This window comes from Budorcas taxicolor, chromosome 10 (genome assembly GCF_023091745.1).
Source record: "Budorcas taxicolor isolate Tak-1 chromosome 10, Takin1.1, whole genome shotgun sequence".
In the NCBI taxonomy this organism is placed as follows: domain Eukaryota; kingdom Metazoa; phylum Chordata; class Mammalia; order Artiodactyla; family Bovidae; genus Budorcas; species Budorcas taxicolor.
The window spans coordinates 19,882,999-20,131,311 of NC_068919.1; the positions used below are offsets into that span (position 1 = coordinate 19,882,999).

At 39.7% G+C, this 248,313-nt stretch overlaps 1 protein-coding gene and 1 pseudogene across 1 annotated transcript; both read left to right on the forward strand.

Moving 5' to 3' along the window:
• Positions 1–8,018: 8,018 nt before the first annotated feature.
• Positions 8,019–242,448, forward strand: NEO1 (neogenin 1). Its single transcript, XM_052646281.1, has 29 exons — positions 8,019–8,148; positions 75,251–75,568; positions 85,416–85,691; positions 89,303–89,456; positions 102,496–102,632; positions 138,086–138,240; positions 139,944–140,064; positions 172,947–173,166; positions 179,744–179,898; positions 184,042–184,190; positions 184,603–184,741; positions 187,602–187,651; positions 188,606–188,753; positions 198,687–198,797; positions 199,868–200,062; positions 207,125–207,220; positions 210,062–210,285; positions 210,368–210,506; positions 212,537–212,644; positions 217,559–217,753; positions 218,431–218,463; positions 221,545–221,613; positions 225,884–226,031; positions 229,694–229,932; positions 230,481–230,573; positions 234,598–234,756; positions 238,513–238,776; positions 240,801–240,937; positions 241,621–242,448. The coding sequence occupies exons 1-29, from the start codon at positions 8,019–8,021 to the stop codon at positions 241,702–241,704; spliced, it is 4,446 nt and encodes a 1,481-aa protein (XP_052502241.1). The 3' UTR covers positions 241,705–242,448.
• Positions 201,807–201,888, forward strand: LOC128054916 (uncharacterized; annotated as a pseudogene).
• Positions 242,449–248,313: the final 5,865 nt, after the last annotated feature.

Below are 248,313 nucleotides of genomic sequence, written 5' to 3' on the forward strand. Positions count from 1 at the left end.
CTAAAAATTTTACGGTTTCCTTGACTCTCCTGAAACAGTGAACTTCTAGTCTTGAACACATATCTTCTCTTTTGTGCTCCTGATCCCTTACTCACACATGGCACCTTCACTCTTTGGTTTTCTTGAGTGCTCCAATTCTTTGACACTATCCTTTTATCTTAGTCATTCTGTGCACTCTGGATTTATTTCCTTCCCTATATAGACTAAATGATTTACCACCTCAATAAATTCACTTTCAGAATCCTTGAGTGCCTCAGTTCCTTGTCCTTTTACTTCTGCACCTACACCTGGAAACTCTAGGTCAGTGGAACTATCTACCGTCTCTCTTCCTACCGTGCATTGCCTGGTGGAGAAGAATCACCAATGTATCATTACTAATTTCAGCTGCCTCTGCCTGCTTCTCTTCCCCATCTATAGTTCTTTCTCATAAACCCTTCTGTGATGCAAACCTTTACTACCCTCCTTAAATACCCTACCATATCCCCTCTTTTCTTATAGTGATGGCCATGTTGCCTACATCATGCAGAATATCAAGATGCTCTGGGGGAGCATCTCACAATGTATCCTCTCACAATCCTATTTGCCTGTACCCATCAGCCTTGGTGTTTCAGATGGTAAAGAATCTGCCTGCAATGCAGAAGACCCAGGTTCGATCCCTGGGTTGGGAAGATCCACTGGAGAAGGGCATGGCAACCCACTCCAGTATTCCTGCCTGTGAATTCCATGTATAGAGGAGCCTGGTGGGCTTCAGTCCATGGGGTCACAAAGAGTCAGACATGACTGAGTGACTAACACACACACACATCTTTGCCTCCTTTTCTGGCTCTTCCCATCCAGGCAAAACGCTTGACTTACATCTAAATTCCCTCCCATAATTTAAAAATCTTTGTATCAACATTAAATACGTATTCCTTACACAAATGATTATTAAACACCAGGTAGCAGGCTGGGCAATTGAGATACAACAACAAACAGAACACAGCTGCAATGCCTATTGAATTGTTTGGCACCTCTTCTCTATGAATTGCACATTCCTCCTTTATTTATTTGGTTACAGTGGGAGCTGTCATATTATTCCCTGGATGGTTTGGAGTGGGCATCTAAATCGAGGCTGGCAATCAGTCCTTTCACTGGGAAATTTGTAATTGGGACTGACAGAATCACAAGGAAACAGAGTAACTAGGAAGCTGATAGGAGTGGCCATTTTCTGTGATATGGACCAAGACACACAGAAAGCCATTCTGCGACAAGGGTGAAGCTGAGGTGGATTCAGAGAAATGTACAGAGACAAGACACTTTCCAAAAGAGGGTTTTTTGAATTTTTTAAGGTGCTCTAGCCTCTGGTTCTATTCCTGAGGTCAGGTTGCATCTTTGTTCTAAGATTCCAGGGTTCTTCCATTAAAATTTCTTTCTGCGTATGATAGTATTTTGTTTTAGGTTTTTGTTACTTGCAATCAAAAAGCAAGATTCTGTCATTCTTACTGAAAAGCTGGACTGCCTTGTTTCGTGAGTGCTGTCTGTTGGCACCCATTCATGTGCCTTTTGAGGATAAAATTTTAGAGGACTGCTGGGCAGCAAATGTCAGAATACTGCCTCTTACTTTCCATCTTCATTAAGGCGTCACAAGAACGGAACATGCTCAAATACAGCTGAAAGTTGCCTGGAAACCACAAGGCCAGGGTGTAACTTTTCTGTGAAGTCCTTTTCGCCTGTTGCCAGTTGCCTGAGACTACTGAGGTCAGATAATCATGGGCTTTACTGAATTACAGCTGCCAAATTATCTACTACGCTGTTTCTACAGCTATCAATTATGCCCTTTTTCTCTTGAATCTTCAACACGTCCCTCTATATTTGCTCCTCTTATCAGCATTTAAGTCCACTCCCCTCTCAACAAAATCCGTTCGAGATTTCCCAACTCTTTCTTCCTTCTTCTTCTTCCTTGAAAAAGCTGTTCAGACTCAGTGACAAGCCTTAGCCCTCAGGTGGCCTTACTCTCTGCTATAAATGCACTTACTAAGGTTGTAATGACCACCTTATCACCAGATTCAACGGATGTTTTTCAGGTCTTACCTTACCTGAACTTTCAGGAGCACAGGACACTACTGATCACTCCTATAGTCCTGAAACTCTTTCCTTGGCTTCTGTGGTACCATATGCCTCTGGTTTTCTCTCACAAGTCTGCTTGTTTCTTTGCAAATTCCTCTTTCTGTTCTATACTTTAAACATACTGGTGTTCCTTGGCTTTTCACCTAGTCCTCAACCTTCCTTTCTGTCCTCAGCTTTCCTGGGACAATTGAAATGCTTTCTTGGCATTACCATATATGCCCGAGTATAAGACAAACACCCTACCTCTTTCAGCATACAGTAATCTCTCAGAAAAAAGGGAGTCACTTTATATTCATCCTGACCCTTAAAATGTCCTTGAACAACAAAATGCTCTTTGGGGGAATACACATTAGTACACAATGATCTCATTCAATGTTCATCTCGGAGAAGGCAATGGCACCCCGCTCCAGTACTCTTGCTTGGAAAATCCCATGGACGGAGGAGCCTGGAAGGCTGCAGTCCATGGGGTCGCTGAGGGTCGGACACGACTGAGCGACTTCACTTTCACTTTTCACTTTCCTGCATTGGAGAAGGAAATGGCAACCCACTCCAGTGTTCTTGCCTGGAGAATCCCAGGGACGGGGGAGCCTGATGGGCTGCCGTCTATGGGGTCGCACAGACTCAGACACGACTGAAGTGACTTAGCAGTAGCAGTAGCAATGTTCATCTAGAAGCCACCTGACAGAATTGGTAGGAAAGGAAACAAGGAAATTTAACACAGATTTAGAAATTACTTCTAAAAAATTTCTTCATGTTTGCAAATATTGGATGTCCTTGTAAATAAGTCTTTGAAAGATGATATAGAAGAGGATATGATAGTGAATATGATTACAGGATGAATGACATAATGTGATTAGATATTGTGGTCTGGAATAAAATCCCCAGTGACAGTATCATCTATAGGGTCAAAAACTTAGGTGGAAGGGGAGATGAGTGTCTTTTAAAACTATGTCAGAGGGACTTCCGTAGTGGCACAGTGGATAAGAATCTGCCTGCCAATGCAGGGGACATGGGTTCCGTCCCTGGTCTGGGAAGATTCCACATGCCACGAGCAACTAAGCTGATGCACCACAACTACTGAGCCTGTGCTCTAGAGCCTGGGAGCTGCAGTGACTGAGCCTGTGTGCAGCAACTACTGAAGCCCATGCACCCTAGCACCCCTGTCCTGCAAGAAGAAAGTCACCACAATGAGAAGGCTGTGCCCTGCAACAAAGAGTAGCCCTCACTAGCTGCAACTAGAGAAAGCCCAGGCAAAGGAATGAAGTCCTGGTGCAGCCAAAAAAACTGAATAAATAAATAATTTTTAAAAACCTGCCTGCATCTGAAAAAAAAGTACTTTTTTTTTTTTTAGTGCTATCACAGATTCAAAATGTGATTTTGGTGATCATAAATCTGTATCAGGAGTTTCAATAAAATTATTTTTAAAATTACATTTTATAGAAATAAAATGTTTTATTTTAAAAATTACATTTTACATTTTACTTTAAATATGTAATTTCAAGTAAGTATAATTCAATTAATACATTGAGCATTATAAGTGGATTCTTGATTATTTCACCTATATCTCTAACAATTTATACATTCATGTTGACCACAATTTTATTAAGTGGATGGATTTTAATTGGGAAAATGGGGCCTCACTCTGTATTCAGAGGCACCTTACATTTGGGTATATATGGTTTAGTTGATGACTCACCTCTCTCTGGCCCAGGTCTCCCTGTGAAACTCTAGAGGTAAATAACAAACAGTTTGCTGTTTCTACGCAAATGTCACAGACACTTTAAATTAAACTTGTCCAAAGTTAAACTCACACTGTCTCCCATTACTCCTCTTCCTTGATCCCTTCTCAGTGAATGTCACCACCTTCATTCAGTGGCCCAAGCTGAAATCTGTCATCCGTGTCTCCTCTCCCCCACACACCCCTGTGGTTTCTGTCTCTTAAATCTCTCTCTTATCTATTGCTTCTCTTAATTCCCTTTGCTTTACTCCAGGCCACTGGTATTTCCTTCCCAGACTACTGCTAACAAAAATCTGAACTGGTTTTCTAGGTCTTGTCTCTTTTTAACCTGCACTCCATGAAGCAGCCTGAGTAATCCTTCTAAAATGCAAATCTGATGTCAATTCCCACTGCAGGGGTAGTCAAGTCCTACCCTTCTCCTTCTGTATTCGCCTCAGTTTAGAGACTCATGGTGCTCCTCTAATTCTTCATCCCTCCTCCTCTCTCCTCCCCTGCCCCCACACACAATTTAGTCAGATTAGATGCACTTACTATGTTTTCCCACACTCCTTATCTTTCCTTACCATAACACTCTTCACACTTCTTTGTTATAATTGTTTATCTTTCCTGCTAGGCTGGGAACCTTGTCTATCTGGCTCACCGTTGCATTCTCCTAACACCTGGAAGGACCCGAGACATAGGCATTATAGACATTAAAATGAAAGGACCAATAATTTTATTATTTCAGCACATCTGGCAAATAAGAGGTCCTCAATAATAGTTGTTGAATTCATAGTCTGTTGTTGAACTAAATATATGTGATTAACTAAAGAAATGTGTAAGAAGCAAAATTAATACTATGAAGGCTTTGTCCTTAAGGAGCACATATTCTTCTGAACTGGGTTTAATCAGAGATGGTTCCCTGGAACAGGTGGCTTTTGGAAGAGAAAGGAAGAAATAGAAATTCTTACCTGCTGCTGCTGCTAAGTCGCTTCAGTCGTGTCCGACTCTGTGCGACCCCAGAGACGGCAGCCCACCAGGCTCCCCTGTCCCTGGGATTCTCCAGGCAAGAACACGTGTAAAGTGCAAATGTAAAAATGTCAACATCTACGCAGAAGAAAAGCGATGTTCTTAAGAGATGGATAACTCCTAGTTAAAAAGTGCTGTGACTAGGAAATGTTCTATACTGGGACCTACTTGTCAGGGAGCTAGCTTTGTTTCCTACCTTGGATACTGGTTTTCAGCCAGGGAATCAGCTGTAGCACCTAATTACTGCCAACAATTAAACACTGAACTATATTGCCTCTCTAAAGTTGAAAAGTAATCCTATAGATAATAAGATTCTTACTAAGTTTTATATTCATAGGCTTTATTAATTTTTCATTTAATTTTTCTATCAAAGTACACTTAGATTTCACAGGAATATTTGCTCTAGTTATTTTTGGCCTGTACTTTGATAACTTATGCTAACACAATGGCCAGTCTGTTTTCTTTGCTGTAAAAGTGTCTTTGTGCACTATTCCTTGAACATGGGCCTCACGTTCTAACTTTACTTAGATGAAAAAAAAAAGTGTTAATTTCATGAATGGTTTAATATCACTTCATAGGTTAATATAGACTACATAAAATATGTTCACTACTCATATAAATGCGGATTGAGATATTAGTTGAAAATCTTGTTTGGAGAATGAAAATGATAAGATGCCTAAGAAAATCTTTTCTGAGATGCCTTACTAATGAAAAGAGAGATTAATGACCCCAAGTGATGATTTTTAAAGGGAACCTCTACAAAGTCATTTACATTGAAACAAGGTGAAGGATCTGAATTCAAGTGTGTCTGGCTTACTTTATGATCTTACTCTTGAATAGTTACAAAATTGTAACTTTTAATCTGGGGCTCCATTTATTAGTAATTAGAGTGGATTTTGTTAAAACTGTGATTTAAGCACAATCCAGCAATATACAACTCAGTCACCCTATTTTACACAAAGTGCTTTAAAGTTTTGATTTAACCCTGATACACACAGTGGACTGATCAATTAACTAGACAGTTCACAAAGGTCATACATGAAAATCAATCTGATTACTTTATTAGTCACAAATCATATATTTTTTGAACTTGGGAGATAAATGCAAATTTTGTTTTAGAACCCACATCACGCATTTTATATTTACAACGAAAATTTCCCAGACTTAGAAATAATGTCTGAATATTAACATTTGCCAGGCAATTTATAGTTTCCAAAGAGCTTTCTCATTAATTATCTCAGAAAACTGAATAATGATGTGATTATTAAAGGTTAATTAAGCAAATACTTGGGAAGTAATTGGGAAGTAATGTATTTCTAATTCAACAGGTCAATCAGGAGTATTTAGGAAATATTTTTGCTGGTTAACAAGTCTAACCAAAACAGAAAGATATTTAGATTGTTTCCCTAGTGGAAAACAATAAGCCTGTGTTTGCTCTTTTAAGAGTCAATTGTTTCGAAGGGTTTCTGATTCCACTGTTTTGATGATTTGAGAGGTTTTACGAGGATTCTGAGCTTATCCCTCCCAATGTTACCGCAAAGCTTACACTGCTTTGTCACTTCAGAATAAAAGAAAATAAAGGGAGAAAGTAATTACGAGATGGCACAGAGGGCTATGGAAAGCAGAGAACTAGCCATCCACTTGTGGAAAGCAACACATTTTGATTACTGAGTATACCGTATACAGAATAATTGTTAACTCATATTAACAATCAAACATGACTCTCCAAGTGCATAACCACACAAAATTTTTTTTTCTCAAAATATTTTCCATGGGTGCACCCTGTACGATTTTCAGTAATCTCATCAGCCGTGTAAGGACAAACTGCTTTCTCCTAACTTTGGGTGGCCTGGTTCTACCTCACGATTACTAAGTGGTTTAAAATCACAACGCTCCAGCTCCCGGTTCACCAGCGAAGAGATGTGATTTCCTGGTACGAAAACGCGAGGTGGCCCGCAAAGGTAGAGGTAAAAGGTCTCAGGTACAGCCCGCGGATCTGCCCAAAGGGGGTCATGGGGTTCCGCCCAGGCCCCCGCACCGGCTGGTGGAGCGGACACCGGCACCTTTGTTTGCGCTCCGCTTCCCTGGACCCCGGCCGAGAGCCGCGGGTGGGGGCGCGGGCCCCGCGGTCCGGGCGGACCTGGCACTGTCCCGGGGAAGCTCGCGGCGAGGGCAGCCCGGCCGGGAAGCAGGAGGTCAGCGGCGGCGCGGTGGGCCCCCTCCCACGGGAGCCGCGCCAGGTCCCAGCAAGAGCCGGGCGGGATCGCTATTGTTTTTGGCTGGCACATAAATCCCCGCGCCGACCCTCTGCGCACCCAGGTTTCCTCCCGGAGGCCATTTGGTTTCCTCTGAGGCCCTATATAGAGGCGCCGGGCCCAGGCTGAAAGAGGTGCGCACCCGCTCCGGCCTCCTGGACAAGCCCGGGCTCGGAGCGCCTCTCATCCTCTGGTCTCCGCAGGCAGAGGCGTCTGGGGAGGTGAGGCGGGCGGCGAGAAGAGAAGGGGTGTGTTTCTCCCGGGTGCGAGGAGGCCAAGTGGAGGAGGAGGTGGAGCAGCAGGAGGAGGAGGAGGATGATCCGCTTCTCCGGGGTTTCCCTGACGCCAGCCGCAGCTCTCGGCGCGCGCTCCCCGCGCCCGTCCGCGGCTCCGGGGAGAAGGGGGAGGGGAACGGGCCTGTCGCCGCGGCCGCGAGGCGGCAGCCGGGATTGCAGCGGGGGCGGGCCGCGCGCGGAGCCGAGAGGGTACGGGCGAGGGAGACGCGCGCCTGCGCGTGCGCGGGGGTGCGCGCCCGGGGTCCCCGCCCCCCACCCCTGCCGCCCGCGGTCTCCGCCCCCCTCGCGCTGGTGTGTGTGGAGCCGGAGTCGGCGGCGGGTGGCGGCGCCTGGAACCTAGAGACGGACCCAGCCCCCCCACCCCCCAGCCCCGGAATGTACTGACTCCCCCCTCTCCGCTCTCCTCCCCTCTCCGCCTCCCTGCAGGAGGGAGGCGCCCCCGAGTCTCCCCTCCCGCGAGAGGGGCCGCGCGGGCCGGGCCGGGTCGGGCTGGAGCAGCGGCGGCGGCCGCCGCGGGAGCCAAGCCTGCAGCGAGGGACCGGCTGAGGCGCGCGGGAGGGAAGGAGGCGAGGGCTCCGCGGTGCTGCCGCCGCCGCTGCCGCTTGCCGGGAAGAGATGGCGGCGGAGCCGGGAGCCTGGCGACTCCTCAGCACCTCCTTCTTCTGGCTCTGCTGCCTGCTGCTGCTCGGGCGCCGGGCGCCAGGCGTCGCGGCCGCCAGGAGCGGCTCCCCGCCGCAGTCCTCAGGTAAGCGGCGGCCGCGGGGCGCCGACCCGGGAGGCTCGGGGTGGGGGCGGGGGCGCGGTACCGGCACCGGCGGCGGCTGCGGTGTTTTTGTTTAGGATCCAGGAGGAAACGTGCAGGAACTTCTCTGTCTCGTCTCGGGTTGCGGAGGAGAAAGGGGATCGCGCAGGGTGGAGAGTGAAGTGGGCAGCCTGGGGCGCCGCCAGGAGAGGGGCGGCGGTGGGGGCGCATCGGGGGCTCCTGGGTCTAGTTGTGCGCTTTGTACCCGGAGGCAGGTTCACCCCTCGCCTCCCTCCCCTCCCCCATGGCTCATCCCACTTGTAAGAGTGGGACATTCTTGTGCTCACACAAGCACCAGTAGAGGCCACTACACACCTCATTAAATAAACAATCGTATGGCCAATTCATTAATTTCAGGAAAGGGGGGGGGTGGCTGAACTCCGCATTCCCTGGCCAGGGATTTCCCAGCTGAAGCCCCAGGGAAGCGCTGGTTGATCTCCAGGGACTCCTCGTGCGGGATTTGCACCCCCGAGGCAGCGGAAGAGCCAGGGTGTCCGAGGGATACGACTCACCCCCCGTAACTGGTGGTGTTGACTTAACGATGAGAGCGCCTTGGAGAACAGCTCCAAGTGATTATATCTGTTAGTGTTTCCGTTATGAAAATACCTCGTCTTTCCTGGGGATTACAACAATATTTATAGCCTGTTATCGGGCTGTTAACCTAGGGAATTGTTGAAGTATCCGATTTTAAGTATATGCACGTTGTTTTCAAGTGGCAATATTTAAATATAGTTATCCACAAAAGCTATTTTCAGGCTTTGTAGATCATAGAGTATTGAAATCACCTGCATCCCTATTTATTTAAGGGGACCAATGAACAAAATGCCAAACCTGCCCGTAAGGACCTTACTGTATAATTGAGGAGCGGGACACACTCACCAGAAGGGCAGATTAGCATGTAATCTGTTTAAATTGTTTGACCAAGGCGGTGTATCATAAAACTTGACAACTTTCACCTAGTTGCATGAGAGCTGAAATTTTTATATTTGAAAGTCATTTTATCAGGCACAGTGGCAGCTTCTATTCAACTAAACTATTACTTATTTTCCCCTGGTTTATATTTAAAATCACACTGCAATGTAACTTGTCTGATAAAAGCTTTCCTTTTTGATTTCCTCAGAGTATATGTAGCACATAGGTTTTACTAGTGTTAAAAAGTTTTAAACCCAAAGTACTATCAAATCAGCTACATAAACAATAGGTTTTTAGTATCAAGCTTACACTTGTACATTCAACCTGGAGTATACATGTTGGTCCTGAAATGTAAGTACCTGATCCACCCCTTTCTATTCTTGTGGATAAGCAAGAAAAATATAGCTATCATAGTTTTTAAATATAGTTCATCATGTTTGTGGTAGGAGTTTCTGTTAAAAATTTTGTCAGTAATTTTGTAAGTAAAGTGCTAGTAATTTTAGATTAATAAAAACAAGAAGTCTCTAAGGAAGTCATGACAACTATTTCACCATTTATTCATTTGATGGACTTTTATTTTGTGCTGATAAGAGGTGAGAAGCATGGCTGAAATGTGCACTTTGCCTTCATGGAGTTTGCAGTCCTGCGTGTTTAGGAAAGACAGCCATTTAAATACTAATTATATAGTAATTAAGTTGTTCTGATAAGCACTACTGAGAAGACTAGGTTTTGAGAAAGCTTAGACTGCAGGGGCCTAACCTAGACTGGGTGTCAGCATGTCAGCAGTGAGATCTGAGTAGGAGCAGAGATGAGGAGACGCACAGATAATTAGTGGTATAGTTGGGTCTAGAGCCTGAATCTTCTGATTCTCTGCGGAGTGCTTTCCACGATCCATCCAGCCTCACTGCAAAAGGAAAAGGAGTAACTGCAGCTAGGAAGGGTTGGTCAGTTCATTTGCAGGCTGCAAAGACATTAAGGGAATTGAAAAGGGAGTCAGCAGTGACTGAACAAGCTGTTTCAGTAAATCATATGTCTTTTGTCAGTGGCTTAAATTTTTTATTTCCATTAAGGGGTAGACTCAGACACCTTTCTATAGGGGACTATAGCAAATAGGTGGTGGGATATGGAGATACTTGGTAGTAAAAGGAGAACAATAGAGTGTGGGACAGCGGGATAAATGGGGTGTTTTTCCAACATTAGGTAGACGAGAGGTGGTAGAGGAAAGAGGGGAGGACTGATGAGAGAAAATGGTCAGCAGTGGAAGAGGGTTGGAAGTGATTAGGTACATGTTCTTTGGGAAGGAAGGAGAAGCAGATTACTGGAAAGATGTGCAGGGACCAAGAGAAAGAGGACAGGACAGAGCCGCCTGTGCAGTGCGAGTCTTCTCTGACTAGAATGATGAGGAATGGTGTACAGGTGGAATTAGGGGCCAGGATGGAGACTGGTTGGAAAACAATGTGAGAGCTCATTTGAAATCTGAAGTTCCAGTTTCAAGAGACTCGATCAGCTCTGTACACTTTCAATGGCAACTTTTTGTATCCCAAGAGCAGAATTAGTGAGAAGTTTTAATCCAGTATTGATTACTTCTGAGTTACATGAAACGTAGAAATTGTTTTTTTAAAGCTTTTATTAAAATAATCAAATATTCAATTTTCTGATCAAATTGCAGAAGAATATTTGATAAAAGGTCACAATGACACTGAGGCTAGCCTTGACCTAGAGTTCAGAGGTGTACTATAGAGGCCATGTAGCTATACTTCTCATTTAAGGTAAGACTCCTCTTGTTAACATCCTGCATAGGTGATTATCAGCCAGAATCATTAATTTGATGATGTGATTCATTACCTCACAAAGTAGTCTGTTCCTGTTTCAAATAACTTTTGTTAGTTTTTTAAACTAACAGAGCATAACTTTGTTTTATGCAGTACATTTAACTTTAATTTTCACCCTCCCCATCTTTCTTGAATTTTTTTCTCTTTTCTTGCCTTTTTTTGGTATTACCCTATCTCTTGATTCATCTCGTACTCCTGTAATCAGTTCTGCATTTGTTTTCAGGTTTTTCTTTCATCTTCTCACTACATATTGGTGTCTAAGTTCGATCTTATTCTGTACATTTTACTTGTCTTCAGTTGCTGATTTAAGCTAATGACTCTCCTGGTCCCCTCTTCACGTATCACACTCTAGCTTCACTGAAGAGGTACCATACATTACATAAAACCAAAGGTAAACTTATCTTTGCTCCTCTTCTCTCATCTCTTCTCTCCAGACAATAACAAACCAATTTCTGGTCTGGGACTCTTACACTGATTGATTGATTACATGGACTTGTCTTCCTTTGTTACCTGCCTTGGACATCACTGTTCATTACTCAACCAAGTTGAGATTTAGAAGTCACCCTGGACTCTTCCCCTCCCTCTTTCCCCTAGCCGGTTTGTGTGTGCGTGCTCAGTCGTATCTGACTCTTTGCCAGCCCATGGACTGTGGCCCGCCAGGCTCCTCTGTCTATGGAATTCTCCAGGCAAGATGGGTTGCTGGAATGGGTTGTCATTTCCTCCTACAGGGGATCTTCCCAACCCAGGGACTGAACACTCGTCTCCTGTGTCTCTTGCATTGGCAGGGGTTCCCTGGGGAGCAACCCCAACTATAGCCAATAGTTCTTACCACTGCGCCCCTGGGAAGCAACCCCAACTATAGCCAATAGTTCTTGATTTTTACCTCCTAAGTATTTCTTGAATCATCACCACCTCACTGAGAGTAACAACAGTGGCTCTGTAATTAATCTCTTTATCTCCACAGTTAGCCTGCCCAAATGAGCTTTCTTACATATTTTTTCTGAGCATGCCACCGTGCTGCTTATCATCTCATAGTAGTGCTCCATAGCTTGCATGTTCGAGTATAAACTTCTTGGCATGGAAATGGTGAGGCATTTGTGTCTTTTACCACAGGCTCCCGCACTCCCAGTTTAAAGCCTCATTTCTTCTAACGTGTGCCCGGTGGTCCACCTCTCCAGGTTAACTTCAGGTCTCCAGGCCTTTGTTCATGCTGTTCTTTCTTCCTGGTAATGCCGCTTCCCATCTTATCTACTTTTGAAACTCACACTCATCTGTCCAGTGAATTTTTCTCTACTGGCCTGCACCCCCAAGGAGACTTAGAGTCATCACTCTCTGTGTCCCTATGGCTCTTTGAATCCTTTTCATGTAGTGTCACTTATTTCTTATCTTCTCTACTAGTCTGAACCTCTTGAGGGTTTGGATTTTTCTTACCTGGTGTAAAACAAGCATCTGGCGCAGAATTGATTACCGCGAATTGTTTCTTTATTGAATACTGGATCTCTTTTATTTTTAACTCCTGGGCCTTATAGCACAAGTCTGATTCCTTTGTATGATGGTCCTTCACATGTCTGATGACAAAAATTTTGTGTGTGTGTATGGGTTGCTTCTCTTTCTTCTTTCTAAATTAATCATCCTAATTCCTTCAACCACTCTTCATATTGCTTAGTTTTCCACCTTTTGTGAGCTTGGCCATCTTTTTCTGGATATGCTGCAGTTTTAGTATTTAGCAGTTTTGTCATCTTAGGAAAGATCAGTGATCATACTAATTGATCTGTAAACAGAGGCTAATGCCCTGCTTTGCCTGCATAATAGAATGAAGTATAAAAGAGTTCATAGATTTGCAGGGTGAGTGCTCAGAGATTAGAAATGTGACTGCTTTTAGTAAACCATATGAAAATTTATATGTGAATGGTGAAAAAAGACTTACCATATAGAGGCTGAGGATTTGAACATGATGCATGGTTCTATACATTGCCATACATCTGTTGGGGGCTATAGACAGGCAAGAATAATACCTTGCTTATCTGAGTTGTCAGAAGAATACAATTCTTAAGAAAATTCTTGATAAACTGATAAGTACAGTGTCTGTGTAGAAAGAATGGTTTTAATGCTTTTTATGAACTTAAAAACGTAATATAATTCTATTAAATTTTTTGAAAGTGTAGTTTTTTTTTCCAACATTGATCATTGTTGGTTTCTTTATTACTTCTTGCTAATATAAAATATAGATAATATTAATCTTATTATGTGGAAGCTCTATATTTAGTAGTCTTTCTTGCCAAACCCTTCATTTTTTTTTACTTACTTTTGTGTGATTGGGAGATGTTTACCAGGCAGTTGGTGGTGTTTTGGCTTCTGAGTAAAATTGCAGCAACAATAGGAAAGTAGTCAGGGGAAATGACTATAGTTAAGATCTTGTTGATCAGAGAGCTAATGAGGTGAGAAAAAAATCTTACGTTTATGACTTTTTCAAAATTGATCTTTGTCATGGGACACAAGCAGTGAAAGATGATATTAAAATATAGCCCCAATATTGGGATTTGTTCAGAATCAAATGAATTTTTTGACTAAAAATTTTTGGAAATAGAGACAAAAAATTTCATATAGACCTCCTGGTATAATTTTGGTATTTTTCTTTCTAGTCACATAATTTTTATTTGTAATCGTGGTATATGTACAACCTTTTATGTACATTATGCCATTTTTCTTTGTTACCACACTATCTTTAAATCATCAATTAAAAATTTTTAAAATACTTAAATACATGTTTGTTTGAAGGAAAAGAAAAAGTACCTAAAGTAAATCTTCTACCAACAAATTCCTTTTTTTAACCCATAAATAACCACTTCTAATACTTTTCCTTCTGTATTTATATATGTGTATGGTTTTGTTTTTTACACATAAGCAAGATCATGCTACTTACTGTTTTTCAATTTGTTTTTGGTTGACAGTGTGTTGACAATCTTTTCATGCCACTACCTACAGATTTTCCTATAATATTTAAAATGTCTGTATACTATTCCAGTGGATCAGTGCAATATTAATAGTGGCCACTAAAAGTAGTATATATTGAGTACTCACTGAGCTGTAAGTGCTATGCCATGCTCTAATACACGTGTTAAATCCAGTAGACAACCCTGTGAGGAAGATTGTAATATCTCCCCATTCTACAGGTGAGGTAACTGAGTCTGAAATATTAAGTGAATTGTCATAGGCCTCACAGCTCTGATGTGGAAAAGTTGGCATTCACGTGTAGTTCTTTATTGGTCCAAAGACTGATCATTATACTGACCTTTAGTATACTGCATACTGCTGCTAATGATTATTTTCCTTTTATGGATGTTGATGTTGTTTTCAATATTTTGCTCTAATAGGAAATGCTGTAATGAACATATGGTCTTTCCCTCTATATTTTGGATTCCCACATATGGGATTATTGGTGAAAAGGTAATTTTTGTGTGTATGTGGGAATCAGGGTTCCATTAATTTTGAAAGAGTAATGAGATCATTAAGAATAATATCATTGACCTGTACTTTAATGATTCTTCAAGACATTTTCATCTTTAATTGTGAACTTAAGGTCAATATTTTGAAATGCAGGTCTCATAGCTTCTCTGTTTTGACTCGAAACCGAAGAGGTTAATTACTTAATTAATAAGTAATTTCAAAGGTCACTTCTATCTCCAAGTTTTTATAACTCTGAAGTCTATAAAATTAAGTGGTAGGTTTATCTCAGCTAACTGACTTCTGTTCCATTCGTGTGTTTGAACACTGATCAGTTCTGTTCTTTGATTCAAGAATTACCTTTTGTCATTCTTGAAAGCCCAAGTTACTGTACATCGTTTTTCCCCCTAATGTGAAGTTGGATATGATTGGGAGAATCTTTTAAGTTGCCTGTTAATGGTCATATATAATTTTACTTCCTGTGTGTACAGATAGCTTTAGGGCTGATTTCAAGAAATAAAGTTTCAGTGTTAAGCAGTTGTAACATGTTTTAAGTTGCAGTATTACTTGAAATATTAGATAATTTTAGGCTTATAAGGGATGTAAACTAAACTGGCAAGGTTACTGATCTAGTTGAAAAGAGCAGATTTTGATTCTCCCTTTGACTTGCTTATGTAAAGAAAGGGGAGAGAGAGAGGTAGTGGCTTTTTATGTCTTATTTCACTAAAATCAGTACTTGAGTTCTTTTTAAAGAGTTAGCAGTTGGACAGTTTGAGATTCACATTGTGTCTTTGCTTTTCCTATTAAAAAGAATCATGAGAAACAACCTCTTTTTTTGAAAAAAATTTTTTATTGAAGTATAGTTGATTTACAATGCTATTATTAAAAAGAGATTCATTTATATATATATTTTTTCATATTCTTTTCCATTATAGTTTATTATAGGATATTGAATACAAATCCCTGTGCTGTACAGTAGGACCTGGTCATCCATTTTATGTATGATATGATAAGTCACTTCAGTCGTGCCCAACTCTCTGTGACCCCATAGACGGCAGCCCACCAGGCTCCTCTGTCCCTGGGATTCTCCAGGCAAGAACACTGGAGTGGGTTGCCGTTTCCTTCTCCAGTGCATGCATACATGCTAAGTCACCTCAGTCGTGTCTGACACTGTGCGACCCCATAGACGGCAGCCCACCAGGCTCCCCCGTCCCTGGGATTCTCCAGGCAAGAACACTGGAGTGGGTTGCCATTTCCTTCTCCAATGCATGAAAGTGAAAAGTGAAAGTGAAGCCGCTCAGTCGTGTCTGCCTCAGCGACCCCGTGGACTGCAGCCCGCCGGGCTCCTCCATCCGTGGGATTTTCCAGGCGAGAGTACTGGAGTGGGGTGCCATCGCCTTCTCCACCTGTTGCAGATGACATTAAAAAATAACTTCTTTAAACTCGTTTTTTGGCGGGAAATTTTCCGTTTAATTTTGTAGTCAGTTGGATAATTGTTGTATAGCCAAAACTAAAAATCAAGGTAGTTTTGACTAGTTGCAAACATGTTATCTTGGAGGTATAATTATGCCAAAGCCGTGCACTGTGGAGTTACTAAGATTCATTGGACACGTTTTCTATCCTTAGGAAACCTTGGTCTAATAGCGGAGATAATAACTTAATTTGGAGAGAGAAGGTGTAATTACTGCTGTAGGTGGAAAAACAAATTCTAGAATTATTGTGTTACTATTAATCAAAATAATAGTACTGCTTTTCCCATAGTTTTGGTCCTATGTGTTTAGAGTAGTCCCAACTTAGTTTTAACAAGTCAGTAGACTAGAAGTCTCAAAGGGAGTTATTTTTCATTTCCTCTGAGTGAAATGATTACTGGAATGTTTGAATATATGAGAATGCTAATAATGGAACCATCTAGGGGTTCAGCTACTTCCATGTCTTCAGGAAATCCGGAGATTGATCGAACAGGTTTTCAGGATTTATTTATTACTGGTCAGTAATAGCCAATAAAACTTACAGAGGAGCCCTGAGCAGAGTAAATTTTTAAAATGATAACCCCATGGAAACTGAATACAGAATGTTTTGTTTTTCAGCTGCAAAGTGAGTGAGTAAAAAAATTACCAAGATATATCCTTATATTAAGGTCTAATTAAGATGATAATATTATCATATACAAATTCAGGGAATAGAATAACAAATTGCAAGTTTTATTTATAATTTTTTACTCGTAGCATAACTTTTCACGTAAAAACTAAAATTTGAGGATCTTTTTGGTTAATTCTTGAAAGCTTTTGGTTTGAAGGGTGGTGTTAGTTGTTTCAAAGTTACACAATGTTGTATATCCAGGAGATGGTGTGTATTGTGGTGATTAGTGAAGTGAAAGTGAAAGTCGCTCAGTCGTGTCTGACTCTAGGCCAGAGTACTGGAATGGGTAGCCTTTCCCTTCTCCAGGAGATCTTCCCAACCCAGGGATTGAACCCAGGTCTCCCGTACTGCAGGTGGATTGTTTACCAGCTGAGCCACAAGGGAAGCCCCCTTTATTAATGACACCCCAACTACATAGAAGTCAACTGTCTTGAACCCTCACTTCCAAAACACAGCTGAAGACTAGAGGATAAAAGAAATAATCAAAATCTGTATATCGAAGTAAATAAGTTTCTCAGCGTCCCCAAAGTCTTTGTTTAGAGCCTGTTTATCTTTAATTCATGTGTAGTTCTAGCAAACTCTGTTATCTGATTTCTGAGTCCATAGTTGGTCAGAACTGGTTGGAAGACTTATTTTGGAAATGACCTTTAACAACAGCAATTAGTCACCTTTGTAAGGAAGAAGATGTAAAATAAGTATAAGAACACAAAGATCTTCTCTTAAACAGAAGTGGTTGTCTCAGCCAGACTGAGGAGTTTCTTTTCCTTTCCATCTCTGCTAATGGATATTTCCTGCCCTTGGCCATTTCTTTTGCCCCTCCTTCTATAGATACAGTCACTGTCTGGGAAGAGATATCTTCCCTCAGAAATCTCTGGAGTCCCATCTCATTTCAGAGTATTCGTTTGAGTCCAGTTCGGCCCTTGAGGTGGGAGAAAAGGAAATGTGAATAGAAAGGGAGGTGAGGTGACAGGGCAGGGTTTCTTCTCTGCTAGTCCCTGCCCCTCAGGCTGTAGAATTTCTCTATTAGCAGCATTTTAAACCCTGATGGCTCAAATATTTATATAAATTTAAATTTGGGGAGTGACATTAATTGTTGATTTGATTTTAAGAAAATAAAAAATATTTTAAAAATTTCAAACAATATGTAAAATAAAGTGAGATCATGTATTTCAACCCACTCCCCAGAAATGATAATCACTTTTAATAGCTATGGACTTTCTGTTTTATGTATACAATTAAATCTTTATATAATATATACATATACAAGTGAGATTGTGCCATGCATTCTATTTTCCAGCTTGTTTTGGGACATCTTTCCATTGTAAGTACATATAATTTATCACAGCTATTTTGATAGTCGCATGGTATTTTATAGGTGTATCATAATTTATTTAACCAATTCCATTTAATGTTCTCAAATTATTTATTGCAGTCATATGCAGTGAACCCACTTTAACAAATGTCTTTGTGCACATGTTCGAATATACTATAGAATAAGTTTGTAAATGTTGGAATTGTAGGATAAAACTGCGTGTGTTAAAATTTTTGCTAGTTATTTCCAAGTTGTTCTTCAAAACGCTGATTTTTCTCTATCAACAGCCTGTTTATCCACACACTTGCCAAAATATTATTTTCAGACCTCAGGCTTTGTCAGTCTGATAGATGAATAAAATATATCTCTTTAAATTTTATATTTTAAAATTATTAATGGAGTTGAGCATCTTTCAGATTTTTGTTAATGGTTTATATTATTTCTGAGAATTGTCTGTCTTTTGTTCCTATTCCTTTAGTTAGTTAAGTCGCTCAGTCGTGTCCGACTCTTTGCGACCCTGTGGACTGTAGCCCACCAGGCTCCTCCGTCCATGGGATTCTCCAGGCAAGAATACTGGAGTGGGTTACCATTTCCTTCTCCAGGGGATCTTCCTGACTCAGGGATCAAACCCAGGTCTCCCGCATTGCAGGCAGATGCTTTAGCCCCTGAGCCACCTATCCTTTCTCAAATTGATGGTTCATTTATAAATATAAATTAGATAATATACTTAAGAATAGGAACAATTTAAAACTACTGTCAAAACTCCCATGGCTACTTGTGGTTTTCACAAAATGAGAGGCACACAGAGTAGTTGAGTCAGTCTGCTTACCCGACTTCTGCTAGCCACTGCTAATATTTGCTTGATGTGGATTCATAAACTTTCAAACGGTTCTATTTTGAAGGAAAAAAAATCTTAATCATTGATTTGAGTGAAAAATAGGAGTTGAAACATGGTATTACCTCTTTTAAGACAGGGTGACTACTTTTAGTTTAGAATAAGTTCAGTTAATCAAATATTTGAAGGCTGGTTTGTCTCAAGATACCAAGGTGGTTTAAAGTGGAAAGTGGATTAAAGATGCAACAGGAAAGACAGGTTTAAGGGACAGGATCTGATTTCCATTTTTGAATACCCTGAGACAGAGATGCCAGCATAACGTCTCTGTAAAGGTATTACAGAATTGGGAGGTCTGGCTAGAAATGTAGGTTCAAGAGTTGTCTAATAGAGGTGATACTTCAAGCCATGGTGGTGGTGGTTTAGTTGCTAAGTGGTGTCCAACTCTTGCGACCTCATGTACTGTAGCCTGCCAGGATCCTCTGTCCATGGGATTCTCTAGGCAAGAATACTGGAGTGGGCTGCCATTTCCTTCTCCAGGGGATCTTCCTGACTCAGAAATCAAACCCGGGTCTCCTGCATTGCAGGAAGGTTCTTTACCCACTGAGCTACAGAGACTAGATCATTTCCCTGAGGAAGGAAGAAGAAAACCTAGGGCAAAGACTTCAAAGTATACCCTTCATTGGGTGTCCAAAGGAAGGAAGTAGTACTGTGTCTGCAGAAAAAGGTAAGTACCTAGAATCAGAGCTATGCAAAATGATAAAATTCATTTAGCTCCTGGATATCTTATTTAGAAACATTTGTGTGAATAAATGGGATAATGATAAAGTAATCTTTGTTATTTTCCCTTACCTCTACATGCATGTCGTGGCCCTAGGTTAGAGTGCTAGGCAGGGAGAGGGAGGCTTACAAAGACAATTCTGAGTAATTCTTTGCTATAAATAACATATGTAATAATGTACCACTCTACTGAACTGAGGTAGGCAGTAAATGAATTGTGTGTTCATGCTTAGAACAGAACCTGGTTTATCTTAATTACTCATTAAACATAAACTCTTGTTTTTTATTATTTTTATAAACCAAATGGAGAGGCTAGCTAAAGATACATGAAAATTAGATAAAATTTATATAAGTTGGTTTATATTATCTGATGATGGCAACCCACTCCAGTGTTCTTGCCTGGAGAATCCCAGGGACAGCAGGGCCTGGTGGGCTGCCATCTTGGGGTCGCACAGAGTCGGACACGACTGAAGTGACTTAGCACGTATTACTAGATTGTTAAAATGAGTGAATTTATGTAGGGAAGGATAAAAATTTGTTTAGTTTGGAGTGTCTGGTTAAAAAGCTTCTTGGAGGAGGTAAGACTTGAGCTGGTTTTGAAGGCATGAGTAAGGTTTTTATATGGGCAGGCTCCTCTGGCAAGGAGAGTGCAAGGAAGAGCAGTAGGAGTTGAGGCAGAATGTTCTTGGTCAGGAAACGGTTTCTTGAAAAGGCTCACTTCTGTTACGCTGAAGTTTATCGTTTGTTATGAAATGGAGGGGTGATTATTAGATGATGAAATCATAGGCCAGATAATCTTTTAAAGATTCTGATGCTAGAAAGGAAGCTGGAGGTAGTGCTTGTTCCAGTTTTTAATGCCTGAAAATTGACCTTATCATGACATATTTGTTTCCTAAGATCTGCTAGGCATCGTGAGTATCTTTTCTGAAACATTTGATTTCTCTGGATTTTATTCAGAACTGCGGAAATAAGCTTCAGGATGATGTGTATTGGGAAGTATTGAGGAATTCAATTTTTGCTACTTTTATCAAGAGATCCTGTTGATGGGTGGGGTTGTGTTCCCTCCCTGCTATTTGACCTGAGGCCAAACTATGGTGGAGTTAATGAACATAATGGTGACCTCCTTCGAAAGGTCCCAAGCATGCACTGCTGCACTCAGTGCCCCCAACCCTGCAGCAGGCCGCTGCCAACCCTTGCCTCCACCAGAGACTCCTGGACACTCACGGACAAGTCTAGATCAGTTTCTTGTGGGGTCACTGCTCCTTTATCCTGGGTCCTGGTGCACACAAAGTTTTGTTTGTGCCCTCCAAGAGTCTGTTTCCCCAGTCCTGTGTAAGTTCTGGCGGCTCTGTGGTGGGTTAATGGCAACCTCCTCCAAGAGGGCTTATGCCGTACCCAGGTCTACTGCACCCAGAGCCCCTGCCCCTGCAGCAGTCCACTGCTGACCTGTACCCCCGCAGGAGACACTCAAACACAGCTCTGTTTCAGTCTCTGTGGGGTCTCTGGGTTCTGGTGCACCCAAGGTTTGTTTGAGCCTTCTGAGCATCTCTGGCAGGTATGGGATTTGATTCTAAATGTGATTTCATGATTTTACCCCTCCTACCATCTTGCTGGGGCTTCTCCTTTGCCCTTCAACTTGGGGTATCTCCTCAAAGTCACTCCAGTCCAGTTATCTTCATTAACTCCACCATAGTTTGGCCTCAGGTCAAATAACAGGGTGGGAACACAGCCCCACCCATCAACAAAAAGTTGGATTAAAGATTTACTGAGCATGGCCATGCCCATCAGAACAAGACCCAGTTCCCCTTCAGTCAGTCTCTCCCATAAGGAAGCTTTCAGAAGCCTCTTATCCATTTCCATCAGAGGGCAGACAGAATGAAAACCACACAGAAAAGTAACCGATCTGATCACATGGACCATAGCCTTGTCTCACTCAGTGAAACTACGAGCCAGGCATTGTAGGGCCACCCAAGACGGATGGGTCATGGTAGAGAGTTCTGACAAAACGTGGTCCACTGGAGAAGGGAGTGGCAAACCACTTCAGTATTCTTGCCTTGAGAATGCCATGAACAGTATGAAAAGGCAAAAAGATAGGACACTGAAAGATGAACTCCCCAGGTCAGTAGGTGCCCAATATGCTACTGGAGATCAGTGGAGAAATAACTCCAGAAAGAATGAAGAGACGGAACCAAAGCAAAAACAACACCCAGTTGTGGATGTGACTGGTGATGGAAGTAAGGTTCGATGCTGTAAAGAGCAATATTGCATAGGAACCTGGAATGTTAGGTCCATGAATCAAGGCAAATGGGAAGTGGTCAAACAGGAGATGGCAAGAGTGAACATCGACATTTTAGGAATCAGTGAACTAAAACGGGCTGGTGTGGGTGAATTTAACTCAGATGACCATTATATCTACTACTGTGGGCAGGAATCCCTTAGAAGAAATGGAATAGCCATCATAGTCAACAAAAGAGTCCAAAATGCAGTACTTGGGTGCAATCTCAAAAACGACAGAATGATCTCTGTTCGTTTCCAAGGCAAACCATTCAATATCACAGTAATCCCAAGTCTGTGTCCTGATCAGTAATGCTGAAGAAGCTGAAGTTGAACGGTACTATGAAGACCTACAGGCCTTCTAGAACTAACACCCCCAAAAGATGTCTTTTTAAACATTGTAGGGGACTGGAGTGCAAAAGTAGGAAGTCAAGAAATACATGGAGTAATAGGCAAGTTGGGCCTTGGAGTACAGAATGAAGCAAGGCAAAGGCTAATAGAGTTTTGTCAAGAGAACACACTGGTCATAGCAAACACCCTCTTACAACAACACAAGAGAACACTCTACACATGGACATCACCAGATGGTCAGTACTGAAATCAGATTGATTATATTCTTTGCAGCCAAAGATAGAGAAGCTCTATACAGTCAGCAAAAACAAGACTGGGAGCTGACTGGCTCAGATCATGGACTCCTTATTGCCAAATTAAGACTTAAATTGAAGAAAGAGGGAATACCTCTAGACCATTCAGGTATGATGTAAATTAAATTTCATGATTATACAGTAGAAGTGGCAAATAGATTCAAGGGATTAGATATGATAGAGTGCCTGAAGAACTATGGATGGAGGTTCGTGACATTGTACAGGACACAGTGATCAAGAACATCCCCAAGAAAAAGAAATGCAAAAAGGCACAATGGTTGTCTGAGGAGGCCTTACAAATAGCTGTGAAAAGAAGAGAAGCAAAAGGCAAAGGAGAAAAGGAAAGATACACCCATTTGAATGCAGAGTTCCAAAGAATACCAAGGAGAGATAAGAAAGCCTTCCTCAGTGATAAGTACAAAGAAATAGAGGAAAGCAATAGATTAGGAAAGACTAGAGATCTCTTCTGGAAAAGGCAGTGGCAACCCGCTCCAGTACTCTTGCCTGGAAAATCCCATGGGCAGAGGAGCCTGGTAGGCTGCAGTCCGTGGGGTCGCCAAGAGTCAGACACGACTGAGTGACTTCACTTTCACTTTTCACTTTCATGCATTGGAGAAGGAAATGGCAACCCACTCCAGTGTTCTTGCCTGGAGAATCCCAGGGACGGGGGAGCCTGGTGGGCTGTCGTGTATGGGATCGCACGGAGTTGGACACGACTGAAGTGACTTAGCAGCTTAGCAGCAGCAGAGATCTCTTCAAGAAAATTAGAGATACCAAGGAACATTTCATGCAGAGATGGGCACAATAAAGAACTGAAGTGGAATGGACCTAACAGAAGCAGAAGATATTAAGAAGAGGTGGCAAGAATACACAGAAGAACTATACAAAAAAGATCTTCATGACCCAGATAAGCACGGTGGTGATCACTCATCTAGAGCCAGACATCTGGAATGCGAAGTCAAGTGGGCCTTAGAAAGCATCACTATGAACAAAGCTAGTGGAGGTGATGGAATTCCAGTTGAGCTGTTTCAAATTCTAAAAGATGGTGCTGTGAAAGTGCTGCACTCAGTATGCCAGCAAACTTGGAAAACTCAGCAGTGGCCACAGGACTGGAAAAGGTCAGTTTTCATTGCAATCCCAAAGAAAGGCAGTGCCAAAGAATGCTCAAGCTACCACACAGTTGCACTCATCTCACACGCTAGCAAAGTAATGCTCAAAATTCTCCAAGCCAGGCTTCAACAGTACATGAACCATGAACTTCCAAATGTTGCAAGCTGGATTTAGAAATGGCAGAGGAACCAGAGATCAAATTGTCAACATCTGTTGGATCATTGAAAAAGCAAGAGAGTTCCAGAAAAACATTTACTTCTGCTTTATTCACTATGCCAAAGCTTTTGTCTGTGTGGATCACAACAAACTGGAAAATTCTGAAAGAGATGGGTATACCAGACCACCTTACCTGCCTCCCAAGAAATCTGTATGCAGGTCAGGAAGCAACAGTTAGAACTAGACATGGAACAACAGACTGGTTCCAAATCAGGAAAGGAGTACGTCAAGGCTGTGTATTGTCACCCTGCTTATTTAACTTCTATGCAGAGTACATCATGAGAAGTGCTGGGCTGGATGAAGCACAAGCTGGAATCAATATTGCCAGGAGAAATATCGATAACCTCAGATATGCAGATGACACCACCCTTATGGCAGAAAGCAAAGAACTAAAGAGCCTCTTGATGAAAGTGAAAGAGGAGAGTGGAGAAGTTGGCTTAAAACTCAATGTTCAGAAAACGAAGATCATGGCATCTGGTCCCATCACTTCATGGCAAATAATTGGGGATACAGTGGAAACGGTGACAGACTTTATTTTTTGGGCTCCAAAATGACTGCAGATGGTGACTGCAGGCATGAAATTAAAAGACTCTTGCTCCTTGGAAGAAAAGTTATGACTAACCTAGACAGCGTATTAAAAAAAAAAACACATTAGTTTGCCAACAAAGTTCATCTAGTCAAAGCTATGGTTTTTCCAGTAGTCATGTATGGATGTGAGAGTCGGATTGTAAAGAAAGCTGAGCATCAAAGAATTGATGCTTTTGAACTGTTGTGTTGAAGACTCTTGAGAGGTCGTTGCACTGCTAGGAGATCCAACCAGTCCATTCTAAAGGAAATCCGTGCTGAATATTCATTGGAAGGACTTAATGCTGAAATGAAACTCTAATACTGTGGCTACGTGATGCAGAGAACTGACTCATTTGAAAAGACTCTGATGCTGGGAAGGATTGAAGGCTGGAGGAGAAGGGGATGACAGAGGATGAGATGGTTGGATGGCATCACCGACTTAATGGACATGAATTTGAGTAAACTCTGGGAGTTGGTGATGGAGAGGGAAGCCTGGCATGCTGCAGTCCATGGGGTTGCAAAGAGTTGAACACGACTGAGGGACTGAACTGAACTGAAGAGATCCTTATTTTTAAAAAATTTTGTGGAAGCTTTGTAGAATAGTGTGCTTTTTCTTCAGAGTAGGTATATTTATGTAAGAGATTTTGTAGTTTCAGAATCAGTCTTATCTATCAGCAATTAAAATTTGTGGGTAAAAATATCAGATAATGTGGTAATAACTCAATATGTAGTTCCACTTTAAGAGTGTTTTAAATTTGCTTCTGCATATGCATAATATTTTGGCCTTTGATATGAAGTTCTCATGTTATAGTCTTTTTCTTCAGAATTCACTGGACAGCCCCTTGGCCCCTCCAATTCAATATTGTATATAATATTAATGTCTACTAGGTACCCTCATACCCTCATCTTTTTTAAAAACCTCTGTATACTTGTAGAATTCTGTGTGTGAACTTTGAGATTTAGAAATTTCACCAGAATATGATTAGATGGAAGTTTATTCATTGATTTTTTTTTCCTTTTTAGAAAGTAGGTACCTGGAGTTGCATTTTGGTTAGGCATTAGATTTAAATCCAGCCAGCAATATGAAGATTGCATATTATCATTTTCCTGTTTTACATTCCTTAGGAAGCCCTACGTTGTGCTTAGTTGCTCAGTCGTGCCTGACTCTTCTGACTCTTGTGACCCCATAGATTGTAGCCTGGCAGGCTCTTCTGTCCATGGGATTCTCTAGGCAAGAACACTGGAGTGGGTTGCCATTTCCTTCTCCATGGGAGCCCTACTTTGGAGGCTGATATTTCATCTCTCAATAAGTTGGGCTTAGATAGCTTTTCTTCTTAGCATTGAAACAACATTTTTTTGTTGTTGATCACTACATAAAGAGGAAGATTTGCATTGTTCAAAACCATTTTTTAAACTCTAGAATTAAAAGTGGAATGAGATATGCATACTAAGAGAGGCACACTGGAGCTGTGCTCAAGTAGAACAAGTTCATATCTCATATCGTATGCTTATATGGAAGGGCAGGTAGAATGGCTTGTTCTGTTTAAATTATTTCCCATTCTTTCATGTATGGTTGAACTCATTTAACTTAAAATGTGTGTATGATGTGATTTCTCTTATTAGTTTTGTTGTTCTGAACACATTTATCTTTTTCAAGGTAGGAAGATTTCTTCTGTTACTTTACTGCCTATACTCTGTGATCTCTTTCTGGAATTCCAGATAGGTATATTTGCTCTGTCTCTTTTCTCTATGATGCTCTATTTCTCTTTGTTTGGTGTGTTAATTTTTGCTTTATGGTTTTGAGACTGTGTTATTAGATACATACAGATTTAGATTGTTATCTTTCTGGTGATTAAAGTCTACTTTTTCTGATATTAATATAGTAGTATCAGCTGTCTTTTGATTAGTGTTGAAGAATTTTCACCCTTTTATTTTCAGCCTGTTTTGTAGTCTTATGTTTTATATGTAGCAGATGGTTAGGTTTTCTTTTTTATTTACACCGACAGTTTTTGCCTTTTTTCTAGGGCTTTTAGTCTATCTACATGTAATATAATGGCTGATATACTTGGCTTTAAATCTCCCATTTTATTTATTTATTTATTTTCTTTGCCTGTTCTGTGTTCTCTTCTCTCTCTATTTTTCTTGCTTCTTTTTGGTTGCAGTTTTTTCTTTTAGTTTACCAGTTGTATATTCTTTTACTCTTCATCTTGTGCTTCTGAAATATATCTTTGATTCATTACTTTTACCATTTATTGGGTAATAAAAGGCCTTTAGAACACCTTAATTCTATTTTTCCTTTTCTTTTAATTTCTATGTTGCCATTGTTACATATTTTAGTTATGTTTATATTTGATATCCACGAGACAGTATTATTTTATGTCATCATTGGTTTAGATTTACTCATCTTGTTTTTATTTATCAGTTGCTCACTCTTTCTGCATCTCTGAGCTTCTATCTGGGATTATTTCCTTCTGCCTAGAGAATATCCTTTAGTGTTCAGGTCTGCTGGACATGAATTCATCCAGCTTTTGTCTGTTTGAAAACCTTTGTTTCATGTTCAACTTTAATTTTTTTTTGGTGGGGGATGGTGGATGTAGAAGTCTATGTGGACGGTTTTTTCTTTCAGCCCTTTAAGAATGTGATTTCACTGTGCACTGAACTCTATTTCTGGTGGGAGATCAGACATAAGTCTTATTTTTCCTCTTGCGGAGAATGTGCTTCTCTCCTTCTTTGCCCCTTTGGCTGCCACTTTTAAAATCTGCTTTCTATCTATGACTTTCAGAAATCTGACTGTGATGAGCCTCGTTGTCAGTTTCTTTGTGTTTTTCATCCTTACAGAGTTTCTTGTATCTGTGGAATGATTAATCACTTCTGTAAAGTTCTTGGCCATTATCTCTTCAAATATTTCTTCCCCATTGTAGTTTAGTCTAGTTTGGCTTTTTTGAATCTGCATCATTCTGATGGGTTCAGAACAACTGTAATTTTTGTAGCTGGTCTGTCCTATTTTGGCTATTGGGTAAGAGCAAGTCTCTTATGACGTTCTACATTCTAACCAGAGACAGCACTCTATTTATTGATTTAATTTCATTTATTGCATTTTTCAAATCTAGATTGTCTATTTTGTCTTATAGTTTCTAGGGCCCTGCTGAAATTCTTATATTGTATCTTTATTCCTTTAATCCATCCTGTCATACGTGTTCCCATGAGGATTTGCTTTTGTATTTGTTATTTCTTCTGGTTTAAGGATTTTTGTGTGTTTTTATGTGCTTGTTTATTTGTGATTGAGTGTCAGGGATTGTGTATGAAATCCTTCTCCCAGAAAGGATGTACCTTTGCTTCTCTTCTGGTATGTGGTTATATGAAGTCACTGACAATCTCAGATCACTTTAATCCATTCAGGGATTGAGATGATTTAAAATTGGGCTTCAGAATTTATGAGCTGAAATATTTTGGGTTTACCTTTATTTCTTGTATGTAGCCCTTTGAGGTCCTAATTCACAGTTTAAGGAGTTGACCCTCCTCCTTGGCAGGCCCTCACTCCAGTTTTTGTCCCTTCAGGGCTCACATCTGTCAAAAGCTTCACTCATCTTCTCAGTCTCTTCAGCGGTGGTGGCCTTTGGAATCCACAGATACCTCTAGGTGAAAAAAATACAGCGTCAAATACCAGATTTATTTATTTGGATTTTCTCATTTTCTAGATCTTGGTCCCGTAATTCCTTATGACCTTGATTGCCCCCACACAGATCTTTTGTATTTTGTCTAACTTTTTATTTCTTCTCAGTGGAAGGGTTGATGCGAATCATCTACTTTGTCATTCCTGGAAGCTGGAGTCTTGCAATGCCCCTTTCATCATCATTCTTATTTGTGTTCTATGAGGAAATTTCACACTTGTCTCATTTTTCATCATGTGCAGTCTGCATTTATTGCCCCTGTTATATTTTGCTTCAGTTGATAGAACAATTACTTCTTTAGCTCCTAGGTCTCTTGACAAGTTGCTTAGTTGTGTTCGACTCTTTGTGACCCTATGGACTGTAGCCCCGCCAGGCTCCTCTGTCCGTGGGATTTTCCAGGCCAGAGTGCTGGAGTGGGTGTCTGTGTGTGCTCAGTATTGCTGGTTGATACAGACTTTTTTAAACTTCTGTGGGCTTATGTTCTAATGCTTCAGGTCTAGATGAAAGGAGAGAAAAGTTCAGTAATTTTATGTTGCTAGATCATTGGTTTGGTGGTTTGCAGGGATTAAGGGCAAGGTATAGTTAGTCTCTTGTGAAATCGGGAGGTTTATTGCTACAGTGTTTGTTTTCAGTGCTGGAATTAAAAAATTTGCAATATAAATGCTGGCAGTTAGTTGTGGAGATAGCAATAGCAGCCTCTTTTCTTTCTACCCCTTGTCTCGTAACTTTGTTTAGCACATGATCTGTAGTGTGAGTGCTTTGCCAAATGCTTTGCCAGGCTTCTTTCTTGGAGGCAACCCTAGGCCCACATATGGTTGGCACTCTTCTGTGATTTTCACTGGGCTACAGATTTTTCTCCCAGGTGTTTTTTAAAAATGTAATCCTTTGATTATTTCAGTGTATATCGGTGGTGGAGTGTTGGGTAGGCATTGATTACATTTATGAGCCCAGTTTTGCCATCTTGAACTGATAATCCACACTGTGCATGTTTTCTCTTTTTCAGTTGGTTTAGTTTGGTGTCTGATGCAATTAAAAAAGAATAGTTCTTATTATTTTCTTTTTACTTTTATGTACATATAGATTATAATGAAATTTCTGAATGACTCTAATAGGCCAATTAACTCTTGCCTGATAGGAACTCTTACGCATGCATGCTAAGTTGCTTTAGTTGTGTCCGACTCTTTGTGACCCTATGGACTTTTGCCTGCCAGGCTCCTTTGTCCGTGGGATTCTCTAGGCAAGAATACTGGAGTTGGTTGCCCTGTCCTCCAGGCGATCTTCCCGACTCAGGGGTGGAACCTGTGCCTATTACATCTTCTTCATTGGCAGGTGGGTTCGTTATCACCTAGCACCACCTGGGAAACCCAAGAATTGTTATAGAATGGAGTATTTTTTATTCCACAGACATTTTTTGTGAATGTTGGGTATATTTCCAGGGCTGTGCGAGGTTTGGGGATTATAGATTTGAGCAAGTCTCTCAATCCTATGTTATCTATTCTTGAGGTTGAAAGACTTTTCTTTGGGAGGATGAAAGCAATAGTGTTCTTAAAATGTTGATTTGTTTTTTACCTATTGTTAATTATTCATGTGTATAAAGTATTGATAATAGTTCTTTATGTAGAAAATATTCCATTTAAAGCCTTATTTATAATTTTGGTTGTGTTACTCATTTTCCCCCATATATAGTAAATTTCAGTTTGTCATCAACCAGGTGACCATATCAAATAATAAGAGTTCATGTTTTACATATGATTGCATTTACTCATGTATTATGAAAAGTAGGATGGCATGACTTCTTTTTTTAATAAGGAATTCAGAGTTCAGTAAGATGGGTAGGACATGAAACAGAAAAGTAGAAGTATTATATATTCATTATACAACCTTTTACTTACAGGAAGAAAAATTAGGAATCTGCTTTAGCCTTAAATCTAGAGTTTGCCAGTCTGAGAATCATTCTTTGAAAATGGTTTGAATGATCAGGTATAGTAGCAGGAATTAGGGAGTAGATAGCTGAGGCCACAGGGTGGATTGGAAAAGAACATGGCCAGCTTCATTATGCTGTGTCAGAAGAACAAGGTTTTATCTGTTACAGACATAAAATACACTGTAAGGAAATTTGGCTGTCTTACCATCCAGTAAGAATGGTGCAATTTAGGAGACGCTGTTTAAATTGAGTCTTCCTGAGTAATGTTTTATTATGATGTAAGTTGTTTTCCTCATATGTTGTTCTTAGGTTAAATAGATTATTTTATGTATGTTATGTTATGGATTTGATATGACAAAGTATACTTGATGCCAGATCTTCCATTTTTAATGCACTGGCTTTCACACTTAAGTGTTACAGCATCTGAAAGTAGTGGTGTGCTTTGTGAGATATTGTGAAGTACTAATACCTTTAATTACATGGAACAAATGAAGTATTATTCTACAAACTGTAAATATGACATATAAGTGCAGTTCAGTAGTTCAGTTAAAGAAATATTTTTTAAAATAAAATTTATTTTATATGTTTATTTGTATTTGGCTGTGCTGGTCTCCGCTGCCGTGTGAGAGCTTTCTCTCGTTGCAGCGAGCCGGGGCTGCTCTCTAGTTGTGCACAGGCTTCTCGTGGTGATGGCTTCCCTCGGTGTGGAGCACAGGCCCTAGGGCACGTGGGCTTCTGTAGGCACAGCGCAGAGGTTCAGAAGTCATTGCGCACAGGCCTATTTGCTGTGTGGCCTGTGAAATCTTCCTGGATTAGGTATTGAACCTTTTCCCCTGCACTGACAGGTAGATTCCCAACCACTGGACCGCCAGGGAAGTCTTGAGGAAATGTTTAATGAATATTTGTTGTGAACTGTAACACAAGATAATTTCATGATGAAAACGAATTATGGAAGAGGTAGAAAAAAGCAGAAGTAAGATTCTTCCATGCCTCCCCAATGACATCAGTAGTTTACAGTATCTTTTAAGATTAGTTGAGGTCTTCATAGGGGCTGGTTGCTTTAGCCAAGGCCAGCATGCTTAAGTAATTTTTGAAGTATAATCTCTATTTTTCAGAGCATTATTGTACACAAACTAACATAGAATCTATACTCCAGAGGCCTGGAAATCTGCATTTTAAGAAACAGCAAGGTTTCTTATTCGAAAGCTTGAGAAATATTTTCTAAGTGTTGACTGAAAGTCTTATGTATATAAACTTGAAAAATTCTTTCTCCAAAACAGTGAATTTCAGACTGATTCATTCAGTAAACTTTTATTGAATACATGCTGTGTGCTAAACTTTATGTTGGAAGTGTTGAGGATGATTCAGACTTATACCTTGCTTTAGTCAAGTTCACTTTAATGGGAATGAGATAGGAAAGGTGATCTGTGCATGGCCTAACTTTAAAGAACTTGAAATTCCACTAAGAGGTATTTAAATGACCATTATAATACATGCAACAAAAAAGCCCACAGTGTGTATACGTGTGTGGTGGTGCTGGTGTTGCCTCACAGTTCGGTTGTGTGATAGTCTTCACAGTCTACACTAATTTCTTGGATTAGGATGATGGAGGTGAAGAGTTTATGGAGTAGAAGACATTTAGGTGATAAAATAGATTTTGGTGGTAGGTTGGACTTTGTGGTGAGAAATGTGTCCAAGATGACTCCTAAGGTTCTTTAAGATTTGTTTAATAGGATGGGTGGCATTATCTTGTGAGGGGAAAGAAGTAAGTTTATGGGGAACGAGAAGAACCTGAGTTTAATTTCAGACATAATGAATTTTATATGCCTTAGAGTTATCCACGGAGAAGGCAATGGCACCCCACTCCAGTACTCTTGCCTGGCAAATCCCATGGACGGAGGAGCCTAGTGGGCTGCAGTCCACGGGGTCGCTAAGAGTCGAACATGACTGAGCGACTTCCCTTTCACTTTTCACTTTCGTGTATTGGAGAAGGAAATGGCAACCCACTCCAGTGTTCTTGCCGGGAGAATCCCAGGGATGGGGGAGCCTGGTGGGCTGCCATCTATGGGGTTGCACAGAGTCGGACACGGCTGAAGCGACTTAGCAGCAGCAGCAGCAGCAGTAGAGTTATCCAGGGGGGCAGTTTGTTACTGTCCAGAGTACAGTGAAAGGTGTGGACCATGGGTTTGTGCATCATCTGTTTAGAGTATGGTCAAGTGAAGAGGGTGGGCTGTTAGAGGGCAGGAAGTGAGTGGAGGAGTAGGAGGAAAACCAGGAGAGGCTTGTGTCAGAGACATCAAGGAAGGAGCATCAGATTTGCTGACAGATTAAGTATGGTGAGATGCAAAGGATGTCTTTGCATTAGGCTACCCATGAGTCTTTGGTGACTTTACCTAAGAGTTTTAAGTGGAATTTGAAAGCAGGTTGAGGGACAAGTGGGAAGGGAGAAAATGAAGGCTGAAAAGTTCCAGAAATTTAGCTGTGAATGGGGATGACTGAATGTAGTGGTTGAGGTCTAATAAGAATGGTATGTGTGTTTAATGGGCGAGACTCTTGAGCGTGTTTAAAAGGCATTAGAAGACTGTTTGAGAGGGGGTAGTTTGAATATTCAAGGAAAATGAAATAATCAATACTATGTTTCCTGGGAAGGTTGGGAGAATATGGAGTTGGTTCTAAGCACAAGTAGAAAGATTTACAGTAGATCACAGAGAGAGGGCCTTCCCCAGTGGCTCAGCGGTAAAGGATATGCCTGCAATGCAGGAGATGCGGGTTTGATCCTTGGGTCAGGAAGATGCCCTGGAGGAGAAAATGGCAACCCACTCTAGTATTCTTCCCTGGGAAATCCCATGGACAGAGGAGCCTGGCACGCCGCAGTCCGCAGCGTCACAAGAGTTGGACATGACTGAGTGACTAGACAGCAACAACAGAGGAGATAAGGTACTCTCCAACTGGAGGGAAGGAGGGTAGAAGACGTGGTTATTGTTAGTATGGAAGTGAGGTCTTCGCTGTGCCTGTAGAGAGCTGAAAAGCAAGAACCAGTTTTCAGGAGAGTTGGGGAATGAGTTGATCACAGAGTTATTATTATCAATACTTTTTAAAAGTACTGATACAAGAATATACCATACTAGATAAACCATGAATTTGAATTCCGTGGGAATAGCATGGTTTTCTCTGCCTTTTCCCCTCTCATAGGCCAGGGGCCCATGAGGTGGCACCTCAGGGTAGTAGGTTCTCAGTAAATATTTACCCTAAACTAGGCTTTTTAAATGAAAAATGCATCAACAGCAACTACTCTTGGCTGTCTTAAATTTTGTAGACTAATGATAGAATTAATAAATGAAGGAGGTCTCTTCCTCTGTGTTTAATTCACCATTTCATCAAATCTCTCCCTGCAGCCTACTAATAAGCTTTCCTCTTTAGTTAACTATCTGATTTAAGCAGGAGATTTTGCTCATTTGAGGACTCAATCCATGTCAAAACAGATAGAGGTGACAACTGCTCAGGCATAGTTAAGAAACATTGTAAATGCATTTGGAATTTGACCTCAGGGCAATTCGCTTGGACACATCCATCTCTAAAAACCTGTGGTGTCTAAAAATGGAGACTTTTGTAACCTGTCCCCCCTCCCCGCCCCATTTACAGACTAATTATGTAGTTTATTTTTCTCAAGATTAGGCAGCCTCTTCTCCCTTTCTAACCTGTCCCTGGCTTTGACCATTTTGTTACCCATGGGTAAGGTAAGGAGAAGAAAAGCATAGAAAGGAGATAAATTAATGACTAAACTGAAACTCTCTTTCTGGCTAGTTTCTTGCTGCTTCCTTCTTATTTCTGTGGTCCACTGGAATCTGTCAGACGCGTTATAATATTTAGTGTAATAAAATGGGTATTCAGTGTGTGTTGTTTAGATGATAGAGATAATGAACAGTTCCAGGCAGATAGAATTATTTCCGTATGTTTCCATATAGGCATATGGCTTTTAATGGGTGGGGAGTAGCCATTTTCTCTGTGTCTGTCTTCACGCTCCTCCCCACTGTAACTGTCAGTCTTAACCCATAGCCCCAGGCATCCCCAGCCTCCTCCTCCTCCCTGCTTCCATTGATTGCTGTGCCAGAGTATGAAATGCTGTTATTTGGTGACCTGAGCAGAGTGTGACCAAGGTCAGGCAGGGTGCAGAGGCCAAATGGAATTCAGATTATGATCCCTAGACCATGCACTCTCTAAGTAGTGGCCTTAATTTTTATCTCTGTATCCTCAGGGCCTAATCCAGTATCTGGCATATATGATGTCTCCAGAAATGTTTTATTTTTGAATGAAAGACTATTTCAGAATTAAAGTATAGGAGACATTATTTATCTTTCTGATTTTATAGATGAAAAGCATGAGGCTTAGATTCAGTAGTAACTGTTTATGTTCTTCTGATGGAGCTAATTATATTTTAAACCATACAAAGAGGTAAGTGAATATAATATATAACTGCGCCCTTCCAGGAACCCCAAGTTAAGTAGGAGGTCAGTAAGCCATTTATCTAGCAGCTTTCCTCTGTGTGTGTGTGTGTGTGTGTTAGGTGAGGTGGTGGGGTAGCGTTTGATGGTAGTGGTTTTTGTTTTCATTTTTTTTCTGGTGCCGGTATTTTTGGGATACTATGATACTGTGGGTTACAGAAGATGTAGCTTTTGCCCTAAAGGAACTTGTCTAATGTATCATGAGACAACATAAGAATCAGTATGTCTTAAAGCAATATATGATTAAATGCCGGGAGAAATATCAATAACCTCAGATATGCAGATGACACCACCCTTATGGCAGAAAGTGAAGAGGAACTAAAAAGCCTCTTGAAGAAAGTGAAAGAAGAGAGTGAAAAAGTTGGCTTAAAGCTCAACACTCAGCAAACGAAGATCATGGCATCTGGTCCCATCACTTCATGGGAAATAGATGGGGAAACAGTGGAAACAGTGTCAGACTTCAGTTTTGGGGGCTCCAAAATCACTGCAGATGGTGACTGCAGCCATGAAATTTAAAAGATGCTTACTCCTTGGCAGGAAAGTTATGACCAACCTAGATAGCATATTCAAAAGCAGAGATATTACTTTGCCAACATCTAGTCAACAACTTTGTCCATCTAGTCAAGGCTATGATTTTTCCAGTGGTCCTGTATGGATGTGAGAGTTGGACTGTGAAGAAAGCTGAGCACCGAAGAATTGATGTTTTTGAATTGTGTTGGAGAAGACTCTAGAGTCCCTTGGACTGCAAGGAGATCCAACCAGTCCATCCTAAAGGAGATCAGTCCTGGGTGTTCTTTGGAAGGAATGATGCTAAAGCTGAAACTCCAGTACTTTGGCCACCTCATGCGAAGAGTTGACTCATTGGAAAAGACTCTGATGCTGGGGGAGATTGGGGGCAGGAGGAGAAGGGGACGACAGAGGATGAGATGGCTGGATGGCATCACCTACTCGATGGACGTGAGTTTGGGTGAACTCCGGGAGTTGGTGATGGACAGGGAGGCCTGGCGTGCTATCATTCATGGGATCGCGGAGAGACGGACATGACTGAGCGACTGAACTGAACTGAGTGTGGAAAGTGAGGGTAGAAATTTGGGAGGGAAATGGTGAAATGCTGACTTCAGTGAATTTATCAGAAGTACAGAGAACCTGGAACATAGGTGCAGTTCTGGTCTCCCTTCTGGCTTCTTTTGGTTAGTCATGGCATAACTTCACATGCAGACAGTCATGATGAGTATTTTCCTTTTAATCAATAGCAAGATGGGGATCCTGTGACATATAGAGATACAAGAAGCTATGAAAATTATGGCATTTAGTGTATAACATTTACTGTCAAGTGTTTGTAATCTGATTGAGATGTACTACCTTCAAAAAGTTTATGGTCTGATTGAGGGGTAAAGGACCTGAAAAAGTTAAACCACTGTGGCGTTTATCTTGTCCTTTGTGCCAGATGAATGTTCATTACTGTTTTCGCAGGGTCTAGAAAAGTGCCAGGTAGTCGGTTTTCAGTAAGTATTGATCAATGGGGGTCTTCCCTGTAGCTCAGACGGTAAAGAATCTGCCTGCAATGCAAGAGACCTGAGTTTGATTCTTGGGTTGGGAAGATACCCAGGAGAAGGAAATGGCAACCCACTCCAATATTCTGGCCTGGAGTATCCCATGGACAGAGGAACCTGGCGGGCTACAGTCCATGGGGTCGCAAGAGTGTCGGACATAAGCTAACACTACTATTGTTACTACTATCGATTGATGGATAAATAGAAGGTACTGATAGTAAACATGCGAGAGCCTCTGAGGGCTGTGGCAGGTGGAGAAGGCCTGGGATCTCGACCAGTGCAAAGGGGGAGTGACTTTTTTCTGGCTGATTTTGTTTCTGACTGTTGTGACCTCAGCACTCCCACTCCTCCCACCTCTTACCTCTTCCTTCTGATAACTGATTTCTTCTTCTGAAGCAAGCCTGATTCTCTCACTTTGGTTTTGCCACTGCTTTATCTCCCTAACTCTTCCTTCCTTCTTCTCTTCTGAAGTCGTGGCTGTTTATCTCCTTGGAGTTAGAGGGATCATGTTCTGGTTTATAAGGTGACTGTGTTTCCTTAGGTCCTAGTTCCCTCTTCCCCTGAAGGGGAGGTGAGGCATTATCTGGGAAAGACCTGAGTTACCAGAAAAAGTTTCAAAACATCTGTGATTAAGAGGAAAATTCTGTAGGATAGGTGACACATAGCAGTTTTTGAGCCACATTTTCAGGCTGTTGTAACTACGTTTTAATTGGCTGTATTTTTTTGAACACAAATTAAACGAGTTATGCTCTCCACCCTCCTCAGTTTTGGCAGTATAAAGGCCTGTTTCACAGAGAAGAACACGTAAACAAATAAGTACAAGGAAGCTTGTGTGAATGAACTTGTGCTCTATAGCTCAGTGACTTTCTCTGATTTAAGATGTAGCTCTTGGCAAGTTCAGATAGTTTGTGTTCTCTGAGGGAGAAGTCCAGTCTATTTAACTCTGTTTAGTAAAGACTTAATTATGATTTGCGAATGGGAAACAGACTCTCAGACTCATTTAATCATTCAACAAGTGTTTGCATTGCGTAGCTAACACGTGTGAGGCGCTGTGCTAGGTATTGGGAGATGGAAGAAATGTTACCAATCTAATACAGGGCATGGCATGCATAAGAATAGTCATAATGCTGTGTAGAAAGTGATGGATGCTATAAAAAGGGTTCAGAGTGCTTTGGGAGTTCTAAAGATGGAGTGGTTACTTCCAGAAAGTTACTCAATTACCCTGAGTGACTCAGGGTACACTTTATAGGGATGGCAGAATTTGAACTGGATGGGGAAGGGCTGTGTTGGAACAGGCTGTTGGCCCTGGCTGAGTAGAGGATGTGGAGATGGGAAGGGGGACAGGAAATACCATGAGCAAACATCTATGATTAGGAAAGCATTTGTGTATAGGCACAGAAAATACTTTGCCACTTAGAGTGTTAATGTGAAGCACAAGATGGGGCTGGGTGCTTGATCTGGCAATGGAGTGAGCTGTGAATTGAAGTAATAGGTTGTAAGTCTAGGCTGTTTACCAAAAATTGGTGTCTCTTGGACCGTTGTTGCTCTAGTCAAGAAGTTACTGGTTTTATTGCAGGGGGGAAAGGTATTCCCTACTAAACTAAGTTATAGAATTCCTTGGAAGAATTGATGCTGATATCTTAGAATGACTTCTGTGATACACTGTATTCAGTTTTGTTTCTGTGTTAAAAATAGTGGCTGTTCCAGTGTTCTATAGACTTTAGCATTTGAAATTTGTTGCACTGTTTCATGATGATGTCTTCAAGGATGATTGAAGAACAGCAGTGTAGATGATTGGGCTGACCTCACTCTCTTCTCATTCCACCGAAGGTTCTGTGTAATTTAGATAATGGCAGTGCTTGCTACCTTCCTACTCCGTAAGAAGTCCAGTGCACAGTAAAACATTCTTAGAAGGTTTTAGGGGCCCTGTGGAGTAGGGCATGGTGTAGACCGTCGTTGGCTACACAGCTATAGGAGATGCCCTATGCTTCTGCTGTGGAACGTACAGTTAGTTATATTTTCCTTCTGTCTCTGCAAATCTCTTCCTTATGCCTACTCACTAGCAGTGCTGGGTGTTTCTAAGATTTGGGGAACTTTGGACAAGTTGGTTGACCTCTCTGTGCCTCAGTTTTCTTGTGGAAAGCTCTATATGTCAGAGACTTAAGAAGTATGTTCCACCTAACAAGTAATTTACTCTGTGGTTTTATTCCTAGTGACAAGCAGGAATTTGAATTTAGGCAAGACTGTTAACCAGCTGGCTATACTGCAAAATAATGAACAGGGTAGATTTCCCTCCTGAAATGCTGGCTTTTCCCCTGTTTGACATGCACTCATTCCCGTTCCCTTTGTTTAGCTGTACCTACTTCTGCTGTTCTGATGAGAAAGGAAAGAAGTTCTTTTTACATTGTTTGGAAATGTATATGGTGACGATAAGGCCCATTGCAGTATTGGAGTCTTATTGTTACTGGTTATTTACTGACCCAAATCCTTTGCTCCAAATCGCAGAGGTTTTGCTGTAAAAAGTTTGGTATATATTGTATCGTATGCTGTTATGATAGGATCCCGAATTTGGGACCCTAGGAATACAAATTTTGTATTAAAAGTATCCTCATGTTAAGACATACAAGGTAATTTTTAGAAATCATTTCCCCTGAAACCAGAGTTAGTAAAAAATGCCAATAATTTTTCTTGTTAATGGGTGAAATTACCTAATCTTAGTCTTGACCTTTTTTTTTATTTTAATTTTTATTGAGGTATAATTGAAATGTAGATATAGTTGAAAGGTAGATGTCGATTTTAACTGTACTAGTCAGTCAGCTTGAATATATAGTTTTAATTTTTTGCATTTTTCCAGTTGGTTTGTGAAAATATATTGATTTAAATAGTCTCTCTTTGTTTTCTATGTATGTTATGAAATTCATATGTATTTTCAACTCATATCTTTTCTACTCAGGCTTATGTCAAACAGTAATCTGTTAGTGGAGATGATCTTTTATATGAACTTCTGATATACTTGAATAGTTTCCCTTCAAAAACGGACTGTTAGTGTTGGATCTACATAGAGTGAATAAATTTCCTGGGAGGAAACGATAATAAAATATTCAGGAAGTTATTAGGAAATGAGAACTTGTGTTCCTGTTCACTTAGATAAGCTGCTGAAACCTTTGTGTATATTAGAACAGTTTGTATTAGAGGAAGAAATGAGAGGTTTGGCAACTTTCTTCTGATAGTGTTAGGGGCTGCGGACTCTAGAATGCTGGAGTGTATGGTGCAAAGTTGAAAGAAAAATTTCCCAAAGCAAAGTTGTTTGAGAATTGTTTTGTCTCTGCTTGAGCGTTTCTGTCAAGGAAGAAACGTGAGAGCTTTCTGAAGCTGGGTTATGTAAACAAGAGCCCAGGGGGGAAATTGTCCCCTATGCTCCCCTCCTCGGTGCTAACAGTTTTTCTTCCCTGCTTTGTTCTCTTGTCATCATTAGACTGTTTGGCTCTGTCCTTAATTTTAGCCTTTTTGTTCCAAAGTAACTAAGAACACTCACTCTCTAAGCAGTATTTTTCCTTTTATTGACTGGAATTTATGTATCAGCTGTTGTATTTTGCAAACTGGATTTAGGGGCTTGTTTTTCTTTAGCATGTGTTCATGGCAGGGCGATTTACCCTTAAGTTTATGAGTTCTGGATCTCCTCACTTTCAGGGACCCCTTTTAGGGTCTGGAGAGTCTCTGACAATGTGTTCAGTGCTTATATATATATTTTTGTAAAGTCTGCAAAATTGAGACTTTCTTCCCTATTCTTTTTCTTACAAAAGACCCCCATATTATAATATATTTTTCAAACCCTGCAAAGTTCAGATCGGCCCTGGTTCATCAGGCAGCTTGAGTATTGATTTCTAATTGTGGCTGAGGTAGATTTGAAGGAGGATACCAGGAAGGAAATATTAGTGAGGAAGCTGAGCTATTTCCTGAAATTTGCAGTGGCCAGGGGTTTATTTCTGAGTGTCGGGAGCTATCTGCTTCTGCAAACATGGGTCAGGAGGAGGCAGGAGAAGTTGAATTAGGGCTGGAGAAGAGGTGGAAGGGACAGTATGCCACAGCCTGGGTGGTGACCAGGTGTGGATGTTCTCCTTAGACAGAAAAATAAGCGTTTGCAAGAAGTGCTTCTAATAGCATCTTGTAACTGAGAATCCATTCCAAGATAACATACTTCATCTTGAAATCTAATGTATTTTTAGAATTTAAGAATCACTTTTTTGAAAAATTTTGAGAAGTCAATTTCTTAGTTAACTGATTCACTTGAGATTAGTCTTTATTGATTTGAGTGTTTCTGAAAACACTGAAAGGTCACTGGTTTTTCTTTTTTTCCGGGTTGCTATAACTTGAGTTTTGATAGCTTCTTGGTTTTTGGTAGGTGTTCTTCTCTTTGTCCTTTCTTCTTTACTCTTCATTTCTTTTCCCACAACTTCTTTTCATCTCTTGCTTTCCTTATGTTTGGATTCAAAGCTCTTTCTTACACTTCTGAGGATTTTGAATGACTGGACTGTGGGTAACCACAGTTTAAAATTGTATTTTAGTATTCTGCTTTCTTTAAAGATAATTGTGTGCTCTGCATAGCCTGGAGACAAATTTACAGTTAAATAGAATGTAATGTTCTAAGGAGCAATTGTATCTAGCCTGTGGTTAACTGACTCAGGTTCAGATATGCTTAAAATTATTTCACTTTTCCAGGACTTCCCTGGCAGTTCATTGGTTAAGACTTTGCCTTCCAATGCAAGGAGCACGGGTTCAGTCCTTAGTTGGGAAGCTAAGATCCCACATATGTCGCAGCAAAAAACCAAAGTGTAAAACAGAAGTAATCTTGTGACGAATTCAGTAAAGACTTTATAAATTGTCCACATTAAAAAAAAATCTTTAAAAAAAAGTTATAAAAAAAATTTCACTGTTCCGAAAATTCCTTCCAATTGGACTAACTTCTCGGGACTGATAAAGAGCATTTCTAGAAAGTTGTATGGATCTGCCACCTGGTGGTGAAGTATTACAGCAAGCACTAAATAGTTGATAAGCATTAAGATGTATATAAAGTCTACTTAAGCTCTTTAGATATGACGTTTTCCTCTCCTAATTTTTTTGACTGAGAAAATGTTTATAATAGGGAAATTTCAATTAATGTATTTCTGTTGACTGCATTGTATAGAACTCTTCCTGGCTAATGAAATTTGTATATTACTGAGTTGAATAGTTACTCCAATCAATATGAGAATGTACTCCCCTTAAACTGAAAAAGATGAGCTTTTTGAGAAGTTTGTTAATTATTTTAAAATTTTAATATGAATAGTCATTGACTCAGAAAAAGAAATCATAGGACAATTTTTTGGAGAGAGAAATAAAGCATGCTGTTTATTCACTTTGAAAAACAGCTGCAAGCATTTTAAAGCTTTTTTTTTAGCAAATAGATTAGCAGTATCTTATGGCCTTCAATTAGATTATTAACACAAACAAATATTTATTATATACTGGGAACTGTGTTAAGTATAGAAGAAAAAGCAGTGAATAAAAACCCAAATGTTTTTTAACCCTGTGGAGTTTATAATCTAGCAAGGGAGACATACTTACAGCATACTTATAATTTAGTTTCATTCAGTGTGGCCTCATTGTTTTCCAGAATGTTTGTACTAGTTTATACTCCCACCAGCAATACATGTGAATTACCATCTCGTCTATCCTTGCCAGTATTTGATAGGACTTACCTTTCTAACCTGTCATTTTGTCACAGGTATAATGTTATTTCAGTGTTGGTTAAATTTGCATTTTTCTGATTACTAATGAGTTTTGCGATGATTGCAGCCTTGTAGCTGTCAGCTTCTTTAACTTTCCTATTTACATCCTGTATTCATTTTTATGTCAGGTGTCTAGTCGGTCGTGTTGATCAGCAGTTCTTTGTACATTCCTGATACCTGATGAGTGTTTTGCAGTGATTGCAGCCTTTCAACTCTCTGCTTCTGTAACTTTCCTATTTACATTCTGTATTCATTTTTGTGTCAGGTTATTAGTTTTTATTGTTAATTTGCAGTTCTTTGTACATTCCTGATACCATTTTGATTCTAGACATTACAAATCATTTTTTTGTGTCCTCTGTTTACTTTGCCTGTGGTGTCCTTTGAATAGGAATCATTAATTTTAATGTTAAATCTATTAATTTTTTTAAAAAATTTCACTTTACTCTTTGTGCATTTTTGTATTAGTGACTCTTGGTCTCCTACATTGTCTGCTTTTTTAATAGTTTTAGATTCCTTACTTAGATAACATATCTATTGAGTACCTATGATATTCTAGACAATGAGTATAGAATTGTCAACTAGATATACTAAGTACTTAGCGGAAGCATGAAGCTTAAAGAAGTGCATCAGAGCAGCCAGGTGGATGGTGGTATTATTTACTGATTTAGGAAACATAGGTGATGAGAAAGTTTGGGGCAAAAGTAGGGGTTGAGTAAAGATAATTAAATTTTTAAATTAACATAAAATTAACTGTGCAGGTACATGTAGTTATAGGAATTTCATCAGTGTATGGTGGATTCTTTTATTTACCTGATGAAGGGCAACCAGATTGTCTTCAGTTTGTAGGGTTTGTAATAAAGCAGTTTGTAATAAAACTCTTATTAGCACTTATATATGGGTTTTTGTGTTAACATGTTTTCATTTCTTTAGAGTAAATATCCCAGAGTGAGATTGCTGGGCCATGTAGTAGGTGTTTAATTTTATAAGAAGCTGCCAACTTCTTCTCCAGAGTGGTTGTACTTTTTTCTACTCCCTTCAACAATATGTGAGAGTTCTAATTGGTATCCTTACCAGTACTTGTTATTGTCAATTTTTGTTTTGCTTATTGCCATTCTAGGGGTATCTTGAAGTTTAAGTTTGCATTTCTCTAATGACTAATGTTGCTGAGCTATCTACATGGCCCTACTACATGGCCCAGCGATTGGGATATTTACTCTAGAGAAATGAAAACATGTCGACACAAAAACCCATACATAAATGCTAATAACTTTTATTCATAATCCCTATAAACTGAAGACAATCTGGTTGGCCTTCATCAGTTGAATAAAGGACTCCCATGGACAGAGGAGTCCGGCAGGCTACAGTCTGTGGGGTTGCAAGAGTCAGACACGACTTAATGACTGAACTACCACTACTAAAGTTGTTGAGCATCTGTTTCTGTGCTTACTTGCCATTATTGGTGAAATATTCATTTAAACCTTTTGCCCAGATTAGGTTGTTTTCTGATGGCTGAGTATTCAGTTTTTAGTTCTTTATATAATATATACACAATTTTCTCTGTTACTGGTTGCAAAAATTTTCTCCCAGCCTGTCTTTTCACACTCTCAATCTTTCACAGAGCAAAAAAGTTTTAAATTTTAATGAAGTTCGAGTTATTAGTTTTAAAAAATAAAATCCCTGTATCCTCTTTATTTATTTTTGGCTGTGCTATGTCTTCGTGGCTGCATGTGGACTTTCTGTTGTTGCAGTGCATGGCCTTTTCGTAGTGGTGGCTTCTCTTGTTGCTGAGCACGGGCCCTATCCTAGGGCGCTTGGGGTTCAGTAGTTCAGTGGTTGTGGTTCCCAGGCCCTAGAGCACAGGCTAAATAGTTGGTGGCGAGTGGACTTAGTTGTTCCACAGCATGTGGGATCTTCCCAGAGCAGGGACCACACTCACGTCTCCTGCACTGGCAGCAGGCTTCTTTACCACTGAGCCACCGAGGAAGCCCTATCAGGTTTTTTTTCCTTTATGAATTATGATTTTAGTATTAGGTCTAAGAATTTGTCTAACTTAGGTTTATAAAATTTTTTCTCTTCTGATTTTTTTTAGGAATTTTATAGTTTACATTTAATATTTAGATTTATAGTTCATTTTGAGTTATTTTTCATGTAAAGTCACGGTTTTTGCTCCTTTTTTTTTTTTTTGGCGTATGGATGTTCAGTTGTTCCAGCTATATTTGCTAAGAAGATTATCCATTCTCCATTGAATTGTATTTTCATCTGTTTCAGAAATCAGTTGCCATAATTGTGTGAGTGTACTGGATTCTCTTTTTGGTTCCAGTGATCTGTGTGTCTGTCTTTCTGCTAATACCGCAGTGTCTTTATTACTCTATCTCAGTCACTCAGCTGTGTCCAACTCTTTGCAACCCCGTGGACTGCAGTGCGCCAGGCTTCCCTGTCCTTCACTGTCTCCAGGAGTTTGCTCAAATTCACATCCATTGAGTTGGTGAAGCCATCCAACCATTTCATCCTCTGTTGCCCTCTTCTCTTCTTGCCCTCAGTCTTTCCCAGCATCAGGGTCTTTTCCAATGAGTTAGCTGTTCTCATTAGGTAGCCAGAGTATTGGAGCTTCAATGTCAGTCCTTCCAGTGAATCAGGGTTGATGTCCTTAGCTTTGTAGTAAGTCTTAGAGTGACTTGAATTCTCCAACTTTGTTTCTCATTTTTAAAATTCTTTATTCTACTTTGCTTGCTTTTCTACATACGTTTGAGTCATCTTTTCTTTATCTACAAAAAAGACTAGTTGGAATTATGATTAGAATTGTGTTAAATCTATAGAACAGTTTGGGGAAGAATTGACATTTTAACTGTGTGAGACTTTCAGTCCAAAAACAAAATGTCTTTTCATTTATTTAGGTCACCTTTGATTTCTTTCATCAGCATTTTGTAGTTCTCAGATACTTAAGTATTTCTTGTGTGGGGAACTATTGTGAATGGTTTTGTTTTCTAATTTTGATTTCTGATTGTTGATTACCAGTATATAGAAATATGATTGATTTTTTTGGTATGTTGACCTTTTATTAATTTTTCTTGCCTTATTACACTTGGTAGGATTTCCAGTAAAGTGTGATATAGTAGTGATTTAAATGTAGACATCCTTAACTTATTCCTAATCTTAGGAGGTAAGCAGTTCAGTTCTTCACCATTAGTGATGTTAGCTTTAGGACTTTTGTGGATGCCATTTATCAAGTTAAGTTTCTGTCCTAGTTTACTGAGACTTCTTTTATCATGAGTAAGATTTGAATTTTGTCAAGGACTTTTCTGCACCTTGGTGAGATCATTCAGTTTTCCTTTTTAGTTTGGTAGATTACATTTAGTCTGGTGGATTACGTTGTTTAATTTCTGATTATAAAAATACATGTTTAGTTGCTAACACAATTTCCATAATATTATTCTCTTGATTTTATCATTGAGTTTATTTTACACAATATACCTTTAATAAAATTGTTTTTGAAAATATGTTCTTTAAATTTTCTGTAGGAAACGCTTATGTCATTTGTGTCAAATAGATATCTTGATTTATACAGTTAGGGAAACATATTCCTTTGGTATAAAAGTAGATAAGACACCCAAACGTAGTAGTCAGGAATCTGTTTTTCCGTGTATTTTAGCAAGGTTACATGTATACAGTTACCATAAGTCCTGGTTTGCTTGGGGAAGTTTTTACCTGTTGCTCCTGGTATAATTATTTTTGCTGTCCTCTCTTACTCTCAGAAATGTCCTGATTTGGATAATAAATTAATCTAAATCACTCTGTATTTATAATAAATTTGACCTTTTCAGTATATAAACTTATCAGAATCTCTGAACCAAGTTTAACCAACTAAGGAACTTTCAGATTGGTGTTTAGGAAATTATGTGTGCTCAGGAAAAAGAGCATTTTTTGACATCTGGCAATCCTTTGTCAAATATGGTTTCCCAGTGGCAGTTTTGAAAATAACTGATTTTGTATTTGTGTACCAACATTTTAAAATTCACCATTTCAATGTATGTTCAGTTTTATTCAGTTCCCTTTAACAGAGTAACAGGACAACAATTATTGCTTCCTCCCACTATAGACTACATTTTCAGGTCTTTGAGACAGTGTGAAAAACAGAATTTTTTTTCCCCATGTCTTGTTATGTATAGATAGAAGCCTGGACTCAAAAAATAAACTTTATCCATGCTTAATTTGTGACAAGTGTTTTGCCAAGATTCACAAAATGAAAAATGAATCCAAATGCAAAGAATGCTCTATTTCAGGGCAGCTAGAGAAGAAATACAACCTGCAAAGCACAAAACTGTGGGAAGCAGAAAGTTTATTTTATGCATACTATGTTCTGGGTACTATTCTACATTCAGGGGATGAGCACTGAATAAGATAAACAGTTTGTGTCCTTATGGAGCATATAGTTTAGTGGGGAAGACAGTGTTTAAACATATACTTTACTAAAAATAGGCATTAGGTATCCTGAACTTTAAGGTTTCCCTGTCAGCTCAGTCAGTAAAGAATCTGCCTGCAATGTGGGAGACCCAGTTTCAATTCCTGGGTTGGAAAGATTCTCTGGAGAAGGGAATGGCAACCCATTCCAGTATTCTCACCTGGAGAATTCCATGGATAGAGGAGCCTGGCGGGCTACAGTCCATGGGGTGGCAAAGGGTTGGATACGACTGAACAACTAACACACACACACAGTTCTGAACTTTAAAACTGCAGTATCACGGTGTGATGTGTTAGGAATCCACTATTTCCTATATAAATTTACACAACCTACATAGAATGCTGCTGCTGCTAAGTCGCTTCAGTCGTGTCCGACTCTGTGCGACCCCATAGACGGCAGCCCACCAGGCTCTCCCGTCCCTGGGATCCTCCAGGCAAGAACACGGGAGTGGGTTGCCATTTCCTTCTCCAATGCATGAAAGTGAAAAGTGAAAGTGAAGTCGCTCAGTCATGTCCAACTCTTAGCGACCCCATGAATTGCAGCCCACCAGGTTCCACCGTCCATGGGATTTTCCAGGCAAGAGTACTGAATAGATGTGCCCAAATCTTGCTTGGAATTTAATCAAGCTAGGTGCATCTTTTCTGTTGTTCTTGTGTACACATTTTATGTGAGTTTTTATGCAGGCTTAAATTTAATCAAAATCTCAATTAGATTTTATATATATATATATAAGATAGTAAGGACAACGATGTAGTAAGAACTTTTCTTATCAATGACAAATTTAGAAAATGTTCGGTTCTAAGTCTAGTTATATATACACTTTATTCTGGGCCTGCATGAAAGTGAGTTAATCTGGATGCATAAAGCATCCAGTTTAGATTTATGTGAGGTCAAAGTTGTCTTAATAGAATTTAAAAGCTTGAATTATGACGTTAAAGAAAATAGGAGAAGGGGGAAGGAGGGACAAGCAATAAGAGGGTAGTAAGAGTGTTATAGCCAAAGGGCATAAGCCCAGATCAATCAAAATCCAATGAGGAGATAGAAACCATGCCAGTAATTTCAGCAAGGAAATGTTAATAAAAATAACTGTTACTCAGGTCAAAGGCAGGAGTAACTGCCTTTGTAATAGTAACTGCTTTACTACTAACAGCAGTAAAAGAGAACTATTTTAAGACGTAGACATAGGTACATCCCTTCAGCACCCTTGTCTTGGCTGAGCCTGGTATTGGGTCAGTGACAGAGGAAGCATGTTATCTGAAGAATCCAGTTCCAATAGGTAAAAGTAGGGCAATGAAGGTGGATTTAAAGCTGAGAGGCGATGAATTAATAACTGGCTCAAGTATCAGAGGAGAAGGGGTTTTATACAAAACCTCTCATTACTATCATTTCTGAGAGGATTCTTTACTATTCTATCAAATTCATCTTATTGTAAACAACTTCCATCCAGTCTAAATTTTCATAGTTCTCCTGTCCTAACTGACACCTGACTTTCCATGGACAATCCTGGTCATTTCTATATCCCGATAACCAAAGAACAGCAAGTGACTTCAGCACTGTCCTAACATCATTCTACTGATACTTCCAAAGCATTAACCCAGATTTCAGCTGTCATGAAGCCAGAAAATTTGCATAAAGTCACCAAAGGACAAGAACATAGCAAAAGAAAAGAGGACTGATCTTTGTGAAATCCTTTCATTTAGAGAATCATAGAAGGTGGCAGGGAAGTCGAGATAAAAGAAAGAACTTTGAAAGTGCACTTGTGGCAGCAGAGAGCCCGAAGGATGAGGGGGTGGGGTGGTCAGCATGAAACACCTCAAGGCTCTAGAAGCTAAAGGCCTTGATTTTTTGACAAAACAAATTGTTGGTAGTCCTGGAAAAAATTTCAGTACAGCCGACGAGTGCATAAGCCAGGTTGTAAAATGTTAACGAATGAAGAGTGAGGAAGATGAAGGCAGGAGTACAGACTGCTGTTTCAGGAAGTTTGACAGTGGAAGGGAAAGAGTGAGAGAAGAGAGTATCTCAGGGCCTTTGTAAGCATGAGGGAAAGGTAAAGAAGACAGTTGTTGTTGTTTTTTTCATTTGACAAACGGGGCATTTTTTGGGATCAAGGCAGAGATCTAGTAGAAAGAAATTGAACAGGAACAAGGGAGCAAGAGCATTGTTCCAAATGATGAAATAAGATATAGATGTGAGGAAAAAAATGACACCAAGGAGAAAAATGGGAGCAAAGGAATTATGCCTCTTTTAGGGTTAAACTGGGATTCCTTGGTGGCTCAGACTGTAAAGAGTCTCCCTGCAATACGGGAGACCTGGGTTCAATCCCTGGGTTGGGGAGATCCCCCAGAGAAGGGAATGGCAAACCCACTCCAGTACTCTTGCCTGGAAAATCCCATGGATGGAGGAGTCTGGCAGGCTACAGTCCGTGGGGTCACAAAGAGTTGGACGTGACTGAGTGACTTCACTTTCACTTTAGTTAAACCATATGAGATTGCTGATACCTGACCAATTTTTACCTAAAAAGTTTGTAATTTCGAATGGTTTAGCTTGATGTTAGTGACAGAATATAAAAGATGGGAATAAAGAAATTCTGAAGTACAAAGATATTTTTAATTTATATAAAAGTGATTGCATTTTCTCTGTCAAATAGGAGGCAGAGTCACTTATTATAATGGGCTCAGTTCATGAAACAGGGAAAAGGGTTGGGATATATACTGTGTGGAATGTTAGGCTGGGGAGTCCAAGATATCGATAAATCAAGAGGCATGGTCTTAACAAAAAACAGAAGCACTGAGGAATGGAGAGGGTGGGCACACCGGAAAGAGGTCATTCCCAGTTAATCCGGGATGGAATTGGGTGAGATACAGGAGTAAAGAAATGTTTCTTCCCGAGAAGATTTGGAAAGGAGGGAGAGGTGTTAGGTTTTACCTGTTGGGCTTGAGTCGACATGAAGAAATTCAAATTTGTGTACTGTTGTTTCAGCTGAAGGCTGAAATTTGGAAAATGAGTAAAATGAGAAAATAAATACGGAGAAAAGGTTGTTTTATTATTATTATTATTTTTTTGGTTAATAATTCAACAGTGTCCTGAATCTTCAAATGACTTATCTTGCTACATCTGTTTCTTTTTTTGAGATATAATTGACATAACTTTGTATTAGTTTTAGGAGTACGACGTATTTGATATATGTATGTATTATAAAATGATTACCGGAGTAAGTTTACTTAATGTATACATTTATTTTCATTGGATGAGAATTTTTAAGCTTTTCTGTCTTCGCAGCTTTCAAATATACAGCACTATATTGATAACTGTAGTCATTGGGCTTCACTGCTGGCTCAGTGGCAAAGAATCTGCCTGCCAGTACAGGAGATCTCTGGGTCAGGAAGATTCCCTGTAGAAGGAAATGGCTACTTACTGCAGTATTCTTGCCTGGGAAATCCCATGGACAGAGGAGCCTGGCGGGCTGTACAGTCCTTGGCATCACAAAGAGTGAGACGTGTGTTAGCAACTAAACAGCAGCAGCAGCAATTATAGTCATTATGCTGTTTGTTACCCATGACCTGTTTATCTAATACCTGGAAGTTTGTACCTTTTGACCACCTTCATCCATTTCACCTACTCTCCATCTCCACCCTTGTTTCTGTTAACCAGCAGCCTGTTCTCTGTATCTTTGAGTTCAGTTTTGTTGTTGTTTTTTTTTTTTCAAATTCCACGTATAGGTGAAATCCTATAGTATTTTTCTCTAATTTCACTTAGCATAATGCCCTCAAGTCCATCCTTGCAGGATTTCCTTCTTTTTCATGACCAAATACTGTTACATTGTATGTATATCCCACATTTTCTTTATCCATTTATCCATCATTGAACACTTGGATTGTTTCTGTCACTTGGCCTTTGTAAATAGTGCTGAAGTGAAAATGGGGATATAGATATCTTTTTGAGATAGTGCTTTCATTTCCTTCATTTCAATCCAGAAGGAGAATTACTGGGGCATATGTTAGTTCTATTTTTAATTATTTGAGGAAACTTTGTTACTCTTTCCCATAGTTTGTTATACCAGTTTACATTTCCACTAGCAGTGCACAAAGGGTTTTTTTCCCCCCATACCCTCTCTCCCACACTTGTTTGTCTTTTTGATAATCACCATTGCAACAAGTGTGAGCTGATCTCATGATGGTTTTGATATGCTTTTCCCTGTTGATTAGTGATGTTGAGCACCTTTTCATGTACCTGTTGGTTATCTGTATGTCTTTTTTGGAAAATTGTCTATTCAGATCCTCTGCCCATTTTTTTACTGGGTTTGTTTCATTTTTGTTGTTTGTTTCCTGTTGAATTGTATAAGTTACTTGTATATTTTATGTATTAATCCCTTAGCAGATATATGATTTGCAAATATTTTCTCCTCTTCCATGGGTTGCCCTTTCATTCTATTGTACAGAAGCTTTTTAGTGTAATGTAGTCCCACTTCCATATTTTTGCCTTTGCTTTTGGTGTCATTATTTCATTTTCTTCATATGTATTAAAATATTTTTTATTCAAGGTATAGTTGATTTACAATGTTACATTAGTTCCATGTGTACAGCAGTGATTCAGAAGTTTTATAAATTATACTCCATTTAAAATTAATATAAAATATTTATGTTCCCTGTACTATACTATATATCCTCAAAGCTTATTTTATACATAGTAGTTTGTACTTCTTAATTCCCTACCCCTATCTTGCTCCTCCTCTCTTCCCTCTCCTCACTGGTCACCACTAGTTCTTTTATCTGTGAGTCTATTTCTGTTTGGGTATACTTTCCTCTATTTTTTATAGTCCACATAAAATTCTAACAGACAGTGTTTGTTTTTCTCTCTCTGACTTAACTTTACTGAGTATAATACCCTCCAGGTCCATCCATGTTCCTGTGTCATTGTTTCTTGATTATAGTTATGAAACTAAATTTTGTTTCATTACAAGCAAATTTCTTTTGTCCCCTCCTACTCTGTTAAGTAGGAAATTTTGCCTTTTTAAGACTGGGCATATTTATAATAAAAGAAGTGGGAGTACAGATTAGAATTAATTTGCTCAGTTCAGTTCAGCTGCTTAGTCATGTATGGCTCTTTGAAACTCCATGGATCACAGCACGCCAGGCCTCCCTGTCCATCACCAACTGCCGGGGTTTACCCAAACTCGTGTCCATTGAGTCGGTGATGCCATCCAACCATCTCATCCTCTGTCATCCCCTTCTCCTCCCGCTTTCAATCTTTCCCAGCATCAAGGTCTTTTCCAGTGAGTCAGCTTGTTGCATCAGGTGGCCAAAGTATTGGAGTTTTAGCTTCAACATCAGTCCTTCCAGTGAACACCCAGGACTGATCTTCTTTAGGATGGACTGGTTGGATCTCCTTGCAGTCCAAGGGACTCTCAGGAGTCTTCTCCAACACCACAGTTCAAAAGCACCAATTCTTGGCACTCAGCTTTCTTTATAGTCCTGCTCTCACATTCATACATGACCACTGGAAAAACCATAGCCTTGACTAGACAGACCTTTGTTGACAAAGTTCTGCTTTTTAATATGCTCTCTAGGTTGGTCATAGTTTTCTTCCAAGGAGCAATTTAATTTAATGGCTGCAGTCACCATCTGCACTGATTTTGGAACCCCCCAAAATAAAGTCTGTCACTGTTTCCCCATCTATTTGCCATGAAGTGATAGGACTGGATGCCATGATCTTCGTTTTCTGAATATTGAGTTTTAAGCCAACTTTTTCACTCTACTCTTTCACTTCCATCAAAATATGGTATCATATCAACTAATGGACCAGTCACTTGACTTTTTAGACACCTGTGTCACCATACAAAGAATGAGATCTTATATACTATAGATGTTAATTATAAATTGATACATCCTTTTTGTAGGTGATACTTAACAAATTTAAGATAGATATTTTTTACTCAGTAATTCTGCTTCTAGAAATCTCTACTACAGATATCTCTTACATGTGCAAAGAGTTGTAGGTACAAGGATGCTCATCAAGGCATTATTCATAGTAGCAAAAAATTTCTCTTGTGCTACTATTGCTGCTAGCAAAAAATTGGAGATGGCTTAAATGCTAACCAGTAGGTATAAGTCTTCTGTGTAAGGTGGCCCTATGTCCCAGTGAGCTTGGGATGAGTCTTATACCTGCACTGCCAGCATAATTTTAAGAGTGCTCTCTTTCCCTCTCAGTTCAGTTCAGTCGCTTAGTCATGTCCAACCCCGTGAATCGCAGCACGCCAGGCCTCCCTGTCCATCACCAACTCCCGGAGTTCACTCAGACTCATGTCCATCAAGTCGGTGATGCCATCCAGCCATCTCATCCTCTGTCGTCCCCTTCTCCTCCTGCCCCCAGTCCCTCCCAGCATCAGGGTCTTTTCCAGTGAGTCAACTCTTCGCATGAGGTGGCCAAAGTATTGGAGTTTCAGCTTTAGCATCATTCCTTCCAATGAACACCCAGGACTGATCTCCTTTAGGATGGACTGGTTGGATCTCCTTGCAGTCCAAGAGACTCTCAAGAGTCTTCTCCAACACAACATTTCAAAAGCATCAATTCTTCAGCACTCAGCTTCTTCACAGTCCAACTCTCACATCCATACATGACTACTGGAAAAACCATAGCCTTGACTAGATGGACCTTTGTTGGCAAAGTAATATCTCTGCTTTTTAATACGCTATCTAGGTTGGTCATAACTTTCCTTCCAAGGAGTAAGCATCTTTTAATTTCATGGCTGCAGTCACCATCTGCAGTGATTTTGGAGCCCCGAAAACTAAAGTCTGCCACTGTTTCCACTGTTTCCCCATCTATTTCCCATGAAGTGATGGGACCAGATGCCATGATCTTCGTTTTCTGAATGTTGAGTTTTAAGCCAACTTTTTCACTCTCCTCTTTCACTTTCATCAAGAGGCTTTTTAGTTCCTCTTCACTTTCTGCCATAAGGGTGGTGTCATCTGCATATCTGAGGTTATTGATATTTCTCCCAGCAATCTTGATTCCAGTTTGTGCTTCTTCCAGCCCAGCGTTTCTCATGATGTACTCTGCATAGAAGTTAAATAAGCAGGGTGACAATATACAGCGTCGACGTACTCCTTTTCCTGTTTCCCTCTCAATAGTGTCCTAATTTGGAAGGTAATTTAGATGTTACATATGCACACTAGTAGCATGGATTACTATGCATCTGTTCAAGAATGAACTATATGCATTGACATGGAGCTATAGTCAAGATATATTATTAAGTGAGTTGCAAAATAATATGTACTGTCCCTTTGAGCTTTTAAAGTAAAATCCCTAAACTCTGTGTGTGTGTGTGTGTATGTGTGTGTGTGTGTGTGTGAGAGAGAATGAAAGAGACTGAGAGGATTGTTAAAAAGATGTGGAAGGAGTCACACTAATTTGTTAAAAAGTAAACCTCTAGAGACATGCGGAATAAGCAATGGCACCCCACTCCAGTACTCTTGCCTGGAAAATCCCACGGGTGGAGGAACCTGGTAGGCTGCAGTCCATGGGGTCGCTAAGAGTCAGACACGACTGAGCGACTTCACTTTCACTTTTCACTTTCATGCATTGGAGAAGGAAATGGCAACCCACTCCAGTGTTCTTGCCTGGAGAATCCCAGGGACGGGAGAGTCTGATGGGCTGCCATCTGTGGGGTCGCACAGAGTCGGACACGACTGAAGTGACTTAGCAGCAGCAGCAGCAGCAGCAGAGAGACATGGTGACCCCATGAATGGCCATATGTTGATTGATTTTTTTTTTTAATAAAAGCAACGAAACGGAGGGAACTGTTGATTGCCAGCAGATTCTATAATTTTTAACTAGAAATCATTAAAGTAACTATTAACATAAAATTATAGCTATTACACTGTCTTATATTTTAAAAATGTACTGATGGAAATCATAAATTTATCACTATAATTCCACCTTTGCAAATAAATAACGTTTTCATATTACTTCCTTCCTATTCCTTGTCTCTGTATATACATAGTTTTAGATAGTTGTTATCAGAGCTCAGAATTAATTTCATATTTTTTAAACTCACACTCTGTAGTATGTTTTTTGTTAGTCTAGTACTTGGCATTTGTGAATGCTTAGCTGCATATTGTGCTAAATGTTCTCCATGTATTACATGATTTCATTCCAGTACTCTTGCCTGGAAACTCCCATGGACGGAGGAGCCTGGTAGGCTGCAGTCCATGGGGTCGCAAAGAGTCAGACATGACTGAGCGACTTCACTTTCACTTTCCACTTTCATGCATTGGAGAAGGAAATGGCAACTCCAGCGTTCTTGCCTGGAGACTCCCTAGAACGGAGGAGCCTGGTAGGCTGCCGTCTACTGGGTCGCACAGAGTTGGACACGACTAAAGCGACTTAGCAACCCTCTCAACTGCATTATGAGGCAATGACCCCTTTATTTCCATTTTATAGGTGGGTAAACAGAGATTAGATAGTTTGCCTAAGGTCACATAATTAGCAAATGATGGAAATGGGATCTGAATTCATATAGCTTGACTCTTGAACACATACTGTTAACCACTACTCTTGTTCCCTCCTTTCATAATTTTTTTTAGTGACTTTATAATATCAATGTGCTATAATTTATTTAGCCATTCTAGTTATATAGCTGGTTTATAGGCTTTAAAATTTGATCCTCAGAAGTTTTAAATTAAACAATCTGGTGCCTCCTCTTCAGGAACCTTTATGGGTATGGGTATATATAGTTATGGTTTAGTATTATTTGACCTTTACTTATTCATTACATTCCTGAAAAGATACAAGGTGAAAATTTGTTTATATAATCACTTTTTTTTTAATTAGTTTCACTATTCTAAAGAATTAGTTCTCTGGAAAACAGTATTTTCTCTCTCAAATAAAGTATTTAAGAAAAATCAGCAGTGAACTCAGCACTGTGCCTTCACAGATTCTACTTTTGTGTTTTATTATATTCTTTCACATGACACCTGTAAGAAAAGCTATTAAGTAAACACTTAAAATGATTTGTGGTTACTCAATAATAGTGTGTTATGTTGAACTGTCTGTTCCCATGGAGAGATTATATGGTTAATTCCCAAAGCTTTTGTTTGCCTTTAGAATATGTATTTATGCCTGTGTTGAAATAGGGTAAAATTACAGGATTCCTATAGAGAAGTCAGATTTATAATGTAGGAGGGGTTAGATAGCTTTCTGACTCTGTTCCCTGGATCTAGGTTAGTTACTGCTCTTTTATCTTTGGGTGATAATAGAGCATCAGTTTAGTAGAGAACTCTTAAGTGCTAGCTAGGTAAGCGTCAGCTGCTGTCTTTGGTCTGAGGGAGATAATTAAGAGCTTTATTCTAAAGCTTACCTGTTGGAGTTCTAGATACTTGTTAACAGTGTGTTTTGTTCTTATTTTATCTAACAAGTAATTTAGAATCCTCTTTGCTGAATTATGTCATTTGTCAGTATTTTTAATGGCACTTCTGCTAATCTTTCTAAAAAATTTTGCACTCAATATAGCATTTATTTGATGACAGTTTCATTGGAAATGTTCATTAGTCCCTTGATCTTGAATGGTTGCATTATGTAGCTTGTGTACCTGTTCTTATTCCGTTATCTTGTGTTTGTATTTTATGTTAGTCATAAAAATTTTCACACGTGAAACAAGAAAGGTGAAAATAATAGCTATGTTATATAATACCCACTTAATTATATTTCCAGTTGTTTTGTGTGTCATAATTATTACTTTTTAATAAACTTTATTTTTAAAATTAGTTTTAGATTTACAGGACTATTGCAGAGATAGTACCGAGTTGTCATACTCCACACAGTTTCTCCAATTATGAACATCTTATATTAGAATGATACATTTATTATAATTAGTGAGCCTATATTGATACATTATTGTTAAAGTCCGTACTTCATTCAGATTTCTTTAGTTTTTACCTAATGTCTTTTTTTTCTGTTCCAGAATCTTAGCAAGCATACTATACTACATTTAGTTGTCATGTTTCCTTAGTCCCTCTTGACTGTGAGGATTTCTCAGACTTTTTTTTTAATCACATTGGCAATTTTGCGATGTACTGAACAGATATTTTGTAGTGTTCCTGTTAGGGTTTTTCTGGTGTTTTTCTCATGAGTTGACTGGGTTTATGGTTTTTTAATAGGAAGACCTTAGAGGTAAACTGCTAACTGTTGCAATCATATCATTTCCAGGGTATATAATACGACTTGGGCTTCCCTGGTGCCTCAGACAGTAAAGAATCTGCCTGCAATGCAGGAGACCTGGGTTCCATTCCTGGGTTGGGAAGATCCCTTGGAGAAGGAAATGGCTACCCATTCCAATATTCTTGCCTGGAGAATTCTATGGACAGAGGAAGCCTGACAGGCTACATACAGTCTATGGGGTGCCAAAGAGTCAGACACTACTGAGGGACTTTCACTTTCACTTTTCATAATATAGCTTATCACTGTTGATGTTTACCTTGATCACCTGCCTAAGACAGTTAATGTTAAATTTCTCCACTGTAAAGTTAGCACCATCTCCTCATCCTCCGCTGCAATACCATACTCTTTTGGGAAGGAGGTCTTTGCATAGCCTATTGTTAAAGATGGAAGATTATGCTCCTCCTCCTTCAGGGTAGACTATCTGTTTAAATTGTTTGAAATTCTTGTACATGGGAGATTTTTCTTCTCTACTGTTACATGTATTCAACCATTTATTTATATCAGTATGATTCATGGATATTTGTTTTATACTTTGGGTTGGCCTTGGAGTAAAAAAATGAAGCAGAGCAAAGCCTAACAGAGCTTAGGCAAGAGAACACACTGGTCATAGCAAAGATCTTCTTCCAACAACACAAGAGATGACTCTACACGTGGACATCACCAGATGGTCAATACCAAAATTAGATTGATTATATTCTTTGCAGCTGATGATGGAGAAGCTCTATACAGTCAGCAAAAACAAAACTGGGAGTTGACTGTGGCTCAGATCATGAACTCCTTATTGCAAAATTCAGACATCAATTGAAGAAAGTAGGGAAAACCAGTAGACCATTCAGGAATGACCTAAAACAAATCCTTTACAATTATACAGTGGAAATGACAAATAGATTCAAGGAATTGGATCTGATAGAGTACCCGCAGAACTATGGACAGAGGTTCGTAACATTGTATAGGAGGTGGTGATCAAAATCGTTCCACATAAAAGAAAGGCAATAAGGCAAAATGGTTGTCTGGGGAGGCCTTACAAATAGCTGAGAAAAAGAAGCGAAAGGCAAAGGAGAAAAGGAAAGATATACACATCTGAATGCAGAGTTCTAAAGAATAGCAAGGAGAAATAAGAAAGCCTTCCTAAGTGAACTATGCAAAGAAATAGAGGAAAACAATAGAATGGGAAAGACTAGAGATCTCATCAAGAAAATTAGAGATACCACGGGAGCATATCATGCAAAGATGGGCACAATAAAGGACGGAAATGGTATGAACCTAACAGAAGCAGAAGATATTAAGAAGAGGTGGCAAAAATACACAGAAAAGCTATACAAAAAAGGTCTTAATGACATGGATAACCACGATGGTGTGATCACTCACCTAGAGCAAGACATCTTGGAGTGCGAAGTCAAGTGGGCCTTAGGAAGCATCACTATGAACAAAGGTAGTGGAGGGGATAGAATTCCAGCTGAGCTATTTCAAATCCTAAAAGATGATGCTGTGAAAGTGCTGCACTCAGTATGCCAGCAAATTTGGAAAACTCTTAAGTGGCCAAAGGACCGGAAAAGGTCAGTTTTCATTCCAATCCCAAAGAAGCACAATGCCAGAGAAAGTTCAAACTACTGCACAATTGCACTCATCTCACATGCTAGCAAAGTAATGCTTAAAGTTCTCCAAGCTAGGCTTCATCAGTACATGAATCGAGAACTTCCAGATGTTTAAGCTGGATTTAGAAAAGGCAGAGGAACTAGAGATCACATTGCCAACATCTGTTGGATTATGGAGAAAGCTAGAATATTCCAGAAAAACATGTACTTCTGCTTCATTGACTACATTAAAGCCTTTGACTGTGTGGATCACAACAAACTGTAGAAAATTCTTTAAAAAAAATGGGAATACCAGACCACCTCACCTGCCTCCTGAGAAACCTGAATGCAGGTCAAGAAGCAACAGTTAGAACTGGTCATGGAACGATGAACTGGTTCCAGATCAGGAAAGGAGTTCATCAAGGCTGTATATTGTCACCCTGCTTATTTAACTTATATGCAGAGTCAGTTCAGTTCAGTCGCTCAGTCGTGTCCGACTCTTTGCGACCCCATGAATCGCAGCATGCCAGGCCTCCCTGTCCATCACCAACTCCTGGAGTTCACTCAGACATATGCAGAGTACATCATGTGAAATACCAGACAGGATGAAGCCCAAGCTGGAATCAAGATTGCTGGGAGAAATATCAGTAACCTCAGATACTCAGATGGTACCACCCTTATAGCAGAAAGTTAAGAGGAACTAAAGAGCTTCTTGATGAAGGTGAAAGAGGAGAGTGAAAAACCTGGCTTAAAACTTAGCATTCAAAAAACAAAGATCTTGGCATCTGGTCCCATCACTTCATGGCAAATAGATGGGGAAACATGGAAACAGTGACAGACTTTATTTTGGGGGGCTCCAAAACCACTGCAGATGGTGACTGTAGCCATGAAATTAAGAGAAGTTTGCTCCTTGGAAGAAAAGCTGTGACCAACCTAGACTCCGTATTAAAAAGCAGACACATCACTTTGCCAGCAAAGGTCCATATAGTCAAAGCTATGGTTTTTCTGGTAGTTATGTATGGATGTTAGAGTTGGACCATAAAGAAGGCTTACCATTGAAGAATTGATACGTTTGTATTGTGGTTTTGGAGGAGACTCTTGAGAGTCCCTTGGACTGCAAGGAGATCAAACCAGTCAATCCTAAAGGAAATCAGCCCTGAATATTCATTGGAAGGACTGATGCTAAAGATGAACCTCCAATACTTTGGCCACCTCATGCAAAGAGCAAGCTCATCGGAAAATACCCTGATGTTGGGAAAAATTGAAGGCAGGAGGAGAAAGGGACAACAGAGGGCAAGATGGTTAGATGGCTTCACCGACTCAATGGACATCAGTTTGAGCAAGCTCCAGAGGATGAAGAAGGACAGGGAAGCCTGGCGTGCTGCAGTCCTTGGGGTGGCAAGGATTCAGACATGACTGGGCAACTGAACAACAACAAATACTACCACTTCATTTTGCTGCTCAAAGTGTTCTAGCTTTGGAAGACCTTTCATTTGTTCATTTGTCTCTTTGATATAGTGCCATCTTGGCTTTGTTTTGCTTTTATATTTTGTTTAACTTTTTTTTCCTTTTGTACTTTTCATCACTACAAGATGTTCCAGACTTTTCTGCCCTGTTCCTAGAATTAGCCATTTCTCCACTGAGCCCTGATTGCTTTCATAATACATTTTTTTAATAACGGTTTATTGAGATATAATTTGCATATCAATTACCTGTTTAAAATATAAAGTTCAGTGACTTTTTCAGATATTCACAGAAATGTGTAGTTATAACAGTCAATTTTAGAGCATTTTATCCCTGCAAAATGAAGTAGGAAATGGCAACCCATTCCAGTATTCTTGCCTCAAAAATGCCATGGACAGAGGAGCCTCAGTTCAGTTCAGTCACTCAGTCATGTCTGACTCTTGGCGACCCCATGAATCGCAGCACGCCAGGCCTCCCTGTCCATCACCAACTCCCAGAGTTCACTCAAACTCATGTCCATCCAGTCGGTGATGCCATCCAGCCATCTCATCCTCTGTTGTCCCCTTCTCTTCGTGCCCCAAATCCCTCCCAGCATCAGGGTCTTTTCCAGTGAGTCAACTCTTTGCATGAGGTGGCCAGAGTATTGGAGTTTCAGCTTCAGCATGTTCTTCCAGTGAACACCCAGGACTGATCTCCTTTAGGATGGACTGGTTGGATCTCCTTGCAGTCCAAGGGACTCTCAAGAGTCTTCTCCAACACCACAGTTCAAAAGCATCAGTTCTTCGGTGCTCAGCTTCCTTCACAGTCCAACTCTCACGTCCATACATGACCACAGGAAAAACCATAGCCTTGACTAGACGGACCTTTGTTGGCTGAGTAATATATCTGCTTTTCAGTGTGCTATCTAGGTTGGTCATAACTGTCCTTCCAAGGAGTAAGCGTCTTTTAATTTCATGGCTGCAATCACCATCTGCAGTGATTTTGGAGCCCCGAAAACTAAAGTCTGCCACTGTTTCCACTGTTTCCCCATCTATTTCCCATGAAGTGATGGGACCAGATGCCATGATCTTCGTTTTCTGAATGTTGAGTTTTAAGCCAACTTTTTCACTCTCCTCTTTCACTTTCATCAAGAGGCTTTTTAGCTCCTGTTCACTTTCTGCCATAAGGGTGGTGTCATCTGCATATCTGAGGTGATTGATATTTCTCCCGGCAGTCTTGATTCCAGCTTGTGTTTCTTCCAGCCCAGCGTTTCTCATGATGTACTCTGCATAGAAGTTAAATAAGCAGGGTGACAATATACAGCCTTGATGCACTCCTTTACCTATTTGGAACCAGTCTGTTGTTCCATGTCCAGTTCTAACTGTTGCTTCCTGACCTGCATATAGGTTTCTCAAGAGGCAGGTCAGGTGGTCTGGTATTCCCATCTCTTTCAGAATTTTCCACAGTTTATTGTGATCCACACAGTCAAAAGCTTTGGGATAGTCAATAAAGCAGAAATAGATGCTTTTTTGGAACTCTCTTGCTTTTTCCATGATCCATCGGATGTTGGCAATTTGATCTTTGGTTCCTCTGCCTTTTCTAAAACCAGCTTGAAATCTGGAAATTCACGGTTCACATATTGCTGAAGCCTGGCTTCTAGAATTTTGAGCATTACTTTACTAGCATGTGAGATGTGTGCAATTGTCCGGTAGTTTGAGCATTCTTTGGCATTGCCTTTCTTTGGGATTGGAATGAAAACTGACCTTTTCCAGTCCTGTGGCCACTGCTCAGTTTTCCAAATTGGCTGGCATATTGAGTGCAGCACTTTCACAGCATCATCTTCCAGGATTTGAAATAGCTCAACTGGAATTCCATCACCTCCACTAGCTTTGTTCATAGTGATGCTTTCTAAGGCCCACTTGACTTCACATTCCAGGATGTCCAGCTGTAGATGAGTGATCACACCATCATGATTATCTGGGTCATGAAGCTCTTTTTTGTACAGTTCTTCTGTGTATTCTTGCCACCTCTTAATATCTTCTGCTTCTGTTAGGTCCATACCATTTCTGTCCTTTATCGAGCCCATCTTTGCATGAAATGTTCTCTTGATATCTCTAATTTTCTTGAAGAGATCTGTAGTCTTTCCCATTCTATTGTTTTCCTCTATTTCTTTGCATTGATCTCTGAGAAAGGCTTTCTTATCTCTCCTTGCTATTCATTGGAACTCTGCATTCAGATGCTTATATCTTTCTTTTTCTCCTTTGCTTTTTGCTTCTCTTCTTTTCACAGCTATTTGTAAGGCCTCCCCAGACAGCCATTTTGCTTTTTTGCATTTCTTTTCCATGGGGATGGTCTTGATCCCTGTCTCTTGTACAATGTCATGAACCTCCGTCTATAGTTCATCAGGCACTCTGCCTATCAGATCTAGTCCCTTAAATCTATTTCTCACCTCCACTGTATAATCATAAGGGATTTGATTTAGGTCATACCTGAATGGTCTAGTGGTTTTCCCCACTTTCTTCAATTTAAGTCTGAATTTGGCAATAAGAAGTTCATGATCTGAGCCATAGTCAGCTCCTGGTCTTGTTTTTGCTGACTGTATAGAGCTTCTCCATCTTTGGCTGCAAAGAATATAGTCAGTCTGATTTCGGTGTTGACCATCTGGTGATGTTGACGTGTAGAGTCTTCTCTTGTGTTGTTGGAAGAGGGTGTTTGCTATGACCAGTGCCTTCTCTTGGCAAAACTCCTACTAGCCTTTGCCCTGCTTCATTCCACATTCCAAGGGCAAATTTGCCTGTTACTCCAGGTGTTTCTTGACTTCCTACTTTTGCATTCCAGTCCCCTATAATGAAAATGACATCTTTTCGGGGTGTTAGTTCTAAAAGATCTTGTAGGTCTTCATAAAACCATTCAACTTCAGCTTCTTCAGTGTTACTGGTTGGGGCATAGGCTTGGATTACCGTGATATTGAATGGTTTGCCTTGGAAACGAACAGAGATCATTCTGTTGTTTTTGAGATTACATCCAAGTGCTGCATTTTGGACTCTTTAGTTGACCATGATGGCTACTCCATTTCTTCTGAGGGATTCCTGCCCACAGCAGTAGATATAATGGTCATCTGAGTTAAATTCACCCACTCCAGCCCATTTTAGTTCACTGATTCCTAGAATGTTGACATTCACTGTTGCCATCTCCTGTTTGACCACTTCCCATTTACCTTGATTCATGGACCTGACATTCCAGGTTCCTGTGCAGTATTGCTCTTTACAGCATTGGACCTTGCTTCTATCACCAGTCACATCCACAACTGGGTGGTGTTTTTGCTTTGGCTCCATCCCTTCATTCTTTCTGAAGCTATTTCTCCGCTGATCTCCAGTAGCATATTGGGCACCTACTGACCCGGGGAGTTCCCCTTTCAGTATCCTATCATTTTGCCTTTTCATAGTGTTCATGGGGTTCTCAAGGCAAGAATACTGAAGTGGTTTGCCATTCCCTTCTCCAGTGGACCACATTCTGTCAGACCTCTCCACCATGACCTGCCCATCTTGCGTGGCCCCACACGGACTGGCTTAGATTCACTGTATTAGACAAGGCTGTGGTCCATGTGATCAGATTGGCTAGTGTTTTGTGATTATGGTTTCAATGTGTCTGCCCTCTGATGCCCTCTTGCAGCACCTACCGTCTTACTTGGGTTTCTCTTACCTTGGACTCGGGTTCTCTTGACGGCTGCTCCCAGGTCTTTTAATAAAGATACATGATTCCGAGTGGATAGGGGGCCTAGAGGGAGGGCAGTGCGGCCCAGACAACCTGGCCTTGACACCTCAGCTCCTGTTTCCACCCCACCAAACCTGAGCTTGTGCCCCGACCTCTGAGGGCCTGGCAGAGTACAGAGGAGTCGGACACAACTAAGCACACACACACACACACAGGCATCCCCACAAAAAGAAACGCTGTACCCTGTTAGCACTCACTTTGCATTTCCTGTTTTCCCCCAACTCCCCACCAGGATAACACTCTGTTTCTGGATTTCTCTGTTGTGGACATTTCATATAAATGACATCGTACAGTACGTAGCTTTTTGCACATTACTTTTACTTAGCATAATGTTTTCAGGGTTTATCCATGTTGTAGCTTCTATGAGTACTTCATTTACTTTTATCATTGAATAATAATCAATTGTACTGATATATCACATTGTATTTATCCATTTATTGTTTGATGGATATTGTGTTGTTTTCGTGTTTCTACTTTTTGGCTGTGTACATTTGTGTACAAAATTTGTTTGAAGCTTTTCTGTTTGAATCTGAATCAAGATCTACACAATTGGTTCGTATGCATTTTAAGTTTCCTTTAAGCTAAAATTATCCCCCTATAACTCCCTTTATTCCTTGTAACTTATTTGTTGAAAGTAACTGGGTCATTTGTCACCAAGAATTTTCTCTCAATGGGGATGATGTTGATTGCAACCCCATGGGGTCTATTACCATATTACTCTGTCCTTTTAATTTATTTTTTCCTAATTTGTCATTAGATCTAGAGCTTGATTCAGGGTTTTGCTTTTGTTTTGGTGAGACTACCACATAGGTGGTGGCGGTGTATGCTTTCTTCAAGAGGCATATCATGTGTGTTTCCCTGTTGCCATTAGCCACCAGAGTTCAACATACTGTGGCCATGGGTCACATCTGGTTTGTGGCCTGTTTTTGTACATAGTGTATAAAATAAAGTTGGGTTTTATATTTTTAAAGTGTTAAAAAAATGAAAAAGAAAGAAAGAATATGTGACCAAAACTGTATGCAGCCTGCAAATCCTAACATACTATCTCACCCTTTTCAGAAAAAAGTTTGCTGACTCCCGGGTCAATGATGTTTATTTCCCAGAGTGGTTAATTTATTAGGGGTTGCAAAATTGTGATATCATGTCATTCTTTAATTATTAGGTGGACTGCTTCCATAAACAGAAACTTATTTGATCAATTTTGTTGCCATCAGGAACAATTTGATTAGGAAAAACACTGAATTACATGCCACTTTTAAAAATAATGATTTGATTCTGTAATGTTCTCCAAAGTTGACCAATTAGTGTTTTTGTTTGTTGGTATTATTAGTCATTCAGTCATGTCCAACTCTTTTTGACCCCATGGACTGTTCCCCACCAGGCTTCTCAGTCCATGGGATTCTCCAGGCAAGAATACTGGAGTGGGTATCCATTTCCTTCTCCAAGGGATCTTCCTGACCCAGGGATTGAACCCAGGTCTCCTGGGTTGCAGGCAGATTCTTTACCATCTGAGCCATTGGTACCCAGCATATCTGAGTGTTTTCAACGTTTTATGTAATTATAGTGACTGATGCTTAAGTGTCCCATGTTTAGCCAGTCTTGAGTCTTTGGAGATGACCTTGTGTTTTCTGTTGTGACACGATGTTGCAGATTCATCTCATGTTAAAGTTGCAAACCTGGAATTAACCAGTTTTTTTCTTTTTTTAACGTTTTGTGTGAAAAAATGGAATTTAGAGGCCACATCTGGGTGTGGAAAGTATTTATTGCTGCTGAGCTGAGCATTGTCACCAATCCTTTTAATATGAAGTGTTACTAGAAAATAACATATTTTTTAAATAAATAAAACAAAAATTCATGTTGCACACAATAAAACAGAGGAATACATGGCTTTTACTTAATTTTACTGATTTTATATCTGTATTGCTTCCATACTGAGAATCTTGTTTTCTGTAACTCAGTGAATTTACTTATTTGCTTTATTCCAACACACACACACAAACACACACACCACCCAACCCCCAGCCCCGTTCCCAGTCTTAGTATCGATAGTAACTGCATTAAAATGGTTACTAAAACAGTTTAAATTGTGCCCTAAATTCTTGACTAGTTTATTTTTGTGTGGTTAAAAGGATAACTGGATATTTAGGTTTGTTTCACATCTGATTTTAATTTTTAGAGGCTTTGAAATTTTATTTTTTTGTTTTTTAACTGTGTAAAATATTTACATGTCTTAATGTCTAATCGACTTCCCTGGTGGCTCAGACGGTTAAGCATCTGTCTACAATGCAGGAGACCTGAGCTCGATCCCTGGGTCGGGAAGATCCCCTGGAGAAGGAAATGGCAACCCACTCCAGTACTATTGCCTAGAAAATCCCATGGACAGAGGAGCCTAGTAGGCTACATGTAGTCCATGGGGTCGCAAAGAGTCGGACACGACTGAATGACTTCACTTCACTTCAATGTCAAATCTATGAACAAGATCTATTCAGAGACATCCAACTTCAATTCCAGTCTCCTGTAATCATATTATTTTCCTTCCTAGGTGCATTAAAAACTATGTGGATATGTATTAGTATCTCACCTTTCTTAGATAAATATGTCTACTTTCTTCCACCTTGCTTTTTCACTTAATTTATTCTAGAGATCACTCCATGGTAGAATATAAAGTTATTCTGTCCTTTTTCCTATTTGCCACTGCGTAGTATCTCATTGTGTCAGCGTACCATGGTTTGTTCAGTGTGTCCGTTGTTGGTATCAGGATTGTTTCCGTGCTGTTACTGCAAGTAGTGCTACGGTGATGAGTCTTGCTTGTACCTGTTTTCATATTTTGGACAGTCTGTGGAAGGAGTAGATTCAGAGACAGGGGATTGCTAAATCAAAGGGTGCTAGATGTTGCAAACTCCCTTCTCTAGTGGGCATGCCATTTTGCATTCCCATCAGCCTGTTTCATTGCCTGTAGAGTATGTTGAAAACATTTGGGTTTTTGCCATTATGATAGGTGAGAAGTTGTATCTGAGTGTAGTTTTAATTTGCATCCTTCTTATTATGAATGAGGTTAAGCATCTTTTAAAATGATAAAAGGACCATTTCAGTCTAATTCTACATCTGTGTGAAAACGGCATGTAATTATAGTAGTATAGAAAGTCATATTTTACTTCCACAAATGTATTTACAACTAACTACTTGGTTATTATATACATTCATATATGTGGCGTCACTGTGTGTATTTTGGGGCTCATTCTTATCTTTCTGATACTGTTGGCATCTCTCTTAGATTTTAGAAGTCTTTTTCCTCCCCTTGATTATTTCAATCATAAGTATGTCACCAAGAGATTAATAGACCAGTGAATGAAATATGAATTTGTCTATGATGACATTACAGCTTAGTAATGCAAGCTTGAGTCAACAAATCTAAATTCAGTTTACTTTCATCGGTAAATAATACAGTTGAACAGAAGGATTCTGGAACCTGGTCTACAGACCTTGTAAGACTATCACATGAGTTTTCTGAAACATCTGCTTATTTTGCAACAAGAGCTTTACATGCATGAAGTTCTTTGCAGAAAATAGTTTTGATATTGTAAGACTCATTATTAAGGATTTGTAGTCTTAGGTTATCCTCTTTTGTATATATTTAAGTTGTTAGATTGTCCTGTGGGATTTCATAAATATTGCTTTTGTTAGTAAAGCTGCTGACAGCAAAAGCTTTCAATAAATTATTCATATGCTGTTTGTTTTCTGTGTTCAAGAATTAATGCATCTTTATGCAGGACTTTTTTTAGCTGAACTTGATAACAATTTGTAGACATATGGTGTACAGTATACTTGAATACAAATTGTAATGCTTGTTTTCAGTACAAGAAAAGTAGTCTATTAGTGATCCTTAGAGCAACCTCAGCTCTCCAGAACATAGCTGATTACTGAAGAATAATAGAAAAAGCTTTAAAAAATGTGAAATAATTAAATGTCAGAGAAATTTCTGCTCTTTAAAGATGGGGGCCACTGGATTTTATCTGTTTTCTTTTGTTTACTACCACTGTGTACTTACTGTTCTCTTTGGTTCATTGAAAACGTTAGGTCTTGTTTGACCATCTTCCTCTCCATTCCAAGTTCTGGGTAATTTGTGTGTCTGCTTTGCTTCTTATCTTTTTCATGCCATCTCCAGTACTTTCAGTACGTTAACTTCCTCATCTCCAAAGACTTCTCTTTTATGCCCCTTCAAATATCAGCTTCCATCACTGCACCCTACCCCTTGTCATCACTCAGCAGTGCTGAAATATTGAAATTATGTAACAGTCTCAGGATAGTCTCCTGTCTTTCCAGGTTTCTCACATTAAACTGGCACCATTTTTACCCATATGAGTTCACTCCTGTTTATTTCCTTTTCCTATCTTTCTTAGATTCCATTGACAACCAGTTGCTGATACCTTCAACTCTCTATTTCGTTGTCACTTTCTACTCACGTGCCTAGGAAAAAATCACTTTTAAATGTCTAAACTTTCTCTTCCCTTTATTCTCCGCAAAGTCATGTTCTTTGTTCGAACCTCTTTAGATACAGTTACCAACCTTACCTGGGCTCTCAGCACACTGAGTAATCCAGTTTCCCCTCTGTGCTCTCTTCCTGACTGAAGCTACTTCAGGGGTTCACCACTACCTGCAGACACCGTCGTCACGTCTCCAGCCTACGCACACCGTCGACGTTGTTCTCTCCTTATGCTTAAGAGACTGTATGAGCAATTAACAATGACCCCTATAACCTTAAAGTCTTTCCTACCCAGAGTATCAACTAAGGTGTTTTATTCCAAGCATTACAGATTTTAACTAACTTGAGCAAAAAAGAAAGTTTATTAGAATGATGTTGGATAGCTTAAAGGATCAGTGGAAAAACTAAAGAACCAAAGTGTCTGCTATATCATTTAGAAAAAAAGGTTATTTTTCTATAAATTATAATTTGTCTTGGTTATATAGTTAATTCTGTCTGTTTGAATTTTCCTGAGACATTATGCCTAAGGATATATATGTTGCCTGTTGTACAGTGTCTGATATACTGCAATTGCCTGGACAATCAACAGTCCCGTGGAGTGCTTCACTCTCAATGTTTTAACATTGCAAAAGCATCTAGGAGTAAGGACTTTTGTTTTTGTAAGGACATTTTTGTATATAACAGTACCATTAATCCCATCTAAGAAAATTAAGATGACTATTATCTAATATACTAAAAATTTTAATTCACCTGAATATGTCCCAAAATGCTATTTGTAAACCAGGACTCAGTAATAAAAGTTCACTCATTGCATTTTTGTCTCTTTAGTCATTTTTCATACCACTCTTAATACTAAATTTGATCCCTCAGTTAAGGTGGTGATCATTATGTTCGTTATGAAGTACTTTTCGTTCTTTATAGTTAATGAGTAATTTGTGGATGACACTCTGAAATTGTGTGACTATCCTTTTTTCCGGAAACCTTCACCTAGTAGTTTGAGCAATAATCAATAATGAATTAATTATTACTACAATTTTAAATTAAGTTTCTAAAAAGTTTTGTTTTTAAATAGGAGTTTCTGAGTAAGTGTTAAAGAGAAGATGTTGATAGTTTAAATTCCATAATTTTTACTATTTGGATATGGTAGACTGGTTGTTTGTATTTGACAGCCAGAAAGAGCTTTGCTTTGATTCCTCACATCTACTGTCACAATTCATAATCTTTTACTCTTTGCAGAAACAGTGCAGCTTTTTTTTTAAGAAAGAACTTGCTTGTTTGCTAAAAATGAATATTAGTGAAGGGTAGCATAGTCCATTGCAGTACTGACCAGTAGAAATGCAGTGTAAGCCATGTACATAATTAAAATTTTTAATGTGCTAATTTCCATGTACCATACCACATTATAAAACCAAAAAGAAGTGAAATTAATTTTAAGATATTTTATTTAAATATATCCAAAATATTTAAACATGTAATCAGTACAAAGTTATTGAGATATTTTGCGTTCTTTGTGTGTGTGTGCACACTAAGTCTTCTAATTTTGGTGTGTATTTTATGTATTTAGAATGTCACATTTCACATTCCCAATAGCCGCATGTCACTAAGTGACTGCTCTACTGGGCAGTGCCAATATCCAGTTTGGTTATGATCTTGGTCACAGGAAAGCCAGACTAACTTGATTCAAATTTTGCTTTCTCCATAGGTAGCTTCTATAAGCGTTAGTTGCTTGTTTCCAGGCGGCTCAGTGATAAAAAAATCTGCTTGCCAGTGCAGGAGATGGGTTTAATCCCTGGGTTGGGAAGATCCCCTGGAGAAGGAAATGGCAACCCACCCCAGTATTCTTGCCTGAGAAGCCCTTATGGACAGAGGAGCCTGGTGGGCTACAGTCCCTGGGATCGCAAAAGAGTCGAACATAACTGAGCAACTAATTAACAAACAGAATAGGGAGCTTCATGACTTTTGACATTATTCATTCTCTTTGTGGCTCAGTTTTCTGTTTGTAAATGAGAATAATAATTACTAATAACTAGTTTTGGCGAATTGAAAGAATACAAACAAAGCACTAGAGTAATGGCTGGTACATAGTAAGTATTCAGTAAATGTTAACTATTATTATTGTACCTTTAGACTTGGTCCCATAATTACCATTTTTTCATAGAAGTATCATTGTATTTTTTAGAAATAGGACTAGGTCTTGGATCCCTTGACTTCACTTTTGTATCAGGCTGTTTGTTGCCCTTAGTCTCCTTTACCTCCTGTGTGGTGACTTCAATAAGATGAACTAGATTTTCCAGGACACTTTTGCTTTCGAGTATTTAGTCCTCTAGTTACTATAATTCATTGAAATGAGTGGGGAAATCCAACTCTGCAAATCGCAGTGAGTTAATAAAAGACTTATTGTCGTGATTTTTTAAAAACCCACAAAAGATTGACAGCTATAGTAACACTGGGTTGATGTATTTCTCTTTGTAAAATCCAAAAATTCCCCTCTATTACAAAAGCCTATGTAGTTGTAGCAGCGAGATAAAATGTTAACATATGGAGTAGAGGTGATCTTGAATATTCATGATAGTTGTATCCAGTTCAGAGTTATTTAGAATGTGTTTTAGATTACTATCCATTTTTGTATTAGGTCAGAGTAACTGTAGATGATGGCACGGGAAGTAGTTAATGAAATTTACAAAGGCCACATCCTTTTTAAAAATTCTGACAATTTACTGTGATAAAACATTTTACAGTCAGAGTACTAGTAAATTTTTAAATATTAGTCATGGTAGAAAAGTGTGAAACATTTAACAAAGTAGTATAGAATTACAGTGTATTGATAAAACTGTCACCATTCAGATCTTTGGGTTACATCTCAGTGTTAATATTTGCATTATATTATATATCATTGAGCTTATATTTTCTTGTATAATATACAAAAATGGAACTAAAAAATTCTTGTTTAAGAAATTCAGAAGACCTTGGATCAGGTTTTGGGTGAGATGTGTTACTCTAGGACAGTCTTCTGGCCACAAATAACAAAAAGTTGCTTATAAGATGTTTAGATAACTAAACATGAAGATTTATATAGTTAATAAAAGTTCTATTTAGTATAAATATTTTTATATCTTTCTCATCTAGCAGAATGAAAAATTCAGATTTTCCCTTTTGAGCTGAAATACAAGTATTGCTAATATTGTTGGCATGTTAACTATTATTAATATACCTTTCCTAAGAATTAGAGGATTTTCAGGTAGTTGTTCAAAGCGTTGGTGATATTGTTTGCAGATTATCAGATTGTACCTAGTCTTCTTGCTGATCACATAGAAAGTTATGAAATACTAATGTTCTTTATTTATGACACTTTGAAAAGTGATAATAAAACATTTTACAAAGGACAGATTTGAAATCATCTGAATATAAAATTTTTAAGAATGAGGCTGATCTTAAACAGTGGAAATCTGATGTTATGCAAAGTCACTAAGGATCACTAATATTTAATTTCATCTTGGCCCACCCACCCTTCAAACCTGTAGAGTTCTGAAAAGGACACAAACAAAACACAAAACAAACCAAGGTACAAAGGGCAAGAAGCACTGACAAACCAGAGGTCATTTTAATGCTCTTCTGTAGTTTAGCCTTCTAGTTGGGAAGATAGGCCTTAAAAACAAAGTTAATTGCTGAGAAGAGCACATACAGGGCAGGATAAAAGACTTTTTCAGAGAGAGTTGTCAGGGAAGGCCTCTGTAGAAGTGGCAGTTGGGTTGAAACATGAAGAATGAGAAGCTAGACCTGTGATAGGAGTGGTTGTGGAGCAAGTGTTCAGGCAGAGGGGAGAGCAAGTGCAAAGACTTTAGTATGGGAGAGAAAATGGCTTGTTCAGCAAACTAAATTATGTGGCCAGAGTTTACTGAGTTAGAGTGTGATATAAGATTAGGTTGCAGAGAGGCAGGAAGCAGATCCTGTAGACTTTTTGAATGCCTTGGTAATGAATTTGGATTTTATATTAGCTGTAATAGGGAGCTGTTGAAAGATTAGGCAGAGAAGAAAGATGACCAAACTTGAGTTTTAAGATCTCTTCATGTTATTTTATACATAATTGTAAAAATGTGATTAAAAATAAAAAAGTCCATATTTTATGCATAACAATTTCTAAAATGTGACTGGTGAACACAGAGTTGCTAGATGTTAGCAGTTTGGGGGAAAATAGTGTAGGCTTTTGGACTGTGAATAGTTACTATTAATTGAGGACCTGTTACGTGCCAAGCAGAGCATCTCTGATAGCTCAGTTGGTAAAAAATCCGCCTGCAACACAGGAGACCCCAGTTCGATTCCTGAGTAAGGAAGATCTGCTGGAGAAGGGATAGGCTACCCACTCCAGTAGTTTGGGGCTTCCCTTGTGGCTCAGCTGGTAAAGAATCCAGTAAAGAATCTGCCCACAATGTGGGAGACCTGGGTTCAATCCCTGAGTTGGGAAGATTCCCTGGAGAAGGGAAAGACTACCCACTCCAGTATTGTGGTCTGGAGAATTCCATAGACTGTATAGTCCATGGGGCTGCAAAGAGTCGGACATAACTGAGCAACTTTCACTTCACTTCACTTACCTGCCAAGCAGTGAGGTGGATGCTTTTACACTCTTCACAGAAATCTACTTAAAAGGAAGCCATTATTTTATAGGGGAGAAAATTGTTTTGTAGGGGAATCAGTCCTGAATAATCATTGGGAGGACTGATGCTGAAGCTGCAATACTTTGGCTACCAGGCACGAAGAACTGACTTATCAGAAAAGACCCTGATGCTGGGAAGGATTGAAGGCAGGAGAAGGGGACGACAAAGGAGATGGTTGGATGGCATCACCGACTCAATGGACATGAGTTTGAGCAGGCTGCAGGAGTTGATGATGGACAGGGAAGCCTGGTGTGCTGCAGTCCATGGGGTTGCAAAGAGTTGGACACAACTGAGCAACTGAACTGAGGGGAGAAGCAATTATTTTATAAGGGAGAAAGTTTTGAATACAGAAAGAAATTAGCCCCTCAGAGCTAGGATTTGCAACCATGTCTACCTGACTGCGTTTTACCAAAGTTTTTTCCCACTTGGCTATTTTTGCTGGGGGAGGGAGAAGGGAAGAAGGTTTAAGACTGCAGAAAAGGAAAGTGCTCTTACTATAATAAATTTTTATTGAATAAAGTCACATATTTTTCATTTTGAAGCGTGATTGGAAAGGTAGATGCTGTAAATTAGAACAATCAAATTGAATTTCTGTATTAGGATATTATGATCTTGAAAAATAATTTCTGATCCAGCTTTGGTAGTAAGTGGACATTCGTTTTTTAAATGGTATATCTGTACCGTAAAAGTTTTTCAAAACAATGTGTTTATCAGTTAAAATCATCCATGTAATATTAACAACTAGCCACTTATCTAATTTGAAATTCCCAGGAAAGGAGTGCTACGTGCTTAACAGATTCAGTTTTTGGAGGAGTTAGCTGTACAGGGCCAAGAGGGGACATTGATTGCTGTATAGCAAAACGGGATAGAAAACATTTGTTAATGCTTGAGTGTTGCCTGTTCTTAATAGATAACATTAATGAATTTGGTTGAGCCCTTAGAATGTTGAATTACTTGAACTAACTTTTAAATGTTTTAATTATAAATTGAGAACCAGAAGGAAGAGAACCTGAACTGTATGGTGATAGTGAACTCAGAGCTCTTTCATCAGGAAGGGTAAAATATGGGATTAAGGACTGACTAGATGGAATAGGATGATCAAAAGTATTGTTAAAGAGTAAAAGAAATATGAAGTCCATCGACATTAGTCTCTTAGCTTAGAGCGAAGAGATAATTTCCCTAGGGTAACACTGTACAGAGTACTTATATTTGTAGGTGTATAAAAATGTTTGCTTATCCTTCTGTTCCATATTCCTGCTACTATCAATAACTTTGAACCTCTTTAGGCAATAAGACACCTAGATATCTTTTTATTTCTGCCAGTATTCATATCCTATGTGGTTTTGTTTTTTTTTTACTCTGGGTACAATACAATTTAAGAATAATTATTGGTCACATAATTAAAGTGTGCAGTGAGTGTTATGATTTGTTGATATTTGTGGGTAGGGGCATTTCAGCTGAAATGAATTTCTTGTGGATATTTTCCTTTCATAAGATGGAATTCCATCAAGAAGTGTGAAATATTCTATCAAAAAGTGAGGAATAGTCTATCAAGAAGTGAGAGCTATTCCATTAAGAAGTGAGAAATTTGCAGAGACTTGGGAGCATAGAAGAGATCAGATAGGATCATTAAACCTATTTCAGAATAATTTGTATGGTGACTCTGGTTATAGTAAACTAAAATTAAACGAACAAGTGGATAGGGACTCAGAACCCTGGTGAGAAGTATAAGACGGTTTTTTTACAAAGTCAGCTGAGAAGTGGTGTCTGATAACACTCCTGCTGTGACAAAGGAAGAGTGGTTAGAGACAGTGGTGGTGGATCTTTTGGAAAATAATCCTCTGTCCTCAACAAAGGATTAATCACCACCAAGAACAGAAAATTTGTTATTAAAAGGATGACAAGGATGCGTAAGCAATTGTTCATATTTTTAAAAGTAAATAATACAGAAATCCATGAACTGAAAACCCTTCTCCCCATACGCTCTCCATCAGCAGCTCAATCCCACTACTCTCCCCAAGAGAAAACTCTGTTGACTGTTTAGTGTTTATTTTTCCAGACTTCTTCTATATTTATATTTAAATATATGCACATGGACATATATAGTCATGTGTACATATGTTTTAATATAAGTGGGATCATCCTGTATACATTTTAAAACTTGAATGTTTTTTATTTAGCAAATATATGCATTTTGACAATCATTAAATCTCAGTATATGAACATACCCTAGACTTTTCATAATGTCCCCTTCTAGGCACACTATGTATATGGAGATGAAAGCAGCTTTATTTCTGCTTAAAGAAACAATGAAACCACAAAAGTAGTAGCACAAAACAAAGCTAAATTTTTTAAAATAATCTTAGGACAAAGAAAACCTTTTAAAATACAACAGGCTTACTTTTAGGTAGTTAAAATGTATTAACTAAAAATCAAAGTAGAAAAAAGAACATTTATAAAACATGGTTATCTATGTCCAAAGATTGGTTTTAGTCAATAGGATGAATAATCCATTAGAAAAATGGAGACAGTGTCTGTATAGTGAATTTATGAAAGAAATACAGCCAGTAAACATAGAAATACATTATTACCAAAGAATCGTTTCAATTTTCTGCCTCTTTTGCATTCTGTAGAAAATTTCACTTTTTGAATACTAGAATTTTAAATATTTCTAGATCTCATTATAGGGTTTATAATAAAACGTCTCCTAGATATTCATATCATCTAGCAAGGCTGGATTATTTCCCGTAGCAGGGTCTTTTTCCTAAATGGGTCAAGTTTTGATTTCCTAATAAAAAATAGGTTTTATTTATTAGATGTGGATATGAATTTATTGGATATTCATAGTAAAATGACTATTTTTGAAGCCACTTAAAGATAAATTTTGGACATGTTATATTTTCTCACAGAAATAATAGAGAAAAGTTTTGTTTAACTTTGTTCTTTTTCTTTATTATTTTTATAGGATCCAGCATTCGTACATTCACTCCATTTTATTTTTTGGTGGAACCAGTGGATACACTCTCAGTTAGAGGCTCTTCTGTTATATTAAACTGTTCAGCATATTCTGAGCCTTCTCCAAAAATTGAATGGAAAAAAGATGGAACTCTTTTAAACTTAGTGTCAGATGATCGACGCCAGCTTCTCCCAGATGGGTCTTTGTTTATCAGCAGTGTGGTGCATTCCAAACACAATAAACCTGATGAAGGTTATTATCAGTGTGTAGCCACTGTTGAGAGTCTTGGAACTATTGTCAGCAGAACAGCCAAGCTCACAGTAGCAGGTAAGTTTCATTGAATAATTTATTTGTATTTTCAGGTTTTCATAAAGAGTAAATCTTGATAAAAGTGGTATTATCCTAGAGTTTTCATTAAATTGGTTACAGCAAATACACTCATTTAACAAGTATCAATTGAGCATATACTGTGTATAGGATTATGCTTGGATTTGCTCATTCTGTAGGGAGAAAACTGGAGCACTTTTTTACTTTCTAATGGTTTCAGGGTGTTATCAGAAGTACTGAACCAGGTTTTTTAATCTTTTTAACCTGGAAATGACCAAAGTTGTGTAGGAAAGTTGAGCCACTTTGATTACGAACTTTTATCCTACATAATCATTTAGTGTGATTCTGTAAAGCCTGTAGTATAGCCAGAGACTTTGTTCTTTATGCCTTAACCAGGGAAATGATATTTAACTGGATTTTTTTAAATCTGTAGGATGTATATGTGTGCGTATGTGTGTGTGTATGTGTGTGTATATATGTGTGTGTGTATATATATACACATATATATAAACACATATATATATAAAAACACGTATAGGATTCCCAGGTGGCTCGGTGGTAAAGAATCCTCCTGCTATTGCAGGAGATGTAGGTTAGATCCCTGGGTCAGGAAGATCACCTGGAGTAGGAAATAGCAACCTACTGCAGTATTCTTGCCTGTAAAATTCCATGGGCAGAAGAACCTGGTGGTCTACAGTCCTGTAGTCCATGGAGTCGCAGACAATTAGACACGACTAAGCAGGCACGCTCAAGGCTATGGTTTTTCCAGTGGTCATGTATGGATGTGAGAGTTGGACTATAAAGAAAGCTGAGCACAGAAGAATTGATGCTTTTGAACTGTGGTGTTGGAAAAGACTCTTGAGAGTCCCTTGGACTACAAGGAGATCCAACCAGTCCATCCTAAAGGAGATCAGTCCTGGGTGTTCATCAGAAGGACTGATGCTGAAGCTGAAACTCCAATACTTTGGCCACTTGATGTGGCCATTTGGAAAGACCCCAATGCTGGGAAAGATTGAGGGTAGGAGGAGAAGGGGACGACAGAGGATGAGATGGTTGGATGGCCTCACCAACACAACGGACATGGGTTTGGGTGGACTCCGGGAGTTGGTGATGGACAGGGAGGCCTGTTGTACTGCGGTTCATGGGGTCACAAAGAGTCGGACGTGACTGAGCGACTGAACTAAAGCATGCATGCATGCATGCTTGTATGCCTATATATGTGTGTGTGTGTATGAATGAAGAGCAGAAAAGTTATAAAGAGAAAAAGGTCACTCCCTTTTAGAGCATTCCTATTTGAAGAATGTTGGAAAGTGTAACAACAATTAAAGATCAAGAAGAGTAAGCTATGTTTCCTAAAGAGTTGTAGTGGACAAACATTCAGATCATTGTTTCTACACTTGAGAATCAGATGAAATAAGTTCTTGTAAAGGGTCACACTGTACAAAAATTGTTTTATCTTTGGCTTATATTCTCACCTTGGTGAAATGTGAACATGTGAAAAAAGAGTATGTCTGAGACAGTAGTTTCCTGTTTTATTCCCATTCCAGAGTCATGGTCCCCCATCCCCTGTTCACTCCAGGTTGTATTAATATTTGCTCATTCACTCAGTGTATGATGGCTCTTTTCTTCGTTGGAGCCAAATACTCAAAGTTGAATTTGAGTGTGATGTATAGCCACTGTAATTATTTCATAATCACAGATTGAGGATTGGGGGAAAAAAAAGAATCAGGCCTCTTGACAATTTGCCTTTTCCTTTTTTTCTTCTTTCTTTTAAAAATCTTTTTTTGCCAGGCTCTCTCCAACTGTTGATAAATACGTTAGCATTATGACTGACTGCCTCTATAACTCACGTGCTTGAACTGGGCTTTTAACCTTGACTCATTCCTCTCAGCTGTCCCCCACGTCCAGTCACCAAATCCACTGAATTCTGCTTCCTAATTTCTCTGTACTTGATTCACAGGCTCCTTCCTGAGGCTACTCCTGGTCATGCCTCAGCACAGCCTAGTAACTACCTGGCATCTTATTTTTCCCCTTCTCTTACCCCATCTCCACTCTGTGGTCAGAGGACTCTTTCTCACCCTTCAGTGACTCTAATGTAAACTGCATCAAAGTAATGGCTGAACTCTTTAGCAGGCTTCTTGAGTCCTTTCATGAGCTGTCCTCCACTTCTCCAGCTTCATCTCTTAGCACTCCACCCTGCTTCTGTCCCTGCTCCCTACCACCTCACCACCCTCACCACTTTTAGGCTCTAGCGGATTCGCTTCCCTTTCCTCCTCTGCCTCTGGCCTTTGCTTCTGGCTTCCTCACTGCCCATTAATCCTATCCTCTACCTTTTCTTCTCCTCCTTCTCCTCTGGTTCATGCCTCCTTTTAGCTTTCGTATCCTTTAGGAAGCATTTTTTTTTTTAAATTTTATCCCAATCCTGAACCCCACTCCCACCTCACTCCCCATACCATCTCTCTGGGTCATCCCAGTGTACCAGCTCCAAGCATCCTGTATCCTGCATCGAACCTAGGCTGGCATTTTTGACTTAATATTTAAGTAAACAGGTTATTTTAATACAAAACCAAAATTCTTTTGCTGCCAACAGGATTCTGTAGGAGAGTTTAATATGATTTTGGTCTGGATATCAGGAGGAAATAATATCTAAGCTAAGCGATGAATAGAAGTTCTTTTTAATAGTTGCATCGTATCCCTTGTATTTGTATATATTGGGCTTTATCTAAACATTCCTTTTTTGTCGAATACTGTAACATAGTGAACAAACTTTTGTTAATCTTTATGTCTGTAGAATAGACTGTTAGAACTTGTAATTCTACTAATAGCTGGATCATAGGCTATACTTTGTGTGTATATGTCATTTAAAAAGATAGCACTGAACTGTTTGGCAGTTTCTCAGAGTGTTAACTATAGAATTACCATATGACTGAGCAGTTCTGCTCCTGTGCATTAGGAGACATGAAAAGATATGTCCACATAGCAGTTTGTACATGAATGTTCATAGCAGCATTTTTTGTAATAGTCAGAAAGTGGAAACAGCTTACATGTCTATCAAGTGACAAATGGATAACTACAATGTAGTATATTCATACATGGAATATTATTCAGCAATAATGAAGAATGAAGTACTGATATATATATATATATATATATATATTTCAGTTCAGTTCAGTTGCTCAGTCATATCCAACTCTTTGCAACCCCATGAACCACAGCACGCCAGGCCTCCCTGTCTATCACCAACTCCCAGAGTTCACCCAAACCCATGTCCATTGAGTCAGTGATGTCATCTAACCATCTCATCCTCTGTTGTCCCCTTCTCCTCCTGCCCTCAATCTTTCCCAGCATCAGGGTCTTTTCAAATGAGTCAGCTGTTCACATCAGGTGGCCAAATATTGGAGTTTCAGCTTCAACATCAGTCCTTTCAGTGTACACCCAGGACTGATCTCCTTTAGGATGGACTGGTTGGATCTCCTTGCAGTCCAAGGGACTCTCAAGAGTCTTCTCCAACACCACAGTTCAAAAGCATCAATTCTTCTGTGCTCAGCTTTCTTTATAGTCCAACTCTCACATCCATACATGACCACTGGGAAAACCATAGCCTTGACTAGATGGACCTTTGTTTACAAAGTAATGTCTCTGCTTTTTAATATGCTGTCCAGGTTGGTCCTAACTTTCCTTCCAAGGAGCAAGAATCTTTTAATTTCATGGCTGCAATCACCATCTGCAGTGATTTTGGAGCCCCCCAAAATAAAGTCAGCCACTGTATGTAGTAACATGAATAAACCTTAAAAGCAGTGTGATAAGTGAAATAAGTCACTCACAGAAGACCACATATCATATGACTTCATGTATATGAAATGTCCAGAACAGGCAAATACGTAGAACCAAACAAAAGGTAGATTGGTGGTTTTCTAGGACTGAAGATGGGAGGAATAAGGGCATGGAGCGGGTGGGAAAGGGGTGAGTGTAAGAAATGGGAATGACTGCAAGTGAATACAAAGTTTCTTTGGGGATGATGAAAGTATTTTAAAATTAGATTATAGTGATAGTTGCAAAACTGGGCATATACTCAAAACAATTGAATTGTGTACTTTAAATGGTACCTTTTAAGGTATATAAATTGTAGCTCAATTAAACTTTTTTTAGATGCTGCTAAAAAAAAAAAAAAGAATGCTGCTGCATTGCCATTTCAAAAGATTATTGATTAGAGTTCTTTGTTTGCAAGCAATAGAAACTGACTCTGGCCAAGTCAAATAAAGAAGAGGAACTTTTGAAAACCTGCTAAGTCGATAGCTCATAGAATTAAATGTGAGAGGTCATTTTCCCTGGGCTGTCTCATCTCTCCACACCAGAAATTTTTCTTTGACCGTCTGGGCAGTACTCTAGCTGTGGGTATTTTGTGCCCGAAGGTGGGATGACTGGGTAGTCTAAATACAGACACTGTTAATCCCATCGTGTCAACCTCATATCTCACTCCCACTCTCCTTCTGCAGTTCTCCAGAGGCAGTAGGACAAACTGGTCTCCCACTTGTGAGCACAGGAAGCCGCAGCATTTTCTGCCTCGATATGTCAGTTACGAGTTTCTCCATCTGCTTTCCCTATCCAGAAACTTTTTGAAATCTCTTGTCTGCCAACTCCACATATGTTGTTGTGGGTTTGTATTTTTAAAAATTACTCATTTTCATGAGAGCACAGGAGGGAGAATATTTTGACTTTTTAAAAATAGAACTGGTTCTTGGTTTTATTTGATTCCTTTTTCCTGTTTTATTAGTTTCTGTGTTTATCTTTGTTAATTATTCAAATTTTCTAATTTCTGAAAAGTAGATATTTGGCTAATTATATGTTTATTTTTTACTTCAAAAGTCCTCTTGAAATAAAAAGATAAAAAATTGTAGCAGGGTTAGACACCTTTAAGAGTATTCTATCCATATGGAGTAATTGACCATCATAGAACTGGAAAAACTGAAATTATGTTTCTCATAATTTAATTTGTTAGCCTTTAAAGAAACATTTTGTTGCAGCCTGAGCATTTTAAAGTCACTTAATTTTTTTTTTATACAATTTTTTTTTTCCCCCTTGGCAAAAACAAGTTTATTGAAGAAAGAATGGAAAGAACACCTTAAGGAAGAGGTGGACCAAGCCAAGAGAGGCTCAGGCCTCATTTTTATATAATTTTTAGAGGTTACTTTCCCTGATAAGCTGAGTTGGTAAAGAACCCACCTGCAATGCAGGAGACCCCGGTTCAATTCCTGCATCAGGAAGATCTGCTGGAGAAGGGATAGGCTACCCACTCCGGTATTCTTGGGCTTCCCTTGTGGCTCAGCTGTTAAAGAGTCCACCTGCAATGCTGGAGACCTGGGTTCGATCCCTGGGTTGGGAAGATCCCCTGGAGAAGGGAAAGGCTACCCACTCTGGTATTCTGGCCTGGAGAATTCTATGGACTGTAGAGTCCATGGAGTTGCAAAGAGTCAGACCCAACTGAGTGCCTTGCACTTTCACTTCCATTTACAGTTTTTATAAAAATTATTGTCTGTACTCCCGTGTTGTGCAGTACGTCCTTGAGCCTGTCTTACACTCAGTAGTTTGTACCTCCCCCTCCATTGTGTCACCCCCATACTTGCCTCCTATAACCACTAATTTGTTCTCTATATCTGTTCCTAACCATTACATTCTGTGGCATCTACAGAGTATTTATGACTATTTTTTTGATTAATATTTTATTTTGAAATAATTACTAATTTTTGGAATTATTGCAAGAATGAAACCAAGAAATCTCATGTATTCTTCACTCTTATTACCCGATTGTTAACATTTTACCACATTTGCCTTATCATCTAATATGTGCTGCTGCTGCTAAGTCACTTCAGTCGTGTCCGACTCTGTGCGACCCCATAGACGGCAGCCCACCAGGCTCTCCCGTCCCTGGGATTCTCCAGGCAAGAACACTGGAGTGGGTTGCCATCTCCTTCTCCAATGCATGAAAGTGAAAAGTGAAAGTGAAGTCGCTCAGTCGTGTTTGACTCTTAGCAACCCCATGGACTGCTGCCCACCAGGCTCCTCCGACCATGGGATTCTCCAGGCAAGAGTACTGGAGTGGGGTGCTGTTGCCTTCTCCGCTAATATGTGCATACCCACATGATTTTTTTTCTGACTCGTTCAGAGTGATTTGCAAATGTCACCAACCTGAATTCTTTTGTTTATATTTCCTAAAAACAAGAACCTTAGTAAACATCCATCAATATTAGGAAAATAACCTTAATAAAAAATACTATCATTTAATTGATAGGTACAGTTCAGATTTCACTGGTTATCTCAATAATGTTCTTTTTTTATTTTTTATTTTTTATTTTTTTTCTGTTTTTCTGTTTTTATTTTTTATTTTTTTTAGTTTATTTTTTTAATTTTAAAATCTTTAATTCTTACATGTGTTCCCAAACATGAACCCCCCTCCCACCTCCCTCCCCATAACATCTCTGTGGGTCATCCCCATGCACCAGCCCCAAGCATGCTGTATCCTGCGTCAGACATAGACTGGTGATTCAATTCTTACATGATAGTATACATGTTAGAATGCCATTCTCCCAAATCATCCCACCCTCTCCCTCTCCCTCTGAGTCCAAAAGTCCGTTATACACAGCTGTGTCTTTTTTCCTGTCTTGCATACGGGGTCGTCATTGCCATCTTTCTAAATTCCATATATATGTGTTAGTATACTGTATTGGTGTTTTTCTTTCTGGCTTACTTCACTCTGTATAATCGGCTCCAGTTTCATCCATCTCATCAGAACTGATTCAGATGAATTCTTTTTAACGGCTGAGTAATACTCCATTGTGTATATGTACCACAGCTTTCTTATCCATTCATCTGCTGATGGACATCTAGGTTGTTTCCATGTCCTGGCTATTATAAACAGTGCTGCGATGAACATTGGGGTACATGTGTCTCTTTCAATTCTGGTTTCCTCGGTGTGTATGCCCAGCAGTGGGATTGCTGGGTCATACGGTAGTTCTATTTGCAATTTTTTAAGGAATCTCCACACTGTTCTCCATAGTGGCTGTACTAGTTTGCATTCCCACCAACAGTGTAGGAGGGTTCCCTTTTCTCCACACCCTCTCCAGCATTTATTGCTTGCAGATTTTTGGATCGCAGCCATTCTGACTGGTGTGAAGTGGTACCTCATTGTGGTTTTGATTTGCATTTCTCTGATAATGAGTGATGTTGAGCATCTTTCCATGTGTTTGTTAGCCATCCGTATGTCTTCTTTGGAGAAATGTCTATTTAGTTCTTTGGCCCATTTTTTGATTGGGTCGTTTATTTTTCTGGAATTGAGCTGCCTAAGTTGCTTGTATATTTTTGAGATTAGTTGTTTGTCAGTTGCTTCATTTGCTATTATTTTCTCCCATTCAGAAGGCTGTCTTTTCACCTTGCTTATATTTTCCTTTGTTGTGCAGAAGCTTTTAATTTTAATTAGATCCCATTTGTTTATTTTTGCTTTTATTTCCAGAATTCTGGGAGGTGGATCATAGAGGATCCTGCTGTGATTTATGTCGGAGAGTTTTTGCCTATGTTCTTCTCTAGGAGTTTTATAGTTTCTGGTCTTACATTTAGATCTTTAATCCATTTTGAGTTTATTTTTGTGTGCGGTGTTAGAAAGTGATCTAGTTTCATTCTTTTACAAGTGGTTGACCAGTTTTCCCAGCACCACTTGTTAAAGAGATTGTCTTTACTCCATTGTATATTCTTGCCTCCTTTGTCAAAGATAAGGTGTCCATATGTGTGTGGATTTATCTCTGGGCTTTCTATTTTGTTCCATTGATCTATATGTCCGTCTTTGTGCCAGTACCATACTGTCTTGATGACTGTGGCTTTGTAGTAGAGCCTGAAGTCAGGCAAGTTGATTCTTCCAGTTCCATTCTTCTTTCTCAAGATTGCTTTGGCAATTCGAGGTTTTCTGTATTTCCATACAAATCTTGAAATTATTTGTTCTAGTTCTGTGAAAAATATGGCTGGTAGCTTGATAGGGATTGCATTGAATTTGTAAATTGCTTTGGGTAGTATACTCATTTTCACTATATTGATTCTTCCGATCCATGAACATGGTATATTTCTCCATCTATTAGTGTCCTCTTTGATTTCTTTCATCAGTGTTTTATAGTTTTCTATATATAGGTCTTTAGTTTCTTTGGGTAGATATATTCCTAAGTATTTTATTCTTTTCGTTGCAATGATGAATGGAATTGTTTCCTTAATTTCTTTTTCTACTTTCTCATTATTCGTGTACAGGAATGCGAGGGATTTCTGTGTGTTGATTTTATATCCTGCAACTTTACTATATTCATTGATGAGCTCTAGTAATTTTCTGGTGGAGTCTTTAGGGTTTTCCATGTAGAGGATCATGTCATCTGCAAACAGTGAGAGTTTTACTTCTTCTTTTCCAATTTGGATTCCTTTTATTTCTTTTTCTGCTCTGATTGCTGTGGCCAAAACTTCCAGAACTATGTTGAATAGTAGCGGTGAAAGTGGACACCCTTGTCTTGTTCCTGACTTTAGGGGAAATGCTTTCAATTTTTCACCATTGAGGATAATGTTTGCTGTGGGTTTGTCATATATAGCTTTTATTATGTTGAGGTATGTTCCTTCTATCCCTGCTTTCTGGAGAGTTTTTTTTAATCATAAATGGATGTTGAATTTTGTCAAAGGCCTTCTCTGCATCTATTGAGATAATCATATGGTTTTTATTTTTCAATTTGTTAATGTGGTGAATTACATTGATTGATTTGCAGATAGTGAAGAATCCTTGCATCCCTGGGATATCTTAATAGCAGAAAAAACAAAAGTAAAAACTCTGCCCCATCAATCCCTCTTCCTTTCCAGTCCTGGATTTCAAGTTTAGTCCTTAGTCATTCTCTCTTTAGATTTTTACCATCTCAAACCATTATTCAGTTCATCCTTGTCTTATTTTGGATTTTCTAGTTTTCCTCCTCGAATGGATTCAGGTTTTGCATTTTGGGGAGGAATGTCACAGAAGTGATGCTGTATTTTTAGTGCATCGTATCAGAAAGCATGTGGTGTTTTGTTTCGTTACTGGTAGTGTTAACTTTTATTACTTGGTTAAGATTGTCTGTACTATGTCTCTCTACTCTAAAGTTAATAAATATTTTGTACTTTTAAGTATTTGGAGAAGATATAATTTGATACTCTATAAACATCCCTAGTCCTCATCCAACTTTCACTTACTAGTTTTAGCATCCATTCTTCCTTCTTTGCTGCATTAATTATCATTATCCCAGAGTTAGCCAGAGGGAACTCCTTTTGATCTGACTTCTGTGTCCTTCGGCTGTGTCCATTTTAGTCTTTGGGTACTTACTTACTTTCTGTCACAAGATGTTCCAGACTCATATTTCCTAGAATAGTCCTGGAATCAGCCATTTATCCAAGAAGCATTAGTTCCTTGAGGTAGAGAATAGTATTTTAGTAATCATGATCAGGTCACCATATGTATTCATTGTTACTGGAGTAAGATTGATTCTGGGCTCTTTCTGGACAGAGCTAGGATATATGTGTGTGTGTGTGTGTGTGTACATATTTGTAATAACTATAGGTGAAATGTATATATATATTTGTACCTTGTTTCTTCAACTATGAGGAATCTGACTCCAGTTATTCCTAGTACGTTATTTACTTGATCTGTATCCCTGTATGTAGCCAGTTTCCTGACCCACGGACCTTCTTTTTAAACCTGGTTCTGCTATACTTGTGGCCAAACAGGCTAACTTGCTCCTAGTTCCGTGACTAAAGTAATATTTAACTACATTTTATTTTTTTCTTTTTCTTTATTGTCTAGGTCTTCCAAGATTTGCCAGCCAACCAGAGCCTTCTTCAGTTTACATTGGGAACAGTGCAGTTCTGAATTGTGAAGTTAATGCAGATTTGGTCCCATTTGTGAGGTGGGAACAGAACAAACAGCCTCTTCTTCTGGATGATAGAGTAATCAAACTTCCAAGCGGAATGCTAGTTATCAGCAATGCAACTGAAGGAGATGGGGGACTCTATCGATGCATGGTTGAAAGTGGTGGGCCACCAAAGTATAGTGAGGAAGCTGAATTAAAAGTTCTTCCAGGTATTAATTCATTATCAGGATTGATGGTTTTATATTTGTTAATGGGTAAAAATTGTCCTGTTAGAATTTTTTAAAATAAACACGGTTACAGGTGTGGTATGATATATTAATGCCAGCGTAAAGAATTTCAGTTTCTTGCAGGGAGAGAGAAGAAGAAAACATACCAGAAAGATCGTCTCTAGTGAATAGATTGGTCAGTAAATATTTACGAAGCAGTAAAGTACAGTCAGTATCTATGGCATTCTTCTTGGAAAACAAACATTAGTTCTGTGTCTTTTGTCAAACCTCTGTCTTTTTCTTTCTGTCTTTTGTCAAACCTCTTGTCTACCTTTTTCTTTTCTGTCTCCTCCAGTAATATACTTTTTACAGTTCTCATACCTCCTTGTGAAGTTAAGTCTTTTTAGTTATAAGAATCACAGACTTACTAAGGCTAGTTCATATAAGAGATGGGCAGAATAGTAACTGTTAATGTAGCATCTCTAGAGATACTGGTGAGTCAGAGGTCTTCATAATGCTCCCTCATTTTATGTCAGCCTAGCTCTTCTCTCTGTCTTTCCTTCTTTTTCTGGGTTCTCATCCTTGCTGCCCTTACTGGCTTTCCTCATAATCTGTTTTGTGTGTCTTTTCTCAAATGTGTAACTTCTGTTTTCTCATGACGTCCTCTCACTTGTGGCTCATCATAGTCCCTGTAACTTCTTGGTGTTTCATGACCTTTTACCTTCTGTTCTAACTGCTGTATTTCATATTTCTTATATTTCAAATCTAGTTTATGAATATAATTGGACCATTCCTACCTTGTTTGGGCAGTTTATATATATATAATGATTGTATACACTTTTTTTTAGCCCATGGATTGGCTTGCAAAGGGAGGCCAACATTATGAGCAACCACTCTTGAGAGTATTCCTGATGGCCCTTGAACCGATTTTTTTTTTAATGCAGTTTCTTTCTTTGTCATCGTCATTCTTGCCCTTATTGTTCCTCAGTGTATTTTCAGCTCAGCACCCACAGTTCTCTTTTAAGATGTTTATTAGATCATGTCACATGTTTGCTCAAAGCCTCTTAATAGTTTCCCATCTCAGAGTAAATGTTAAAAGCCCTTGGACTGTAAGGTTTTGTGTAATCCTAATGCCGCTTCCCTCCCCATCTGTCTTCTTACATCTCATCCCCATCTCTGCCTCACTGTGTGACTGTTGCCACCTGATGTTTTTAGACAACTGCACACATGCTCTTGCTTTAGGGTCTTTCTGCTTACCATTTTCTCTGCCTGGATCCTCTTCCTTCAGATAGCTCTGCTTGACTCTCTGTCTTACCTCTCTGCTCAGATACCATTTATCAGTGAAGCCTTCCTTGACCACTGTTTAAGACAACAGTCTTCCATTTCTGCCCCAGTGCTTTCTCCCCCTGCATTTTACTTGAGAATATATCACCATCTGACACACTATATCTTTTATTTGTTGTCTCTCTCCCCTTATTAGTATGTAAGCTCAACTAGGGCAGGGAATTTTGTCTGCTGCCAAGAATGGTAATAGGTACACAGAAGCCAATAAATATACAGATTTGTTTGTTTCAATAAAAATTTGAAACTGAAAGTGAAGTCGCTCAGTTGTGTCTGACTCTTTGTGACCCTATGGACTATATGTAGCCTACCAGGCTCCTCCGTCCATGGGATTTTCCAGGCAAGAGTACTGGAATGCGTTGCCATTTCCTTCTCTAGAGGATCTTCCCGACCCAGGGATTGAATCCTGGTCTCCCGCATTATAAGCAGATGCTTTACTGTCTGAGCCACCAGGGAAGTCCTAGTTCAGGGTAGGAAAAGAAAGAACTATTGCTCTATAGCAATGTCTTCCAACCTACTTTCTGACTTGCTTTTATATAGAAGAGGTCTTATTTCATGGCAGAGGTGATATTTTTTTCTCTGAGTCTGTATCACAAATCCTCCAGACCAGGTTGAGGTAAATAAGTAAGATTCTTGGTGTCAAAAGATGAACCACCATGAAATATCTGAAACAAAAAATACAGATTGTTTTGTTTACCTAAGGGAGAACTATGATTGTAAAGCATAGTCATCTTGAATAATGCAGACTGCTAATATCCTGTGAAATTTTTTGAAAGACATTGTTCTTGGTTAGGAGACTGGGTCGGGAAGATCCTGTGGAGAAGGAAATGGCAACCAACTCCAGTATTCTTGCCTGGAGGATCCCATAGGCAGAGGAGCCTGGCAGGCTACAGTCCATGGGGCCACAAGAGTCAGACATGACTTAGTGACTAAACCAACAGTCTCCTGTAAAATTTTTTGAAAGACATTGTTCTTAGTGTGTTGGTTAGGAGACTGGGATGGGTTGATGTCAGTAACAGAAACATGTTTTATCATTGGTTACAGAGATGAGAACAATGTCAGCCTTAGAAGCAAGGGATTCCACCACTGAATGGCTAAGAACTTTTAGAGGCATTGGATAAACTCATTGGTTGGCTTTCAAAGCATGTTCACTGAAGAGAGTTGTGCTGAACTATTATACAGTATTTGTTATCATGACTACAGAACTGTCATCGATTAGTTACACAAGTTTAAAGCCAGCTCTGGTGGTTGTCGCAATTGTTATAGAAAATGTTTTCCTAAGAGTTTGGAGCAAAGAATCTCATCTCTGCCTGAGAACAGTCTTTCTTCTCAAAACTTAACAGTAGAAAGATGGTACTGATGAACCTGTTTTCAGGGCAGCAGTGGAGACGCAGACATAGAGAAGAGACTTGCGGACACAGTAGGGGAAGGAGAGAGTGGGATGAATTCAGACAGTAGCATGGAAACATATACGTTACCATATGTAAAACAGATAGCCAGTGGGAAATTGCTTTCTGATGCTGGGAGCTTAGGCTGGTGCTCTATGATACCTAGAAGGGTGGGAGTTGGGAGGAAGATTCAAGAGGCTGGGGACACGTGTATACCTATGGCTTATTCATGTTAATGTGTGGCAAACACCAACACAATATTATGAAACCATTATCTTCCAATTAAAAAAAACAAACTAGAAATATCACCCCCATCTAATAGATAACTCTATCTTCTACCCCAGGAGTGTGATCTTTTCATATGCCTAGAAGAGGGTGATTCTGTAAAGTGTGAACACACATATAGTGGTAGCTTGATAGTTGCACCATTGTAAAAATTAAAGGAGTAACTATCTCAATAAGCAAATTAAATAGAAGAAGCTCAAAGATTTTTAGAAGTAGCACACAGGTATAGGGAAGGAAAAGAAAGGAAACCTCTTATGATATCTCTGTGAGTGATGAGGATGCTAAGGTCCTGAGCTTGCTCAGTCTTTTTCCTATTTGTACCACTTATGAAGTATTTTCCTTATGTTATCTTTTAAAATGAAGGGAGGTCAAGTCAGATCTCACTCAGGTGACTAGTAAGGACACTGAAAGCAAGAGCTATCACTTAAACATGTTTAAATCTCCCAGAGAGCCTCAGACAAAGTTTTGTACACGGGAATTATTAAGAAATGCTTGCTAATTTAAATGGAATTTTCCTGTCATTTTTGCTTAAACTATTTCGTTGTATAAAGCCACACAGACTCTTAACCATTTTCTTTTGTTTTAATTTTTTTTTCTCAGATCCTGGTGCCACATCAAGCTTGGTGTTTTTGAAACAGCCTTCTTCCTTAGTCAGAGTCATTGGTCAGAGTGCAGTGTTGCCATGTGTTGCTTCAGGACTTCCTACTCCAGCCATTAGATGGATGAAAAATGAGGAGACAGTTGACACAGAAAGGTAACACTGTCTGCCTAAAAGCCTTTTTCAGCCTTGGCTTGTGACTTCGTCTAATCTTATTTGAGACTACTGATTAATTTTAAAAAGGTTATCTCTTTTATTTTTATTTAAACACATCATGATGCTTATTTATCATTCTTGAAATATGTTTATATGCTGTATATGATTAGGATGTTTAAAGAATGCTTTTAAGATATTAAGGGATAATTTTTCCATTGGTTCTTCTTAGCTTAAGGCCCTAGGATTTCCTCCCTTAACTTGTTCCAAGAGTTTCTAATGCTAACTACCTGAGATGTCTACCTTACTCTCATATACATTTTGTCATGATAGTTTTTTCCTTTACACAGTAAAAGAAAATGTATTCCTCATTTTTTTGTTTTTGACTTTTAGAATCGTACCAGCTTCCTTCTATGACCTCAGATTTTTCATCTTACACATAAGCCTTTTCTGTTGACATCGACCACCCTATTTTCCCTCCCAAACAACTGTCATTACTTCCTTTTGTTGCTGTTGTTCAGTTGCTAAGTCATGTCCGACTCTGCAACCCCATGAACTGCAGCATGCCAGGCTCCCCTGTTCTTCACTATCTCCTGGAGTTTGCTTAGATTGTTGTCCATTGAGTTGGTGATGCTATCTAGCCCTCTCATCCTCTCCTGCCCCCGTCTCCTTTTTTCTTCAGTCTTTCCCAGCATCAGGGGTTTTTTCCCCAGTAAGTCGGCTCTTCACATCATGTGGCCAGAGTATTAGAGCTTCATCATCAGTCCTTCCAGTGAACATTCAGGGTTGATATCCTTTAGCATTGAGTGTTTTGATCTCCTTGCTGTCCAAAGAACTCTCAAGAAGCTTCTTCGGCACCACAATTCAAAAGCATCAATTCTTCAACTCTCTGCCTTCTTTATGGTCCAGCTCTCACATTCGTACATGACTACTAGAAAAACCATAATTTTTGACTATACGGACCTTAATCAGCAAAGTGACGTCTCTGCTTTTTAATATGCTATCTAGGGTTGTCATAGATAAATGTCTTCCAGGAAGCAAGTGTCTTCTAATTTCATGGCTACAGTCACCATCAGCAGTGATTTTGGAGCCCAAGGAAATAAAATCTGTCACTACTTCTACTTTTTCCCCTTCTATTTGCCATGAAGTAATGAGACCTGATGCCATGGTCTTAGTTTTCTGAATGTTGAGTTTCAGGCCAGCTTTTTCACTCTCCTCTCTCACCTTTTTCAAGACGCTCTTTAGTTCCTCTTCACTTTCTCCCATTAGGTGGTATCATCTGCATATCTGAGGTTGTTGATATTTCTCCTGGCAGTCTTGATGCCAGCTTGTGATTCATCCAGCCCACCATTTTGCATGATGTACTCAGCAGAGAAGTTGCATAAGGAGGTTGACAATATGCAACCTTAACATACTCTTTTCTCAATTTTCAACCAGTTCATTGTTCCATGTCCAGTTCTAACTATTGCTTCTTGACCTGCATACAGGTTTCTCTGAAGACAGGTATGGTGATATTCCCATCTCTTTAAGAACTTTCCACAGTTTCTTGTGGTCCACACAGTCAAAGGCTTTAGCATAGTCAGTGAAACAGAAGTAGATGTTTTTCTGGAATTCCCTTGCTTTCTCTGTGATCCAACGAATGTTGCCGATTTGATCCTCTGGTTTCTCTGCCTTCTCTAAATCCAGGTTGTATATCTGGAATTTCTCAGTTCATGTATTGCTGAAGCCTAGATTGAAGGATTTAGAGCATAACCTTGCTAGGATGTGAAATAAGCACAATTGTATGGTAGTTTGAACATTCTTTGGCATGGCCTTTCTTTGGGATTGGAGTGAAGAAATCCCAAAGTCCTGTGGCCACTGCTGAGTTTTCCAAATTTGCTGATCTATTGAGTGTAGTACTTTAGATTTTAGATAGCTCAGCTGGAATTCCATCACTTCCACTAGCTGTGTTCATACTAGTGCTTCCTAAGGCCCACTTGACTTCACATTCCAGGATGTCTGGCTCCAGGTGAGTGGCCACACCATCATGTTTATTCAAGTCGTTAAGATCTTTTTTGTACAGTTCTTCTGTGTATTCTTGCCATTTCTTCTTAATCTCTTCTGCTTTTGTTAGATCCTTACCGTTTCTGTCCTTTGCATATTGTTGCATGAAATAGTCCCTTGATATCTCCACTTTTCTTGCAGAGATCTCTAGTCTTTCTCATTCTGTTGTTTTCCTCTATTTCTGTGCATAGTTCATTGAAGAAGGCCTTATCTCTACTTACTATTCTCTGGAACTCTGCATGCAGTTGGATACATCTTTTCTTTTTTCCTTGCCTTTCACCTCTTTTATTTTCTCAGCTATTTGTAAAATCTCCTCAGACAGCCACTTTGCCTTCTTGCATTTTTTCCCCCTTTGGGATAGTTTTGGTCACTGCCTCCTGTACAGTGTTACAACCTTCCATCCATAGTTCTTCTGGCACTCTGTCTACTGGATCTAATCCCTCGAATCTATTCTTCACCTCTGCTGTATAATCATAAGAGAGTTGATTTAGGTCATACCTGAATGGCCTAGTGGTTTTCCCAACCTTCTTCAATTTAAGTCTGAATTTTGCAATAAGGAGCTCATGAGTTGAGCCACAGTCAGTCCGGTCTTGTGTTTGCTGGCTGTATAGAGCTTCTCCATCTTCGGCTGCAAAGAATATAATCAGTCTGAATTTCAGTACTGACTTTCTGGTGATGTCCATGTGTAGAGTCGTCTGTTGTGTTGTTGGATGAGGATGTTTGCCATGACCAGTGTGTTCTCTTAACACAACTCTGTTAGCCTTTGCTCTGCTTCATTTTGTACTCCAAGACCAAACATGCCTATTTCTCTGTGTATCTCTTGACTTCCTACTTCTGCATTCCAGTCCCCTGTGATGAAAAGGACATCTCTTTTGGTGTTAGTTCTAGAAGGCCTTAGATCTAGTAGATCTTCACAGAACTGGTCAGTTTCAGCTTCCTCAGCATTAGTGGTTGGGGCATAGGCTTTGATTACTGTGATGTTGAATGATTTCTGTTGGAAATGAGCTGAGATCATTCTATCATTTTTGAGATTTCAGGCAAGTCCCAGGTGGTGCTAGTGGTAAAGAAACCATCTGCCAATGCAGGAGACATAAGAGACACAGGTTCTATCCCTGAGTCAGGAAGATCCCTTGGAGAAGGAAACGGCAACCCACTCTAGTATTCTTGCCTGGAGAATCCCATGGACAAAGGAGCCTGGTGGATTCTGGTTCATAGTGTCACAAAGAGTTGGACACAACTGAAGTGAATTCCCCATGCACACACTGCATTTTGGACTGTTTTGTTGGCTATGAGAGCCACTCCATTTCTTCTAAGGAACTCTTGCCCAGAGTAGTAGATATAATAGTCTTCTGAATTAAGTTCACACATTCCTGTCCATGTTAGTTCACTGATTTCTAAGATGTTGATGTTCACTCTTAACATGTCCTCCTTGACCATGTCCAGTTTGCCTAGATTTATGGACCTAACGTTCCAAATTCCTATGTAATATTGTTCCTTACAGTATCGTACTTTACTTTCACCACCAAACACATCCACAACTGAGTGTTGTTCCCCTTTGGCCCAGCTGCTTCATTCTTTCTGGAGCTATTAGTAATTGCCCTTGGCTCTTCCCCAGTAGCATACTGGAGGCCTTCTGACCTAGGGGCTTGTCCTCTGGTGTCATGTCATACTGCCTTTTCATACTGTTCATCGGGTTCCTTATCATCCTGTTCATGGGCTTCTTGTGGCTGGAATACTGGAGTGGTTTGTCATTCCCTCCTCCAGTGGACCATGTTTTGTCAGAACTCTTCAACATGACCTGTCCTTCTTGTGTGGCTCTGCGTGGCGTGGCTCATAGCTTCATCGAGTTATGCAAGCCCCTTCACCCCAACAAGGCTGTGATCCATGTAGGGCCATTTACTTCCTTAGGTAATGGGTGTTTTTCTCAGTTGTATTCTGGTAAGAGAACTGGGTGGTGATGATGGAGGTGGTGGTGGTTCTGTATGATTTATTTCCATAACAAAGTCATCTTGTGCATTGTAGAATGTACAATAACAGCCCTGGCCTCTGCCCATGAGATGCAGTAGCGCTCCCAAGTTGTGACAGCCAAGAATGTTTCTAGACATTGCCAGATGTCTGTCAAGAGACAAAATTATGCCCAGTTGAGGACCATTTTCCCAGAGCAGTGCTGTCCAATGGGGACATGATGAAAGCCACATATATAATTAAAAATTTTCTGGAACACATGGCACTGCTAAATACAATAATTTTTACAATGTACTGGTTAAAGTGAAATTTAGTTCTGCCAGAACAATAAAGTTTGTGTTTAGTTCTGCTTCAGATCCTACATTTACGTTCCCTCAGTCAGTCTAGCCACATTTGAAGTGTGAGTGGCTGGTGGCTGTTGTTTGGATAGAGCAAGTGTAGAGCTTCCCAGTTGACTAATTCAGCGTAAGCAGGTAATCTTAATTTGTGTAGTTCAGTAAACAAGATATGGAAAAGAGTATCTGTCTGGTCAGCTTGGTGATCAACGTTTACTGATCAGTGGGGATGCTAGAATACAATCAGATTGTTCCTCACATGTGCCTTTAGCCAGACTGATAGTACCATCTTCAGTGTCACCTGATTTCTTACTGAACACCTGTCCAGTCACCGACTTCTGCCTGTACTTTACTCCCTTTTCCCCCACTCTGTTTTCCAGCTAAATATGATTAAAAGAATTCCTAAGACTTTAAGGGAATCTTTTTAAACCTACACTAACTGAAAACATGAGGAACCTTAAGATAAACTATATAAATTTTAAGCTCTTAGAGTAGAAATTTTGATTGGCTACATGTTAGAACAACGTATCAGGAATAGGAGAGCTGAGATAGGTTATTTTAAAGCTTTTATATTTTATCTTGGTAGAAGTACATTCTGAAGACAAATAATAAGAGTTTGATTTCTTATATAAGAAATAAAAGTGAGAATTTCCATGATTCTCATTTGTTTATTCAATAATTATTCAACAAATATTTATTAAATGCTCTTTATGTTAGGCCCTATTCTAGGTACAGGAAATAGAGTAGTGAACCACATAGATTTTTTGCTCTTAGGGAGATCATATTCTAGTGGACAAGAGTCAGGCAATAATTATATGAACATAAAATTTCAGTTTATAATAAGTGCTTTGAAGAAATTAAGACAAATTTAGTAATTTCCTAGTTACATTACTTCGAATTTTAAGGATAAGGAGGAGAGAGAAGATTGAGTAGACTCTCCCATCTTGAGTTCTGTAGGCATCTCAACACTTCAGTTATGTGGTGGAAGAGTCTGAGAAGCATTGCTTTGCCGTACCACTGTCTCAGGAAGCTTCAGAAGAATATAAGAGCAAGACAGTGTTGGTGTTCTTCACACTGGTGTTTCCAGACGCAGGCACAGTACTTGGCATATAATTGGGTAGGAAGAGTGTGACCAATGTATTTTGGTTGAATATCTGAATGTAGTATAGGAAATGTAAGTAGGTGAATGGAACACAACCGTGCTTCAGGTTAGATACAAGTGATTATTCAAAATATCCTTGTTTCTGCCAGAGTCTTATGAGATGTGTGGATGGACCTTAGTTAATAAATTATATAGACCTCAAATTAGAAATTTAGAAATTGAAAGAAAAATGTGGCTAGAAATCTAGATAGTAACTGGGCTGGCTCTAGTGAAAAAGAAAAACCAAACAAATTATTAGACATCCTTCTCAACTATTAATCTTAGGAACTAGTTAAGAGTATTTCAAAACATTTCCATGACTTTTATAAATGTGTTAAGAATTGATATATTTGGTTAATCTTTTGATCACATTTGTTTGGATCCAAACCAAACATAGCTATTGAAGTGGGGGTGGTGGTAGAAGTGTATCCCATTCATTGAGTAGTTTCATTTGAAAGGGAGAGAATTCAGAAAATACAAATGCTAAAGTGCACAGTGACTGACAGCAAAATGTACTTTAGTAATTAAATAATGTTATGTTTTAGTGGAATGATATAACTCAGCTGTAAAAGAAACAGGTTATGGTTATAAAAATGCTTAATGTTAGATTACAATTGACAATAGTAGAAAAATTAGATTGTTTAAAGGACAAGTGGAGGACTTCCATTTCTGGGAAGATTTGAGTAGTATTTTCCCCTGTTCTTCCTGTTGCATACAGCTGAAAACTCTGGACATTACATGTAGAACAGATGTAAGACTCTGAAAGGTGGAGAGAGGAAGGGACCTTAGACCTAAGAAACAACATGATGTTAAGTTCCCTGGGTTTTGTTTTTACCTTGTATATCCCAGCTTGAGCTGAAGAAGCTGGTAACCTGGAACCACCACTAGGCACAAACAAAAATGCGCTACCAAAGTGTGTTTTCTCTAGCCAAAGGACCAGAAAGGGGCAGCAAGATAAAAACTACTCCAGCTACTCTAATCATTCCTACTCCAGCCAAATACCACATAAAGAACTGTGACCCCGTCCTCTCCCACGCCAGCAAAGGCCCAGAAGGAGGCCTCGACCTCTGCCTTCACCAGATTGTGATGAAGTCTCCCATCCTCCCTGCCCTGTGGTGTCAGAGGCTAAGTAGAGAGCCAAGACGTTCATCCCAACCAAGCAATTTTGAGGCCCCCACCCCTGCTGTGTCAGTGGAGGTGCCGGGGGAGCCTGGACTTTTATCCCACCTGGCGACAGAGACACTCTTTCCCAGCTTCCCTTCTCCACTAGGGTGGTATCAAAGGAGGCCTGTGGAGAGTTAGGACTTGCAGTACCTTGTAAGGGCGAACCCTCTCTCTTCATGGTGTTACTGGGCGCCACGTGGGGAACAGTAACGAGGCACTCTTACTGCACCCAGCCAGAGAGCAGGCTCAGTGGAGGCGTAATGAGGAGCCAGGACTCTCGGTCCTGCTAAGGCATAATGCGGAGTCCCCCTTCCCCCTCAGATTCAGTGAAGACTGAGAGTGGAACCTGGACTTCCACCTCCACCTGACTTCATGAGGTAGCACCTCCCCTTTCCACTGGGTGTCAGAAGAAGCCACCTGCAAGCAAAAGGTTTAGTAAGATCCAGAAACTTATAACATAATGCCCCAAATATCCAGATGTCAATGGAAAATGGCTCACCAAATCAAGAATGAGGAAAATCTCAAATGAGAAAAAACAATTTACGCTAAAACTGAGATTACAGGTCTTTGAATTATGTAAGAAAGATTTTTAAAGCAGTTATTAAAATGCCTCAACAAGGAATTATGAATACATTTGAAATAAACAGAAAAGCAGAATATCTCAAGAGATAGTCTCTTCAGAGGAATAGAAGATTTAAAGAAGAACTAAATGGAAAATTTCGAACTAAGACAATAACAACTACAACAAAAAAAACCCAACTCATTAGATGGGCTAACAAGAGACTGAATGGGATAAAGGAAAGAGTTAGTGAACTGGAAAAAAAGGGAGACGACACAAGATGATCGATATTAGGACTGAACCGGGGTTGCCACTACAGACGTGGCAAACAAACAACTACTAGTCATGTAGTAGAGTAGTCATGTATGGATGTGAGAGCTGGACCACAAAGAAGGCAGAATGCTGAAGAATTGATGCTTTTGATCTGTGATGCTGGAGAAGACTCTTGACAGTCTCTTGGACAACAAGGAGATTAAACCAGTCCATCCTAAAGGAAATCAACCCTGAATACTCATTGGAAGGACTGATGCTGAAGCTGCAATGCTTTGGCCGCCTGATGCCAGGATCTTGTAGAAAATATCCTGATGCTGGGAAGGATTGATGGCAGAAGGAGAAGAGGGTGACAGAGGATGAGAAGGTTGTATGGCATCGCTAATTTAATGGACATGAACTTGGGCAAATTCCAGGAGGTGGTGAAGGACATGGAGGCCTGGCGTGCTGCAGTCCATGAGGTTGCAAAGAGTCAGACACCACTTGGTGACTGAATGACAACATAAACAATTGTACATCACATAAGTTTGACTGAGACAAACCATTTCCTCTAAAACGCAAACCACCATATCTAACCCAATATGAAATAAGTTAAGTAGCCCTCTTAACTCTTAAGGAGATTAAATTTGTAATTTTAAAACTCTCCCCAAAAGTCTGCAAGTCCACATAGCTTCACTGGAGAATTTGATCAGTGTTTAAAGAGTTAGAACCAATTCTACACAGTCTTTCTGGAAAATGGAAAGAATTGGAGCTAATATTATATAGTGAGAATTTTATTATGCCTCACATTTTGGGTGCATGTAAATGCTGTGTTATCTTACCTGGGAAACACTGAACAGAGGAACCTGGAGGGCTACAGTCCATGAGGTCATGAAAGAATAGGACATGACTTAGCAACTTAACAATAAAATTACTAACTTTTGCTCTGTGAAAGACCATGTTAAGAGGATGAAAAGATAAAGCTACAGTTTTCTTGTGGGGACAAAATATTTGCCAACCATATATCAAACAAAGGAGGAGTATCTAAAATGTGTAAAGGTATCTCAAAATTCAGTATTTAAAAAAGTATATAATTCAGTTAGAATGTAGACAGAAGAGTTAGATAGTTCAGTTCAGCCACTCAGTGGTGTCTGACTGTTTGCAACCCTGTGGACTGCAGCACGCCAGGCTTCCCTGTCCATCACCAACTCCCAGAGTTTACTCAAACTCATGTCCTTTGAGTCGGTGATGCCATCCAACCATCTCATCCTCTGTCATCTTAGATAGATGGTTCACCAAAAAAGATGTACAGATGGTAGATAAGCACAGGAAAAATTGTTTAATATCATTAGCCATTAGGAAGTGCAAATTAAAACCATAACATACCACTGCATACTTAGAGAGTGACAATACCAAATGTTGTCAAGTATGTGGAGAAACGAGATCACTCTGGCATTGCTGGTAGGAATGTGAAGTGGTGCAGCCACTCAGAAGAGCTGTTTGACAGTTTCTGAAGAAATTTGTTGCAACTGCCATATCACCTAACATTTACATTCTTGGGCATTTATCCTACTGAAACGTTCAGACAGAAACCTGCAGGTGTATATTTATAGTAGCTTTATTCATAATACCCCCAAACTAGGAACAACCCAGCTGTCTTTCATTGAGTGAAGGATTAAATAAATAATGTCTATTCATACTCTGGAATTACTGTTCAGCAATAAAAGGAATGAACTATTGACAATTGCGACAACCTGGATGAATCTCCAGAGAATTATGCTGAGTGAAAAAAGCCAATCGCCAGAGGTTGCATACCATGTGACTATTTATGTAACATTCTTCATGAAATGCAAAAATTATTGAAGTGGAGAACAGGGTAGTGGTTGCCAGGCAATGAGGAGGTGGGCGAGGGAGGGAGGTGGATATGGCTGTAAAAGATCAGCAGGAGGGATCTTTTTGGTGGTGGGAATGTCAGTCTCCTAGTTATAGTTCCACAAGGTCTTACTGTCGAGGGAAACTAAGTAAAGGGTCCGTGAGATCTCTCTGTATTATTCCTTGGACCTGCATGTGAATCTACAGGTACCTCTAAAAAGTTTAAAGAAAAAAAGCAAATGAGAGTGTATGTGAGATTAGCTTTCTCCTACCCTTCCTCACCTGCTGTTTTAGAGGAAGAGGTGTCTAAGAAGTTCTTTTGTGTTCTGGATATTATTTTCCATTTTCTCCAGTACTTTTGTAAATCCTCTTTTCAGATGTTTTCCTCTCCAGTGGCTACCTGTCTTTTGTCTTTAAAAAAGCTCACCTCTCTCTCACTCAAATAACAACACAGAAAAACCTGAATTAAACAAGTCATTTTCCTTCTGTGTTCCCCTTCACATTTACTGCCCCAACCTTAAAGAGTTTTTTTTGACGTGTTTCTTCCTCAGCTTTTTGGTCCAGTCCATCTGTCATTTTACCTCCTAAATATCTCTGAAATTCATGTGCATTGCTAACACCTTATTCCAAGGTGCTATTGACTGTCACGGCATTTACTTCAGTAGCCTCCTTTTAACCCCACATATACTCTGGCCTCATTCCAAATGCCCTTGCCATAGCAGTCTTTTCAAAGCCCAGGTCTTAACTACATCATTGTCAACTTCCCACCCACTTTTAAAGATGTTTACTGGACTTCCATTTCTTTCAAGTTAAAGATTCAGATTCTTAAAATAGCTTTCAAAGCCTTGTGTGGTCTGGCTCCATCCTCATATTTTTGCTTTTTTAATTCTTACATCTGGCCATGTTTGTGATTTTTGGATCTCCAGATACACTGTGATCCTTTCTTTCACAATCCTTTGCATGTGCTAGACTTTCTTTTTGAAATCTTTTCCTCCCCTTCATTATTAGTTAGTTACTATTCATTCTTCAGATCTCAGCTCAAAGATCATTTTTATCAGTGAAGTCTCTTTCTGATTTTCTGACAGATTCTTTTGGTATACCATTGTGTCGTATACCAAAGTCGCTCAGTAGTGTCCAGCTGTTCATGACCCCATGGGCTATAACCCATCAGGCTCTTCTGTCTATGGAATTCTCCAGGCAGGAGTACTGGAGTGGGTCACCATTTCCTTCTCCAGGGTAACTACCCGAGCCCGGGATCAAACCCAGGTCTCCTGCATTACAGGCAGGTTCTTTACTGTCTGAGCCACCCGGGAAGCCCATAACTCTACCGTTGTGTAGAGTTACCATTTTTTATGTCCGTCTTTCCCTCTGAATTGTATGACAGCACTGATTTTGTTTTTGCTTGCTTCAATATCCCAGCTGTTACCTGACATACATGGAGACACCAGTAAATAATTATTAAATGAATGAATAAATCCCTTTCTTTAACTTCATCATCCAACTTTTCCAAAGAATAGCCATTATTTCATGCCTTCTCTTTAACCCCGGTTGTTACTGCCATGTTTCATCCTTTTCTCTTTAATTCCATTACAGTGACTTTACAACTTCTACTTGTTTCTTCACTGAATCTGACCATGTTATTAATCTACTCAAAAGCCTTTCCCTTTGGCCAAAGAAATAGGTCTTAGCACACCGTGTTCTCCTCAACCGACCCCCGGCTACTCAGAGACACATATGTACATGCACTCCTTATGTCCAGCAGTGCTCAGTTTGGGTCCATTGACCATGAATACTTTTCCACTTACTGTTTCTGTCGACTGCATCTCTGAATTTTGGAGCTCTAAGACCTTGATTTCCTTTGTACTATAAGCCACCATATGTTACGTGAACAACTTAAATCATTTCTGAGAATCTGTTGGACATTCTTCCTCCCAGACTTCTTTTAAGGAAAGTAAAATCAGCTGCATTAAGAAAGACTGACTTCTACTGTTCTTGTACTCATGGCAAATATGAGGCATAGCAAGTATCTGGAATGTTTCTTAGTATAATTATTAGATATAAATTGCTATACCTCAGTTTCAAAAGTACTAACTAATGTTTCAAATTATGTTCCACTCAGCCTGGATATCATGTGTGTAGGGCTGATTTCCCCTTTATGAATATTGTTTTCCATTTATGAAACATAGTAGTGAATTTGACCAGTAGTAAAATATAGGATATTAATTTTTGTAAATTTGCCTTGTTTTGTGAGGTACCCAAACCTTGTTTTATCTGTTTCTTTTATCCTAGTCATTCTTTCTTGCTTTCCTCCATTATATGTTGTCTAGCTTCTCTATCACATGAAGTTGTAATTTGAGGGTGTAATTAAGATAGCTCACATTGGAAGGCCACTTGATAAATTTAGTCATGATCTTTCAGAGTATTTCTTAGAGAAGTCACCACATCTGATTCTGGTTTTCCCTTCTTGGTACAGAAACTTAATCTTGCCTGTTGGATTCAGGAAGACTAATTACTCAAATTCACAGTGTACTAAAACTTAAACCGGTATAGTACTTTACTTACAATGAGAATTGTTTTAAGCGTGGCCCAGACTGAATAGTGATTTCCTCTGATTTTTCTTCCCCATCAGGAATTCATATGAAAAACCAAATTGTAATCAGAACTTTTTTGTTGAGCATAAATACAGGCAGGAACTATAACAATATCAAGATCTATGAGAAAAATCTGCCTGTGAAAGCCAGTTAGTAACAAAACCTTAAAGTAAAAGTGAAATCGTAACTCTCCAAAGTCTCCAAATTTAACTAAACTTATTAACTTTATAAAATTTTCATCAGAATATTGATTTGTGATTTCTTCCTTGATGTTACAGAATGATTCAGCTTTCCTTTTAAATATTCTTTTTGAGAGAGAGAGAAAGGGAGGGAGTGGGACAGGAAATGAGTTTTTCTTGTGGTAGCTATTTCACTTTCCAGGGATTACTTCAAATAATGTATATATAACATACCACAGTGTTACAGATAGCAAAATTCCTTTATAAAAATACTTTACCTGTACAAAAATTAAAAAAATATATATTCTCTTTAAATAGACTCAAGTCATGTAGAGTTGGGTCAGTAATGTTTAGCATCTTTGCTGATAATGATGTGATGGTGGCTAGTTTGTGCCCAGTTGCCACACCCAGGAAATTGCTGTCAACCATTCTTCTCTCTCCCTTCCCTTCCTCTTTTTCTTCCTTTCCTAGCCAAGCTATCATTGGAAACTTTCAGTAGGCACTGTGACCCCATGACTTTCTGTTTCTGATCTGACATGTTGCCCTCTCTGTTAGTCATTTGACTGTGGCATCACTGTGCTGGTGTGACTCTCAGTGTGAAACCAGACTTCAGAATTAAACAGTTTGAAAAAAAAAAACAAACTAGGTGGAGTGGTTAAGCAGGGATGGATTGTGGGGAGTGGAATTGGGTCACAACAGTGGTATCCCTTTGGGAATAATTAGCGTCAGAGATAATTCATTGTAACATTTTGATTTGTATTTATGATACTTATGCATGTAAATATGAGCAAAGTAAATTGGGCTAAATTAAATTCTGATATTTTACATTGGTCTCAGTCCATCTATAGCTGTATAAATAATATAAGTGTTTTATCTGTTTTATGTAGAGAGTTTTTCAGGTGTCATATTTCTCATTCTGAAATATATCAATATTTTTAATGCAGCTCTGCAAGGTTGGTATTGCTGGCAGGTGGTAGTCTGGAGATCAATGATGTCACCGAGGATGATGCTGGGACTTATTTTTGTATAGCTGATAATGGAAATGAGACCATTGAAGCTCATGCAGAGCTTACAGTACAAGGTATGCAAATATTTCTTGTATAAATTTTAAAAATCCTGTTGTACTCTATGGTTTTGCTAATTGTTAAACATTAATATAGAAAAGGCAAATACAGCATAATAGTTAAAAGTCTAAGCTTTAAACCAGGCTGCTTGGGCTCAAATGCTGGGTCTTGTATTTCCTAGCTGCAGAACTATAGGAGATTTACTGCTCTATGATAAGAGTTGTTTTCAGAATCAGAAGAGTAACACTTGTAAAACTCCCAGAATAGTGACTAGAATATGGTATAAGCTCAAAATTAATTGTTCTCTGTAGTATAAGGTAGAGAAGGGTGCAGTCTGTGGCATCTGGAAGGTCACTTTTCTTGTCTCAGAATGCTTTATCTTTCTCTGACCGAGAACCACATATCCTAAGCACTGGTGTTCCCACCTTTCAGGTGAATAGATCACCTAGGAAGGAGTGTGCTGTGGCTTTCAATGTAACACCTGTTTGATTTTATGATATTTTTTTCTTTTCAACTAACGCTGACCATCAGAGCATCTCCCTTATAGGTTCTGTGATTCAGAAGTCAAAGAAAATGACCGTGGCATGTACACACAACCTCCCCATCTTCCCTGCTCTTCCTCCATCTGGAAATGTACTGCCAGAGGAACATTTGCTCTCTCTCCTATGACTTGTCTGCAAATATTTGTTTCAAATAAAAATCTTGAGGACCTCTGTTACTATTAGGGAAATCCAACACTGCTTGGATATGTGGAAGTATACGTTAGCTCATGACATTCAAGTTGTCTCCAAGTGTATTATATTTGATAGAATGCTTCCTGCTGTGTGGTTTAGGGTGGTTTCATGTTTTATATAAAAGTCTTTCTCTTGGTACATTTTGTGGGATTCAGAGTGGGAAGTGGTCACATTCCTACTCTGATTGATAGGAATTGAGCACATTGGGGTTCTATGCTGGCAGAGGCATAGAATGTTTATATTCTCTACTGCTATCTGTGGGTGGACTTATAATCTCTGAAAACCAAAAGAGCAAGTCTTAGAGTTCATATAACTGTTACCTCACTTGACTCAGCTGTTGCTCTAGCTAGATGGAAAGTAGGTTTAGACCAACTGTAGAATGACCGGTTTATTTCTTTGCCTCTATGTTGATGGAACTGGACAAATAAAATATTAGTGAACTCCATCTTATTTGGAACTCCATCTCATTTACTCTACAGACTGTAAAGTTAGTAGAAGAAAGTATAGGAGGATAACTTTGTCACCCAGGAGCAGAAAAAGATTATTTTAAATAAAATTTTGGATGCAGAAATCATGAGGCAAGACATTGATGGCTTGAATCATATCAGATAAAGTGTGTTTTTCTTGAACATTCAGATGATGAAGAAGAAATGAGGAGCAAAGGATGGATGAAATATTTGTGTAAATCTAAGTGGATGTTGACTATGTAGAATGATAATGTTAAATGGGATTTAAAATACAATATACACACGTATAAGTCAGGAGTAAGGATGTGGAGTTAGTCTTCTAAGATTCTTAAAATGTCCAGGAAGTGGTAAAAGTACTATGTTATATTAGAGGTTAATAAGGCAGGGATGTGTCTGTTATCTTTGTGGGAGGCTTTGAAAGAACAATAGAACAATCTAACTATAACAAGATAATAGAAGAAGAAAGTAAAAATAAAAAGTTCTCCAAAAGAAGGTAAGAAAAGAAAGGAAAAGGAACATAGAATAAGGTGGACTAAGAGAAAGCAAATAGTGAAATGGTTGACTTTTCATATTATTAAGAGTTAATATAGAAGGAAAATAAAATGATTCTAAATATGTATTGTTGTTGTTCAGTTGTTCAGTCATGTCCAACTCTTTGTGACCCCACAGACTGCAGCATGCCCAGCTTCTCTGTCCTTCACTATCTCCCAGAGTTTGTTAAAACTCGTGTTCATTGAGTCAATGATGCCATCCAACCATCTCATCCTTTGTCACCCCCTTCTCCTCCTGACCTCAATCTCACAGCATCAGGGTCTTTTTCCAGTGAGTTGGCTCTTTGCATTCGGTGGCCAAAATATTGCAGCTTCAACTTCAGCATCAGCCCTTCCAATGAATATTCAGGGTTGATTTCCTTTAGAATGGACTGATTTGATCTCCTTGCTATCCAAGGAACTCTCAAGAGTCTTCTCTAGCACCACAGTTCAAAAGCATCAATTCTTACTCACCCTTTTTTATGATCCAACTCTGACATCCCGTACATGACTACTGGAAAAACCATAGCTTTGACTAGACGGACCTTTGTTGGCAAAGAGATGTCTCTGCTTTTTAATATGCTGTCTAGGTTTGTCACAGCTTTTCTTCTAAGCAGCAAGTGTCTCTTCATTTCATGGCTGCAGTCACCATCAGCGGTTATTTGGGAGCGCAAGAAAATAAAATCTGTCACTGTGTCCACTTTTTCCGCATCTATTCACTATGAAGTGATGAGACCAGATGCCATGATCTTAATTTTTTAAATGTTGAGTTTTAAGTCAGCTTCTGTCCCCTTTCACCTTCATCAAGAGGCTCTTTAGTTTCTCTTCACTCTCTGCCATTAGGGTCGTGTCCAGGAAAGAATACTGGAGTGGGTTGCCATTTCCTTCTCCAGGGTATCTTCCCAACCCAGGGATTGAAACCAGGTCTCCCGCATTGCAGGCAACTCTTTACTGTCTGCGTCACTAGGGAAGCCCAAATATATATTACCTCATAACATAATCTCAAATAGGAAAGGCAGAAACTGATAGAACTACAAGAAGTAGACTAAACAAACCCACAGTCCCTAGTGGTAGATTTTAATACACTTCAGTAGTAGATAGGATATGTAGAACAAAGCAAGTAAATACAAACAAAATAAAAACTGCAAACCGTCATAATACAAAACTGAACACAATTAACAAAGTTAACTTAATTGACATTTTTAAAATATTGCACCAAACAAATGAATAAACTATTTTTATAAGTGCTTATGAAACTGTTATTAAAATATGCCATATATTGACCATAGAACAAATTTAACAAATTTAATAAAATTGAAATTCTGTGGATCTGACCTCTGTGAAATTAAGATTGAAATTAATTACAGAACTAGGGGCTTCCCTGGTGGCTCAGACAGTAAAGGATTTGCCTGCAATGCGGGAGATCCGGGTTTGAGCCCTAGGTCAATAAGATCCCCTGGAGGAGGGCATGGCAACCCACTCCAGTATTCTTGCCAGGAGAACCCCATGGACTGGCAGGCTACCAACCATAGGGTCGCAAAGTGTTGGACACAACTGAAGCAACTAAGTCTGCAACGCGCAGGGGATGCTTAGAGGAAATGTACAGTCTTGTGTATGTTCGGTTGTGTTCTCTTCTTTACGACCTCGTGGACTGTAGCCAGCCAGCCTCCTCTGTCCATGGAATTTTCCAGGCAAGAATACTAGAACAGGTTGCCATTTCCTACTCCAGGGTATCTTCTGGACCCAGAGATCCAACCCGCATCTCTTGTGTCTCCTGTTTTGGCAGGCAGATTGTTTTACTACTGAGCCACCTATGAAGCTCTTACTTAGTACTATATTAGAAGGGAAGAAAGGCTGAAAGTTTAGTGATTTAAATATTCATCTCAATGAATGGATAAAAAAGATGTGATATGTATATGTATTAATATATACGTGTATATGTATACACACATATTCACACAATGGAATGCTACTCAGCCGTAAAAGAATGAAATAATACCATTTGTAGCTACATGAATGGACCCAGAGGTTATCATACTAAGTGAAATCAGTCGGTCAGAGACAAATATCATATATCACTTATATGTAGAAGCTAAAATGATAAAAATGAACTTACAAAAGACTCAACAGATATAGAAAACAAACTTATGTTTACAAAAGGAGAAAGGAGGGGTGAATGATAAATTAGGAGTTTGGGATTAGCAGATACAAACGTACTATACGTAAAACAACAGGGTCCTACTGTGTAAACAGGGAACTATATTCAATATCTTGTAGTAAACCATAAGGGAAGACAATATGAAAAAGTATATATATATAACTGAATCACTTTGCTGTACAGCAGAAACTAATACAACATTGTAAATCAGCTATATTTTAATAGAACGCATACGTAAATAAATATCTCAAAGAAAGCTAAAAGAGAAAAGAATAGCAAATATAACCCAAAGAAAACAGAAAAAAGAAAGTAATCATAAGAACAAAAATTAATGAAATAGAAAGCAGGCATTCAAAATACGGTGTTTCCACAGAGGCAAAAGTTAGTGCTTGTAAAGAATAACAACGTTGATAAACCCCTGAGAAGACATATATAAATTGACAAGATCTTTATTTAGGCCAAGAGTCAGCAAACTACACACTATGGACCAGATCTGCTAACTCCTTATTTTTAATATAGCCTGTGAACTAAAAACAGTTTATATGGTTTTGAATGGTTGAAAAATATCAGAAGAATAATATTTAATGATACATAAAATTCTATGAAATTCAGATTATACTGTCCATAAATAGAATTTTATTGGCACAAAGTCACACTCATGTATTGACTATGGCTGCTTTCCTGCTGTAGCAGAGGATTTGAGTAGGCCCACAGAGCCAAAGATTCTCACTGTCTGGTCCTTTTCAGAAAAACCTTCAACTTCTGATAAACTCTATAAAGAACTATAGATTAATAGGTAAATAAAGACAGATAAACCAGTAGAAAATGGACAAGACTTGAACCTCACAGATCTCCATGCCTTGCATGCTCAGTCACTCAGTCCTGTGGACTCTTTGTGACCCCATGCGCTGTAGCCCCTGGCTCCTCTGTCCACAGAATTTTCCAGGCAAGAATACTGGATTAGTTTTCCAGCTCCAGGGGATCTTCCCGCCTGGGTCTCTTGCATTAGCAGCAATTCTTCACCACTGTGCCACCTGGGAAGCCCTCACCAGGTGGCTACTAAACATTTGAAAAAGAGGTGGTTGTTTTTAGTAGTCTGCCAAACAGCATTAGAGCTAAAGTGATTAAATCAATGTACAGAGGTTTTCAGAGGAATGTAAACAAAAGCCACAATGAGGTAACACTGTACTTCACCAGAGTGGCTAAAATAAGAGAGACTAACAATACTGGGTATTGGCTAGGATGAGGAACAGTTGGGATGCTAACAGACTCAACTAAAACTGCAGACAAACTTGTTTTATGATACAGTGGTTGTATTCCTAGGAGTATACTCATCAGAAGTATATAAATATATACATCCAGAAACATGCACAATGTTGTTCTCATCAGCTTTATTCACAGTGAATCAAAACCAGAAACAACGCTAGAATAGGAAAATAGTGCTGTAATAATATAATGGCATGTTGCCAGCAATGAAAATTGGGAGTCCAGTACTCAGCAGATTGATAAATCTACAAATATCATTGAAAGAAGAAAATGCCAGGCAAGAAATAATGCATACTTTATGATTCCATTTTTATAAAGTTCAAAAATAGGTAGAACTCATCTGTCATTTTAGAAGTGAAAATAGTGATTATTTTTGGACAGGGGCAGGGTAGTGACTCTTGTACAGTGGAGTTTCTGGTGTGTTAATATTCTATTTCTTAATGTAGGTGGTAGTTACAGTAATTCAGGCTGTAATGTTAATGTGTGTCACATGAGGTCTTTTTTGTTGTTTACAGATAAAAAGTCATGTACAAAAATTTTTTGGAAAATTTAATTTTGAATCTTGTCCCGTAGCTGAAAATATTTGTTTCTTTTTCTGATGGGAAAGCAATTACAAGAAATGGTTTGGGGTTATATATATATAAATAATTTATTTATATAGTTATTTTTGTATTTATAGTCATACCTGTCTGATTTCTGTTGTTTTTTAAAAAGTTATAGTTACAGGAAATGCCATAGTGAGTGTTAATGCAGAAAGGGTTATAAGTTCAGTCTTCATCTGTTAAATACTTCAAATTTATTGTTTTATCGTTAACTCCTGGGATTTCTACACATGCTGTGACGTGAATTAGCCCACCGTGTATTTCCTGTCATCTTAGATTGCTGATAACACTTAAAATGGGTCATGAGTTGTTTTTTTTAAAACAGGAATTTTTCCTTTTCTCTTAAAACATTCATTATAGTCTATGATACACATCTTCCCTCCCCACAAAAGAAGAAAATTTTCCATCTGTATTTTTGTGAGGTAAGTTGATATATTCTAAATTGATTAAAAATTTAGAATTCCACAGTCTGTCTCTGAAGTCATACGGTAGCATCATCTACTTTTCCTGCCCTTCTGCTCTACTCTCTCTGATCTCTGTCCACGTTAAGACACTCATCGCCCCTCTTCTCCTAGTCATCTTCATGATCTCATTTCCCTTTACTTCATGACAATTTACAATAGTCTGCCCTCATTTATTAGAACTCTCGGTTCTCTTGGCTTAGGGTAGAAGCAAACTGCTTATGGCGTAGGTACAGATCACAAGCCGACCCTTCATGTGTTAACGGAGAGACACCACAGAGAAGCAGTTACGAGCAGTCTCTGCACCCAGCATACCTGGGTTCCAGTCTTATATCTATCGCTTCCTAGCTGTGTGAACTTGGCAAAGTTATTTAACTTACCTGTGTCTTAGTTTCTTTTATCAGTTAAGTGAGTTGTTATAAGGCTTAAAGAAACTTCTGGCACTCTTCCACCAGAACCTGGGATGGAAATGGAGCTCATCTTGATCAAACTGTGTTTAGTGTCCTGGACACACTGTGTGATTTGATGGGGCTCTGTTCCCCTGCATCCTCTCATGAGCATGTGCTCAGTCACTCAGTTGTGTCTGACTCTTTGTGACCCCGTGGACTGTAGCCTGCCAGGTTCATCTGTCCATGGAATTGTCTGGGCAAGAATACTGGAGTGGGTTGCCATTTCCTTCTCCAAAGGATCTTCTGGAACCCACATCTCCTGCATTGCAGGCAGATTGTTTACCACTGAGCCAGTTGGGAAGCCCCGTAGCCTCTCACCCTCAGCTAAAATTTCCAAATTCCAGATAGTTCTTTTCCTGATTTCTCTTTGAAGCTTTTCATAATCATCTTCTTACCCTCAGGTAATTATTATGTCTCTTAAAATAACTTTCTTTTTTACCAGTAGTGTTCCTCACTGATTTGTTTATGTGCCTTTCCCCACTGCTACTAGACTGAGGCTCTTATCATCAGGGACTGGTCATAATACTTTTTTGTCATTGTGCTAAGTCACTTCAGTTGTGGCTGACTCTTTGCAACCCTATGGACTGTAGCCCTCCAGGCTCCTCTGTCCATGGGATTTTCCAGGCAAGAATATTGGAATGGTTTGCCATTTCCTCCTCCAGGGGACTTCCCAACCCAGGGATTGAACCGAGTCTCTTAGGTCTCCTGCATTGGAGGCAGGCTCTTTACCACTAGCGCCACCTGGGAAGCCATGGTCGTTGTAGATTGTCAGCAATTAATTATTGAATAAGTGAATAAACCCTTGTGTTGAAATTTTGAAATGTGACAGCTAGAATAATTTCATGTTTGTGGTTTCTTTATTATTCATGTTTTCCTTTGCACCTTGCTTTTAATAGATTTCTGAGTGAGTGTGAGTGATAGTCGCTCAGTCATGTCTGACTCTTCGCAATCCCATAGACTATAGCCTGCCAGACACCTCTGTCCATGGAATTCTCCAGGCAAGAATACTGGAGTGGGTTGCCATTTCCTTCTCCAAATAGATTTTAGTTTTTTTTTTTTTTGGCCTTGCCACACCACATGTAGGATCTTAGTTCCCCAACTGGGGATTGAACTTGGGCCCCCTGCGGTGTTTTAACCACTGGACCGCAGAGTCTTAACCACTGGACCACCAGGGAAGTCTCAAGTTCTAATATTTTTAAAGCAATTGGAATTATTTTCTTTAATTTATTTTTATTTTGTAATTGACATATAGTTGATTTACAATGTTGTATTTCTGGGGTACAGCAAAGTGATTCAATTATACATATGTAATATATATATTCTTTTCCAGTATAAGTTATATATTAAATATAATTCCCCATGCTATACTGTAAGACTTGTTTATCTGTTTTACATATATTAGTTTGCATTCACTAATCCTATCTCCTAATTATCCTCCCTCCATCTTTTCCCTTTGGTAACCATAAGTTTGCTATGTCTCTAAGTCTGTTTTGTAAATACGTTCATTTGTATCATATTTTAGCTTCCACATATAAGTGGTATCATATGATATTTAGCTAATTTACTTCATTTAGGATCACAGTATCTGGGTCCATCCATGTTGCTGCAAATGGCATTATTTCTTTTTATGGCTGAGTAGTATTCCTTTGTATGTATGTATAAACGCACACCAACGCACACCACATCTTCTTTATCCATTTGTCTGTTGATGGACATTTAGGTTCCTTTCATGTCTCGACTATTGTAAATAATGCTATGAACACTGGGGCATATATATCTCTTGGAATTATAATTTTGTCCAGATAGATATATGCACAAGAGGGGGATAGCTGGATCATATGGTAGTTCTACTTTTAGTATTTTGAGGAAAGTCCATGCTGTTTTCCATAGTGGCTGCATCATCCTACCAACAGAATAAGAGGGTTCCCTTTTCTCCACACCCTTTCCAGCATTTATTATTTGTAGACTTTAATGACAGCCATTCTGAGCAGTGTGAGGTGATAGATACCTCATTGTAGTTTTAATTTACATTTCTCTAATAATTAGTGAGGTTGAGCACCTTTTCATGTGCCTGTTAGCCATCTGTATGTCTTTGGAGAAATGTCTATTTAGGTCTTCTGCCCATTTATTTATTGGATTGTTTGCTTTTTATTGTTGAGTGGTATGAGCTATTTGTTTATTTTGGAAAATAAATATTTTTCAGTCACATAACAGAGTATTTCTCCCATTCTGTAGGTTGTCTTTTCATTTTATTTATGGTTTCCCTTGCTATGCGAAAACTCTTAAGTTTGCTTAGATCCCGTTTGTTTATTTTTGCTTTTATTTCAATTGCCTTTGGAGACTGACCTAAGAAAACATTGGTATGATTTATGTTAGTGACCATTTTGCCTATGTTTTCTTCTAGGAGTTTTCTAGTATCATGTCTTATATTTAAGTTGTTAAGCCATTCTGAGTTTATTTTTGTGTATGGCATGAGGGAATGAAAAGCAACTGGAATTTTAAAAAACCACTGAAAAGTTATTCTGGAAGAAGATGAATTACTGCCCTCATTTATATAATTGAAATTATAATTACCACCTTCATATACACCTATGTTTATAAACAGTACTTTATCATCTTTTTACATTCCCATTCTTGACCTTTTGAGGCCTTCAATAAGTCAACATAAAACAAAACAAAATAAAGACCATTAAAAGAGGAACTTTCTTCCAAATGGCTGCTTAAAAATTCTCATAATCCATATTTTCGTCTTGGTCAAGACTGTGCACATTGAATCCCCCCATTTTAATTACACCCTCATGAAATGCTCCACTCCTTTGGCGTCCATATCCTATTTCTCCTTTTATTTCTCTATTTCCTCTCTTTTCCTTTCATGAGCATCATTTCTTGCTCATTAAAATATTAGTATTTTATTAGTTACTAATATTAGTTCCACAAAGTTTTGACTTCAGCTTATTACTCTTCATGCTCATGGTTTTAGATATAACTTACGTAACAATAACTTCCAAATTTCTAGACCAGACCCTCTGCTGAGTTTCAGACTTTTATAATTAGGGGCCCACAGTTACCTCCAACTTCACATGTCCAAAATTGAACTTAACATTTTCCCCTAAATATCTTTCTCCTCTGATTATTCCATATCTCAGTGCTGTCTCTGCCCACCTATTCTCTTGTGGTAGAAACCTGGGAAGCATTCTTGATCATTCTGATCTTTTTTATTTATTCCCATATCCAGTTCTTTAGGGTTTTTTCTCCTTGCTTTTACTCCCCTAGTTCAAGTTCAGTTAATCTGTTTCCTAGGTCCCCTGGAGAAGGGAATGGCAACCCACTCCAGTATTCTTGCCTGGAGAATCCCTTGGACAGAGGAGCCTCACGGGCTATGGGGTCGCAAAGAGTCCAACACTACTGAGCCACTAGCAACTACTACTACTACTAGATAACTGCAGTAGTATAGTAACTTGTCTCTCTTGCTCTAACCTGTTCCCTCTTCAATTCCATTCTTCACAGTGGCTAAAGTGATCAAAATCCTTTCATTAAAAATTTGGAAAAATAATTTCAGCAGATACAAGCGGCAGTTATAAATCAACAGGAACCAGGTGAATGTGTGCAATCATTCAGTCCTGTCTGACTCTTTGTGACCCCCATGTACTATAGCCCACCAGGCTCCTCTGACCATGGAATTTTCCAGACAAGAATACTAGAGCAGGTTGCCATTTCCTACTCCAGGGGATCTTCCTGACCCAGGGATCGAACCCCCATCTCTTGTGTTTCCAGCATTGGCAGGCAGATTCTTTACCACTGCTACCTGGAGAAAGGGGATAGATAAAACAGTCTGTTTACAAAAATGGGTTGAAAATTATCCATTGACCTGAAAAGAGTTCACCCTTGATAGTAGCAGAATAAATGCAGGTTAACGAAGCCCCTTTTTTTGGGCAAAATTACAGTGAAATGGGGATTCTCATACATTGCTGATAAGTGTGAAAGTTTCTGAAAGTGTTAGTTGCCCAATTGTCTCCGACTCTGCAACCCCATGGACTGTAGCCCTCCAGGCTCCTCTGTCCATGGAATTTTGGGAGATATTCCTGACCCAGGGATTGAACTCAGATCTCCTGCATTGCAGGCAGATTCTTTACCATCAGAGTCACCAGGGAACCCCACATTGCTGGTAACAGCAGTGCAAATTTAACCTTTTTTGGAGGGCAGTTTGATGATATAATCAAAACCCTTAAAACTTAGACCTACTTTAACAAGCAATTTTTCCTCTAATAACTTGCTTTAATGAAATAATCCTTGATGTGTTAACAATTTAGGCATAGAAGTTGTGATGATATATATTTATTGGAATTAAAGAAAAATTCTAAACCACCTAAAGGGCCAGTACTACATGATTGATTAAATAAATAATGGTCTACTCACGTGTCGCTTCCCAGGTGACTCAGTGGTAAAGAATAGGCCTGAAATGCAGGAGATGCAGGGTCGATCCCTGGATTGGGAAGATCTCCTGGAGATGGAAACGACAACCCACTCCAGTATTCTTTCCTGGGAAATCCCATGGACAGAGGAGCCTGGCAGGCTGCAATTTATGGAGTTGCAAAAGAGTCGGACACAACTTAGCAACTAAACATGTCAGAATACTATGCATCCAGCAAAAATCATATTTTAGAAGAACTATTAAATGACAAGATGCTTTGAATATTAAAGAAAAATTTCCAAAATAATATGTATGAGATATGATTTATGTCATAAAATTATCATATTCTTTGACTTTCTTTTAAAAATTACTTCAAACTAATTAACAAGAAACCTTAAGTTTCTTCCCTTAAGGTCTCCCTATAATTTTCAGAATGCTAGATATTTACATGTCTTAAAGGGAGTCATTTTTCTTATAAATGCCTAGCGGAGCGAAAACTAGAGCTTAAGTCTGAGCATATTGTTATCGCTTCTCAAGGTATTTTAATTTCAAGGACAACAGCTAGCTGCTTAAACCCTGTTCTGTAGTACTGTCCCTTCTGTGTCGATTTTTTCTCTTTTCACACTCTTCCTGGCTTTCTTCTGAAATCTCTGATACTCTGGGCCCTGCTCACTCCCATCCTTTTTACCCTTTCTCTTCCCACTACCTTCCATTGGGTACTCTTTATAGTTTTCCATTTATGCCTTATACATGTCTTTCTTGCTTTACCTGTCACATTTAAATTTCTTTCCATTTTGTGTATCTTTCTCTCTTACCAGACTTGAGTTCCTTGAGGACAGGACTAGGTTTTGTCAACTGTTAGATCCTTAGCACCTAGCATAGTTCGTGATATTACATATTTGACAACTAATGGATGAGATATTGGGACATTTTTACAGTTTGCTGTCTGTATCCAGATTGTTTGACTATTTTACTTTATAAACTTACATTTTTGATGTTATCTCTATGAATTAAGAATTCTTTACAATTGTTTGATAATCCTACATTGGGAACTAAATCATTTTGAATTGATTTTCATTTATTTTTTTATCATATTAGTGGTCATGTTAACTTTCAGATAAATCTCATATTTTACAAGCTTGAAATAATTTTCTACTAGTTATGTAAATTTATTCTGAACTATGGTAGCCTCATTTCCATGGTAACTAATCACCTTCAGGAGAGAACCTGAAGGTATTTTAGAAAAGACAATGAATATCCAGTGAATTAAATGAAATGTGATGTACAGTTAGAACCTAGATTTATGTGGAATACACAATTTTTGACCATGAAAATGTTACAGAATAGAAGAGCCACTGATATGCCTAAAGATTTTGTTTACTTGCTGTTCATGCATTAGTCAAAATACAGCATGAGAACTCAGCTCTTATGTGCTTTTATGTTAACAAATGACCCTAATCAGGAGGAAGCTTTGTGGAATTAATAAGCTGGAATTGTGGTATAGAAATGGACCCCTGGTTTCTATAAAACCACTAAGAGCACCTCATGGAAGGAATATGGTATGATGAAAAGAGAGGTGTTTTTGGAGGCATGTCCATATGATCTTGGCAAATTAATCAGTTTACTTCATCTTCATTTTTCTTACTTATGAAATGAGAACAGACTTCTTTGTTGTGATGGTATAAAGAAAATGCCTAATATAGCACCTGACTCATTACAGGCATTTAATAAATGTGCCTCAGCTAATGTCCTTGGGATTCAAAGAATCTTTTCTTTCTATTTGAGCCCTCTTCCCGTGATCCTACTTTCTTTGGTTCTTTTTTGCCTATTTACCTAGATCCTGCTCCTTCCCTGGGACATTGAGATTGACATCTCAGATGACTTTCTGTTTTAGTTTTCTCCCATGCCACCAACTGTCACATGACCTTGGCACCATGTTTTGTGGTCTGTGAGCCAGGCCAGCCATACTCACTCTTGTGCCCAGTCTAGCTATGTGTGCCAGACTTTGCTTGTCTAGATGAGAAGATTGAACAAAATATGAGTACGTATTCTTCAGTCTTTACTTAACATAAGAATTGCAATATTAGGGCAAATTCATGTGCCTTCCAACATAGAAATAAGTGAAGAGGTTTGACTGTCATCTTTGGCCTTACTTCCTCTTAGGTTGGTGCATAAGTAATTGTGATTTTGCATTGTTGAACTTTGCCGTTTGATATTGGACTAAATTCCTAAATAAATGTGGTTATGTTGTACATCATTTTAATGTGCATTTCTATCAGTTTTTTTTTTTGATAGTGACTTATTCAGTTCAGTCGCGCAGTCATGTCCAACTCTTTACGACCCCATGAACCACAGCACACCAGGCCTCCCTGTCAGTTATCAACTCCTGGAGTCCACCCAAACCCATGTCCACTGATTTGGTGATGCCATCCAACCATATCATCCTCTGTTGTCCCCTTCTCCTCCTGCCCTCAATCTTTCCCAGCATCAGGGTCTTTTCATATAAGTCAGTTCTTCTCATGAGGTGGCCAGAGTATTGGAGTTTCAGCTTCAACATCGGTCCTTCCAATGAACACCCAGGACTGATCTTCTTTAGGATGGACTGGTTGTATCTTCTTGCAGTCCAAGGGACTCTCAAGAGTCTTCTCCAACACCACAGTTCAAAAGCATCATTCTTCAGCGCTCAGTTTTCTTTATAATCCAACCATGATCTTCATTTTCTGAACCTTGAGCTTAAGCCAACTTTTTCACTCTCCTCTTTCACTTTCATTAGAAGGCTTTTTAGTTCCTCTTCACTTTCTGCCATAAGGGTGGTGTCATCTGCATATCTGAGGTGATTGATATTTCTCCCAGTAATCTTGATTCCAGCTTGTGCTTCCTCCAGCCCAGTGTTTTTCATGATGTACTCTGCATATAAGTTAAATAAGCAGGGTAACAATAAACAGCCTTGACGTACTCCTTTTCCTATTTGGAACCAGTCTGTTGTTCCATGTCCAGTTCTAACTGTTGCTTCCTGACCTGCATACAGATTTCTCACGAGGCAGGTCAGGTGGTCTGGTATTCCCATCTCTTTCAGAATTTTCCACAGTTTATTGTGATCTATACAGTCAAAGGCTTTGGTGTAGTCAATAAAGCAGAAATAGTGAAATCATAATATAGTAACTCTAAAGGAAAAGGAAAGTGAAGTCACTCAGTCGTGTCTGACTCTCTGCAACCCCATGGACTGTAGCCCACCAGGCTTCTCCATCCTTGGGATTTTCCAGGCAAGAATACTGGAGTGGGGTGCCATTGCCTTCTCCGTATCACAATACAGTTACCCTCAACTTATCTGAACTATAACTGCTTTGAGTAGTGATCTACATTGTAGAATAACTGCTGAAAAGCTAAATGAATCTAAGTCTATTCTGCTTTTCCCCAACCTTCACTGTAATGATAATCAACATTTTACTGGTCCTTTTGGTCCAGAAAGATTTCTTAGATTGAGATCACATCAGAGATTTTCAAACTTCTTTGGAGGTTGAGGCAAGGAACTAAAGTAAAATCTCACTTTGAAAGCCAGGAATTTAAAACAGGTAAATGTGGAACTGCTCTGCTGTAGGGCTTCCCAGGTGGTGCTAGTGGTAAAAAATCCGCCTGCCAGTGCAAGTAGACGGAAGAGACATGGGTTTGATCCTTGGGTCAGGAAGTGCCCCTGCAGGAGGGCATGGCTGCCCACTTGAGTATTGTTGCCTGAGAGTCCCATGGACAGAGGAGTCTGGCAGGCTGCAGTCCATGGGGTTGCAAAGAGTAGTACATGAATAAAGTGATAGCATGCATGCACTCTACTGTAAGTTGGGCAGGGTAGGGGTAGAGTTTCCTCACCCCACCCCTCCACTGCTTTTCAGATTTTCTGTCTTGTCTGTGATTACAAATACAGGATTTCAGTAACTATATTAAAGTAGTATCAAAGATATTTTTCAAGCAATATTTATTCAGAATCTACTGTAAATTAGGCAGTAGGCAGAATCCAGTATCACTGGAGATAGAATCAAATTGGGTGAAGTCCTCTTCCTCAAGGATACAGTAGGCAGCACAGAAGTAATTAAGCATTTCTCCTCCACAGTGACAAAAACTGTAGTGTTATGTGTCAGCTGTCTTTGAGATTCATTCTTGCTCAGTTGATCTCAGTGATTCCTATTCAGAAAGTAGAAGGAAAAAAATGACATGATATTTTTAATAGATAAATTTGTTCCCCAAATTCTTGACATCATATTGTAAGTCAGAAAAGGATAATGAATCCAGGCTCTTTTTTCAGTTGTTCTTTGCCGTTTGCCATAACTTGGGTGGACCTCAAGGACATTATACTAAATGAAATGTTAGAGAAAGACAAATACCATTTGATCTCACTGATAGATGGGATCTTAAAGACAACAGAAAACATTGGTGATCATTGGCAGTGGAGGGTGGGTGAAATGAATGAAGGAGATCAGAAGGTACAAGCTTCCTGTTATAAGATAAACAAGCCCTGGGGATATAGTATGTGTAGCATGGTGACTGTAGTAAACAGTACTGGGTGATATATTTGACAGTTGCTCAGAGAGTGAATCTTAAACTCTGTCATCATAAGAAAAATATTTGTAGTGACATTTTTTTATGTTAATTAGACTTATTGTGGTGTTCATTTTGCAGTATTACATATATTGAATCATTACATTGTATACCTGAAAATAGTATAATGTTACATGTGAATTATTTCTCAGTAAAAGTTTAAGAAAGGAATATTTGTGTGAAAGATAAAATTCAGTAATGATCACAGGACTAAATTATTTTCCTCTATAGTTTGAAGAAACAAAATGAACCGCCGTGGCATGTGAACTTTAGAATACTGAGAAATGACTAGGGTCAGTTAGGTGTTCTGTGTCATTGTCAAAACCAGATCATTTGGGAAGATGCTGATCTTTACCATCCATTTCTGCTTCTGTCTCATATGGTAATATTCTCTTTTCTCAACTATTTTTCAAATGGTAGTACTTCCTTGATTTTAAACCCTTAATCATAGTAGTTTTCTAGTAATAAGAATGATGGAGTGCTGAAGAGTAATTTTTTTTGCCTACGGAAAAAAAAATCTTTTATATTTTTTTTCAACACTTCTCTGTGTTGGGAAAATCTCATAATAAAATGTTGAAAGATTTTACAGCAAACACCCACCACCTAGAGTGTGCAATTGACATTTTATTGTAATTGCTCGTATCACATGTATATCACTATATCTAGTTGTCTCAATTTTTTGATACATTTCAGAGTAAGTGGTAGACATCCCTGAATACTTCAGTGTTCATATCATTAGCTAGACATAATATTTTGTTTGTGGGATTTTTATTCTTTTCCAGTAAAGATTTATATACAGTGAAATGCACAGATCTTAAGTGCGTTGTGAATGTGTTTGTTGGGCTACACCATGCAGGTCTGTAAGGGCTGTATTTGCCCAGCTTCAAGACTGAAAAAAGAGCCCAGAGTCAGCAACAGAGATATCAGTGGTTTTATGGATGGGGGGATATTACATGTCTGAAACAAGATCCTGGAGTGACACACCGCTGTGTGCAGCAGATGGTGGGGCAGGATATGGTGGCAGTCTTCATTCCCAGAGCTGGGGGCAATAGGAGGACTACCAGTTTTAGAGGAATTGATGGCTCATCAGTTACCAGGGAAATCACAGAGGGACAGAACCCTCACTGCCCCTTTGATAAGTAGAGAGCTCTGTTCTAAAGCTAGAACATCACTGAACATCATTAGTTGGGGCCTGGGGCATGTCTGTAGGAAGGTCAGTCATGTGAGTAGGGTATAGGAGAAGCAGGCACTGGTCATGCAAGGGATGTACAGAGAGGAAGAGAACAGCCGTCTTGGGTGGCCTGACTATACAATGTTCCAACAGAACGTGTTACTGTACAACCAAAACTGTTATCAAGATACAGACTATTGCCATCACTGCAGAAAGTTCCCTTCCCAGGAAATCCTCTCCTAACTGCCCCAGAGCCATCTACTCTTCTGGTGTTTTCACACTGTCTTATTTTTGCTTCTTCTAAAGTGTCATATGAACATAATCATGTCATGTGTAGTTGTTATATAAGGATTCTTTCACAAAGTATAACATTTTCAGTTCAGCCATGGTGTTGCATGTATTAGCAGTCTATTCCTTTATATCGCTGAGTAGTATTTCTCCATGTATTATAGTAGATCTCCTAAAGTGGTTGTACCAATTTACCTACCTACCAACAATGTATTTTTGGTACCTTTCTACCAACAATGTAGAAAGTTTGTTGGTACCAATGTAACTTTCTGCCAGCTCACAGTTGGTGTTGTCAGTCTCTTTAATTGCAGTCATCCTTGTGAGTATGTAGTAGTATCTCTCCATGGCTTTAATTTGCATTTCCCTGGTGATTAATAATGTTGAATACTTTACCATCTACTTTTTGGTCATTCCTGTATCTTTATGAGGTTATTTTCTAGATTTTCTAAACATAGATTTCCTTATAAAGAGAATGTTAGGCAATTGTCTGTTTATTGGTTCCTGAAAGAAATGGCCAATAGAAAAATTAAAATATTAATATAATTTCAGGCCTTTGGTTTTCATGTCTTTAGAAATAATTGAATCTTAGTTCTCTATCACTTCTACTTTTATTATTTTGGGATTTGAAATTTTTCTCAGGATACCTATCTGAATTTCTCTTGAAGAAGAAAAGGAGTAATGTTAAATGTGCTATGAAATGTCAGTAAGTTACAAATTGATCCCAAATATATTTGCCTCCATATATTGTTCTTTGATAATATCTGTACCTGTAATAAATTAGTCTTCATCTAATTGTGATATAAGTATTTTAAAAATCTGATTATAAAATCTAGTCATTGCATTGGCAGTGGTAAAACACATTTTTGCCAAAACCCCTGGGATTTTATTTTGGCATTTTATGCTTGTAGGTATTTATGATTCATTGGCCGTGATGTCCAGTCGAAAAGAACTAGAGAATCTAGATCAAATCACTAGTGTGTTAAAATGAGAAAATAATACGTAAGCAAACTGTCACATTGGCCAGAGTTGTCATCCTCAGCCCTTTTTAGTGGGAGCATAATGGTTGATTTTCAGTGATTGTGTAGCAGAATTATAGTTTACATATATGTGCTTTACATTTTGAGACTTTAAAGAGATTTAATAAAGTACATGTTACAATACTTGACTCATAGCTGACACTCAATAGATTTTAGTTCCTTTTTCTTTTGTAAAACCCTTAAGAGATGTTGTTACTAATCTACTGATTGATAAAGCTTCTGAAAGCCCCCAAATTATATTTTCCACTTAAACCTTTTTCTCAGTATGCTGAAAATAGTTGGTCAGTACGTTTTTAAAAATTGGAATAGTGCGGACAGTGGAATTATGAACCATTCTGATTTGCCAAGAAATTTTATTATAGTAGAATATTCTCAGGTAACTCTTTTATTTTCTTCATGTAGTGTAATCTGTATACTTTATCATATTTATGTTATATGGATTTACCTGGAAAATTCTTTAAATTATCTTTTGAATTAACAAAGAAGCTGTTTTCACATGTATATTTCTTATATCCTTATAAGGAAAAATAATTCCCCAAGATCACAAAACACATTTGAAGGCAAAACTCAGAACTTCTGATTCCTAGTCTAGTACTCTTTAATCAGTCAGTGTTTACCAGTTCATTAGAGTCTTTATTTTTCCTCAGTGGTTTTAAAACATTTTTATGTACTGTAAATAGTAAGAAATACATTTTAAGCTATAGCCTAATATACATATATATGTCTGTCTCTGAAATAAGTTTTACAAAGTAATATATACCCATACTGTATGAGATAAACTTTGTTTTTTAATCTACCCCATCCTGTCTTTTCCTATTTCATGGTTTAAAAAATTGATTTCAAGAAACATTGATAGGTCAGCTGACAAAGGGGTGGGAATAGTCTGCTCTGATGGAGTATCTAATCACTGATACTGTTGAGAATTGCTGGTACATACTGATTTTTTTTTCATCAGTGTGTAACTTACTTAGTTATCTTTTTATGGTAATTTCTAAGACTACTATTGCTAAAGATATTAATGTTTAAATTTTGAAGTTACTGTTTTTACCTTCTGTGGACAATGTACTTCGTCAGTGCCTGCACCAGAATTGGCTGTGCCCACTGGGTTGCCCTTGGTATACCAGTGGGGGGACGGTTTGGAAAAGTATTCTGCTTTGTACTGAACTGCTCCAGCAGCACATTCAGAGACTTCTTAAACTTCTACTCAGAGCTAACATGCTCATTTTCAGCTGTTGTGTGGAATTTTCAAACATACGTACTTTAATTTGCATTTGGAAAAAGTACATAGAGATTTTTCTCTGCTAGGCCAATTTGGAGAATTTTCATGAGTGGTAAGGAGTGAAAAATAAATATGCCAGTAACAGTTTGATAAATAAAGAACATGTTTAAGAACAAGCTTTTCATCTTTGGAGATGCAGAATTAGTTCAGAAGAAGCTTAATGATTATTTAATCATTTTGATTGAATTATAGTTAAGGGAACTATATTCATTCAAGGTTTTCATAATGAGATTACAAAATTATTTCTCCAGACTGTAGATTGATACTGCATAAATAATTTTATTGTTTTTTTTACATTATAAGAATAATTGATATTTTATATTCCCTCCACAAAAGCAAAAGGAATCTGGAAAGAAGAAAAATTAAGGTCATCTCTAATCTCATCATCCATAAATATCATTGCTGTTAACCTTTTAGTTTATATATTTCAAGCTATTTCATGAACAGATTCATGAGTTTTTCAAATGAAGTAATGCCATTTATTCTAGTTTTGTTTCTGTGGCTTCATTGGGTATAGTGCTCATATCTTGGTATCCCTCCTACCTGCCCGTCACACTCCTTATCTCCAAGTAGCCACAGATGTGTATTCTGTCACTGTAGGTTAGTTTGCGTTTTCTGGAGTTTTATGTACATGCAGTTACACAAGTGTTACATGCGTTCTTTTTTTTTTGTCTTCATTCAACCTATGTGAGGCTTAGCCACACTATTGCATGTAGTTCCTTTTTCTTTTTTTTGCTGAGTAGTAGTCTCGTATATAAATGTACCACAGTTGTTCATTTATCTTTGATGTGTTCTGCCCAAGTCGCAAAATCTCCCAGTGACCACCAGGGAGCCGATATCCAATGCAAAAGCAAGAGAGTTTTTATTACCAAGCTCCAGCTGGGGCTCCCACCGTTACTGACGCAGCGGCTAAGGAGAGGAGCCCGGAACTCTGGGTTATATTGCTTATATAGGGTATTCTCGCGCGAAAAATTCAAAAAATGGGAGTTTCCAGGTTGGGAGACGTCTAATTGGTTACATTCTGTGGAAGGGTTAGGTGTTGGATTCTGATTGGTTTTCATTTCCCGGGCTTAATTCAGATTTCCCAGGCAGGTCATAAGTCCTGAAAGTCAGGAGATCCTGATCTGGGGTCTGATTGGCTCGCAGGTGGTGGGGTGAGGTCAGGGGATTTCCAAAGACTCTTTCCTCAGAACTCTAAAATGGAGTCCTTTTTAACAAAATGGGGTGGGTTAGGTTCTTCAGGTGGAGGTTTTAGTTGTTTCCAAATTTTGTCTACTTAAAGCTACTATGAACATTCTTGTAATCTATCATTTAATTTTAAGGTGTATTTTATCATACAGAAAATTTTCATTTTTATGTATCAACTATGTTGAGATTTTTTTCTCGGAATTAGATCTTGCTTAGGCTACAGATTTCCCTCTCTCCTCAACTGAAAATATTCTTTCCCTTGTTCTTCTAATACTTTCGTAGTTTATTTTTACTTTTTAATCTTTGGTTCATCTAGAGTTTTTTAAGTATATAGTAACAAGTAGAGATCAGACTCTCTATTTTCCCAAATGGATTGTTGCACCAACACTATTCTTGCCCTACAGTTATTTGAAATATCATCACTGGGACTTCCCTGGTGGTTTAGTGGTTAAGACTCCATGCTTCCACTACAGGGGGCGCAGCTTCAATTCCTGTTCAGGGAACTAAGATCTACATGCAGTGTGGTATGGCCAAAATAAATAACAAATTTTTAAAAAAGAAATATCACCCCTATATAATCTCAGTTTCTAAAATTATATGGTCTTATTTCTAGACTCCATTTTGTCATTCAATTTGTCTATTCCTACATCAATACTGTACTGTTTGAGTTAGTTTTGATATTTTTTAAGAATTCCTCATTGTTTTTAATAAAAAATTTGGTCAGAAAATTTTTGAATTGAAATATAGTTGATTTATGTTAGTTTCAGGGTATACAACAAGGTGATTCAGATATATATATATTTTTTCAGATTATTTTCCATTATAAGTTACAAGATAGTGAATATAGTCCCCTGTGCTATCCAGTAAACCCTTGTTGTTTATCTTTTTTGCATGCAGTAGTTTCTGTCTGTTAATCCCAGACTTCTAATTTATCCCTCCCCCTCCCTTTCCCCTTTGGTAACTGTAAGTTTGTTTTCTATGTCTGTGAGTCTGTTTCTGTTTTATATATATAGCTTCCTACATTTCTAAAAATAGACTGGGAAATCAGCATGTCAAGTTCTCTTTAAAATTTTCTTGGAATAGTAAATGACATTTCATTGAATTTATTTTATAGATTAACTTCAAAACATTTTTACAAAATCAAATCTGGCCAGCCAGGTATATATATGTCTCTCCACTTTTATTGTTTTTAGCTAAATGTTTTAAATAGATGACATATCCACAAGATAAAATATATATATAATGAAATATAACTCTGTGTCCCAACCCCCTCCACAGAAGCAACCACTGCCATTAATTTCTTTTTACATCTTTCTAGAGATATTCTGCTGTCCATGGGGTCGCAAAGAGTTGGACACAACTGAGTGACTGAACTGACTCACAGAGAGATATTCTTTGCCTAGTCAAGCAAAAATTTTATGTGTAAAAATCACGTTAGGTATAATCAGCGGTCAGAAATTATTGTCATTACAAGCAGATTCAGCTTTTGTGGGGCTTGGAGTGAAAATTATTTTGGAAGCCTTGTGTAAGAAAATGAATAGTTATTTACAATGAGAAGATTAAACAGAACAAATTATAGTTTGTTTTATTTTAAAAAATAAATGCTGTAAACCATACAAAATTCCAGAAAAATAGCATTACTTTTTGACTATTACACTTATGTCACATTTATTTTGGCTGTATTTTATTTGACTGTCTCCTCTTAGGACAGTGATTTTTCTTTTAAGATCATTTTCTATGAGAATAGAAAGTTAAGTGGGGTTTTTTTGCTCTTTAGGATGTGTAACATGAATATGACTCTGAACCTTTGTGTCTTTGTTGGGTCATGTTAGTATACTGGGCAGAAGGAATATTCTGGAATCCATTCTATACTGAGACAACTTGTGTTTACATGGATGTTTTGGCAAATCACAGAAATACATCATCCCACTAAACCAGCCAAAGGTGTATGTAGTTCAGTTTCCTCTTGGCTTCCCTTGAGTTCAGAAGTGCCATCAGCCACTCCACCATTACCCAGCATGTTTAGTGGTGGTGTTCAGTTGCTCAGTTGTATTCGACTCTTTGCAACCCCATGGACTGCAGCACACCAGGCTTCCCCGTCCTTCACTGTCTCCCGGAGCTTGCTCAAACTCATGTCCATTGAGTCGGGATGCCATCCAGCCATCTCATCCTCTGTCATCCCCTTCTCCTTCCGCTTTCAATCTTTCCCATTATCAAGGTCTTTTCCAAGGAGTCAGCTCTTCACATCACGTGGCCAAAGTATTAGAGCTTCAGCATCAGCATCAGTCCTTCCAATGAATATTCAGGGTTGATTTCTTTTAGAATTAACTGGTTTGATCTCCTTGCTGTCCAAGGGACTCTCAAGAGTCTTCTCCAACACCACAGTTCAAAAGCATCAATTCTTCAGCACTCAGCCGCCTTTGTCGTCCAGCTCTCACATCCATACGTGACTACTGGAAAAACCATAGCCTTTACTAGATGGACCTTTGTTGGCAAAGTAATGTCTCTGCTTTTTAACATGCTGCCTAGGTTGCTCATAGCTTTTCTTTTCTTTTTTTTAAATTTTTAGTTTTACTTTATTTTGCTTTACAATACTGTATTGGTTTTGCCATACATTGACATGAATCAGCCACGGGTGTACATGAGTTCCCAATCCTGAAGCCCCCTCCCACCTCCCACGCCATATCATCTCTCTGGATCATCCCTGTGCACCAGCCCCAAGCATCCTGTATCCTGTATCGAACATAGACTGGCGATTCATTTCTTACATGATGGTATACATGTTTCAGTGCCATTCTCCCAAATCATCCCACCCTCTCCCTCTCCCTCAGAGTCCAAAAGTCTGTTCTAAACATCTGGTTATTGTTACCATCTTTCTAAATTCCATATATATGTGTTAGTATACTGTACTGGTGTTTTTCTTTCTGGCTTACTTCACTCTGTATAATAGGCTTCAGTTTCATCCACCTCATTAGAACTGATTCAAATGTATTCCTTTTAATGGCTGAGTAATACTCCATTGTGTATATGTACCACAGCTTTCTTATCCATTCATCTGCTGATGGACATCTAGGTTGTTTCCATGTCCTGGCTATTATAAACAGTGCTGCGATGAACATTGGGGTATACGTGTCTCTTTCAATTCTGGTTTCCTTGGTGTGTATGCCCAGCAGTGGGATTGCTGGGTCATAAGGCAGTTGTATTTACAATTTTTTAAGGAATCTCCACACTGTTCTCCGTAGTAGCTGTACTAGTTTGCATGGTCATAGCTTTTCTTCCAAGGAGCAAGTGTCTTTTAATTTCATGGCTGCAGTTACCATCTGCAGTGACTTGGGAGCCCAAGAAAATGAAGTATCTCATTGTTTCCACTGTTTCCCCCATCTGTTTGCTATGAAGTGATGGGACCGGATGCCATGTTCTTAAGTTTTATGAATGTTGAGTTTTAAGCCAGCTTTTTTACTCCCCTTTTTTACCTTCATCTGCCATAAGGGTGGTGTCATCTGCATATCTGAGGTTATTGGTATTTCTCCTGACAATCTTGTTTCTAACTTGTGCTACATCCAGCCCAGCGTTTCTCATGATGTACTCTGCATATAACTTAAATAAGCAAGGTGACAATATACAGCCTTGGTACTCCTTTCCCAATTTGGAACCAGTCTGTTTTTCCATGTCCAGTTCTAATTGTTACTTCTTGACCTGCATACGGGTATCTCAGGAGGCAGGTGAGATGGCCTGGTATTCCCATCTCTTTAAGAATTTTCCACAGTTTGTTGTGATCCATACAGTCAAAGGCTTTAATGTAGTCACAGATGTAGAAGTAGATGTTTTTCTGGAATTGTTTTGCTTTTTTATGATCCATTGGATGTTGGCAGTTTGATCTCTGGTTCTAAATCCAGCTTGAACATCTCGAAGTTCTCAGTTCATGTACTGTTGAAGCCTGGCTTGGAGAATTTTGAGCATTAGTTTGCCAGCATGTGAAATGTCTGCATTTGTGAAGTAGTTTAAACATTCTTTGGCATTGCTGTTCTTTGGGACTGGACTGAAAACTCATCTTTTCCAGTCCTGTGATGACTACTGAGTTTTCCAAATTTGCTGGCATATTGAATGCAGCACTTTCACAGCATCATCTATTAGGATTTGAAATAGGTCAGCTGTAATTCCATCGCCTCCACTAACTTTGTTCGTAGTGATGCTTCCTAAGGCCCACTTGACTTGCACTCCAAGATATTTGACTCTAGGTAAGTGATCACACCATCGTGGTTATCTGGGTCATGAAGATCTTTTTTGTGTAGTTCTTCTCTGTATTCTTGCCACCTCTTTCTAGTATCTTCTGCTTCTATTAGGTCCATACCATTTCAGGAGTGTCTTAATGGTTTGTAGTTAAAATAGCTTACTAGTTAATGGTTCCAATCTTTTACTGCTAAAAACAGCCAGCAGAGAATACCCTCATGTCTATGTAAATATGTGAGTCTGTCTGTTAGATGTATCTCCCAAGGTGAAATGCTGGATTTTAAAGAATATAACCAGCTTAGATTTTGCCTTATTATACTTTCTCTCTATGCTTTGTGTCAGTTTGTATTAATTCCAAGATATATGAAAATGTCCATTTCTTCTACTCTTATCAACCTAAGAGGTAAAAAATAGTATCTTGACATTTTTATTTGCTTATTTTTATACACATGAGGTTTAACATCTTTTCATATATTTAGAAATTGTGTATTTCTTTATTGTACACTGTCCATTCATATCCTTTTCTCATTTTTTCACAAGACTGAGAACTTTTTACTTTATTAGAACTTTTATATATTAAAGAAGTTAGACCTTTCTGTGCCCTCTCCCCCATCTTTTAATTTATGATAGTTTCTAATGATGCATATTGAAAAGCAGAGACATTACTTTGCCAACAGAGGTCCGTCTAGTCAAGGCTCTGGTTTTTCCAGTGGTCATGTATGGATGTGAAGAAAGCTGAGCGCCGAAGAATTGATGCTTTTGAACTGTGGTGTTGGAGTAGACTCTTGAGAGTCCTGAGAGTCCCTTGGACTGCAAGGAGATCCAACCGGTCCATTCTGAAGGAGATAAGCCCTGGGATTTCTTTGGAGGGAATGATGCTAAAGCTGAAACTCCAGTACTTTGGCCACCTCATGCGAAGAGTTGACTCATTGGAAAAGACTCTGATGCTGGGAGGGATTAGGGGTAGGAGGAGAAGGGGACGACAGAGGATGAGACGGCTGGATGGCATCACTGACTCGATGGACATGAGTTTGAGTGAACTCTGGGAGTTAGTGATGGACAGGGAGGCCTGGCGTGCTGCGATTCATGGGGTCGCAAAGAGTCGGACATGACTGAGCAACTGAACTGAACTGAACGACGCAGTTTTATGTAGCACAGTATGTTTACCTTTTATGGTTTCTTGGTTTATGTCATACTTAGTCCTCCTTCCAAGATTATTTTTAAAAATCTCATGTTTTCTTTCTAGTCTGTTTATGGGTCTGTTTCTTTTTAACCATTAAATCTTAGATATGGGCTTTATTTTGGTATAAGGAATAAGGCTGGAATGCAGCATTATTCTTTTCTGAAGAGCTGCATCATTTCTAGGGTTATTTACTGAGTTAGGCATCTTTTCCTCCTGATTTAATGTGTCACTTTTATTATGAGAATTTCTTATATGCCTGGGTGTTTATTGGTGGCTCCATGTGTTTGCACTTTCTTTTATGTTGTTTAGTAAAATTTTACAGTTATCTTCTTAAAGGTTTTTTACTTTCCTCATTAGGTGCATACCTATTTAATTGTTTTTGTCATTATTGTGAATTATATTTTAAAATTTATACATATATCTTATTGTATATGAGTGACATAGAAAAGGATGTTAAGCATTTATACTGCTAGGTTAAAATTTTATATTTAGTTCTAACAGCTTTTCAGTTTACTGTTTTGGCTTTAATTTTTCCTTTTTAAATTTTATAAGAAATACAGTACCACTGTTAAAGAGTCAAACCATGTTAACAACATAAATCTTCAATGTCCCATCCTCATTCCCACCCGCTTCCTCAGAAGTAACCTTCATCATCAGTTTAGTGTATATACCTCTAAACTGTCTTTTAAAAGCACTTACAGATGTGTACATCTAGAAATATATAGTTTTTGGTAATAAATAGGACCATTCCATCCATCTGTGTTGCTCTACAAACTGCTTTTTGACATTGCTTTTGACAGTCTTTAGATTATTCCATGTTTGTACATGTCAGACTGCTCAGTGTTTAAATGCTCAAAGCAGTGCTTATTTATTAAACTTTTAACATACAGTTAAAATGTTAGAGATTTTGTAAAAATGCTGATAGTGAATCAGAGGGTTTAGGGTGGAGGACACAAATCCTGTGTTGCTAACAAGCTCCCAGATGATGCCAATGCTGTTGTTGGTCCCACATTTTGAATGGGAAGGCTATAACATATCCTTCAGCTAGGTGTACCATAGTTTAGTTATTATCCAGTTGATTAAATCATTGAAGTTTCCCCTTGACTACAAATAGTATAACAGTACACACTGGCATTTTTCCATGAAAGGTTACTTGAATGTTCTGGTAGTCATTGCCATGGTGTACTTGTTTGGGGGAACAGATTTCTCCAACCTCACCCCTGTATCTATATTTTTCTTTTTTTAAATTGTACTAACTAGGCCCTCTAGTAGAATGTAAATTAGTCTTACTGATAATGGTTCTTTGATGGGAACATAAAACTTGTATAGCCTGTGGTAATATTTATAAAATTTTTAAATATGAAATCACCTTGACTAGCTATTCCTGCTAAGATTCTGTTCTCCTGAAGATCTTACACATGTGTACAAAGATCTGTATACAGAGATGCATATTATCTGTAATGACAAATACCACAAAAAAGACAAATACCATATGAATCCACTTATATGAGGTACTTAGAGTAGTCAAATAATAGAGATGGAAATTAGAATGGTGGTTACCAGGGACTTGTGGGAGGCCGCAGAGTAGGGTGTTACTGTTTAATACGTATGGAGTTTTCAGTTTTACAAAATGAAGAGTTCTTGTGGTAATGGTTGCCCCAACTTATGAATGTGCTTAATACCACTGAATTGTGCACTTAAAAATGATTAGGATAGTAAATTTCATATTTTGCTTATTTTACCATTTTTTTTTTAATTTGAGGGGGAAAGTATGTGGTAACAAGCCACTCTGCTCGTTTCCCAACTTTCCCAGTTATCCTCCTATGCAGTAACCACTGAACCAGTTTTCTGTGTATCCTTCTACGCATCACTGGTAGTTACATCTCTTCCCTTTGAATTCACATCTGTAAAACACTTGGTCGTCTTCTCTTAAAATGTCATACCTTTTTCTTAACAGTTTGTTAAACACGTCTTTATTATCCCACTCACAGCATGCAGTGAAATGTCTTTGTAGCTTAGTAGTTGCTCATTTAAATACCTGTTTAATAATTGAGCAAACAAATGAATTTTGTGGTCCTGGAAGGCAGAAGAATTGGGGAGTTCTCGTGTATATAGAAAGGTGGTGATGTGGACAGTGTTCTCCTTTAGTGACTTCTCATCCAAGGTTCTCACACCTTAGCACGGTAGAGTAATCTGGGAAAACTTGTTAAGATGATGATTCTGTGACTGTTTGGAATTCTCAAGCATGTGTGGCGAAACCCAACAACCAACATTTTTCTGAGAATCTTGGCATTTCTCTGCATGTAGCCTATGATTCTCTCTTGGAGAAACATTGTCCTGAGTCATTTGTACATTTACACAGTCCTGAAAGGAGAGAGCTTACAGATTGAGTTTAGCTGTTTTGGGAGCATGTCTAATGTATGTATAATACAAAGTGAAAATAATCAACCTTGAGGCCTCCATGCCTTCTCTGCGTAAACATGGCACACAGTTAATGTTCCTCATAATAATAGAGGGCTATCATTCAAAGAATGCCTGTTCAGTCTTGTCAGGGAAGAGGAACCTACATTTAATAAAGATTTTTGTGAATTCTTCACACATAAAAAATCATGTTTATAGATGTTCATCCAATTTAAGAGCTTTAAGCACCCTAAGACCCCAAGTTTGAGAAACATTGCACTAGAAATAAATTCTACAAACACATAAGCCAGCTTATAAACATAAATGTGAGCACTGAAGTTATATGAGTATTAAGATTTTATATTATCATAAACATTTAAAAGCACATTTTAAAACGTATGCAGAAAATTCACAGCAAAGAATAGATTTATTCATTTCTATTGGAGAAGCAGTGGTATAAAACATTAAATCCTTGAGAAACTTGAGAATGCTTGAAAAATTCTTATTCTCAACATGTAATTTTTTGATAGTGCTGACTAATGGAATTTTTACAATTCAGGTAACCATTGATGTCAACAACTATTGAACAACAGCATTGAACACCTGTTATGGTTTAGGCCACTGAGGTTTCCGTAGTAAATAAGGCAGTGATGGCCTAGGAATGGGGAAGAAAGGGCAGGGGGTGGGATGCTGTGGATCAAGAAAAGCTTCTTTAAGGGATTGTTTTTAAAAATCTGAAGGATGAGTACCTGTTAGCTAAGTTGAGAAGTAGGGTTAAGGAAATGGAATGCACCTGGCGTGGACGTGCAGGGAGAGGATAGAAATGTAATTTAAAGGCCGTGTGGCAACTCTGTCTTAACGTTGCTTCATAACTGGTTTCACCTGTTTCACCTGGAGATTAAGGGAAACATTTACCTTCCTTGGAACAAGAAGCTTTCTCAAGAAGTATTAAGGGTTCTAATGTATTTTTGTTCCATTAGTTGAGCCAGTACTTATAACATATTTATGATTAGACTGTCAGACAATATCCATGAAGGGATTTCAGGCTGTTAAAAATGCTTGGGCTTTTTTGTTGGGTTTTCTTTAAGGACTTACATGTAATTTTGTGAATTATAGAAAAGAAACTTAAAAACAGCAAGTGTGTGGTTTAACATAAAATGGGCAAAATTGCTTTGTTTCTCTACTTGAAGTACTTTTTTAAGAATTTCAGTACTTAAGCGTTTAAAATCAAACAATAGAAACTCCAACATTTCAGAGCTAATGTAAACGAAAACTGGTACATCTTCTAAATAATCAAGTAACCTTGAAACATTGGTGTTGGCCCTGTATTGTTTTCTGTTTGAATTGAGTGGCAATTTCTAGCATTATATAACACTGATGTGATTCACTGATGTTTCCAGTAAGGGAATTTTGCAAGTATAATATGTTTTAGTATTAGGTTCTACTTGTGCATTTAGCAATTAAAATTATTCGTGTAATGATGATGGCATTAGAAGGGATAGGGAACTGTCAAAGAGAATTTGAAGGTTAATTATCTCGTTGGTAACAAAATGCATAATCTTCCATTACGATGCTTATTTTCTTATGGTAATTGACTCATTTGCTCTCTGGTTATCAATTTAACTTCCCAACCACAAACATCTGCTCTTACATTGTGTTTAATTGGGGTGAATTCTATCTACAGAGAAGTTAAGATCCAGAGAACATTTTAAAGGTATTATTTTATGATTCACGAAAGGGAAAAGTAAATGATGAATGGAACATTGTGTGTGATGATTTTTTCTAATAGTCCTCGAAAGTCTGCTTACTAAAAATGCATACTAAAATTATATTAATTGGATTTTCTTTTGAAGAGAATGTTGCTGTTTTCCAGAATTATGTACTCTGCCTTAAGGGGAGTCTCAGTCCTTTAGACTTAAGGAATATGTCAGTTCCTCAGAAACGGTACCATAGGGGTTAAAGACTGAAGGCTTTGAACGTAGAAAAGATAATTTCGTGTGTAATTATTTAATCCAAAGAAGAGGGATGGATACAAATTGTATGTGACTATTTGCTTATAATTTTTTAAGTGGAAGGGTAAATCGTTTTCTAAAAATGTTCATGGTTACCAATATAGGTGAAGAGAGGGAAAAGGGTAGAGAAAACAGGGTAGAAGCAAGACCTGTTGGAATATACCTTTTTTTTTTTTTGGTATATTTAAAATTGCCAGACAGGAGAAGCAAAATGAAACAAATGACTCTAAATGTGTAACTACTTGGTAGTATAGCCACACAGAGAGTTAAAATTCCAAGTGAAAGTAACTGTTTCAAATAAATGTAACATAGTAAGTGGACAATAAACACCTAGCACAATATGCACAAGGACAAAACTCCCAAAATCCTCAACTTTTTTCTCTTGATGGAAATGTTGGTACTGTTATTCTGAGTCTGCTGGGTGTAAGATAAAGCATATAAGGAATTAAGTTGACATCACTGAGAACAAATTTTTTGCATGAGAGAAAGGAAATAGAGATGTAAAATGAATAGGTTCCAGTTAAAACCTATAGTCCCAAACTTAATTGGAGATAATAAAATGAAATCATAATTTTATATTTAACAAGTACAGATTTCCTGGCTTTATCCGCAAATAGGGCCTAAAATCAGTGACCAGAAGATACTAAAGACCACTCGGGTCATGTCAAAAAGGACTCAGGAAATTCCAGTGGATCTTCTTTTGGTCAAAGATGGGGTAGTATGAAAATGAAAAGAGGGTTAACTTTAGTGGATTGAAACAAACCAAATATATTTTAATTCACAAACCCATAATAATACTTTTAAAAAGCCTTCACTGATCACATTTGGGATGTGATATTAGAGAACCAGATCATTGTTTTGAAAATTGGTAGGCACAGGAAAAGAATCAAGCATTATCCTGTTCTTTCAATAGGTGTTATGCTTAAGGGTAACCAAATAATTGATGAGGAGAATCATAGAAAGGAAGATTCAGCATTGTAAAGGTGTTAAGTTGCTGCAAATTCAGCTCATTCTTTTTGTAGAAGGAATGATAGAATGAGTAGTACTGTTTTGCAACTCCTTTTGTGATTATCAAAGGCTTTTAACATCACGAGAGGCACAGTCACACATTATGAACCCTCCTGATGGAAGGACAGGGCACTGCCTATGAAGTGGTCTCTTACAAAGAAGAATGGATTTGGAGCTGAGAGACCATGAATTGGTAACTGGCATAATGTGAAAAGCTCTTACAAATAGATAAGAAAATTGTGAATACTCTAACTGAAAAAATAGCGGAGTACGTGTGTAGATAATTCACAGAAGGATAAATACAGGTGACTAACCAATGTTTAGAGGTCAACCCTAAATATTCACTGAAAGGACTGATGCTGAAGCTGAATTTTGGTCATCTGATGCGAACACTTGGTCATCTGATGTGAGAAGTTGGCTTAAAACTCAACATTCAAAAAACTAAGATCATGGCATCCAGTCCCGTTACTTCATGGCCAATAGACGGGGAAACAATGGAAACAGTGAGAGACTTTAGTTTGGGGCTCCAAAATCATTGCAGATGGTTACTGCAGCCATGAAATTAAAAGATGCTTGCTCCTTAGGAGAAAAGCTATGACCAGTCTAGACAGCATGTTAAAAAGCAGAGACATTACTTTGCCAACAAAGGTCTGTCTAGTCAAAGCTGTGGTTTTTCCAGCAGTCATATATGGATGTGAGAGTTGGACTATAAAGAAAGCTGAGTGCCAAAGAATTGATGCTTTTGAACTGTGGTGTTGGAGAAGACTCTTGAGAGTCCCTTGGACTGCAAGGAGATCAAACCAGTCAATTGTAAAGGAAATCATTCCTGAATATTCATTGGAAGTTCAGATGCTGAAGCTAAAACTCCAATACTTTGGTCACTTGATGTGAAGAACTGACTCCTTGGAAAAGACCCTGATGCTGGGAAAGATTGAAGGCAGGAAGAGAAGGGGACAACAGAAGATGAGATGGTTGGATGGCATCACCGACTCAATGGACATGAGTTTGAGCAAGCTCCAGGAGTTGGTGATGGACAGGTAAGCCTGGCGTGCTGCCATCCATGGGGTTGTAAAGTGTCGGACATGACTGAGCAACTGAACTGAACGGATGCAAACAGACGACTGACTGGAAAAGTCCCTGATGCTGGGAATTATTGAGGGCAGAAGGAGAAGAGGGTGTCAGAGGATGAGATGGCTGGACAGCATCACTGATGCAATGAAAATGAACTTGGGCAAACTCCGGGAGGTGGTGAAGGACAGGGAGGCCTGGCGTGCTGCAGTCCATGGGGTCACAAACAGTCAGACACCACTGGACTACTGAACAACAACAATAACCAATGTTTGAAAAGAGTTAAATTCACTGTTAATAGGTTTCCCTGACTTCATCTAGTTGTGCAGACTTTATTTTCTTGATTGTGTTACTATGTTACTTCTTAATATTATATACATTCTTACCCTTCTTGGCTTCTGCTGCTTACTTGGGATTCTGCCTGCTCTCTATACTCTTACTCTTCATTTACTCAAATTATAAAGCCAGTCTCGACTTCTTCCCAGGACCTGAACCTGTCTAGTCAGTGTAGTAGATTAAAAAAATGAAAAAAGAGAAAAGAAGATCAGAAAGAAAGAAATAAAACTGTCTCTATTCACAGGCAACATGGCCTATATAGATAATCCCAGAATTATCTATAAAAAGCTGCTGAAACTAATGAATATGTTAGGCATAACCATGGGATAAAAGGTCAATTACGCGTAAATCAATTTCGTCTCTCAATACTAAGTGAACAATTAGAAACTAAAAAAAAAAAGTATGTGCCACTTACAGTGGCATCAGAGTTTTTGAAATACTCAGGGATACACATAACTAAGTGTGAACAAAATTTGTATATTGAAATATGTAAAACATTGACGAGAGAAACCAAAGGTCTAAATAATGGAGTGAGAAACCATGTTCATAGAAAGGAACACTCAGTGTTATTAAGGTGTTAAATTGCTGCAGATTCACCCCAATCACAATCAGAATTCCAGCAGGCTGAGCATATTTTAGCCCAGCTGTTTGTTTGTTTGTTTGTTTTCTTTAATGCTGCTGTTGTCATTATTTGATGTAGGGAATTCCTTGTCATTTGGAACTTCAAACAGAAGTTTGTAAGTTCCACTTGTCATGTGTGTTGTAGGAATAGGAAATTACGGCATTATGTAGGAAGCTGGACTAGATCTACTATTACCCTTTAAATACAAAATCTTACTTGAATCTTGTTCTTTTTAAGCCAATAATTTACAACTTTGGGTTAAGGGGAAAGGGAGATACTGGAGTTATCAAGCTTTTCCAGATGTATCTAACTCGTCCCCAAAGATTCTGTCTCTACCTCCCACCCTTAAAAACCATTTCATGTAATGAAGAGTGTTACTAATGGAAATGTGTGTGTTGCAGTGAGGGAACTATTTAAGGCCTCTAATGTGACATTAGAGGAAAACAGCTACTTCTGCTTTATTGACTACACCAAAGCCTTTGACTGTGTGGATCACAACAAACTGTGGAAAATTCTTAAAGAGATGGGAATACCAGACCACCTTACCTGCCTCCTGAGAAATCTATATGCAGGTCAAGAAGCAACAGTTAGAACCAGACATGGAATAGCAGACTGGTTCCAAATTGGGAAATGAGTACGTCAAGGCTGTATATTGTTACCCTGCTTATTTGACTTATATGCAGAGTACATCATGTGAAATGCCAGGCTGGATGAAGCACAAACTGGAATCAAGATTGCTGGGAGAAATATCAATAACCTCAGATACTCAGATGACACCACTCTTATGGCAGAAAGTGAAGAAGAACTAAGGAACCTCTTGATGAAAGTGAAAGAGGAGAGGGAAAAATCTGGGTTAAAACTCAGCATTCAGAAACTAAGATCACGGCATCTGGTCCCATCACTTCATGGCAAATAGATGAGGAAACAATGGAAACAGTGAGAGACTTTATTTTTGGGGCTCTAAAATCACTGCAGATGGTGACTTCAGCCATGAAATTAAAAGATACTTGCTTCTTGGCAGAGAAGTTTTGACCAACCGAGACAGCATATTAAAAAGCAGAGACATTACTTTGCCAACAAAGGTCCATCTAGTCAAAGCTGTGGTTTTTCCAGCAGTCATATATGGATGTGAGATTTGGACTGTGAAGAAAGCTGAGTGCTGAAGAATTGATGCTTTTGTACTGTGGTGTTGGAGAAGACTCTTGAGAGTCCCTTGGACTGCAAGGAGATCCAACCAGTCCACCCTAAAGGAAATCAGTCCTGGATATTCATTGGAAGGACTGATGCTGAAGCTGAAACTCCAATACTTTGGCCACCTGATGTGAAGAACTGACTCCTTGAAAAAGACCCTAATTCTGGGAAAGATTGAAAGCAGGAGAATAAGGGAACGACAGAGGATGAGATGGTTGGATGGCATCACCGACTCGATGGAAATGAGTTTGAGTAAGCTCCGGGAGTTGGTGATGGACAGGGAGGCCTGGCATACTGCAGTCCATGGGGTTGCAAAGAGTTGGACACAACTGAGCAACTGAACTGAACTGAATGTGACATTTATATTTCTTTGGAGGGTGGGTTACTCATCAATCTGACTGAAAAGGAAGATGATGTCAGTTTTAACAACTCTTTTTGAATTGTAATCGTGGCTCTTCCAAAATGGTTTAAATCTTAAGGAAATAGACTTTCATATTCATTTTTAAAGACAGCTTAGAACTTTCCAGTTTTTCAGTCAACTTAGTAAATATTTCTCAACAGAGAAACTCAGAATTATCATTATAATTATTCTGCCAGTTAAGTAGACCAGAATATCAATTTTTAAACATATGTTCCTAACATATGTTTAGAAATATATGTTACGTTTTTCTAAAACATGTAAAAGTCTCAAATAATTAAAAACTTTATGAATTCTGTGACTTTTTAATTGCTTGAAATACAAATAACTGTTTTTACTTTTATTAATATCTTAATATCCTTTCTATTTTAAAGCCCAACCTGAATTCCTGAAGCAGCCTACTAATATATATGCTCATGAATCTATGGATATCGTGTTTGAATGTGAAGTCACTGGAAAGCCAACTCCAACTGTGAAGTGGGTCAAGAATGGGGATATGGTTATCCCAAGTGATTACTTTAAGATTGTAGTAAGTATCTTTCAAAGAAACTTAGCTCTGAAACCTTTAAGTCTCTTTAAATGTAGTCACCAAGAGATCTGTTATCCACAATACATGAACTGGTATATTATGATGAACATAGAAAAATTCACTTAGAATATAATCTTTTCATTCGCTGATGAGAAACCTAGCCCAGAAATGTTTTGGTAGCTCACATACAATCACAGAGGAAACCAGTGTTCGAACTCAGCCTGCAATTCATGTTCCCTGATCAACAGTCTAGTCCTCCAACTCAGACATACTAGCATTTGTAAATACAGCCTGCACCACCTTCTGGGTAATGATTATCCTGTGTGTGTATTCACATGTCCCAGTTGTCTTAATAGCTCTTTAGTCAAGGAGCAGAAATCTGTCCTTGTTATACTGATGCTCAGGCTCTTCAAAATAAGTATACCCAGTGTTGGGCAGTTGTTGTGAAAATAGACATAAAGATTCTTTTAAAAAGTAAAGCAAAAGTAATTAATTAGCCTTAATCTATTAAGAAGACTCAGCCATTTCTGCTTTTTACTTCATAGATATATAGTAAATGCTGGTGAAGAATCCACTTGCAATGCAGGAGACCTGGGTTCAATCCCTGGGTTGGGAAGATCCCCTGGAGAAGGGACCAGCTACCCACTCCAATATTCTGTCCTAGAGAATTCCATGGACTGTATAGTCCTAGGATCACAAAAAGTCGGACACAACTGAGCGACTTTAACTTTCACTTTAGTAAATATCCACTGTTACTATTATCATTATCTAATATCCTTATAATAGCATTATCTAGGTTTTAAAATGATATATCTTAAGATGCATATATGATATTCATAGACATAATCAGAAGTAATTATAGTTGTTAAAGACTTAATGTTTAATTATAAATTTCTCACATAAGTAATTCATTCTTCATAGGAATACAGTTTCTATTTTTAAAATGCATAATGTTACAAAAAAGTAATTCACAAGTATTTAATCCTAATTAAAAAGCAGTATGTTACAGTTAACTTAGCATTTTACTCTTTATCATTATTTTCATCCTATTATAAAAAATCTTAAACTTATGTTGTATTATATCAATAGCAATAATAATAGCTGACATTCATATGGTACTTGATAGTTTAAGAAAAACCTTTATATCAGTTCAGTTCAGTCACTCAGGCGTGTCCGACTCTTTTCGACCCCATGGCCACAGGACTGGAAAAAGTCAGTTTTCGTTCCAATCCCAAAGAAAGGCAATGCCAGAGAATGCTCAAACTACCACACAGTTGCACTCATCTCACATGCTAGTAAAGTAAAACTTTTATATAGGGGGGGTTCTAATCTGTTATAATGATAGATATTAGAAATAATTTTAAGAAAGTACCTTGAATTCACAAATTCAGACTTTCACTATGGTGACATAGTATTGCATGCCAGATATTCCACCAAGCAAAGGTATAAGTTTGCATACATTGCAGACATGCCTTTCTATAAGGATTGAATTCTTAATTGTTGATGATAGTGCTTCCTTTTCTAGTCAGTTAAGTCAGTACCTTGTCATTAAAATTGAGTCAACATGTTCATAGGTAAATAATATTCAGTATATGAATCATATAATTGTACTTGTTTTTTTTCTCTCCAGAAAGAGCGTATCCTTGAGATCTGAACTAATGTTCATGAGTTGAATCATAAAATTTTATTTTTTTCTTCCTCAGAAGGAACATAATCTTCAAGTTTTGGGTCTGGTGAAATCAGATGAAGGGTTCTATCAATGCATTGCTGAAAATGATGTTGGAAATGCACAAGCTGGAGCCCAGCTGATAATTCTTGAACATGGTAAGAGGGGCTGAATTAGTAAGATGAGAGAGACTGACTGTGTGTGAAGAGCTCATACCTATCACAGGACCTATCACTCCAGGATACCTAGTGATTAATAAACTGTTTATAAAGGCTAATATATGACATAACTAAGAGAGAAAAAATAGCCGTCTAAATTATTTTTTTAAGTGAGAAACACAGTTTTGGATAATGTTGCAAAGAAATTGGTATTAAGAAAAGAAAAACTGAACATTTATAGTCTTACACAATAAATGGATACTCTTCAGATTTAATCTTATTTAATCTTACAAATATATTTCTAATCTATTAAAGTAGAAGAACTTTAATGTTTATTTTGCAGTGAATTTTTCTTTAATTTTTCCAAAGTAAAAATTTACTTGCCTTTTCTGATTTTCACACACCCAAAAAATACTTACTAAAAATTCAGACAACATTGAGAAGTACAAAGGGGAGAAAAAACTCATTTTGTATCAGTCAGGGTCAGTTCTAGGGAAACTGCAAAGTAATTTCACTTAAAACCAATTTAAAAAATTGAATATTGTTTAGTAAAAATCTGTTAACGATAACAGGGGATTGAAGTACCAAGGAATTGGCTAGTAAGAAGTAAAAAGAATTCTAATGAATATAAAAGAATGGCAGACATAGGAGCAGCCACAACCCAAAGGTCTGAGAATGTTCAGGAAGAGGCCTCTCTCCGGGCTGATCCAGACCGTGTTGGAGAGGATGTGGCCATGGTGTAATGGGTGATGGAGAAATAGCCATGCTCCCGTCCCACAGAAGCTTGCTAAAAGCCTGCCGTCTAGTGTGCTGAGGAAAAGTTGTTCACAAGGAGATGTCTCAGTGAAGGCATTCTGCTTAAAAAAAAAAGAATACACCAGCAGAGTTGGAGTACTGAAGGAAGCTACTCACCAGCACTCGGTACTGATAAGGTTTTAACACATGTCAGCTGGCAAAAGGAGAAATAATGTAAAGGGCTCAGCTTCATTTTTGCAGAGCAGGCAATAAAGTATGAATGTGGAGCTTAAATAGTAAATTGATTACAGGCACATGCTTTAATCCCTGCCATCTAGGAGTACTGGGTATAAGCATGCATCGATGTGTATATGGTTTTGTAACCTGTTTTCTTGCAACAGCATGCTTTGGACATGTTTCCATATCATTGAATATAGATCTGCATAAACATTTTTCATTGTTGAATAGTATATATGCACTTTGTTTTATATAAACGATTCCCTGTTGGTTAATATTTAAATTGTTTCCTGTTTTTTACTATGATGAACAAGGCTATGCTAAACTTCCTTATATGATTATTTTCTCATACTAAATTATTAGAAGTTGAATTGTTGGATGACACTTTTATGTGAACTTGATAAGGGTAACTGTTGGGTATACGATTTGTTTTAGCAGGAATAGTATTTTTCATTTTGTACATTTCTCAAGGATGCATAAGGAAGAGCTGCTTTAGACATCTGATTTGATATCTGAGTCAAATTTAAGTCCAGGTTCCATTGTGGTCAGGAAAGCTCGTTGGCAAAGATGGCATCTACTCTGGCTTTTCACTGAAATAGCGTATAGGATTTTTATATACTGTTTTGAGATGGGGACAACAGAGGATGAGATGGTTGGATGGCATCACCAACTCAATAGACATGAGTTTGAGCAAGTTCCAGGAGTTGGTGATGAACAGGGAAGCCTGGCGTGCTGCAGCCCATGGAGTCGCAAAGAGTCAGACATGACTGAGCAGCTGAACTGAACTGACCTCTGTTTTATCCTTTTTGAAACAAGCTTTCAAAAACAGACATTTTGTGAGCCACTGAAAATTTTTAGTGACCTTGTCAGGTATACATTAAGGATGCATGGATTCCAAGAAGGAGAGTAAATGTCTTGTTATTATTTTTGGTATTTTAATTTGTGAGATAAATATTTCTGTGGAAAACGAAAAGAGATTATAACAGTTTATAAAATCTTATTTCTGCCTTTCTGAAGTTTTTTGATGTTGTAAGGGATGTGAGAGATGTGCATGACTTGAATACCCAGTCCATAATAATTCCAATAAGGGAGCATACAGTTTAGGAGCGAGGAATTCTGTGTGAACAGGGAGGGTTTTCATGTAACGTGTTCCCTTTGTAATAGACTTCAGGTGATAGGACCAGATGTTAAAAAGAGGACCTGGCTCAATATGGAAACAGAATAATTAGAGTATCTGTTCCTATAAAAAGGTGGCGTGTTGAGGCAGAACAGGATCAGATTAATTATGGCGTTGGTTATAAACAATCAAAGCAATTCTGTAATAAGAGAGTCTAATGATAAAGTCAGATTTAATTAGAAGACAGTGGCCGAAGAAATATTGTTATAAGGCCATGAGGAAATAATAAGTACTTGTACTAGAGAAATAGAATCCTAATAAAGAGATGGTAGTATCTAATTCAGACTTTATCAACTGATTGGATGTAAAACATTATTATAAAGGAATCAAGTATACTTCTAAGGTTTTATTCGGGCGACTGAAAAAATGATCATGCCTTTACAAAAATAGAAGAAGAAATTTAATCAAAGTGGAAGGAAACTTCTACTCAAGCTGTAAAGAATGTACTTAGAACGTACCACCCTCACCTATGATCAAAAGCTGGATCATCTACAAAACCATAATTTCTGTGAGCCCATCAGAGAGCTGAACTTGCGAAAAAACCAGGTAACCTTAATTGCAAAGAATTAGACAACCCTCCTCTCCCAAAGAATGGGTCATGAATTGTTTCACCCTTGGTAGAACATGAGAGAAAGAGATGGCTGCCATAGAAATGCATAAGAAGAAATTAACTAAAATTTTAACAGAATTTTGAAGACTAAGTATGGCCTAGTTTGGAATCACTGGGGGCCTCAGATAAAAGGGGTGTTCACACTTGCCTGCAAATATATTTCACTGGGGCTTCCGAGGATGTCCAGTGTTAAGACTGGGGACAAGGTAGAGAACTCGGAAAAAGTCATTTTGGTGGAGTACAGGTGAAGGAGGTGATCCGTGGATGCTAGGGGACAGGTACAAAGCCCCTCCCATTTACCCAGACTCCCTTAAGCCTCCAACAAGTAGGGCGGGGGCAGAAAACCTTATTTCATAAATTACTGGGAGGACATTAGAAGCAAAGCTACTCTGCTTCTTGGGGGAGGAACGTCTGGTCTGTAGGACACAGGCAAAGACCCACTGCTGCTGTGGAAGGGTAGAAGAGAAAACCCTTTACCTCTGAAAGAAGTGCATAAAACTACTTTGGGCCCTATGATCCTACACCAATAGCTAGGAGAGGTCTTTACTACTGAAAGAAGAATAGGGAACTATCACTAAAGACCAACACAAATACAAAGCAGATTCTGGCTGCCATGGAAAGAAGAGGCACCAGGCCTATCTAATATTGAGGCTGTATTGTGTGCTCAGTTGCTGAGTTGTCTCTGACTCTCTGTAGCCCACAGGCTCCTCTGTCCATGGGATTCCCCAGGCAAGAACACTGCAGTGAGTTGCATGCCCTCCTCCAGGGGATCTTCCCAACCCAGGGATTGAACCCACGTCTTCTGCTTGGCAGGTGGATTCTTTACCATTTTGCCACCTGAGAAGCACCCATATTATACTTGATCTTAGCCAAAATTGTATTAGAACAACCGAAAATCCCACCTTCCCCAACCATGACCTTATCACCAAGTAACAAATATATATAATGGTCAGGAGCTCATTCTTATTTCTGCCTTAAACCACCACTATTTTCTGTGGACTTACACCTCAATGTCTTATGTTATCTACTTAAAGATAGGATTTATCCCCTTACTGGTTTTTCCTTCTTACCAGTTCCAGTTACTTAAGTTATTTCTAATAGAACCTGCATCTATCCTGCTGATTTTTAAAACACTTCTCTCTAATCTCAACCTTATGTATATCATTTTAAAAATATGGTAGTCTAAAAGAATCTGGGAAAGGGAACTTATATAGAAAAAATAACACTTCACAATTCTTGAATGTATGAAAAAGAGAAATATAAAATCAGTGTAGGTTTAAGGATAATACATTATATGGCATAAACAATTTGTTAGTGATTTGGAAAGAAAGAAACTATACATTTACCTTATATCAATGAAATAGAGTTAAAATTTAAATTAAATCCATTAAAATGTTGAAAGATGATAGAGTCTCACCATTTACAGTACACCAGGATTTGTTAATTCATTCACCAGTTAATAAGCATTTAGATTCTAATCTATCATAATTTAACTTATAAAAGAAATGAAAGAATACAGATGGAAAAATTTGGTGTCTCAGGATATAAAATTTTAAATGTTTTATATGTAAAGTGGCTCAGACCGTAAAGCGTCTGCCTGCAATGCGGCAGACCTGGGTTCGATCCCTGGGTTGGGAAGATCCCCTGGAGAAGGAAGTGGCAACCCACTCCAGTACTCTTGCCTAGAAAATTCCATGGATGGAGGAGCCTGGTGGGCTACAGTCCATGGGGTCACAAAGAGTCGGACGCAACTGAGCGACTTCACTTTAAGAAATGTGAAGCGTACATAAAACTGTAAGCTACATGTAAAGTATGAGAAATACTTTAACTAAAGAGGACAAGCTAGGGAAGAATATAAGAATTACATAAATTTGGGTGGATGGTATCACCGACTGAATGGACATGAGTTTGGGTAAACTCCGAGAGTTGGTGATGGACAGGGAGGCCTGGTGTGCTGCGGTTCATGGGGTTGCAGAGAGTCAGACACGACTGAGCAACTGAACTGAACTGAGTGTTGTGAATGTAACAGGAATGCTCACAAATGGGTATGATTAAGTGACTAGCATAAGCATATAATTCACAATATGGCAAAGAAAGATAGTTTCTAAACATGACAAAGGTTTCACCTCACTTGAAGATATAAAATTAAATCACTTTTGGTGATATGCCATTTTTACCTAATAAAGATTTTATGTATTTTAATGAACATTCACTATAATGTTCATTTATTATGACTGGTTAGGGTGATTATGTTTGTGTCTTTCACCCTCAGTGAAAATGTAAATTGTTACATCATTTACTAAATCCATTTGGACAATTATCTTAAAAATTACTGACTCAACCCTTTAATTGTTGTTTTAGGATTTTTCTCTAAGGAAGGAATCAGAGATTAGGACAAGAACTATTAATATCAGCACTAGTAATTAAAAGAGAAAAAGGTAGGGATACAGAGAAAAGAGTTAGGAAATGACTTGCATATCCCAAAATAGAGGAAATAGTTAAAATAAGTATAGTATACAAACTTATGATGGAAAAGTTATTTGGCCATTAAAAACCATGTCTTTTAACAGTCTTTACTGATACCAGGAAAATCTTGGTTAAATGGTAAAGTACAAAATAATATATATCAAATAATCTAAATTTAGTTGAAAAGATTAATATGTTACACATTTAGACATTCCCACACCAAAATGTTAACAGTGGTTATCTTTAGGTAGTGATATTTTCTCAGTCTTCTAAAATAGCTCTATATTACTTTTATAATTAGTAAGTTTTTTTTTTTTAATTAATAGCAAAGCCATCTTTCAGTCAGTGCTGTGGTTTAGACAAGATACCAAATACATAATTTTGAGAACTTTACCAAAAACATCATGGATAGCAGTTAAATATTGCAAATAATGCCCTTCACAAGAGAGCTGGGCTGTGTGGCAGGAAGTAAACAGCAAATTCTGATAAACCTCATTGGTATCCTTTGATTTAGTGGAACAAGGACCAGAAACTCAAGTAGCCTGCGGGAGAAGGGTAGAGTCTGACCCACTTGGAACTTTTCCCTTTGTGTTCATAGCATTGTGAATCTCCATGAGCATATATGCTGCTGCTGCTAAGTCACTTCAGTCGTGTCCGACTCTGTGCGACAGCCAACCAGGCTCCCCTGTCCCTGGGATTCTCAAGGCAAGAGCACTGGAGTGGGTTGCCATTTCCTTCTCCAGTACAGGTTCAGTTCATATATATAGTATTTCCCAAATCTATTTGGCCATGATTTTTTTTTTTTTAAGTAGACCCATTGATATCTTAAAAGGTGCAATTTGGGAATCATTGTTGTAGAGGTATTCAAAGGAGGATGGACAAGATTAAAGTTGGCAAATAGTGGCCCACAGGCCATATCCAGCCAGCCTCCTGGTTTTGTGTATAAAGTTTTATTGGACACAGCCACAGACATTTGTTCACAGATTGTCTGTCCAGTCTGTAAAAAATTTTGACTCTATAATGGCAGAAGTGAGTAGTTTAGACTGAGACCATATGTCCCACAAAACCTAAAACATAACTCTCTCGCCCTTTAAAAAAAAAAATTTGCCAGGCATTCTACTCTGATAACGTATCTTTTAACCCTGATAGTTTGTGAGGGTCAGTGAAAGTCTGTGTCACTTAAAATTTTTTAAATTTAAAGAAATTTGGGTAGGTAGGGAAAAGCAGAAGAGGGGCAGGAGGTTGAGGATTAAAGGACAAGAGAAAAAAGTCAGACTTGGTATGTAGATAACTAGAAGATGCTCAATGGTGACTAATTCCAAGGAGGACCTGTGATGGAGATCTACGAACTGCAGAGTCTGCTAGCACATCGTCACTGCTACCTCTGAGACACTTAGGCACTAGAAACACCAGGGAGTAAATTATGGAAAGTGGAAACTTGCGATGGTGCTTATCTTCCCATACCTTGTTTAAAAGTAACGTGACCAACCTAGACAGCATATTCAAAAGCAGAGACATTACTTTGCCAGCAAAGGTCCATATCTAGTCAAGGCTATGGTTTTTCCAGTGGTCATGTATGGATGTGAGAATTGGACTATGAAGAAAGCTGAGCGCCGAAGAATTGATGCTTTTGAACTGTGGTGTTGGAGAAGTCTCTTGAGAGTCCCTTCGAATGCAAGAAGATCCAACCAGTCCATTCTAAAGGAGATCAGCCCTCAGTGTTCTTTGGAAGGAATGATGCTAAAGCTGAAACTCCAGTACTTTGGCCACCTCATGCGAAGAGTTGACTCATAGGAAAAGACTCTGATGCTGGGAGGGATTGAGGGCAGGAGGAGAAGAGGACTACAGAGGTTGAGATGGCTGGATGGCATCACCGACTTGATGGATGTGAGTTTGAGTGAACTCTGATAGTTGGTGATGGACAGGGAGGCCTGGCGTGCTGCAATTCATGGGGTTGCAAAGAGTCGGACACGACTGAGCGACTGAACTGAACTGAAAGTATTTGAGTGTCTTTGACACAAAGTCTTATTTTTGTAAAAGGAATTTTCCAATTCTCCTTGGAAGTATGTAGCTGTAAATCCTGACCATCAAGCTGTTGGCTAGTGCTTGGATGCAGGAAGGTACTTTCAAGCACCCAGAGTTGGGCTGTGATATAATTGGATAGCATGATTTTTAAGTAAATTATCACCTATGAACATTAAATGAAATTTCATAATTATAGTTAAAATATATGAAACATCTGTGCAACAACACTAGGAAACAGTTTCTAATCAAATTGGGAAGTATTATTTGAGAATGAGTATGTCTCAAACATACTTCCTTTCCACCGCTGCAGCTTTATTGAGACATAATTAACATATAAAACATTGTGTAAGTTTAAGGTGAACACTGAGTGTACAATGTGATGATTTGATGCATATATATATATATATTGCAAAATGTTTACCACCAATAAGGTTAGTTAACACATCCTTTTGTTGTTATGGTGCAAACATTAAAGTTCAATATTCATAGCAGCTTTCAAGTATCCACTACAGAATTGTTAACTATAGCCAACATGTTGTACATTACATCCCTAGAACTTACAACTCTTAAACTAGAACTTTGTACTCTTGGACTTCTCCCCATTTCCCCATCTCCCAGCATCTCCCCATTTCTTCCATCCCTCAACCCCTGGCAACCACCATACTATTCTCTTGTTTCTCTGAGTTTCATGTGAAACATACTTCCTTAATATTAAACATTTAAAATGTAATTTTTAGTGTTTACACATGCATTTTTGGAACAGTATTTCTTGATTTTAGAAGATTGTGGCTTTAAAACTATTTAACACAGCAGTATTATTTGCTGCTAGTTCAAATTATTGCATTTTATGTTAATATACTTTATGTTTTTACATGTTTGAATTATTTTTAAAGTATTAGCATATAAATTATTGTAAGTATGAGTAGTAAGAAACAAGGTAAAATGTGTTTTTGTCTGTTAACTTTTTATTACCCTTTCTTCCTGTCAGTTGGAATTTAAAAATAGATTCCAAAACTATCATGTAAGGCTAAAATGTAAAAACACAAATGTAATTTTTCTCTGTACATTCATTCATGTCAAGTCTGATAATTGGCAGTTTCTTAGTTCCAGTAAGGGAAGGTGGATTGATGAAAAGGGAGTAATGTGAACTTGTTTTTAGTAAAGGAAATTCATACTTTACCAACTCATTAAATGACTTCTAGGATATTATGGCCATGGGAGATAAGGATACATACTGAATTTTACTTTTTTTTTTTTAACAGAAGCATTTGTAAAAAATTCCATTTTGTATCTGAGGTAAATATTGAATAGTAGAAGTTCTGGAATAAGTGACTCATGACCTGGCATGATTAAAAGTTGGCTAGGTAGCAGGAAGTTGTTAGTCATTAATGGAATATTTTAAATCTGATGCACTAGAATGTATAATAGTTTGGTGTTGATTTTAATTAAAAGATAAATTCCAGTTAGTTTTTTGCTTTTTTTGTACTAGTAATTATGGGCTTCCCTAGTGGCTCAGTGGTTAAGATTCTACCTGCCAATGTAGGAGACATGGGTTTGATCCATGGGTCAGGAAAATCCCCTGGAGAAGGAAATAGCAACCCACTCCAGTATTAGTGGCCTGGAAAATCCCATGGACAGAGGAGCCTGGAGGGCTACTGTCCATGGGATCACAAAAGAGTTGGACACAACTTAGTGACTAAACAACAGCAACAACTAGTAATTATAACTTTAAGAAAACTCTAAACTCAAGATAGCTATGTTGAAATTTGACTTCTTAACATGAATTCCATGTCTAGGAGCTTTCTAATATTGAAAATGCATCTAATGTCAATTCCTGGGTTCTGGTTCTTATCTGGCATTAAATTGCTGAGTGATTGTATCAAGTACTAAAATTCTGTGAGTTTTAAATTTTATATATAGTTAAGGAATTAAATGATCTGAGGTCCTGCATCACTCAAATAATCTATTAAATGCAGTTTTAGAAATAGATGCATTAAATATAAGGTGCTTTTCAAGACACCTTTTCTGTCTGCTGCTGCTGCTGCTAAGTCACTTCCGTCGTGTCCGACTCTGTGTGACCCCATAGATGGCAGCCCACCAGGCTCCCCCGTCCCTGGGATTCTCCAGGCAAGAACACTGGAGTGGGTTGCCATTTCCTTCTCCAATGCATGAAAATGAAAAGTGAAAGTGAAGTCGCTCAGTTGTGGCCTTCCAGGCTCCTCCGCCCATGGGATTTTCCAGGCAAGAGTACTGGAGTGGGGCGCCATTTCCTTCTCCAGTAAGTACTCTAAGGTAGTAGTAATTTGAAAGAGTATGCAAAGGCAAAACTATTGAATGGGAATCCAGTTGTCATTAAAGCAAATCAAAGTGATATAAAAGGCTAACTTCATGAAGCAAATTTTGAGGATTTTTTTTTAAGAGACAACAAAAATCCATTCAATATTCAGTTATATCATTAAAATTTGTAAAATAAGAGAAAAGATCTGTGTGACCAGATTGCAAGATATTTGAAATAAAACTGAGCTTGGCGTGAAAGTAGATGAACATAATACATGTTCATGATCACAACTTAGAATGCATAATTGACTGAAATAAAAGCAAATGGACTTTTCTTTTCATCCTTCCCCAGTCTCACTTTCTAGAGATAGCCCTTGTTAACAGACATTGTATATGTGTTTATTCATTCAGTAAATATTTGTTGAACAGAATTCTGTATATGATATAAAATTTTATATGCATTGCACTACATGGTGGGGATTAAATAATCAACAAGCAGATATGATATTTTGCCCTCATAGTGCTTCTGGTGTATTAACGGAGACAGACCTTAAGCAAATAAATAAACGAAATTAATTCAGCCTTGTGTGTACTTAAGGAAAATAAAAAGAATGCTCTGATTAAGAGTTATTGAGGGTATATTGAGAGTTACTTTAAATAGGATAGACAGAGGCCTTTCTAATGGGCTGTGCAAGTTGGGACCTGAGCATTACAGTAATCTTCTCTCTATATATATATGTATATATGTGTGTGTGTATGTATATAGATACACACACATTCATGTAAAAGCTTTGTATCTTTATTTGCAGATATGAAATCATTTTTTGTGACTTTACCAAATAGTATTTTATGTACATGTCAGTACTTAAAGGTTTACCTTTTTTGTTTTAACTTCTCTATTCTCATCAGACTTGAGTGTGAAGAGGCTAGTGTTTTGCATTCTTGATGACAATATAAATTTTTGAAGTGCAATTTAATAATAATTTAGAATTGACATACCCTTTCATCATATAATCCTCTTTATAATTTGTCTTTGGGAAATAGTTACTAAATATTTAAAGATATTTGTGTTCAGTTCAGGTCAATCACTTAGTCGTGTCCGACTCTTTGCGACCCCATGAATTGCAGCACGCCAGGCCTCCCTGTCCATCACCAACTCCTGGAGTTCACCCAAACTCATGTCCATCGAGTTGGTGATGCCATCCAGCCATCTCATCCTGTCATCCCTTTCTCCTCCTGCCCCCAATCCCTCCCAGTGTCAGAGTCTTTTCCAATGAGTCAACTCTTCACATGAGGTGGCCAAAGTATTGGAGTTTCAGCTTTAGCATCAGTCCTTCCAAAGAACACCCAGGACCGATCTCCTTCAGAATGGACTGGTTGGATCTCCTTGCATTCCAAGGGACTCTCAAGAGTCTTCTCCAACACCACAGTTCAAAAGCATCAATTCTTCGGCACTCAGCTTTCTTCACAGTCCAATTCTCACATCCATACATGACCACTGGAAAAACCATAGCCTTGACTAGATGGACCTTTGACTAGACGGACCTTTGTTGGCAAAGTAATGTCTCTGCTTTTGAATATGCTATCTATATATTTGTGTTAGACTAGCATAAATCTTGGGCTTCCCTGATAGCTCAGAGGTTAAAGTGTCCGCCTGCAATATGGGAGACCTGGGTTCGATCCCTGGGTTGGGGAGATTCCCTGGAGAAGTAAATGGCAACCCACTCCAGTATTCTTGCCTGGAGAATCCCATGGACGGAGGAGCCTGGTGGACTATAGTCTATGGGGTCACAGAGAGTTGGACACGACTGAGTGACAAACAATCCCATCCAATCGTGCAGCCAATAAGGAGGCTGATTATTAATAAATACATGAATATAATGTAATACCAGATACCTGTTAATAATGTAGATCTGTATAAGGTAAATAAGGTAGATATGGGGAAATACTCAAGTTATATTACCAGTAAAGCAAGTTGCAGAAAAGATTTGTGGAAGTGGTAGGAGAGAAGGCTTTGGGTTTATGTACGCTTGTATGTGTGGTGGTGGTGGTTTAGTTGCTAAGTCATGTGTGACTCTTACAACCCTGTGGGCAGTAGCCTGTCAGACTCCTCTGTCCTTGGGATTCTCCAGGCAAGAATACTGCAGTATGTTGCCATTTCCTTCTCCAGGGGATCTTCCCCACCCAGGAATTGAACCTACATCAATTCCACATGCAGCGGGATTCTTTTCCACTGAGCCACCAGGGAAGCCCCAATAGATAGGTTATGGTGGTGGTGTAAGAAAGTTTTAAAAATCTGCACAAGAATCTGTTAATTGTGATTATATATGAGGAGTAGGACTGGTAAAATCTAAAGATGAGGAGAGAACAAACAATGTACTATTGTAAGTTTTTGAAAAGCCGAGTAAAAACTATTAGAAATTAAGCTTGGAATATTGCAATCAGGTCTATACATAGTGACTTTGACTCTTTTTAAGTAAAAAAAGTCCTTAGTGTTCAGGGTAGTTTAAAACTTTGAGTTTTTATTTCTTGAAGGAAAATGCTGTATGAGAAAAACAGGTTTTTAACAGTTATTTGGCAACTACCTCCAAGTAGCTTATCTTCTTATCTTCAAATATAACATCTTCTATTACAGCATTTTTCCCTTGGAAGGTGAATCATGTCATATAAATACTAAGACAGTCAGTGTAATTCAATAAAATATTGAAAGCACTTTTGGTAAGCGAGGTATTTTGTTGAGGACACATACTGTGCAAATGAAAATTCATAGTTACTAACCCTACTATGTAGTCCATCAGAAAAAGAATGAGAGTTGAGCTGGAGTCTCAGTTAAGTGACTCATCTTGTATCACAAAGCTAGTGAGCATCAAAGTTAGGACTGATAACTAGGTTTTCAGTTTCAAAATTCACTTTTATCTCTTAAGAAAACTTACTGTTGTAAGACACGAATTATTTGCATTAATTTCAAGTTTGTCTTTTAAATCTTCAGTCTATTGCGGTTACACTTATTGACAAGGTCGGTCAGGTTTATCATTTTGCAAGGATGACCACGAATCTAGTTTCCCAGAGACATTCTAGTTTATGACTGTTGTCCCAGCATAATCATCAAAAGTGCCTTTTGTTCACTCTCAAAGTTATCTGAGTATGGACGATATATTCTATAATCATTCCAATATTTCTAGTGTATTGAATCTGAAAGGTTCTGAACAGTTACTAGGGTAGAGGTTTTTGATTATGAGTGTAAAGAATTACAGTACAAGCTCTGCTGAATGCCAGAGTGCTCCTGTAATTCTGAATGGGAATAAGTGCTATCTGCTGGATTTGACAAACAAGGAAGGCTTCTTGGAAAATATGGCATTTAAACTTAGCATAGAAGGATGAATGGAATTTTAAATTGGTCACGTTACACAAAGTGGAAAAAAAGGATGACATTTCAGGTGTGTAAGTAAGAAGGCTCAAACTACATTTGAACAGTAGAAAGCAGTGTAGTTTAGCATTCTCAGAAATACAAGATTGTACATTGTAGAAGATGTGTATAAGCCAGATTATTTAATACCAAGTTAAAAGGTTGGAATCTTTTGATTAGCTGTTATACCCTAGGAATTTTCAAAAGTACATGATGAAACAATAGCACTTTAGGAGGATTTGGATATTAGAAATACATTGAATGAGTTTAGAGAAGAAAATAATGGCATCTATGATACTGATTAGGAGAATTTTCTACCAAATCGGATATCATGTTTGAGACCCTCAACTAGGTGCTGACAGTGGAAAAAGAAATTCTCCTTATCCTTCAATGGCTCATATATGGTAAATGTTTATTAAATGGCAGGTAGATATTTCTACAAGGAAAATAGGACATGATTTGTGATTTTTTTTTTATATTTAAGATAAGGAAGCTGAAAAGATTGAAGTTTTGCACTGGATACAGGTAGAGAGATTCTTTGTATAAATCCAAGGTTATGAGCTTAGTTTACTTAGGTTAGGAAGTTTGTCAGCATTTCTGTTGAGTTGTTCTAGACTCTTTGCTACCCTATGGACTATAGCCCGCCAGGCTCCTCTGTCCATGGAATTCTCCAGGCACGAATACTGGAGTGGATTGGGTTGCCATGCCCTCCTTCAAGGGAGCTTCCTAACCTAGGGATCCAGCCAGTATCTCCTGCTTCTCCTGCATTGCAGATGGATTCTTTACCCACTGAGCCACCTTGGAAGCCCTTAGGTAGCTCTGGGGGGTAGAAATAAAATTAAAGTATGATTAGTTTGTTTAACATTTAAACAAACATGACATTTCATCTGTGTCAAAAATCATGAATTTAAGACCAGAACTTGTGAGGTCCAGGTAATAACTTAGTGCCTTAATTATAATTTTTGGCATGTAAAAGTTAAATAGAAGTTTTGCAGGTGACCTTCCTGGACACAAAAATGGATTTAGAGATTATCAGAGAGTAGATTTGAATTTCAATTGATGCTATTATTTTGTTATAAAGAAAGAGTCCATTATGCAGTGCTAAAACACCAGAAGGAAGATAGTATGTTTGAATATCTTTTAATTGGTAGCTATATTTAAAAGATGCTAAATTATACAATAATGTCATAGTTGGCAGAATATCATTTGGGTCTAAAAGACATCACTGACAATCTGGCTGCTTGATTTCATATAATTTCAGTGCTGGATCAGAGTGTATTTCATTTCAGATTTCAGTGTTGTTGAGAATATCTCCCTGTTGATGCATCCTTAAGAGAGAATTAGACATAAAAAGTATAGTCTAATTTGATATGCATTTTGAGAAATGTTTTTCTATAGTGTTAGCATTTTAAATGTCACTACTGACTCATAACTACTATAATGTCCTAATATTTTAGCTGTATGCATATTAAAAAAAAAAAACCGTCTTTGTTCATCACCAACATTACTCTCTGAGATTCCTCTTACAGTTATAGAAAGAAAGAATGTGAAAGACATTTTAGCTGGCTTCTAGTTTGATGACAATTCTCTCCTAATATTTAGAGCTCCTCTTCAGTTTACACTCCTCTACACATTTTAGTCGTTGCAGTTTCTTGACAGTTTCTTGTAGTTTCTTGTTAAAGATTCGGATTAGGTACTTCTTGCACGCTGTTAACATTTCATACAATCTGAGGAAATAAAAACTGTCAAGAGTTTGGACTTACGAATCTTTAAAAATGCTATGCTGTCTTGGGAAATTGTGATTAGACGTTAGTGTAAATCATTAAGCACACTGGAACAAAGTCAGTTTTCCCTTTTTGTTTAGTCTAAATGGGTAATGAACAGAAATACCTTACACGGTCTGTCTTCCCTTTCCTCTTGGGTTTTGGAATCTTATTTAGGAAACAGCATTTTGATTTAGGATGAAAGGAGAGAAGGCTATCTTTTCTCTGGGCTCACTGCTGTGATTGGTGCGTCATTAGCGACTGGCACACCTTTTTTAATGAGTGCTTTTGATGTCAGGAAAATGTCAGATGATTTCCTTAAAATTGAAAAATCTCTCCCACACACAAGAATGGGAGGAGTGTTTAGTGTTCATTTTGTTTTATAACTTCCTTCAATTGTTTATATAAGTTATTTGTTTAAACCAGCAGTTCACTGCCAGGGCTACTTAACAGAACATACACCTACTAAAACTTCCAATAGCATGCCTTCCTCTGGTATCAGGTTAGTTCTGCTCTGCCTTTGGGACTTAGTTCCTCAGAGGAGGAGCTTTGAAGTCTGTGGAAGCATTCACATGCAGCTCTCTATTCCCTTTCTTTGAAACTGAACACTCAAAATAAGTAGCCTTAGCCAACCATTTTTTTGAGCATGTGTTCACATTTACATTGTGCCCCTAACCAGTCTCTTAGCTATTCAGCAGCTGTGCCAGTGGACATTTCAGGTATTTGGGTAGTTTTTAATTATTTCCTTTTGGAGCGTGTTATTCTCTCACAACCAGGAAGACCAGTACTGAATTAATACAACTTCATTTGGGCTTCAGACTGTTGGGAACTCCTTTTAGGGTTTTCTGTTCTGCTCCCTTCACCTTCCCTGTATAGCAGTTGTATTACATCTACTGTTCCCTTACTGTTAGCAGATGACTGCATTTCTCAATTCACTGGAATCTGAGATTCCTTTTCTGATATAATTCATGGTTGGTTTTTTGGTGACAGTTCTATGGGTGTTACGTTTACTGGATGTTATGGTTTATAAATATTAGATTAAATCTATTAAGTATGCTTGCAAAATTCTTTAGAGCCTCACTTAATTTTTGTCTACTAAATCTGCCAATTTCTAAGAAAGGTGTGATTGTGGATTTGTTCAACTCTAGTGTTTCTATTATTGCATTATATATTTAGGAACTATGTTGTTAATACATTAGGAATCATGGCCTAGCTTCCTGGTGGATTACTATGTTTCATGCAGTGTAAGACACCATGGGTTATAAGATGCATCCAGACTTCAGAGACATCAAAATGTAAAAAAAAAAAAAACAACTTAGAATTTAGAAAGCATCTTAGAATTTAAAAAGCAGGGTATTTATCTTATCAGCAGGAAACGTTCATTTTGCCCTATTTCTTACTGCCTTCAATTATGTTTTGTCCACTGTTGACTTTACTATGCCTGCTTTCTTTTTAACAGCATTGCCTGATAGGTATATTTTCTAATTTTTCATTTTCATACTTTTGTTCTTATTTATCTTATAGTGACGTGAAGTGAAATTTGCTCAGTTGTATCCAACTCTTGGCAACCCCATGGAATTCTCTAGGTCAGAATACTGGAGTCTGTAGCCTTTCCCTTCTCCAGGGGATCTTCCCCACCCAGGGATCAAACCCACGTCTCCTGCATTGCAGGTGGATTCTTTACCAGCTGAGCCCCAAGGGAAGCCACCCCCCTTTTTTTTTAATTTTATGGTTATTAACTATAGACCTAGCTTTACACTTATTGCCTTTATGTCCTTATAAGTCCTGCCAATCCACCTTAATTTGTTTCTATTTATCAAGTAGTTATCCTTCAAATTTGACATACATATCCACCCATGTTTTCTCCCAGCAGCACTTAGGGTTAATCGTGATCTCTTTCCCCTCACCAGATAATTACAAGACTTCACCATGCTTTCACTGCTTTCTTGGTCACGTATTGTACCTTCCCCGCAAATACATTCTTTGGATTACAATTTCTGCTTTCTTGGCATTGTCATTTTAAGTTATTATGCTATGTCATCATATGTTTTTTAGAAAGGATGTGTGAGAAATAAATTTTCAAGACTACATATTTGAAAACATTATTTGCTCTCTTTTAAGGTTTCATTGTCTTTTGGCATACTGTTGAAAATCTTTTTCATCTTTAGATAATAGTCACTTGTTTTATTTTCTATAAGCTTCTGGAACTTTTATCTTTATCCTTTGAATTCTGCAGTTGTAAGATGTGGATTTCTTTCTCCACTCCCAATTTATACTATCCAGTGTTGAGTGATCCCTTTAAAACAGACATCTGTTTAGGTTCAGAACATTTTTATGACTTTATGTATTTGACATTTATTGCTTTTCCTGCTTATTCTGTTAAGTCCTCTTAAACTTTCGCTTTACATGCCACTTCTTGTTCTTAAGTGTTTTTTTTTTTTCTGGAAAAATCCTTAGAATTATTTTCCAGCCCACTGATTTTATCTTTGAGTCCAGTTTGGTTTTCTGCCTACATTTTAGTAAGCTTTTTATTTTAGATATTAGTTTTAGATTTATAGAAAAGTTATGAAGATAATATAAGGAGTTGCCCTATATCCCATGCAGTTTCCCCTATTGTTCATGTCTTACATTAGTAAGATTCAGTTGCTGCAAGTAATTAAACAATGCTGATACTTTTTCTTATTAACTAAAGATGATACTTTATTAGTAGTTGCTTAATTTTTATTTAATGTCCTTTTTCTGTTCCGGTGTCTCTCCAGAATACCACATTACATTTAGTCAGCATATCTCATTAGACTTCTCTTGGCTCTGACAGTTTCTCAGCTTTTACTTGTTTTTTGATAACAAGTTTTGAGGAGCACTGGTCAAGTATTTTGTAGAATGTCCTTCAATTAGGATTTGTCTATTATTTTTCTTGTGATTATACTGGAATATGTGTTTTTGGGAGGAAGATTGAAGAAGTAAATTTGCATTCTCATCACATCATGTCAAGGTGTATACTATCAGCATGGCTGATCACTGGGTGTTGACGCTGATTACTTGCTGAGGTAGTGTTTGTCAGGTCTGTTACTGTGAAGTGACACCTTTTTCCCTTTTCCATACTGTACATTTTGGAAGGAAGCCACAGTGCACAGCCTGCACTCAAGGAGTAGTGAGCTATGCTGCATCTCCTCATAGGCAGAGTACATAAACTATTTGCAGTTCTTCTGCACAGAAGATTTGTCTATTCTCCCCTACTTATTTATTTAATTTGCTAATATGTTTTTCAAGGATTTTTGCATCTGTGTTCATGAGGTATACTGGCCGAGAGTTTTCTGGCAGTATCTGTGTGGTGTTGATATTAAGATAATGCTTACTCTATAGAATGGCTTAGAAGTTTTCTGTTCTATTTTCTCAAAGAAACTGTAGAGAATTAGTATTGTTTATCCTTCGACTGGCTGGTAGAATTCACCAGTGAAATCATCTGGGGCTTGTGCTTTCTTTATAGAAGGTTTTTAATTATTGACTTAGTTTCTTTAATAGATACAGGGCTTTTGATGATATACATTTCTTATTGTGTATGTCTTCATAATTTATATTTTTCAAGAAATGTATTTCATTAAGTTATCAAATTATTTGGGCATAGAGTTTGAAGTACAGACAACCTTTACAGTGGTGCAAAAGCAATACACATTCAGTAGTAACTGTACTTTATTGTGAATGTTGGTATGTCACACGATATCTTTATGGTACTGGGCAGCAGCAAGCCAGAGCTCCCAGTCAATCATATAGTCTTAAGGGTAAACAACCAATAATATTTACAAGCATTCTGCTATCCATATAGCCATTCTGGTTTTCAGTTTTATTATTGTTGTCATTGTCGTTGCTGTTCAGCTGCTAAGTCCTGTCTGATCCTTTACGACCCCATGATGCATGTTAATTTCTTCCCTACTAAACTGAAAGGTCACTGTGAAAAGGATTTGTGCCTTCTATCGTTTTTGTCATTTATCTTTATGATTCCCAGCATTGCCTAACATGTACCATTTTGGTAAGTATTATTAATAAATAATTTACATTTATTCTGCTTCATTTGTGTCTTTAATTTATAAGTGGGTCCTTCTAAATCAACTTCTGCATCATGTTGACTTATAAATATTTGTGTGGATTTTATTTAAATGTGAGTAGAGGTCTTGAGCATATCTGTTTTAATCCTGCTGTTGGGATTAATATTTATGAATATTTGGGAAATAACAAATAGTTCTAGAATTAATTAGAGGGTCCTCGTTATACTGGTATGGATAAAGGTATCTGAATTTGCATAAATATTTCAAGGAGATTCAAGATATTTGGAAGTTATTTGCATGTGAAATAAGCATTTTGATTTCTGCTTCTAGAAGTTAAATAACATTGAATCATAATATGGAAGATGATTCATAGATCAAAAATAGGCATCAAATAAATCATTGTTCTGTCACAGTAAACCTAGGAGAATAGTATGTATCTGTCAAGTCTTAAAATCCATGTCACAATTTGACAAAGCAGTTTGATTATATAAAGTATCTTTTTAATAGTATGTAACAGATTTGTGCCATTTCAAACAAGTGATATGTTAAGCATAGAATCCTTGAGATTTATTGGAAAGACCATTTTTTTCCTGTTTCAGAAAATTATAGAATTTTATAGTTACAAATTTTACCTATACAGTTATTGTCTTTACAGTCCGTCACCCTTGGTATTTTCCAGTGATAGGGCATTCTTTCTCACAAGACATCTATCCCATTCTACTGTTGAGTAGAACTTTATGGTTTAAGAAATTCTTCCTTGCTTTAAACTAAAATCTGCTTCTATTTTCTAAAGCTTCTATGTTACCTGTACTTTGAACCTATGTTACCTGTAATTTCTGGCATTCTGGCCAATGCAGAAGTTAAGCAATTATAAAAATAACTTATCTTAAGTTTTTTTAACAGTAACTCCCATGTCGGGCATCCAGCAGAATGGGATAGGGCATAGATAGTAGGGCTACAGCTGTTCTTTATACAAAGTCTCCTGAAAGCAGATGTTTATAAATCAGACTGTGACATGGCTAAGCCTAAGCCATCACCATTGTGTAGCATTGCTGCTGCTGCTGCTGCTGCTAATTCACTTCAGTCATGTCTGACTCTGTGCGACCCCATAGACGGCCTCTTACCAGGCTCCTCTGTCCCTGGGATTCTCCAGGCAAGAGTACTGGAGTGGGTTGCCATGTCCTTCTCCAGTGCATGAAAGTGAAAAGTGAAAGTGAAGTCGCTCAGTCATGTCCAACTCTTAGCAACCCCATGGACTGCAGCCTACCAGGCTCCTCTGTCCATGGGATTTTCCAGGCAAGAGTACTGGAGTGGGGTGCCATTGCCTTCTCCGTACTCCTCCGCTTTAGTTTTCTTTAATTCAGTGTCATTCCATTTTAAATTTGGAAATAGTGATGAATCCTCTTAGTTTGAGAAAGCAAAAAGACATCTTTTTCTTATGCGTCTCTCTAATGAGCTTCCGTGAAATATGCCTACTCTGTTGAGAGATACCATTGGGAAAACAACCAGTGTACAGCCTTGAACTCATTGCAGCTGCCACATGTTTTTCATTGGCTCCTTTATATGACAGATTACTCTCAAGAGCAAATAATTTGTAGCTCTTTTCACATTGTGTGTTTTTATTTTTAATGAAATGTTGTGATTAATAGCCTTAGTGTAATTGCTGTTTCCCCATTGAGTGTAAATGCCTCATATGAATGTCTTTAATCTGAAGGAACAGTTGTTTTATTGGACTCTTGTTGTTTTTCTGTGCTTCTCAAGATTTTTTGATTGCTTTGTTTGAGGTATCTACAGTGAGGGAAAATGAATCTCTCTATTTGAATTGTGAAGTAGGACCCAGTAGAGAAATTTTAAGGGTGAACACTGAGATACTTGAACATTCATATATACATTTTTATGGTAATTTCAGAATGCGACAAGCAATTATGGCAATTTTGATTGGCTTTCCAACAGCAGTTATAAAAATAACTTATCTCTTTGGCCCACTGGTTTTATGGTGACATTACCTTATAGATAGTATCTGAAATGCTGGGATAATTTCACTAAATCATTTTATTTTATTTCTTTTGGCAAACCAGACTTGAAGTTTTTATTCTTTCAATCACTGAATAAATATTTATTGAATATGTAGTAGATATTAGTTCCTACAAAGGAAAATACAACAATTAATGTAAAAGTACATAAATGTTTCTTATAATGATAAGAGCTTAGAAATATTTTTAATACAATGTTTTTTATTATAGCAGTACTTCTTTGAAAGAGATATTTATTGTAAAAACTTAAAGTACTTGGAAGTTATACTTCTGGCCATGCCAGAGTAGCTAGTACTGGACTGGCTTTCCTCATGTAAGCAGCTAGAAAATTGGACTAATTATATGAAATGTTTCTAGACATCTGAAAATATGCAGGACAATAATCCCTAAGAGATGACACCCAGCTTTCTTCCTGGAAGCCCTTTCCAGGCTGGAGTATGGGGTTAGGAAGGGGGAGCAGAGAGCTTAGCAGTCTCAGAGAGCTAAGGAGACAGAGATGAGAGTTTAAGGCTAGAATGATAGTGGACTTTGTGGGGCAGGCTGCTAGAGAGAAGAGAGACGTGCAAAGAAGCTCAGGAAAGCTGTACAGGGTCCCCCTTGAGTCTTCTGCTAAACACTAAGCTGCACAAAACAGACCAAATTCTCCATGGTCCAGGCAAAGAACGCCTACTAAGGAAAGAATAGTTACTGGGAATAAAACTACCATATGACCCCAGCAATCCCACTACTGGGCACATACCCTGAGAAAACCACAATTGAAAAAGATACATGTACCCTGATGTTCATCACAGCACTATTTATGGTAGCCAGGATGTGGAAACAGGCTAGATGTTCACTCTGACAGGTGAATGGATAAAGAAATTGTGGTACGTATAAACAATGGAATGTTACTCAGCCATAAAAGGGAACACATTTGAATCAGCTGTAGTGAGGTGGATGAACTAGAGCCTGTTATACAGAGTGAAGTAAGTCAGAAAGTGACAAATATCATATATTAATGCATATATATGAAATCTAGAAAATGGTACTGATGAATCTATTTGCAGGGCCAGAAGTAGAGACTCAGACATAGAGAACAGACGTTGGACACAGTGGGGGCAAGAGAGAATGGGATGAATTGAGAGAGTAGCATTGAAATATATACTTTACCATATGTAAAATAAATAGCTAATGGGAAGTTGCTTTATAACACAGGGAGCTCAGCTTGGTGCTCTGTGACATCCTAGAGGGGTAGGATGGGGTAAGAGGTGAAAGGGAGGTTCAAGAGGGAGGGAACATATGTATACCTATGGCTGATTCATCTTGATGTAAGTCAGAAACTAACAAAACTTTGTAAAGCAATTATCCTCCAATTAAAAATAATAATTTTTTTAAAAAAGAATAGCTACTGGAAAGCTGAAAAATTACTAGAGTATACACAGAGGTGAGAAATGTTCACATTCTATTCAACCAGAGTAGAGAGAGACCTCATAAAACCTTCCAGGCACTCAGCAGATACTATAAAAAGGCTGTATTTTAAGAATAGGGCAAATACAGCTCTAAATTCAAGGCCACTGTACAACCATACTAAAAGCTTAAAACACACCTTGATAGGAACAAGTTGGGTTAACTGCCCGCCAGAACAAAATTCAACACTCTACTTTAAAAAATGACAAAATTTAAACAAGCAGCAGGTAGCATACACAGTATCTGACATATAATCAAAATTAATAGACATGCCAAAAAGAAAATGTGATCCACAATTTGGAGAAAAGTCAGTTGGTAGAAAACAAACCCAGAAATGGAAAACATGGTGAAATTAGCGGACAAGGAATTTAAAGCAGCTATTATAAATGTATTCAGATATAAAGGAAAACATGAACATTGTGAGGGAACAAATGGTAATTTGGTAAAGAAATGGAAATGTATAAAAGAACTAAATGAAAATTTTATGGAAAAATATGATATCTGCACTAACCCTTGGAGGAGCAGAAGTTTGCAAGAATTAAGGAAAACCAATGATGCTTACAAGTATAAATTTATCTTTTCGACTGTCTTGTTGAACTATGCCCAAAGGCTGACATAAGTTAATACCAATATAATTACTATTAACGTAACTCTACACAGATTTCAACCTGCCAATTCAGGACACACAGGTCTGATCCCTAGATTGGGAAGATCCTGTTTTCCATTAAACTTTTTGTGCAAATATCCTGTTTTCCATTAAACTTTTGAGGGTAAAGTTTTTTAACTGCTGAGCTTTAGTATAGAATAATTAGGTAGCCATGTGTTTTGTAACTGTTGCTGAGAACTCACCAGGTAGCAGTATTTGTAAGTGTCCTCTGCTTCAGTTTATCCAGAGAACGATCAGGATAAATCTTCAGATCTTCACTTCACGTCGTCACTTCGATCTCCTTCAGAGTGATATTAAGCCTGCCTGGTTGCCAGCCTACTGGAACTTGTTGAGCCAGGCAGATAGGCAGGTCCAAACTTTTTAGTATGTGGTCTCAGTCCTTGTGATGGTCTCCTGTGAGCCCAGAGCCTCTTTGATTTGGTTTCTCCTGAATGTAAAGCTCCATTTTTATGGGTGAGTTGGAGATTTTATAGCTCCTAAGGCCTCTGCCCCCTACATCACCACTGTCTTCTGAAGTGCTGCCAGTTCCTCAGGGTCAGTTGGTTTGAGTCTTATCAGTCTGTCCCTCTAGAGGCACTTAGATTGACTTTGCTCCATTAATTAATTTACTTCTCTCTCCGTTTTTGGTTTTGTTTTGTTTTTCATATATTCTGAGTGCAGATTGCAAGTATCTCTGAGTTTTATCCAAAGTGGCGTTTGTGTGTCTATTTCTTGTCCTATTTGTTATTGTTGTTTTTTAATAAAATAGTAGACACAAAGATGTATTCAACTCTCTGTCCTGAAACTGAAGCCAAAATAACCATCTTCTGTCAACTTTCACCTTTACAAACCTTTGGCTCGGCATTTTCACTTTTAGGAATTTATCTTACAGAAATGTTTATACATGTACACAGAGATAATGTGTATAGGAAAGATTACAGAAACATTATCTATAGGAGCCTTAAATAATTAATCAACATAAATGCAAACAATATAAAGAAATGAATAACATTGTGATATACTTGTATTATAGAGTAATATGCAGCAATTGAGAATAATGAGGCCTCTTTATTATACTCATGGGAAGCTCTTAAAGACATATTATAACAGAGCAGATTGGAAAGTAACATGGTTGGTATAATTTCATTCTCATACTTATATGTACATGTAAGTGTATCATGAAAAGGAAAATTTTTGGAAGAACATGGACCAAAATAAGGGTGGTATTTTGGAGATAATGCAAAGTGAAACTTTTGATTCTTAAGATACTTTGTATATTTATGTATTATATATGTAACTTTTATAATAAGCTTATTCATTTTTATTTTTAAATAAAAAATGTGAAATAGATTATCTCCTAAAGCAGTTGAACCATGACTGGAGGTTTTCAGACAGGGGCTCTTGTAAAGGCTCTCTCTGCTCAAGAGTATCTCAGGTATCACTTGGGTATCATTTAGTTCAGGATTGCCCAAACGAGATCACTGTTTGTGGAAAAAGAGATTTCATGATCAAATAAGAATAAGAAATGCTAGGTTAACAAACTGAAGAGCTTTCTTCCCTACAAAACTGCTGAGTCTTTAACATGTGATAAGCACGACCAATCTCCACAATCTTTCAAATACGATGATTTTCCTTTTCTATGGCATACTTGTTAACACTCCTCCAAAGAAGTGCTCTGGAACTGTACTTTCGTTCACACTGCTGTTATGTTTGGAGCAATAAGCACCATGTAAATCTGACTCAGTTCTGTTCAGTGTTCACTGAATTCTGAATAATGCTGCTATGAATGTTCCTGGGAAATACAAATTAAGTTATTCCTTTACATATGGAAATGCAGGGCTGGCAAAACAGACGTTTTCCCCAATACTTTCTTAACTTTGGAAGGAGGTTCAGAAGATTTTTAAAGAAGTTCTAAACCTAATCTATTCTCAGAGAAAGATTATGAAAAAGGAACAAATTTTTAAAACAAGTTTTTACAAAATGAAATTTCCAAAGAAAACTTAAACGTGCCTGCTGCAGATAGTTTGCTTGGCTGGTATAAGTGGGTGTCAGATTAAAATAACTGCATCCACTTAACTGAGAGCAACATGCCCAGTACTGAATTTAATGATCTGTACCTAGAAACAGTTAAGTGCATAGATCTATAGGTAAAGCTCATAATTATAATCTACTAAAAGTGATGCTTTGTCAAGGTCTAGAGTATCATTAAACTGGAGCCAACAACGATAGTGGAACTGGGCTTTCTTCCTCTTAATATGCTGTTTTACATTGATTTCTGGGTATTAAACTAGTCTTCAGTTCTGTGATAAATTCTACTTGACCTTGATTTATAAACCTCTTACTTCAGTTCAGTTCAGTTCAGTCGCTCAGTCCTGTCTTTGCGACCCCATGAATTGCAGCACGCCAGGCCTCCCTGTCCATCACCAACTTCCGGAGTTCACCCAAACTCATGTCCATCGAGTCAGTGATGCCGTCCAGCCATCTCATCCTCTGTTGTCCCTTTCTCCTCCTGCCCCTAATCCCTCCCAGCATCAGAGTCTTTTCCAATGAGTCAACTCTTCACATGAGGTAGCCAAAGTATTGGAGTTTCAGCTTTAGCATCAGTCCTTCCAATGAACACGCAGGACTGGTCTCCTTTAGGATGGACTGGTTGTATCTCCTTGCAGTCCAAGGGACTCTCAAGAGTCTTCTCCAACACCACAGTTCAAAAGCATCAATCCAACTTTCACATCCATACATGACCACTGGGAAAACCACAACCTTGACTAGACTGACCTTTGTTGGCAAAGTAATGTCTGTGCTTTTGAACATGCTATCTAGGTTGGTCATAGCTTTCCTTCCAAGGAGTGAGTGTCTTTTAATTTCATGGCTGCAATCACCATCTGCAGTGATTTTGGAGCCCAGAGAAAACCTCTTGCTATGTTCCCAAAAATGGGTTGCTAATATTTTGTATCTGTGATAATGAGGGATGTTGCTCTGTAGTTTTCTTTTCATGTGGTATCTTTGTCTGGCGTTTATATCAGAGTAATACTAACTTCACAGAATGAGTTGAAAGTGCTTCTGTTTCTGAAAGAGGGGTGAAGGATTAGTACCAAATCCTCTTTTAAATATTTGATAGCATTCACCAGCAAAATCATCTGGACTTGGGCTTTTCTCTGTGGGAAGATTATTATTTACTAACTAAATTTCTCTATTTGTTACATAACTCTGTCCAGGTTTTGTGTTTCCTCTTGAGTAGCTTTGATAATTACTGTCTTTCTGGGAACTTTTTTACTTCTTTAAGTTGTCTAATTTATTGACATAAATTTATTCACAGTCTCTGTCTCTAGTCCCTCAGTCGTGTCTGACACTGTGATCCCATGGACTGTAGCCCACCAGGCACCTCTGCCTATAGAATTCTCCAGGCAAGAATACAGGAGCGGGGAGCCATTCCCTTCTCCAGGGGATCTTCCCGACCCAGGAATTGAACCCGGGTCTCCTGCATTGCAGGCAGATTCTTTACTATCTGAGCCACCAGGGAAGCCACATATTCCCTTGTGATTTTTAGCACCTGAATGGTTGGTAGCATTATTCCCTCTTAATTTTTTATTTTGGTAACTTACATCACCAAAGAAAGATGGGTCATGGTGAAGAATTCTGACAAAACATGGTCCACTGGAAAAGAGAATGGCAAACTGCTTCAGCATTCTTGCCTTGAGAACCTCATCAACAGTACAAAGCGGCAAAAAGATACGCCACTGAAAGATGAACCCCACCCCAGGTTGGTAGGTGTCCAATATGCTACTAGAGAAGAGCAGAGAAATAGCTCCAGAAGGAATGAAGAGGCTGGGCATCCATGGCACTGCCCAGTTGTGGATGTGTCTGGTGGTAAAATTAAAGTACAATGCTGTAAAGAATAATATTATATAGGAACCTAGAATCTTAGGTCCATTAATCAGTGTAAATCAGAAGTGATGAAACAGGAGATGGCAAGAGTGAAAATTGACATTTTAGGAATCAGTGAACAGGAACAGGCGAATTTAATTCAGATGACCACTATATCTGCTACTGTGGGCAAGAATCCCTTAGAAGAAATGGAGTAGACCTCAAACTAACCAGACAGTCCGAAATGCAGTACTTGGGTGCAGTCTCAAAAACGACGGAATGATCTCTGTTCGTTTCCAAGGCAAACCATTCAATATCACAATAATCCAAGTCTATGCCCCAACCACTAATGCCAAAGAAGCTCAAGTTGAATGGTTCTACAAAGACCTACAAGATCTTCTAAACTAACAGCAAAAAAAAAAAATGTCCTTTTCATCATAAGGGACTGGAATGAAAAAGTAGGAAGTCAGGAGATACCTGGAATAACATGCGCGTTTGGCTTGGAGTACAAAATGAAGCAGGACAGAGGCTAACAGAGTTTTGCCAAGAGAATGCACTGGTCATAGCAAACACCCTCTGCCAATAACACAAGAGACGATTCTACACATGGACATGACCAGATGATCAATACCAAAATCAGATTGATTATATTCTCTGCAGCCAAAGATGGAGAAGCTCTGTGCAGTCAGCAAAAACAAGACCGGGAGCTGACTGTGGCTCAGATCATGAGTTCCTTGTTGCAAAATTTAGACTTACACTGAAAAAGATAGAGAAAATCACTAGACCAATCAGGTATGACCTAAACACGATTATACAGTGGAAGTGACAAATAGATTTAAGGGATTAGATCTGATAGACAGAGTGCCTGAAGAACTACGGACAGAGTAACATTGTACAGGAGGCAGTGATCAAAATCATCCCCAAGAAAAAGAAATGCAACAAGGCAAAATGGTTGTCTGAAGAGGCCTTACAAATAGCTGAGAAAAGAAGAGAAGCTAAAGGCAAAGGAGGAAAGGAAAGATATACCCATTTGAATGCAGAGTTCCAAAGAGTAGCAAAGAGAGATAAAAAAGCCTTCCTCAGTGATCAATGCAAAGAAATAGAGGAAAATAATAGAATGGGAAAGACTAGAGGTCTCTTCAAGAAAATTAGAGATACCAAGGGTACCTTTCATGTAAAGATGGGCACAATAAAGGACAGAAATGGTATGGACCTAACAGAAGCAGAAGATACTAAGAAGAGGTGACAAGAATACACAGAAGAACTATGCAAACCCGGACAACCATGATGGTGTGGTCACTCACCTAGAGCCAGACATCCTGGAGTGTAAGGCAAGTGCATCTTAAGCATTACTACAAAGTTAGTGGAGATGATGGCATTTCAGCTGAGCTGTTTCATATTCTAAAAGATTATGCTGTTAAATTGATGCACTCAGAATGCCAACAAATTTGGAAAACTCAGAAGTGGCCACAGGACTGGAAAAGATCAGTCTTCATTCCAATCCCAAAGAAGCTCAAGGCCAAAGAATGTTCAAACTATTGCACTGCTGTTGCTGCTAAATCTCTTCAGTCGTGTCCAACTCTGTGCGACCCCAGAGACGGCAGCCCACCAGGCTCCCCCGTCCCTGGGATTCTCCAGGCAAGAACACTGGAGTGGGTTGCCATTTCCTTCTCCAATGCATGAAAGTGAAAAGTGAAAGTGAAGTCGCTCAGTCGTATCCCACTCTTAGCGACCCCATGGACTGCAGCCCACCAGGCTCCTCCGTCCATGGGATCCTCCAGGCAAGAGTGCTGGAGTGGGGTGCCACTGCCTTCTCCACAGCTGGACTCATTTCACATGCTAGTAAGGTAGTGCTCAGAATCCTTCAAGCTAAGCTTCAACAGTATGTGAATTGAGAACTTCCAGATGTACAAACTGGATTTAGAAAAGGCCGAGGAACCAGAGATCAAACTGCCAACATCCGTTGGATTATCATTAAAAAAGCAAGGAAATTCCAGAAAAACATCTGCTTCATTAACTATGCCAAAGCCTTTGACTGTGTGGCTCACAACAGACTGTGGAATTTTCTTAGAGTTGGGAAATACCAGACCACCTTACCTGCCTCCTGAGAAGCCTGTATGCAGGTCAAGAAGCAACAGTTAGAACAGGACATGGAATAACAAACTGGTGCAAAATTGAGAAAGGAGTACATCAAGGCTATATATTATCACCTTACTTATTTAACTTATATGCAGAGTATATCATGCAAAATGCTGAACTGGATGAATGACAAGCTGGTATCAAGATTACTGGGAGAAATATCAATAACCTCAGATATGCAGATGACACCACCCTTATGGCAGAAACTGAAGAGGAACTAAAGAGCCTCTTGATGAGGGTGAAAGAGGAGAATGGAAAAGCTGACTTAAAACTCAGCATTCAAAAAACTAAGATCATGGCATCTGGTCCTATCACTTTATGGCAAATAGATGGGGGGAAAATGGAAACAGTGAGAGACTTATTTTCTTGGGCTTCAAAATCACTATGGACAGTGACTAGCAGCCATGAAATTAAAAGATGCTTGCTCTTGGAAGAAAAACTGTGACAAACCTAGACAGCGTATTAAAAAGCAGAGGTATCACTTTGCTGACAAAAGGCCTGTATAGTCAAGTCAAAGCTATGGTTTTCCCAGTAGTCATGTACAGATGTGAAAGCTGGACCATAAAGAAGGCTGAGCACTGAAGAATTGATGCTTTTGAACTGTGGTGTTGGAGAAGACTCTCGAGAGTCCCTTGGACAGCAGGGAGCCCAGACCAGTCCATTCTAAAGGAAATCAGTCCTGAATATTCATTGGAAGGACTGATGCTGAAGCTGAAGCTCCAGTACTTTGGCCACCTCATTGGAAAATGAGAGCCAACTCATTGGAAAAGACCTTGGTGCTGGGAAAGATCGAAGGCAGGAGGAGAAGGGAGCAACAGAGGACGAGATGGTTGGATGGAATCACTGACTCAATGGACATGAGTTTGAGCAAGCTCCAGGAGTTGGTGATGGACAGGGAAGCCTGGCTTGATGCAGTCTATGGGGTTGCAGAGTTAGACACCACTAAGCAACTGAACGACAAAAACAACATCTTCCCTTGATTTATTAATCTTGTGTTTTTTTAAGAATATGGATAAAATTAAATTTTTCCATTTGTGTTGCGGTATAATTGACAAATTGGCTCCCCTGAGAGCTCAGTTAGTAAAGAATCCGCCTGCAGTGAAGGAGACCCAATTTGATTCCTGAATCAAGAAGATCTGCTGGAAAAGGGATAGGCTACCCACTCCATTATTCTTGTGCTTCCCTGGTGGCTCAGCTGGTAAAGAGTCCGCCTGCAATGTGGGAAACCTGGGTTCGATCCCTGGGTTGGGAAGATCCCCTGGAGAAGGGAAAGGCTACCCACTCCAGTATTCTGGCCTGGAGAATTCCATGAACAGTCAGTGGGGTCGCAAAGAGTCAGACACAACTGAGTGACTTTCACTTCACTTCAGTTGACAAATAAATGGTAATATATTTGAAGTGTGCAATATAATCATTTGATACATATACACTGTGAAAACATTCCAACAGTTACGTTAGTTAACACATCCTTTACCTCGTACGGTTACCTTTTCGTGTGTAAAAATGCTTAAGATCAATACTCTTCAGTAAGGTAAAAGCTTAGATAATTCACATGAGACTTTTCTTCTGATAAAGACATCTTAATTTCCCTCTAAGCACTGCTTTAATTGCATGTCTTTGTTTTTAATATGTTGTATTTTCATTTCATTCAGTTTAAAAGTGTTAAATTTTTTATTTCTTGTGGTTTCTTCTTTGACTGACTCATGGATCGCTTCATTTCCAAATATTTGAGTTTTCCCAGATTTCTTTGGATGCATATATTTTGGGGCTTTGTTGTTGTATGTATATGCATTTGTAGTTGTTATTTTCAAAAAAGAAATACGTAAGTCAGTGATAATAGTGGGAGATTTCAATATCTTGCTCTCAAAAACTGATAATTAGAAAAAGTTAAAAAGAATACAGAGGACTTAAACGATCCTCTCAGTCAGCTTGGCCTAGCTAACATTACAGACTCTCCACCCAACGACTACAGATACAGATTCTTTTCGAGCATATATGGGACAGTTGTCAGGATAATCCATATGTTGGGACACAAAACAAGTTTCAGTATCTTTTTAAAGACCGAAGCCATAAAAAGCACAACAGAATCAAATTAGATATCCACAGCAGGTCTATTCTTTGTCTAGAGCTTGCTTTCCCTTGCTATAAAAGTGGTAAATCTCACAAAATCAGTGATTTTTCTCTTGTAACACCTAGTGCATATGCAGGCATTTGTCCTGGCCCTTTGCATTGCCTTCATGGGATTTGCAGGCAGGGGGGAACTGACAAAAAGAAGCAGGAGCCCCTGACCACTGCCATTACCCTGAATGGCATGACCACGGCTAAAAACTCCTATTGACTAAATCCAGAGGTCTCTTAAGCTAAAAACTATGGTTGGTTTTAACACTCCACCACTTCCTATTCCTAGGAACAGCGATTTAGCCCTTTTAAATGTAGTCTCCATATATAATACAGAGATACAGTGATAGTACCTATTTCATAAGGTTGTAAAGACTAAATGAGTCCACATAAAGAATCCTGATAGCTTAGACAGTAAAGAATCCACCTGCAATGTAGGAGACCCGTGTTCGATCTCTGGGTCAGGAATATCCTCTGGAGAAGGGAATGGCAACCCACTCCAGTATTCTTTCCTGGAGAATTCCATGGACAGAGGCGCTTGGAGGGATACAGTCCATGGGGTGGCAAAGAGTCAGACATGACTGAGTGACTAACACTTTCATACAGAGAGCCAGAATGCCATGTAGAAAGTGCTCAATAAATGGTAGCTGTAGGGAGATTTTACATTGGTCTTCCTCTGTCCTTTCCCTTGGAGTGTTTATTCTCACTGGCATATTCATTTAGACTACCTCAGTTTAAAAGATTCTCTCGTAGTTCACAGACACTTTCGGGAGGTGGTTTTCCTACTATTTCATTGAAATGAGGTCCAGAATTTTCCTATTTCCCCGTCTGCCTCTCTTCTTCTAACTTCCCCGTTAAAGTTACGACACATTTCTAATGAATCCCTTCATTTGAAAATTGTGAGATTAAAATTAAAATTGTGCGATTGAACGTGTGCTGCAAGGTGAAGGATATTTTAGGTGTATATTAGGAATGGACTTCTAAAATCAGAGTGTCCTGCAACAGAAGGGACATACAGACAAGCATTTGAACAGCAGAGCTCTGGTTTGCCATCTGCTTCATCTGTCCCCTTGAGTCCCTGAAGTCTGCTAGCAGTTGTAATCTGTTACTTGGTAGTGAGGAGTGTACCAAACAGATGGAACAATGTACTTTGTGTAAGCACAAAACAATATGTATTGTGTTTGTGTGGCTTTGGAATTTGTGATTCAAGATATTATACTGTTGTAATCAAATGAATTGATAAGACGGCAAATGAACTGTAACTTAGTGAATTGAGGAAGGTTATCAAACTTTGCTGGGTATTGCCAACCACAGAGAGCAGACTTTAATGTTAGATTTCACTTGAAGATGTGACTTTTGAACTCCTGCAGAGCTAGAGGCATACACAGCTCTGCAAGTGAGGTCACGATAGTCTGGGGCCCAAGGTAAGTGTAACTAGGCTCAGCCATACTACACACATTGTTCAATATTTGATAAAGTGGGAAAAAAATACTGAGGTTTTTTATCACATATAAGACTTACACATGCAAAAATTTGGCAGAGGTTGCATGCTGCTTTCAGAACTGGAGAAAATGCCTTGGGCGCTGGCGTGTGCCCCTGTGAGATGTCCTGTCCTAAGCTGCACCCTCCCTTGCCCTCACCCACAGCCATCACAGTGACCAGAAAGTCTGCTTGCTCTGCGGTGCTGTGTCTTGACTGGTGCCCATTAGTTTTCAGTAGTTACCCCTGGCCTGCATGGTAGCCTTCAGTTTAATGGCCTTTTTTATGTTCATTCATTTTATTTTATTTCCCATCGTGGTTTTGTTTATTTCTTTTTTTGTTTTTTGTTTTTTCTGTTCTCTTTTTTAAAACCGTCATGGTTTGCCCTTCATATTCCCCAATATTTGCACATGACAAGATGTTGCCATCCCAACATTACCTCCCACTTCACTGACCAGTGCCACTACTGACCATCTAGCACCAGCCACAACTGGACCACTGCCTTCAGCTCCACGGGATGTCGTGGCCTCTCTGGTCTCTACCCGCTTCATCAAATTGACGTGGCGGACACCTGCATCAGATCCTCACGGGGACAACCTTACCTACTCTGTCTTCTACACCAAGGAGGGGATTGCTAGGTAAGTGCCTGTACGTCTGGAGCCAGTTGGTTGCATCTTGTCCTCCCAAGACTAGTTGTGCCCATCCTGACTCTCTGCTGTGCAGAATCTGTACCAGCTTTAAGTCCAGAAAATGTGGTCACAGAGATATGTCATTTCTAGTCGTAGGTCATGATAAGTAAATCCCTAAACAGACAAAGGTCCTGGTATTCTTTCCTGCCTTTCTGAGATGACTTGGGGAGAGGGTAAATAAAGGTATTTAAGTAGAAATATTAAAATGTAACCAAGAATACCCTTTTCAATATGATTAGTCAAGTACAACCTATAGGCTATGTCTTACTTAGAACTTTCAGATTCTAGAAATTAAGGGAGTTATATCTGCCTGCACCCTTAAGCAGTTGTGGGCTGCTGAGCTTAAGGGGTCTGCTTGATGACACAAGATTACTAAGTGAGCCGTTTTCCTAAAACAGTATTTTCATTACATTCCTCTCCATCGCCACTTCTTTCAGGAACTCACATTGCCTCTCCATTGCTTTTGGAGATTTTCCAGAATCACCAGGCTACTTCACGACACAGTCTACCTGTATTTTATCTAACCAACCTTATTTTCCTTTAACCCTAGGTAACTCACTTTCTGACGAAACCAGTCTAATTCCTGTCACTCTGCAGCGTTTTTTTTCCCCCATTTTCTCTTTGGTCACTTGCCCCTTTCCCGTTTCTCAACCACCACTATAAAATTCAGTTAATCTTTCTTGGCTCAGATTAAGCCCAATGGAGCCCTCATAAATCTTCCTGTACTCTTTCAGCACATGTAGCCTTTCTCTTCTGTGTATATTTGTGCCACTGATACTGGCACTTAGTTATGATAGCACATGATCTGATACCGCTGTAGTTGTCACTCTTCTGTTATTTTATGTGTGTTTATGTTGTTTTCCCAGCCAGTCATCCACTCTTTGGGAGGCCCCACACCACGTGCTGACTGTGTATTCTTAACATTGCTGAGTAGACCCCTTCATGGTGCTGTTACTTCACACCAGAATAAGAAAGCTGAAATACCTGTTTGGGTTAGGGCTTTGGCCCATGCAGTTAAGCTTGTATTTCTGCTAGGGTGCTTACATTTGATATATATTGTATTTAATACCAAACTGGCAAGTTCAGAAGGTATAGGTACCTTAGTCAAGTCAATGCCCCTTGGGTTGAGACTCTTGAGACATGTAAGTGAGTGACATAATTTGAGTCAGATGGATTGCGCTGCTCACAGGGTAATGGAGTGTTCATCTGAACACTGCAGTGGATGTTTTGCAGTTACAGCGATAAGGAAACGTCCTGCTAGTCACAGAAAGGCAAGATATGACTACCAAACAGCACCTGTCTTGAAATGTTTCCAGTAGACTTTCAAATCCCATTGCAAAGTCCATAGGGTTTCACAGAAGGACAGAAGCTTTTCGTAATTGCTCAGAAGCAGTCTTACATACATGACAGGGTCTTTGCTTCTAGGAGAAGGCCTTGTTGTTCCTTCTACCAGGATTGCATTTCCTTTGCAAACAACTGTCTGGCTCCTTGTCCATCATCCTCAGAAGGTCTCTTCTAGGGTCTTCCATGACTACCCACCCAACATAGCCTCTTGGTCACTGTCACACCCTGGGGCACTTGGTGGCTTGTTCCCAAGCCAATTGTTAAATTTTCAGGAAATTTTGCAAACCCAGTGATGACCCGGTAGCTCTAAGTTGAGCATGGGGGAGTATTTACAGTGACAAGTGCTACAAACCAGAGCCAGTTGTTAAACATTTTCTGGAACATCACTGTAACATACCACCATGTTTTGTTTTTTAGCTTTTATGTTTTTGTTTTTTTCCCAGAACATGTAACACTCAGAAATGTTCTCTTTTTATTAACGCATTCATTGCGTTTGTCTTGTTCAGTAGAGTATCGCCATCACCTAGAACAGAGCCTGGCTTATCAGTAGCACTTAATAAATACTTGTTGAGTGAGTAATTTCAGACGGTGGAAAAATAATAATTATTCAAAAAATAATGTTGATAATTAACCCCCATTTAGTAGAAAGAATAAAAGTTATATCTTTGTCTGTGTATAACAATGTTACAAATGTATCAAAACATATTTTTAAAACTTGTTAAGTATATTAGAAAAAAGCATAGAAATCATTTCTATCAATTGGCAGGAGTAGGAGGACAAGGCAATTATCAATATACATAAAGAGGATCCATTTTGTGTGTCTGTTGTTGGAAAGATGGAAAAGTAAGAAAGCTTTGGCCTAGAGTTTTTGGTCAGAATTAGTAAGAGATTATAATAAAGTGGAAGGAAGTTTGGAGCCAGGTGTTAAAATGCAAGTAAGAATCTGGACATGATCAATTAAGAAGGGACCATTTCAGACTGCTGAGCAAGTGTGCAGGTGGTTTTATTAAGCAGCTTTTAGTAGCAGTTCTTGGCAGGTTCTACACAAGATTAGAGAAGAGTGGGGGAGTCAGGGAGACAGATCAGCAGTAGTTAGGTTGATCTAAACATGTGGTGGGGCTTCTTCCCTGGTGGGAAGTCAGTAAAGAATCTTCCCACAATGCATGAAACCCAGATTCAATCCCTGGGTTGAGAAGATCCCCTGGAAAAGGGAATAGCAACCCACTCTAGTATTATTGCCTGGAGAATTCCACAGACAGAGGAACCTGGTGGGTTACAGTCCATGGGGTCGTGAAGAATTAAACATAACTGAGCAACTAAACACACACACACAGGCATGTGGTAGGCCTAGATGAAGATGAGAGCAGTGACTTGGAACAGTAAATCGGGGGAATATTTCAAAGGAAGATTCTTGGAGATTGTAGTAATAATTTTTGCTATCTCATTACGTTGAGATCATGATTTCTGAATAGAAGCAGTGAAGAAATAGAAGTAACACTGAGTCAGACTAAATTCCCGTTACTTGTTTTATAAACAAAATTTATTTAATCTTTATAAGTTTACATTGTCCCATCTAAAAATTGAAGGTAATGTATTATATTCATAGACTTAACAACCTTTCGATGGGAGGGTATATGCCACTGCCTGCAATTCCCCTACTTCTTGCATCTGATAATTCAACCACCAGGGGGCACTATGTGCCTTGTTAATGAGCTGTATGAGTCAATTGGGTACTGTAAGCAAGTAAGTGAAGTCACTCAATCGTGTCCGACTCTTTGCGACCCCGTGGACTGTAGCCCAGCAGGCTCCTCCATCCATGGGATTCTCCAGACAAGAATACTGGAGTGGGTTGCCATTTCCTTCGCCAGGGGATCTTCCCAACCCAGGCATCGAACGCAGGTCTCCTGCATTGCAGGCAGATGCTTCCTGAAATTTCAAAGGGCCCTTCCTCTGCCATTTTACCTGTGAAATATTCACTTTTGTTTCCAATGCCTTTAAACAGCAGTATTTTCTATTAACCACTAAGTGGAAAGTACAGAGTAAGTTATTCCATAAATTAATAGCATTTATAATTGGGCTTCCGTCATGACTCAGCTGGTAAAGAACCTGCCTGTAACACGGAAGACCTAGGTTCGATCCCTGGGTTGGGAAGATCCCCTGGAGTAAGGAAGGGCTACCCACTCCAGTATTCTGGCCTGGAGAATTCCATGGACTGTATAGTCCTTGGGGTTGCAAAGAGTTGGACAAGATTGAGCAACTCTCACTTTCAGAATTGGATAAGGGCTTCCCAGGTAGTGCTTGTGGTAAAGAACCGGCCTGCCAGTGCAGAAGACGTTAAGAGACGCAGGTTCAATCCCTGGGTCGGGAAGATCCCCTAGAGGAGGGCAGGGCAACCCACTCCAGTATTCTTGCCTGGAGAATCCCCATGAACAGAGGAGCCTGGTAGGCCACAGTCCGTAGGGCGCATAGAGTCCGACATGACTGAAGCAACTTAGCATGCAGCCTTAGAAATCTGTTAGTCTGCTCCAGGATCATCCAACTATATACCGTGGGCCAAGTCAAACTTGTTTTTATGGCCCAAGACCTAAGGATAAATTTTACATTTTTCAAGTGGTTACACTTTAATAGGTTATATAAATAACTACAGTTGACCCTTGAACAACATGGGTTTGAATTGCACTTGGCCACTTACATGTGGATTTTTCTCAGTAAATTTGTAGTACAGTACTGCAGGATCCACAGTTGGTTGAATCCGCATTACAGAACTGTGGATAGGGAGGGCCAGCTGTAAAGTTATACATAGATCTTTAACTGTGGAGATGGTGGGTAATATTTTTCATTTTGTGTCTTGGCCTGTAAATACTTACTATCAAGCCCTTTAAGAAGAAGTTCACCACTCTGGGCTCATTCTTTCATTTAATACATGAAGAAACAAACCCAGAAAGTGACTTTGCAAGCCAGCAGTATTGCCAGAACTAGAATTGGAGCTCCCGAGTTCTTACCCATCACTGTCTTGGTACAAAATATACCTTTTTCTTTTTTTTTGACTCTTAGCTAAGACATTCTAACCTAACTCCCATTGGAACCTCACATATTTATGAAATTGTCCTTCATAACTCACCCCAAATATTCCCTGAAGTCAGTTTTATTTCCAGACAGACTTGGTTCTGTGACCTCAGATCAGTCAGTCTACTGTTAGAAGTTTTTTCGAGTGTTAGATGTTTGATCTTAGGGAATCATATCTACCATTAATTTTTTCTTATCATAATGCTTCTGTAGAAATTTGTTCTAGGTTTTTTTTCCCCTTTTACGTTGTTGTTGGTTAGCCACTAAGTCGTTTGTATTCAACTCTTTTGTGATCTCGTGGACTGTAGTCCGTCAAGCTCCTCTGTCCAGGGAATTTCCCAAATAAGAATACTGGAGTGGGTTGCCATTTCCTTCTTCAGAAGATCTTCCCAACCCAGGGATCAAACCCTCATTTACTGCATTGATAGGTGAATTCTTTACCATTGAGCCACCAGGGAAGCCCCTCTTTTACATAGGAACAGACAAAAAGATAAAGATGATATCATTCCTGTATAAAATTTACACATTAGAAGGCAAATTTCCATTCATTCATTCCATGTACATTTGTGATGCTGCTTCAGTGTATGAACCTTCTGCTAGTGCTTCTGTAGTACGTGAACACGAATGAAACACTCTCTCACTTCAATTTAAAGTAAAATAGTGCCCCTTTCACTGTCTTTCTCAGAAAGGTCTTGTTTAAACTTTGATGCGCAGTGAGCAAAACAAACTAATCTGTGCTCTGGCACTGAGCTTTTAGTTTAGTAAAGTGTCAAGTGTCACATACCATACTTTGTTTTAGACAGCAGTCATTTGGGATTGGATTGAATGTCAGAAACCTCACATCATAGGAAATCAACTGATGCTCTACTAAATCTTGTGACCGAGAGGTTTAGCTGAAGAGAAAATATCAATAGATATCTCAAGAGTCTCTGAGCAGTAACTTTTGTTACCATGATATTTTCCAGTGGAGCTGACTATAGACAAGCAGCCTCTATAAATATGATGTGGGTGGGTACTGTTTGTTGAAAAACACTTGAATCTCTAAAATGCATTCACATACAATCAGACAAATTGGCATATGGTTATGTAGAACTTAACAAATTTTAATCAGTTTGTTTAACCATTTATTTAAACAAATTTCAGGGAAAATTATCAATATTTTAAAGTAAGAATTTAATTCAATAGATTTTTAGGTAATTTCAAATAATTTCTCCCACAAAGTAGTTTTGGGCCCTTTTATGACCCTCTCAAGATAGACACAGATCTTTCCTTACATAATCAGTAATTCTTAAAAAAAAAAAACCAGCTATTTGTCTAAAACAAATGCAAATACAGTCTTTGTTATAGTGAGCACAGTACACTGAGCATAATTATTGTAGACACACAGACCCCAAAAATAGAGCCTGAAAGCCACCTGTTTTAAAGAACCTGATAACTCCCTTTATGTTTTCATCTCATAACACCAGACCACTAGCCATTTGCACCATTTGTGATAAGATTTGTTAAAATATTTCAGATCAGTTTGAAAATAATTTTTTAAGAAATAAGAAATAGATTGTAAAAATCAGAATAGTTATTAGCTTATTTTATAGATTCATTTAAATTTTTAATGTTTTGTTCCCAGTTTTAAGTGATAATCTCTAATTTTCCTTTTATTAAAAGTTTATTATCCAGAAGATATGCAACATTCTTTGATATTTTCTGTGAAAATTGGATCATACCTATAATCACCTTCTGTTTGTTTCCCTAAACATAGCCCCTTAAAACTCAGTGATTGTTAAAGTGTACAAAATTGGTGACTAGCTACCCTATTTGAGATGGCACTGAGAAGACTCTTGAAAGGAAGTTGTGATTATGACCAACAATATCAGTGATGTTTAAGCAAGAACATCAGCGACTTCTCAGACATGTGTGACATTGCTGTTAACCAGTGTCCATATTCCATGCGCCATTCCACCCCTAAAACTTTCCTTTTTTTGAGAGTTAATTTGACTTAAATTTGTTAAGATTTTGATGTAGTGTGGTATCTATAGATATTGCAATGCAAATGAAACTGCACATTCTAGAAATTTCCATAATCAATGTTATTTCTTTCCAAATCCCTGTTTATCCAAAGGGAACGTGTTGAGAATACCAGTCGCCCAGGAGAAATGCAGGTGACCATTCAAAACCTAATGCCAGCAACAGTGTACATCTTTAGAGTTATGGCTCAAAATAAGCATGGCTCTGGAGAGAGTTCAGCTCCACTACGGGTAGAAACACAGCCTGAGGGTAAGTCTCCCACCTGTCTGTCAGCCCCACCTGTAGCAAGACCTGTATGAAGGGCTATCTTAGGTATAGCCTGGCATACCATAGGTGTGCAGGAGATAACAGTGCCTCACTTTCAGGGATCTTAGTGAATCAGTTACAGGAGATCAAGTTAACTGCATCAAACAGCAGCAAATAGTGTATGACAATATAATTCTGCTGGAAGACGCCCAAATTTTACTGATTCTTTGGACCCAGTTCAGATGCCATCCTAAAATCTTCCTCTGATCTTATCTAATATTTTTTTCTACAGTCCTAAGGTACATTATGTATTATTTAAGTTACGAGATGTATTGTTGTACATCTTCCTTGAATTATGGTTATGAATATATTTCATTAATTTTATGGCAAAGACAGAGTATTTGTTGTCCTTTTATTTCCCACCATGTCTAATGCAGTACCTCACACAGGAAATAGGTATTTAATAGTTATTATCAGTGGAATTGCCCTGGTCTTTATACATACCATACTCTTCGAAATCTCTTCAAGGTTTTACCTTGGACCTGTTGTCTTTTGTGCCAAGTAATGTTACTTCCAGTTACATTTCTTAAGATTTTTCCAACTGAAATTAGTGTCAAGTGATTTACTTTATAAATGTCTTCTATGTCTTAAGTTTTGGTTTTTTAAACCATAGGTCAGAAATTATGAGAAGCAGTCAAATTTAGAATTAATGCTTTTCTCAGGAAGCTTTCTTCTACACTTGTACCTTCTTTTAACACAAGCCATTGTTTTTTTGAAGCCATTGTTGTTTTGGGGAGCCTTCTCCAGTTTTCTTTTCCTATTAACTGCACTAGTGTTTCTGTGTTAACAAATTTGCAGTAACAAAAATTTTACTGTAGCTGAGGGCCATGGGTGATAAATTTGAGGAAGCTACTGACTAGGGTACTAAACAGATTAAATGTATTTACCACTGAAACTATGGAAATAATTTAAGGACTCTGCCTGATGGGTGGAATAAGAAAAGTCAAGAAGCTGTGGAATTTCACTTTCTAATGCTGCAGTAAATCGTTCACCCATCAAACAGTTACTGAGGACTTCCTCTACCAGGCCCTGCACAAGCTATCAGAGATGCAGGGGACAGGACAGGAATCCTCCCTTTAAAGAATGAGCAGTCAAGATAGGAGGCCATTCATCATCTCTGTAACAGGGCATTAAAGGTCAGGAATCAAACCCAGGCAACAACAAGAGGACCCAAAGAGACCCGGGTAGAGGGTGGGGGTGCTGATTTAAGGAAAGAATGTGTTCTCACTACAGGGAAAGGATGTTGAGTTTCACAATTACTGTGTTCAGATAAGAGCAGGAACAATCTGTTAGATTTCGGACTCAATTTTCCTTCATTAATTCTCACATACAGGTGTCATTCATGAGAGATAATGAAATACAGAACAAGGAACAGTTACTGTAAAGTTAGGTAAATCAAATCTGTTTCATGTTTTCCCCGGGCTGGCCTTAAAGCATTTGGCTTAGAGCAAACATTCTTGGGGAAGGAAACCACTTGACCAAATCCCAAAGCTAGGATTAGCCGTGTCCATGCAGGGTGAGTCATGATGAAAATGAGAGAGACCACTGAATTTGATTCAGTGCAAGGGTTCCATCCCGGGGCCGTGGAACTTCTGAAGGTACATGAAAATATGTGTGTGTCTGTACGTACTCACGTTTGCCTTTGGGAAGAACCAGTGGCTTTCTTGATCACTTCAGCACCTAAAGTCAGACTGCTGGGAATTACAGAACTAAAAGGGGCACTGTCAAGTTAGAGATGAGAGAAGAGGCTTCCTGAGTGCCTGCCATGTGCCAGGCACTGTGCTAGGCAGCAAGAGGTAAAGATGAGTAAGACTTCTGTTCACAAAACAGTCTGGTGCCAGACAAGGACTGACAAGGAGTGGTAAATGGGCAGTACTGTGATCATTTATTCAAGGGAGTTTGATTAAAGGAAAGTGGCTAAGAATATAGGTATGAGAGTGGGACCATGAAGAAAGCTGAGAGCCAAAGGATGGATGCTTTTGAACTATGGTGTTGGAGAAGACTCTTGAGAGTCCCTTGGACTGCGAGGAGATCAAACCAGTCAGAAGTAAAGGAAATCATTCCTGAATATTCATTGGAAGAACTGATGCTGAAGCTGAAGCTCCAATACTTTGACCACCTGATGCAAAGAACTGACTCAGAAAAGAACTGACTTAGAAAAGACCCTAATGCTGAGAAAGACTGAAGGCAGGAGGAGAAGGGGACGAGAGAGGATGAGATGGTTGGATGGCAGCACCAACTCGATGGACATGAGTTTGAGTAAGCCCCGGGAGTTGGTGATGGACAGGGAAGACTAGTGTGCTGCAGTCCGTGGCATCACAAAGAGTTTTACATGACTGAACGACTGAACTGAAGAATATAGATGGAAGGAGCAACAGCTTCTGGGGAGACTGTTTAGGGGGTGCAGAGTGACTATTAACATGTTTTGGCAAAAGAGGAGTCAGTGGAAAGAGATTTCATCTGGATGTGTTCAGCCTGGGGCGCGGGTGGGGCAAGCCAAAGTGTTAAGAGTCAGCCCTTGGAAAATATTTTACATTTTTAGCTTTTCAAGCCAACTTAAATTTTTTCACATGTTTTAATGCCACTGTATAGACAAAAGAATTTATTAGTGCCTTTTTTAGGATCATATTTGCCTATGTTTAACCAGCAAATATGCTGAAAGTGATTTTAAGGGAATTTGTTCTGTTTTCCTTTCCTTTTAAAAAGTTAGAGGAAAGTTTTCCATAGCAGCAGAAGTGTGACAAATCCCACCTGTCAGGCTGTGCAAAATATGCTCTTAACATTAAGTGAATAACATGATTCATGACTAAATAAAGCAAACAACTGTCAGAATAACCATATTCAGGTTTCTCTACTTTGGTAGCTGAACTAATCTTAAGCTGTCATGCTGTTATTTAAGAAAGCCAGTTTGTTTTCCATTTTGTTAGGTTTTTTTTCCCCTTTCCTTAAGTCTAATGGATGTCTGTTACAAAAGTGCTGGCACCAGAGAAATGATTTTCAGATGCAGAGAGTCCACCAAAGTGTAGACACGGGCAGCTGCCCAGGATTTGTATATAAATTGGGACTGGAACCTGACAGTCAGACAAAAAGAATATAGTGAAAAAGGATGTAAACTGGGCAGATGATTGGTCAGTTACTCATGGGGTCTTCTAGTCACATACATGTAAAGCACTTACTGCTGGACTGATAGCAAACATCAATAAATGGTAGCTCTTTTTAAAATGAGTGTTTATCCAGTCTTATTCCCTTGCTGTTTTTCTTCTGTACATGCGTTCATATGCTCATTCTAAAGGCAAATCTGGTCATGTCTTGTCATATTCCTGCTCATAATTTTTCAGTAATTATCTAACACCTAGAAGAAATAAATGATCCAGACTCAGAGTAGGGCCTTATCTGGCTCTTGTCATCCTTTATAGCATTCTGTATCCTGTTATCTAATCCCTGTTTCAGCCTGAACCATATAACGCTGTTTTCTCATCTGTCACCCCCATTGACTAGAGCAGTACCTCCTTTGATGTCTGAGAAAACTGTTCATTCTTTCTGCTCCCTAAGTCTGCTTCAGTCCTTCCCTTTCCTAACTACCCTACCCAGAGCAGAATTATATACTCTCTTCTTTCCATTTTCATTACAGTTGTTGCCTAATCTGCCAGCACTTATGATCTTCTTTGTAACTGTATGTCTGACTTCCCTCTAGACTGGAGTTCTCTGTGGGCAGGGCCTCTGTCCATCATTCATTGTATCCCCATAGGCTGTCAAGAGAAGGCTCCTTTCTGTGATGTCTGCCTTTGTGTGCTGCAGTCCTGCTGCAAAATAGGATTTTATAAACCACAAGAATTCTTCAGTGTTCACTTTTTTCTTTGAATAAATTTGAGATATTTGACAGATATTTTTTGGTTTTGGGGTCATGAAGAGGGAAATCATTTAATTATGTATTATTCTGAAACCTCTTAAGTCAAATCACTTGTTTTCTTAGTTTAATTGTTTTTATTGTTTTGCAGACATAGCCAGGGTGCCATTATTGCTGAGAGTGGTCTTGAGAGGTACAGTAAATTTTACTGATATCTTGCCATCTTGAAATCTTTCTAGTTCAGCTCCCTGGCCCGGCGCCCAACATCCGAGCGCATGCAACTTCACCTACTTCCATCACTGTCACCTGGGAAACACCGTTGTCTGGAAATGGGGAAATTCAGAATTACAAACTGTACTACATGGAAAAAGGGACTGATAAAGAACAGGTATAACATCAAGCCTTTTTCTAATGCATTGATTGGAGTAGTAGATTTGAAATGTACTTCAAAAACTCAATACCTGCTTGTCTAGAAATCTGAGGAAAAAATATGTATAAGAAATGATGAGTTGATAAATTCTGTTTCTTAATACCAAGGTTCATTCTGTAGTTTTTGCCATCAGCGGTCACTAAACATTATTAAGAAGTATTTCTCAGCAAATTGCCAGTGTTTATGATAAATTTGCTTTGACTATTGAAATAACGTTCTGTAAGAGGGATAAAAATCTGCATCGTGTCAAATATAGAATTTGTATAGTTTATTATTTGCTTCATTTCTTTTGGCTTGAGTTGTATATATATATGTGTGTGTGTATATATATATATGTGTGTGTATGTGTGTGTGTTTTATTTTACTTAAGGATGTTGATGTTTCGAGTCACTCCCACACCATTAACGGATTGAAAAAGTATACAGAGTATAGCTTCCGAGTGGTGGCCTACAATAAACATGGTCCTGGAGTCTCCACACAAGATGTTGCTGTTCGAACTTTTTCAGATGGTGAGTTTTCTTCCTCTGGAACAGAATCCCGAGCTTGGGGGCCCTGGTGGCATAGTAACAAGATCATGGGCTTCGATATCAAGAAGATTTGGTTCACATACCAGTTCTGGTAGTGTGACTTCAGTCAAGTCACTTTACATGTCTGAGCGTGTTTCCTTACATGTGAAATTTAGATAATACCAGCTTCATTGGGTGGCTATAAAAATCCCTTGAGAGGTCATAGAACATGTAGTACCTGGTACTTGAATAGCTTCTTGGTATTTTATTTTTAGTAGATTTTTTTGTATAAGTGAGTGTTATTGCTTATTCATAGAACAGATCATCCAAGGCTATTGGAAGGCTGGCCTTACTCTACATAGCAATTATATTTCCATGCCAAATAGGTCTTTTAACTCCTTAATTATTTTGTGACAGTTTATATCTCACTGTTATTTGCTTAGACCCATGGCCTAAAGTAGTGGTTTTCAAAGTACAGCTTGCCAGTGAAACTGAGTAGGTCAAGACCCACATTTTTTTAAAAGATATTTTTTAGAGTAGAACAGAAAATAACAGTTCATTGCACTTAATGTATATATTATATCCTGAAACTCAGCTAAATCCAAATGTTTCAAAAATGTCTTTTTCCTAAAAATGTGTGTATATGTTATAGCCTTTACACTGAATGTCTAAACAAGTTTTAAGAGCTGTAATTTGACTCCTTTAAACAAGTGGTGAGACATCACATCACCGTTGGAGCAGACTGACATCATGTGATGTGTTGCATTAAGAAAGACATAGCTTCATCTATTTCACTTGTGTCGTATCCCTGCCAAAAATGTTTTAAGTATGATCGTGATGAAACAACGAGACATACATCCAAATTGGTGGACATTCTGCAAAAAAAAAACTAGCTTGAATTCTTAGAAAATATTAGTCTAATGAAAGAAACTAAAAAGAGGAGTCATTATAGGATTAAAGAAAAGTAAAGACACATAGAATAAAATAAAACATGTTTAATCTTTGATTCCTGAATCTGGGAGTAAAAACAGTATAAAGACACTCTTGGTACAATTACTTAATGATTAGGTTGGTATAGTATCAGTCAGTATTAAAAATTAGATACGTTGTTAGGTATATTAGATAATAGTTTTGTGCTGATTAGATTGTAATGTGATCATTGTATTATAATTTTGTTGGAGAATGTTTTCTTAGGAGATACATACTGTAGTATTTAAGGGTGAAGTATCATAATGACTGTAACTGTCTCCCAGCTCTCCAGAAACAATATGTACATAGGTAAATATGTATAAATATAATGAGAGAAATAAAGCTTATGTGGCAGAATATTAACAAGTGGTAAATGCAGGAAGAGTATATGGTGTTCATTGTATTCTTGCCCACTCTTTGCACTTAAAATTTTTCAGGATAAAAAGTTGGGGGAAATAAATGCAGACTGTATTTTGGTTAGCCTGTGTTTAACATAGACTTTTAAATCCACCCATGAGCCACTTCTAACTGCATCAAGTGGGTTGGCATGCTGACTACAGTGCCTGTTGCAGGAACTGAATGTGTCTCAGCGTGGTTGGTGAAGGGCAGCACTTGGGAGGAAGAGAAATCTTGGTTCTTATACCAGTTGAAACAAATACCTTGAGCAAGTTGACTCCCCAGAGCTGCAGCTGTTTTTTTTGTCATCTATAAAGTGAGATAATAAAGAAACTCCTTTGTAGGATTGTTGTAAGGATTAAACTACCTGCCATGTAGGAACATGAAGCAGATCCTAGCTGTGATGGTGGTGGTGATGTTGAAAGAGAAGACAGCAACAACAATTATGTTGGTGCCTCTGCAGCTGAGTCAGAAGTTCTTAAAAAGGAGATGACTGAAACCATCCATGGCCTTTTTTCAGAACACAAATGGAGAAGTCCTTCTCCAGGCCCTCTGAATCTCTGGCTTGAGAGATCTCTATCCTCTCTGTCCTCCAGAAGACTACACCACAGTGGGCACTGAGTTACGTGTCTGGTCACCAAGTGTCAGAATGGAAGGGAGAAATTTCCATGTGTGGATTAGGAGAGAAAAGCTAAAGTCAGCATTTTGTGGTTGGAGAAGAAACTAATCAAGTTTTCTTAAATTTTTTTCTTTCTATAGTTACTACAAAAGAAGACACTGGAGGGCATATGTACAATAAACTTTGAGATACCCTGTCTTATTTTCTAATATGTGAGAAACTAGTTATACAGCTGTTTTGTAACTAATAGTCCCAAACCTCTCACATCTGAATGACTATTTCCTGCTATATAGTTGCCTTCAGAAGCCAAATGGTTACTTAACTGGACTTCCATTGTTTAACAACTCTTTGCTCTCCTTGAAACTGCCTTCAAAACCAGTTTAGGAATCCCACAAGAAAGCCAAGGTTGTTGATTTGTGTACATCACACTTTGGACTCCTAATGATACTACCCAGCTGATTCACTTCCCATATTCATTAGGCTCATTTCCAGAAATTGTACCCCAAAATAAAGATAACTATTCCCAAGCATATTCAGAAGAATACATTGAAGGTTCAGAATATAATTGGGCTCTAGAAAAGTTTAGAGTCATCATCATATCCTTGAAATAAGTATCTGACTTCCCAAAGGTATATCCTGACTTGGGTATGGATGTGTATATGTGAATGTCTCATTTTAAATGACTTATATATGGCCACACCTTATCCAAATACTGCCGTCAACATGAGGACACTGGCTCCTGGGTTAGACTTTCAGGTTGCGTATCAATGTTTGAGATGCGCATTTCTATAAGGTCTGGCCAAGAACAGTCACATGATGTAATTGAAATTTAAATTTTTTTTTCATTTCCTTTCTGTTTTTTTTTTTTGGTCTGTGCAGTTCCCAGTGCTGCTCCTCAGAATCTGTCTTTAGAAGTAAGAAATTCAAAGGTAAAACTTTATATTGCTGTCGTTCATTTTTACTGGTAGCCTGTTAGGCCTCAGGAGGACTTATAAAGAGGGAGATTCTCTATCAAAACAAGCATAATCAAGCAGAGAAAGAAAGCGACATAGATAATACACTTGCCAGTTTAAAGCTAGACTTAGATGCCAACTTTGGTTTATTCTGTTTAATTTTACTGCCTTTCTCTAATGCCAAAACTACTTTAGCCTTTCTGCAAGTATGCTGCTATTATTATGTAAACCATGGCGTTATAGACCTTCAACATCCAGTACCTTGGTGATGAGGTTTATGATACTGGAGCCATTTAGTATTGTGAGGTGAACCCAGAGTGAGTCAAAGGCAGACAGACATCTGTCCTATGGTTGCACTGCTGTAGCCAGCTCTCCTGGGCAAGTTCACTGTGCCCTGAAGACCACGTGTGCCTCTCAGGTGCCCAGAGCCCCTCCTGGGCTGCATAGACAACTGAGACAGGCAGTCCTTTCAAAAAGTAATCTGAGACTCCTTTTCTTTGAAGAAACAGTCAGCTGATGATTAACAGTCCCCTCGTGGAAAAGTTTTAGACGGAGACGACCTAATTCCACTCTTCTTACCGTAGAGGTAGAAGAGACCCCTAACACCGATTTACCGGCTCATCCACATGCCTCTGGCCTTGTGCTTTCCTTCAGAAACTTTCCTGAGACTTTTGCCTGGTAGTATCATTCTAGCAAAATAGATCAGGTGCCAGAGTGCACTGCCCACAAACACAATCTCCCCATTCCCTCTTTGAGGGTTTTAAAACTTAAAACCATCTTTGAGTGATTACCAAATAGCTTAGTAATGAAACTCTGAACACTCTGCTGCCTTCGTAATCCTTCTCTTACACGGTGAGTTCAGGGTAATGATACGTAAAACAGGACCGAGACTTGATATGTTGTCTTTCCCTATAATCTTGCGTTTCCTAGAGTATTGTGATTCACTGGCAGCCACCTCCTCCAGCTGCACAAAATGGACAGATTACTGGCTACAAGGTTCGCTACCGAAAGGCTTCCCGAAAGAGTGATGTCACTGAGACCTTGGTGTCTGGGGCACAGCTGTCACAGCTGATTGAAGGTAAGCTGCTTTGCATGTAGGCAAAAGCTCAAAGATAGTGTCTCTCTCAAACTTTGAATTAACACTAGTCTAATGACTGCTCTGGGCTGTTGACTTACACAAATCAAAAATGGTTTAAAAGAATGTGTAATAGTTCAGTCAACTTCTGACCTGGTAAAAATTGTAAAATACACTCTTACAGGTTTTGCCTGTTCTGTGGTGAAAATATTTTAATGTATTATCCATGTAAACAAAGCTACATAAGCAGAGTCTTACTCAGTCTGGGTGGTAGCAGAGGCCTACAAAATTATTTCTTCTAACACTGATACCACTTGGGTATCTGTGACCTGAAACATTTGTCGGTGGCCACAGCCACGCAAGGTGAATGTTTGTCTTCAAGGGTACCTTTCAGTTTTCTCATTTCCTCACTTGAACCCCGCAGCTCTAAGCTGCAGCAGATAAATATGACTGAAGGAGTGTTGCTGAGAAATCTCACCAAAGGAGCATTGCTGCAAAACTGGTCATGGATGTTTTTAAAAGTCAGTCTGATTATACTCCAGACCCAGATGAATGACATTTCCCAAAGATGAGGCTTTTATTTTGAATATTTAATAGTAGGTACTTATTATATACCAGGCACAGTTCTTGTTTCTAATAAATAAAAATAGATACAGTCCTTGCCCCTGAGGAGACTATTCATTTTCTCAATGAAACATTTGATGTATAAGCAAAATACCACTTTCTTAATAAAAATAGCCTTTTGTTTATCAAGAAAATTCTTGGATTTAAAAATTATATTTAGATTCATTCATTCATCTAATAGACTTTGTTGAACTTTTATATAATGATGAGCAAAAGGTGTATCTGCACTTAGTCTCTCAGTCGCATCCGACTCTTAGCTACCCCATGGACTGCAGCCTGTCAGGCTCCTCTGCCCATGGAATTTTCCAGGGAAGAGTACTGGAGTAAGGTCCCATTTCCCATTCCAAGGGATCTTCCCAACCCAGAGATTGAACCTGAGAAGGTTGTTATTTGTTATGCCCAAGTCGCGAAATCTCCCAATGACCACCAGGGAGCCGATATCCGATGCAAAAGCAAGAGAGTTTTTATTACCAAGCTCGAGCTGGGGCTCCCACCGATAGTGACGCAGCAGCTATAGGGAGGAGCCCTGAGCTCTGGGTTACATTGCTTATATAGGGTATTATCACGTGAAAAATTCAAAAAACGGGAGTCTCCGGGTCTGATTGGTCACCTTCTGGTGAATGGTTAGGTGTTGACTTCTGATTGGTTTTCCTTTCCCGGGCTTGACCCGAATTTCCCGGGCTGGCCAAGGGTTCTGATTGGTTCGCAGGTGGTGGGGTGAGGTCAGGGGATTTCCAAAGGCTCTTTTCCCGGAACCTTACAAAATGGAGTAGCTTTGATTCTTCATTCCCTTCTCTAGGATCCAGGACAGACCCAATCATGGGTCTGAGGTCAGCTCTGTATTGTCTCCTGCTAAGGGGACCGTTGGCAGGGCCGCATATTGGGATCTGAGTACCATGAGCTGCACCGTGTTGATGCAGTTTTTAATGAAGGCCACTAGTTAGTTTAGTAAGCATGGCCTGAGGGTGAGTAGCAGTAACAAGATAATCAGGGGCCCCACCAAGGAGGATATGAGAGTTGTGAACCAGGGGAATGAGTTGAACCAGGATTCAAACCAATTTTAAGACATTTTTCTTTTTTTTTTTTTTGACTCAGCCCTTTCACTATCTTGGCCAGGGACTCTTTGACTACCCGAGTGATTCACATAAAAACAACGTTCTTCCCCTAACGCAGCACATAGGCCCTCTGAGAGACTTCATACTCAAGATACTTTTTGGGAATTGGGGTGGAGGTCTCTTTCTTCTGTAACTTCTTCCTGCTGTGCATGGGCGTAGGCCTACCTAATAGAGCAGAAGTCTCTCTCTACCTGATCTAAGTTGGGGTTTTCCACATCTGAAACCAGCTTCTACCCTTGTAGTAACAGCAATTTAGTTGGCCCCTCTCAGAGATGAAATAGACAAGGACCAAACAGAAGACCTAACAGGATGGTCATCTCTGGTCCCCGGAAACAGAAGGCAACATTTGGGGTGAGGGTTGCAGGCTTTGTGACCCCTTTTGATGGGTTGGTGGTGAGGCAACAGAGCTGTGCTCCAGGAATCTTGTGTTCAGTCTGAAGTTACCATCTTCCACCTGAATGGGGGCTCAAAGACATTGTTACGCATATTTCTTTGAGTAGGAACCGGGACTCTGTCTGGAGGCTGTACCAACCTTTGATTGTTTCTGTTTTTGTAGACCCTCCCTTCCCTGATTAGCAATTGTTTGAAGCCATGCTTTGGAATTCAGCGAAGGCCAAGGAGGCTGAACAAAGTCTATATCCTACAGATAAGAAATGGAGAACACAGAACAGATCTGCACTCCAGAGCCCTACGGAGTCCCGCTCAGTTTTAATTTTAGGGAACTAGGCAACTGTGACTGTGATAACTTCCTGTCAAAATGGGGCATAGGACTGCCCCAGCTTGGAGTATAGACACTGAATTGGAAGTATTTCTGAGTTCCAAGTTTTAGATCTGAGTCTTGTATGATTAAAATCGTAATCTCATTTCTTTTTAGAATAGGTCTGAAACCCAGTCTGGACCTGGCACTTCAGGGAGACTTGTAGCCATGTAGCCAGTTGCCTAGTTTTATAAAAAGTAAGGTTACTAGCTTCCAGCAGACATTGTTTTGAAAATGGTGGCATCCAAGCCTGACATGACTCAGAAAACTCAAGGGTTTAGCAACACAAGGTCTAATCTGAAAGTACACTCATAGCATCACCTAGTTATTTCCCAGGATTATCTGAACCATAGCTATTCTATTTTGACTTTTAATTGTAAACTTTTCCTTAATAGCCAAAGCAGATTTCACTGTTAATGACGTCAGTTTCTCTAGGTATGAGAAGATGCAAGAATTGGGACTCATAAAATCTTTTCCTGAAAAGATCTAACTATCTGAAGGCCTGTTCTGCCAGTTTTTCCCAGAGCACAGAGTGCCTCATTCCTGATTTTCACCCTGAACTCCTTTTTCAGGGGCGCTGAAAGTCAGCAGTTGCAGCGGCCATGGTTTAATCTTTGTAGATGCAGATGGCGAGTGTCAGTCTTCAGTTGGCAGAGCCCCTTTTTGCTCATAAACTTGATAATGATTATGAGGGGGGCAGTTCATGACCATTTTATCCCATGGTGCTGAGAGTGTCCATTCTCAGGTAAACAGGCCACTCAATGTGCTGTTACTGGACTAGGCCATAAAACAGTATCTAAAATTCTCTGGACCACCTGTCTTACTAGCTTTTTGGTCCAGGAGAATATTCCCTCTTGTTGCTTCTTGCCATATCTAGAGTTACACTGTTACCATCATTGATCTCATACGGGACTATATATTATTCTATTAGAGGCCTCACACACATACAGTGTAAGAAACAGCAATTTTGTAAAACAGGTGAAATACAAATAACATGGCCAGCAGTATTAGTAAAGTCACAAGTAAGACTTATGTTAAGAACTTCCATTAGATGTAGCCCAGTATATCTTCAGGTTATCTGACTTAGTCTGCCCTGTAGAATCTTTATCTTCCAGGGAAGTTATATATTGGCACCATCTATAAGGAACATAGCCCAGTTTTCTAGTGTCACTAGACTGATTGTCTTTAGTTTGATTTAATTTTTTAAGTAAATTTTTTCAGGGCCAACCAGTTAGAGTCTGGTAATAGAGAAATTTACCAAGGTAACCCAGAACTAGACACAGGTTATTGGCCACAAACCCAACAATTGGATTGATTTTGAAACTAGCATAGGATCAGGCCTATGATAGAAAAGCATTTGACGTATATGCAAAGGTCTAAGAAGTCAAGAAAACATAAATGATCATACGAATCAGGTCCCTCATCTTGGGGAAGCTGTCTCCCTCTGATGTCGTTGTCTTCTCATCCTGGTGTAGTGTAGTTTCTCCTGATTAAAAAAAGTCCTTCCATCCATGTTGGAGACGACAGTCCCTTAAATTATGTCTTTTTCCAGTCCTGGTTGCAGGTCATGAGGCATCTGATCTTCACCCAAAGATAGATTACTGAGATAAGCTTCAGAAACAAACTTAGGGTGTTCTTCAAGAATTCAGTTAAATTTTACATTAACATTACATAACAGTAAAGAACTATCTAAGAGATGAGTCTTACTAGATGCAGACCTCCATTAACAAACTGGTATTTAACATTTCGAAATATCTTTTTTTCCTTAAAGTTACCCTTATTTTTATTAAATATAACCAAATTAAGGCTAGTTTGTTTGCAAAATAGGTCTGTTCTCACTAATTTTGGTCTGATGATTTCTATAACCATAATTGATTATAGGCTTTTTATTTTGCTGAAACATTTATAGAGTCTCAGGTTGAACTTTTAAAATAAAACAGGGCTGGGAAACTCACACCAAAGGCTTATCACAGATTTTGCATAACAAATCTAGGTGAATTTTTCCCTTTTAAGGTCTCAAAAATTTCTTGAGATTTTTGTATCCATTAGAAAACCTTCCTAACTCATTTGATAAACTTACTGGAAACCTAAGAACTTCTAATTTTTGGAGGAGTCAGATAGAAAATATAATTGTTTTGTTTATAACGTTTAATTTTACCAAAGTATTGTCATAATTCGTTTGAGAGGAAGATTTCCGCTACTCCCTGAAAACATAAGATTCAACCCCATAATTTTTTCAGATAGAAACCATAAAAGTTATAAGCATATTCACTGGTTCATTTCGTCCTTTTGCTAACTTTTGTGAAGTCATCAGGTTTTTTATTAAAATACCAGGACGTACCAGAATATTAAAAACTCCATATAATTTTTAGGATATCTGTATTAGTAACTTTACCCTACATTATAATATGAGCAGATTTATTACTCATTTGATAATCTTTTTTTAATGTAATTTAACCAACCAAATAAACACAGTTTAATATCTCTTTGGGATGCTTCAGGGGCCCTCTGAAGCACCCCAAAGTTAGCTAGAAGCCAAAAGTGCTTCATAGAATGATTTAGGAAGTTTTGTCAACAAATATCAGAAAGGTTTTGAGCACTCAGTCAGATGGGACTATAGGTCACTGTGAAACAATAGCTGTTCACTCAGCCAAAGTAACAATATGGGATTTCAGAAGCAAATACAGAACAGACCATTTAAGAAGCAAATGAACTTAAATCTATTGTCAGATGCAGTTCAACATCTGAAAAAGTGTGTCCTTTTAACAGAGAGAAAAGCCAAATTTAAGTTTTTGCACCAGCTGATTTTTAGTCATTAACAGTTCCCAAATTTTTTAGCTTCTTTGTAAGAGGAAACTAATGTTTAGTAATAAATGTTTCAAAATTTTACTCTATTTGGAAATGAGCTAGCTAGTCAGTGAACTTCCATCACTTAGTTTAGCACAACCCAATTCAAGTTACCCCAATTTGGACAGACTATTTCAGACAGACATTCCTAAAGCATAATTATTCTTAATAGACTTTATCTAAATGCTCATATCTCATTTACATTTTTTAGAAGTTTTTCTTACTTGAGGTAATTTTCTTCTTGACAGACTTGTAACAGATATAATATTTAACTCATATTAAACCTAGGTACAATGAAAATATTTTACTTAACGTTAAGTACTCTAAGACATGTCTACATTAAATAGGTCAACAAACAAACATTAATATCAGGTATTTAACACTGAATATTTCCCAGTTCACATAAGCCTGGAATTTATTAATTTAGAATTACTTGGTTTGTAAGCGCTTACCTTTTTTTAAGCCAAATAAATAGAGATCATATACAAAAATATTAGCAAGACATATTGAGACAGACACAGTGTAAGATCTAGCTTTAAGTCTTTTTTTTTTTTTTTTTTTTTTTTCAGTGTCAGGAGTTAGAGATGGTCTAGATAAGTGTTCCTGAGAGCCCTGTCTCAAGGCACAAGGAAAGAAAATCAAGTTTTAACAAAATGGCGGCAGGTCTAAACCACATGGTTGCCAGACAAAGCAAAATTTCCTTTTCCAGGGGATCTTCTCGACCCAGGGATCGAACCCAGGTCTCCCATATTGCAGGCAGATGCTTTAACCTCGGCTCCACCAGAGAAGCCATTAAATACAAAAATACAGTCTCTCAGAAAACCTCCTATAGAGACACAGAACTTCAGATCCAAGTACTAACATCAAAGATTTCAAGGAAGGAAAGGAAGCCAGGTTGAAAAAGGGAGAGGAGGCAGGAGAGGGGGGGCAAAAGGGGTGGCCTTACAGACGTCTCCTGCCACCTACAGATACCCAGGCGTTACGGGACTTTTCCCTGGGCCTCCAGAGAAGGGAGGACTGGAACTCGGCCCTACCAGAAATCAGAACCAGAATTCGAGTTCTCTGCCAAGAGGAGGTGATCAGTCTCCAATCCTCAGCTCAGGCTGAGGGCCCTTTGACCAGATTCCTGCGTCCAGGACCGGGGGACTAGAAAAACAGGGAAGGATAGGAAGGGTTAAGGAGAGGAGACAGAGAGGGAAGGGGAGAGAGATCAATCAAGTCTCTTGTTCCTTACCGATCGGGGCACTCTGGCCAGTTGTCCGCATCAGGAGGAGACCAGGGACAAAAGGGTCCCAGTTGCGGCTGCTGGGTCTGGTCCATTGGCAGGCAAGCTGGCCCCTGAGTACCCCGAGTGGTCAGGATGTCAGTCTCGGCGAAGAAGAGTCCCCGCCAGAGTCTCCATTTGTTGCAGGAAGAGGGACCCCTTCCAGGGCCCGAAACTGGGCTCTTGTCTAACACTCGGAAATGAATTGTCCGAGGAGACACATGTGCTGACAAAGGGAACTTGGTCAGGGTGTCCGATCCGTGGTCAGAAGATGATATCTCGGACTCAGTGTAAAGTTCCCAAGTCAGAGGTGCCTTCTGAGGGCCAGCCTACATGGAAGGTCGGCCATTCTGTGCTGCAAAAAGTGATTAATTTATTCCTTTTAATTTTTACACTGAGGTCATGAGCGCACATCTTGACCTCCTTAAAATTATCAGTAACCAAGGATAGAGGTGTGGGGCTAGAATGGTGTTGCCCTATCGTTCCTGGATCAGTCAGATGTTGGTAAATTAACACAGACAATACGAACAGCCACACAAACAGAAAGAGAGACAGGAGAAATACACCTCCGGGAGTCCGGAGGTAAAACCAAAGGACGACGGCCTCCGGCCGTTCAGCGGGAGCGACCCGCTATCGTCTACAGAGAACAGGGGCACTCCGTCCCCCCACGCCGGGGTCGGGGACGTCTCCCAACGACCCCCACTGGTGACTCTCCGGCGCGTCCGCCTGAGTCATATACCGGTCTCAGATACCAGGCCCTACCAGGAGTGAGAAGAAAGACAGAGAAAAGCTTACCGGCTGCAGATGACTCTCCGAATCGGTCTTCCCGTGGAGCCGGTGGGCGATCCCGGACGAGCCCCCAAATGTTATGCCCAAGTCACGAAGTCTCCCAATGACCACCAGGGAGCCGATATCCGATGCAAAAGCAAGAGAGTTTTTATTACCAAGATCGAGCTGGGGCTCCCACCGATACCGACGCAGCAGCTATAGGGAGGAGCCCTGAGCTCTGGGTTACATTGCTTATATAGGGTATTATCGCGTGGAAAATTCAAAAAACGGGAGTCTCCGGGTCTGATTGGTCACCTTCTGGTGAATGGTTAGGTGTTGAGTTCTGATTGGTTCTCCTTTCCCGGGCTTGACCCGAATTTCCCGGGCTGGCCAAGGGTTCTGATTGGTTCGCAGGTGGTGGGGTGAGGTCAGGGGATTTCCAAAGGCTCTTTTCCCGGAACCTTACAAAACGGAGTAGCTTTGATTCTTCATATTCTCTTGAGCATTAACTTGAAGCTGATAAGGGGAATAGTATGGGTTCCCAAGATCTTGTATTGAACAACAAATTACAGGATTTTTAAGGTTTAGCCAGTAATTGTTGTTTCTTCTTTTTGTACTACTTAGAGCACTTAACACATTCTGCGATACCTTTATAATATGAATCAAGTGCCTTGGTTTTAGCCTGCGAGCTTTGTAGGTCATCTTGAGGGAGAGGAGTTCACCCTCTGTACTTACTCTCACTTCACCTACTCATGTGCACTCTCTCCCACTTGCCCTCACTCTTACATTCCAATTCCCCAGAGAGGGAATAATAACCCGATGGGTTGAATTCTTCTAGAGCCTCAACTGAGCCGTGTTTGCTAGTAGTCCAGACTGTTGTCTGTTGTCTGTTAATAGTTACCAATGCCTGTGTGGCCCACTCTGGCACTTTCTGTTCGGTTTGTGCAGGGAGGAGAGAGGGGTAAACTAACTAGGGCCCAGCTATTCTGTTTCTCTTCCTGTCTTCCTGCTTGCTTGCTTGTGGACCAACACCAGTCAGGATGGGCATACAGAGAACAGGCCCACCTCTCCTCTCACACCATGTGACCGAATTAGCTGAGCCAGGGCTCGTCCTGCATCCTGGCCAACCTCTCTCGCAGGAGCTCTCTCTTAGGAATTTTTGTACTAGTTTCTGGCCAATGATCCTGTTATTTGAATAATGGGAGGTGTAGGATCATTTTTCATAACCTTTATAAGACCTTTCACAATATCTGGTATCAAAGTGCTCTAAAAAATGTATCAGTGTGAACTGTACACTCAAAAATGTCTTAGATGATAAATTTTATGTTATATGTATTTTAACACAAAAAGAAAAAAATTGTTACCCCACTTTGTAGACTTTCACATGTAGGTCTTTGTTACCTTTGATGCATTCTTACATCATGTACCTCATTAGGTAACAGTAAATATGAAAGCTTGCATAGTAAAAAGGCTTTATTCCTCCTTTACTTATTGTATATACTTATGAGCAAGTAGGTTGTTGAGAAATAGATTTCTAGGCCATATTTGATGCTTAAAATGTTTCTTTTATGGTTATGGGGTGACCCAGAGAACAGAGGTAACGTGGTAGGAGCTACACCTCTGCATTATTTTCTGGTCTTTGGTATCTTCTGAGACCAGCTGACTTTGTTCCTTTGTTGTAACTCTTTCATTCCTTTGGGCTGCTTTTGGTCTTAGCCTCCTTAGTAACAAAATAAAGTGAAAAAGTGAAAGTATTAGTCCTTCAGTCGTGTGAGACTCTTTGTGACCCCATGGACTGTAGCCCGCCAAGCTCCTCTGTCCATGGAATTCTCCAGGCAAGAAGGGGATCTTCCCAACCCAGGGATTAAACCCAGATCTCCTGGATTGCAGGCAGATTCTTTACTGTCTGATCCACCAAGAAGCCCATTTTGCCATGCTCTCCTCCAGGGGATCTTCCCAACCTGGGATGGAGCTCTCATTGGCTGGCAGGTTGTTGACCACTAGCACCGCCTGGAAAGCCCTCATTTCTAAGATGCCTTCAAGCTCTTTTAAAAGATCTAAAGTCTCCTGGGAGCTTTATTTATTTTGTTTTGCTCTTGGCTTGTTGGGCTTCCTATCTAGAGATAGGAGCTCCTCTGTGCTGTATTTATGTATTGCTTGTTCTGAATTAACTTTAACTGAAATGTTATCAGGAAGTGGTGGTGGTGGTGGTGGTGGTGGTGGTGGTGGTGGTAGTTTAGTCACTAAGTCATGTCTGACTCTTGTGACCCCATGGACTGTCCCTGGGATTTTCCAGGAAAGAATACTGGAGTGGGAAGCCGCTTCCTTTTCCAGGAAAGAATACTGGAGTGGGAAGCCGTTCCCTTCTCCAGGGAGTCTTCCTGACCCAGGGATTGACCTTGGGTCTCCTGCATAGCAGGCAGGTTCTTCACCAACTGAGCCACCAGGGTAGCTTTGTACTAAGATGGTGAGTGATATACTTGCTTTAATGGGAGATTTTAATCTTTTGTTTTTCCAAAGCTCTTGTTTCATCCCCTTTTTAAAAATTGTTTGCATCACAGGTCTTGATCGGGGAACTGAATATAATTTCCGAGTGGCTGCTCTAACAGTCAATGGTACAGGCCCAGCTACTGACTGGCTATCAGCTGAAACTTTTGAAAGTGACTTAGATGGTAAGAGCAACAATCAGCAGGATTGGAACAATCTGGGTACTAACTGAAGTCAAATGAGTCAAACTATAAAGGCATAGATTTTGGGGTGTATGTGGCTAAAATCTGTAAATTTTAGTGGATTTTACTGCTGTCATTCCTGTAACACAGCAAATCTCCTGGAATGTATTGTTTATAGTGGCCTTTTGAGAACTGTCCCTGTAAGTAGAAACAGAACAAGTGAAAATGTGCGGGTACTTTAAGTCTGGCTCTTTTACCAAGGCCATTAAGTAGGTGGATGATCTAAAATTTAAGGCTGCACCCTATAGACTGGCCTTTGTTTTAGTTACAGTTTCCCTTTTCCCTTAGTCCTAGAAACCTCGCCCTTTTTCTCACCAGTTTATTCAGTGACTCCATATGAGTGTGTGTATGTTGCCTTTATCAGAGACAAGTGCTGCACTTAAAAGGCAAAAGACCTGGGTATTGAATGTAATTCTTTGTTTACTGATTTTTAAATAGAGGTAGGAATTTATGCCTTGAGATAATGTGTGTGAACGATACTGCAAATTGCTACCTTTTAAAGCCTCTTAGTCTCCCACCATTTAAATCAATTTGTGGTTCTAAGTTTCATATTTTCTGACTTACCACATTAGTTTGGGGAGTAAATAACTGATATCACTGTCATTTGAAACGTGATCATCTGTTGACAGCAGGCTTCTATTTAGTGTGCTGTGCCTTTCTCATTCCACCTGGTAGAGTGTGGTAATCAGCTGTGGGACTAAGAGGAGTGGGCAGCAGTTGAAAGACAGTTTATTTTTCTCCATTGGGAAGGCTCTTGGACCTCGTTGTCTTTCCTTCCAAGTTATAATAATAACTGCAGTGTCTCGAGTTTCAGGTTGTTTGAGTTAGGCTGCAGTTAAACTGCAGCCATACTTCACTATACATACAGATTGTCTGAAAATTCTTGGCCATAATGGAAAAAAAACTTAGCCCCAGGTAATTTGGCAGAAGCCTAAACACCTTGCCCCAAGGACAATGAAATATTACAAAGGAAGGTGGATCTGAATCTCATCTTGTTCTTCTCTCCTTCCCAGAAACTCGTGTTCCAGAAGTGCCTAGTTCTCTTCACGTCCGCCCACTGGTCACTAGCATCGTAGTAAGCTGGACGCCTCCAGAGAATCAAAACATTGTGGTCAGAGGTTATGCCATTGGTTATGGCATTGGCAGCCCTCATGCCCAGACCATAAAAGTAGACTATAAACAACGCTATTACACCATCGAAAATCTGGGTATGTATGCTAAGTAAAGGAAGTAACTGCATGTGTGATTTGTTTCTAACTTTTTATTGTGTATTTTATTTTTATAGAAAGCTTTCAAAAATAGTACAATTTTTATTCTTCACCCAGGTTCCCCAGAGGTTAACATTTTATCATACATGCTTTATCTGCTGTGTACCCAATGTGTGTGCTCAGTCGTGTCTGAATCTTTGCAACCCCATGGACTGTAGCCCACTGTAGCTCCTCTGTCCATGGGGTTTTCCAGGAAAGAATACTGGAGTGGGTTGCCATTTCCTTCTCCAGAGGATCTTCCTGACCCTGGAATTATGTCTCCTGCCTTGCAGGCATACTCTTTACCACTGAGCCACTGGGGAAATGCGTTTTGTCTGCTATATGTACCTGGTTTTGTTTTTTTTCTCTGGGAGCCATTTGAGAGTAATGATGCCCCTCCACCCACTAATGCTTTAATGTCCCTTTCCTTAAAATGAGGGCATTTTCTAATATAATCACAGTGCAGTTATCAAAATCAGCAAATTAACTGTGAGACAGTATCTACAGACTTCATTTATATTTTGCTAGTTGTCTCATCAGTGTCCTTTGTAATGAAAGAAAAACACTTTTCTGGTGCATGATCACATGTATTTAGTTAGCGTATTACGTTAGTTTTCTTTCATATAGAACAGTTCCTTGATTTTCTCTTTTACGACTATGACATTTTTGAAAAGTACATTTATGCTTTATAGAATGACCCTTAATTTAGACCTATGTACTGTTTCATCATTATATTCAGCTTACACATTTTTGGAAGGAATAGCACAGATGTGTGTATTCTTGACAGTACAGCATATCAGGAGGCAGATGAGAGCCGAATGCTAGTGACATTAACTTTAACCACTTGGTTAAAACGATAGCTTCAACATTGCTCCTCTATAAAGTTATTATTTTTTTCCTTCATGGCTAAAAAGTACCTTGTAGGGAAATGCCTTGAGTCTTTGTAAATATCTGGTTTCTTGTCAAACTTTTACTCAGTAATTTTATCATCTTCAGTATCATTATTATGGTGTTTCTCAAGTGGTGATTTTCTAATTCCATTATTTCTTCTGTATTTATTAGCATTTTTTGATAAAAGAAGAGCTTTGCTCCTCTTCCATATTGAAGGAATAGCCAATGGGAATCTCTCTATAACTAGTTTCTCTGTCCATTTGACATCTCCTGTCTTTCTTTGAGCACTTTCTTCCTTTTTGATTCAGTAAGATGTTTCAGGCTTATCTGGTATTTTCCTAGCTTTTGCCCTTGAATCAGCCATTGCTCCTTGTTTCTTTTATAGAAAATGATATTTGGAAACCAGTATTTGAGCACTATTCATGCTCATTGTTACTGGGGTAGAAATCCTGAGAAATCTATTAAAAATACTACTAAAACTATAACTGAGTTTAAAAGGGCACAAGGTATAAAGTCAATATGCAGAAAGAGTTGTATTTCTACATACTAACAGTAAGCTATTTATATGTGTGTGTGTGTGTGTATAGAAAATCTGTACACTGAAGAGTGGAAAATGATGGCTGAGAAAAGTTAAGACTTAAATGGAGATACCATGCCTATGGATTAGAGGACAGTATATTATAATGACAGTCCTCTCTAATGCAATCTCAAGTAAAATGCCAGTAGACTTTTTTCCTGGACATTCATAAACTTATTCTAAAGTTTTCATGAAAAAAGTGAAGGAGCAGACATTTTTTAAAAAAAGAATAAAGTTAGCTTTGCGCAGTGGCAGTATCATAGCCAATGAGGTTTATCCGAGGCACGATTATTGCTAATTGAAAAAAAAAAAAAAGAATAAAGTTTAGAAGACCCGTACTATGTGATTTCAGACCGTATTATAAAGCTGCAGTAACTGAGACACTGTGGTAGTGTTGGTGTAAAGGTTAGGTGCTAGAGATCAATGGAACAGAATAGAGTTCAGAAATAGATACATGCTCAATTGATCTTTGACAAAAACACTGAGATAATTCAGTGGAAAAGAAGATAGTCTTTTCAACAAAAGGTGAGTGAATAATTGGATAACTCTGTGAGAAGGAAAAGGAACCTTCATTGACCCTTATACCATACACAAAAACAGACCTAAATAAATAAATGTTGAAGCGAAGTGTGTTCAGAGGAGGAGGAGGTGGTAAGGCACGGTAGAGCAGTCAGGGAAGAAGCTTGGCTTGTCCTTGAAAGAGTGAGAATAGTGATTGGAAACAAGAGCTGAGAGGAGCATTTGTGTGCTGAAGGCAGTAGACGTAGTTTAGTAGTGAAGAAATTCACATTGAGAAGCAGCAAAAAAATTGACTGGCATAAAGTAAAAAACTTCTAGTTGTTGTTATTCAGTCACTTGGTTGTGTCTGACTCTTTGCAACCCCATGGACCGCAGCACACCAGGCTTCCCTGTCCTTCACCATCTCCCAGAGCTTACTCAAACTCATGTGCATTGAGTCGGGATGCTGTCCAACCATCTTGTCATCTGTCATCCTCTTCTCCTCCTGCCCTCAGTCTTTCCCAGTGTTAGGGTCTTTTCAGATGAGTCAGTTCTTTGCATCAGGTGGCCAACATATTGGAGCTTCAGCTTCAGCATCAGTCTTTCCAATGAATATTCAGGGTTGATATCCTTTAGGATTGGCTGATTTGATCTCCTTGCTGTTCAAGGCACTCTCAAGAGTCTTCTCCAGCACCACAGTTCGAAAGCATCAGTTCTTTAGCACTCTGCCTTCTTTATGGTCCAACTCTCACATCCACACATGACAGCTGGAAAAACCATAGCTTTGACTATACAGACCTTTGTCAGCAAAGTTATATTTCTGTTTTTTAATATGCTGTCTAGTAGAATAACAAAAAATTCTATGTGACTTTGGGGTACACAGGGATCTCAGGATGCAAAGAAGTACAAATTTAAAAAATGAAAAATAAATAAATTGGACTTCATCAAAATTTAAAACTTCTACTTGGAAAGATACCAGTGAGATGAAAAGGTAAACCACAGACCAGGAGAAAACACTCATCATTCAAGTATCTGACAAAGAATTTGAATCTGGAATATGTTCTAAAAATATATTTTTTAAACTCAGAAGATAAGAGTCCAATAAAAAAGTAGGAAAAAGATTTGGATGGACAGTATACCAAAGAAGATGATATATGAGTAGAAGTAAGCACATGAAAAAATTCTCAACTTCATTAATTATCAGAGAAATGCAGATAAAGCCACAATTAAATATCACTACACAACCTCTAAAATTGCTAAAATTTAATAGACCAGATATCAGCAAGGATGCAGAACTGGAACTCATACTTGCTGGTGGGCACATCTGATGGCACAACTACTCTAGAAAACAGATGGGAGGTTTCTGAAAAAGTTGACTATACAATCCAACATTCCCACTCATAGTTACTTAACCGAGAGAAAGAAAGATGTGTATCTTCCCAAAGATTTCTACACAGATGTTCATAATTGACTTATAATAATCTAAAGGGGTAAACAAGTTAAGTGATGAATTGTACTATATCCATACAACGGAATACTAGTCAGCAATTAAAAGAAATAGGTTACAGGTACACTCAGTGACATAACCAATCTCACAAACATTATGCAGAGCAAAAGAAGCAAAACACAAGAGAATACATACTGTGCTAATACAGTTTTATGAAATTGCCGAATGCAGTGACACAGCAAGATGAGTGGTTGGCGAGAAAGCGAGGAGGTGGAATTGACTGCAGTTGACTGGCAGTAGGAGAACTCTTCAGAGTGTTGGGAATATGTGCTGTGGTCATGATTTGTTTTTGTTTAGTGCGAAGTAGTAGACTCTTACACAGGTGTATGTATTTGTCAAAGCTAAAAAGGTACATTTAAATGGGTATATTGTATTATATATAAATTATTACCTCAAAGGTGAGTTACAAAGCCAACATTTTGAGAAACAGTAATATTTTATAATAGAAAATGAATTGATTTAGATAGGCATATTTTTCTAAATTAGATATCATTATTAAGATCTTTCTTTGAAAGGCTTGCCTTTTAATTTAGAATCTTCCCTCACCAACCTTTTTTGTTCAAATTTATTTGTAAATGTCTTTCCTAAAGACAATTTTAAGTGTCTAATAAATTACTTAGGGTTTCCCTTGTGGCTTAGACAGTAAAGAATCCACTTGCAATGTGGGAGACCTGAATTGATCCCTGGGTTGGGAAGATCCCCTGGAGAAGGAACTGGCTACCCACTCCAGTATTCCTGCTGGGAGAATCCCCATGAACAGAGGAGTCTGGTGGGCTACAGTCCATGGGGTCACAAAGAGTTGGACACAGCTGAGCAACTAAGCACAAGAACAAGCAATAAATTCCTTAGGGTCATCTTTTCTGGTAGAAGATAAGCAGCAATTTAATGCTTTGGTCAAAAACAGAGCGGCCTTTTTCTTTTTCCTTTCAAGAAGAAACAGCACAGCTAACCTGGGAAGTGTTCCCCGCATGAACGGTCTTATAAGGCAGTAGTGGGAGAGCAAAGGAACAGGCTAAAGATAAAAATACTTCTGTGGTCACCCACTCTTACTGTTTCCTTTACAGAACTGCTGAAATGAACATCCTCTTTCAGTCTAGCAGGAGAAGAAAAGTGAAACAGGAGACAGAGAAGCGTTGCAGTGAAGTGTGTTCAGAGGAGGAGGAGGTAGTAAGGCACCTCAGGGAAGAAGCTTGGCTTGTCCTTGAAAGAGTGAGAATAGTGATTGGAAACAAGAGCTGAGAGGAGCACTTGTGTGCTGAAGGCAGTAGATGTAGTTTAGTAGTGAAGAAATCCACATTGAGAAGCAGCAAAAAAATTGACTGGCATAAAGTAAAATAAGCTTGCTGTATTTATCAGATAGATTTAAGACACATAAACGTTGAACAAAAGGAAAGTCAGTGGACTGGAGAAATGCACATAGGAATTCATTTATTAATCAAACTAGAGCTCTCTCCTGAGCTTCAAATCTATATAAACATCTGCTTGCTGGGTATCCGTACTGGAATATCATAAATCATGATAGAATATCTTATAGTCTATCATAATTTAATCAAAATTACAGTTAATATCTTCTGCAAACTTTCAATCAGCAAATATCCCAGACACTGCGCTAGAAATAGAGCACAATAGAAATAGAGAATCGAGCAGATGCGATCCCAGTGATTAGAGATAGTATAATTTTTAAATAATTTAAATTGTTTAGAATGCCGAGGAGGAGAAATGGGGTGCTACAGGCTATGTATTTAGAGAGGTAGTGCAGTCTGGGACGGCCCCTTTCAGATGCGCAGGCAGTGTCTGAGTGAGTGAGAGTGTTGTGTGTCCGCAGCATAGGGGCAGCTGCACAGGTTACAGCTCTGCAGTAGGAGAGCGCACACCGCTCGGTGAGCTGAGAGGTGGCCAGGAAAGAGCGAGCACAGGGAACGAGGCAGAGTGGTGGGCGGCAGCAAGGCTGGTCACTTACGTAGGGGAGGAGGGGGAGAGAGGTCTTAACCACTCCCAGGTTTCTGACTTGAACAACAGCGTGCATAGTCATTCCCATGCTCTAGGGAAAACTGGAGCAGATCTGAAGGGGAGAGAAAGAGAGATTTGAGACATCCAAGAGATGGAGATGCCCAACAGACAGTTGAATGGGTCTGGTGCTCAGAGGAAAAGTCGGGACTAATTTGCATTGGATCACACTTGTATGCTAATCCAACCAAGGAAATGAATGGAAGCACACTGGGAGAGAGTGAAGAGTAGGACTAGAAGGGGGCCTACAGTCTGGAAATACGCAAGTCTGGGAAATGTGTATTGTGAGTCTTCTGTCCCCAGTCTCAATGAATGGCATCACCTTCTACCATGTTGCCCAAATCAGCACCTTTTCCTAACAGTCAAGTACTAAGTCTTATATATTCCATTTGTTGTCAGTTCTTTCTCACACTGGAAGACCAGCTGCCTTTATATATTGCTCACTGGTATCTGGAAAATGGGCCACCAAGCAGCTTTTGAAGAAATGAAGGCCACTTGAGGTGTGGCCACCTTGAAAAAATGCCCAGCTTTACGAGAAGTGAGTGGTGTGGGTCAGTTCCCCACCCTACAATACTTCAGTGGAACCCCAGTCTTCATTTCTGAAACTAGACTCTTGAAGTACCTGTACTAAACCTTCCCTGGGTCAGGAATGTGATAAAGCGGACTCTTCCTGATTTGCCTTAGACAATAGGAGAATGAATGCTATTCCAACCATATAATACCCCTCTTTTTCACCAAATCTAACTAGCAGCATTTTACATGATCACCTTCTTAGCCTGTTGAAATCCTGGGCCATGTCTTCTCCAACCAAGAAGTCTGCATGAAAGCTAGATGAGGTTGGCATCCCAGAGAGTTAAGGACCTTCAGCGGTTAACTGGGTTAACAGTTTCTCTCCTACTTCTCTAGCTTGGCTGTTCCAATCACTGCCTCCTCCTGAGAAGGAACAGGGTTTGTTTAAGTCCAAGCTGGACGTGTGGGCTTCCAACACATGGAAATCCTATTTATTCTTTTTAATCAAACTCTTCACCATACAGTAATATCACTAAACCACTGATGAGCTGAAGCCAAGAGAAGATTCAGAAACAGTCTGCCTTGCTCCTGGGACTACAGGAAGTTGATCCCAGCCAGTTTTTCTATACTCTGTATGCTCCCATCTCCATTCCTCCCCACCCCTCAGAATAATCCCACATAAAAAAATTTTTAAATATGACCTGGCTTTTATTGGAGACTTCCCTGGTGGCTCAGACGGAAGCATCTGCCTACAATACAGGAGACCTGGGTTTGATCCCTGGGTTGGGAAGATCCCCTGGAGAAGGAAATGGCAACCCACTCCAGTATTCTTGCCTGGAAAATCCCATGGACAGAGGAGCCTGGCAGGCTGCATACAGTCCATGGGGTCGCAAAGAGTCGGACACGACTGAGCAACTTCACTTGATCTGACTTGGCTTTTATTACAATGAAGATTATACACAATCATCTATGAATTTTAAAAATTCTATAGTGAGAGTTTTTTTACGTGTTTCCACTTGTTTCTTTCCTTCAGATCCCAGCTCTCACTATGTGATTACCCTGAAAGCGTTTAACAACGTAGGTGAAGGTATCCCCTTGTACGAGAGTGCTGTGACCAGACCTCACACAGGTAAGGTATCCATCTCTGGCTGTCCGCATATTTTCCGGCAGCTTAAGTAGAATGTTAGCATGAGGCCTGCCCCATGGGTATCAGTGGAAGTAAAAGGATATGGCAGTTGAGGGTCAGGCCTCATAGGAGGGTAAATGGGCTTTCAACATGGAAAGTTCTGTTAAATCCTGCTTTGCTTTTTAGAAAATATTAATCCTCTCATGTAAACACATCTATGTAAATGTATAGCACATGTTTTTAATATGTTGGGATCTAGAAAGCATAGTCATGAGAGAATTAAAAGTGACTTTTCATCGTTTGGTCATGTGAGTTATAACTAAAAGGAGAAAAAAGTTAAAGGATCTCCATATCTCTGAGAAAATATATAGATTATTGATGCAATAAATGTGTTAGATCGATAAATCCAACATTTTCTTTATTAGTACTTGAATTAGTTGGGAAAGTATTTTTCTATGTGCTTTTTATAAGTTTTATTTATATAGAGTATAAAGCTATATGTACCATCCATTTGATAAACTGTAAATTTATTACAAAAGAGACCAAATATTTATTACTTTTCTTTGTAATTTATCTATTAAAATATCTTTAAAAGAATACAATTTCTCTAGATACGTAAAACATGATTTAGATCTAGATCTGAATGAGAAAATTTACTGAAGTGAATATATTAGAATTGTAAATTTTTCTAAATGGTACTGGAAATCAAAGAATTTATCACTTTCAGTAATACTCTTTTGTTTCTCAAAACAAAATTGTAACTCTGTATTGCCTGCTATGTAATCTGGATACTTTGCTTACAGTATGGATTTGGCATTATTTGTTTTAAAAAGATAATCTCTGTCCCCCATTTTTATGCTTTTACTTAACAAGATCGATACCATTACTGCATATTTAATAGTTCTATCCTGTCTTCTGCTCCTGTGTGCTTACAATTTATAAGTTCTTCTAAAAATAGCTTTGGTATGTCAGAAAAGAAAAAACAAGATGAAAGAGAATATTTAAGTAAAGGGTTTGCTACTTTCTTAAATCAGTCTGTAATAGGGAAAAAACAAATTTGGAATTATTTTCTCTTATGTGACTTAAAAATATAGCATGGCTAGAAATATACAAGAGGAAGTGTTCATAAGTCATGTTACCTAGCTGTCTTTTTCTAAGAGTTGTTACAATAAGAAGAAAATCTCACAGTCTTAATGATTTTCGCACCTGAAGGTGCATTTTCTTTAGCTAATTGGTATGTGTCCTGATCTTTGAACAAAGCCCTTGATTATAATGTGTGCTGTTCTTCTGTTATTTTTAGTCTTCATTGTGTAGGAAATACACAAATGGAGATTATTGCTTTAGCTTGGCAGTTATTCGTAAATAAGGCCCCTGCCGTCTCAGATTTTAGGTTATAGGAAGGACTAGTCACCATAGCTAAATGGGATACCCATTTTAAAACCTTCACATAAAATAAACCAGTGTGTATGTACTTAAGTAACTGACCTAGAGCTGGGAAAGCCTAAATGGATGCTTCCGTATTGCCCTGTGTCATGGTGCCTTTGGGCTCATTCTGGCCTTTGTTTTGATGGTGCTACTTAGAGAATATGTCTATTGCATATGGTTCAGGACAGCACATGAGTATAGACTTTTCCTTCTATGAAAAAGCGCTCTGATTTCTTAAGTTCAAAAAGGCTGTCACTTAAATCCTTGATAGCTGGGGCATTTCCCATAACTGATTGGGATTAATCAGTGGGTTCTCTCCGTCTACTGGAAAAAGTATAAAATACTCGCATGTGTTGTCAGCTTACCTTTCCTTCTTGAAGAGTAATGCCCTTGAGTTCCCTTTGCTTTACTTGAGTGTAAGCCATGTTGTGGTACTGCTTCTGGACCCTGGACATCAGCAGATCTGAATTGGACCCTGTGTGGGTTTCAGATACACCCAGTTCCAAGACCAGGCTAAGTTTCCACTGGCTGATATTCCGATTCAGATTTTAGAGGAAAGGCCCTTACATGTCCAGTGTGATAAGCAACATCCCCAAAATTCAACCACATTCACTGAAATACCAAAATAGATCATGAGCTTTGTGTTACTTATTTAGGAAAAATACCCTTGATTTTAAAAACAGTTTTCATCTTAAGACAAAGAAAAGTCAGGTTTGAATGATGTGTGCTGTGCTTAATCACTCGGTCGTGTCCAACTCTTTGCGACCCTGTGGACTGTAGCCCGCCAGGCTCCTTTGTCAGTGGGAATTCTCCAGGCAAGCATACTGGAGTGGGTTGTCATGCCTTCCTCCAGGGGATCCTCCCAACCCAGGGGTCGGACCCAGGTCTCCCACATTGCAGGCAGATTCTTTACCATCTGAGCCACTGGGGAACACTGGATTACCAACAAAGGAGCCTGGTGGCCTGCAGTCCACGGGGTCGCTAAGAGTCGGACACAACTGAGCGACTTCACTTTCACTTTTCACTTTCATGCACTGGAGAAGGAAATGGCAACCCACTCCAGTGTTCTTGCCTGGAGAATCCCAGGGATGGGGGAGCCTGGTGGGCTGCTGTCTATGGGGTCACACAGAGTGAGACACGACAGAAGTGACTTAGCAGCAGCAGCATTCAATATACAGGCAGTTTACAGTAGTAGAAAATAGTTAATTACTATTTCTCTAGGTGGTTTCCTGCAAGTGTTTCCTGAAAGAACACAAGTGGAAATATTATTTTAAATGAATGACGGTTATATATTAACTCTGGTTTCTCTTTCTCTTTCTCCATTTCTCACCTTTCATTCCATTATATTACCCTGCATTTCCCTCTTATTTTTGTTTATGTTAAAATGCCACTTCCATTTTTAATTACTTTTTACCCCAGACACTTCTGAAGTTGATTTGTTTGTTATTAATGCTCCATACACTCCAGTGCCAGATCCCACTCCCATGATGCCACCAGTGGGAGTTCAGGCTTCCATTCTGAGCCATGACACCATAAGGATCACCTGGGCAGACAACTCCCTGCCCAAACACCAGAAGATTACAGACTCCCGGTACTACACAGTCCGATGGAAAACCAACATCCCAGCAAACACCAAGTACAAGGTACTAGCACATTCACTCTGGGTAAGGAAAGCTAATTATTCACACTTTCTGATTCTGAGGCTCTTGGTTCATATGTTTGCAGAATGCCAATGCAACGACTTTGAGTTATTTGGTGACTGGTTTAAAACCAAATACACTCTATGAATTCTCTGTGATGGTGACCAAAGGTCGAAGGTCAAGCACATGGAGCATGACAGCCCACGGGACTACTTTTGAATTAGGTATGTGTTGTCGGAACTTTGTCACATGGCATTTCTTCTCTTCGCTAGATGTGAAAGCCAGGGAAAGTCCCTGCTAATGTACCACGTCCCAAGTCATGAGGCGCCTATCACCTGCCTTTACTACCCAAGGAAAGAACCAAGTGTGTGAATTGACATATTTACGGAACACAGTGAGCAACTACAGCTGGAGTTCAGTGTTTGCTCTCTTAGGAAGAATTTTGGTTTTTTCATCATTGTTCAAGAACATTAGCCAATAGCAGAAAGAAATAGTGCAGAATGTACTAGAGTTTAGGGATCATGAGACATGAGTTCAATTCCAAGGTCAGCCACCTACTGACTATATAAGCAAGTCAACCAGCCTCTCTGAAGCTATTTCTTCCATCTATAAAAGAGGGGTAATTGCTGTCTTTTCTACTTGACAGGGTAAAATAAATTACCCAATAAATAAAGCAAATGGTAAGTAATAAAGCACTGTGTAGATGTAAGGAATTGCGGTTTTTAACCTTGCCTTCCTGGAAGATTGAGGTAGAAAAGATGAAGTAGCCTGCCCTTCACCAACACCATGCTTGCCAGAGCCTCAGCACTTTTCCAGAGCTCTCCTAAATGGCCCTGGAAGCTTTCTTGCCAACTGGTTAGTGTCTTATATAGTCTCCCACTGGAGCATTCTTAAGGTTTTTGTCTGTAAGTAAACATGAAAGAAAAAATACAGCTAAGCAAATTAAGGGGAAAGCAAGCCATCTAATTTGAAAGTTTTGCTTGCTTTTGTAGGCCTGCCCTTCTGCCCCTTATACTTCCCTGGCATGGGGATGTGTGTAACCATTGGGAGGCTCTGTCTATTCCACCTTCCTATTTCTTTCTCTCCTTTATGTGAATAATGAAAAAAATGGAGCTATAAAGTCTCTCCAGACTGGGTTTGGCCCTGATGTCTTATCTTTGGCACAGTTGGTTGAATTTCCTACAGAGAAAAAAAAGGGATAGATTTGGAGAGAAAGAAATTCAGTGCACAAAAACTTAAATAGAACTTGAGTTTGCTTTCTTTGCCAGTTTTAAAAATACCTTTGTGCTTTCATTCTAGCCCATTAGGTAATAAATGATATTCCATTAGGAGTTTACATTTCACTGGGCTTCCTTCCATTTCATACCAGGAGAATTCTAGTATTTTAGGAAAAGAGTAAATGTAAGGATATACTTAATATGCTGATTTCCCAACTAGTATTAATACATTAAAAGTTTTCAGCCATAATATGGAAACATAAGGGGCTTCTGCAATGCAGGAAATGTGGGTTTGATCTCTGGGTCGGGAAGATCCCCTAGAGGAAGCAGTGGCTACCTTGCCTGAGAAATCCCCATGCACAGAGGAGCCTGGTGGGGCTACAGTCCATGGGGTTGCAAGGTTCAGACACGACTTAGAAACGTAGCCACCACTACCATGGAAACAGATGCACTGTCGTTTTTATTTAATTGGCTTTTCTGTTCCATAAACAGCTTTACATTTCAGAGCAATAACCTTTAATAGTTGATAGTATCTTTTCAGTGCAGATTTAACATAAAAAAAACATTAATTTGTAAATCATTTATTCTTTGGGGGAATGGTGGTTTTCAAACATCTTATTTGGTTTGGAAAGCCAACTATATATAGGTAGAGACAAAGTTACTTTACACTTAAAAATATTCTAACAAAATAATCCAAATTAGGGGAGAAAACGTAGTCTTGGGCACATTACATAACTTTTCTCATTTTCAGTCTCCTGATCTATCAAGCAGGGACTGCAGGTGGCTTTTAATTTTCCCTAACCATCCTGCCTGACCTCCCCATCTGGGATGCCTGTTCTTTGTCCTCTCAATATGGTATTTCCTGTTTGGTACTTTGCATATTCTTCTTTTTCTTGGGGCTATTTATAGACAAACAGTGAGTTCTTTGAAGCCAAGAGGCTGTACCCTTTATTGTGCCTTCTAAATGGAGAGGGTTGAGGAAATGGTGAATTCAGTTGAAATGAACAGGAATTACTGAAAGTGTTATTCTTTCGTAGTTCCTACTTCTCCACCCAAGGATGTGACGGTTGTGAGTAAAGAGGGGAAACCTAGGACCATCATTGTAAACTGGCAGCCTCCCTCTGAAGCCAACGGCAAGATTACAGGTAAGAGGCCAGAGATGCCTGGGAGTGTGTGTCTGCTCCCTGTTCCTACATTCTAGAAGAGCACCTTGTTCTTAGGAGGAATGGGGGTCTCAGGACTTGACCTGGCCATTTTTGGGGGTGCTACGTGTCATAATGGTCCTGGAAATTGAAGCAAGGGCTGCTGTTTAGTGACATAAAAAGGAGTCGCCAGCTGGTTGTTCTGACCCATATTTCATGAAACTCTGATGGGTGTGGATTGCACTAGACAGCCTTTGGTTAAGGTGGAACGTACAGACTTATTTATTTTCCTCCAGAGAGCTGTTCTTCTCTGTCTTTGACTCGATGACCAGGGTCTTGGGGTTGAAGACGCTGCCTGAGTCTACAGGGTGATACCCAATAAATACAGATTCACCTCTTTTACCCCAAAGCTCAAAAATACCCATTAGGCCTAGAGTTTCTTTTTTCACCCAGGACTGCTTCTTCAGCTTCCTGTGCTCTTACAACTCAAGTTAAAAGTCTGAGTTGGCCTGGACCTCTGACAGGACCTTGAATTTTCCCTTGGACTTCCAGAGTAGAAGGCACTATGCCTTCCTCATCTTTATCAGGGAGAAAAACCTGCCTCTAATCCAGATAATGTATGCTGTGGAGCCAGAGTTCTCCTCCTGAAGTTCCTTTGTATGAAAAGATGGCCTAAGGTGACTGCAGCTGTGAAATTAAAAGGTGCTTGCTCCTTGGAAGAAAAGCTGTAATAAACCTAGACAGTATATTAAAAAGCAGAGTGACCTTTGTCACTTTGCTGACAAAGGTCCATATAATCATAGCTGTGGTTTTTCCAGTAGTCATGTATGGATGTTAAGAGTTGGACCATAAAGAAGGCTGCGTGCTGAAGAATTCATGCTTTTGAACAGCAGTGGTGGAGAAGACTCTTGAGAGTCCCTTGGATGCAACTAGATCAAACCAGCCAATCCTAAAGGAAATCAACCCTGAATATTCTTTGGAAGGACAGATGCTGAAGCTGAAGCTCCAAAACTTTGGCCACCTGATGTGAAGAGCCGACTCACTGGAAAAGACCCTGATGCTGGGAAACGTTGAGGACAGGAGGAGAAGGAGGTGACTGAGAATGAGGTGGTTGGACAGCATCACCAAATCAATGGACGTGAGTTTGAGCAAACTAATGGAGACAGTGAAGGACAGGGAAGCCTGGCGTGCTGTAGTTCATGGGGTCGCAAAGAGTCAGACACAGCTGAGCGACTGAACAACAAAGGAAACTGAAAAGCATTTCTTGGCATTGTCTGACAAAACGTGGTCCCCTGGAGAAGGGGACGGCAGACCTCTTCAGTATGCTTGCCTTGAGAGCCCCACGGACAGTATGAGAAGGCAGAAAGATAAGACATGAAGGATGAACTCCCCAGGTCAGTAGGTGCCCACTATGCTACTGGAGATCAGTGGAGAAATATTCCAGAAAGAATGAAGGGATGGAGCCAAAACAAAAACAACACCCAGTTGTGGATGTGACTGGTGATGGAAGTAAAGTCTGATGCTATAAAGAACAATATTGCATAGGAACCTGGAATTTCAGGTCTATAAATCAATGCAAATTGGAAGTGGTCAAACAGGAGACGGCAAGACTGAACGTCAACATTTTAGGAGTCAGCAAACTAAAATGGACTGGAATGGGTGAATTTAACTCAGATGACCATCATATCTACTACTGTGGGCAAGAATCCCTTAGAAGAAATGGAATAGCCGTCATAGTCAACAAAAGAGTCCAAAATGTAGTACTTGGATGCAGTCTCAAAAACAACAGAATGATCTCTTGTTCGTTTCCAAGGCAAACCATTCAATATCACAGTAATCCAAGTCTATGCCCCAACCAATAATGCTGAAGAAGCTGAAGTTGAATGTTTCTATGAAGACCTACAAGACCTTTTAGAACTAACACCCAAAAAAGATGTCCTTTTCATCCTTTTCATTATAGGGGACTGGAATGCAAAAGTAGGGAGTCAAGAAATACCTGGAGTAACAGGCAGATTTGGCCTTGGAGTACAGAATGAAGCAGGGCAAAGGCTAACAGAGTTTTACCAAGAGAACGCACTAGCCATAGCAAACACCCTCTTCCAACAACACAAGAGAAGACTCTACACATGGACGACACCAGATGGTCAATACCGAAATCAGATTGATTATATTCTTTGCAGCCAAAGATAGAGAAGCTCTATACAGTCAGCAAAAACAAGACCAGGAGCTGACTGTACCTCAGATCATAAATTCCTTATTGCCAAATTCAGACTTAAATTGAAGAAAGTGGGGAAAACCACTAGACCATTCAGGTATGACCTAAATCAAATCCCTTACTATTATACAGTGGAAGTGAGAAATAGATTTAAGGGACTAGATCTGATAGACAGAGTGCCTGAAGAACTATGGACAGAGGTTCGTGACATTGTACAGGAGGGATCAAGACCATCCCCAAGAAAAAGAAATGCAAAAAGGCAAAATGGCTGTCTGAGGAGGCCTTACAAATAGCTGAGAAAAGAAGAGAAGCGAAAAGCAAAGGAGAAAAGGAAAGATATACTCATTTGAATGCAGAGTTCCAAAGAATAGCAAGGAGAGATAAAAAGGCTTTCCTCAGTGATCAATGCAAAGAAATAGAGGAAAACAATAGAATGGGAAAGACCAGAGATCTCTTCAAGAAAATTACAGATACCAAGAGAACATTTCATGCAAAGATGGACACGATAAAGGTCAGAAATGATATGGACCTAACAGAAGCAGAAGATATTAAAACTCAGCAGTGGCCACAGGACTGGAAAAGGTCAGTTTTCATTCCAATCCCAAAGAAAGGTAATGCCAAAGAATGTTCAAACTACTGCACAATTACACTCATCTCACACACTAGTAAAGTAATGCTCAAAATTCTCCAAGCCAGGCTTCAACAGCACATGAACCATGAACTTCCAGATAGTCAAGCTGGATTCAGAAAAGGCAGAGGAACCAGAGATCAAATTGCCGATTGCCGACATCTGTTGGGTCATCGAAAAAGCAAGAGAGTTCCAGAAAAACATGTACTTCTGCTTTATTGACTGTGCCAAAGCCCTTAACTGTTTGGATCACAACAAACTGGAAAATTCTTCAAGAGATGGGAATACCAGACCACCTGACCTGCCTCTTGAGAAATCTGTATGCAGGTCAGGAAGCAACAGTTAGAACTAGACATGGAACAACAGACTGGTTCCAAATGGGGAAAGGAGTATGTCAAGGCTGTATATTGTCACCCTGCTTATTTAACTTCTATGCAGAGTACATCATGAGAAACGCTGGGCTGGATGAAGCACAAGCTGGAATCATTGCCGGGAGAAATATCGATAACCTCAGATATGCAGATGACACTACCCTTGTGGCAGACAGCAAAGAAGAACTAAAGAGCCTCTTGATGAAAATGAAAGAGGAGAGTGAAAAACTTGCCTTAAAACTCAACATTCAGAAAACTAAGATCATGGCATCCGGTCCCATCACTTCATGGGAAATATAGATGGGGAAACGGTGTCAGACTTTATTTTGGGGGCTCCAAAATGACTGCAGATGGTGGCTGCAGCCATGAAATTAAAAAACGCTTACTCCTTGGAAGAAAAGTTATGACCAACCTAGATAGCATATTCAAAAGCAGAGACATTACTTTGCCAACAAAGGTCCATCTAGTCAAAGCTCTGGTTTTTCCAGTGGTCATGTATGGATGTGAGAGTTGGATTATAAAGAAAGCTGAGCACTGAAGAATTGATGCTTTTGAACTGTGGTGTTGGAGAAGACTCTTGAGAGTCCTTTGGACTGCAAGAAGATCCAACCAGTCCATTCTAAAGGAGATTAGTCCTGAGTATTCATTTGAGGGACTGATGCTAAAGATGAAAGTCCAATACCTTGGCCACCTGATGCGAAGAGCTGACTCATTTGAAAAGGCGCTAATGCTTGGAAAGATTGAAGGCAGTAGGAGAAGGGGACGACAGAGGATGAGATGATTGGATGACATCTCTGTCACCCTGACTCTGTGGACTGACTCTGTGGACATGAGTTTGAGTGAGCTCTGGGAGTTGGTGATGGACAGGCAGGCCCAGTGTGCTGCAATCCATGGGGTCACGAAGGGTTTACACGACTGAGTGACTGAACTGAACTGAGCAGTCAGCTTTCCTTAGGAATCCCTTTCCTTAAATCCCCAGTCTTTATGTCATTTTTAATTTAGGTTTTAGAATTTGCCTCTTCCTTAAAAGAATTAAGTGTGACTTGACATGGATTACGTTATATTTTGTGTTTAAAAACCAGTAATGATGCTGTCAGTGCCTTTTTGCACTGTTGTAGGCTTGTGGGTGTAGCTCTTCCTTCCTCATCTGTGGATGTAGAGCGCCCTCTGGTGGATGCATCAGGTGATGTTTCACTGTGACTTCACCTACCCCACGTTTGGGAGAATCTAGCAAAGGTGGCTGCCCGTCTCCTCGGAGTTTTTCTCCTGGGAAATCACATTGGTGACAGTTCAGATAGCACTGTCAGGCCATTACTGATGGTAATGGCCATTAAGTTTTTTCAAAACTGCATTAACTTAATTGAAGTAGACCGCTGAAGTACAGAATGTTGGAATGATGATTAGGATGGTTTCCTTATATAATTTCCTAGCTTTTGAGAGTAGTTAACCCTATATTTTTATCTTAACTACTTTTATTATTTCAGCTACTGATACAGATAATAATTTATAGTTTGGCACTGTTGAAATTGTGGTTTTCTCTGTATTATATTTAGTGTAGCATTTAAAATACTTGTTACTATTGCTAATTTAATCTGTAACTGGTTCTCTATTTGTTTATGCTGTAACATATATCTTTTATTGATTTACTGATTGCAAAAGAAAGCAGGAATAAGGTTTCTTTTTCCATTAATCCCTTTGGATAGGTTACATCATATATTACAGCACGGATGTGAATGCAGAGATACACGACTGGGTTATCGAGCCTGTTGTGGGAAACAGGCTGACTCACCAGATACAGGAATTAACACTTGACACACCATACTACTTCAAAATCCAAGCCCGGAACTCAAAGGGCATGGGGCCCATGTCTGAAGCTGTCCAGTTCAGAACACCCAAAGGTAAAGGCCCCCAAACAGAGTGTTCCATTGTGTGTCTCTTGAGTGGGGTTATGCGTGTACATGTCATTTTAGCATGCAGAGACTGTGGATGATACAGGAAATCCTGATGAGGTGCTTATGAGCCACCATGTGGGCATTTATCTGAAAATGATCCTACCCCCTGACCACCAGATCAGTGCTCCCTAGGTTACTGCCCTAAACCTATCATTGACAGGGGAACTTTGACTCCAGGCTGCTCGAGGCAGATGAACTGCAGTGATCTAAACCAGTCAGATCAGGTGGGATTCTCTTGGTTCCCAGATAGAGTAGTAGCGTGTTATCGTGATGGATGATTCTCTTTCAACACATGCAGGCTCTTAATGTGAAAGGCTTGTTCACTGACCTTTGTAGAGAGAAAGAGACAAAAGGGGCCCTTTAAAGAAAACTCTAGATAAGAAAGTGACAGTAAGATATTGAACCAGGTGAGCTTAGGAAGTAAAAGTAAGTCGGGGACCGAGTCTGTGGAAATATGGAAAACATACATGGGTTTCTTTTCTGTTAGCATGAAAAAGAAGACTCAAGGTGCTTGGAAGTTTGCGGGGTCTTAATTTTTTTCCTTTGAAAATTCTGCCTGTCCCATCTTCAAAGCTTGTGATCCTTGCTCTTGTTTTTTTCTTCCCCTGTGCTTGGCCTGTTAGCGGACTCCTCTGATAAAATGGCTAATGATCAAGGTAAATGAGTAGCTGGCCTCTCTTTCCTTTCCTCTCTTTTGTGACCTATTATTAGCTTTTGGTTGTTTTTGTTTTTTCCTGAAAATCAGTACCAGTACTGTGTGTTTAAAATCACGTATTTATTGGCCAAAGTAGAGTTGAGTCCATGTTTGTGGCCCTTGGGGTATCTGAAAAGCTGGAGAATCTACTTAGGAGCTAAACAGACTGGCAGGAAAAAAAACTGGGTTGGACTTCTACAGATGTGAGGAGATAATCCTTAAATGTGGGTCAGATTATCCTTTGTGCTAAGAAACTAAAATTCTGTGATACAGATAGGGATTTGGGCCATAATGAGAACAAGCACACCAATTTGTCATATTTGTAGCATCTAGAGTTTTATTGATGTCTCTAAATGAAAAGTTTAATCAAATTCAATTGAATACCCTTTTTTCCTCCCTCAACAGAGAATATACAAATGTCCCCTACTGAATTGTATGATTATCTTTCACAAAATTATTGCTCTCCATTCTCTTGTTGCAAGCTTTATTCAGGGCTCTTTTTCCATTTCTTCTCTTAAATATATTTGCTAATTTTATAAGAGGATAGAGACAGTGTACAATGGAAGTATGGGCCTCAGTGTCACCATTCTGGAAATTATCTGTCAGCATAGTCTCTTCACTGCAGCTGCTGTGGTGAGAGATAACTATACTTTGATTTCCATCTCTGGGAAGTCGGCTAACGTTGGTTATCTGTTTTCTATAGCAGGAGCAGTTAAAGTAAATTGGATGGTTTCTTTTATTCTTAAAGAGTAGTTTTTAGAAATACAAAGTCTTTGGATCTTGGTTAATGGCAAGGAAGATTCACAGTTTGAGGTTTCAAGTTTTAGGGCTTTGGAAATGTGTTTGCATTCAGTGAGTCTTGTTGTATATTGGGAAAACTGCAAACATGCCCGTGTGTGTGTGTGTGTGTGTGCGTGCGTGCGTGCGTGCGTGCGTGCGTGTGTGTGTGTGTGTGTGTGTGTGTGTGTGTGGAGCACCCTGGACGCATGAGACTAGAACAGTAACAACACTGAATGTGTACAGAGTATATATGCTCATTTTCCTCCCTCACTTCACCTCATAAGCCAGGCTGCAGTTCTCAGCTACACCACCCCTTTGGCATTTAAAATTCTTTGCCCATATTTATTTTGGTATTTGGCTAATCCTTGGATTTCTTGTTCGTAAGTTAAATATAAAAGGAAAACTTTAAGAAATATAGGAGTTAAACCAATTGGTTTATTGGCAAAGTGTTCATTGGCAATTATTTATATAACGTGTTACTCTGAGTAGTTTGGCTTAAATATGGGCTACCTGACAAAGAAGTCCCTTAGCTATGAAGAGCCTTATGTGGGCTGTGTCGTCTCTGCCAGCTTATCATAGTGAAAAGAACCAGTGGACTCGTGACATGTGCTGTGTGTCATTTGGGAGGAATGTGGCAATAGGAGTGAAGTGAAGTGATGGGTGTGGACAGTGAAAGAGGTTTGAGGACTGTGAGTTTAAAGTTCTAGAATATGCCCCGTAGATACCCAGGAACGTCTGTTACCTTTGGGGACACTGAGCTTCTGGAAACATAGAAAGTAGGTTTGTTTTTGTTTTCATTTCTAGATTCATTCTGTTAAATGAACTACGCATAGAAACCTTCAGACTTTAATTTCTTCCATTTCCTCCAAGTCTGATAATTTAATAGAGGTACTTGATATTAGCTGTAATGTTTTACAGCAACCCATCTTGTTTATGCATTTCTAGTCAAGCTTTATTTGTAGAAATAACTCTAATTTATAAGCATTTTCTGAAGCTTCATGCTCTCTGTGGAGTGTAAGATGAGATTCTTCCCCAAAGATTTATTTAGTAGTTAATATTTATAAAACATTTACGGTGTGTCAGGCAGGATTCAAAATATTTTATGGGATTAAATTTCTATTTAATCCTCACAACCCTTTCGTGAAGCAGGTGCCATTATCATCACTGCTTTACAATGAGGAAACCAAGACCCCAGAATAGTAGCTAAATAACTGGCCAGAAGTCCAACAGTTAGTGCCTGATGGTGCTGGTTTGCCAGCACAGGCAGTCTGTTGATCTTGGATGAACCAAGGATCAGCTTTACCTTGCAGTTCCTGCAGACTTCTTCAAGAGAAGTCTGAGGCTGCCTTCCAGCCCCAGGTATCTTCTGAGGCCTGCATATGAGTGAAGTCGCTCAGTCGTGTCTGACTCTTTGCGACCCCATGGACTATAGCCTACCAGGTTCCTCCGTCCGTGGGATTTTCCAGGCAAAAATAGTGGAGCGGGTTGCCATTTCCTTCTCCAGGAGATCTTCCCGACCCAGGGATTGCACCTGGGTCTCCCACACTGTAGGCAGATGCTTTACCATCTGAGCCACCAGGGCAGTCCAGCATGTGAGGTGGTCCCAAGCTCAAGGTCAGCAGCCTCACTTCTTATGTTCCATGATGATGGCGTAGGAGACAGTGTCTTTGTGAGCAACCAGAGGGGAGACTTTGATTTTTTATCTTTGGGTATTTAGGTTGACTGAGCAGAAACTGAGAGCCTAATCTGAACCTCTGCTTGCCTTCCTGCTCCCACTTAAGGTAACTTTATATTTAGAAAGGCAGCTTCCTATTTTGAGAAAAGAATCCAAACGCTACTGACACCTGCTCAGCCAGATCAAGCCAGTCCCTCAGAAGAACCGATTTCTTTAACGGTCCCCTTGATTCCTTTTCCACCAGAAGCTGCTTCTGCCCTAAGTGCTCTGAGCAGTTTTTCAGCAACTGTTTCTTGGGCTAGAGAAGCCTTAGCAGCAAGGGGCAGCCTTGTTACACCCTGGACACAGCCATGGAACAGGAGTGTCAGCCTTTCAGATGCCTCATTGCGTAGAAAGCGCTGCCTTTGTTTTGCACAAATAGGCTGTGTTTTCCCCTGTCATGTGTACGCGCTGCTTCCTTTTCTTATGGACAGCGTAGACTGAGTTTGTTTGTTTTTCTTTTTTTTGTAGAAAACACTCACTAGCTGTGAAGTAGACTTGTCACACCAATGGAGTAGGTTGTTACTGACATGATTTCTTCTTCTTCAGCCTCGGGGTCTGCAGGGAAAGGAAGCCGACTGCCAGACCTGGGATCCGACTACAAACCTCCAATGAGCGGTAAAGCCCTTTCTCTGGCTTCATTTGGCTTCCTGTGGGCACAATGCAGTTCTGCTTGAAATCTTGAAATGTGTCTTGCAGCTCCTGTGTTGTGAACTGTAGCCTATTACCTATTTCTTTTTATTCGACAGAGCTGGCTTTAGGCATTTTCTGGCAGATGTTTGCCGAATTACTCTAAACCCATTTATTACAGACTCACAAATAAAATTGCTTCAATTTGTGTATACAACTTAAAATGATTCTAAACAAACAAGTCTTCTCATTGCCCACTGCCTCTTTTCAAAATAATTAGAACCTTACTTTCAAAAATAAACCCTCTGGTGGAATTAGCTATCATCTAAAACAAGCCTGAGAGATGCTTTGGAATCATTCATTTCTCTCCACACTGCTTACTGTGGTGTTCTTAGTTTGGGAATTCTAAAAAATTATTCCCTCTCTCCTAGCCATCCTAAGAGCTTAAATGGTGGCCCCTGCTTCTCTGTACGTCACCATATATAAGTTACTTTTGCACGTGAAATCATATTGTCATAATATTGTGAGGGAGGGAGAACAGGTATCATTATTCCCAGGTTTTACATTAAGAGACTCAGGGGAGAAGTAATGTGCCTGGACCTACCCACTTATTATAGAAGCCCTAGAAAAAAAACCCGGGGCTTCCGACTTCATAGTCTGCCTTTTCTGCTGTCGCTCACAGCCTTCTAGGTCAGATGTGGGAATCCAGGACGGTAAAATGTCCGCAAAGGTAGTTCCTAGAAATGAACCTTACTGTTTCATGAGAAACACGTGGAAGACAAAGGAAAAAGAGTTTCTAGTCCTCCAGAAACTCCTGGTCTCATTATGGAAATAAAATGTTCTCTTAATCTCCAACTAACAATTTAAATAAAAAGTATTGCCCAGACTTCAGTGAAATCGGCCACTTCTTTGGGGAGCCAGACAAACTTTCTTGCTTCAAGATATTTTTAGGCTGTGATTTCTAGGACTTTATGAGTTTCTCCTCCTGGGATGTATATGTTACGTTTATGTGTCATCCACAAGACTGTGAGAAAAGCAGTTACTTCTTTGTCTTTTCTTTGGTTTATGCAATCATTCATTTATTCACTCATATTTCCAAAGGTTCAGGCGCTATGTAACAGACTGTAGAAGCAGGGGGAGTATGTAACAAGCTATCTGACAGAGAGAGGAGAAAGCGTTCTGGAAGAGATCTCTGACCCAGATTTTAAAAGGCACAGAGAAAATTACTGAATGTCTAGGAGGGGGTCAGACATTTCTAGGATGCAACGTAGTAAGAACATGTGTGAAGTGTGGCAATTTAAAACAGCCTGCTTGGGACTTCCTTGGTGGTCCACTGGTTAAGACTGCACCTTCCAATGCAGGGATGCAGTTTTGATTCCTGGTCGGGGAACTAAGATCCCATATTCCTCACAACCAAAAACAAAAAACCAAAGCATGAAACAGAAACAGAAACAGTATTGTAAGAAGTTCAATAAAGACTTTAAAAATGGTCCAAATCAAAAAAAACACTTTAAAACAGCCTCCTTTCTCCAGGGACCACACTGCCTAGAAACAGGATAGGCTCAAGTTAGAGAAGGTAGGTTAAAACCAACTTGTCAAAAGCTCAGGTGCTGATGCTAAGAAATGTGAGCTTCCTCGTGTGAGTAACATATGTAAGATGTCTGATACTACTGGTAAACTATGACTTCCCACTTATTGAGTATCTATTGTTACCCTGATGACGGTGGAGAACGAGTTGGGTGCCAAGAGTACAAAGTCAAAACAGAGTGGTTAGGAAGCTGTTGGAATAGTCCAGTTCAGTTCAGTTGAGTCACTCAGTCGTGTCCGACTCTTTGCGACCCATGAATCACAGCACACCAGGCCTCCCTGTCCATCACCAACTCCTGGAGTTCACTCAACTCATGCCCATTGAGTTGGTGATACCATCCAGCCATCTCATCCTCTGTCGTCCCCTTCTCCTCCTACCCCCAATCCCTCCCAGCATCAGAGTCTTTTCCAGTGAGTCAGCTCTTCACATGAGTTGGCCAAAATATTGGAGTTTCAGCTTCAGCATCAGTCCCTCCAGTGAACACCCAAGACTGATCTCCTTCGGAATGGACTGGTTGGATCTCCTTGCAGTCCAAGGGACTCTCAAGAGTCTTCTCCAACACCACAGTTCAAAAGCATCAATTCTTCGGCGCTCAGCTTTCTTCATAGTCAAACTGTCATGTCCATACATGACCACTGGAAAAAGTGAGGCTTAATAAATATCCCTAGTAGGAGGGTCTAGGGTCCCATTTGCAGCTCACTCTTACTCTAGTTTAGAAGACGGCCTTTGGCCAACTCAGAAGGTAGAGGTCCTTTGCAGTTAAATGAGACTTTGTCTCTGTGGAATGCAGGAAAGAACGGCCTCCCAAAGCCCAGATTCCCTGCCTTTGATTCGCAGCGCCTGCTCTACCGCTTGCCCCACCCAACAGCTCAGTACTGCTGTTAATTAATGGTTTTATGGAAAGCCCTAATTTGGTCTCATTGTATTGGCCCCCAGTTCCATAGTCTTTCCCAAATATAAAAATGTTATTTTATTGAAGGTCATTATATCCAGTTTAAGTTGTCTGTCTGCTGATCTCCTTCTCTGAAATGGATGGAAGTGATTCAACCAAATGTAGAAGAATAAGCTCTTAAGCTTTCAAAATTAGCCCAGCTTTAGCACTGTGCTTGAATGTACCCTATAAAATCATAGAATAAGAAGCAAAAGGTCAGCTAATCCACTGTTATGGGAGTCCCACAGTAAATGTAGTTTGAATTAGATCATGAGTTTATAAACCAGGTTGTATATGAAAATCACTTTAGGGGCCTTCCTAAGAACATCGGTTCCCAGGCCACACCTTCGTGGTAGAAATTTCCACAGCATCCCAGACATGTAGGATGACTCTTCTTAAGTACTTATAGTGACTAAACACTCATTACTTAGCAAAGCAGCTCATCCCATTATTGTACAGCTTTGATGATTAGGGCAATAAGAGAGAGTAGCTGGAAGAAAAGATATCCATGGTGGTTAAATCTGTGTTGTAGGATTTTCCATATTTTACAGTACGAGCATGCATAACTTTTGTAATGAGGTGGGAAGCAAAGTACAGTGTTTCAGAAAATGGGAGAGCAAGACTGAGAATAGAGCAGGATTACAAACAGCCTTGTTAAAAAAAAAAGACACTGAACTGCACCCAGTGAGCACAGAGGAACGGTAATAGGAAGATCTGTTTCCTCAAGGTCCTAAATGATCTCGCCTCTGCACATCTCTCCAGCCTCATATTCATCTTTTTTTCTGCTCACGTCCTTCCCTCTAACTTTGCATATCTCTCTTTGCTTCAGCAACACTGGCTGCCTTTCTCTCCCTTGAACATGCCAAGCTCATTCCTGTCTCAGGATCCTTCCACTAGCTGTTCCCCCTTCTCTGAAATGTTCTTCCTCCGGGCCTTTGTATGGTAGGATCATTCAAATCTCAGCCCAAATGCCATCTACTCAGAGAAGCTTTTCCCAGCCACTTAATCTAAACTAGCCACCCAGTCATTCTGTACCATATCCCCATTTATATTTTCATGGCACTTACTACAAACTAATTATTTATTGTCTGCCCCCATTCCTATCCCAACATTCACATTTTTGTGGTTCACTGTTGTATCCTTGGTTCCTAGAACATGCCTGGCACATTGTAACCACTCAGTAAATATCTGTCAAATTAATGCATATGTACAGACCTTCGTTTTCCTGAAACTGAATAAGAAAATCAACTCTGCACACAATGTGTATTTATAAAAACAGACTTTATGATTCAGGTAGTTTTTTGACTGCATCCCAATGCTGTATGTTGGAAAAAAAACTTTTGTTTTCTATGAGTATGCATTTTTTAAAGGTTTTGAAAGTCAGAAAACTAAAGTGATTTACAAATGGTGCTTTATAAGATGAGTTTATATATAAGACACCAAGGGACAGACTCCCTTACTGGTCCAAGCTTAGTGTTCAGTACAGTCTTGAGAAACTTTTATTGAACACCAACTTTGTGCCAGGTACACCCGGGGCAGAAACTCAGCTCTCTAGATTTCATCATCTAGAGGAGATGGCCATATTCATAAGGCATTTTTATAGAATGCACAGTGTAATGACTGTTTTTATACAGAAGCTCACAGAAGTTATCTGTACTCACGTGAAGGTTCTGCAGCCTGATTGTATGCGTCTTTAGACTTCTGGAATACCAACAAGCGTACGGTTTTTCCCTTCCCAGGCAGTAACAGCCCTCATGGAAGCCCCACCTCTCCTCTAGACAGTAACATGCTGCTGGTCATCATCGTTTCTGTCGGCGTCATCACCATCGTGGTGGTCGTGATCATCGCTGTTTTCTGCACCCGGCGGACTACCTCTCACCAGAAAAAGTAAGGAGCCCCAGATGTAGCCCATACATTTTTTGTATGTATTCTTTTGCTTCTATGTGACCTCTGTGTCTGGAGTCGTACACAGAGTTAAAATATAGAATACGTGAAGAGCAACGTTTGAAATATTTTTAAAGAAAATGCAGAATGATTCCTCTTGCTAAATATGTGTCCTGGGTTCTGGCAGGGAAGAGGGGCACACTCAAGATAGGTGAAGGGGGCTTTGATGAAGGGACCATTTGCAACATCCAAGGTGAAGTTAGCATTAGGCAGCAGCGGTGACAGGCTACTGTCATCCTTAGAAAGGTGAGAGCTTTTTCTGAAGAAGAGAGAGCTGTTTTCAGAGCTCTGAAGCAGCAGGAGAGGACTTGCAACAGGAACCATGTATGGTGGTAGGAATGTAACTACTGCCACCCTCTAGCCCAGCAGGGATGGGGCAGAAGAGGAAATACCTCCCACCCTCCAGTCTTGTCTGTGCCTTCTACTGGCCACACTCAACTGGAAGCCAGGGCAGAGTTACCAAGTAGATACAGTTCATTTAACTCAGCCTCTGAAGTCACAAGAGCCAAGTGTGCAGAATCAGTCTGGGAGAGGAAAGTAGATGATGTCCAGCCTTGTTGGGAGCCCCTTTGGAGGACTGACTGTCTCTGGGCACTCAGTGAACCAGATACATAGGAGTCTGTGGAATTTCATGGCACAAATGCCAGCTGAGATGGAAGGACACCATAGACCTCTAGTTCTAAGTTTAAGAGTATTTTTAAAGAAGTGCTACCAAAGGCTCAGCTGGTAAAGAATCTGCCTGCAATGCAGGAGACCTGGGTTTGATCCCTGGGTTAGGAAGATTCCCTGGAGAAGGGAAAGGCTACCCACTCTGGTATTCTGGCCTGGAGAATTCCATGGACTGTATAAGTCCATGGGGTTGCAAAGAGTCAGACATGACTGAGCGACTTTCACTCACCAAAAGCAGCAGTTGAGGTTGGGACCACAGGAAGCAGAGTTGGTTGGGGGTGTGATGGGGAGATGTATTGATTAAATGAATGGGAAAGGATTATTTATAATCAGTGTATCATATTAGCAGAGAGGGAAGGTGGCTGCTAGCCCTGAACTCACCTGGGATTTTGAGGCTTGTGGCTGTTTAGAGCAGCTAGCAAGGTGATCACCATTATGTGGTGCTTGATAATAGCCTTCACTCCTGAAGCTGAGGGAATCCTTGACCCTAGGTCACATTCTCTTCATATCTCTGGCCAGCAAGACAGTGCCATTTAAGAAAAGAAAAAAAAAAAGGAGACTCTTGAGTTACCCCTAATAGCAAAAACACAGTATGAGTAATAGAACAACTTTAGATGCAATATCCTAAAAGGTCATAAGATGGAGGTATTGCTCCATAAAGAGAGAACGAAATTCATGTCTGTGTGATTATCCTCAGAACTCTGCCCAAGGCAAGGATGCATGTATTTAATAACCATAAATCTGTTTGTTTTCAGTATAGAGGTCAAGAACAAGCTACAGTCTAACTGCTGCTAGTAATGACTTAGTCGTTTTCTATAGGTTATGTGATGGTTTTAATCTTTCTTTTGCCCAAGTTAAATAGCTTTCAGCAGCTTACATTGTATCACTGCCTCCTACGGCTTCCCCTGCGTTTGATTGCAGGAAACTGTTTCTCCCTAAAACCTCTAAAATCATATTTTTCTATGCTAGAACTTTTCTACAAGCTTCTTTTTCAGCATTTCCCATTTATCTATCTTTATGAACTTGATTTTACATCTAGTTTTAAATAAAGACCTTGAGATCTTTATTTAAAAGAATCTGAATAAACAAAATGACAGAATTCCTTCTTATTAGGGGGAATCTAAAATCTAAAGTCAATAAAAAATAAAGTACTGAAATACTTAAGTCTTCAGATTAAGAGGCAGGAAAATGAGTTTGTCATAGGTTCTGTACTGTCTGTTTGAATCTGCAGGTCCTACAGTTCAGGTCCCTTTGTTTAAGAGAGTTGTATCAAGTCTTTTATAGAGTTTTCCCCTCCTCCTCCCCCACTGACCTACTTTCCAAGTGTTCCATTGACTGTGGAAAAATATGTGAGCTTTTCTTAGTACTTTTCGTCTTCTCTCATATCTGAGGCACCTCCCATTTCAATTGTAGCTGTTTATAGACTCGCACAGCCTCAACGCCGACAGAGCATTTAGAGTCTAGCCCCTCACTTTCTTAGCACATCCCTCCAGAGCCCCCCGACTCAACAGACGAGAACGCCTACCTCAGTGTATCACCATTAGGCCTAAAGCCCTGCCGTGTCGGCAGCAGTCATTTTCTCCCCCTCCTCCCATGGGAAACCTGCTCTCCATCTACCTGCCGAATCCCAGTGCCTCGTGCTTTCAAAGACCTGGTCCTTGCGGTTGCCCTCTGTCAGTACCACTGACCTCTCACTCTCCGCTGGCTCCGTCCCTCTCGCGTTCAAGTGTGCTCAGACTTCTTCCATCCTAAGAAAGAAGTGTGACCTTTCCTCTACTGCACGGCCTTTACCACCAACCACAAAGAAACCCTGTCTCTCCCTTCACCACAAGGCTGAATACTCGTCTCCACTCCACTCACCTGTCCATTCTTTTGCTGCCCACTCCTGCTTCAGTCCTTCCTCATCTGAATTCTGCCCCCACTGCTTCACCAAAATTGCTTCTGCTGAGGTTACTACTGACCTCTGTGTTGCGAAAGCCAAAGGAAATTTTTCAGTCCTCATCTTACGCTCTCAACATTTAACACAGTCAACTCCTTCCTTCTTAAAACACTCTCTTCTCTTGTATCCCATGATTGTGTGTTCTTTTTCACAGCTTCTCTCGTCTACTCTGCCAGCAGGCAGACGTTCCTCAGGGCCTGGGCCTGGAGCTGCCCGCTCCTGTGGCTTCATTTACTTCTGCATTTCAACTATGCCCAGATTTCTATCTCTGGCCAAGACTTCTCTCTTCCGAGTCTCAGGCTTGCTTCAGTCTCAGACCCAATTGCCTGTTTTATGTTTCATATTTAATGTCTCAGATGGACACTTAGTATGTTCAAAACAATTTATAATTCTTTCTGTCAAACCCACTTCTCCCCAGTGTTAGTAAATGGCTTAAGCCAGAGACGTTGGCAATATCCTTTATTCCTCTTGTGTCTTTATTTCTGTCTTTTCGCACATCCGTTTTTTCCAACAAGCCTTGTCATTTCCGGGTCCCTAATAACCATCAGATGCCCCTCTCCCCTCCATCCTCACGGCCCCAGGCCACTGTCAGTCAGGCTGCAGTTGCTGCAGCTGCACCCTAACGGCCCCCTTGTTTTGTCCCCTCCTCCTCAAATCCATTCTTCACACCCCAGTTGGTTTAACCTTTTAACTCAAAACTGATCTCCTTACTCTCCCGCTTAAAACCATTTAGGGATTTCTCTTTACTCACAGAGGCAAGTTCAGACTCTGCTCTTGGCTCTAAAATTCCTTAATGATCTGACCCCAGCCCATCCTGCCAGCATCATTTCATATCGTTCTCCCCAGGGTAAAACTTCTTGCCTCTGTTTTTCTTATTTGTTTGTAGTTTCTGATTTTGCCTGAAGCATCTCTCAGAAGGACTGTTTTAAACTTCAAACTGTTTTGACCAATAATATTCACAAGTTACTTTTTAAAATCCTCTTAATTTTGTACCTAGGAAACGAGCTGCTTGCAAATCAGTGAATGGCTCCCACAAGTATAAAGGGAACTCCAAAGATGTCAAACCCCCAGACCTCTGGATCCATCACGAGAGACTGGAGCTCAAACCCATTGATAAGTCTCCAGACCCAAACCCCATCATGACTGATACACCAATTCCTCGTAATTCTCAAGATATCACACCAGTTGACAATTCCATGGACAGCAACATCCATCAAAGGCGGAATTCATATAGAGGTACAGGTTTTTTCATTTAAACCATTTTCCATTTTGTAAAGTTGCCTTAATTTGGTAATTCCTATAAGAAGCTAGGTTTAGAGAAACGTGTGTTACAGCAGCAACTTCTGATGAAGAATAACTAGCCTGTTAAGAGAGAGAGGTTCTGTACCCAGATGAAGCAGTCCCTAGCTCTTCTAGGTCTCTCATCAGACTTCACCAGCTCAAGATTTGAGACAGCCTGGCACATGTCTGCACATTTCATTGCGCCCCTTCACTTGGAGCCCGGCTCTCGTTGTCGTGTTTGGCATATTCTTGGTCTGCCTGCTCTTCCTCACAGACCTGCGTTGAAACATTTAGGCAGCATCATCAACTGCATTGACTCAACAGGGACTCCTGTAATGTGATGATGGTCATTTTCCTCTTTATTTCACTTCCTGCAAAAACACCTTGTCCGTACTATGTTGTCTGTGAGTCCTGAATCTGCCTTCACTTGAAATGTTTTACTGCTGAGGCTGCTCACTGGCCTAGACACATGTTTGTAACCAACCTCCATATTTGATGTCTAGGGCATGAATCAGAGGACAGCATGTCTACACTGGCAGGAAGGCGGGGAATGAGACCAAAAATGATGATGCCCTTTGACTCCCAGCCACCCCAGCGTAAGTTAAAAGCTTCTCTTTTCCCAAGTGCTGCCAATTATCCAGTCATATTGGGGAACAGCTACAAATGATCTCTTTGACTTCACTTGATCCTAATGCAAAAATTAATCTACCAAAGCTTTGGCACCTTGAGAGAAGAAGAATCAAACGTTTGCCATATTTTGTGATTAGTATTTATTCTTACTAGTAGCTTCTTTAATTTCAGTGTAAATAAACTACAAGGCCAATTTCCACAAGTCTCCCAGGCATTAGGGAAGTAATCAGTCTCTTTAAAAGGAGACCAAGTCTGTTCAGGAGAAATGGGGCGTCATTGCTCTAGGCTGGGGCTAAGGACGGCCAGGTGTCACAGTGTTCCTTAGGCTTCCTGATACATGATCAGTGTTGATAGGCATTGCAGAATTTTTTTAATCAATAGACTTTATATTTCAGAGGAGTTTCAGGGAGATAGCGTGGAGTTTCTGTTTTTACAGCAATGTTTTTCAACCTTGCTTGACCTGTGCCTCACTTTGATAAGCATAAAAGTTGCCCAGCCTCCTGTAGTATTTGAAACTCAAGTACATTATCATGATTAAAAACCAAAATGCAATGGGACGAACCAATTACATTTTACACTAGTGTTTCTTCTCCCTTGTTACTGTTTTCAAGATGAGGAAGCCTTTCAGATGAGCTGGCACAGTGGGGCTTCCAGCTGAGGGTCCTCTGAGCCATTCTAAAGAGATAGGCAGCCACCTGCCGACTAATACCAAATGCAAGTTTAAGAAACTGTTTAATCTTGATATTTGCTTTGGGCTGAACAGTAGGTTAGCAAACATTAATACTGTCAGTCATTGTGTTGGTTGCTCAGTTGTGTCCGACTCTTTGCAACCCCCAGACTTTAGCCCGCCAAGCTTCTCTGTCCGTGGGATTCTCCAGGCAAGGATACTGGAGTAGATTGCCATTCCCTTCTCCAGAGGATCTTCCTGACCCAGGGATCGAACCCTGGTCTCCTGCATTGCAGGCAGATTCTTTACCATTTGAGTGTCAGACCTAGATTTAAATCCTAAAAAACCACTTATCAGTTTAACCTAAATGAGCTTTGGGATTTTTTATTCATTTCTTAAAAGATGTCCCATTTCAGGACTGTCAGCCATGTCTGTCCACAAGTGACAGAGATTTTAAGTAATCACAGATATCCTACACACAGAAGATGGCACTGTAAACTTGGAAACCAGGGGGATCCCTGAGGATGTCATGTCTGCACGCATGCTGTCACTTGCACAAGACTCTAAGAATCAGCCTTGGAAGAGTAAAGACTGATTTACCAATAGCTCATTTCTGCACAAAGTAGTTTTTGCTTAGGGTCCATGATAAGAAGAGGGGCCTGTACTTGGACGTGTGCAAGGAAAACTGGTTTTCCTCTCATTAGACATGCCCTAGACAAGGTTTAGAAATGTCCAAACATTTTCAGGTTTAGAAATGTCCAAAAAGAGTGAAAGTGTTAGTCACTCAGTCATGTGCGACTCTTTGCGACCCCATGGACTGTAGTCTCCCAGGCTTCTCTGTCCATGGGATTTTCTAGGGAAGAATACTGGGGTGGGTTGCCATTTCCTTCTCCACAGGATCTTCCCAACCCAGGGATCGAACCCAGGTCACCCACATTGAAGGCAGATTCTTTACCATCTGAGTCACCAGGGAAACCTCTAAAAAGAGTAGATTAGTTCATTCTAGTTACTTCTGATTTATAAGAAGATGGTAGCTTGACTGCTTGATCGTTTTATATAAGGCTTTAGTTCTTGCCTGAACTGGCTTATTTTTAAAACTTGTAAAATTTGACTATCCCTCTTCCTAGATTTGTTGCTTTTAAATATGCTGCAGAGAAAAGATAAGCTGTACTAGTTGACAGCATTCTTGGTTTGTTTTGTTTCTTTTCTTTTCTTTTCTTTTTTTGGTGGTGGGAAGGACTATGTATAAATATACAGTGCTATTTTATTTGTGCCCCAGCAGCTGAGTGAGTGGATTCTTTAATTCAAGAATCTGATACCAAGTGCCCAGATATACTTGGGATCGGGCTTGAGATATGCTTTTCCCCACATGGCTTCAGTCTTTTTTTACAAGCCAGGATTCCCTGGAGGCTGCATCCCCCATCCACCTACCGTGGCTATAAATGAGCATGGCTGGGAATGGCTTAGTGGTGGTGGGATGAGGTTCCATCGAAGGCCTTGCACAGAAGCAGTGGATTCTGATTCAACTAATAGCTGGTGCTTGCCAACTATATTCCAGACAGGCACTGTCACATTCTTTTATTTTTTTATTTACTTAATTTGGAAAAACTGACAAAGCCTTAACAAAAATCAGCTTTGTTTTACTTTTTGTGAGAGTCTCTATACCTAAAACACTTTCAGGTTGCACTTCCTGGGTAAAAAGTCAGGCACCTTTCCCCCTCACCCTAGCCTTAATTGTGAAAAACACTGATTCTGAAACACCCTGCTTCTGAAAACTTCCTGTCTTCCATGGAGGAGATGCTGACTACCCAGCTGCCCTGAGACCTCTCCTCAGCCAGCTTTACCACGCTGTATTTTATCCCAGGGGACTGCCTCCACTCTCTGGGCCCTGAGAGCAAGGAAAGCCCCTGATTAGTTTCCCAGGCCTTGAGGCTGGGAGGCCCTGCTCCATGATCCCTGGCTGGTTGTGCCACCTGCTTGCTTGAACGTGGTGAGGAGAATGCTGCAGAACAAAGGCCCTCTATTGTATTGCCTGGGATTTTCTTCACCTAAGTAATGTTGAGTGCCCCCCCACCCCAAAGATCAGGGAGTCTCTTAGTGACTTGACATTTTAATAGAATCCAAGGGCTAATTGAGTTTTATCACAGAGTTTGTGAAGTCCTTGCTAAAGGGAAGGGGAGGGTGGGCAGGAAAGATCCCACTTGTTTCTGATCAGCCCTACTGTTTGCCTATTTCGGGACTCTAGAGCTGGTTATCTTGATGGCGGGCTGTAGTCCATGGAGTCGCAAGAGTCAGACATGACTTAGCAATTACACCACCACCACCACCATCTTGATGTTAAACTTTGTGCTTCCACAGCTACTCTAAGGGAGTACCTAAGAAAAGTTTGTGCCTCAGCTGTGCTTCTGATTTTGTTTTTCCATCTCTGGGATTGATAAGGAAGCTCATTAAAGAAGCACTTTTTCTTCATAGAAAGTTCTATGTGGAATATCTGTGTGAAAATGTGGATTCATTTGCTAAATTCAGTGAATTGAATTCCTTAGCCAGTGTGGGAAGGAAAGAGAGAATTTAGAAAAAAATCCATTTATATTTTAAAATGCGAGTAGATATGGCTAAGGTCCCAGGTTAGAAGCAGGAAGAGATGGTGCCCTAGGCCAGCATCTCATGCTTCTAGTACTAGATTGGACCTTAACAGTTCATTTCCATTTGCATTCCTTTTAAGATATGAAAACTGATTAAACAGTCACTTATTCATTCAACCTAAATACCTATTTCATGCTTCACTCAGCAAGTAAGAAAAGACAGAATGAATTAGGAATATACTCGAAGGAAAAGGGACTTCTATCTTTATAAGCAGGAGAAAAAAAATTATAGATACCAAATCCATCATTTGTTGGCTTATGGGTTTATACTTTGTGACATATTCAAGTAGGTATTTTTAATAACTCATGTAATCCATGTTTACTGTGGAAGAATTGGAAAATAAAGATAAACCAAAAGAAATTTTTTAAAAAATCTTCACCACTCTTCCCTACAAGATAATGTGTTAACATTTTAGTAAAAATTCTCAGGCTTTTTTCTTTCTGTGTATATATAGAGACAGACATATGCATAAGAGTGTGTTGATTTTTTTTTAAAGACAAATGTAAAACCCATGGCTAATGGTCCAAATCCGTGGCTAATCGCCTAAGCTGCCACCAGAAAACCAGGGAATGGTGGTACTGCAGGGGCAGGGGGTGCGGGGTCACTGCTCTTGAACTGTGCTGTGTGTATCTGTCTGTGCAAGCATGCTAAGCATTTCTCTGTCTTGTGTTCATTCACAGCTGTGATTAGTGCCCATCCCATCCATTCCCTCGATAACCCTCACCATCATTTCCACTCCAGCAGCCTCGCTTCTCCAGCTCGCAGTCATCTCTACCACCCGGGCAGCCCATGGCCCATTGGCACATCCATGTCCCTTTCAGACAGGGCCAATTCCACAGGTGAGAGATGAGGATGGAGCCCCAGGTTGAAAGCATTCTGAAAGAGTCGGCAAGCTGCCAGGGGGAGGACCTGCCCCACTTAGAAGGATTTGGAGTTTTTGTCAGTGTTATCTGTCTGTCATATCATTTCTGTTACAGACTCAAGTTTTCTTCTATAAAATTCACTTCATTTTTCTCCCAGAGTGTTCAGTGCTCAGGGCAAGGTGTCATTTTAGTAAGAAACATAGCTCTAATCACACAGCCATGTCTTGTTCCATCAACTTGCATCTTAATTCCATCATATTTTCAGTTTGTTTAATCCTTCACTTTGAAAGGAAAATGTAATCTGGATGATTTTTAGACACTAGAGGTTGCCTTTGCGTAATGGTGGGAGGGTACTTAGGGCAACCATAAGGGACTTCGAATGTGAGCTCTTAATTACATATATCTGCTGGGAACCAAAGTAAGAGCAACACCTGGGGGCAGCAGGGCCAGCAGCCACGTTGAAGTTTCGCAGATTCTAAACCTCAGGTTGCCTAGTGGAGTGAAATTAAAAAGGGCTTCCAAGCATGGATCATCTCTAAAAATAGATGGGACATTAGCCTAACAATTGCAGTGTATGTAAAGATTCACAGTTCTAGACCACCGTGTCTCAGTTTGAAAATCTTAAGAAACAGCTTTATCAGTTTTAAAGTGCTAAAAAAAAAAATTCTCATATACACAGTATACCCTTTTTCCATCATTTGAAACTTGAAACTTGTCTTTTAATAGTTACAGATGTTAGTAGTAGAGCTGAGTTTTGGTAGTTCTAGAAAATAAGGGAGTTTCATGTGAGTCCCCTTTTTAAAAGAACTTCAAAACTTCATGCTTAGAAGCTTGGGTTGCCAGTAACATCCCTTCCTCCTTTAAGTTTTGGTCAGTTATAAACATACGCAAAGCATCAGATGGAGATCCAAGCTTACTAAGACATGCCTGATAACTCCCAAAGTTATCTGCTCCCAAACCCTTACTTTGTCTGGAGAATGCTGCTTAAACTCATGTCTGAAATTGGCCTTTCCCTCCCTCCAGTTCAGGTGTGGGTTCCTGCCTTTAGGGAAAGACAGCCTGCAGGAGGCTGTTTGGAGAACCAGACTGCCTCACAGACGTAATCTCAGAACAGAGCAGAAACAGCCCTCCAGACCTGCTCTTAGAAAGAGGTTTTTGTGTCCTGACTTTATTTCTCCATTTTTAAGGCAGAAAAATCTCCCCCACTGGAATATGAGCATACCTAAGTGTGTGGCAGGGTCTTCCCAGTCAGGTCAGCCCCCTGCCTCCTCCCTCCTGGATGAGAAGGAGGTTGAAGTTTGACAGAAAGCATAGAGTTTCCACCCACTCCTCACTCAAGGGGTCAGTGTTGATACAAGTTTGGTTCTGTATGTATTTAGGCAGAAAGCAAAAAGAGGAGAAAGTAATGATTTCCTCCACTAAAGGGTCCCTTGTTTTAATGACCAGAGAGGTTAAAAGAAGGTGAAACTCCTAATGGAGGCTCTGAAGATGGATCTGAAATGTGGAGCAGGTGTCTAGAGTGATGAGAGCTCTGCTCCTATTGTATTTCCCTGTGTCTCTAGACCCCACTGTTGCCTCAGCCCATCTTGGGCCGGGCCAAGTTTGCCTAGAGGGCATTTTCTGTCTTTTCCTTGGACATTTACTATGGTCACTACCGCCTGATGCAGAAAACACACTTTCCACTTGTCCAGGTGCTCAGCCACTGTGCACTTTGTGTCTTAGACAGCTCTGAGAGATCAGTCAGGAGGTAGAAATTCTAGTTACAGCATCGTTTCCCTTGTGAGCCGGGGGTGTTGCACAGTTTCAGGGCACACCCTTCCAGAGAATACAGCGTGCCATGCCCTCTGGAGGTGCACTGCACTCTGCTCTGCGTAGGCAGGCCTCTCCTCCTTTTGCACCTTTCCCGCCGTCTCTGGCCCTCGGAAGCTTATACGTCTAAGTAAGTCAGTCGAGGCAGCTGTGGTAGAGCTGTCCTAACATATCTGCCAGTACATGGTCAGGGCTAGAGCCTCATCCTTTCTCTCTCCTCATCCTTGTTACCCCCGCTAATCAGCTTCCACCCAGCCCAGGATCACAGAGTGGGACCAGCAGCTCCCCAGGTGAGGTGATAGCTGACCTGAGCAGGCAAGAGAAATGAGACCCTCAGCGCAGCCCTGGAAAGGACAAGAAGTGACCTAGGCCTGGGAGGTTAAGATAGCCAGGCTTTCACCACTCGGGGAGGGTGTATGAGTCCTTTATTGCTGGAACCCAAGGCCAGACCTTTGAGTAGCACTCTTGACCGCCATGGCCCATCTCCCGAGAGCCCAAGGGAACAGATTCTTGGCTGCCTCAGCAACAAAGGCTGGAAAAGGTTGGATTTCAGCAGGTTGCTCATGGGTTACTACTTAAAAGGGTTAATGTTCCTTGATAACGTTGAGGACTCTAGGCGTCAAAGGAGGTCTTCCTTCAGGTTACCTGGTGTCCTCCAGGCCCCTCCTCAGGGTGGGGATGGTGGTCTGCACCAGCTCACACTGTGAAAAGCCTTCCTCATATGGTCGCCCTGGGAACTGGGGCTGCTTCTGCCCCTGCAGCATCGGGGACGTGTGGACTGGGCTTGGAAGAGCAGGTAGTGTTGAGTGGATGGAGCCTGGGCTTGGGACTCAGGGGCCGGGATTCGGAATTCTGCCCATCAGTTCTGTGTCCTTGGGCCATGCTTAGGCTCCCAGCATCTGATGTGTTACTGTGAGGATTGAATGAGCTAATGAGTCTAAAGCACTTAGTGTGGTGCCTAGCTCAGAGTAAGCACCTGGTGATCCACAAAGAAAAAAATCTTATCAATCATTCAAGCCCCATGTTCAGCACTTTTTATTCATCTTCTTAATTAATCCTCAGTAAATTATGTGTTATTCTCCCTATTTTTATAGGTGGAGAAACAGATTTGGTTACTGCCAAGTTCGCTCAGCTCATAGGAAGAGATTAGGATTCAAGTCTATCTGACTCCAGAGCCAGTGCTTTTTCTACCCCAGCATGCTGCCTTCCAGAACGGCTCTGACGCCTCTTCACTTATTTCGAGCTTTTTGTCATGTTTTTCCTGAGCTGCCCCTTCTTCAGGCTGATACACCCCTGGTTTTTCTTCTGGACACCCAAACACCTCATGGCATTATCTTAAAACCATTGGCAGACCTTTGGACTTTTTGGCTGTCCAGGCCGCACTTGAGCTGTGGGGCTCTGGCTCTGGGGAGGCTGTGCAGTTGCCAGAGGGGGTGTGGGGCCTGTGGCACGGCCTCTCCTTCAGGGACCACCAGGCCTCAGGGCAGAGCTGCTCCTTGTCAGGTACCCAGGTGGCCTTGGTGATGTGTTGTCTGTGAAAGGCTAGTCTCAGAGGCTGTCAATCAGTGAATAAAATTTTAAATTTTCTTGTTTACATCTTAACAGACAACGTATCAGGAACCTTTATGTGTGTTCCATAGTGAGTACTGAGAAGAGCTTTAAATCTGTAAAATTGTGACCACTTAGCTGTATAGGTGAAAAAAGTTCAGCATCTGGTTGACAGATTCTGGGGGGACTCTGATATTAGACCATTCTTACTTAGCCTTGGCAGTGGTGCCAATCTGTGTTCCCTTGAACTAGCATTGACCCGAAGTGCTTGTTGAGCCAGTTTCAGGGGCCCTTAGAGGTAGGTAGCCAGAACCCCAATATGTGCATATGTTCAGTGGTAAAATAAATGCTAACATTTAGACTTTCCTGCTGTAGAATCTGTTCGAAACACCCCCAGCACTGACACCATGCCAGCCTCCTCGTCTCAAACATGCTGTACCGATCACCAGGATCCTGAAGGTGCTACCAGCTCCTCTTACTTGGCCAGCTCCCAAGAGGAAGATTCGGGCCAGAGTCTCCCTACAGCCCACGTTCGCCCTTCCCACCCACTGAAGAGCTTTGCTGTGCCCGCAATCCCACCACCCGGGCCTCCCTCCTACGATCCAGCGTTGCCAAGCACACCATTACTCTCCCAGCAAGGTGAGCAAGGACAGCAGCACCACCGGAGGGGCCCCGTGGCTCTGGCTCAAGACACCAGTCGCCACGTCTTTGCAGAATAACAAAGCTAATGTCCTCCACGCCTATCCTTATCCTCAGGGAGGAGATGGGCTCCTCCTTTGGGAACATACATAAACAAGAGAATAATTTGGCAGGGAGCAACGGCTGACCTTCTGAAGTATGTTTTGTGTGCAGGACGCTTGGTGGTAGAATCCAGTGGCATGAGTGTGAACAACAGATCTGGGCCTCCCAGAACTGCCTCACTCCATAGGATTCCTGCCAGCTAGAGGATTAGGGAGTCCAAGACTTGGAAGCAAGGAAAAAACCAAGGCTGCAGAAATAACCCTGCAGAAGGGTTGTTAACTCTTTGAGTTCACACAGCTCAACAAAGGTCCTCTCACCTCAAAGGCATGCTTTCTGCCTCCTACCTCTTCCACATAAATTTCTCTCTTATGATGGTTTGTTTCAGAGTAAGTCACTTGTTGTCAAGCTTTTGGTCTCAGGACCCTTTTTAACTCTTAAAAGCTATTGAAGCTGCAAAAGAGCTTTTTCTTCACATGAGTTATACCTGTCATTATTCACTATATTAGAAATCAAAACAGATTTTAAAACTATTGTATTCATATAAAAATAGCAATAAATCTGTCATGTTGATGTAAATAACATTTTTTCATGAGAAATAACTTTCAAAATAAAAATATAGTGAGAAGAGTAGCAGTCTTATATTTTTGCAGATCTCTTTAATTTCTGGCGTAATAGAAGACAGCCAGATTGTCATTACCTGCTTCTGCATTTAATCCATTGCAGTGTATTGTTTTGGTCAAAGAAGATCTGGCCTCACAGATATGTAGTTGGAGAGGAACAATTATTTATATAAACTTTTTAGACTGCTGTGAGTATTCTTCTTTGACACTACAGCAAAACTCAGCAAACTGTGATTTTTTATAGATTTGTTTGTCATGTGGAATCCAAAACCATATAATTATTTGTACTCTGTCCTGTTAAATCCATCTATCCTGCACTTTGAATGCATGACACTAAACACCACATGTTGGTCATTTGCAAAGTATTGGTTCACTAAGTTATACAGATCCTCTAAATCTTGATACATTTTGTTAAATAGTATCTAAAAATCATTCATTAATATCATCGAAGTCTGTAAATATTGGGAAGCCCTCAAGCTCTTGGTAGCAGATACAAGTTTTTCAAAATTCTGATTTTTCACTTTAAACTTAAATTTTATCATTGGAAATAAATGCTGTCCATTGTCTTCCCTAAGGTGACTGACGGACTTCGTTCACTTTCTAGAAGATGTCTGCCAAATGCTCAAGTCTAGATAACCTGTTTGTGTGTCAGTCTTTCTTTGAACTGTTAATAACATTGGTGTTTCGTAATGAAAGCGAAAGTTCAGCTCACAACTCAATTACAAGTGCCTTTATTGAAGACAGCCATCATGCTTTGGTGTGCAGTAGTATTTTACCCGTATTTCCATTTTAGAATATTTAAAAGATTATGGATTGTAATCAATTCCATATCATAACTTTTTCTACATTAATTACACTGGCTGTTTTTTAAACTTGGCAAGTGTGCATGTTCATGGATGACTTTACAGCGTGGTGCCAATACTTTAATTTGTGCTAAAGCTCCAGCAGTTTTTCCCACTACTGCTTTTGTACCACCAGTGGAAGGGCAAAATGTGTCTCGGTGTTATTATGAAAAGAGTTTTGACCTCCCAGACATTTTGCGAAGGGCCCTGGAACCTCTACACTGAGAACCACTGGTCTAAGAGATGAGTTTTTAAAGCCAAGTGGAACATCTTCTCTGGCCTCTTGGATGCCCTGCTCTCTCCCCCTTCCACCCTGTTCCAGTCCCTTTTCAGAGCAGGAGCTCTGTGCTGGGTGTGTGTGCATCCCTCACCCTGAGCAGCATCTGGACCTCAGATACCTTTATGAGGACCAGGGGAGCAGGCTCAGACACACCCCTGATGGTGCCCTTTCCCGCTGCAGCTCTGAATCATCACATCCATGCCGTGAAGACGGCCTCCATCGGGACTTTAGGAAGGAGCCGGCCTCCTATGCCAGTGGTGGTCCCCAGTGCCCCTGAAGTGCAGGAGACCACAAGGATGCTGGAAGACTCCGAGAGTGTGAGTTCCCGTGTTGGCGCAGAGTGCGGGGCAGGCTTGCTCATTCCGCAGGCCAGCACTCACCTGCTCCCCTGAACCTGGGCTGTGCCGCAGGCTCGACCTGCTCGGATTAGGTTGCCACACCTGCCTTCCTTTCAATTCTGGCCTGTCTCTCTGATCCTCTTGTCTTGGTTTGAACCATACACATGTTCTTTTACCTCCCAGCCCCTGTTCATTTCCTGAGCAGGACGCAATAGAGGAAGTTGCCTGAGTGGTTGCTCTCAAAACAAAATCGACAGAGTCTCTCCTTGATCATTCACTCTCACATTCCAATAAATATGCCCTCCCTCTGCATTTCCTGGTACAGGACTCTCTTAGGAGGAGAGCTTGGAGCGCAGAGATCCAGGGGTCATACCAACTGTGTTGGCTCCCACAGAGACTAGAAGGGGCAAACGGTGGGGCCCGTGAGGTCCTTGTGACCCTGGCAGCACAAGTTGGAGGAAAGGCATTTTGCGATGGAAAGAAATGAGTGCTTGCAGGCCCAGGCGCATCCTGCAGCCTGACTCCCGGGCTGGCAGGGGCGTGGGTAGTCCAGGCTGCAGCAGTTTTCCGCTCATCCCTCGACACTGTGACCTCTTTCCGTGGGCCCTACTTCTGGACAGCTGTTTGGATCGTGCCTGGTAACAGCGTTCTCTTTTCCGTAGAGCTATGAACCAGATGAGCTGACCAAAGAGATGGCCCACCTGGAAGGACTGATGAAGGACCTGAACGCCATCACGACAGCGTGACCACCTTGACCGGGACGTGACTCCCGGCCCGAGTCTAGAAGTCTTGGGACTCAGCCTTGAAATCAAGGAGTTGTACAGAGCACCAGAGGACAGCACTTGAGAACACAGAGTCAGCAGGCCGCCCGGCCAGTGCCCCGGCATCGGGCTGGCTCCAGGCCTGGCCACCTGCCTTCTCCCAGTCAGCCTGGAAGACGCCCGTGTGGAGGCAGCTTCCCTTTGCCTGCCGATACCCTGCAGGACTGGGCACCATGGGCCAGAATGTTGTGTCCAGGGAAGAGGCAAGAAGTGCAACCTATGTTTCACTTGGTGGGCAGGCCGTGTCTTCATGCTGCGACGGCATCGCCTTTATGGAGTATAGACATTGGCATTTCTGTACAATTTTATTTGTGTTCTATTTTATTTTACCTTCAAAAGAAAAACACTATCAAAACCAAGGAAGTCCATGGTGTTCTCCACAAGTGGTTGACATTTGACTACTTGTTTGAATTATGTATGGAAAGTCATTGACAGTGTGGGTTGTTCCAGGGGTTGGTTTGTTTTTGTTTTTATTTTTGATTCTGAGTCATTGCATCCTCTACCAGCTGTTAATCCATCACTTTGAAGGGGGGAGGAAATACTGCATTGCTGTTTGTAAGCTTTTTTATTATTTTTTTATAATTATTAAAGGCCTGACTTTCTCCTCTCATCACTGTGAGATTACAGATCTATCTGAATGAAATGTAACATTGAAAGGACTTGTTTGTTGGTTTCTGTGCAGTTTCAGTATTGGGGTGGGGGCGGGCTGGGAGGGTTGGGAATCGGAAATGGAGGGGCTGCTGAGACCCTGTGAATGTTTCAGTCATTGTACTTTCTTCCAGAAGCCTGCAGAGAACGGAAGCATCTTCTTTATTGTCCTGGCATGTCCATCTCTATTGTCACTAAGTTGCAACTGGAGTTTCATTTGGATCTAGTAAAAAAAGGTTCTTCTGTGCAATAGGTGGGTTCAAGGATGTAGCTGCCCTGGCGTCTTGGTAATATCCGGATAATAACAGCCACGCTGAGGAGTCAGACGTCGTATTACAGGAGTGACGCAGGTCAGGGCTCAAGCCTGGCACGTTCCCAGGAAATCAGAGAAGAGGGTGGACCCGCTGTCCTGCTGTTAACCCTCTGACTTGGGGGAAGTTAAGGTGGGGATTTTGTTCCCACACAAGACTCCTTGCCTCTCCCCAGTTCTAGTTCCTGTCCTCGGTCAGTCCAGCCCTCATTTCTACGTCTCGGAGCCCGTGTGGAGACGGCGTTAGCAAGAACGGAGCAGCACGGGCTGCAGCACCAGTGAGGCTCCCAGTTCTTTCTGAACACTGTCCCATAAGTAGCAGGGACCAGGAGAGCGCTCCCCCGCCACCACTCTCCCAGCAGCTCAGCTAAGCCCCTGATTCGAACAGGGCAGCAGGAGGTCTCTGAGGGGCTCTGAGAGGCCAGCCGTACAAGGAACCTTTGGCTTTTACAGGTGGTTCTCGTGTGCTGCTTCTTTAAAAGGAAAGAAGCTGAGTTTGTTTTATATATTAAGAATATATTAAGAAAAAATATGGGACTGACCCTCAGGCATCTTCGCTGACTCCCCAGCAAATCCTAGAAGAGAGTGTGCAAGGCAGGTGGAGCTGTGGTTTGGGAGCCGAGAGCTAGCATCTCAGTGGCTGAGACCAGCAGGGGGCGCCCAGCCCCACTTGCCTTTCTACACTGGGGATTTCCCCCATGTAGGTGTCATTGCACACTGGCTCTTCCAGGAGATAAACTCTCTGTTTCTTGACTGGGGGCAATGGGAAGAGCAGTGCTGGGCCTCCTGCTGCCCTGCTAGCTGGTCATGGAGGATAGTGCCGGGCAGGATTCTGGAAATCCAGTGCACTTCAGCCGATCCTGCAAAGAGCACCCTGGACACCAGGAGCGCTAGATTCCCCAGAAACTGTCTTACCTTTTGCCCAAAGAGACATGCTCGGTATTCGGGGCATTCCCTCCCATGAACCCTGATACTTCTGTTACCTCAGGGCCTTGGTACCTGCATACTGCCACAGAACTGGGCCGGGGGGAGGGACCTATTTTTAAATAAATAACTGTTCAAAGTTGGGGGATTTTTTTAAAAGTAAGAAATAGGAAAGCTATTCTGTATTGCACCTTTTCACAATTTAATACATTTTCTTACATTTTCCTGTGATTTTTGAAATTAAACCATTGTGTGTCTTGTCATGTCCTAGTTGAGCTGCTGGCCAGCAGCTTCCTTCAGGAAGATTTGGAACACACATGTCTGTTGCCTTGTCGCCTGCTGGAGGGGGGCCTGGAGGGCTGCTGGGGACTAGTTTCTGTACACACTTGTTTGGCCTTTTCTGTAGTTGATGCTGTAAACTCTATGGCTTTTTGAAAAACAGTTTCATGTTTTTATTTAGTATTGGACATCCAATACACTTTTTTTAATTCAATCAAACTGTGGTCTGGACAAAGAGTTATTTTCCTTTTTCCTTAGGGAAACAGAACTTGCGGGGGTGGGGAATCCCATTTCCCAGCCTCAAGGGGACACCATTGCCCTCGTCACCATAAAGGCTGGAGTGCTAAGAGGCACACAGGGTGGTGCGCCGGGGGAAGCTAGGTGGTGGCCCAGGGGTCCACCAGCCCCAGAGATGAGTCCTGTTCCCACCCCCGTTATTCCCCGGCAGGGACTGAGTCTGAGGGATTGAAGGCCACACCTGTCAGAAAGAGATAGGTGGCCCCAGCGGGAAAGCACAGCCATTCCTAAATGGTGTGTAGGCCCTGTCCCTGATGTGGCAATGTCTGGGGAAGCAGCTTGGTTTGTGTTGGAGCACACACCAGACCCACACTTAGCCAGGGCCTTCCTGACCCCACCCACACCTCACCCCAGTGTGTGATGGCAGAGCCCTAGAGCAGGTGTCTGCAAGGAGCCCTGCCTGTCCTGGGCTGCCTCACATGCTATGTTCACTGCGTCTTAGCTTGGGCTGCTGTGACAAAAATAACATAGACTTTGGAGGATTACACAGCAAACATTTATTTTCTCGCAGTTTTGGAGGTTTGGAAGTTCAAGGAATGGGCAGACGTGGTGTCTGGTGAGGACCCACCTCCTGGTTCGCATCTTCTCACTGTGTCTCACCTGGCAGAAGGGTGAGAGAGCTCTCCGTGGTCTCTGTTATTACTATAAGGGCACTAATCCCATCCTGGGCGCCCACCCTCACAGCCTTATCACCTTCACATCTGGGGATTAGGATTTCAACACGTGAATTTGGGGAGACACACACATTCAGTCTGTAGCACTAAGGTTTCTCACAGTGTGAGCGTCGGCTCAAGTGAGTTCAGCAGCCACAGGCCCTGCCCTGCCTGGATGTGGAGGAGGGCCAGGGCTAGCGTCCCTACTCCCTGCCCCTTTAGTCCCGGGACTCATCTGCTCTGCAGCCGAGTGATCGGGTAGGAACCCTGGATCCCATCACCCCCGTTAGCCATGGAGTCAGAGCTCCCAGTGCCGGAGCCTGTGCCCGTCTGCCGCAGCGCCCCAGTCCAGATCGCCTCGTGCACCCGGTGTCCGGCTGAGGAAGGCAGCCTGGGACACGCTTCTCAGGGTTTTCACACGGAACACCGCTACCGCCGTGTTCGAACAGCCGGAGAAGCCGTCCAGGCCCTCCTCTGCGTCTCTAGATGGAGCTCTTGGCACATTTCATGGTGATTTATCTGTCTTCAGTCTTTTCCCACTTGACTGGACTCAGTGGGGACAGAATTTCTCACTCTTTTCTGAAGGCCTAATGCCAGAGGCAGATTCTAACAGCAGATGCTTGTCTCCCAGGTGGATGGACAGAGGCTCAGGGACTCAAGGCCTGGAGTGTGTGAGAAGGCTTCCCGCATATGCACCCCCTCCCATTCCCTTGGAAGGACCCTTGTAGGTCCCTAGTGTTATTGGCCCTTTGGTATCCGGCAGTGAACTTGAATGGTAACAAAGACCTGTCTGCCTGGCACAGTCATAAGAAATGAAGCTGATGCCACAATGATGGACTGAGTGCTGGGAACTAGGAAAAGGATATCCTCCAACTGGTTCTCAGATGAACACTGAACAATGCTCTATATGAAAAAATGCCCTCCTTTCCCAGTCCATCAGCTCCTCCTGAATTTAGCCACCTTCTGGTCAGGGGTGAGGAGCTGTCAGGAAAGATGGTAACCGTGCTGAAAGTGAAAGTGTTTATTAGTCACTGAGTCATGTCCAAGTCTTTGCAATCCCATGAACTGTAGCCCACCAGGCTCCTCTGTCCATGGGATTCTCCAGGCAAGAATACTTGAGTGGGGTGCCATGTCCTTCTTCAAGGGATCTTCCTGACCCACGGATCAAACCTGGATCTCCTGCACTGCAGGTGAATTCTTTACCACCTGAGTCCCAGGGAAGCCTCAGCCATCAAATTGATGGGGAGAGGACATGGGCAGGGGCTGGACAAGCCGGGCTGCCCTACCCCCATACAAAGGATCTCAGTTGGTGCCTGACTCTTCACCTTGGACCTCCACAGGTGAGAGTGGGAAGGGGGAAAGGTGGGAGAGAATAGTTCAAGGAAATAGTCCTTTACATTTGTCATAATCTTGTAAAAGTGTGTAATGTTGAAAAATGATATTGACAACTACAATTACCCTCCAAGCACAGTGGATGATGTTCATCTCAAGACACTCTTACTTGACTGGATTAGAGAAACGAAAACATGGGCCTAGACTAAGCTCAAGATGGGAGCTCTGGCTGTGCTGTAGTGAGAATTTGGAACTTCCTGAAATAATCAGGAGAGGGGAAGCAGCAGGTATATCAACAAGGAGATGAGAGAATGAGGGCCGGTGGGAAGATGCCTGCAGCGGGAAGGGGCTTCCCTTGAGGCACTCCAAAGAAGGCTCAGAAATGAGATCTGAGAGGGGATTCAGCGTCGTGTGCTCGCTGCACGTCTGTGACCTGAACTCCCCTCATCTTGCGCAACATCTTCCATGTGCGCGAGGCCTTGCACAGATTATTGACGTTCCCCCTTCCAAGGAAGGAGCATCTGGGCCACCACGGTGAGAGACCACGAGTGTGGCATGGTGAGTGAGGGTGACCAAAAATGGGGTTGGCACGAGCCAGAAGTGACCAAGTTTAAAACCTGAGAGTTCGCGGAAATCGGGGGACATAGGAGAAGGCGCGAGACCTTTCCCAGGTCGAGAAATGAGAAGCCCAGCCAGCCTTATCCAGGTGTGAAGAGGCAGACTGACCTCAGGAGGTGTCTGGGTTGCCACCATTCTACACTTCCACACCCTCCACCTCAGTGGCCTGGAGCAAAGCCCCATCACCCGTCATGTCCCTGCCTTTTGTGGAGGTGGTCTCCCCAAGGAGAATTCTGGGGGCCGTTCTAAACTCTTCCCTCTATATGATAGCACGTGGCTCCGCAACCCCTACAGCTATCAAAATGTCCCCAGACTGGCTTCTCTGTCATCTGCTGTGCAAACTCCTCCTCGCCCCACCACCCCACCTCAGCCTTACGGGCAGTCCCGCCTCCACACAAGGATTTGACTTTCTAACTTCTGGCCTGCCTCCCCTGCTCAGCGTCATGCGGCGGCTCCCCTGTCACCTGCCCTGAGAAACAGAATCCGGTGTGGCTGCTGCCTCTTGGCTTTTGTTTGCCACTTACTCTGCCTTTGACCCAAATTTGGCCCTAGCAATACAGAGCCATTTGCACTTGCAGAATAAACTTTGATGTCTGACCTCTCACTGTTCCCTTTGCTCAAACTGTCTCCCTAACCCCTACCTACCCTTATTGCTGGCTCTCTCTGCCTCATACATTTCTATTTATTTTTAAACACCCAGCCTAACCATTCAGTCCCCTGATGGTTCTTGTTCCTGGTCTCTGCCTCTTCCAATACACTGTGAACTCCTTCAGGAAAACAGGCTTGTGTTTGATTCTCCCTTCCATCGCCTAGCGCATTAGAGGTGTTCACTTGTTGAACGTGCCTGGTGAGGAAGATGGACTTGCAGTCACTGTGGGCCAGTGCTGGGGTAATTTGACAAAATCCTAATTATGCTTGAGAGGATATATTCAGAAAGGTTTTGGAGCAGAGGTAAGGCTAAGCTGAGTTTAGGAATTAATGAGGCTTTCTCTCTGGAGGGAGGAGGAGGCCAATGCTGGGAATCTAATCTGCTCCACGTGGTCATGAGATACCTTGAGGATCCAGCCATCCTGCACGGCACTGGGACTTCTAGGACCGTGCGGGCCTCCTGGCACTAGATAAAGTGCGGGGAGCCCTGGATATGGTGAGCACAAGGAGCTAGTGCTCTGCTCCCCAAAGCCCTGAACCCTGCAAGGGTGATGCTGGCCTGGTTGAGCTGGGTGTGGTGGGGTCAATCTTAGTGAGTTAAGTATAAGGTGAGTTTTTTCCATAAACTCAAACCCCAGGGTCTAACAGAGAATTCTGGGCAGCTTCCTGTAAGGGATACAAAGAGCTGAAATCTATTCTTGAAGGCAAAATGATGGATCACACTCAAGAAAACCAGCTGATGAACATTCCAGACCAACACACAGAAGGGAAACAGGAACTGAAACCAAAGAGATCTCAGGGTGGGTAGGTGGTATGAGAAAAGGA

What these genes read in the sequence shown, in the direction of transcription:
- NEO1 (XM_052646281.1), top strand. Translation starts at nt 8,019, where the DNA reads ATGGCGGCGGAGCCGGGAGCCTGGCGACTCCTCAGCACCTCCTTCTTC. An exon ending in AGCCAAGCTCACAGTAGCAG is followed by an intron (nt 75,569 to 85,415) that starts GTAAGTTTCATT and finishes TTTATTGTCTAG; the next exon opens with GTCTTCCAAGATTTGCCAGC. An exon ending in TGCAGAGCTTACAGTACAAG is followed by an intron (nt 102,633 to 138,085) that starts GTATGCAAATAT and finishes TCTATTTTAAAG; the next exon opens with CCCAACCTGAATTCCTGAAG.